At 37.6% G+C, this 285,521-nt stretch overlaps 19 protein-coding genes and 1 long non-coding RNA gene across 40 annotated transcripts; 10 read left to right on the top strand and 10 right to left on the bottom strand.

The window, feature by feature from the left end:
- Window positions 1-69,614: 69,614 nt before the first annotated feature.
- Window positions 69,615-76,535, top strand: LOC137941588 (putative pentatricopeptide repeat-containing protein At1g13630). 2 transcript variants are annotated; one of them, XM_068787067.1, is made up of 6 exons: window positions 69,615-70,049; window positions 70,462-72,531; window positions 73,360-73,479; window positions 75,620-75,695; window positions 75,846-75,874; window positions 75,961-76,535. In XM_068787067.1, the coding sequence occupies exons 1-2, from the start codon at window positions 69,665-69,667 to the stop codon at window positions 72,300-72,302; spliced, it is 2,226 nt and encodes a 741-aa protein (XP_068643168.1). In that variant the 5' UTR covers window positions 69,615-69,664; the 3' UTR covers window positions 72,303-72,531; window positions 73,360-73,479; window positions 75,620-75,695; window positions 75,846-75,874; window positions 75,961-76,535. The 2 variants fall into 2 exon arrangements, with proteins under 2 accessions (XP_068643168.1, XP_068643167.1); XM_068787066.1 differs by having other exon boundaries at window positions 75,620-75,874.
- Window positions 76,536-79,473: 2,938 nt separating this feature from the next.
- LOC137941238 (uncharacterized) lies at window positions 79,474-88,403 on the bottom strand. The gene is made up of 12 exons (XM_068786561.1): window positions 88,039-88,403; window positions 87,848-87,949; window positions 87,201-87,281; window positions 82,957-83,066; window positions 82,623-82,758; window positions 82,450-82,548; window positions 82,255-82,360; window positions 81,625-82,013; window positions 81,369-81,536; window positions 80,580-80,777; window positions 80,125-80,445; window positions 79,474-80,014 (listed from the first exon to the last, which is right to left on the bottom strand). The coding sequence occupies exons 1-12, from the start codon at window positions 88,300-88,302 to the stop codon at window positions 79,922-79,924; spliced, it is 2,067 nt and encodes a 688-aa protein (XP_068642662.1). The 5' UTR covers window positions 88,303-88,403; the 3' UTR covers window positions 79,474-79,921.
- A 10,884-nt stretch (window positions 88,404-99,287) lies between these two features.
- LOC137940205 (patatin-like protein 1) lies at window positions 99,288-101,167 on the bottom strand. Its single transcript, XM_068785140.1, has 7 exons — window positions 101,030-101,167; window positions 100,771-100,952; window positions 100,400-100,586; window positions 100,159-100,320; window positions 99,724-100,026; window positions 99,451-99,626; window positions 99,288-99,366 (listed from the first exon to the last, which is right to left on the bottom strand). The coding sequence occupies exons 1-7, from the start codon at window positions 101,165-101,167 to the stop codon at window positions 99,288-99,290; spliced, it is 1,227 nt and encodes a 408-aa protein (XP_068641241.1).
- Window positions 101,168-102,897: 1,730 nt separating this feature from the next.
- Window positions 102,898-109,353, bottom strand: LOC137941174 (pentatricopeptide repeat-containing protein DOT4, chloroplastic-like). Of its 8 annotated transcripts, XM_068786474.1 has the most exons (7): window positions 109,235-109,353; window positions 105,472-109,059; window positions 105,161-105,262; window positions 104,533-104,761; window positions 104,203-104,405; window positions 103,443-104,105; window positions 102,898-103,252 (listed from the first exon to the last, which is right to left on the bottom strand). In XM_068786474.1, exon 2 carries the CDS (start codon window positions 108,913-108,915, stop codon window positions 106,993-106,995), a length of 1,923 nt encoding a protein of 640 aa, XP_068642575.1. In that variant the 5' UTR covers window positions 108,916-109,059; window positions 109,235-109,353; the 3' UTR covers window positions 102,898-103,252; window positions 103,443-104,105; window positions 104,203-104,405; window positions 104,533-104,761; window positions 105,161-105,262; window positions 105,472-106,992. The 8 variants fall into 8 exon arrangements, with proteins under 8 accessions (XP_068642575.1, XP_068642577.1, XP_068642579.1 ...); XM_068786476.1 differs by having other exon boundaries at window positions 103,439-104,105; window positions 104,533-105,262; XM_068786478.1 differs by having other exon boundaries at window positions 102,898-103,241; window positions 103,439-104,105; window positions 104,533-105,262.
- Window positions 104,093-105,490, bottom strand: LOC137940204 (methionine aminopeptidase 1D, chloroplastic/mitochondrial-like). Its single transcript, XM_068785139.1, has 5 exons — window positions 105,472-105,490; window positions 105,136-105,262; window positions 104,563-104,761; window positions 104,198-104,358; window positions 104,093-104,105 (listed from the first exon to the last, which is right to left on the bottom strand). Exons 1-5 carry the CDS (start codon window positions 105,488-105,490, stop codon window positions 104,093-104,095), a joined length of 519 nt encoding a protein of 172 aa, XP_068641240.1.
- Window positions 109,354-113,088: 3,735 nt separating the features above from the next.
- On the top strand, window positions 113,089-114,446 carry LOC137941663 (cyclin-dependent kinase inhibitor 5-like). Its single transcript, XM_068787166.1, has 4 exons — window positions 113,089-113,532; window positions 113,703-113,749; window positions 113,913-114,092; window positions 114,182-114,446. Exons 1-4 carry the CDS (start codon window positions 113,218-113,220, stop codon window positions 114,246-114,248), a joined length of 609 nt encoding a protein of 202 aa, XP_068643267.1. The 5' UTR covers window positions 113,089-113,217; the 3' UTR covers window positions 114,249-114,446.
- Window positions 114,447-115,306: 860 nt separating this feature from the next.
- Window positions 115,307-120,290, top strand: LOC137942159 (uncharacterized). Its single transcript, XR_011110484.1, has 3 exons — window positions 115,307-115,361; window positions 115,462-115,635; window positions 119,643-120,290. It is a non-coding gene; the product is annotated as an uncharacterized lncRNA (long non-coding RNA).
- Window positions 120,291-127,726: 7,436 nt separating this feature from the next.
- Window positions 127,727-131,121, top strand: LOC137941666 (uncharacterized). Its single transcript, XM_068787169.1, has 7 exons — window positions 127,727-128,305; window positions 128,852-128,909; window positions 129,044-129,124; window positions 129,221-129,256; window positions 129,355-129,594; window positions 129,680-129,818; window positions 130,331-131,121. Exons 1-7 carry the CDS (start codon window positions 128,130-128,132, stop codon window positions 130,822-130,824), a joined length of 1,224 nt encoding a protein of 407 aa, XP_068643270.1. The 5' UTR covers window positions 127,727-128,129; the 3' UTR covers window positions 130,825-131,121.
- A 943-nt stretch (window positions 131,122-132,064) lies between these two features.
- On the top strand, window positions 132,065-135,448 carry LOC137941425 (uncharacterized). The gene is made up of 5 exons (XM_068786831.1): window positions 132,065-132,379; window positions 133,468-133,596; window positions 133,888-134,052; window positions 134,693-134,998; window positions 135,117-135,448. Exons 1-5 carry the CDS (start codon window positions 132,068-132,070, stop codon window positions 135,255-135,257), a joined length of 1,053 nt encoding a protein of 350 aa, XP_068642932.1. The 5' UTR covers window positions 132,065-132,067; the 3' UTR covers window positions 135,258-135,448.
- Window positions 135,449-135,634: 186 nt separating this feature from the next.
- On the bottom strand, window positions 135,635-141,871 carry LOC137941546 (uncharacterized membrane protein At3g27390). The gene is made up of 9 exons (XM_068787005.1): window positions 141,496-141,871; window positions 140,934-141,042; window positions 140,595-140,790; window positions 140,371-140,498; window positions 139,872-140,160; window positions 139,673-139,779; window positions 138,901-139,063; window positions 136,399-136,847; window positions 135,635-136,016 (listed from the first exon to the last, which is right to left on the bottom strand). Exons 1-9 carry the CDS (start codon window positions 141,578-141,580, stop codon window positions 135,863-135,865), a joined length of 1,680 nt encoding a protein of 559 aa, XP_068643106.1. The 5' UTR covers window positions 141,581-141,871; the 3' UTR covers window positions 135,635-135,862.
- Window positions 141,872-144,458: 2,587 nt separating this feature from the next.
- Window positions 144,459-145,730, bottom strand: LOC137941548 (thaumatin-like protein). The gene is made up of 2 exons (XM_068787006.1): window positions 145,662-145,730; window positions 144,459-145,415 (listed from the first exon to the last, which is right to left on the bottom strand). The coding sequence occupies exons 1-2, from the start codon at window positions 145,720-145,722 to the stop codon at window positions 144,703-144,705; spliced, it is 774 nt and encodes a 257-aa protein (XP_068643107.1). The 5' UTR covers window positions 145,723-145,730; the 3' UTR covers window positions 144,459-144,702.
- Window positions 145,731-148,411: 2,681 nt separating this feature from the next.
- Window positions 148,412-165,372, top strand: LOC137941008 (B3 domain-containing protein At3g19184). 6 transcript variants are annotated; one of them, XR_011110350.1, is made up of 10 exons: window positions 148,412-148,515; window positions 148,623-148,826; window positions 148,952-149,056; window positions 154,512-154,546; window positions 154,631-154,796; window positions 154,902-155,108; window positions 155,870-155,927; window positions 159,648-159,729; window positions 163,244-163,287; window positions 165,110-165,372. XR_011110350.1 is itself a non-coding variant. In XM_068786199.1 (8 exons), exons 2-7 carry the CDS (start codon window positions 148,692-148,694, stop codon window positions 155,903-155,905), a joined length of 681 nt encoding a protein of 226 aa, XP_068642300.1. In that variant the 5' UTR covers window positions 148,412-148,515; window positions 148,623-148,691; the 3' UTR covers window positions 155,906-155,927; window positions 165,110-165,372. The 6 variants fall into 6 exon arrangements, 4 of the variants coding, with proteins under 4 accessions (XP_068642300.1, XP_068642299.1, XP_068642301.1 ...); XR_011110349.1 differs by lacking the exon at window positions 159,648-159,729; XM_068786199.1 differs by lacking the exons at window positions 159,648-159,729; window positions 163,244-163,287 and having other exon boundaries at window positions 154,634-154,796.
- A 150-nt stretch (window positions 165,373-165,522) lies between these two features.
- On the bottom strand, window positions 165,523-192,386 carry LOC137941624 (uncharacterized). Of its 3 annotated transcripts, none has more exons than XM_068787112.1 (19): window positions 192,072-192,386; window positions 190,328-190,501; window positions 189,873-190,054; window positions 188,898-189,003; window positions 187,997-188,073; window positions 182,306-182,393; window positions 181,375-181,564; window positions 180,690-180,816; window positions 180,459-180,539; window positions 179,910-180,011; window positions 179,662-179,757; window positions 179,508-179,582; window positions 178,658-178,777; window positions 169,765-169,893; window positions 168,979-169,056; window positions 168,185-168,271; window positions 167,742-167,828; window positions 165,976-167,657; window positions 165,523-165,780 (listed from the first exon to the last, which is right to left on the bottom strand). In XM_068787112.1, the coding sequence occupies exons 1-18, from the start codon at window positions 192,124-192,126 to the stop codon at window positions 167,607-167,609; spliced, it is 1,905 nt and encodes a 634-aa protein (XP_068643213.1). In that variant the 5' UTR covers window positions 192,127-192,386; the 3' UTR covers window positions 165,523-165,780; window positions 165,976-167,606. The 3 variants fall into 3 exon arrangements, with proteins under 3 accessions (XP_068643213.1, XP_068643214.1, XP_068643215.1); XM_068787113.1 differs by having other exon boundaries at window positions 168,185-168,267; XM_068787114.1 differs by having other exon boundaries at window positions 188,982-189,003.
- A 2,431-nt stretch (window positions 192,387-194,817) lies between these two features.
- On the top strand, window positions 194,818-203,075 carry LOC137940348 (probable protein phosphatase 2C 12). 4 transcript variants are annotated; one of them, XM_068785372.1, is made up of 10 exons: window positions 194,818-194,947; window positions 195,669-195,922; window positions 199,213-199,384; window positions 199,740-199,893; window positions 199,981-200,044; window positions 200,503-200,610; window positions 201,081-201,206; window positions 201,289-201,521; window positions 202,098-202,300; window positions 202,406-203,075. In XM_068785372.1, exons 2-10 carry the CDS (start codon window positions 195,731-195,733, stop codon window positions 202,423-202,425), a joined length of 1,272 nt encoding a protein of 423 aa, XP_068641473.1. In that variant the 5' UTR covers window positions 194,818-194,947; window positions 195,669-195,730; the 3' UTR covers window positions 202,426-203,075. The 4 variants fall into 4 exon arrangements, with proteins under 4 accessions (XP_068641473.1, XP_068641472.1, XP_068641474.1 ...); XM_068785371.1 differs by having other exon boundaries at window positions 195,605-195,922; XM_068785373.1 differs by lacking the exon at window positions 201,081-201,206 and having other exon boundaries at window positions 195,605-195,922.
- Window positions 203,076-204,442: 1,367 nt separating this feature from the next.
- LOC137940290 (autophagy-related protein 2) lies at window positions 204,443-217,652 on the top strand. Its single transcript, XM_068785253.1, has 16 exons — window positions 204,443-204,803; window positions 206,397-207,415; window positions 207,634-207,782; window positions 208,318-208,397; window positions 208,501-208,551; window positions 208,703-211,774; window positions 211,859-211,971; window positions 212,514-212,718; window positions 213,006-213,119; window positions 214,409-214,516; window positions 214,623-214,755; window positions 216,088-216,278; window positions 216,414-216,610; window positions 217,001-217,075; window positions 217,163-217,224; window positions 217,328-217,652. Exons 1-14 carry the CDS (start codon window positions 204,594-204,596, stop codon window positions 217,068-217,070), a joined length of 5,712 nt encoding a protein of 1,903 aa, XP_068641354.1. The 5' UTR covers window positions 204,443-204,593; the 3' UTR covers window positions 217,071-217,075; window positions 217,163-217,224; window positions 217,328-217,652.
- Window positions 217,653-220,996: 3,344 nt separating this feature from the next.
- On the top strand, window positions 220,997-222,175 carry LOC137940291 (BRI1 kinase inhibitor 1). Its single transcript, XM_068785254.1, has one exon. It carries the CDS (start codon window positions 221,129-221,131, stop codon window positions 222,032-222,034), a length of 906 nt encoding a protein of 301 aa, XP_068641355.1. The 5' UTR covers window positions 220,997-221,128; the 3' UTR covers window positions 222,035-222,175.
- A 2,923-nt stretch (window positions 222,176-225,098) lies between these two features.
- On the bottom strand, window positions 225,099-229,007 carry LOC137941701 (pentatricopeptide repeat-containing protein At1g09900). The gene is made up of 2 exons (XM_068787226.1): window positions 228,949-229,007; window positions 225,099-227,908 (listed from the first exon to the last, which is right to left on the bottom strand). Exon 2 carries the CDS (start codon window positions 227,839-227,841, stop codon window positions 225,187-225,189), a length of 2,655 nt encoding a protein of 884 aa, XP_068643327.1. The 5' UTR covers window positions 227,842-227,908; window positions 228,949-229,007; the 3' UTR covers window positions 225,099-225,186.
- Window positions 229,008-234,864: 5,857 nt separating this feature from the next.
- LOC137941983 (uncharacterized) lies at window positions 234,865-235,810 on the bottom strand. Its single transcript, XM_068787633.1, has 2 exons — window positions 235,266-235,810; window positions 234,865-235,163 (listed from the first exon to the last, which is right to left on the bottom strand). The coding sequence occupies exons 1-2, from the start codon at window positions 235,734-235,736 to the stop codon at window positions 235,128-235,130; spliced, it is 507 nt and encodes a 168-aa protein (XP_068643734.1). The 5' UTR covers window positions 235,737-235,810; the 3' UTR covers window positions 234,865-235,127.
- A 3,177-nt stretch (window positions 235,811-238,987) lies between these two features.
- On the bottom strand, window positions 238,988-271,156 carry LOC137941160 (protein CHROMATIN REMODELING 25). Of its 2 annotated transcripts, none has more exons than XM_068786451.1 (21): window positions 270,878-271,156; window positions 269,437-269,817; window positions 267,699-267,785; window positions 267,350-267,590; window positions 267,158-267,283; window positions 266,960-267,016; window positions 266,782-266,868; window positions 266,489-266,584; window positions 266,275-266,325; window positions 265,186-265,260; window positions 265,001-265,087; window positions 259,213-259,304; window positions 259,008-259,140; window positions 258,494-258,637; window positions 258,293-258,406; window positions 258,126-258,209; window positions 257,942-258,019; window positions 257,815-257,873; window positions 252,696-252,894; window positions 252,500-252,598; window positions 238,988-239,949 (listed from the first exon to the last, which is right to left on the bottom strand). In XM_068786451.1, exons 1-21 carry the CDS (start codon window positions 271,060-271,062, stop codon window positions 239,584-239,586), a joined length of 2,841 nt encoding a protein of 946 aa, XP_068642552.1. In that variant the 5' UTR covers window positions 271,063-271,156; the 3' UTR covers window positions 238,988-239,583. The 2 variants fall into 2 exon arrangements, with proteins under 2 accessions (XP_068642552.1, XP_068642553.1); XM_068786452.1 differs by having other exon boundaries at window positions 258,494-258,613.
- A 2,311-nt stretch (window positions 271,157-273,467) lies between these two features.
- On the top strand, window positions 273,468-280,853 carry LOC137940386 (phosphatidate phosphatase PAH2-like). 2 transcript variants are annotated; one of them, XM_068785421.1, is made up of 10 exons: window positions 273,468-276,860; window positions 277,286-277,833; window positions 277,934-278,007; window positions 278,621-278,705; window positions 278,814-278,900; window positions 279,201-279,273; window positions 279,647-279,690; window positions 280,246-280,332; window positions 280,460-280,558; window positions 280,717-280,853. In XM_068785421.1, exons 1-10 carry the CDS (start codon window positions 274,559-274,561, stop codon window positions 280,771-280,773), a joined length of 3,456 nt encoding a protein of 1,151 aa, XP_068641522.1. In that variant the 5' UTR covers window positions 273,468-274,558; the 3' UTR covers window positions 280,774-280,853. The 2 variants fall into 2 exon arrangements, with proteins under 2 accessions (XP_068641522.1, XP_068641521.1); XM_068785420.1 differs by having other exon boundaries at window positions 280,246-280,374.
- Window positions 280,854-285,521: the final 4,668 nt, after the last annotated feature.

Raw genomic sequence — 285,521 nt, 5'->3', positions numbered from 1 at the left:
TGGAAACTTTAAATTAGAACATAACTCTTCCCTGATTAACCCCTGTTTAGAGTTCTCTTAAATATGACATTGGAGTTGTTAAAGTAATGGGTAAAATAAGGAGAAAATAATGGTTGACGTGAACATTGTGTGAGAAAGTTTTTCTTGTAGTCTGTCATGAAATGTTGTAGATGAAGGTACTCATAGGGCAATCAAATGAGAAAAAATTAGGTGCTTTATAATCGCCAAGATGCATTTGTGTTAATAAGAACCCACTAACAAATTAAATTTTAATTAATTACATAAATATATTTATGGAATAATATAATTAGAATACACCAAATTAACGCAATAAATCCAGAATGGGATTATGACCGAGTGAACAAGGACCACAACAAATCTAACAAAAAATCCATATGATATTGTATATGTTATTTGCATCTTAAGTTAAAATTAACTTGTTAACAAGTTCTAAATGAGTTTTTGTTAAAGAACCTAGTAAGCTTAATGGGATTCAATAACCCATTAAGTTTTGGTGGTGAGCTTCTCTCTTTCTTTCTTACCAAGACTATTAATATGAAAAACTGTCATTTGCATTAAGTTTCTTCTTTTTCTTTTAAAATTTTACATTACGGGTAGAATACACATTGGTGCAAAATGAAAAAGATGTATATCCACTCGAAAGAAATAAAGGATTCAAACTTTGATTTGTTCTATGACTGTGACCGATTCAACTAGACATGCATGAATCTTTTATTTTGTTTGATTAAAATTTTGATAATTTTTTTATAAAAATTTGATAAATCTCCATTGGAAGTGGGAATTGTCAGTTAAGCTATTCCGCAAATCAGTTTTCTTGATTCTTGTTTGAAAACCAAAATGAAGACAAATTGAGAGGTTAATGACCACAGTAGTAGCTAGGATCTGCCTAATCTTGTCAACAAAGGCCGACTTTGGGTTATGACATTCCTGCTTAGTTCTTGAACTTGTAACAAAACTTTCATAAGTTCATATTCATCAGTATTTATAATATTGTAACAGTGAGGATCATCACTGAAGTTGGTTTGGAGACGCCTTGGTAGTCCATGGCTTGACTGGTGTTCAGGCAACCTAGTTCAATCCTAAGCAGTTTTGGGGAGTTTTTTATTGACTTGATTGATGAAATAATCCTAAGAAAGATAAACGAAGTTGCTGATTCTTTCCACTTTCGACATTTTGGCGAGTTTTTTCTTGACTTTTGTTGCATACCCTTTGTGGCCATTAATTCTCCAAGTCACTGGAGGTGATTGATCGATCCAGTATTTGGAGCTTTTCGTTTTGGTCCATAAAGAGTTCATTTAATCAGCTGTTCAACCATGGTAATTAATTTGAAGAAAAAACTAGGAAATATTGTTTAATGAATTGACACTCCATTTGATTAAATCACACTGGTTGGGAATTGGGGTTGCCACTCTCATTGGCTCACTTCCCACAAGTCATCCAGTCCATATTGAAAATTCAATGGAGGGCCCCTCGACGTTAGACTTCTCAGTCAATCTCCGTAAACCAGTCGCAGCTCGCAGCTCACAACTCGCTTCTTCAGTCAAAACACAACGAATACGTCTTACAAGAGTTTTGACATTGACTCGGATAATGCGTCAGGGCAGTATTAATACGTGCGTTGGGCGGGGAGCATTTCAGGCCAAAGGACTTGGAAAGGAAGAAATGAACCACCTTTCCGTCTATCGTGTTGGAAGAGAAGCCCCCCTTCTCTCGTTGTCAATAACTGCCTTGCAAAATTCAAGAGGCAGCCTCCTCCTTTCTTCCAAAAAATTAATGGTAAGAGGCAATGCCCACAAGTCATCCAGTCCATATTGAAAATTCAATCTCCGACAACCAGTCGCAGCTCGCAGCTCATAACTCGTTTCCTCTGTCAAAACACGATTTATACATCTCTTGCAAGAGTTTCGACTTTGACTCGGATAAGGCGTCAGGGCAGTATTAATACGTGCGTTGGGCGGAGAGCATTTCAGGCCAAAAGACTTGGAAAGGAAGAAATGAAGTTGCTGATGTTGTTCCTGCGTTTTTGTTTTCTGTTCTTACTCCTCTCTTGCGGCGTTTCCCAAAGGTATGTATCCATCCATAGCATTAACCATGATCAAAACTCATCATTCGTTCACTTCCATTATTTCTTTTCAGAATTACTGTAGAGTTATTGGCCGTTTATAATCTAATTCGGACCACTTCTTGACAATGCTTTTGTTTTGTTTGGATAATCTGTTCAATGAAACATGAATATGGCGTACTCTGTGATGACGTTTATAAGCTTCTCCTTCTTTGTGCATCAACAGAGGACCAGTTCCACTAGTTTCCCGCGGACGAGTTCCACCAAGGGGAAGGCGCCCGCCACCGCCTGGGTCCCCACCAAGTCCCGTTCCATCGTCATGATGTTGTTCATGTAGTAACCAGTTTCGTGTTGCATCGATCAGTCACTGAATCGTCTTCCTATATGTACTTAAAAAAGCCAATAAACATGTCTTGTACTCACTCTTCAAAATTTTTATGAGAGGCGAGTTTTGCATACGTTGAGACTCAACAACACTTGCTTCCTTGGATTCAGAGTTCATATTTGCTGCACCGACCCTTAGTTTCAAAGAAAACTTTAACCTGATTACATCAGTTGCATAGCGATTTAACATTTGTGGAAATTGGATATTTACGCAAAATCATGAAACCCATTCGGCTGATTGCTCCAGCGAATGAGACTCATTAAGGTAGAAGCATAAACGAAGCCAAGTACTGAATTGACCGAGTTCTATAAACTCAGTTGACTCTAGTAAACACAAGAATTGTACCCAAGTCAAATTACTATTAACATAACCAATATTTTAGTTTATTTTGTTCTTCATTTTATGGCGTTATTAATATCTTTGTAAGTTTTTCAAATTTGAGTAAAATTAATTTTAAAGCCTAAAGTTAAAACCAATATTATAACAATTGATCGAGAGAAGTGATCGGATCAAGTTGAACCCAAATGAACTGGATTTGACCACCAGTTGATTGGAATGATATTCTTATGACTTTATAAACTTAAAAATGGAAAAAATTTAATACTTTGATTGGGGGAAACCTCTTCCTTCGGTTTGGTTCTATGGAGTGCCTCTCCTACTTATTTCGATTTACTTCTTCTAAGGACAACCTTAAGAAAATTAATTATCTTTGAAGAATAGTCTCACATAGATTAGTAGCAAAATTACAAATTTATTGCCAGAATTTAAAGCCTACAGCCGCAAAATTTTAAATTTTACCAATAGAAACAAGGAAGCAAATTCTTCCAACGATTTTGCTATCGTTGGAGCCTGGTGTGAGATACGGGGGGTGAATTGAGATATTCAAATTAAAAATTAGTTGTACATGTATTTAAAAGTATCATGCAAAAAATCAATTCAAAGTAAAGAATAACATGAACACACCACTGGGACAAATTGATTTTTTGTTATCGATGTTGATAGTCACGGCCTAAGAATCCTTGCTTGGAAAGACATGTATGTCTACTTTTGTCCATCCAAGTTAAGAGGATTGCTTCCATGTAAAAAAATTTCTGGCGTCGTACAATAAAAATTACAAGCAATGCCACCTATACAATCCCTCACTCATGGAACCCACGTCAAGAAGAGTCACCCACAACCCTTCATTGATAGTAAGAATTAATGGATTACGTATACATACGGCTAGTCGAATTTAGATTAAGCATAAACAGGGTTATTATTGTATTAACCTTTTAACTTAGTGTAGTCGTAGTCATTAATTGAAATAATTCCATTTCTCTTTATCCTTTATATAATTTAAGAATCGTGGCGCTCCCAACAGTTGGATATATATAAGCATCAAATTTCCGAAAAGCCGCTGGTCTGAACCGACACGAACCACCTCTCTCTACTGCGAAATTGTTCGGCCTCTCATGGGAAGTTTGTCGCCCTTCGATGCTCAACCTACGTCGAACCAGAACCCTACTTTGTCACACTAACGCCTCTACCGTTTCGTTCTTCTTCTTGAAGCTTTCCTCCTCCTCAGCAGCAGCAGCAGCAGAAGAAGAGATAACAGTCGACCTCTGTGGGTCAGATTCTACAGACCACATTGTGAAAACGCTAGGAAGACCCGGGATTCGCAGTAATCGGTTTCTCACGGCGCATTACTCAATTCCAACTAATGATGCCAGGGCGCAGACAAACTTCTCCGGTTTTATGGCTTCGACTACTGGAGGTTCTATTGTTTCTTTGTTTAACGTTTGTTATCGTTTGGCGCGAAAGGGGAGGTTGTAGGAACTGCGGAAGGTTCTTGAGCAGTGGTTGCAAAAACAAGGTCAGACCCTTTCCCCATTCTCGTCTGTAGATTCCCTTCTCCTTTTAACTTGTACTAGTAGCCGATTATTCATTTTGTGATTTTAGTTATTTCGATCAAGTTGGTTTTTAGGTGATGCCCGTTTAGTTTTTTGAATTTTAGGTGATCCATGCTTGAATCTATCCAGTCCGTAACTCGTCCTAATGACCAACAATTGATTCTATTTTTTAGACATATCATTTGAGTTTCCCTTCGTTATTAGCTTTACTAGTTTATTAATTTTCTGTTCCAACGCATTGCTATGCAAAAAGAATGAAATCAGTTTCAGTGATGTGGTAATGCTTTTGTTCGATAGTACCATTCTATATGGGTACAAGGGCATAAAAGAAATAGTAGTATGCCATGATTATGTGAAAACTCCGTAAATTGGTCGGAGAAGTATTCCCCTCTAGCTTCAAATTGAAAACATTTTTTTTTTGTTTGAAAATGGTTTTCAATGAGATATATAAAAGCAATAAAAATAGAAAAATGTCAAATTTAGATTTGAGAGGATAAAACCAAGTGTAACGACTAAAGTCATCGATAAATATGACATAATAGTAATAGCCAATATTAGAGGGGATTGAGGTAGGACCCCAAACGTCGAAGTAAATAAGCTCTAATATTCGTGATGTGCGAGTTTGAGAGGAAGGGGACCTTGTGATGCTTGTCTAACTTACAATTAACATGAGAACTAGGTAATGAATTTAACTCACTATCAACAAATTTATTTGCAATAGAAAAGGAAAGAGTTTGGGCAGATGTTTGCCAAGCTTATTATGCACAAAGCTGCATATTGGTTAACTTTAAAACATTGGGTGATGACTAAAGGTGAGAGCAAGGAAAGCCCTTATAGAGGAAGTGTGGTTGGGGTGGATGGAGTAGTGGGAGTTGAGATTTGATTGCATCAAACCTAGACATAGTTGGAGTGTGATTTTATTTTTGATAAATTTGGTAGTGGACAACATTGGGAGTTTGTTGGGGGCATTGCAGTTAAAGTAAAGACAAGGTCTCAGGTTACGAGAAGAATGTGAGGAACAATGTGGGGTGCACGATTTTTTAAAAAACTTTTGTTGCATGAACTTCAAATAATTCAAACAGGTTGAAGAGCAATGGGAACGGAAGACTTGTGGTGTAGTTTGTTGATTTTCAGAATTACATATATTACAATCTTGGGTAAAGAAGAAAAGGAAGAAGAGAGAAGAGAGAAGAAGAAAGGAGATGCCCAAGAGAGAGGAAAGAAGACTACAACATGTGAGGAAAAGAAAAGAGGGGCAAGAATATGGTTATGGATTTGTGTCCTAACCTTTCCCTTTCAGCTTTATTTATAGATGCCAAAAATATAAATGTTACAAATATAAGCTTCACACTAGAAGGAGGGAATAAGAAACACAAATAAAAAAATAATTACATCAATGACACCCCAACTTATGCATTCCTTCCAACATAGTTCATGACTAAAAATGAGAGGCACAAGTTCATCAAAAGTGAAAGGGGGATGTCGTGTCATTACAATAGTTAATAGATGATCATAGCAAGGGCTGAGACTTTGTAAGAGCCAAAGCGACTTATTAGTGTAGGCGACAAATTCAATCATGGCAGATAATTGATCATAAATGGAATTAAATTTAGAAAGATGATCAACGAGAGAAATATCATCCATTTTTCATAGAGATTGCAGTTAAGTACATAAAAATACTTATATGAATTTGAAGGAAGAGCCTAGAGTATTTCCCACATTTTCCATACCTCATGGCTAGTCTTTAAGTCGAGAACATGATCGCAACACGATTCAGACATGGTCTCTTGGAGCCAACTCATGTGGACACGATCCTTCTACTATTTGGTGAATGTTGGATCAAGAACCACTGAATCACTGTCATTGAGTTGGTACTCAAGAGGAGAAGGAGAGGGACTGTCAACGTGGCCAAGTAGATCTTGGCTGATGAGGATATTAGTCAATTGGTTTGGTTCTTCTAGAAGTTTATAATTTGTATCAATAAGCTTAACTACAACCAAGGAAGTTATGCTTGTAAGATAAATTAGATGAAAGAGAGGAGGAAGCATTTTGATTGGAAGAAAAGGAAGCTATTTAATTTGAAATAGTGAAGAGTGAAAGATATATATAAGAGAATGAGAAAATGAGAAGGAGAAGAAAGATTGAAGAAGAGAGAAGAGTAGTTAAAATCCGATAGTATGGACACAGGCTAATTTTAAATTGGAAACTTTAATTGAAACATAACTCTTCCTGGATTGAACCCCTATTTAGAGTTATTCCTATTAAATAGAGAATATTGACGACACTGGACTTGTTAAAGTAATGGATAAAATAAGGAGAAAATAATGGTTGTTGTGAACGCAATAACAAAATTATTTTTAATTAATTACACAAATATATTATGGTTAGAGTACACCAAATTAATCCAATAAATCTAGAATGGGATTATGACAGTGAACAAGGACTACAAAAAATCTAACAAAAAATTCATATGATATTGCATATGTTATTTGCATCTTAAGTTAAAATTAACTTGTTAACAAGTTCTAAATGAATTTTTGTATAAGAAGCTAGTAAGCTTAATGGGATTCAATAACCCATTAAGTTTTGGTGGTGAACTTCTCTCTTTCTTTCTTACCAAGACTATTAATATGAAAAATTGTCATTTGCCTAAAGTTTCTTCTTTTTCTTTTAATATTTTACATTACGGGTAGAGTACTCATTGGTCCAAAATGAAAAAATTTATATTCACTTGAAAGAAATAAAGGATTCAAACTTTGATTTGTTCTATGACTGTGACCGATCAACTAGACATGAATGAATCTTTTATTTTGCTTGATTAAAATTTTGATATTTTTTTTATAAAAATTTGATAAATCTCCATTGGAAGTGGGAATTGTCAGTTAAGCTATTCCCCAAATCAATTTTCTTCATTCTTGTTTGAAAATCAAAATGAAGACAAATTGAGAGGTTAATGACCACAACAGTAGCTAGGATTTGCCTAATCTTGTCAACAATGGCCGACTCTGGGCTATAACATTCCTGCTTAGTTCTGCGACTTGTAACAGAAATTTAACAAGTAGAAATCATAAGTTCATATTCATCAGTATTTATAAGATTGTAACAATGAGGATCATCACTGACGTTGGTTAGGAGACGCGTTGGTAGTTCATGGCTTACTGGTTGTTGAGATATTTATATCGGCCAGTCCTTGTATAAGATCTGTGCGGTTGTTTTCCTAAAAGGCTTTACCGCACTGGTTTCAACATGGTATCAGAGTAGGAGAATTCTTTCTCCTTCCGGTCGACGAAGATCTCCCCCCATAGTTCTGCCCGTCGTCGAAGGAATCATTGAAAAAAAAAAACAGAGCAGAACACTGTTTTTTTTTTTTCTGTTGTGGCTCGACGGTTTCCGTGGCTCTGCCCTGTAGCCAAAAAAAAAGTCGTCGTCTAAGACGCCGACCACCGCTGCAGAAGTACGCTGACTCACTATCACCGTCGCCGAAGACACTCTGTCATAAGCAAAGATGCCCTGTCGTCGCCGAAGAAGACGTTTGATACTTTTTTTTCATCGCCTTAAAACCCAGCCATCATCGTCGTAAAACCGAGCGACCGCCACCCGAAATCCGGCGGGACTCCCGAAAGCCGACAAACCATCGTCGTCCTTCTTCCTTCCAACCACAAAGCCACCGCCGAACCACCAACGTCCTCGATGAAGAAGACGAAGGTGACGTTTAATTTGTTTGAACACTGTTCCTTAAAACCCTGGATCCGAACCGGACTGGACCCGAACTAGATCAGAATCGAACTAGGCCAGAACCGGATTGAATCAGATGAGACCCGACCAAACCAGACCGGATCGGACCTAAATTGAACCAGATCAGAACCATAATCGGACCAGACTGAACTGAACCGGACTCGAACTGGACCACAATCATACCGGACCAGAACCGAACAGGATCAGAACCGGACCAAACAGAACCGAATCGGACCACAATTGGATCGGATCCAAACCGGACCAAATCAAATCGAATTTCCAGACCGGACCAAAAAAAATCCAAATCAACCTAGACAGACAATGGGGAGCTATCGCCACATATCTATAAAAGCTAACAACCGGGTATGCACTCACTACAGGGAAAAAGGTCATTCGTAACAGTATTGTTACGAGATTATTGGTTATCCAGAGTGGTGGGACTTCTCAAAAAAACCTCGAAAAAAGATTGTTGGGAAAAAGCTGAAGCATACGGCGTATGTTGCCCATCCAGGTATTATCGATAAAGCATCAGTATTCTCTGCATATTCTAAGAATAGAACTTTGATTATTGATACAGGTGCATCCGATCACATGACGAGGGATTCCGATCAGTTAACATCTGTCCTACCTTCTCCTCAATCCGTTATTTCCACCGACAATGTTAGTACCTCTCCTATTACTGGGGAAGGGTCAGTTATCTTGTCGAATAATCTTACATTAGATATTGTCCTTGTTGTTCCATCTCTTGAATACAATCTGTTGTCTGTTGCCAAATTACTTTAACTTTTGCTTGTACTGTAACTTTTTGGCCCTCCTTTTGTGTCTTTCAGGACATTCTAACCCGGAAGATTATTGGCTATAGTGTTAGACAGGGCAAACTCTACTATTTGGAGTTAACAGAGAATGGGGGATCAAAAATCAGTCAGGCAAATCAAGCTAGTAGTGAAGAAAGTGTTCATGCAACTATATGGTTATGGCACCAAAGACACGGCCATTTTTCCTTTGGTTATCTTAAGAAATTGCAACCACAATTTTTTTCAGGTTTGAATAATCTGGATTTTCATTGTGGCACTTGTGAACTGGCTAAGAGCCACCATATATCTTATTTAACGAGTTTGAATAAGAGTCCTGAACCTTTTGAGGTTATTCATTCTGGTGTTTGGGGTCCTGCAAAGGTTCCCTCTATTTCTCGAGCTCGGTATTTTGTGACATTTATTGATGAATGCACTAGAATGATTTGGGTATCTCTGCTGATAAAAAAGAGTATTGTGTGTCAAGCTTTTCAGAAATTTCACCAAATGGTATACACTCAGTACCAAAAGCAGATTCGTGTTTTGAAATTTGACAATGGTACTGAGTTTGTAGATACTTCTCTTGGAAATTTTTTGAACAATCATGAAATTTGTCATCAGACCTCATGCACCTATACTCCCCAACAAAATGGATTGGCAGAGACGAAGAATAGATAAATTTTGGAAGTAATGCGTGTCTCTCTTTTTGACATGAACATGCCTCAATTTTATTGGGGTGAAGCCGTCAAATCTACTGCCTACCTTATCATTCGAACACCTTCTCGAGTTCTAGACTTTCAAACTCACCAACAAAAATTGCACACCCTAATTTTCATTCCCCTTCTTCTGAATCTTGAACTATCAATCGAACACCATTTCGAGTTCTAGACTTTCAAACTCCTCAACAAAAATTGCACACCCTAATTTCCATTCCCCATCTTCCGAATCTTGAACCCCGGGTTTTTGGGTGTACTGTATACGTTCATATCCCAAAAGTCTTGCGAAATAAACTTGTTCCATGTGCCAAACGATGTGTTTTTGTTGGCTATTCTGATTTTTAAAAAGGATATTGGTGTTATAATCCACACACCCGAAAGTTTCGTGTAACTCTAGATGCCTCGTTCCATGAATTACAACCTTATTACTCAGGGGGAGTCTCTCGGAATTCTCTTTTGGGGGAGAACTCAAGTGAAGAAAATGTTCAACAAGAGAATAGCGGAGGGGCTGAGTTTGCTGAGTTAAAAGTGGTGAATGAATTTCTTAACCAACTAGGTTGTCAAGATGTGCAACAAGATTGTGCTCCCAACCATGGAGCCGAGAGTGAATCATTAATTTCTCCAGAAGAATCCTAAGAGTTGCCTCTGTCTGCACCATCAATTGAAGAATCAACCCATAATGTTCCACCTCAGGTAAATACGAATGCTATGTTTGATGTATCTATTGAAACATGTGTTCCTACAGAAAATATAACTCCTAGATATCCCCAAAGATTGAATAGGGGAATTCCAATGAAACAGTATGAACTTGATCTTGAAACCAAGACAAAATACTCAATCAACAACCATGTGTCCTCCCATAGGTTGACTAAATCGTATGCATTTACTGTTGATGAATTATCCAGGGTTTCTACTCCTAGTAATGTGCAGGATGCATTGGCTGATCCAAAATGGAAAAAGGCGATGAATGTGGAGATGGAGGCTCTACAAAAGAATGCCACTTGGGAACTTGTTTCACAGCCTAAAGGAGTGAAGACAATTGGATGTCGATGGGTGTTCACGGTGAAACTCAAACAGGATGGAAGTATTGAAAGATATAAAGTTCGACTAGTTGAAAAGGGATATACGCAAAGGTATGGGATAGACTATTAGGATACTTTTGCACCAATAGCTAAGATCAATACAATTCACATTCTTATATCTATATCAGCAAATCGAGACTGACCTCTGCAACAATTTGATGTTAAAAATATCTTTCTCAATAGACTTAGAAGAAGAAGTCTACATGGAGCTACCACCCGGAGTTAAAAGTGGTTTTTTATGTCAAGGAAAAGTCTGTAAATTGAAGAAGTCATTGTACGGACTGAAACAGTCACCTAGAGCATGGTTTGGAAGATTCTCGACTACAATGAAGGAGTTTGGCTATAAGCAAAGTAACTCAGATCATACTTTGTTAATAAAACGCAAAGAAGGAAAAGTAACGGCTTTAATTGTGTATGTTGATGATATGGTCTTGATAGGAGATGACCCACGTGAAATGCAAGCTTCAAAGGAGTATTTAGCCACTAAATTCGAAATGAAGGATCTCGAACAACTTTAATATTTTTTGGGAATTGAGGTGGCAAGATCGAAACATGGAGTCTTCCTTTCACAGCAAAAATATGTGTTGGATCTTCTAGTCGAAATCGGAATATTTGATTATAAACCAGTAGAGACGCCCCTAGAAATGAATCATAAGCTCGGAATTCTCCCAGATCAAATCCCAACAGATAAAGGATGTTATCAGCAATTAGTTGAAAGATTAATCTACCTATCACACACAAGACCAGACTTAGCATATGCAGTAAGCGTTGTGAGTCAGTTCATGCATGCACCAAGTGAAGAACATATGGAAGCAGTCTATCGGATCTTGAGATACTTAAAGAGTGCTCCAGGAAAAAAGTTTGTTATTAAAAAAAAAAGGTGTCTCTAACATTGAAGGATACACAGATTCTGATTGGGCAGGAGATCAGACAACCAAAAGATCCACGTCTGGTTACTTTACTTTTGTGGAAGGTAATCTTGTCACGTGGAGAAGCAAAAAACAGAAGGTAGTATCTAGATCAAGAGCCGAAGCTGAATTGCGAGGCATGGCTCATGGTGTATGCGAATTGTTATGGATAAGAAATATCCTGAGGGATTTAGGGATTGAATATACTGAATCTGTGAATCTCCACTGTGATAATAAGACAACCATCGAAATTGCAAAAAATCCGGTTCAACATGATCGCACTAAATATGTTGAAGTTGATCGCCATTTCATCAAGGAAAATCTAGGTGCAAAGATTATACAATTTCCTTTTATTCCATCCGAGAGTCAGTTGACTGATATGCTCACGAAAGAAGTATCAGGTAATGTATTTCATGGTATAATTGACAAGTTGGGCATGATCGACATCTATGCCCCAACTTGAGGGGGAGTGTTGAAATGAGTTGTAAATTATATAATTTGTTACCGTAATTATAGGAAACGATTTGTTCCTGATTTTAAGATCTAAATTGGATCTTAATTAGGCTGTAAATGTATTATAAAAAGCCTCCATGAGGCAAAGAAAAAAGATCATCGAAAAATTCTTTGTATGTGTTATTGCTTTGGTTACTCCGTTTGACATAGTATCAAAGCAAGTTGGTCCCGAGTTCGAATCCCACTCCCGTTGCATTTCCACAGTTGTCCCCATGTGCTTTCTACGGGTTTCCTCGTGCAGGGGAGTGTGTAGATATTTATATTGTGTCAGTCCTTGTATAAGATCCATGCGGTTGTTTTCCTAAAAGGATCGAGCCTTTTAGCGAACTGGTTTCAACACTGGTGTTCAGGCAACCCAGTTTAATCCTAAGCAGTATTGGTGAGTTTTTCTTGACTTGATTGATGAAGTAATCCTAAGAATGATTGATGAAGTAATCCTAAGAAAGATAAACGAAGTTGCTGATGTTAGACATAATGTCTAATAAAAATAAAATAAACATAATAGAAATAGATATTAAATCCTCCATAATTTTTCTTATCATGAGAGCCATACATATATCATAGAATTGAAATAATAAGAATAAAGAGAGCGTACCTTTCATCTTGCAGAATATAAATAGAACTTGAAGAGCACAAAATAACCTTCTATAATTTGTTTACAAGTGATAAGCTTGCTCCCGTTCAGCCAGACTGGGTGTGCAAATAGCCTTAGCCTCACTTGTAAGACCATGGAGGAATTTATAGATTTCCAAAGGGTGTGGCACTAATTACTATTCATAAGGAAACATCCTCTTAGAATAGATACATCCTCTCAGGAGAGATACATCCCCTCAAAAGAGACACATCTCCTTATTCCCAAGGGATGTGTCCACTAAGTCAATGCACCCATTTAATCTACCTCTACAGGGGGATGTACTGGCCATTATTCCCTGTACTAAACATCCAATGACAAATTATCTAGAAGTGGGCTTCACGCCATATGAATCATGGTAATTTTATTTTATAAATAATATATTTGAAACCATAATTCCATCAAACTCCCACTTGGTTTCAAATCCATTTCAAATTCCGATTTTCGAAAAAACATGAAAAATCAATCTTGACACATAAAATCATACCATGACCATATGCATTACCTAAACACTTTAATATACGTGTGTTGTTAACCCGGGCCTACACAATATATATCTTAGATATCCAAAGGTGGGGAATAAACCAAATCCATACTTGTCAAATTTGTCAGTTCAGCGGTCTCCATTCGTAGCATACTCGGACCTGAACTCAGGGTAAAACTCTATACCAGTTCGAGTATTAACCACTAAGGTAACTGTGCCTAATCAATACCATAAGCCTGAATAATTTAGACATCCAACCCTACATTCCTATTGAGACCCTTCCGTATATACATACAAGTATATACCTAAAAGAAAAGTTGGACATCAAGGCATCTCACCGTCCATAGCATACTCAGTACCTGAGGAGCTCAGGGTAAAACTCTATACCAACATGAGTATTAGCCGTAAAGGAACCTGTGCCTATGCAGTCCCATTGGCCTGGACAATTTAGAGACTCAACCGTCACTCCCTATTGAGACCCTCACATATACACATACAAGTGCATACCTAATAGGGAAGTTGAATATCAAGGCATACACTGAATACTCATATTTTCACACAAAAGCATATGCATTCTTTCGAAATCATTCCATGGAATATAAATTACAATGTCATGACATAGTATTACAAGTCATTGAGACCACAATGCATACAAAATAATGTTCTCCCACTTGGTCTCATCAATTAGAAACAAATCAAACCCATGTTCCCCACATGGCAAGTGAAACTGGTCACAGGAAGACACTTGGTTAGTGGATCAGCTAAGTTATCCGGAGAAGATATCTTATAAATAACAACTTCCTCCATCCTCAGCCTGTCTCGTATGTAATGGTATTTCCCTTCGATATGTTTAGCCTTGGAGTGATACTTTGGATCTTTCGTGATAGCAATAACAGATGCATTATCACAAAAGAGAGGAATAGGTCGCTCCACACAGTCTACCACTAGAAGACTTCGAAAGAATTTGCGAAGATAGACAACTTCGCTTGTAGCTAAGTTCATAGCCACATATTCTGCCTCCATGGTTGATTGCGCGACACAGTCTTGCTTCTTGCTTGTCAAAGAAATGGCACATCAGCCGAACATAAAGATAAAACCAGAAGTAGACTTGCGGGTATCAATATATCCTTGATAATCTGAGTTAGAATAACCAATCAATTCCAACTTGTCCGCTTGATAAGTCAAAGCATATGACTTTGTTCATTTTAAATAGTGCATTACCCATTTAACCCATTCCCAGTGTGTGAAACCTGGATTAGCCTGAAATCGGCTAAGAACCCCAACAACATAAGCAAGATCAGGTCTTGTACATATAAGAGCATACATAAAATTCTCCACTGCAGAAGCGTATGGATATTTAGATTCATCCAACTTATCTTTGAGGCAAGAAGGATAATCCACTTGACTCATCTTTTTAGTACTATCATAAGGTATTTTACCTTGTATACAGTTGGAAATGTGAAACCGATCCAGAAGAGTGTTGATATACTTCTCTTAAGACAAACTTAATTTTCGCAAAGCTCTATCCCATAGAATTTTAATGCCAAGAATGTAAGAAGCCTCCCCAAGGTCTTTCATATCAAATTTCTGAAACAACCATGTCTTTATACCTTGGAGTAACTGAATATCATTCCCGGCTAATAAAATATCATCAACGTATAAAGTAAGAAAAGCAATGCGATCTCCCACTGTATTGATATAAACACTGATCTTCTAGATTCTGAGAAAAACCATACGCTGTAATTGCTTTCTTGAACTTGATATTCCATAATCTTGAGGCTTGTTTCAAACCATAAATAGACTTGTCCAACTTATATACCTTGGATTCAGTCCCAGATCTAACAAATCCATGTGGTTGTTCCATATAAATCTCCTCATCCAAATTTCCATTTAGAAAAGCGGTTTTAACATCCATTTGGAACAACTCATAGTCATAATATGCAACTAATGCCAGGAGAGCTCGAATAGACTGTATTCGTGTAATAGGAGAGAATGTTTCACCATAATCAATCCCGTATTGTTGAGTAAAACCCTTGGCAACAAGACGAGCTTTGAATCTTTCAACTTTACCTTCAACATTTCTCTTCCTTGTAAAAATCCACTTGCACTTAATAGGCTTAACAGATGTAGGAGGATCAACAAGTTTCCAAACTTCATTTTTATACGTAGAGTCCATCTCTTCTTCCATTACCAACTTCCACTTGTCGGAATCCACATCAAGAAGTGCTTCCTCGTAAATGTCAGGATCAGTAACATCTTCATTCAACCTTGTTATTTCATAAGTTTCTCCAGCATAGGTATAAAAATTTGAAGATGATAGGAGTTGACTAGGTTTTCTTTCTCTAGTCCCTTTTCGAATATCCGTTTGGGTGGAATTCTCTATATTAGAAGGAGATTCAGAAGAAGACATTTCAACATATTCTTTCAAGTGAGACTTCATACCTAAATCTTCATCACAATCAAATTTATCCTCAACGAATTTTACATGTCTACTTTCAATAATCACCTTCTCCTTGGGATCATATAACCTATATCCTTCCGAATGTTCAGAGTACCCAACGAATAAACATCTTTGAGTCTTAACCTTCAATTTGTCCTTAGGATCAAGTTTTAAAACATGAGCAACAAATCCCCATACTTTAAGATTAGTAATTTTGCCTGACCATACCTCATAAGGTGTTTTCTCATCTGACTTTGAAGGCACTCTATTTGAGATATAGGTAGCTGTCAATAGTGCTTCACCCGAAAAGGATATTGGCAAATTTGCAAGTGCCATCATAGATCTTACCATCTCTAGTAAGGTTCAATTTCTCCTTTAAGTAGTATTGTTCTGTTCAGGTGTATAAGGCATGCTAAACATATGGATAATCTCGTTTGACTTGAAAAATTTAGAGAATAACTCTGAATTATACTGTCCACCTCTATCGGTGTGCAATGTTTTGATTTTCCTTCATGTGACATTTTTTATCTTCAATTTGAAGGTTTTGAAATAATCTTAAGGCCTCATTTTTTCTATGCAATAAATACTCTTCCATATCTTGAGAAATCATCTATAAATGTGATAAAATACGAATGACCATTACGAGTATTCACATTCATAGGTCCACATATATTAGAATGAATAATATCTAAAACACGAGAACTTCTTGAGCCTTTGGATGGAAAGGGTATCTTTGTCATTTTCCCATATATACAACACTCACAAATAGGAAAATCATTATGTGAAAGATTTTTCAATAATCCTTGTATCACAAGTCTTGTAATTTTATCCTTGTTTATATGCCCAAGTCGTGAATGCCACAAATACAATTCATTTTCTTTAATATCCGAAGAAGTAGAAACATTAAACACCATATTTCCACTAAGTTGCAATTGATATAGACCAGAATTTTGAAAACCTCTCAAAATAACTTTATCATCTTGTAACATAAGAAATTTTTCACTTCTAAAGTAAAATGTAAATCCAAGTTTCTCAAGACAAGATACAGATAATAGACTTTTTTTCATAGAAGGAGCATAAAGACAATCTTCTAAATCAAAAAACTTATTATCAACAAGCTTTAGCCGGTAAGTTCCCACGCCTTCCACAATGGCCTTCTCATCATTTCCCATGTAAATAAAGCTTGTTCTGTCCTCAATCTTTCTTAGCTCCTTGAAGCCCTACAACTCATTTGATACATGAACAGTTGCACCAGAATCAGCCCACCAACTAAAAGGCTTGATATAAATAGTACAAGTTTCAAGAGATAAGGACTCACTAGTGTTCTCTTGTTGCCCTTTTTGCATGGTTTTCAAAGCCCTACAATACTTCTTTATATGTTCTGGCTTATTATAGAAGAAGCAAACACTTTGATGTTCATGTACTTCAACCCTTTATTGATTGACCTTTTTGTCCTTGAAGTTTTGAAATTGAAAGTTCTTTCCCTTCTTCTTAAAATTCTTCTTCTTCGGCTTCAAAACTACGTTAGCGCTAAGTGAAGGTTTATCTAACTCAATACTTGGATTGAGTCTATCGGACTGGTGGTCGATCATATTAACCAAATTAAATATAGTCCATTTTGTCTTGGACAAAGAATAAAAATCTTGAATATATTCGAGAGATTTGGGTAAAGAGTTGATAATGGTGACCACTTTAGTTTCTTCATCCATTGCTATGATATTGTAACTCATCTGCCATGGCAAGCATGTCATTTACATGTTTTCTCACATCAGCATTTTTTGCGCATTTGGCACGAGTGAACTTTTGCCATAAGTTATTGATGTGAGTAGACAGCTTTTTACCTTATTTAGCCTCAATCTGGTCAAGAATCTCTTTTGTAGTGGGGACATGAAAATAAATCATCAAGAGAGTCTCACTTAGAACCCCAAGAATATGTGACAAAGAAATTTCACTAGTGTTCTCCTGTTGCCCTTCTTGCATGGTTTTCGAAGCCCTACAGTACTTCTTTATATGTCTTGACTTATTACAGAAAAAGCAAACATGTTGATTTGCATGTACTTCAACCCTTTGTTAATTGACCTTTTTGTCCTTGAAGTTTTGAAATTGAAAGTTCTTTCCCTTCTTCTTAAAATTCTTCTTCTTCGGCTTCAAAACTCCGTTAGCGCTAGGTGAAGGTTTATCTAACTCAATACTTGGATTGAGTCTATCGGATTGGTGGTCAATCATATTAACCAAATCAAATATAGTCCACTTTGTCTTGGACAAAGAATAAAAATCTTGAATATATTTGAGAGATTTGGGTAAAGAGTTGATAATGGTGACCACTTTAGTTTCTTCATCCATTGGTCTACCATGATATTGTAACTCATCTGCCATGGCAAGCATGTCATTTACATATTTTCTCACATCAGCATTTTCTGCACATTTGGCACGAGTGAATTTTTGCCATAAGTTATTGATGTGAGTAGACGACTTTTTACCATATTTAGCCTCAATCTACTCAAGAATCTCTTTTTTAGTGGGGACATGAAAATAAGTCATCAAGAGAGTCTCACTTAGAGCCCCAAGAATAAGTGACCTAGAAATTTCATTAGCATCATCCCATTCCTTGAATTTTCTAAGGTCCTTCTTATACTGTTCCAAATTATCGGGGTAGTTTACTCGGGAAGGTCTTTTAGGAGGAGTATCCACTTTGATAATCTTATCAAACCTATAGCCTCGTAGCATTAAGTCAACCCATTGTGACCAGTTCACATAATTAGCCCCATCAAGTACGTTTTTCTTTAGGGACTCAGCAAAATTATGTCCACTACTCGATGTTCCTGTCATCCAAAAATATTTAAATATTTGGGAGAACATACGTAATTATATAATCATCTCAGCCATCTAATACTCCCACTTACCCTTTGGGGATTCATGAGAGTTACTAGGCAAATCATTCCACACATAATAAGCAAACAACAATATCACAAACAAACAAACAAACAAAAATGAATTCATACTTACCCTTTGGGGATTCATATGAATTAATTTACAATATACTAATCTAATTATACAACTCGCATTACCCTTTGGGGAATTTGCTAATCGTATAATGAAATTAGTATAACACATAAAATAGATTATACTCAAAATAAACACATAAAATTAATTTAATCTATACAAAATGTATTACCCTTTGGGGATTTTTCAAATTATATAATTAAATTAATTATATTATTTTTCCACATCTATAACTTCATTGGATATGAACTAAACCAATTTGATATTAACTATTTATCAAATATCAACATATAAATCTTCAAATAGCCAAATAAATTCAAAATAACATGAAAATTCCATTCAAAATAAAATTATGGGTAAAAATAAACCCTTAAAACACATTCTGGTTAATTATATAAGTAAAACCCGGTTTGGTTCAAGGTCCTGGGTCATTATAGACCCGGACCGCACAAGCCAGTGCATTGGCAGACCCATGCACAGCAGCCTACACCAGCAGGCCCGCCTGCGGCCCCAAAACTCAATAAGCCTAAATTAGGCTTATTTCCATTCATAAATACATAACCAAAAAATAAAAAAAATATGGAAAAAATATCAAAAATTAGATTTTATCTCTATGATACCAGCAGAGGCATTAATCACTTGTATTTGTTAGACATAATGTCTAATAAGAATAAAATAAACATAATAGAAATAGATATTAAATCCTCTATATTTTTTCTTATCATGAGAGTCATACATATATCATATAATCGAAATAATAAGAATAAAGAGAGCGTACCTTTCATCTTACAGAATATAAATAGAACTTGAAGTGCACAAAATAACCTTTTATAATTTGTTTACAAGTGATAAGTTTGCTCCCGTTCAGCCAGACTGTGTGCAAATAACCTTAGCCTCACTTGTAAGACCATGGAGGAATTTATAGATTTCCAAAGGGTGTGGCACTAATGACTATTCATAAGGACACATTCTTTTAGAAGAGATACATCCTCTCAGGAGAGATACATCCCCTCAAGAGAGACACGTCTCCTTATTCCCAAGGGATGTGTCCACTAAGTCAATGCACCCATTTAATCTACCTCTACTGGGGGTTGTGCTGGCTATTATTCCCTGTACTGAACATCCAATGACAAAGCATCTAAAAGTGGGCCCCACGCCATATAAATCATAGTAATATTATTTTATAAATAATATATTTGAAACCATAATTCCAACAGCTGATTCTCTTCGCTTTTGACATTTTGGCGAGTTTTTCTTGACTTTTGTTGCATACCCTTTCTAGCGATTGATCGATCCAGTATTTGAGGCTTTTCGTTTTGGTCCATAAAGAGTTCATTTGATCAGCTATTCAACCATGGAAATTAATTTCAAGAAAAAACTAGGAAATATTGTTTATGAATGCAAATGACAGTTTCCAATATTACCACCTTTCCGTCTATCGTGTGTGAAGAGAAGCCCCCCCTTCTCTCGTTGTCAATAACTGCCTTGCAAAATTCAAGAGGCAGCCTCCCCCTTTCTTCCTGAAAATTAATGGTAAGAGGCGATGCCCACAAGTCATCCAGTCCATTTTGAAAATTCAATGGAGGGCCCCTCGACGTTAGACTTCTCTGTCAATCTCCGGAAACCAGTCGCAGCTCACAGCTCCCTTCCTCTGTCAAAACACAACTTACACATCTCTTGCAAGAGTTTTTGACTTTGACTCGAATAAGGCGTCAGGGCAGTATTAATCCGTGCGTTGGGCGGAGAGCATTTCAGGCCAAAGGACTTGGAAAGGAAGAAATGAAGTTGCTGATGTTGCTCCTGCGTTTGTGTTTTCTGTTCTTACTCCTCTCTTGCGGCGTCTCCCAAAGGTATGTATCCATCATAGCTTTAACCACTATCAAAACTCATCATTCGTTCACTTCCATTATTTCTTTTCAGAATTACTGTAGAGTTATTGGCCGTTTATAATCTAATTCGGACCACTTCTTGACAATGCTTTTGTTTTGTTTGGATAATCTGTTCAATGAAACATGAATATGGCGTACTCTGTGATGACATTTATAAGCTTCTCCTTCTTTGTGCATCAACAGAGGACCAGTTCCACGAGATTCACCGTCCGCCCGCGGACGAGTTCCACCAAGGGGAAGGCGCCCGCCACCGCCTGGGTCCCCATCAAATCCCGTTTCATCGCCATGATGTTGTTCATGTAGTAACCTGTTCCCTGTTGCATCGATCAGTCACTGAATCGTCTTCCTATATGTACTTAAAAAAGCCAATAAACATGTCTTGTACTCACTCTTCAAAAATTTTATGAGAGGCGAGTTTTGTATACGTTGAGACTCAACAACACTTGCTTCCTTGGATATAAAGAGTTCATATTTGCTGCACCCACCCTTAGTTTGAAAGAAAACTTTAACTTGATTACATCAGTTGCATAGCGATTCAGCATTTGTGGAAATTGGATATTTACGCAAAATCATGAAACCCATTCGGCTGATTGCTCCAGCGAATGGGACTCATTAAGGTAGAAGCATAAACGAAGCCAAGTAATGGGTGATAATCTCCGTGGTGAATTGACCGAGTTCTATAAACTCAGTTGACTCTAATAAACACAAGCATCGTACCCAAGTCAAATTACTATTAACATAACCAATATTTTAGTTTATTTTGTTCTTCATTTTATGGTGTTATTAATATCTTTGTAAGTTTTTCAAATTTGAGTAAAATTAATTTTAAAGCCTAAAGTTAAAACCAATATTATAACAATTGATCGAGAGAAGTGATCGGATCAAGTTGAACCCAAATGAACTGGATTTGACCACCAGTTGATTGGAATGATATCCTTATGACTTTATAAACTTAAAAATGGAAAAAATTTAATACTTTGATTGGGGGAAACGTCTTCCTTCGGTTTGGTTCTATGGAGTGCCTCTCCTACTTATTTCGATTTACTTCTTCTAAGGACAACCTTAAGAAAATTAATTATCTTTGAAGAATAGTCTCACATAGATTAGTAGCAAAATTACAAATTTATTGCCAGAATTTAAAGCCTACAGCCGCAAAATTTTAAATTTTACCAACAGAAACAAGGAAGCAAATTCTTCCAACGATTTTGCTATCATTGGAGCCTGGTGTGAGATACGGGGGGTGAATTGAGATATTCAAATTAAAAATTAGTTGTACATGTATTTAAAAGTATCATGAATAAAATCAATTCAAAGTAAAGAATAACATGAACACACCACTGGGACAAATTGATTTTTTGTTATCGATGTTGATAGTCACGGCCTAAGAATCCTTGCTTGGAAAGACATGTATGTCTACTTTTGTCCATCCAAGTTAAGAGGATTGCTTCCATGTAAAAAAATTTCTGGCGTCGTACAATAAAAATTACAAGCAAAGCCACCGAGACAATCCCTCAATCATGGAACCCACGTCAAGAAGAGTCACCCACAACCCCTCATTGATAGTAAGAATTATTGGATTACGTATACATACGGCTAGTCGAATTTAGATTAAGCATAAACAGGGTTATTATTGTATTAACCTTTTAACTTAGTGTAGTCTTAATCATTAATTGGAGGCTTTTTTTTTAGTTATTAACTAAAAAAACTAATAATTCCACTTCTCTTTATCCTTTATATAATTTAAGAATCGTGGCTCTCCCAACAATTGGATACATATAATCATCAAATTTCCAACAAGCGCTGGTCTGAACCGACACGAACCACCTCTCACTACTGCGAAATTGTTCGGCCTCTCATGGGAAGTTTGTCGCCCTTCGATGCTCAACCTACGTCGAACCAGAACCCTACTTTGTCGCACTAACGCCTCTACCATTTCGTTCTTCTTCTCGAAATTGTTCGGCCTCAGCAGCAGCAGCAGCAGAAGAAGAAGAAGAAGAGATAACAGTGGACCTCTGTGGATCAGTTTCTACAAAGGTATGTATCCATGCATAGCTTTAATCATGATCAAAACTCATCATTCGTTTGCTTCCATTATTTCTTTTCAGTATTACTGTAAAGATATTGGCCGTTTATAATCTAATTCGGACCACTTGTTTGGGTAATTTGTAAAATGAAACATGAATCTGGCATACTCTATTATGAGGTTTATATGATTCTCCTTCTTTTCTTTGTGCGTCAACAGGGAGAGGAAGCTTAACGAAGCGGAAGGACGAGTTCCACCATGGGGAAGGGTACAGCCAAGGAGGCTTTCTGCGCAAGGAGATGTTCCACCATGGGGAACGCGGCATCCGGCGCCTTGCCCCCTTATAGACCCATCAAATCCCGTTCAGTCGTGAAGTATAATTTTAACGTCTTTTCACCATGACGTTGTTCATGTAGTAACCAGTTTCCTGTTGCATCGATCAGTCACTGAATCGTCTTTCTCAACAACACTTGCTTCTTTGGATTCAGAGTTCATAGTTGCTGCACCGCATTTGTGGAAATTGGATATTGATGCAAAATCATTAAACCCATTTGGCTGATTGTTCCAACGAATGAGAATCATCCAGGTAGAAGCACAAACGAAGCCAAGTAATGGGTCATAATCTCCATGGTGAACTGACCGAGTTCTCTAAAACCAAGTCAAATTACTTTTAAGAAAACCATTATTTTAGTTTATTTTTTTCTTCATTTTATGGCGTTGTTAATATCTTTGTTCCCCAACTTGAACATAAAAAACATTTAACTTTAGACTAATCATCTCCCACTAAAATATATAGCATACCAACTGAAAATGTAAGAGAATGACTCCCACAAGGAAAAAGGTAAAAATATATAGTTAACATAATTAGGAAACCATGAAATCAATAACAAAAATATATTATATTATATTTAATGAAAGATAGACATAATGGACACTAAATAGCAAGAACTTGAATTAGAATAGGTGGGTAACAAAAATCACATATAATATTTCAAATGAAGACAACCCAAATTGGGTCAAATAGTGTTCACATAAAGCTACAACCACCAAAGAGTAGCAGAAACCTTGTCATTCAAGGACGACATTGAAAACTTAGTGTAGAACAATAGTAGGAAACCACCTACTTCAGGTCAATAGAGAACCACCCACTTAGCGATAGCAAAAAGTCATATACTTAAAGGTAACAAAAAACCACCAACTTAAGGGTAACAAAATGCGATCAAGATGCAGTCTCTGCAAACAAACATAGTCGCTAAGGAGTAGTTTTCACAATATGTGATCGAATAGGAAGCAAGTAGAAGTGAATATTCAAAGACTATATAAACTAACTAGAGGATCCATTCTATCATAAATATATGAAACATGATTAATCGAAAGTGTACAACTAACATGTGACTTCTAGGGTAGAACCAAAAAATTAACCATGAAAAACCATTAAGATAATTGACCACAAAATCAACCATTAGATTTGACCAAAAATAAAGTAAAGAATCAAAGACTAAGGTATATTAATAATAGAAAGAACCTGTATGGGTGTTCATGTTGGAGGTGAAATTTTTCAAAAAGGTGTCCAACTATTGATTTACTTATTTAATAATATTAAAGTTATTTCCAAATTTCAATCCTTTAGGTGTTGTATTTTTTAATATGGCCTAATTACAAATATGATAAACAAAATCCACAAAATTTGAGGCTAAATCAAATTAGTACTTATGATATTAAAATATATATATATGAACATTTTCACTTCCCAACAGAGAGATTTTCTGGGATATTTGTGGTCGTTGATAAATATCGAATGAGCACAAATACCGTTTCATATTTTTCATAAGAAATGACATTCTTATCCGATTACACCTCTCTCTCTCTCTCTATTTATATATAGAGAGTTAGAGAAAGAGAGTTAGAGGGCTAATCCAATATGAAAAGACATTTGGTGTGAAATATGTGAAACGACTATGACACATGTCCAATCAACGGCTATCTCATATCGAATAGCTGAGCTAACCATTTCACATGTTTTGCACCAAATGGTTTTTCACATCAGATCAGTCGTGTATATATGTGTATATATATATATATATATATATATATATATATTATAAAAAAACAAGGATTTCAAAGAATTTTTCGATGACATTTCTCTGTTTAGGAGGCTATTTGTAATATATTACATACTGATTTTAGGATAAATTTAGATCCTAAAATCAAGGAATAAAATCACAGGATAAAGAAACAATCTGTTTCCTACAATCACGCTAATAGACTTTTTCGTTTTGATTCTACAGAAGATTTTCTCTTCTGAAAGGAAGCTCAGACAAATCACGCCAACACTCCCCCTCAAGTTGGTGCGTACAGATATTTGATGCCAACTTGCCAAGTGAGTTGTATAAGTTCTTGCTGCATACTACTCTTGGTCTGAGAAAAATAATACCATATATCCGCTCTTCTTGAGCATTCCATCGGGTGCGATCATCTGAAGTCCATTTATGCGATCCGATTCTGACGTTTGGCTCAGTTCGGTAATTCGGTTCGATTAAGTCTGGTCTGAGTCAAATTTGGTCTCATCGTCTTCTTCGTCGAGAGCACTTCTGAACCGTGCTCTCACGGTGAACCAGAGATTAATTCGAGACAGTCTTTGATGACAGATGACGACAAAACATCTTTGGTGACGACAGAGCATCTTCTGTTTTGTGGTCACGACAGAGCGTGTTCGGTAATACGGTCATGACAAAGCGTCTTCAGTTGGTGACAGCAAAGTGTCTTCGGTAATGTGGTGACGACAGGGCGTCTTCGGTAAAGTGGTGATGACAAGGCGTCTTCGGTAATGTGGTGACGACAGAGCGTCTTCGGTAATGTGGTGATGACAGAGCGTCTTCGGTAACGTGGTGACGACAGCGCATCTTCAGTGATGACAGAGCGTCTTCGATAATATGGTGATGACAGAGCGTCTTCGGTAATATGGTGTTGACAGAGCGTCTTCGGTTGGTGACGATAGAACATCTTCGGTGACGATAGAACATCTTCGGTGCTGACAGAGCGTCTTCGGTTTGGTGATGATAAAACGTCTTCGGTGACAACAGAGAGTCTTTGGTAATGTGGTGATGAAAGAGCATCTTTGGTCATGTCGTGACGACAGAGCGTCTTCAGTAATGTGGTGACGACAGTCTTCGGTCACAGTGACGACTCAGGGAGAAAATAGGTGGCCCGAGTCATGTTGACCCGGACCCGAGTTGACCTGGACCGAGTTGGTCCGGACCGAGTTTATCTAGGTTGACTCAGTCTGACTGGTGCAGAAACTGTACCTCGGGTTGCTGGTACGCTTGCTCACTGGTCCAACTTGACTCGGGCGAGTCGAGTCCAGTGCGCTGAACCCGACACTGAAATAATAAAATTTCCTAACTTAGGACAATCTTTAATCGGGAAATAGTGCTTCTTCTCGACTTCTTCGGCAATCGGCTTCTTCGACAACGACAACTTCGGCAACTGCAACTTTCCAGACAAAGATTCCTTAAACCGAAATAGAATCATCGTCGAGAAAAGGTAACTCTCCTTCTGCCCCACGACGACTATCCCTGCTTCCGAACAAAGCAGAATAGCAACGGGAAATTTTTTGACAGTAGAAGGAACCACCAAGTTTAGCAGTGTCATCATCTCCGGCAACGACGTTATCTACGACAAAATAGACCTCGGCTTAACGGCAATATTCTTCTTCTTCTTCTTCTTTTTCAGCAACGGTGGGTCGTCTTCCCCAGCGACTGAACAGAGAACGACAAAACCTGGACCTCGCTAGAAGCTTCACAGCCACTTTGATTTCGCCATCTGGCCGATCGTGTCCACCACGCTCAAGTTGTTCGGCACTGCACCGCTGGCAGGCGTCCGTCAGCTTGCATCCACACATTCTCGAAGTATTTCGGCGTTTCATTCATGACTCGGAGCTTTTGCCACTTCAGAGCCCCAACCGACACAATCTCCTTCGCAGTCTTCTCTTCGTCTGCCCCTTTATAGCCATCAAAGACAATGTCTATCTCCGGAAGGACAAGATCATCGTTATTAGGAAAAAAAAGGTCATTTTCAGGTTCCTGGAAACATTCCTTCAACTAGTAGTCGTGGTTCGGTTCGGATCTGCTGAGTTGACCAATTGGTCTAGGTCGGTTCTGGTCCGGTTCGTGCGGGTCTGGTTCGGTGCTGGTTCGATTCGGTTCTAGTCCGGATCGACTGGGTTGACTCGTAGATAAATAAAGGAATAGTGTTCCTAAGTTAACAAAAAATTAAAGGAGCACCTTCGTCTTCTCTGTCGACATTGGTGGATCGGCGACAAATTCGGCGGATTTCGGGTGGTAGTGGCTCGGTCCTACGACGACAAACACAAAAAAAAAACTTCTTCGATAACGACAACATCGGCTTCCTTCTGCGCAATGGTCAGCAGCGACAACTGGGCTGGTGGTGCGGTCGTCGGTGGTTGCACCAGAGTGGGATGACGATGGAGATAATCGGCGACGACGTGAAGCTACAGGGCAGAGCTTCTGCTCTGTTCTTCGGACGACGGAAAGCTATAGAACAGAGTTTCTGCTCTGTTCTTCGGTAACGAGAAGGAGAAGACTCCCGCTCTGATACCATGTAAGAAAACGAAGGATTTCAAAGAAATCTCCAATGATATTTCTCCGTTTAGGAGGTTATTTATAATATATTACATACTGATTTTAGGATCAATTTAGATCCTAAAATCAAGGAATAAAATCACAGGATAAGAAAACAATCTGTTTTCTATAATCACGCTCATAGACTTTTTCGTTTTGATTCTACGGAAGATTTCTTCTTTTGAAAGGAAGCTCAGACAGCTCACGCCAATATATATATCTTTATTTTGTAAAAAGAAGAGTTTCAAAATGTTTTGTTGTCTTTCCTTTTGAGCTTTAGAGAGATATGGAAGCACTTTTTATTTGAATTATTCTTCCTCTCTTAGGTTTGATATCTTGTGAAATTGATAATCTTTGTTATGAGTCCCATGAATGAGTGTTTGTAGTAGACTTTCTTGAACTTTTTTTTTTTACTGAAGAGCTGGTAGATGTGTGGCATTGAATGTAGACATTCCTTTTTGTATGAAAATGAAAGGTGATACTAGAAGAAAACTGATTTCTACAAACAAATACTTTTGCCAATGAAACTATACCAGCGATTTTAAAAATTCATTGGTAAAAATAATAGCTTTACCAGTAAATTATAAATTCACTAATAAAAATAATACCTTTACCAAGCCACAAAATCAGCAGCACGAATTTTTTTTACTCATGATGAGTATGAGCTATTTAAAAAAATGAAGACAATGCTAGGTTCTTCTCCTAGTTCCTCCACAACTACTGCTACCACTACTGCTTCAAGTATGCTATCTGCCTCATCTTCATCCTGGATAATTGACTCAAGAGCCTCCGAACATCTTACAGGTAACAAAAAATTTATTACATTTTCTATCTCCGAGTCTTTCACACAAGTTTGTTACCATAGTTGACCGTTCTCAAACCATAGTCCAAGGGAAAGGTTCCACTTCTGTCGAAGAGTAGAACATGCGAGGAAAAGAAAAGTGGGAGAAGAATATGATTATTGACTTGTGTCCTAACCCTCCCCCCCCTTAAGTTTTATTTATAGGTGCCAAAAGTATAAATATTACAATTATACCCTTCACCCTAGAAGGAGGGAATAAGAGACAAAAATTATAAGATAATGACAACAATTACACCCCAACTTATTCATTGCTTTCAACATAGTTCATGACTTAAAATGAGAGGCACAAGTTCATCAAAAGTGCAAGGGGAATGTCTTGTCATTACAATAGTTATTAGATGATCATAACAAGGGATGACACTATGTAAGAGCCAAAACGACTTATTAGTGTCGGTGACAGATTTAATCATGGCAGATAATTGATCATAAATGGAATTAAATTTAGAAAGATAATCAACAAGAAAAATATCATCCATTTTTCATAGAGATTGCAGTTGAGTACATAAAAATACTCATACGAATTTGAAGGATGAGCGTAGAGTATGTCCCACCTCTTCCATCCAGTCTTTAAGTCGAGAACATGATTACAACACGATTCAGACATGGTCTCTTGGAGCCAACTCACGTGGAGACGATCCTTCTACTCCTATTTGGTGACTGTTGGATCAAGAACCAGTGAATCATTGTCATTGAGTTGGTACTCAGGAGGAGAAGGAGAGGGACGGTCAACGTGGCCAAGTAGATCTTGACTGATGAAGATATTCGTCAGTTGGTTCGGTTCTTCTGGAAGTTTTGTAATTTGTATCAATAAGCTTTGAAACAACCAAGGAAGTTATGATTGTAAGATAACGTAGATGAAAGAGAGGAGGAAGCATTCCAATTGAAAGAATAGGAAGCCATTTAATTTGAAATAGAGAAGAGTGAAAGATGTATAAGAGAATGAGAAAATGAGAGGGAGAAGAAAGATAGAAGAAGAGAGAATAGTAGTTAAAATCCGATACTATAGTCACAGGCTAAATTTGAAATTGGAAACTTCAACTGGAACATAACTCTTCCTTGATTGAACCCCTGTTTAGAGTTATTTCTCTTAAATAGAGAATATTGACGACATTGGACTTGATAAAGTAATGGGTAAAACAAAGAGAAAATAATGGATGCTATGAACCCACTAACAAAATTAATTTTAATTAATTACATAAATATATTTATGGAATAATATAATTAGAATACACGAAATTAATCCAATAAATCCACAATGGGATTATGACAGAGTGAACAAGGACCACAACAAATCTAACAAAAAATACATATGATATTGCATATGTTAGTTGTATCTTAAGTTAAAATTGACTTGTTAACAAGTTCTAAATGAATTTTTGTTTAAGAACCTAGTAATCTTAATGGGATTCAATAACCCATTAAGTTTTGGTGGTGAACTTCACTCTTTCTTTCTTACCAAGTTAATATGAAAAATTGTCATTTGCATTAAGTTTCTTCTTTTTCTTTTAAAATTTTACATTACGGGTAGAATACTCATTGATCCAAAATGAAAAAGATGTATATCCACTGGAAAAAAAATAAAGGATTCAAACTTTGATTTGTTCTATGACTATGACCGATTCAACTAGACATGAATGAATCTTTTATTTTGCTTGATTAAAAATTTGATAATTTTTTTATAAAATTTTGATAAATCTCCATTGGAAGTGGGAATTGTCAGTTAAGCTATTCCCCAAATCAGTTTTCTTGATTCTTGTTTGAAAACCAAAATGAAGACAAATTGAGAGGTTATTGACCACAGCAGTAGCTAGGATCTGCCTAATCTTGTCAACAATGGCCGGCTCTGGGTTATGACATTCCTGCTTAGTTCTTGAACTTGTAACAAAACTTTCATAAGTTCATATTCATCAGTATTTATAATATTGTAACAGTGAGGATCATCACTGAAGTTGGTTAGGAGACGCCTTGGTAGTTCATGGCTTGACTGGTGTTCAGGCAACCCAGTTTAATCCTAAGCAGTTTTGGGGAGTTTTTTATTGATTTGATTGATGAAGTAATCCTAAGAAAGATAAACGAAGTTGCTGATTCTTTCCACTTTCGACATTTTGGCGAGTTTTTTCTTGACTTTTGTTGCGTACCCTTTGTGGCCATTAATTCTCCAAGTCACTGGAGGTGATTGATCGATCCAGTATTTGGAGCCTTTCGTTTTGGTCCATAAAGAGTTCATTTTAATCAGCTGTTCAACCATGCAAATTAATTTGAAGAAAAAACTAGGAAATATTGTTTAATGAATTGCCACTCTCATTGGCTCACTGCCCACAAGTCATCCAGTCCATATTGAAAATTCAATGGAGGACCCCTCGACGTTAGACTTCTCTGTCAGTCTCCGAAAACCAGTCGGATCTCGCAGCTCACAACTCGCTTCTTCAGTCATAACACAACGAATACGTCTTACAAGAGTTTTGACTTTGACTCAGATAATGCGTCAGGGCAGTATTAATACGTGCGTTGGGCGGAGAGCATTTCAGGCCAAAGGACTTGGGAAGGAAGAAATGAAGTTGTTGAGGTTGTTCCTGCGTTTGTGTTTTCTGTTCATACTCCTCTCTAGCGGCGTTTCCCAAGCGTAAGTATTCATCCGTAACTTTAACCATGATCAAAACTCATCATTCGTTTGCTTCCATTATTTCTTTTCAGAATTACTGTAGAGATATTGGCCGTTTATAATCTAATTCGGACCACTTGTTTGGGTAATTTGTAAAATGAAACATGAATCTGGCATACTCTATTATGAGGTTTATATGATTCTGCTTCTTTTCTTTGTGCTTCAACAGGGAGAGGAAGCTTAACGAAGCGGAAGGACGAGTTCCACCATGGGGAAGGGTACAGCCAAGAAGGCTTTTTGCAGGAGATGTTCCACCATGGGGAACGCGGGATCCGGCGCTTTCCCCCCCTATAGACCCATCAAATCCCGTTCCGTCTTGAAGTATAATTTTAACGTCTTTTCACCATGACGTTGTTCATGTAGTAACCAGTTTCCTGTTGCATTGATCAGTCATCTTTCCTATATGTATTTTAAAAAGCCAATAAACATGTACTCACTCTTCAATAATAAAAATATAATATTTTATACTTAATGAAAGATAGACATAATAATATACATTAAATAGCAAGAACTTGAATTAAAATACGTGGGGAACAAAAATCACATATAATCTTTCAAATGAAGACAACCCAAATTGGGTCACATAAAAGCTACAACCACCAAAGGGTAGTTGAAACCTTGTCATGAAAACCTATTGAAGAACAATAGTTGGAAACCACATAGTTAAGGGCACCCACTTAAGGGTAGAAGAAACCTTGTCACTCAAGGACCACATTGAAAACCTATTTTAGAACAATTGTAGGAAACCACCTACTTAAGGGCAATAGAGAACCACCCACTTAGAGGTCGCAAAAGGCCAGATACTTAAAGGTCACAAAAAACGACCCACTTAAGGGTAGCAAAATGCGATCAAGATGCAGTCTCTACATATAAACATAGTCGCAAAGGAGTATTCTTCACAATTTGTGATGGAATAGGGGCCAAGTAGAAGTGAATATTTAAATACTATATAAACTTACTGGAGGATCCATTCTATCATAAGTACATGAAACGTGAATTTTAAAATACGCTACTAAAAAGGTTTCAAGGAGAATTAAAGTTTAACATTTTTAGCAACGAGTTATAAAATTTGTAGCTAACAAGTGAATTTTAGCAGGAAATTTAGAACTGTACAAATTGCTGCCAAAAGTGTACAAAATGTAAGCTATATAATAATTTTTTTAAAATTTCTAACACAGTTTTCTTTATTTCCAAACATAAAATATTATTAATATATAAATAAATAATTTATTTAAAATTAAATTAATTTACCTATATTTATGTAATAACAATTTTGATAAAAAAAAATTCTATCGTACATTAACTAAAAATGAAAAAACGAGAAAAACTAATTAATCACTAAGACACACATTAATTGATTTCATATCAACAAAATTACTAGAAAATTAGCAAAAATGAAAAAAATGAACTCTAATACACACATTAATTCTCCAAGTCAGTTCATTACAGGCAATTATTTACTGGAGGTGATTGATTGATCCAGTATTTACTCCTTCCCATCCTTGCTAGTGGCTTCACACCTAACAAGGTTGACGTTGTTCCTACGTTTGTGCTTTCTGTTCGCACTCCTCTCTTGCGGCATTTCCCAAACGTAAGTATCCATCCATAGCTTTGTGCGTCAACAGGGAGAAGCAGAAAGACGAGTTCCCCCATGGGGAAGGGGGCGGCTACCGCTAAGGAGGCGTGAAGCGCCAGAACGAGCTCCACCAGGGGGAACGGAGCGGCCAGTGCATGGGCTCGCCGTAGCTAAAGGACGAGCTCCAGCAAGGGGAACGAAGCCTGGGCGCCCCGTAGCTCCACCAAGTCCCATTCCGTCGTGAAGAATAATTTTAAATTCTTTTCAGCATGACGTTGTTCATGAAGTAACCAGGTTCGTGTAGCATCGATCAGTCACTGAGTCGTCGTCCAATATGTACTTAAAAAGGCAACAACACCTGCTTCCTTGGATTCAGAGTTCATAGTTGCTGCACCGACCCTTAGTTTGAAAAAAATATTTAACCTGAATACATCAGTTGCATAACGATTCAGTATTTGTGGAAATTGGATATTTACACAAAAATCATGAAACCCATTCGGCTGATTGCTCCAGCGAATGGGACTCATTCAGGTAGAAGCATAAACGAAGGTAATGGGTGATAATCTCCGTGGTAAACTGACCTAAGTTCTACGAACTCAGTTGATTCTAATAAACACAAGAATCTTACCCAAGTCAAATTACTATTAACAGAACCAATCTTGACTAGTCATTTTCAGTTGGGCTTTGCACTAACCTTCATATAGTATCAAAACTGGTGTTCATCGGTGGGCCTCCACCCAAACTTTCCATTTGTAGAGCCATAAAAAAATGGCTTATACATGAGAGGGAGTCTTGAAGAATAGTCTTGCATAGATTAGAGACTCTGTCTTGGGTTTAGCTACAAAAAGGGATTTCTTATTTACTAGTCATTTTGAGATGGGTTTTGGACCCAACTCCATAACTACCATTTAGAAATCTCTGAGGTTTTCTTGTTGTTTGGAACGTCTTTGGAAAGCAACTCTGCCTACTTTGTGGAGGTTCTCTAGGCTTCATCTCCTCTCTTTACTTGATGTCTACCCACCTTTCTCTCACTCCATGCTCAACTGCACCATTGTCAGCCAAAAAATCTCCCTTGGGCTTGTAGTCTTGCATGTCCATCAAGTCCTCTCATCAAATTCTTGCACTTCACTATCAATCAAGCCATTTTCTAGTTGTTGTACATTGTGGTTCATATGGGAGATAATATTCTTGGTGAAGCATCTAGTGGTGGGATGCATGTATTCTCTGAAGGGAGGGCAAGTCAGGATGATGTATTATATATATATATATATATATATATATATATATTGTAAAAAGAAGAGTTTAAAAATGTTTTGTTGTCTTTCCTCTTGAGCTTTAGAGAGATATGGAAGCATTTTTTATTTGAATTATTCTTCCTCTCTTAGGTTTGATATCTTGTGAAATTGATAATCTTTGTTATGAGTTCCATGAATGAGTGTTTCTAGGAGACTTTCTTGAATATTTTTTTTTACTGAAGAGCTGGCAGATGTGTAGCATTGAATGTTGACATTCCTTTTTGTATGAAAATGAAAGATGATACTAGAAGAAAATTGATTTCTACAAACAAATACTTTTGCCAATGAATTAAAATTCACTAGCGAAAATAACTATACCAGCGATATATCCATAATGGGATTATGACCGAGTGAACAACAAATCTAACAAAAAATACGTATGATATTGCATATGTTAGTTGCATCTTAAGTTAAAATTAACTTGTTAACAAGTTCCAAATGAATTTTTGTTTAAGAACCTAGTAATCTTAATGGGATTCAATAACCCATTAAGTTTTGGTGGTGAACTTCACTCTTTCTTTCTTACCAAGTTAATATGAAAAATTGTCATTTGCACTAAGTTTCTTCTTTTTCTTTTAAAATTTTATATTACGGGTAGAATACTCATTGATCCAAAATGAAAAAGATGTATATCCACTGGAAAGAAATAAAGGATTCAAACTTTGTTTTGTTCAATGATTGTGACCGATTCAACTAGACATGAATGAATCTTTTATTTTGCTTGATTAAAAATTTGATAATTTTTTTATAAATATTTGATAAATCTCCATTGGAAGTGGGAATTGTCAGTTAAGCTATTCCCCAAATCAGTTTTCTTGATTCTTGTTTGAAAACCAAAATGAAGACAAATTGAGAGGTTAATGACCACAGCAGTAGCTAGGATCTGCCTAATCTTGTCAACAATGGCCTGACTCTGGGTTATGACATTCCTGCTTAGTTCTTGAACTTGTAACAAAACTTTCATAAGTTCATATTCATCAGTGTTTATAATATTGTAACAGTGAGGATCATCACTGAAGTTGGTTAGGAGACGCCTTGGTAGTTCATGGCTTGTGTTCAGGCAACCCAGTTTAATCCTAACCGGTTTTGGGGAGTTTTTTATTGACTTGATTGATGAAGTAGTCCTAAGAAAGATAAACGAAGTTGCTGATTCTTTCCACTTTCGACATTTTGGCGAGTTTTTTCTTGACTTTTGTTGCATACCCTTTGTGGCCATTAATTCTCCAAGTCAGTAGAGGTGATTCATCGATCCAGTATTTGGAGCTTTTTGTTTTGGTCCATAAAGATTTCATTTGATCAGCTGTTCAACCATGGAAATTAATTTGAAGAAAAAACTAGGAAATATTGTTTTATGAATTGACACTCCATTTGATTAAATCACAGTGGTTGGGAATTGGGGTTGCCACTCTTATTGGCTCACTGCCCACAAGTCATCCAGTCCATACTGAAAATTCCATGGAGGGCCCCTCGACGTTTGATTGCTCTGTCAATCTCCGAAAACCAGTCGCAGCTCGCTTCTTACAAGAGTTTTGACTTTGACTCGGATAATGCGTCAGGGCAGTATTAATCCGTGCGTTGGGCGGAGAACATTTCAGGCCAAAGGACTTGGAAAGGAAGAAATGAAGTTGTTGAGGATGTTCCTGCGTTTGTGTTTTCTGTTCTTACTCCTCTCTTGCGGCGTTTCCCAAAGGTATGTATCCATCCATAGCTTTAACCATGATCAAAACTCATCATTCGTTCACTTCCATTATTTCTTTCAGAATTACTGTAGAGTGAATATGGCGTACTCTGCGTTTATGTTTTCTGTTCTTACTCCTCTCTTGATGCTTCTCCTTCTTTGTGCATCAACAGAGGACGAGTTCCACGAGCTCCACCGCCCGGACGAGTTCCCTCATGGGGAAGGGGCCCGCCACCTCCTAGGCGCCCACCAAATCCCGTTCCGTCGTGAAGTATAATTTTAACCTCTTTTCACCATGACGTTGTTCATGTAGTAACCAGTTTCGTGTTGCATCGATCAGTCACTGAGTCGTCTTCCTGTATGTACTTAAAAAGCCAATAAACATGTCTTGTACTCGCTCTTCAAATTTTTTATGCTCGACAACACTTGCTTCCTTGGATTCAGAGATCATAGTTGCTGCACCGACTCGTAGTTTGAAAGAAAACATTAATCTGATTATATCAGTTGCATAGCGATTCAGCATTCGTGGAAATCTGGATATTTACGTAAAATCATGAAACTCATTCAGTTACGAGCATCAACGAAGCCAAATAATGGGTGATAATCTCCGTGGTAGTTCTTAGACTTGGATCCTAGTTGTTTTAACTTCCCAAATCAACCTGAACTAGTGCAAAAGACAAGTTATTTTTGTCAAATTTGGCTCCCAAACGAGTATTTAGTAAACAGACTGAGTTCTATAATTTCAGTTGATTCTAATAAACACAAGAATCTTAGCCAAGTTAAATTACTATTAAAAAAACCAATCTTTTAGTTTATTGATTTGAGAAGTTTTTCTTCAGAAGTCTCTCATGAAATGTTGCAGCCGAATCTGCTCATATGGCAATCAAATGAGAAAAAAAAAAATAGGTACTTCATAATCTCCAAGAGGCATGTGTGTTAATAAGAACCCACTAACAAAATTAATTTTAACTAATTACATAAATATTAACCTACATGCATTCCTTCTTCCTAGAAATTAATGGTAAGAGGCGAAGCCCAGGTGAAGGGCAGGGAAGGTTGAGCAAGAGTTCCCACGGTGATCTCTTTGTTGCATAAAGATCGAGGAAGGGGAAGGGGATGAGATATGCCATTCCTTCCCCCTTCTCCCTGCCTCTCCATTATTTTTAAAAATAATGTCATTCCTGAATCGATTAGATCCAGGGACCCAGTTTGATCGAACTCGGTCACTTATCCAAATCGTTTTTTTTATAACAATGATACAAGTAGTCGAAATGTGGGGGAAGCAGATGATAAAGACTGGGAAAGACTAGCAGGTAGAAGTCAAGAGATCAGGTGGTAGACTAACAAAATAGGGAGGAACTTCTGCCTCTAAGAGTTGGTCTGCCTCTGCAATCTTATATTGGAAGAGGGTTGATCATTGACTTGTCCGTAAGAATAGGGTTAAGAAAGACAAGATCAGCTTTTCTAGAGGGTAAAGCCACTAAAATATATATTAACATAGAAGCCATCCATGAAAGAAGACATTTTCTAGAATGGTAGACTTTTTCAGGCGAGGAATCTACTGTGCAAGAGTAAGCAATGTTGTGAACAAATTTATGGTTAATAAATTATGAAATGGATAATGACATGTACAAAAGTAGGAGAGAAGGGTAACAGAAACTAACCAGATCAACGCAGGCTAGTGAAGAGATTTGCATTAGGGTAAAGACTCAGAATAATACTTGTCAAACAAGATGAAGATGGAGAACATATTCTCTAATCTATTAAAAAAGGATGGGACATTAGACCAAGTAATTGCGTGGAGTCAAGTTTTCCATAACCCCACCAAACCTGAGCTATTCTCGCAGTCCCTAAAAATCTGTCGTAGAAATGGTTGGATTTGATGGTATTGCATCTACAAGGGCCGTAGTTGAAAATTGTCCATTGGGTTCATAATGAAAGCTCATTAGGTTTTATTAATTCAGGTTAGGTTTATATTTGGTCAAACCTATTGGCTCTCTGCCGTCAAGTCATACAGTCCATATTGAAAAATCATTGGAGGGCCCCTCGACGTTAGAATTCTCTCTCAATCTCCAAAAACCAGTCGGGCAGTATTAGTCTGTGCGTTGGGCTGAGAGCATCGTGTTTGGATCAACTTTCAGGCGAAAGGACTTGGAAGGGAAGAAATGAAGTTGTTGAGGTTGTTCCTGCGTTTGTGTTTTCTGTTCTCACTCCTCTCTTGTGGCATTTCCCAAGCGTAAGTATCCATCCATAGCTTTAACCATGATCAAAACTCATCATGCTCGTTAATTGAGTTGTTCGTTCACTTCCATTACTTCTTTTCAGAATTACTGTAGACTTATTGGCCGTTTATAATCTGATTAGGACCACTTCTTGACAATGCTTTTGTCTTTTTTGGGTAATCGGTTCAATGAAACATGAATATGGCATACTCTTTGATGACCATTATATGCTTCTCCTTCTTTGTGCATCAATAGGCAGAGGAAGCTTAACGAAGCGTCTGGACGAGTTCCCCCATGGGGAACGGAGCAGCCACCGCCTGGGCGCCCTGTAGCTCCACCAAATCCTATTCCGTCATGAAGTATAATTTTAACCTCTTTTCACAGTGAAGTTGTTCATGTAGTAACCAGGTTCGTGTTGCATCGATTAGTCACTGAATCGTCTTCCTGTTTGTACTTAAAAAAAGCAATATACATGTCTGGTACTCACTCTTCGAAAATTTTAAGAGAGGCAAGTTTCGTATACATTGAGGCTCAATAACACTTGCTTCCTTGGATTCAGAGTTCATAATTGCTGCATGGATCCTTAGTTTGAAAGAAAACATTAACCTGATTACATCAGTTGATTGCGCCAACGAATGGGACTCATTCAGGTAGTAGCATAAACGAAGCCAAGTAATGGATGATAATCTCCGTGGTAGTACTTAGACTCTGATCCTAGTCGTTTTAACTTCCAAAATCAACCTGAACTAGTGCAAAAGACAAGTTCCTTTTGTCAAATTTAAATCAACCTGAACTAGTGCAAACGACAAGTTCCTTTTGTCAAATTTGTCATCCAAACGAGTATTTACTAAACAGACCGAGTTCTAATAAACTCAGTTGATTCTAATAAAAACAAGAATCTTACCCAAGTCAAATTACTATTAACTAAAATACTATTTTAGTTTATTTTGTTCTTCATTTTATGACATTGTTAGTATCTTTGTAGGTTTTTTCAAATTTGTGTGAAATTAATTTTAAAGCCTAAAGTTAAAGCCAATATTATAACAATTGACCAAGTGAAGTGATTGGGTTAGGTTGAACCCAAACGACTTGAATTTGACCACCAGTTGATTGGAATGATATCCTTATGACTTTGTAAATTTAAAAATAAAAGATGTTCAATACTTCGATTGGGGGAAACTTCTTCCCTCAATTTGGTTCTATGGAGCGCCCCTCCTACTTCTTTTGATCTACATCTAATCTATCTCCTCTTCTCATTGACAACCTTAAGGAAGTTAGCTATTGTTAAAGAATAGTCTCACATAGATTAGTGACAACTAAGATCTTAGGTTTATTTGTAGGGAAAAAGACTTCCTTACTTGAGTAGTCAATTTCGGATGGGCTTTGCACCCAACTTCATATGGTATCAAAGTCGGTACCCATACGTGGGCCTCCACCCAAACTTTCCATGTGTAGAGCCATAAAAAAATGCCTACACATGAGAGGGAGTGTTGAATAATAGTCTTGCATAGATTAGAGAGTACAAAAATCTTGGATTTAGTTGAAAAATGGGTTTCTTACTTACTAGTCATTTCGAGATAGGCTTTGGACCCAACTTCATAGCTACTTCCTTCTAGAAATCTTTGAGGTTTTCTTGTTGTTTGGAACCTCATTGGAGAGCATTACCACCTACTTTTTGGAGGCTCTCTAGGCTGCATCTCCTCTCTTTCCTTGATGTCTACCTACCTCTCTCTCACTACATGCTCAATTGCACCATTGTCAGCCAAAAGTTCTCCCTTGGTTTATAGTCAAGCAAGTCCGTCAATCCTCTCATCATATTCCTGTACTTCACTATCAATCAAGCCCTTTTCTAGTAGTTGTACATTGTGGTTCATATGGGAGATAATGTTCTTGGTGAAGCATCTAGTGGAGGGATGCATGTTTTCTCTTTATGGGAAGGCAAGTTAGGATAGCCTCATTAGGGAACCATTGGTGTTCTAAGCCATTTTCTATGGCTGCATAAGGGTTGGTTGTGGGTTTGATGACATGATCAAACGTGCCTCAATTCTTCGCTCCATGTCCATGTGCTTGATCTCTTAGGGGCTGCCGAAACCCCTTCCCTTGGTATTCTGCAGACTCCACACTTGTAGGTTACCATTTGTAGGATAAACAAGAAAAATTTGACCCTCACCATAGCGTCCTAGCAGCCCAACAAAGTCATCTAATTCACTAGTTAAACCAACAAACATGACTAAGTCAACTGAGTTTTTTTCCTCTCATCGCCCTCTTCTATACTAGGGATTGGGTCAGGCTGAACCCCGTTCAACAAGTTAGTCCAGACCTGGTCTTATAATATTGGTTAACACCCAAAATTAGATGCATGTCATACGCATAGTTAGGTTGTGAATATTATAATTTTACAGTATCTTTTAAAATTAGAGGCATGTCATACGCATAGTTAGGTTATGAATATTATAATTTTATAGTATCTTTTACAAATATTTTACTATTTTTTAGTCAAATGCAAGTATGAAATCATACATATTAAGTTGGGTTACCTTGCTTCCCTTTCTCCCTTATTTATAAGTAACTCAATAGATTACCTTGTTGCAATTGTCATGTGACAACTTTGTCTTTTATGTAACTTCAATTCTTGAGTTTGCAATTGTAGGACTTCAAGTCAATTTCATCAAAACTAGTACACTTATACTATTCCTCCCTCCGAAACTAGGTAGAACGTCATTGACCCCAACTTGAACATAAAAAACATTTAACTTTAGACAATTCATCTCTCACTAAAATATTTAGCACACCAACTACAGATGTAAAAGAGAATGACTCTCACAAGAAAAAAAAAGGTAGAAATATATAGTTGACATAATTAGGAAAATATAATATTTAATATTTAATGAAAGATAGATATAATAGACACTAAATAGTAAGAACTTGAATTAGACTACATGGGGGGAAAATCACATATAATCTTTCAAATGAAGGCAACCCAAATTGGGTCAAATAGTGCTCACATCAAGCTACAATCACCTAAGGGTAGTAGAAACCTTGTCACTCAAGGATGGCATTGAAATCCTACTGAATAAAAATAGTAGGAAACCACCTACTTAAGGGCAACAGAGAACCACCCACTTAGAAGTAGAAAAAAGCCAAAGACTTAAAGGTAATAGAAAACCATCTACTAAAGGGTCACAAAATGCGATCGAGATGCAGTCTCTCCATATAAACATAGTCAATAGGGAGTAGTCTTCACAATTTGTGATAGAATAGGAGGCAAGTAGAAATGAATATTCAAAGACTATATAAACTTACTAGATGATCCATTCTATCATAATTACATGAAAATGATTAGTCCAAAGTGCACAACAAATAAATGACCTCTAGGGTAGAACCACAAAATTAACCATGAAAAACCATTAAGCTAATGACCACAAAATCAACCATTAGATTCGGCTAGAAAATAAACTAAAGAATCAAAGACTAAGGTCTATAAATAATAGAAAAAAAACTTGTGTCAATGTTCTTGTTGGAGGAGAAATTTGATAGAAAAAGTGTCCAACTATTGATTTATAGGGTAATTTACAAATCCGATCACTTTAGGCGTTGTATTTATGAAAGTGGCCTATTTACAAATATGATCAACAAATGCACTATATTTTAGGCTAAATTAAATTAGTACTTATGGTATTCAAAAAATAATAAAAGATTAAAATATGTATTTGAGCTTTTTCATTTCCCAACAAAAGGAGGGGGAACATGTTTACCCTCCTTTCCCTCTCTCACCAATTGGATTATCAGAATGAGGGAGGGCGAAGTGCTCCATCACATTTGAGTAAGCTCCAAGATGAAGGGTGATGAGATTATTGGATTCAACTTTGTTCAAATTCATCGCCTTGATCGAGAGTCTTTATGAGCTTAGTAGAATATCATACAAAGGCTCCCATCACATTACTATTTTTTCTCTAGGAAACTTATTTTTGTTAAAATCATTCAGAATTGCAATTATTCTTTGAATAGAATTTTTAATTGATTGATTGACACATAAGAAATCGTGTTTCTGGTTGTTCGATCTTGATCAACGGCGGAGGCAAAACATCCTCGCTCGACTCTCGTGCATGTTTCTCGTTCCCCATTCTTTCCTTCTCTTCTCATTTCCCCCTACCAACCTAACCCATTCGGACGCCGTCGTCGTCACCTAGGCCCACAACCTTGCCTCGTCGTCGTCCTCTTCCTCTTCCTCGACATCAACACTCATACCCCGCTCTGCCTCATCCTTTATTACTTCTTTCATTCTGTTTTCCCTCTTCCACCAAAGCTTCTCTCAGAGTCTGCATCGTCATCTCTGGTGACGACGTCGTTGTCTAGTTGCCATTCCATTGCAAGGTACGAACAACGCTTAATAAAATTCGCCTTGCCTCATTCCAATTGCTTTGTTTGATTATTCATCTTTTTTTGTTTTTGCTTCATATGCTTAAATTTTTACTAATTTCATCAGATTGCATACTCATTATAAGTAGCTTTCAAATGCATTATATAGGTGTTTCTTTTAGGCTTACTCTCTTGAGCAAGTTTGTGATTTTCACCTTTTATTGCCTTCCCTTTTTAAGAGTTTCTGGAACTTATGGAATACATATTGCAATTTACTTGTTCAAAGTAATTTTTAGATGACTTTTATATTATTCAGGTCAAAATTGGGACGCATAGCATCATTGTCGAATGATAGAATTACTATGTTATTTTAAAGGTAAAAACTTTGATAACAATGTAATTCGTTGAAAATAAAAATCATTTGAGTTGTATTACATCATACTCCTCCTAAGCTTCCTTGTAGTTAGTAAAATGGACCTTTCACTAAATGGTTCACATGGGGAAGGCTTGTAGCGAGGTCCTAAACCCAAGTCTTTAAGGTGCTTGGTTTGTAACATAGAAGTGTAATAGATGTACAAAGAAAAAAATCGTTTAGTTTGTGGCAGTGGATAACGTAGATAATGAAAATCATTACGTGTAATAAGGATGCATGTAATAATCTACAACACGTTCAACCAAGAGTAAGAAAGCTTGAACCGAGTAATAAGCTACCAGTGAATCGATGTCATTGCGTTGATACTATGGACTAGAAGTAGAGGAACAATCAATGTGGCCAAGTAGATCCTGACAAATGAGGAAATTCGTTCATTGGTTCTTCTGAAAACTGTGTAATTTGTATCAATAAGCTTTACAACAACCAAGGAAGTTATGTTTGTAAGAAAACATAGATGAAAGAGAGGAGGAAGCATTCTCATTGGGTGAAAAGGAAGCCATTTAATTTGAAATAGTGAAGAGCGAAAGATGTATAAGAGAACGAAAAATGAGAAGGAGAAGAAAGATAAAAGAAGAGATTTTGTAGTAGAGAAGAGGATTCCCATGAGTAGTTAAAATCCTATACTATGATCAAAGGCTAAATTTGAAATTGGAAACTTTAAATTAGAACATAACTCTTCCCTGATTGAACCTCTGTTTAGAGTTCTCTTAAATATGACATTGGAGTTGTTAAAGTAATGGGTAAAATAAGGAGAAAATAATGGTTGACGTGAACATTGTGTGAGAAAGTTTTTCTTGTAGTCTCTCATGAAATGTTGTAGCTGAAGGTACTCATAGGGCAATCAAATGAGAAAAAATTAGGTGCTTTATAATCGCCAAGAAGCATTTGTGTTAATAAGAACCCACTACCAAAATTAATTTTAATTAATTACATAAATATATTTATGAAATAATATAATTAGAATACACGAAATTAATCCAATAAATCCAGAATGGGATTATGATAGAGTGAACAAGGACCACAACAAATCTAACAAAAAATTCATATGATATTGCATATGTCATTTGCATCTTAAGTTAAAATCAACTTGTTAACAAGTTCTAAATGAGTTTTTTGTTAAAGAACCTAGTAAGCTTAATGGGATTCAATAACCCATTAAGTTTTGGTGGTGAGCTTCTCTCTTTCTTTCTTACCAAGACTATTAATATGAAAAACTGTCATTTGCATTAAGTTTCTTCTTTTTCTTTTAAAATTTTACATTACGGGTAGAATACTCATTGATCCAAAATGAAAAAGATGTATATCCACTCGAAAGAAATAAAAGATTCAAGCTTTGATTTGTTCTATGACTGTGACCGATTCAACTAGACATGAATGAATCTTTTATTTTGCTTGATTGAAAATTTGATAATTTTTTTTATAAATATTGGATAAATCTCCATTGGAAGTGGGAATTGTCAGTTAAGCTATTCCCCAAATCAGTTTTCGTGATTCCTGTTTGAAAACCAAAATGAAGACAAATTGAGAGGTTAATGACCACAGCAGTAGCTAGGATCTGCCTAATCTTGTCAACAATGGCCGACTCTGGGTTATGACATTCCTGCTTAGTTCTTGAACTTGTAACAAAACTTTCATAAGTTCATATTCATCAGTATTTATAATATTGTAACAGTGAGGATCATCACTGAAGTTGGTTTGGACACGCCTTGGTAGTCCAAACATAAAATATTATTAATATTATAAAATAAATAATTTACTTAAAAATTAAATTAATTTACTTATATTTATGTACTAACAATTTTGAAAAAAAATTATCGTACATTAACTAAAAATGAAACAAACGTTGTTCCTACGTTTGTGTTTTCTGTTCTCACTCCTCTCTTGCTGTTAGAATTATGGTTTCAAATAGATAATTTATAAAATAAATTACCATGATATTAGAGGCGTGGGGCCCACTTCTAGATGTTGTCATTGGATGTTCAGTACAGGGAATAATGGCCAGCACATCCCCCTGTAGAGGTAGATTAAATGGGTACATTGACTTAGTGGACACATCCCTTGGGACTAAGGAGATATGTCTCTCTTGAGGGGATATATCCCTCCTGAGAGGATGTATCTCTTCTAAGAGGATGTGTCCTTATGAAAAGTCATTAGTGCACCCTTTGAAATTCTATATAAACCTCCATGGTCTTACAAGTGAGGCTAAGGCTATATGCACACCCAGTCTGGCTGAACGGGAGCAAGCTTATCACTTGTAAACGAAGTATAAAAGATTATCTTGTGCACTTCAAGTTCTGTTTATATTCTTCAAGATGAAAGGTACGCTCTCTTTATTCTTCTTATTTCAATTCTATGATATATGTATGGTTTTCATGATAATGGAATTATGGAGGATTTAATATCTATTTTCTATGATGTTTATATTATTATTAGACATCAAGTATAACAAATACAAGTGAATAATGCCTCTGCTGGTATCATAGAGATAGATTATAGGTTTCTATATTTTTCCATAATTTTTTGGAATTTTTGGCTATTTATTAGTGAATGAAAATAAGCCTAATTTAGGCTTATTAGGTTCCGGCGCCGCAGGCGGGCTTGCTGTGCGCGGGCTACTGTGCGCGGGCCTGCTGCACGGGCTACTGTGCGCGGGCCTGCTGCACGGGCTAATGTGTGCGGGCCTCTATGTGCGGGCTACTGTGCGCGGGCTGCTGGCCACGGGCCTGTTGGTGCAGGCTTGTGTGGTCTGGGTCGGTGATGACCCAGAATCATGAACCAAACCGGGTTTTTACTAATATAATGAACCAGAATGTGTTTTAAGGGTTTATTATTACCCAGAATTGTTTTTGAATAGGATTTCCATGTTATTTGGCTATTTGAAGTATTTATAATTAGTGTTATTGCATGTCTTGTTATATATTTATGTATTTGTATGCGAAAATTAACTTAATTATATAATTTGCAAAATCCCCAAAGGGTAATGCATTTTGTATAAATTAAATTAATTTTATGTGTGTTTATTTTGAGTATAATTTGTTTTATGAGTTATACTAATTTTATTATATGATTAGCAAAATCCCCAAAGGGTAATGCGAATTGTATAATTAGATTTGTATGTTGTAAATTAATTCATATGAATCCCCAAAGGGTAAGTATGAATTAATTTATTTGTTTGTTTGTTGGTTTGTGATTGTTGGTTGTTTATCATGTGTGGAATGATTTGCCTAGTAACTCTCATGAATCCCCAAAGGGTAAATGGGAGTACTAGATAGTTGAAATGATTCTATAATTATGTATGTTCTCCCAAATATTGAAATATTTTCTGGATGACAGGAATATCCAGTAGTGGACATAATTTTGCTGAGTCCCTAAAGAAAAATGTACTTGATGGGACTAATTATGTGAACTGGTCACAACGGGTTGACTTAATGCTACGAGGCTATAGGTTTGATAAAATTATCAAAGTGGATACTCCTCCTCAAAGACCTTCCCGAATAAACTACCCTGATAATTTGAAACAATATAAGAAGGACCTTAGAAAATTCAAGGAATGGGATAATGCTAATGAAATTTCTAGGTCACATATTCTTGGGGCTCTAAGTGAAACTCTCTTGATGACTTATTTTCATGTCCCCACTACAAAAGAGATTCTCGACTAGATTGAGGCTAAATATGGTAAAAAGTCATCTACTCACATCAATAACTTATGGCAAAAGTTCACTCGTGCCAAATGGGAAAAAAATGCTGATGTGAGAAAACATGTAAATGACATGCTTGCCATGGCAGATGAGTTACAATATCATGGTAGACCAATGGATGAAGAAACTAAAGTGGTCACCATTATCAACTCTTTACCCAAATCTCTCAAATATATTCAAGACTTTTATTCTTTGTCCAAGACAAAGTGGACTATATTTGATTTGGTTAATATGATCGACCACCAATCCGAAAGACTCAATCCAAGTATTGAGTTAAATAAACCTTCACCTAGTGCTAACGTAGTTTTGAAGCCGAAGAAAAAGAATTTTAAGAAGAAGGGAAAGAACTTTCGATTTCAAAACTTCAAGGACAAAAAGGTCAATCAACAAAGGGTTGAAGTACATGCAAATCAACGTGTTTGCTTCTTCTGCAATAAGCCAGGACATATAAAGAAGTATTGTAGGGCTTTGAAAACCATGCAAGAAGGGCAACAGGAGAACACCAGTGAGTCCTTATCTCTTGAAACTTGTACTATTTATATCAAACTTTTTAGTTGGTGGGTTGATTCTGGTGCAACTATTCATGTATCGAATGAGTTGCAGGGTTTCAAGGAGCTAAGAAAGATTGAGGACAAAACAAGCTTTATTTACATGGGAAATGATGAAAAGGCCATTGTGGAAGGCGTGGGCACTTACCGGCTAAAGTTTGTTGATAATAAGTTTTTTAATTTAGAAGATTGTCTTTATGCTCCTTCTATGAGAAGAAGTCTATTATCTGTATCTTGTCTTGAGAAACTTGGATTTACATTTTACTTTGGCAATGGAAAGTTTCTTATGTTACAAGATGATAAAATTATTTTGAGAGGTTTTCGAAATTCTGGTCTATATCAATTGCAACTTAGTGGAAATATGGTGTTCAATGTTTCTACTTCTTTGGATATTAAAGAAAATGAATTGTATTTGTGGCATTTACGACTAGGGCATATAAACAAGGATAGAATTACAAAACTTGTGGCACAAGGATTATTGAAAAATCTTTCACATAATGATTTTCCTATTTGTGAGTGTTGTATATATGGGAAAATGACAAAGATACCCTTTCCATCCAAAGGCTCAAGAAGTTCTCATGTTTTGGATATTATTCATTCTGATATATGTGGACCTATGAATGTGAATACTCGTAATGGTCGTATTTTATCACATTTATAGATGATTTCTCAAGATATGGAAGAGTATATTTACTGCATAGAAAAAATGAGGCCTTAGATTATTTCAAAACCTTCAAATTGGAGGTAGAAAATGCCACAGGAAACAAGATCAAAACATTGCACACCGACAGAGGTGGAGAGTATTGTTCGGAGTTATTCTCTGAATTTTGCAAGTCAAACGGGATTATCCATATGTTTAGCATGCCTTATACACCTGAACAGAATGGTATTGCTGAAAGGAGAAATCGAACCTTACTAGAGATGGTAAGATCTATGATGGCACTTGCAAATTTGCCAATATCCTTTTGGGGCGAAGCATTATTGACAGCTACCTATATCTCAAATAGAGTGCCTTCAAAGTCGGTTGAGAAAACACCTTATGAGGTATGGTCAGGCAAAACTCCTAGTCTTAACCATTTTAAAGTATGGGGATGTGTTGCTCATGTTTTAAAACTTGATCCTAAGGACAAATTGAAGGCTAAGACTCGAAGATGTTTATTCGTTGGGTACTCTGAACATTCGAAAGGATATAGGTTATATGATCCCAAGGAGAAGGTGATTATTGAAAGTAGACATGTAAAATTCATTGAGGATAGATTTGATTGTGATGAAGATTTAGGTATGAAGTCTCACTTGGAAGAACGTGTTGAAATGTCTTCTTCTGAATCTCCTTCTAATATAGAGAATTCTACCCAAATGGATATTCGAAGAGGGACTAGAGAAAGAAAACCTAGTCAACTCTTATCATCTTCAGATTTTTATACCTATGCTGGAGAAACTTATGAAAGAACAAAGTTGAATGAAGATGCTACTGATCCTGACACTTACGAGGAAGCACTCCTTGATGTGGATTCCGACAAGTGGAAGTCGGCAATGGAAGAAGAGATGGACTCTATGTATAAAAATGAAGTTTGGAAACTTGTTGATCCTCCTACATCGGTTAAGCCCATTAAGTGCAAGTGGATTTTTACAAGGAAGAGAAATGTTGAAGGGAAAGTTGAAAGATTCAAAGCTCGTCTTGTTGCCAAGGGTTTTACTCAACAATACGGGATTGATTATGATGAAACATTCTCTCCTGTTGCAAGAATACAGTCTATTCGAGCTCTCCTGGCATTGGTAGCATATTATGACTATGAGTTGTTCCAAATGGATGTTAAAACCGCTTTTCTAAATGGAAATTTGGATGAGAAGATTTATATGGAACAACCACGTGGATTTGTTAGATCTAGAACTGAAGCAAAAGTGTGTAAGTTGGACAAGTCTATTTACGGTTTGAAACAAGCCTCAAGATTATGGAATATCAAGTTCAATAAAGCAATTACAGCGTATGGTTTTACTCAGAATCCAGAAGATCACTGTGTTTATATAAAAACAGTGGGAGATCGCATTGCTTTTCTTACTTTATACGTAGATGATATTTTATTAGCCGGGAATGATATTCAGTTACTCCAAGGTATAAAGACTTGGTTGTTTCAGACATTTGATATGAAAGACCTTGGGGAAGCTTCTTATATTCTTGGCATTAAAATTCTACGGGATAGATCTTTGCGAAAATTGAGTTTGTCTCAAGAGAAGTATATCGACACTCTTCTGGATCGGTTTCACATGTCTAACTGTATACAAGGTAAAGTACCTTATGATAGCACTAAAAAGATGAGCCATGTGGATTGTCCTTCTCACCTCAAAGATAAGTTGGACGAATCTAAGTATCCATACGCTTCTGCTGTGGGGAGTTTTATGTATGCTCTTATATGTACAAGACATGATCTTGCTTATGCTGTTGGGATTCTTAGCCGGTTTCAGGCTAATCCAGGTTTTACTCACTGGGAAGGGGTAAAATGGGTAATGCGTTATCTAAAAAGAACAAAGTCATATGCTTTGACTTATCAAGCGGACAAGTTGGAATTGGTTGGTTATTCCGACTCAGATTATCAAGGATGTGTTGATACAAGAAAATCTACTTCTGGTTTTATCTTTATGTTTGGAGGAGGTGCTATTTCTTGGAAAAGCAAGAAGCAAGATTGTGTCGCGCAATCAACCATGGAGGCAGAATATGTGGCTATGAACTTAGCTACAAGGGAAGTTGTCTATCTTCGCAAATTCTTGCGAAGTCTTCTAGTGGTAGACTGTGTGGAGCGACCTATTCCTCTCTTTTGTGATAATGAATCTGCTATTGCTATCACGAAAGATCCGAAGTGTCACTCCAAGGCTAAACATATCGAAGGCAAATACCACTATATACGAGACATGCTGAGGAAGGAGGAAGTTGTTCTTTATAAGATATCTTCTTCGGATAACTTAGCTGATCCACTAACCAAGTGTCTTCCCGTGACCAGTTTCACTTTCCATGTGGGGAACATGGGTTTGATTTGTTTATAATTGATGAGACCAAGTGGGAGAACATTGTTTTGTATGCATTGTGGTCTCAATGATTTGTAATACTATGTATGTCATGACATTGTAATTTATATTCCATGGAATGATTTTGACAACATGCATATGCTTTTGTGTGAAAATATGAGTACTCAGTGTATGCCATGAGATTCAACTTCCCTATTAGGTATGCACTTGTACGTGTATATATGAGGGTCTCAATAGGGAATGACGGTTGAGTCTCTAAATTGTCCAGGCCAATGGGACTGCATAGGCACAGTTTCCTTAACGGCTAATACTCATGCTGGTATAGAACTTTACCCTGAGCTCCTCAGGTACTGAGTATGCTATGGACGATGAGATGCCTTGATGTCCAGCTTTTTTATTAGGTATATACTTGTATGTATATACGGAAGGGTCTCAATAGGAAGGTTGGGTTGGATGTCTAAATTATTCAGGCCTATGGTACTGATTAGGCACAGTTACCTTAGTGGCTAATACTCGAACTGGTACAGAGCTTTACCCTGAGTTCAGGTCCGAGTATGCTATGAATGGAGACCGCTGAATTGGCAAATTTGACAAGTATGGATTTGGTTTATTCCCCAGCCTTGGATATCTAAGATATATATTGTGTAGGCCCGGGTTAACTACACATGTATATTAAAGTGTTTAAGGTAATGCCTATGGTCATGGTATGGTTTTATGTGTCAAAATTGATTTTCCATGTTTTTTTTAAAATCGGAATTTGAACTGGATTTGAAACCAAGTGGGAGTTTGTTAGAATTATGGTTTCAAATAGATAATTTATAAAATAAATTACCATGATATTAGAGGCGTGGGGCCCACTTCTAGATGTTGTCATTGGATGTTCAGTACAGGGAATAATGGCCAGCACATCCCCCTGTAGAGGTAGATTAAATGGGTACATTGACTTAGTGGACACATCCCTTGGGACTAAGGAGATATGTCTCGCTTGAGGGGATGTATCCCTCCTGAGAGGATGTATCTCTTCTAAGAGGATGTGTCCTTATGAAAAGTCATTAGTGCACCCTTTGAAATTCTATATAAACCTCCATGGTCTTACAAGTGAGGCTAAGGCTATATGCACACCCAGTCTGGCTGAACGGGAGCAAGCTTATCACTTGTAAATGAAGTATAAAAGATTATCTTGTGCACTTCAAGTTCTGTTTATATTCTTCAAGATGAAAGGTACGCTCTCTTTATTCTTCTTATTTCAATTCTATGATATATGTATGGTTTTCATGATAATGGAATTATGGAGGATTTAATATCTATTTTCTATGATGTTTATATTATTATTAGACATCAAGTATAACACTTGCGGCATTTCCCAAGCGTAAGTATCCATCCATAGCTTTGTGCGTCAACAGGGAGAACCAGAAGGACGAGTTCCCCCATGGGGAAGGGGGCGGCTACTGCTAAGGAGGCGTGAAGCGCACGAACGAGCTCCACCAGGGGGAACGGAGCGGCCAGTGCATGGGCTAGCCGTAGTTAGAGGACGAGCTCCACCAAGGAGAACGAAGCCTGGGCGCCCCGTAGCTCCACCAAGTCCCATTCCGTCGTGAAGAATAATTTTAAATTCTTTTCAGCATGACGTTGTTCATGAAGTAACCAGGTTCGTGTAGCATCGATCAGTCACTGAGTCGTCGTCCAATATGTACTTAAAAAGGCAACCTACATGTCTTGTACTCACTCTTCAAAATATTTAAAAGAGGCGAGTTTCGTATACGTTGAGGCTCAACAACACCTGTTTCCTTGGATTCAGAGTTCATAGTTGCTGCACCGACCCTTAGCTTGAAAGAAATATTTAACCTGAATACATCAGTTGCATAGCGATTCAGCATTTGTGGCAATTGGATATTTACACGAAATCATGAAACCCATTCGGCTGATTGCTCCAACGAATGGGACTCATTCAGGTAGAAGCATAAACGAAGGTACTTTGCGGAGGCTCTCTAGGCTTCATCTCCTCTCTTTACTTGATGTCTACCCACTTTTCTCTCACTCCATGCTCAACTGCACCATTGTCAGCCAAAAAATCTCCCTCGGGCTTGTAGTCCTGCATGTCCATCAAGTCCTCTCATCAAATTCTTGCACTTCACTATCAATCAAGCCATTTTCTAGTTGTTGTACATTGTGGTTCGTTCATATGGGAGATAATATTCTTGGTGAAGCATCTAGTGGTGGGATGCATGTATTCTCTGATGGGAGGGCAAGTCAGGATGTATGTATATATATATATATATATATATTGTAAAAAGAGGAGTTTAAAATGTTTTGTTGTCTTTCCTCTTGAGCTTTAGAGAGATATGGAAGCACTTTTTATTTGAATTATTCTTCCTCTCTTAGGTTTGATATCTTGTGAAATTGATAATCTTTGTTATGAGTTCCATGAATGAGTGTTTCTAGGAGACTTTCTTGAATATTTTTTTTTACTGAAGAGCTGGTAGATGTGTAGCATTGAATGTTGACATTCCTTTTTGTATGAAAATGAAAGATGATACTAGAAGTAAATTGATTTCTACAAACAAATACTTTTGCCAATGAATTAAAATTCACTAGCAAAAATAACTATACAAACGACTTTAAAAATTCATTGGTAAAAATAATACCTTTACCAATACATTAAAAATTCACTAATAAAAATAATACCTTTACCATCGAATTAGAAATTCACTACTATAGATCATCCTCTACCAGTGAATTTAAAATTTGCATGTAAAAGAGTTTCCCAAGAAACTTTTCTGCTCAGTGGAAAACAAATGTACCATTGAATTTCAAAATGACTACAAAAAATTCTTTGGTATATTCATTAAGGTATTTTTAGCAATAAATATTAGAATTTGCCAAAACAAGTAATTCATGCAAATTTAACACTAAAGAATTTTTAGTAGCAAATTTTAAAATACGTTACTAAAAGTGTTTCAAGCAAAATTAAAGCTTAATACTTTTAGCAACAAGTTTAAAACATAAAAATGTTTAAAATGCGAGTTACATAATAACTTTTCAAATTTTATAACACAATTTCCCTTATTTCCAAGCTTAAAAATATTATTAATATAATAAGTTAAATAATTTATTTGAAATATTAAATTAATTTACTTATATTTATGTAATAATATTTCGAAAAAAAATTATGTTGTATATTAACTTAAAAATTAAAATTTAGAAAATCAAATTAAGCACTAAGGTACACATAAAATTGATTTAATATCAACAAAATAACTAGCAAGATAGAATTTAAACTCTAAAGTAAACATTAGTGGAATAAATTATAAAACTTATTATTAAGTTAAAAATCATGTAATTATCATAGTCAGAAAATGCACACATTTATTGAAATATAAATGAAATAACATGTATGGATTAAATTTATGAAATTAAAAAATAATTACAAACATACAATATTGTTTAAATTATTGAATTGAATAATTTATTTATACTTAAATGAATTTATTAAAATATATTTTATAAAAAAAATCAGAATAAACTAAGTCTATATGACATTAAATATAAATTAATGATGGGAAAAATTAATAGTCACTACAATGGTAACCTTTATGAGTGACACTATACCACAAGAATATACTAAGAAATGATTGAAAAGGATATTTAAAGGATATCAAAAGTAACCAAACACTTTAAATAGACTATGATCAAAGTCCTTTTCAAAGTATATGAATTTTGATTGTGGTGAGCTTGGGAGGGTAACCAATTGATAATAAGGACGACATTGGTGAAGGTCTCAACACAAAGATTAAGGGAACATTGCTGTGCAAAAAGAATGAAATCAGTTTCACTTATGTGCTCATGCTTTTGCTCGATAGTACCATTTTATTTGGCTAAAAGGACAAGAAAGAAATGGTATTATGCCATGATTTTTTTAAAAGGCCGTAAATTGGTTGGAGAAGTATTCCCACTAGCTTCAGATTGAAGACATTTATTTATTTATTTTCAAAATGGTTTTCAATGAAATTTATAAAAGCAATAAAATTAGAAAAAAATGTCAAATTTAGATTTGAGAGAATAAAACCAAGTGTAAGGATTAAAGTTATCGATAAATATGACATAATAGTTATACCCATTATAAGATGGGATCGGAAGAGGACCCCAAACTTTGGAGTAAATAAGCTCTCTAATATTTGTTATCCGTGAGATAGAGAGGAAGTAAAAGGGAGCTGATGATGTTTGCCTAACTTACAACTAACATAAGAACTAGCTAATGAATTTAACTCGCAATCAACAAATTTATTTGCAATAAAAAATGAAAGGGTTTGGACAGACGATTGCCAAGCTTATTATGCATAAAGTTGCAGATTTGCCAAGCTTATTATGCATAAAGTTACAGATTTGTTAACTCTAAAACGTCAAGTGCTAACTAAAGGAGAGAGCAAGGAAATCCCTTATAGGGGAAGCAGGTGTGGTTGGGGTGGATGGAGTAGTGGGAATTGGGATTTGATTGCAATAAACTCAGACATAGTTGGAGTGTGATTTATTTTTTGATAAAACATGGTCTCTTGGAGCCAACTCACGAGGAGACGATCCTTCTACTCATATTTGGTGACTGTTGGATCAAGAACATGTGAATCATTGTCATTGAGTTGGTACTCATGAGGCGAAGGAGAGGGACGGTCAACGTGGCCAAGTAGATCCTAACTAATGAGGATATTCGTCAATTGGTTCGGTTCTTCTGGAACTTTTCTAATTTGTATCAATAAGTTTTGCAACAACCAAGGAAGTTATGCTTGTAAGATAACGTGGATGAAAGAGAGGAGGAAACATTCTGATTGGAAGAAAAGGAAACTACTTAATTTGAAATAGAGAAGAGTGAAAGATGTATAAGAGAATGAGAAAATGAGGAGGAGAAGAAAAATGGCGGTCCACCGGAGCCCGTGTCATCATCCTCTCAGACGAAAAAAATAAACCTACCAAACTTCATGCTTTGAATCTACGGATTCATGTATTTGGACCCTCCATTTGATTAAATCACAGTGGTTGGGAATTGGGGTTGCCACTCTTATTGGTTCACTGCCCACAAGTCATCCAGTCCATATTGAAAATTGAATGGAGGACCCCTCGACGTTGGACTTCTCTGTCAATCTCCGGAAACCAGTCGCAGTTCGCAGCTCACACTCCCTTCCTCTGTCAAAACACAACTTATACATCTCTTGCAAGAGTTTTGACTCTTGAGTCAAATAAGGCGTCAGGGCAGTATCAATACGTGCGTTGGGCGGAGAGCATTTCAGGCCAAAGGACTTGGAAAGGAAGAAATGAAGTTGTTGAGGTTGTTCCTGCGTTTGTGTTTTCTGTTCTTACTCCTCTCTTGCGGCGTTTCCCAAAGGTATGTATCCATCCATAGCATTAACCATGATCAAAACTCATCATTCGTTCACTTCCATTATTTCTTTTCAGAATTACTGTAGAGTTATTGGCCGTTTATAATCTAATTCGGACCACTTCTTGACAATGCTTTTGTTTTGTTTGGATAATCTGTTCAATGAAACATGAATATGGCGTACTCTGTGATGACGTTTATAAGCTTCTCCTTCTTTGTGCATCAACAGAGGACCAGTTCCACTAGTTTCCCGCGGACGAGTTCCACCAAGGGGAAGGCGCCCGCCACCGCCTGGGTCCCCACCAAGTCCCGTTCCATCGTCATGATGTTGTTCATGTAGTAACCAGTTTCGTGTTGCATCGATCAGTCACTGAATCGTCTTCCTATATGTACTTAAAAAAGCCAATAAACATGTCTTGTACTCACTCTTCAAAATTTTTATGAGAGGCGAGTTTTGCATACGTTGAGACTCAACAACACTTGCTTCCTTGGATTCAGAGTTCATATTTGCTGCACCGACCCTTAGTTTCAAAGAAAACTTTAACCTGATTACATCAGTTGCATAGCGATTTAACATTTGTGGAAATTGGATATTTACGCAAAATCATGAAACCCATTCGGCTGATTGCTCCAGCGAATGAGACTCATTAAGGTAGAAGCATAAACGAAGCCAAGTACTGAATTGACCGAGTTCTATAAACTCAGTTGACTCTAGTAAACACAAGAATTGTACCCAAGTCAAATTACTATTAACATAACCAATATTTTAGTTTATTTTGTTCTTCATTCTATGGCTTTTTTGTAATATCTTTGTAGGTTTTTCAAATTTGTGTAAAATTAATTTTAAAGCCTAAAGTTAAAACCAATATTATAACAATTGATCGAGAGAAGTGATTGGATCAAGTTGAACCCAAATGAACTGGATTTGACCACCGGTTGATTGGAATGATATCCTTATGACTTTATAAACTTAAAAATAGAAAAAAATTAATACTTTGATTGGGGGAAACCTCTTCCTTCGATTTGGTTCTATGGAGTGTCTCTCCTACTTATTTCGATTTACTTCTCCTCGATTTTCTCCTTCTAAGGACAACCTTAAGAAAATTAGAGCAGGAGAATTCTTTCTCCTTCCGGTCGCCGAAGATCTCCCCCCATAGTTCTGCCCGTCACCGATGTAATCGTTGAAAAAAAAAAAAAAAAACAGTGCAGAACTCTGTTTTTTTTTTTTTTTGTTTTTCTGCTGTGGCCCGACGGTTTCCGCGGCTCTGCCCTGTATAGCCAAAAAAAAAGCCGCCGACCGCCGCCGCAGAAGTACGCTGACTCACTGTCACCGTCGCCGAAGACGCTCTGTCGTCGCCAAAGACGCCCTGTCGTCGCTGAAGAAGACGTTTGCGACTTTTTTTTTCGTCGCCTTAAAACCCAGCCATCGTCGCCGTAAAACCGAGCGACCGCCACCCGAAATCCGGCGAGACTCCCGAAAGCCGACGAACCGCTATCGTCCTTCTTCCCTCCAACCACAAAGCCGCCGCCGAACCACCAGCGTCGTCAACGGAGAAGACGAAGGAGACGTTTAATTTTTTTGAACACTGTTCCTTAAAACCCCGGACCCGAACCGGACCAGACCCGGATTGAATCAGATCAGATCGGGCCAAGCCGGACCGGACCCAAATTGAACCGGATCAGACCCATAATCGGACCAGACTGAACTGAACCGGACCTGAACTGGACCACAATCGTACCGGACCAGAACCGAACTGGATCAGAATCGGACCAGATAGAACCGAATCGGAGCACAATCGGATCGGACCAGATCAAACCGAATATCCAGACCGGACAAAAAAAAAATCCAAATCAACCTAGAGACAGACAATGGGGAGCTATCGCCACATATCTGTAAAAGCTAACAACCGGGTATGCACTCATTGCGGGGAGAAAGGTCATTCGTAACAGCATTGTTACGAGATTATTGGTTATCCAGAGAGGTGGGACTTCTAAAAAAACCTCAGAAAAAGATTGTTGGGAAAAAGCTGATGCCTACGATGTATGTTGCCCATCCAGGTATTATCGATAAAGCATCAGTATTCTTTGCATATTCTAAGAATAGAACTTTGATTATTGATACAGGTGCATCCGATCACATGACGAGGGATTCCAGTCAGTTAACATCTGTCCTACCTTCTCCTCAATCCGTTATTTCCACCGACAATGGTAGTACCTCTCCTATTACTAGGGAAGGGTCAGTTATCTTGTCGAATAATCTTCCATTAGTTATTGTCCTTGTTGTTCCATCTCTTGAATACAATCTGTTGTCTGTTAGCCAAATTACTTTAACTTTTGCTTGTACTGTAACTTTTTGGCCCTCCTTTTGTGTCTTTCAGGACATTCTAACCCAGAAGATTATTGGTTATAGTGTTAGACGGGCAAACTCTACTATTTGGAATTAACAAATAATGGGGGATCGAAATTCAATCAGGCAAATCAAGCTAGTAGTGAAGAAAGTGCTCAAGCAACTATATGGTTATGGCACCAAAGACACGGCCATCTTTCCTTTGGTTATCTTAAGAAATTACGACCACAACTTTTTTCAGGTTTGAATAATCTGGATTTTCATTGTGACACTTGTGAACTGGCTAAGAGCCACCGTATCTCTTATTTAACGAGTTTGAATAAGAGTTATGAACCTTTTGAGGTTATTCATTCTGGTGTTTGGGGTCCTGCAAAGGTTCCCTCTATTTCTCGAGTTCGGTATTTTGTGACATTTATTGATCAATGCACTAGAATAACTTTCGTATCTCTGCTGATAAAAAAGAGTATTGTGTGTCAAGCTTTTTAGAAATTTCACCAAATGGTATACACTCAGTACCAGAAGCAGGTTCGTGTTTTGAAATCTGACAATGGTACTGAGTTTGTAGATACTTCTCTTAGTAATTTTTTGAACAGTCATAAAATTTGTCATCAGACCTCATGCACCTATACTCCCCAACAAAATGGATTGGCAGAGAGGAAGAATAGATAAATTTTGGAAGTAGTGCATGTCTCTCTCTTTGGCATGAACATGCCTCGATTTTATTGGGGTGAAGCTGTCAAATCTACTGCCTACCTTATCAATCGAACACCTTCTCGAGTTATAGACTTTCAAACTCCTCAACAAAAACTACACACCCTAATTTCCATTCCCCATCTTCCGAATCTTGAACCCCGGGTTTTTGGGTGTACTGTATATGTTCATATGCCAAAAGTCTTGCGAAATAAACTTGATCCATGTGCCAAACGATGTGTTTTTGTTGGCTATTCTGATTTTCAAAAAGGATATCGGAGTTATGATCCACACACCCAAAAGCTCCATGTAACTCTAGATGCCTCGTTCCATGAATTAGAACCTTATTACTCAAGGGGAGTCTCTCGGAATTCTCTTCAGGGGGAGAACTCAAGTGAAGAAAATGTTCAACAAGAGAATAGCGGAGGGGCTGAGTTACTGAGTTAGAAGTGGTGAATGAATTTCTTAACCAATTAGTTCGTCAAGATGTGCAACAAGATTGTGCTCCCAACCATGGAGCCGAGAGTGAATCATTAATTTCTCCTAAAGAATCCTCAGAGTTGCCTCTGTCTGCACCATCAATTGAAGAATCAACCCAGAATGTTCCACCTCAGGTAAATACGAATGTTATGTTTGATGTATCTATTGAAACATGTGTTCCTGTAGAAAATATAACTCCTAGATATCCACAAAGATTGAATAGGGGAATTCCAAAGAAACAGTATGAACTTGTTCTTGAAGCCAAGACAAAATACTCAATCAACAACTATGTGTCCTCCCATAGGTTGACTAAATCGTATGCATTTACTGTTGATGAATTATTCAGGGTTTCTATTCCTAGTAATGTGCAGGATCCATTGGCTGATCCAAAATGGAAAAAGGCGATGAACGTAGAGATGGAGGCTCTACAAAAGAATGCCATTTGGGAACTTGTTTCATAGCCTAAAGGAGTGAAGACAATTGGATGTCGATGGGTGTTCACAGTGAAACTCAAACAGGATGGAAATATTGAAAGATATAAAGCTCGGCTAGTTGCAAAGGGATATACGCAAAGGTATGGGATAGACTATCAGGATACTTTTGCACCAATAGCTAAGATCAATACAATTCACATTCTTATATCTATATCAGCAAATCGAAACTGACCTCTACAACAATTTGATGTTAAAAATATCTTTTTCAAAGGAGACTTAGAAGAAGTAGTCTACATGGAGCTACCACCTGAAGTTAAAAGTGGTTTTTTATGTCAAGGAAAAGTCTGTAAATTGAAGAAGTCATTGTACGGGATGAAACAGTCACCTAGAGCATGGTTTGGAAGATTTTCGACTACAATGAAGGAGTTTGGCTATAAAAGTAACTCAGATCATACTTTGTTTATAAAATGCAAAGAAGGAAAAGTAACGGCTTTAATTGTGTATGTTGATGATATGGTCTTGACAGGAGATGACCCATGTGAAATGCAAGCTATACAGGAGTATTTAGCCACTAAATTCGAAATGAAGGATCTTGGACAACTTAAATATATTTTGGGAATTGAGATGGCAAGATCGATTCATGGAATCTTCCTTTCACAACGAAAATATGTATTGGATCTTCTAGTCGAAACCAGAATGTTTGATTATAAACCAGTAGAGACACCCATAGAAATGAATCATAACATCGCTCCCAGAGCAAATCCCAACAAACAAATGGCGTTATCATTAATTAGTTGGAAGATTAATCTACCTATCACACACAAGACCAGACATAGCATATGCAGTAAGCGTTGTGAGTCAGTTCATGCATGCACCAAGTGAAGAACATATGGAAGCAGTCTATTGGATCTTGAGATACTTAAAGAGTGCTCCAGGAAAAAGGTTTGTTATTCGAAAAAAAAAAATTATCTCTAACATTGAAGGATACACATATTCTGATTGGGCAGGAGATCAGACAACCAGAAGATCCACGTCTGGTTACTTTACTTTTGTGGAAGGTAATCTTGTCACATGGAGAAGCAAAAAACAGAAGGTAGTATCAAGATCAAGCGCTAAAGCTGAATTGCGCGGGATGGCTCATGGTGTATGCGAATTGTTATGGATTAGAAATATCCTGAGGGACTTATGGATTGAATATGCTGAATCTATGAATCTCCACTGTGATAATAAGACAACCATCGAAATTTCAAAAAATCCGGTTCAACATGATCGCACTAAATATGTTGAAGTTGATCGCCATTTCATCAAGAAAAACCTAGATGCAAAGATTATACAATTTCCTTTTATTCCATCCGAGAGTCAGTTGACTGATATGCTCATGAAAGGAGTATCAGGGAAAGTATATCATGGTATAATTGACAAGTTGGGCATGATCGACATCTATGCCCCAACTTGAGGGGGAGTGTTGAAATGAGCTGTAAATTATGTAATTTGTTACCGTAATTATAGGAAACAATTTGTTCCTGATTTTAAGATCTAAATTGGATCTTAATTAGGTTGTAAATGTATTATAAAAAACCTCCAGGAGGAGAAGAAAAAAGATCATCAGAAAATTCTTTGTATGTGTTATTGCTTTGGTTACTCCATTTGACATGGTATCAGAGTAGGTTTGTCCCAAGTTCGAATCCCGCTCCTGCCGCGTTTCCACTGTTGTCCCCGTGCGCTTTCTACGGGCCCCGAATTTCCACGGGTTTCCCCGTGCGGGGGAGTGTTGAGATATTTATATTGTGTCAGTCCTTGTATAAGATCCATGCGGTTGCTTTCCTAAAAGGATCGAGCCTTTTAGCGAACTGGTTTCAACACTGGTGTTCAGGCAACGCAGTTTAATCCTAAGCAGTATTGGCGAGTTTTTCTTGACTTGATTGATGAAGTAATCCTAAGAAAGATAAACGAAGTTGCTGATGTTAGACATAATGTCTAATAAAAATAAACTAAACATAATAGAAATAGATATTAAATCCTCCATAATTTTTCTTATCATGAGATCCATACATATATCATAGAATTGAAATAATAAGAATAAAGAGAGCGTACCTTTCATCTTGCAGAATATAAATAGAACTTGAAGTGCACAAAATAACCTTTTATAATTTGTTTACAAGTGATAAGCTTGCTCCCGTTCAGCCAGATTGGGTGTGCAAATAGCCTTAATCTCACTTGTAAGACCATGGAGGAATTTATAGATTTCCAAAGGGTGTGGCACTAATTACTATTTATAAGGACACATCCTCTTAGAAGAGATACATCCTCTCAGGAGAGATACATCCCCTCAAAAGAGACACATCTCCTTATTCTCAAGGGATGTGTCCACTAAGTCAATGCATCCATGTAATCTACCTCTACAGGGGGATGTACTGGCCATTATTCCCTATATTGAACATCCAATGACAAAGCATCTAGAAGTGGGCCCCACGCCATATGAATCATGGTAATTTTTTTTTATAAATAATATATTTGAAACCATAATTCCAAAAAATTCCCACTTGTTTTCAAATCCATTTCAAATTCCGATTTTCGAAAAAACATGAAAAATCAATCTTGACACATAAAATCATACCATGACCATATGCATTACTTTAAACACTTTAATATACGTGTGTAGTTAACCCGGGCCTACACAATATATATCTTAGATATCCAAGGGTGGGGAATAAACCAAATCCATACTTGTCAAATTTGTCAGTTCAGCGGTCTTCATTCATAGCATACTCGGACCTGAACTCAGGGTAAAACTCTATACTAGTTTGAGTATTAGCCACTAAGGTAACTGTGCCTAATCAATACCATAGGCCTGAATAATTTAGACATCCAACCCTACATTCCTATTGAGACCCTTCCGTATATACATACAAGTATATACCTAATAGAAAAGTTGGACAACAAGGCATCTCACCGTCCATAGCATACTCAGTACCTGAGGAGTTCAGTGCATAAGTATTAGCCATAAAGGAAACTGTGCATATGCAATCCCATTGGCCTGGACAATTTAGAGACTCAACCGTCACTCCCTATTGAGACTCTCACATATACACGTACAAGTACATACCTAATAGGGAAGTTGAATATCAAGGCATACACTGAATACTCATATTATCTCACAAAAGCATATGCATTTTTTCAAAATCATTCTATGGAATATAAATTAAAATGTCATGACATAGTATTACAAGTCATTGAGACCACAATGCATACAAAACAATGTTCTCCCACTTGGTCTCATCAATTAGAAATAAATCAAACCCATGTTCCCCACATGGAAAGTGAAATTGGTCATGGGAAGACACTTGGTTAGTGGATCAGCTAAGTTATCCGAAGAAGATATCTTATAAATAACAACTTCCTCCTTCCTCACCATGTCTCTTATGTAGTGGTATTTTCCTTCGATATGTTTAGCCTTGGAGTGACACTTCGGATCTTTCGTGATAGCAATAGCAGATGCATTATCACAAAAGAGAGGAATAGGTCGCTCCACATAGTCTACCACTAGAAGACTTCGCAAGAATTTGCGAAGATAGACAACTTCCCTTGTAGCTAAGTTCATAGCCACATATTCTGCCTCCATGGTTGATTGCGCGACATAGTCTTGCTTCTTGCTTTTCCAAGAAATGGCACCTCCGCCAAACTTAAAGATAAAACCAGAAGTAAACTTGCGGTTATCAATACATCTTTGATAATCTGAGTCGGAATAACCAATCAATTCCAACTTGTCTGCTTGATAAGTCAAAGCATATGACTTTGTTCGTTTTAAATAGTGCATTACCCATTTAACCCTTCCCAGTGAGTGAAACCTGGATTAGCCTGAAACCGGCTAAGAACCCGACAACATAAGCAAGATCAGGTCTTGTACATATAAGAGCATACATAAAACTCCCCACAGCAGAAGTGTATGGATACTTAGATTCGTCCAACTTATCTTTGAGGCAAGAAGGACAATTCACCTGACTCATCTTTTTAGTACTATCATAAGGTACTTTACCTTGTATAAGTTAGACATGTGAAATCGATCCAGAAGAGTGTCGATATACTTCTCTTGAGACAAACTTAATTTTTGCAAAGCTCTATCCCGTAAAATTTTAATGCCAAAAATATAAGAAGCTTCCCCAAGGTCCTACATATCAAATTTTTGAAATAACCATGTCTTTATACCTTGAAATAACTGAATATCCTTCCCAGCTAATAAAATATCATCAACATATAAAGTAAGAAAAGCAATGCGATCTCCCACTGTTTTGATATAAACACAATGATCTTATAGATTCTGAGAAAAACCATACGCTGTAATTGCTTCATTGAACTTGATATTCCATAATCTAGTGGCTTGTTACAAACCATAAATAGACTTGTCCAACTTACATACTTGGATTCAGTCCCAGGTCTAACAAATCCATGTGGTTGTTCCATATAAATCTCCTCATCCAAATTTCCATTTAGAAAAACGGTTTTAACATCCATTTGGAACAACTCATAGTCATAATATGCAACCAATGCCAGGAGAGCTCGAATAGACTGTATTCGTGCAATAGGAGAGAATGTTTCATCATAATCAATCCCGTATTGTTGAGTAAAACCCTTGGCAACAAGACGAGCTTTGAATCTTTCAACTTTACCTTCAACATTTATCTTCCTTGTAAAAATCCACTTGCACTTAATAGGCTTAACAGATGTAGGAGGATCAGCAAGTTTTCAAACTTCATTTTTATACGTAGAGTTCATCTCTTCTTCCATTTCCGACTTCCACTTGTCGGAATCCACATCAAGAAGTGCTTCCTCGTAAGTGTCAGGATCAGTAACATCTTCATTCAACCTTGTTATTTCATAAGTTTCTCCAGCATAGGTATAAAAATCTGAAGATGATAGGAGTTGACTAGGTTTTCTTTCTCTAGTCCCTCTTCGAATATCCGTTTGGGTGGAATTCTCTATATTAGAAGGAGATTCAGAAGAAGACATTTCAACATATTCTTCCAAGTGAGACTTCGTACCTAAATCTTCATCACAATCAAATTTATCCTCAATGAATTTTACATATTTACTTTCAATAATCACCTTCTCCTTGGGATCATATAACCTATATCCTTCCGAATTTTTAGAGTACCCAACGAATAAACATCTTCGAGTCTTAACCTTCAATTTGTCCTTAGGATCAAGTTTTAAAACATGAGCAACACATCCCCATACTTTAAAATGGTTAAGACTAGGAGTTTTGTTTGACCATACCTCATAAGGTATTTTCTCAACTGACTTTGAAGGCACTCTATTGGAGATATATGTAGCTGTCAATAGTGTTTCGCCCCAAAAGGATATTGGCAAATTTGCAAGTGCCATCATAGATCTTACCATTTTTAGTAAGGTTCAATTTCTTCTTTCAGTAGTACCGTTTTGTTCAAGTGTATAAGGCAGGCTAAACATATGGATAATCTCGTTTGACTTGAAAAACTCAGAGAATAACACTGAATAATACTCTCCACCTCTGTCGGTGTGCAATGTTTTGATCTTCCTTCCTGTGGCATTTTCTACCTCCAATTTGAAGGTTTTGAAATAATCTAAGGCCTCATTTTTTCTATGCAATAAATACTCTTCCATATCTTGAGAAATCATCTATAAATGTGATAAAATACGAATGAGCATTACGAGTATTCACCTTCATAGGTCCACATATATCAGAATGAATAATATCCAAAACACGAGAACTTCTTGAGCCTTTGGATGGAAAGGGTATCTTTGTCATTTTCCCATATATACAACACTCACAAGTAGGAAAATCATTATGTGAAAGATTTTTCAATAATCCTTGTATCACAAGTCTTGTAATTCTATCCTTGTTTATATGCCCTAGTCGTGAATGCCACAAATACAATTCATTTTCTTTAATATCCGAAGAAGTAGAAACATTGAACACCATATTTCCACTAAGTTGCAATTGATATAGACCAGAATTTCGAAAACCTCTCAAAATAACTTTATCATCTTGTAACATAAGAAACTTTCCACTTCCAAAGTAAAATATAAATCCAAGTTTCTCAAGACAAGATACAGATAATAGACTTCTTCTCATAGAAGGAGCATAAAGACAATCTTCTAAATCAAAAAACTTATTATCAACAAGCTTTAGCCGGTAAGTCCCCACGCCTTCCACAATGGCCTTTTCATCATTCCCATGTAAATAAAACTTGTTCTGTCCTCAATCTTTCTTAGCTCCTTGAAGCCCTACAACTCATTCGATACATGAACAGTTGCACCAAAATCAGCCCACCAACTAAAAGGTTGATATAAATAGTACAAGTTTCAAGAGATAAGGACTCACTAGTGTTCTCTTGTTGCCCTTCTTGCATGGTTTTCAAAGCCCTACAATACTTCTTTATATGTCCTGGCTTATTACAGAAGAAGCAAACACTTTGATTTTCATGTACTTCAACCCTTTATTGATTGACCTTTTTGTCCTTGAAGTTTTGAAATCGAAAGTTTTTTCCCTTCTTCTTAAAATTCTTCTTCTTCGGCTTCAAAACTACGTTAGCGCTACGTGAAGGTTCATCTAACTCAATACTTGGATTGAGTCTATCGGACTGGTGGTCGATCATATTAACCAAATTAAATATAGTCCATTTTGTCTTGGACAAAGAATAAAAATCTTGAATATATTTGAGAGATTTGGGTAAAGAGTTGATAATGGTGACCACTTTAGTTTCTTCATCCATTGCCATGATATTGTAACTCATCTGCCATGGCAAGCATGTCATTTACATGTTTTCTCACATCAGTATTTTTTGCGCATTTGGCATGATTGAACTTTTGTCATAAGTTATTGATGTGAGTAGACGACTTTTTACCATATTTAGCCTCAATCTGGTCGAGAATCTCTTTTGTAGTAGGGACATGAAAATAAGTCATCAAGAGAGTCTCACTTAGAACCCCAAGAATATGTGACCAAGAAATTTCACTAGTGTTCTCCTGTTGCCCTTCTTGCATGATTTTCAAAGCCCTATAGTACTTCTTTATATGTCTTGACTTATTACAGAAGAAGCAAACATGTTGATTTGCATGTACTTCAACCCTTTGTTGATTGACCTTTTTGTCCTTGAAGTTTTGAAATTGAAAGTTTTTTCCCTTCTTCTTAAAATTCTTCTTCTTCGGCTTCAAAACTACGTTAGCACTAGGTGAAGGTTTATCTAACTCAATACTTGGATTGAGTCTATCGGATTGGTGGTCGATCATATTAACCAAATCAAACATAGTCCACTTTGTCTTGGACAAAGAATAAAAATCTTGAATATATTTGAGAGATTTGGGTAAAGAGTTGATAATGGTGACCACTTTGGTCTCTTCATCCATTGGTCTACCATGATATTGTAACTCATCTGCCATGGCAAGCATGTCATTTACATATTTTCTCACATCATCATTTTCTGCACATTTGGCACGAGTGAACTTTTGCATAAGTTATTGATGTGAGTAGACGACTTTTTACCATATTTAGCCTCAATCTGGTCAAGAATCTCCTTTCTAGTGGGGACATGAAAATAAGTCATAAAGAGAGTCTCACTTAGAGCCCCAAGAATAAGTAACCTAGAAATTTCATTAGCATCATCCCATTCCTTGAATTTTCTAAGGTCCTTATACTGTTCCAAATTATCGAGGTAGTTTACTCGGGAAGGTCTTTTAGGAGGAGTATCCACTTTGATAATCTTATCAAACCTATAGCCTTGTAGCATTAAGTCAAGCCGTTGTGACCAGTTCACATAATTAGTCCCATCAAGTACATTTTTCTTTAGGGACTCAGCAAAATTATGCCCACTACTGGATGTTCCTGTCATCCAGAAAATATTTTAATATTTAGGAGAACATACGTAATTATACAATCATCTCAACCATCTAGTACTCCCACTTACCCTTTGGGGATTCATGAGAGTTACTAGGCAAATCATTCCACACATAATAAACAAACAACAATATCACAAACAAACAAAAAAAAAATTAATTGATACTTACCCTTTGGGGATTCATATGAATTAATTTACAATATACTAATCTAATTATACAACTCGCATTACCTTTGGGGAATTTGCTAATCGTATAATGAAATTAGTATAACACATAAAACAGATTATACTCAAAATAAACACATAAAATTAATTTAATCTATACAAAATGCATTACCCTTTGGGGATTTTTCAAATTATAGAATTAAATTAATTATATTGTTTTTCCACATCTATAACTTAATTGGATATGAACTAAACCAATTTGATATGAACTATTTATCAAATATCAACATATAAATCTTCAAATAGCCAAATAAATTCAAAATAACATGGAAATTCCATTCCAAGTAAAATTATGGGTAAAAATAAACCCTTAAAACACATTCTGGCTCATTATATAAGTAAAACCCGGTTTGGTTCAAGGTCCTGGGTCATTACAGACCCGGACCGCACAAGCCAGTGCATTGGCAGACCCGCGCACAGCAGCCCGCACCAGCAAGCCCGCGCACAGCAGCCTGCACTAGCAGGCCCGCTTGCGGCGCCATAACTCAATAAGCCTAAATTAGGCTTATTTCCATTCACAAATACATAGTCAAAAAATCAAAAAAAATATGGAAAAAATATCAAAAATTAGATTTTATCTCTATGATACCAGTAGAGACATTAATCACTTGTATTTATTAGACATAATGTCTAATAAGAATAAAATAAACATCATAGAAATAGATATTAAATCCTCCATAATTTTTTTATCATGAGAGTCATACATACATCACATAATTGATATAATAAGAATAAAGAGAACGTACCTTTCATCTTGCAGAATATAAATAGAACTTGAAGTGCACAAAATAAACTTTTATAATTTGTTTACAAGTGATAAGCTTGCTCCCGTTCAGCCAGACTGGGTATGCAAATAACCTTAGCCTCACTTGTAAAACCATGGAGGAATTTATAGATTTTCAAAGGGTGTGACACTAATGACTATTCATAAGGATACATCCTCTCAGGAGAGATACATCCCCTCAAGAGAGACACATCTCCTTATTCCCAAGGGATGTGTCCACTAAGTCAATGCACCCATTTAATCTACCTCTACAGGGGGATGTGCTGGTCATTTTTCCTTGTACTGAACATCCAATGACAAAACATCTAGAAGTGGGCCCTACGCCATATGAATCATGGTAATTTTATTTTATAAATAACATATTTGAAACCATAATTCCAACAGTTGATTCTCTTCACTTTCGACATTTTGGTGAGTTTTTCTTGACTTTTGTTGCATACCCTTTCTGGCGATTGATCGATCCAGTATATGAGGCTTTTCGTTTTGGTCCATAAAGAGTTCATTTGATCAGCTGTTCAACCATGGAAACTAATTTCAAGAAAAAACTAGGAAATATTGTTTATGAATGCAAATGACAGTTTCCAATATTACCACCTTTCCGTCTATCGTGTTTGAAGAGAAGCCCCCTTCTCTCGTTGTCAATAACTGCCTTGCAAAATTCAAGAGGCAGCTTCCCCCTTTCTTCCTGGAAATTAATGGTAAGAGGCGATGCCCACAAGTCATCCAGTCCATATTGAAAATTGAACGGAGGACCCCTCGACGTTAGACTTCTCTGTCAATATCCGGAAACCAGTCGCAGCTCGCAGCTCACAACTCCCTTCCTCTGTCAAAACACAACTTATACATCTCTTGCAAGAGTTTTGACTCTGAGTCAAATAAGGCGTCAGGGCAGTATTAATACGTGCGTTGGGCGGAGAGCATTTCAGGCCAAAGGACTTGGAAAGGAAGAAATGAAGTTGTTGAGGATGTTCCTGCGTTTGTGTTTTCTGTTCTTACTCCTCTCTTGCGGCGTTTCCCAAAGGTATGTATCCATCCATGGCTTTAACCATGATCAAAACTTATCATTCGTTCACTTCCATTATTTCTTGTCAGAATTACAGTAGAGTGAATATGGAGTACTCTGTGATGACGTTTATATGCTTCTCCTTTGTGCATCAACAGAGGACGCGCTCCACCGGAACGAGGTATACCAGGGGGAATTCGGCCGCCACCGCCTAAGGGCCCATCAAATCCCGTTCCGTCACGAAGTATAATTTTAACATTTTTTCACCATGAAGAATAATTTTAACCTTTTGTAATTTTTTCTTGAACAAAATGATAATCAATCCTTATGTATTTTTTGTTGGCCTACGTGGCTTCTCAAGAGGGGAGTGAATTGAAATATTCAAATTAAAAATGAGTTGTGCGTGTATATAAAAAATTCATGCATAAAAGCAATTCAAAGTAAATAATAACATGTGTACACCACTGGAATAAATTAAATTTTTATTATCGATGTTCCCCTAATGATAGTCACGGCTTAAGAATCCTTACTTAGAAAGACATGTACGTCTACTTTTGCTACTTTTGTCCGTAGACATGTACGTCAAGAAGAGTCACCCACAACCTCTCGTTGATAGTAAGAATTAATGGATTACGTTTACCCTAGACGAATTTAGATTAAGCATAAACAGGGTTATTATTGTATTAACCTTTTAACTTAGTGTAGTCTTAATCATTAATTGGAATAATTTCATTTCTCTTTATCCTTTATATAATTTAAAAATCGTGGCGCTCCCAACAATTGGATATATATAATCATCAAATTTCCGAAAAGCCGCTGGTCTGAACCGACACGAACCACCTCTCTCTACTGCGAAATTGTTCGGCCTCTCATGGGAAGTTTGTCGCCCTTCGATGCTCAACCTACGTCGAGCCAGAACCCTACTTTGTCGCACTAACGCCTCTACCATTTCGTTCTTCTTCTCGAAGCTTTCCTCCTCCTTAGCAGCAGCAGCAGCAGCAGAAGAAGAAGAGATAACAGTCGACCTCTGTGGGTCAGGTTCTACAGACCACATTGTGAAAACGCTAGGAAGACCCGGGATTCGCAGTAATCGGTTTCTCACGGCGCATTACCCAATTCCAACTAATGATGCCAGGGTGCAGACAAACTTCTCCGGTTTTATGGATTCGACTACTGGAGGTTCTATTGTTTCTTTGTTTAACGTTTGTTATCGTTTGGCGCGAAAGGGGAGGTTGAAGGAACTGCGGAAGGTTCTGGAGCAGTTGTTGCAAAAACAAGGTCAGACCCTTTCCCCAGTCTCGTCTGCAGATTTCCTTCTCCTTTTAACTTATACTAGTAGCCGATTATTCATTTTTTGATTTTAGTTATTTCGATCAAGTTAGTTTTTAGGTGATGCCCGTTTAGTTTTTTGAATTTTAGGTGATCCATGCTTGAATCTATCCACTCCGTAACTCGTCCAAATGACCAACAATTGATTCTATTTTTTAGACATATTCATTTGAGTTTCCCTTCGTTATTAGCTTTACTAGTTTATTAGTTTTCTGTTCCAACGCATGCCATTTTGAGATTATCATAGCAATGGTAAAAAGGATGTCAAATTATAAGTAGGAGCTGTTATTTAGTATTCTATTTTTTTTAATAGATTACTATTCTATTTCAATTATTAATACCCCCCTCTTTTTTCTCATAGGATTTTATTCGGCGAATGAGCTTTGTGAGATTTTATATAGTAATTTCACTCAATGGGATTGTAGCAATGTGGTGTGGGACATGCTTGCCAATGTCTATTCCAGATACGGAATGCTGTCTGATGCCTTTTTGGTTATTATTAAGATGAAAGAACTTAACTATCAAGCGTCCATATCAACATATAACAATTTGCTCTACAATCTGAGGCAAACGGAAGATGTACTTGATTTGTACAAGTTGTGGTTTGAGCAGTTTTCTCCTAGTGAATACACATATAACATTGTTATCAATGGTCTTTGCAAAAACTGGAGGTTAAGTGATGCAGTGACCTTTCTCCGAGATATGAAAATAAGAGGGTTTAGTCCCTGCATTATCACTTTCAACACTCTTATATCAAGCTTCTGCAATGCAGGTTGTATAAATGTGGCCCAGTCATTTATCTCTGTCATGCTCAAATATGGAATTTTCCCTGACAGATATGTTTATAATACTCTTATTCATGGATTCTGTGTGATTGGTTCTCATGAAGAAGCTCTGAAGATCTTTGAGGACATGGTATCAGACGGAATAGTGGCTGATGTGGTCACTTACAACACACTTATCAACGGCTTCTGTCTACTTGGCCTGATGGGTGAGGCTGAAAAGTTATTGTATATGATGCTTCAAAAAGGTTTGAGTCCAGATGGCATTACATATACAATACTGATGAGTGGGCATTGTCAGAGCGGTAACACAGAAAAAGGACTAAAGCTACAGAAGGAGATGCTTTCATGGGGTTTCCGTCTGAATGTTGTCACATACAGTACGTTGCTTAGCAGTCTCTCTAAAAGGGGGCAAGTTGATGAGATGAAGCGGCTGTTTGATGAGATGAGAAGTTTTTCCTTGAAGTTGGACCGGACAGTGTATTGCATTCTCATTCATGGCTACTGCAAGCAGGGAAAAATAAAAGAAGCACTTGAGCTATATGAGGAAATGCTTTCTGAGAAAATTGTTCCTAATTCATTTGCATATGGGGCAATCCTTTCCGGGTTGTGCAAGAAAAGGATGATGTTGGAAGCAAGAAGGCATTTTGATGATCTATTGGAGAATGGTTTAGGGGTGGATATTATTTTATACAATGTCATGATCGATGGATATGGAAAGACATATAGGTTTCATGAGGCTGAAGAGTTGTATGAAAATATTTTTAAGAAACAACTAGCACCAACAATTGTCACGTTTAATTCATTGCTTTATGGGTTTTGCCAAACTAAGAAGATAACCATGGATGATGTAGAAAACTGGTTGCAAAAATGCGAGCATGATGGGCTTGTTCCTAACACTGTTACCTTTACTATTTTGATGGATGCATGCTGCAGAGAGAACAACATCGATGCTATGGAAGGTTTGTGTAAGAAGATGAAAGCAAAATCAGTGTCACCTAATGTGGTTACTTATAGCATATTTATAAAGAGCTATTGCAAGCAAGGGAGGTTACAAGATGCACTTGAAGTTATACAGGAAATGGACAAGAAGGGCGTCAATGCAGATACTATTACATTTAATATAATTATCCAGGCGTGCTGTAAAAGGAGGGACTTGGTTAAGGCTTTTTATTTTCATAACCAAATGATACTGCAAAATCTTGAACCAAATTCTTCTACTAATAAATTACTCATTATGGGCCTTTGTCCAAGAGGTAGCCTGAAGGGCACGGAGATTTTGCTGGATACACTTATGAAAGGAGGTGTTAGATTGAGGCAAAATGTCTACACGACTGTAGTCAAGCATGATGTACTTAAAGTGATCGTGCTCTTCAATAAAATGGTGAAGATGGGATTTGGTATCTTGATTGGAGAATAATGTGCAGTAATCAATGGTGTCTGTAAATAAAGGAAATTCTTCTAAAAAACAATCTTATTCACAGGAATCACTTCTGCACCTGCAAGATGATTATAGCACAGTTTCTTAACTGAATCAGAAGAGCAGCTTGCTGACCAGCCTAGTATTATCGTAATGTATCATCACATATCTTATTGGGCTGCAAAGTCCAAGGAAACTTGTCCCACACGTTTGTAGTACATATGGAAAGGTAAGATAAAATGAGATTTCAAGTTCTCCTTATGTGTGAGTATTGGGTAATTACCTCTATATCTCAGTAATCTTGCATACATAAACCTACATACCTCTGGAATTTAAATAAAGACCTACATTCCCCTGGAATACCTTTATGCCTGTAACCTTGCTGTCCACTTTCAGTTGCTAACTCTGACTCGATATGAAAGAAAAAACACAATTACCCCTGCAGAAGTGGTGTTATAGCTCTTCCATAACGTGGGTTTATGAGCCCAATAATTCAATGTGAACTTGCTTAAGTTATATAGGTATTTTTGTATTATTCCAAGTGATATTCCAGATCAGAGGAAGCATTCTTTCACTAATAAGTAATTCATCAAGAATCCCTGTTATAACTTGATACAAGTCCTGCTGGTACAGTTGTTTCTGTTTCCCCAAAAAGTGCTTGGGCTCATTATTATCTATTACTAGACGTATGGTTCACTGAGATTAACCATTTGCTAAAGTCTTCAACCATCAGGTGCTTTTGGACATTTGGTATCTTCCCATTTTGGGTCTCTATTGCTTGGAACACATGAGGTTCATTAGGCTTTGATAAATCTGAATGGCTGATAATATGGAAGTGTACATTCATGTCAACCAATAATGAAGATTTTTAGGCATTATAGTAAACACCACCCGATTTGCTTACAAGTGATTCCAAGTTGTATATGTGTGTCTCTGATGCCATGGAAATCAACCAAGCAGTAAAAAACCAAAATACTCGTTCTTTGGTATTCATGACTAGAACACTGTTGTCAATGCTTTGTCAGGCAGCTGAACTCTCAGTTTTCTTAATTAGCAGCTAGTCTCATCAGCTTCTATCATCCAGTCAGAGGTAACAAAAGGAGCATCTCAACATACAACATGTGAAAAGAGCTGGACTGTAGTTTAAGTTGGCATGCAGCTGATTCATTTACAGCATGTAAGTGAATCTGGAGTGTAATTATTTTTTATGAGCTAAAGTTGAATGTAAATATGTTTTACATTTAAACTGAAATTACTTGGAACTTGTTTTGTTGGTTTTCACTTAAAATTGAAGCAGATATAATGACTTCATGAAGATACTATCCTGACTAGCAGCATTTGGTCCTACTATTTTTAGTACATTTGCTGTAGTTCCTCAGTCATGGTCTTGACATAGTTATTGCTCTGGAAACTATAACCTTGATTATATAGCTAATTACTCTACTAAAACTGGAACCAGAGAAAATCTGGCATCAACATTCGACCTGTAGCTGAAATTTATTATAATTTTAACTCATTAGGTTTTTTTTATAGGTAACTGGAAATGAGGTTGGCTGGAAGTCACTTTTTATTGGCTTCTACTAGTTCAGAGATACAGAGCTGTCCCCCCCTGGACCTGAATTATTTAGCTGATTGTAGTAGCAGGTCCGGTACAGAACTCTCTCTCTCTCTCTCTCTCTCTCTCACACACACACACACACACACATACACATACATGCTACTGAACTAAATAGGACTTCCATGCTGCTGAACTTGTCTAGGGAAGTGGGAATATTAGCGATCTTGGTTGTTTTACCCGATGCAGCTGCTCAACCAGTAGTCACTTCTTTCTGTCATCATTACTTGCATCTTGTTTGGGAAAGCTTCTACTTAAAATGAGTCCATTGCAGTGCTTCCCTTGGATAGGTGGTTCATTTTGCCAACATCTATTAGCATACAGATACTGACAAGTTTTGGCATGTGTTCTTTTAACATGCTTTTCTTACAATTGAAGTATTTTTGGGTTAAATTGAGTGCTAATTGCATTGGAAATATTGATCCCTTTGTAGTGACAAGTATTTTTATCTGACGAGTACCCTGGCTGGAATAGAGCTGCCAGCTTAGTCATAGCATCTGTTTCTGTGGCAGACTTTCAGTTCAAGAAAAGCTGTCCATGATAGATTAAGAAATCAGTTCTGCCATTTTTTTTTTCTGTTTTATATTAGTTGTGTCAGATATTAAAAGTATGCTGCTTGCCAGATCTCTCCGGTGTCTGGGAAATGAACATATGGTCCGATATCCAGTCTTGTAAGGAAACTTTGTGCAAACAGCAAATCTACTGTCGTCCACTCTCAAAGTTGAAAGATTATTCTATTTGAGAAAAAAGAAGAAAAACTATCAGACACCATAAATGCAGGAAGGACCTCATGGACAAGTTTTGTTGGAAAAATCTGAACTCTTCTTCCTCGAAAGGGGTGTATTGTGCATGCATAGTCAACATTAAAAATAAAAACTTACCACTTCGATTTTATGGCTTCAACTGTAATGTACACGTCTAGTGACATCTTTGTCATTTTCTAACTTTACTATTGTACACAGAGACTCTCAATGAACACGCTGTGTTGTTTTTGGTGTTCAAAATACATACAATAATTGAAGAGATGTCTGGACTGGCCACAAAAGAGGCAACCCAAAACTGTAAGGGTCTTGGGACTCCAAGGTGTTTGCATTGAGATTTTAAATTGACTAACATTCTTCTGGATGAATGGAATGTTGGGGGTAAGAGTCTTCAATATTAAGTAATTTATTGGTTTCAAACAGTTGAGCCAAGAGAGTTATCGAGGGGTAATCTTGTAATTATTATATCACTTTAGTTGCTCTTTCCTATGCATGGAATCAGGGGTTGTTTAGGAAGATAACTTGAAGCTAGTTTATTCGCTTTATGTGTAAAAAGCAATTTATAAAAAGGTATTTATGTCTTTTAGACATGTTTCTGTACTTAAGAAGGAGAAGGTCGATTAATACCCTAATCCAGGAATTAATGAACTGACGCAGGTCTTCTCTCCTGCTTCCTGCATCCCTTTTTCTCTTCTCCTTGCTTCTTCTCCAATCTTCGCTAGTAATGTAAGCCAGTACAGACATCTTGAGACATGACCAGTATCTTCAAAACAAACTGACTGTATCCATTCTTATGAACCTGCTTTAGTCGGCTCACACGTTTTTTCTTATAATTCATCGTCCTTTTCCCTTTTGGCTGAAGATAGTAGCAGATGAGGTTCAGCAATGAGTTGCACTTCTTGTTTTTGTTTAACCTTACCCCTCTTTCTTTTTCCTTTCAGGTTTGACAGCCAGAGTTTGACAGGGGAAACAGGATGAAGATCAGCTATTCTCTTGTTTGTAACTTTTCTTTTGTGGGTAAAATAAAATATTTCTCTTGCATACATCTCCTTCGAGGACATTTTTATGCTAGCCTGAAAAATGGCTTTCTTCTTATTTGCGGATGTTTAGCATATTTTTTAGTCCAAACAGAAAATGCTGATCTTGATTTCTAACCGTTTAAAACAGGACCCCATCAGAGAAAGACTGCTCTTAAGGTGAGTACTGAATTTTATTGCCAGCATGCATAACAAACAATTAGATTTTGTTCTAGTTTGAGTTATGTTTCTTTGGATGTGATCAGGTTAACAGTTCGCCGTACTTTACTAGATGAATTCACTCTGATGACTTAAGCATCTGAAGGTGATTCCTAGCTCGGAGGTTTATCAGTATCTGAAATGGGGGATTTGATACAAGTGTGGTTGAAAAGCTGAATAAAATACCGGAGGTCATTAATGGCTGTTGGTCTAAACAGGGACCTGAAAGGCGCACAGAGATTTACTCACTTCCCTAAGGGAATAACTTAATTGAGGAGAAATATTTACTTATCTTCGTGGTGTTCAGATATTCTATCAGCACTTCACATGTCCATTAGTGGTGAAAGGGAATGCAGCAGTCTTCATCAGATAGTTTGGTTCAGATTGCAGACCTCCGTGGTGTTTATTATCTTATATGATGAGATAGTGATCTATGACACTCGTTGGATGATTGTTTTGCTCGATCTGGAGTTTTTCTTCATCTTCTGGTTGAGAGTAATTCATTCTTCATTAGGTTGAGTGTGATTGATTGGGGGCGTTTTTTGTTTAGGCCCTTTTTTCTTGCATTTTTCTTCTTATTCTTTAATTCTTATTTCTCTAAAAAAAATAAAATTTTGCATTGCTCCAGGAACATGTACTTAAAAGTGATTGTACTTTTTAATACAATGTAAAGTTTTTAAAACTACTCAATTAGAAGCTGTGTGTGTGTATCTCTTAGTTGTTTAATACTCATGCTGTTAAGAACTCAAACCAATGTTTTAATATTTGCTAGAAAACATGGTACAGCATAAGTGGAAGGTTGAGTATTATAACAATCACTTATTGAGCACCAGTGATTCTTAAAAGTTTGATCCAGATATATATATACCATTGTTTCCTTCTTGTGGAATATCAAAGGTGTCTTGAATGTGATATTGTCCAAGTTTTCTCTGAAACAAGGAACAACTGTAAGCTTTCTATTTGTCAGTTTGACAAGGTCTCATAGTGTAGATTACACTAATTTGGCTACTAAGGTTTCTGTTTGTCCCCTCGACAGGGTCTGGACTCATTATTGTGATTCTGTTGTTAAGCTTTTGTAGATGAATTACAGAGAGGAAATTGTTTTATAGAAATTGGTGACTAATTTTGCAGCTATTGTGAAAAGTAATCATGGGTATTCAATCTCAGCTGAATCCATCTACTTCAAGTCAATGATTCTGTACTCATTTGAATTGTTAGGAAATGAATTTTTGGAATTTGCTTTGTGACTTCTATGTGATCTTTGATTTTTGTATATATAGGATGATTTTATGACCTGACTTCATTAGTATTTATGCTCCTCTTTCCCCGCCTTTAAACTAGGGAATAGATGTCAATGATTTCTAACTGGAATATAATAGAAATTATAGATTTGGAATTTCATCTTCTTCCATCTCCCTTGAAGAACAAACTAGCCTGAGATGGTCAATTAGAAAAGAGAAAATTAGGAGAGATTAAAGTTTTGGGACCCTTTTTTTCCTATTTATAATGTACATAACATTAAAAATTACAGAGAATCTATGACTTCAGGAAAAGAGATTGCTGCATAAAAAATTTCAGGCTATACGAATGCTTTGGGCATAAAAAAGTGAATGGAAAAGCCAAACACAAGAAATCCTCATGCCAAAAGATAACCAGTTGATAATTTCTATTTTATACCTTAGTCAAAACCTCTAACAACTAATAGTCTCTTGGTCTGGTTCAGAAATAAGGGTGGAGATAGGTCGGGTTGAGTAGGGTTTCCCAAAACCCGATCCTGACCCGATCACCCTCCCTGCAACCTTGTCTCTGCCCCATTCTTGTAAATCCAACTTAAACCCGACGAGAGTTTGCCATTGTTTGTCATTGTTGAATTTTCAGCCATTAAGTCACACTGTAGTTCTGCTCCATTGAAGAAACTCATTCGTCAAAGGGGAAGCTATTGATTCTCACTTTAAAAAGCAGTCCTTCACAAAAGAAGAAATAAGTTCAATCATCTCTGAAAACCAGAGTTAAGCTTAGGAAAAGGTTAGTGGTAACATGATTATAAAACTCTTCTTGGCAATTCTACCTTATATCGTCAACTCGTTGGAAATCTAGTATATCTAACTATGACTAGACTTGATATCAATCTTTTCATTCATGATGAGGATATGGTCAATCCTCAGAAAATTTATTTTACAACAATGCGTCGAATTCTTTATTTATCAAAGGCACATTATATCAAGGTCTATACTATGTGGAAGATGAAGAAAAACAGTATTGTTGCCCAATCTAGTTCTAAAGATTAATACCATGCCCTTTCTAATGTCTCTGCTAAATTGGTTTGGCTTTGTTGGTTTGCAAACCATTCCGGGTGTTAAACTGGCCTTTGTAACCCTGTTGTGCCGTGATAGGAAAACTGCACTCCAAATTGCTCATAATGTTGTCTTTCATGAACAAACCAAACATATTGAAGTGTAATGCCACTTTTTTTCTCCACCACTACAATCGGCACTTGATCGCTCTTTATCATATTTTGTAAGTCGAATTACTAACAAATTTGTTCTCTAATCCAAACTCATGTTGAACCTTATAGAACCTCATGAGTTTGCAGGCATATATCAAAATAGAACTTGGAATTTGCAATTCAGCTATAAGTAGGTTAGGATTTCTGTACAATTAGGGTGTGTGGACATGTATCTGATCCGTGGAACGACACGCCGAAAATACAGTTACAAAAAATGTTATAAGATTTCAAGTGATGTGAAGTCTTATCTTTGTAATCCTCGGATTTGATCTCCATGCATAAACTTAATTGAAGCCCTCAATGACCTATCGTATGAACAACAACCTCTGTTGGTCGACTAGATTCAGTTCTATAGCTAGTCTATGCTTTGACGATTGTTTGTTACTACTTTTACTGAAACAATTCAACGGGGCTTCAAACTAACTTGTAGTGTGTTGGGGGTGTTTCAACTACCCTCCCTTTTTTTCTCTCTCATTTGTTTTCTCCCTCTCCACTTCATTAGCTACACATGCAAGGGGAGAAAGAACACTTGGCGAGACCTTTTCTTCTGCTTGGGTGGAACTCTATTGCAACGTTACATATCAATTATGTAGCATCTCCTTTACTTAGGTGGTACTTTAATAATGCTTAGGCGACATTCTCTAATTTAATTTTGGCAAAGGCGCATACAGTCAACTTTACTTGACCATTGATTGTGCCAACGATCCAGATTTTAACCAAAGCTTTGATTTTGACATTTGACTAGTTGTTTGACGAAACCCCTATGTTCAAGTTTCTTCAATCTTGATAATTGATCTGTATGGAATATCTAAATCATTTATTGACATTCTAATTTTGATGATTAAATCTGTATGCCTACATAGTGTAATTATCAATATCGTCACACTGGATTGGACCGGCCAATTCAGCCCAACTGAACTAGAATTGAATCCTTTTCCAGTTCTCAAATAAGAAAAAAAAAATGGGATAAAAATATGAACACCTGCCTAATTGGTCTGATTTGATCTTGAATTGAACTGGTTAGTGTGATTCGGTTCAATCATTTTCTTAAGAAGAAATGGTGATTGATATTCTATAACTTACATTTAATATGAGCCATCGTTGGATTCGTCTTCATACTGCATTGCTAAGAAACCTATCCAACCTTTATGACAAATACAAAACATGTAGACTGTTCTGATTTCCAACCTTGTTCTTCTGCTAGCTTCTCTTCTTCCAGGCCAAGCGGTAATCAACAGACGGCCGAATAACGATAATCCCAAGTAGCGCTGTAACCTCAAGATGGGTTGATGAATCCTTTCAATGTAAATGCTATTCGTAGATTTATTACAGAATCAATCTGACAGGGATTTGGTGACTGTCACGAAGGAATGGTACATGATTTGGTAATTATGGATTAAAAACAAAATATACAACAAAAGATATGGCACAATTTGAATAAAAAATATTTCAAATAATGAACAAATGCTGTGTGTTTGGTTCTCAGGATACACAAGGCTTGCTTACGCAAATATTTGCTGTATAACGGTCTCTGCATTTCCATTGTACTGTGCAAGAAGATGAATGGCATCAGCCCTTGGCAATGCAAGGAATTCCTGCAGCAATTGAAGCAAAAACAATGACTTCTCTTTTTTACAGCAATACAGTTATGTTGTTGTAGTAGGTTTTTTTTTTTTTCATGGACAGAGATGAAGTGGTGACTCACCATAACCTTTAAAATTGCAGTTTCGTCGCACATAGCTTCCCTAGATAAAAGTTGGTTAGGGCTGCTGCCGTCTTCTGGCATCCGGTTGGTTGAGGATACAGTGATCTGGGAGCCGTGGGTGGACGCATCTGTGTTTGTCTTGGATGCAGCATCTAAGCATAAAGAGGCATCAATTTCTTTCAAGCAATCAATCTTGAGAAGTCCTTCAAATTTGTCATCGCACATTTGCAGCCTGAACCATTCATTATGCGTGTGCAATGTTGCTCTCATTATCTTCATCAGCTGTGGTTCCTCTATCCCTAACTTTCTACCCATTGCTACCTGCATTGACAGTGTTCAGAAAGAACTTATATTCACCAGCAAGAAGAGATCTCAGTGATTAAACATTTTCCTTGAAAATATGCAGGCCTTTTCTTTGTTGTGTACCCACCAAAAACTCAGAATGAGAATATTACCTGGAGGGAAGTAGCGAGAACTGATAACGGCACACCCTTGGATGGAGCATCACCACTGGGCGTCAGCAAAGTCAGCAAAGTCTCTTTCAATGGTTTCAGCAAATCTGGATTGCTGGCTGCAAGAGGGCCCATGTAGGAGGAAGCAACCTTCAAAGCCTCCGCATGATCACCACCACTAACCAATTTAAGAAATTCAACCTAACACAAATGTTGATCAGACTACGACTTGAATACTGTTCCAACCCAGATTAATAAAAACAATAGAAGTCATGCCTCAATACTGTCATTACAAAGCCTCTTGCTACCAAGAAACTATAAAAAAGAATTATTTCAGTACATCTACGTTAAGTCACCACATCAAGAAAATTTATCTAATAGTCCCTAGATCTGCACCGCCTCATGGAACAGTGCCATTTAAAGGAACAAGTAGCACAATCTTCACGTGTCTGACCTCTTTCTCTTTTAGCTTACTAAAAACTGGTAGCTGATGTGGATCAGGCCTTTGGCTCAATGGTCGTATCGGTGGTTTCTATTATGAGGTCTTGGGTTCAATTCACCAACAAATATGAATTGTATTATATGTGTGTAATCAACATTCAAAAAAAAAGAAAAGAAAAATTGGTATCTGACTGTTTAGCTGAGGGTGTTTCCTGCCAGAATGTTGTTGTGGTTAATGCCCTTCCCTTTGTAAAATATAGGCTTGACATATGTCTCTCCCTTCCCCTTTAAGATATACGTTTTAATGCAAAGCAAACCAAAATTTGAAGAAAATCAATCAGTTACTCTAACCTGTTTAAGTTGGAAGAGTAGAACTGGATGTTGCACGAAAAAGTTAGGGTCCATAGCATTTACTTCATCCACAACCTCTGCAGCCATTCCTTTACGAGCCAAATCCCTGATCTCTAGTATAATCTCATACATCTGATTGCTCTTGGTACTTGACAAATTGGATGAGACCTGCAAGGCCAGAAACTTGATTAATAATAACCATAGTCCACTAGACATGTTTCATCATACCTAAAAAGATTAATGCAGATTGACAGACCTGCTTTCCTTCTGTGGCATTTCCGCTACCTTCCTTGACAGGGAGCTCATTCCTACTGTTGTCCACAAGGGAAACATCAGAAGGGTCATCTGACTTCTCGACTCTTCCTCTCCATCTCTTGCGTCGGGACCCGTCTGTAGTAGCATAACTCCTGATCTTCTGTGACCTTCTACAAGGACCTTCCCCCTGTGGTTCACTTGTGCTACAATCTTCCTGATTACTCGTGATCTCACTAGCAAATCTCAACTCAAAGTCATTACCATGTGACCTCACTGCTTCAGTGCTAACAGAAATCTCGCCATCTGAAGATTTACAGGTTCCACATTCCAAATTGAGAGATGAGCAATCTCTAGATGAACTAGATTCAAGTGGCTCAATGATTTTTAAATCTGATGCAAAGTGATGAAACCAAGTGTCAATCTTAAACGGCTTAGAAAAGTGGGTTAGAAGGGGCAAATGTAGACGGCCATAAAATTGATACAATGAGTGGTGACATAATAAAAAAAGGGTACATTGCATTCACAATTGAAGTGGACGCCAATTTTCTGAATGCCATGTGATCATCATGTTAAACGCATAAATTTCACATGGAAAAGCAACTATATCAATAAAGAAATAAAGGTGATGCACCTGAAGTTGATGCAAGGCCACTGTCCACAATTCCCCTATAGATACAATATTCATGAACCAACTCATCAAGCATAGGTATATCCAGTCTCATCCGACATAATTCATTCTGTGAAAATACGACCAATATAAATATTTCCAACATAATGCCAGCAGAAATCGCAAACATACAAACGTATCAGAAAAAAATTTTAAAACCTGAAAAGCCTGGAATAAATCGCCTTTAGCAAACTTTAAGCTATCAACTGCACCCTGTCTCGTTAGCTCCACAGCATGTGCAAGAGCTTGGATATCGACCTGATAGAGAGTCATAATAAAAAATTGGAACATGAAAGCTCAAGAACTAACAAAGCGATAAGTGTATAACCTACTTCATCAAATGGAGGTGCCTCATATAAAATTTCTTGTGGAATCGCAGGAGAATCACGTTCCTCGAGGAGCAACCTCTCTGTAAGATCTGATATAGGAGATGAGACCCCCTGATGAAAGCAAAATCCTTTGTGTATGCTGCAGATTTTATAAGTGTAAGTAAGAATAAGCGAAATGTTTATGTAAGAAAGGAGAGTGTGTGTGTGTGTGTGTGTGTGTGTGTGTGTGTGTGAGAGAGAGAGAGAGAGAGAGAGAGAGAGAGATAAAGAGAGAGAGGTACCTTATCAAATACCTCAGAGTCAGAGAGAGAGAGAGAGATAAAGAGAGAAGAGGTACCTTATCAAATACCTCAGAGTCATTGAGAAGAGAGGATCATAGGCACGTAAATGGGCTCTGAGAACCGAGGCCAGTAATCCAGCGATCTCCAGTCTCCTCTTTTCTGACCACTGAAAGAAAATATTATAACAATATATTCAAGAACTACATGGCTAACTTCTCAATGAAATCCCTTAGAGAAAACTGTTCATCCACAAAAATCATTAGCAGCAGAAAAAGTACAATTTGAATTTACAACATTTACAAAGACTGATATAACTTTGCCATGATAATGGCTCCAGAGATTAGCTAGCTGTGTCAATATAATGGGTAGGGAAAGGCGTTCACTGGTCTATTGGTGTCCTAATTTCTTCTTCATTTCCTATGAGAACAATCTCAAGCTTCATGGGTAGCCTTCCTTTTCTTGTAGATCCTTCTATCCCTCAATAAATTACCAAACCTTGATTATTTGCATCATGTATCATTCGCTCACAAGCTTACTCTACACGAGACGACATTATGAAACTAAAGAAGTTCACACCTCATAGTTCAATACATATGCAATGCAGCATATGTCCAGAATACAAGGTAAAGATGAAGGGATATCTAAAACCACTTTCACTTAAAAATAGATAAAAATTAATATACTAATAGAGAAAAAATAATATATTACCTAGTCTAACTAGCAATCATAGGGACCAGATTGCTGGAACAGAAACCAGTTGGTGACTTTAGAAATGGTGATTTTGTAATCCTTTTATTGTCCAATAAAATGAAAAAGCAGCAATACGTAGTGGAAATTTCATAATAGTTCCACTTAGTGGAGGACAAATGGCAGACAACAACTGTTCAGTTGGCGAAAGAAAAACTCTAGAAAGGTCTCTACCATTTTTTTTTGGGTACTGCAAAATTCAAGGCAGGGGCCTAAGATTTGGCCCTCTGTCAAATCCTTTTTCGTTCTTGAATTAAGGTTATTATTCTTATTTTGACTATTTTTATCATTGAAAAGGATTCTCTACCATTTTTTTATGGGTTGTACATGATTCATTTAGCAGTGGCCTAAGGTCTGGCCATCCCAAAAACCCTTTTCATTTTGAATTAATGTTATTATTCTTATTGTTACTATTTTTATCATTGAAAAGTTGATTCTTCAAATCAATCCAGGGACTCATAAAACACCTTTTTGGCAAAAAAAAAGCTATCAGGTACCTTAAATTATTATTTTTTCACTTCAAATAGAAAAACTCACTCCCTTACTTGTCACATCTCTTGCTCTATTTCATTCCTTTCAGCAGTTTCAACATTTTAGTTTTGCAATTACCTCATCCTTTCCAAAGAAAGTTCATAAAAATATCTAAAACATTGCCCATATTATATATATTGTACATTCTAAAGCAAATTACCTTACAGCTTTTGGGACAATCCGAGTCTGACCAGTGGGGGAGCTCACAAATGTACATAGGAAGATTATCTGTCCTCTTAGTTGAGGAAAGGGACTTGACAGTTGTTATGAGCTGGGCTAGTGGTCCAAGCATCCCCTTGGCTGTTTCTTGATGTACTTTGATGAGATTGAGAACCTCTATCAAAATTTTAAATGTATCCTGATGACACACCTTAGGTACAAATAGCATTGTCGATGCTTTGGTTTGGGAAGGGGTTCCCAAGCAGCAGTTCACTATTGGAAACTCCCTTCCCTTTCAAGGCCACTCTTTTTTCCCCTTTCTCACTTCTTGTTTTCTGTATTTTTTCTTAGTTTCTCTTTTTAAATTATCCCTTTTCTACACAAACATGTAACTTTTGTTAAGAAGATATGATCTATAGTGGTGAATGAAGGAGATCCATACAAATTATCATACTGTGAAGATCAAAGAAGGTTTTCTTTTCTTTTTTTCTTTTTCTTTTTTTTTTGTCTGAAAAGTAGTAGGCTGATTTTATTGGTAATTTTTTTTCTTGAAGTTTCTATTGGAAAATTTTAATGACAGTGCTTGTTGAAATTTATTTATTAACCTAATTTTGGCCAATGCTTTTAGGTGTAGTATTATCAGAAACCAGCGGAGGATAGATATTTGGTTACGTCAACTGCACAAGCCACCACCTTTCTTCAGTAGCATGAGTACTGCAAGGACATTGTCTTCGTTCTGCTTCCTGAATTCCCTCAATTCAGCTCGGAAGCATACAGTGCAAAAGCATTCATCTGCTGCATCAGCTTGGTAGGAACAGGTGTTTTGAGACAGAAAGATGCTCCTACTTATGTGTAAAAAGTTCTCACTAAAGGCATATAAGGACTTCACAAGATTACTTTCTCATCACTCTTACAAAAATCTGAGTTTAGGTGACCTGAAGCCATTACTTCTTGCCCATAGATAAAGGACCACAAAATAGTGCTAAGAATTCCTCAAAGACTCTTAACTGTGGCAAAGATCCCACAGAACTTAGAAGCTCGTATCTTACACAAGAAAATGTGCACAAATTGAAGAAATGTTCCGAACTGTAACCAAGTTGCAGCATTACTTAAAAGCCTAGACAACTTATTCTTCAGTTGTTTTGGAATGGAGAATAGGCAGTAACCCAGATAACCAGATCTCAAGAAATGTTACATTGATTTACTGAAATGCGAGGAAATTTGGTAGATCAGAAAAGAAAGGTAAGATAGCTCTAATTGGTTATTCCTTTAGAAGGCACTAGTCAATTTTTAATCATTGCAAGCAAGAACAAAGGAATTTACCAAGGCACAGAAAACCATATTCTGTATGCGCCTTGGACTTCAATGCATGATCTGCACTTTGTAACCATCTTGCTGTCCCACTTGCTAAACATGCATCAACAACTTAAAGTCTTTTGGTTTCTGACTAAGAAGTCTTTTTCCTCACTACTCTCTTGGCTTCTGACTAAGAATTCTTTTTCCTCCTTCGAGGGTACCTCTATCAGTGAAAACTAGAGCAATTTGGCAAAGATGCACATTGGGACCAAGATCCAAGTCATGCAGGAGTGGACTCCCCCGGAAGCTGGTTACCTAAAATTGAATTTTGATGGCTCTTCTCTTGGCAATCCTGGGATCGCTGTTTTTGGGGGAGTTATTTCGGATTCATCCAGCATTCAGTGTTTTTCTTATGCCGACTTTAGCCATTTCCGATTTAACGTCGGCTAAGCTCCATGGCTCCTCAATGGGCTTCGCGTTTTCAAACACAATTGCAGTAGTCCCCTTCACATTGAAGGGGACTCGAAGGTGGTCATTGGCATGTGCGAGTGTGCTTCCCCTCCGCCGTGGCGCCATTGGGACATCTTTCGAGTCAGATTTTAGAAATTACCTCACTACTCTCTTGTATTTAGTCTCACATTCTAAGATCTGCAAATTCGACAGCAGATGTGCTAGCCAAGCAGAGAGCGACCCTGCAATCTCTTGTTGTTAGGGATTTGCTCCCTTTTCCTTTGTAATTTTTCTCTTGTTAATATAAATACATCCTTATCAAAAAAAAAAAAAAAACTTAAAGTAGAATGCTTCACCCTAGTTTTTTTTTTTTTATGAAAGAATGCTTCACCCTAGTTGCTAACTAAAAAGTACATACTCTCTAACTTTTTCCTTTGCATTTGGTTTCAACAAGAAAAACTGAAGCCACCAAAATGATTTCTTTGAATAGTCAAAAATTTAATTAAACATAAAAGCTAAAAAATTACAAACAGTTAAACAAAATCCCCACACATATGATTTTCAAGCTTTGATGGGTGCATGGCAAACAAATTGTGTGCCTGGAGGAAGGTGACATATCCCAAACATCCGCTTAATCTCAAGCAGCTTTTGCATATGCATGTATTAAGCTTCTAAAGTTTTGGTATTCTTTCTGGATTGCTTTTAACACTATATAACTCTTTTTGTTCATTTACATCCAATCAGCAACTATTAAAAAAAAGGAGAGGCTCATGCTTTAGTAAAAAAGGGAGTTACATATAGGAAATTGCAGTGGTTAACTCTCCTCCTCTTATACCGGGCTTGAGGCTTATCCTCTCTGCTCCTCTTCATATTTCTTTTGTAAGAAAGTCAGTTGCTTTCTCAAAACAAAATAGGAGAAACAAATTGGCCTCCAACATATTAGGTTTATGCAACTACTAGGAATCTCCTCTAGTGTAGCATGAACAAAAGAAAAGGTCAAATTTCATCACAAAAGATATTGGGATCCTCCAAATTAAACAGGTAATAATAATAACCTATAAAATAATAAATTGAAATAAAGTGGTCGCTGGAAGAAGTTGACTATATTAATACTCACCTCATTTGCTACTGGAGAGGTTTGATCTTCTTTGTCAAAAATGAAAGCAAGTAGAACATGCTTGAACTCCTCGTATGCTTCCTTCAAGTAAATAAAAACAGAATCAGGGCTCTCAAGAGCCAAGAAAGATCAAGCGCATCAGGATGATACTGGATGAAAAAGAGGAGCCGAGCTTCTGAAATGTTATTTACTGTCTAGAACACTTAAGAAGAATAAGCAAGACTGTCTATTTTAGACACCATCGCTTTTCCCACTATCCCAGTTTGCGAAAGTCAAAAGTCCTACTGTGTCACAGTAGAAGAAACTAATCCACAAAATAATGTGCTGGAAAATTCTCCTGTAGAAAGTCTGTTATGTAGGAGAAAATTCTGTAGCAAGATGCTCGCGAATCCTACTGATGATTCAAAACTCTCGTTCAAATCCCACAATTGTCACGTCAATGTCACTCGACATGCCCCTTCGTAACATTCCATCGCTGTACGGCTTTATCGGCAAAATCTAAAACCCAACAAAGTCTAATCTATCCTTACTACTATGATTACGAAATTGATTCTCCCCGCGTGATTACAAACCTAACACGCCTCCATCTTCAAAGGGAAGAAGAATCATTTAAATAACACAAAAAAGTGTAACAAAATTTCACAAACCGGATAGGCATTGAGAGCACAGGGAGCGAGAGAAGTCCTCAAACATTCAATCGCAGCATCACGATCAGCAGCCGTTCCTCTCCTCAAAAGCTCAATAAATTTCTACTCAAACCAAAAAAACAAAAAATGAAAACCCAATCACAAGACCAAAACCAGAAGTTAAAGAGCAATGCGGAATAATTCCCAACAACCTGTTTCTGCAACCGAAACAGAAGGCGGTAGTCTTCGAGTACGTTAGGGGCGTGGGAGCGGAGAAGCTCGATTGCAGCGTCTACATCGCCCACCTCGAGAGCCCGACGGATCTGACGGATTAGAACGCGCGATCGGTACGAAGAGGATGAGGGGGAGGAGGGCTGGGAAGCGGAGGAGGAAGCATCTTCCAAGAGGTTCTCAGATTTGGCGAAATCGACGACAAGGGAGTCCAAGGCTTCCCAATTGACGGGCAGAGAATCCATACCGCAGAGAAAAGAGTAAGATTGGGATTTTCTTCGATCCCAGATTAGAGAAAGCTTTGTGTTGTGGGGGCTGACAATAAGAGGAATCCCGAAGAACAAAGGCGGCGATAGGAGGGAAGAGAATTAGATATGCGTTCATGACTGAAAGGAATTTATTGTCCTTGAGCAATCATAGGTTATGCGAGAACTGATGTGGGCCATCGGTTCATTACCTGAAGCACGTAGATCCAGCGAGATCTATTTGCTCCCGGTGATTAACGGTTTTGATCCGTGGTTCTTTGACCCCACTGAACATGTTGGAAAAGGATTTGTGGGGTGGCCAAACAAGATGGCCAGGGCTTTTAATTTTTTAGGAGGCTCCGTAATCTATTTTGTCAAAATACCTAACTTTCAACTTAGTCAAGGGTATTTGCCGAATAGTTAACTCACCAACTCGGCAAAAATCTTTTCCAACTCATAAATTTTTGTACTTACTCGTTAGAAATATGTGGCTAAGTTGGCAAATTTGACTGCTCCAACATGGTAGATGACTAAGGGTGGCATAAGTGATTCGAGCTCAAACTTGTTTGTGTTCAAGTTGGGTTTGATATAAATATTTCGAATTTGAACTGAAGCCAAGCTTAAAATTGTAAACAAGCTCGAATTCAATAATTTTAACCGAGTTCGAGCTCCAACTTATATTTAAAATTTTACATAAAATACATGTCAAATAAATTGTATATAAAATCATGCATAAATTCCTACATAAAATCATTAAACAAAAATTTAATAAATAAAACTAAAAATTTAATTAAAAATATCAAAATGAATAATTATTCAAAAGTCATTCACCTTTTGATTTTTCTTGACACTGTGAATCAATTCTACTATTAGTTGTATTTGCACCAAGTTAATGTACAAGTAGAACTTTTAAAACCACCATGAAAACTAAAAACATACAATCACGTCGAGAGAGAAACAATGGAAAAAGGAGGCAAATTAACTTACATCAAGCCTGACTGCCTACAAGAGTGGACGGAACTACTCTGACACCCACCTTGCCGATTCTCTATCGCCACCTCTCACAGGATTCGAACGCGGGACGTGGTGTGCCCAGCTCTAATACCATGATAGCGGCCAGCCAATACACCCAACCGATTTGTTAAGTGCAAAAAACTACTACCTACAAGAGTGGACGGAACTACTTTTTATATCGTGTTCATACTTTTTCTCCGTGTCGGGATAACAAACAAACTTTTGTATAAATAATTGGGAAATAATAACTACATATCATAATATTAAATTCATTAAAGTCACAGTGGATGATCCATCTTCAGAGGGTTGGATTACAAGACCAATTTTAACCCACCATCACAATTAAAGGAACTAAATCCAAAACTCAAAATAAATGAGACCAAAATCATCAGAGAGGCTGACCCGTTGACACTGTTAATAAATTCTTAAACAATCTCAATTTCAATTTTCACAGTTAGATCACAGATTCCGGACAAACGAACGGGAGGTCATAATAAATTGAAGTAGTTCCAAATACAGACCTCCTGAACAAGGAGGCGGAGGCGCCAAAATTCCGGCGACCCCTCTATTTTCTATTACGAGAACGGCGACTGTGAATCGACCACTCCTATTCATGCTTGGGGGGCTTAGGATGCTCTTTTGTTCACAGCTAATCCGGACTTCAGAAAAATCTCCCTGAAAATCACCTTTTCCGACTCGGAGCTGATCCCAATTCCTTGTTTTTACCAATCATTTATCATCACACCTCCTCACTTTCAGCAAATTTGCCGGTTTAAATGGTTACCCTCTGCTACGCTAGAAAGATCAACCATATTTTATTCACAAATAACACTTTCCCAGTTCTATTTTCACAGTCAGTCATACTCATTTTCAGCCTATTCTTCTTGCAACATCCAGAAAGTAATTCCTCTACCTGACATTCAAAACTCATAAAGAAAAAGGAAAAAAAAGAGAATAGAACATTAGTATTGGAGAGGCTTAAGCATTCCACGCCGTCTACACCATGTCCATGATTCCGAGGGAGAACTGGGTAATGGCGGAAGCATCAAACTCTTTCGATATAAGCCAAACGGCCACCCTTCACAATGAGAGAATTTTTCAAGCACTGATCGCCTCCGTAATTGTCCATCACCATCATCCACTCTGCTTGCACTCGAAGAACGAGAGAAACGGCTTCGTACAGAGAAAAACGATTCAGTTTCTTCTTCTTCATCATCAGCATCATCAGCATCATCTTCGACTTGTGTCTCCTTTTCTTCTCTTACTTTCTCTTTCTTCGTTAATTTCTCTTCAAACGCCTTGGGAGCAACATAGAGTTCTCCTGTGGAAGGAGAAAAAGCCCAGCTGAGGCTTTTCGTCCTCAGTCTATTCTTTCGCCCGAGTCTGCCTTTCGTCATACGATTTCGAACTGCCAAGATGATCACCTGGTAAAAGTTCATCAAAACAGACGAAAATTGCCCAGTTTTCAATAAGATGATCACTGTAAAGAAAAAGTCCACAAGGAAACATAAAACCAAGAACGAAGAAGAAAGGAAAAAAATTACTCGTTCATCTTCGATTTCACAAGCTGGGTTCTCATCTTCGGAGCTCGAGCAAGACCCTCTTTCATTTGGGAAAATATGACACTGGGCCAAGGCTTCTTTCACAGCCGATGAAAGTAAGCTGCAGGAGTTTGAGGGCTTGCTCTCCTCAACAAAGAAAGTCATGGAGTGAGGTGAGGATTCTCCAAGAAGAAGAGAGTTAGATGTAAGCAGATGATTCGGGGTGCAGGCAGAGGATCAAATAGGCACAAACACTTTCCATATAATTCTAAAAAAAAATCGAATTCTTCCACTAAGAGACAACTGAAGTGACCAGAGACTTGAATGATAGTGGCCTTGCAGCTTATTCCAACGTTGAATCACAGGGTCTCAGACTCTTTCGGGTGAATATTACGCTATGCAGTTACCAAAATACCCTCAAAATTTCACGTAAATTGCAACTTGGGGGAGGAAGGTTTGGAGTATGCACCATAAGTCTGACGTAAATAGAAGAGAGAGGAGCAGAAGGGTCAAATTGGGTTTTCTTCAAGTTGTGGCTCCTCCTTGGGCTGGTTGCAGTTTTATATACTTTTCACTTTTCACTTTAAGCTAAAGACAAGCCTTTATTAAGGACAGTTTACCTACTGATGAACACAACTAAAGCTACCCTACGTCTTCCCTGATAAGACTGAATTTGAGGGAAGCAATGGGTGGGGGTCATGTCGGCCTAGGTCAGGCTACCCTACACATGCTGTTAAATAAATTGACTTGAATCTAACTCATTTATTAAATATGTTAGCCTAGGTTCGGATCGAGTTTCTGCCAATCCATAAAGCCCCATTGCTTTCTTGATTCAACCTCACTTACAGACACAATCCCGCTTCCGTTAAGCTGCTTGTGACCCAATGCCGGCAAGACTCCGCCCTGGCCGTTGAATTTCACACCCATAATAGTTCTGCATGTCTGGGTTGGAGACCAATCCATCGGCAACGACAACCCAGATGGAGTTAATCTTATTATAGTCTGGAAAACCAGTCACATATGCGAACACTGAGAGTGGAAATCCGCTTTCCGCCGCTGCTTAATGCCACTCCATTAGGGAAGGGAGATCTCTGAACAGCACTGTGACTTGCCTGGTCCATGTTTTGCATGCAATGACCCTCCCTGTTCTATCTCCAATCAAGGTTACCGATTCGTGATCTCTGTTAAAAATTTGTTAATCTTTTTGTTAAAAAGAAGTTAGTCATTAATGCAACAGAAAAGAAGAGGCAAAGAATTGAAGCGTAGAAGTCATACTTTCTTTGTAATAGACGCCTCTTGCATCAGTTCAGAATAACCGTGTCGGTGGCCTGTTGATGTCTACACCATGGATGAAGACGAGTGGTCGGCCCTCTACGGTAGAAACAGCGGGAGAACTCGCTCAGTCTCTTAAACAGCAAACCCAACGCGCGCCAACACTGAGCTTCCAGATTAGGGTCACGAACGCCATTGCAAAGAACTCGCTGAGTCTCTTAAACTGCAAACCCAACGCGCGTCAACACTGAGCTTCCAGATTAGGGTCACGAACGCCATTGCAAACTGTTTTCTTCCCGAAAAGCAACAGCAAGAACCAAATATCAGAGCTTCACTCCAGTTCCGTTGATACTGTGTTGGTCTGTGATATATTACGGAGAGAACAAGTTCATCTTGACATGGGTTGGGGCCAGAATATGAGTGTTTATGCTCAATGAACTGAAATTCCGAGCAACAGCCATGGCGTGAATCCTAAAGTTAATATTGATGACTTAGATTAACCAATATGTTCGTGTAGGGCTCGAAATTGTTGTCTTTACACAGCAAGTACTTTGGCTGCCCCATAAAGAACGTAATTCAGTCTGTGTTTCACTCTTCTAATTTAAATTTTTTGCTTTGTCATTTGAAGTTCTGTTTGAGTCTTGATTTGGACATACTCACACCGTTCTCTCACACTGGTCCAACAAAGTCACATTTTCCTTTTGATTGTTCAAGGCAAAAAAATTTATCCGACTTAGTTGCTTCCTATTTTTGGAAAAGAAAATTATGTCATCGACTTGATCATAACTGAGTACAATGAGTCTCTATCTATGATAGAAGAAACAAGTAGAATTTGTAAGATGTATTAGTAGCATATCTTGTAATTAAGTATATGAGTGTCACTACTTGCAATTTTGTAGGACTTTAAGTCCTTTTCTTTCACTTGTACTAGGGTTTCTTACTATCAACATGGTTTATCTGTCCCTCCCTTTTAGTGATTACAAATGGCATTTTAGGAGCTTATACACAATTTTTTTGAAGAAACATTAAATGGTATATCTTGTAATTAAGGAATTGAGTAGCATACTTTGTAATTACTAAGTATTTTAATTTTTTTTCAGAGTTATCATGTATTAGGGTTTCTACCCTGGATTGTAAATAAGACATTATTGGAAGGAGGAGCTCATACTTGAGCTTTCCTTGTGTGGTTCAAAACCCTAACTCAAGCTTTCACCTTGCTCTCTTTCTAAGCTCTTCTTTCTCTTTTTTTTTTTTTTTTTTTGCCTTGTTCTTTTCCTTACCTCTTCTTCACCTCAACTCCAGCTCTTTCTAGTATGAAACCCTAAAATATAACTTGGTATCAAAGTATGGATTCTAATATTTTATTAAACTTTTCTAAAATTATGCAAAAGAGCATGAAGAGGGAGTTGTCCTCCATCAAGTTTTGAAGAAACTATGACCTGGAAAAAGTTTAGAAAGTCTTTGTTATTAAAACAAATTGTTAAGGTATTTCTTTTGTGTGTTTTTAATTCTTAAAATCATCAATCTCAGTCCTTTTGTTGATCTCTCAAGTCAAGTATTGAAATCTCTCAAAATTTCGTTTTTGGTAGCTATAAGACAGCTTAAAGTGAGTTTTTTTTTTCTGTTTGGTGATTATTTGGCTTAAAAAAATCAGTGTTATTGATACCATAAAATCAATCTATAAAATTTACAAACTCTTCTATAAATTATGATCACAAGTTGGTAAAATTTGAAGTTTTAGTCTCAAAGTCATGAAACCCTAAATTAGGGTTTCAAGCTAATAGTTGAATGAGAAGTTGTTTGATTGCAAGTGTTTAAAAAAAATCCCATGTCCTAAAAGTTTCGGGGGCATCAAAGGAGTAATTAAGAACAGTTTTTTTGCTTTAGCCATTGTGTTTTTTTATCTTATAACTCATTGTATTCTATAGGCACATGAGCTTTCATACAAGTGTTGGAATTCCAATCATCTACTGAGTTCGGTATCTATAATTTTATTAATTGGTTTCTCTAATTACTTAATTATGTTACTTTTCTTCCTCTTGAGTAATTGAAGAATTTTGTGGCTGGTCTAATGGCTGAAGGATCACAAAAAATTTAGTTATTCCTATGTTGAATTCAACAAAACATGATTTTTTTAAGAATCACTATCATTCCACTAAAGGGAAAAAGTAATTATTCATCATGGACCCAATTTGTCAAAAGCTTTCTTATAACAAGTGATTTTGTCGGACACTTGACACAACCTCCTCTTAAAGAAGATGACTTCCTATCATAAGTGATTGATGGAGGACATTTTGGTCATCGGTTGGTTGATAAATAGCATGGATTAATCTGTTGCTAACAATTTTGTTCACTTAGATATAACCAAAGATATTTGGCAGACTTGTTTTATATTCCACTCCTGACAGTCTTTAGAAGATTTATAATATTTTCCAAGAGATTTATATGACTAAGTAAAGTGATAATCTCCATGAGTGCTTTGCTAGATTTTGTGGTTTCTTACAAAAGTGGAAAGTTTCACAACTATACTCTATAAACATTATAACTTGAGAAAGAGAATCACTAGTTTCTGCCATATACTTGACCAACTTAAAGCCCTATCTTGAAGTTACAAAAACTTTGGTACTTAACCCTTTTGCTAGACCATCTTTTGATGATGTTTGGGTTGCAATGCTCTGGATTCCACACAAAGAATCTACATCTCAGCCAGAGCAACTAGAACATTCAGCTATGTTCTTTCAAGGTAGGGGGAGTGGCAACTATAATCAAGGAAGAGGAGGTCGATTTGATGGTAGACGTTGAGGAAGAGGTGTTGATTCTACTACTAACTAAAATTTTGGTCAAAATAGAAAGTGTACCTTTTTAGACCTCAGTAATCATATAGTTGAGAAGTGTTGGAATTAATATGGGAAACCAGATTTTTACAAAGCTAATCATGCATCAACACTAGCAATAGAAATTTGTAAAGAGGTCACTTTAGATCCCTCCAAAGGGTAGTTGACTTTCACAAAAGAGGGCTATGATTTCTTATAGAAACTCAAGATATTGCTCCCTCAAGCGCGCATACAACCACTATTGCTATTACAGGTATGTATGCTCTTGGTTCATGTTCCTTTTGATTAAATTGGATTATTAATTTTGAAGCCTCTAAACATCTTACTAGTAAAGTTGGTAACTTAACCTCCCTATCCCCTTGTGTTACAGATCGACTTGTATCTATTGCAGATGAGTCCCAAACTAAAGTGCCAGGTACTGGAACCTCTCATATATCCTCCTCTCTATTAGTCAATAATATTTCTTTTGTTTCATAATTTTCATTGAGCCTCCTATCAATTAGTCAATTGACCAAAATGTTTATTGTTTTGTTACATTTTTTTCCTCTCGTTGTGTTTTTCAGGACATTATGATGAAATAGATGATTGGTGGTGACTATGAAAGAGGAGGTTTCTACTTTTTGGACTCTTCCATCCTAATAGTTGTATCAACAACCAATCCAGATGCAAAATAGTGGCATAATAGGCTTGGTCATCTCTCATTGACTAATAAACAAAAATTGGTTTCATCACTTAAATCTCTTACTCAATTAAATTCTGAGTTTTATGAGCTTGGGAAGTATCACAGATTCATGTTTCTTCCTAAACATGATAAAGTAGCTTCTAGTTTATTTTCTTTAGTTCATTCAGATGTTTGGGGGCCAACTCATGTTTCAAATATTTTACAATCTAAGTATTTTGTGATTTTCGTGGATGATTATTCTAGAGTAACTTGGGTTTATTTAATGAAGGATAGATCGAAATTTTTATCTATCTTTGAATAGTTTTGTGCTATGGTTGATTTGTGTTTCAAGAAAAAGTAGTCTCCAATTAGTTTTCTTTAGTTCATTCAGATGTTTGGGGGCCAACTCATGTTTCAAATATTTCACAATCTAAGTATTTTGTGATTTTTGTTGATGATTATTCTACAGTAACTTGGCTTTATTTAATGAAGGATAGATCAAAAAATTTATCTATCTTTGAATAGTTTTGTGCTATGGTTGAAGATCAATTTAAAAAGAAGATTTAAAATTTCAAGTCAGATAATGTTAAAGAGTAGTTCTCTTCTCAGTCTCGATCTTTATGTCAAAAGAAAGGCATCATTCATCGATACTTTTGTGTTTACACACCTCAACCGAATTGTGTATCAGAATGAAAGAATAGGCATCTTGTTGAGGTTGCACGAACGATTATGTTATCCATGAATGTACCTCATTATTATTGGTCTCATGCTATTCTCACTACCTATTTCTTTATTAATCGGATGTCTTCTGGTGTTTTACAAGGTCAAACACCATTCTCTAGATTGTTTACAAATTTATTTGCCCTTTTGTTCCTTCCTTGAGTGTTTGGATGTGTTTCTTTTGTGCGTAACACTTTCCACATCCAAAATAAGTTTAGTCCTAAAGTAGTTAAATGTGTCTTCCTTGGTTACTCTAAAACTCAAAAAAAGTATTTTTGTTATTCTCCATTTAACGAAAAAATATTTATCTCAATAGATGTTACTTTTTTTATGAACAACCTTTCTACTCTAGTGTTTTTGTGCATGGCTTTGAGCCTATCATAGGGATGTTGATACCTTTAATTCCATCACATCAACTTATTATATATGATGAGCAACCCAGTGAGATCTCGTCTCCCATTGTTAATCACTCTCCTCTAGAGTTCTTTGATGGTTCTGAGGTAAGTTCTAAAATCCATCTTCTCTTGTTGTGTTGGCCCACCATATGGCACAAGACCTATTGCTCTTCGTAAGGAGTCCCGCTCCTCTTCCTCTCACCCTCTTGAACACTTTTTTTTCACTCATAGTTTTGTGTCTTCTTCTAGTACCCCTGCCACTTATGAGTAGGCCCATCTTGATCCAAGGTAGAAAGTTGCCATGGGCGAATGCAATATATCAGAATAACATTTGGAATTCAGTCGTACTTCCACCCAAAAAAAAAGTGCGCTACAAATGAGTATTTACCTTAAAATATAATCCGAATGGAACAATTACTCAGTATAAATTAAGGTTAGTGCTGAAGGAGTATACTCAATCATATGGCGTTGACTATGATGAAAGTTTTTTACCAATGGCGAAGTTAAATGCAGTACATGTTCTCGTATCCCTTGTTGTTAATTTTTAAAGCTAGATGTTAAAAACGTTTTCCTTCAAGGTGACTTATTTGAGGATGTGTATAAGATTCAACCACCTGGTTATGTGGTTGAGGGGGAGAAAATATATTGTCTCAGAAAAACAATTTATGGGTTGAAACAATCCCCTCGTGCTTGATTTGATAAATTTACCAAAGTTGTGGTAAAACTTGGGTTTTAAACGATGTGTAAGTGATCGCTAAAAATGGAACACATAGCATGATACTTGTGGCTATTTATGTAAATGATAATATCATCACAAGAAGTAAGTATGTGGGAATTCAACAAGTTAAGGAGAATTTGACCAAAGTGTTTCAAATCAAAGATCTTGGAGATCCTAGTTTCTATTTAGATGGAGATAGGTTGTGATAACTAGGTAGTGATTTTTATTATGAGGAATCCAGTGTTTCATTTTACTGGAATTGTTGAGTGAGAATATTTATACTCCATATGTATAGTCGTTTAAGTAACATGGTGATATTCTTACAAAAGCTCTGAATAAAAACTTTATATTCATTTAAATAACAAGTTAGGATAGTTATGTTTAAGTGCTTTGGAGATGTACTTGTAATTGTATGTAATTACATAATCAGGGAAATTTTATTCGGAACGAGAGGTTGCACGTTTAGCCTTCTCTATCTGCCAAGCTCTTTTAAGTCTTCTCTATTACTTTATGTTTTCTAATTAATTTCCACATAATGCAAACGAAGTTGAAATTTGAAACAACCTTTGTAGTTGGATTGCAAAATACCTCCATGTTTCAGTGCAACCATTCCACTTCATCACCTGACCTCGGAATCTCCGGCGTAAGGGCCATCTCCATACTCATCCCAATAGCTTCGCTGAGTAGGAGAAGGAGATATGGTTGTTGTCGGAGAGAAAGGTCAAAGTTGGCGATAAGGACGGCCATAAGAAGCAGAAATACAGCATGGGAGACACCATTGTTCACCTCAATACAACCGAATGCTTGCAGTGTAGAATGAGATAAATAAATAATATGATACTTTACATTCATTGATACCATTATTTATAGGTTACAGAATGATAAGGTTTTACATGGTAATGATTATCTCTAAGAGAGTTTACATGATTGTAGAATTACAAGTATACATAACTATAGAGTTACAAATTGAGACAATCTCAACTTCTCTTATCCTCATCTTCTTTATCTCTATCATGCCCCTACGAGATGAAGCTCCGAGAGGGGATTCCAATCTGGTCTCCAAGAAGAGGAAGCGTGTTCAAGAAAGCGGTTTGGTGAAAACATCTGCTAATTGATCAGCAGATGAGACATGAGTCACCCGAAGAACACCACTCTGAACGTGTTCTCGAATGAAGTGGTAATCCAAAGCTATATGTTTCTTGCGTGAGTGAAAGAGTGATATTCACATGGATCGGTGAATATCGTGCCAAACTGAAGTGTGAGTGTAGATGATGTGACAGTAGCCGAGAGGAAAGACACAGAGGATCACCAATGGGAGAGTGTGTCAGATGAGGGGCGGTCAAGATGAGACTGAAGTGAAGTGAAGTGAAAGGGAAGATAAACTCAACAAATTGAACATAGGATAACAAAGACTTTACATTCATTGATACCGTTATTTATTGGTTATAGAATGATAAGGTTTTACATGATAATGATTATCTCTAAGAGAGTTTACATGATTGTAGAGTTACAAGTGTACATGATTGTAGAGGTACAAGTTGAGATAATCTCAACTTCTCTTATCCTTATCTTCTTTATCTCTATCATACAAAACATGGCAGAAATGTGCAAACAGTTGCAGAAAACAATTTTGATTAAACACCCAAGTGAAAATTAACTTTCATATCTCCACGAATGAAATGACACTCACAAGTAAAAATTGTAAACCATTGAGGACCCAAATACAGGTTGAATGGCTTTCAAAACTAAATTATTTATGATATAATGATTAAATAGCATATCGTGTTCCTATATGAGAATCGAATTGTCTACGACGCTTGATGAATATGATCACTTCTTAGAGTCAAGAGAGTGCTGCGAATAAGTTTGTTTCCTTAATCTTCTTTCTTCGGACAGTAATTTGGCAAACCTGCAAGCATATTCATGTTATCAAAACCAATGGTGAAAATCAATAAGATTTGTACACAAAGAAGTCAGCTTGATTTATTATCACCTTATAAGAGCTTCTTCATTGGTGCCTTCGTTTTCAATTGGGTTCAAGATACCAGTGTCCAAATTCATCCTGGATACAGGTTTCTGCAACAGCCTTTCTCCTATCCTTACTAGATTCTCTAAGTTTTCCTTTGTAGCAATATCAGCAGAGGATGAATCACCAGTTAACATATCATCCTGCTTGAATTTGTTCGTCATAGCAAGCCATTAGATAACTTCCAAAGGGAAACAAAAATATATCGATGAGATCATCAGAAACTTAATCAAAATATACCTGGATTCGAAGATAATTATGTTCACAATGAAGGGAATTGAAGAGGATTAACATGTGGTAATCAACCATTTCTACACTGGCTTGAGTAAACATATCAATTAAAGGAGAACCACCATGTGTGTATAACCAATCCAACACTCCCCACTTTGAAGCCATTTTTGCATTATATTTCATCTCTTTCTTTGAGGTTCCTGTTCCTAGTGATATCACCAGAAATCTCCCATAATCTACAGTGTTACTGGGTAGGTAATCCACTTTGGCCTTTAATGACTCACTCATGAGCAACCTCACTGCCACTGATGTCTGCAAGATATATTCCACAAGAACATAATCATGTATTGACTGAGAAAACCTTGATTCTTGATGGTAAGATCACAATCTTTGAACTAATTATCTCTTATTAGATTAAGTCAAGGCCCAAATCGGCTTTCTTACGGGATTATTTGCTGCAATTGCGCCATCGATGAGATTGAACTCCTTGACATTGCTCTTAGAATCCTTCGTTTCAAAATAGTGTGCCGGTAGATATGTTGGTGCTGATGAGCTACCAATGCAGATATCTGATAGTAAAGCATCCTTAGAAGAATCATTAACAGCCTGTATTTCCACAAGAACATTAAACATGGTTTACAGTGTATTAGTAGTTCTATAGATAGAGTGATGAGCATTTCCTTACCTCATAGGAGGAGAAGACGATGGGTTGAAGCTTTTTTATGTCAAACGTTGGAATGACAACATTAGTAATAGTCTCATGCAGCCGCAAGCCACCAAGAGTGTCTCGGGTAACTTTGCGAAGATTTTTACCGTCGTATTTGGGTCCAAGTAAAACCTTTAATTTCGTAATTATCGAACTAAACTGTCCTCTAGAAAAGCATTTAGAATCAAGAAGTGTCACCAATGATAGTTGAAAGGAGCTGGTTTTACCTAGTAAGAATTGTTTATACTTCACACTAGTTTTTTTACAGCATTTTTATCTATTTTCAAGATAGTTTGATTCAGGTTACTTTAACAAAGAAAAAAGGAAAAAAGGAAAATGATCGAGCTTACATGCATTGAGGGAATATTACTGGGCTAAATTTGAGATAGAAAGGGATGATATCCTTTGCTACAACAAGAGGACGTCCGTTATGCCCTGGAGCAGCCAACATTGCTGTCACTAGGCTTCCTGTGCTTGTTCCTGCTATCACATCAAAATAATCTGCGATTCTTGCTTCTTCTCCATCTAACTCCTGATTCACAAAAACAAAGTAATTATAAACAATCCCAACATTGAGAGAGAGAGAGAGAGAGGAGAGAGAGAGAGAACTTGAAGCTTGGATTCAAGGAAGCTGAGGATAGTTGCAGGTATAATGCCTCTGATGCCACCTCCATCAATGCTGAGGACAGTGATTTTATGACCATATAATGGAGGTATATTTGGTTGATTAGGGAAGCTTTCCTTCATGTTTGAGAATGTTGTGAAGTGAGAAGAAGATGAAGAGGAAGAAGAGGTCATTTCTTTAGGAAGATGTGAGTCCTCTTCTACACTAGATTTTTTCTGATCTTTATAGAGGGAATTGGAAAAGGAAACTCACATCAACTACTCATAAGCAATATCAGCTGGAATGGAGAAACTAAATTATCTTCTTGGCTAACTTTTTGAAGACCAACAAGTAACCCTCTCTAGCAAAATCTCCAAAGCCTTCACCTAGTGAATTCAATTTACGGTATCCTATGTAACAAGTATAATATCTTTCTTATTGTAAATCTATTCTTAACAATATTGGCAGATACGTTGTGGCATTTGTTTGTATAAACTTAAAATCAAATAAGGTGATTATGGTTTACGGAATTTCATGGCGGTGAACCTCCTGGTGTTCTTCATGGAACCCTTCAGTTGACCTTTCAATCTTCTCATGCAAATTAGGGTTTTCTTCCTGCACGCAAAATAAACCAACCATGTTCCTGCTCACTGAAGAAGGAAATCTTTCCTTGCTCACGCAAAGTAAGGATTGTTTGACTCTTGCACGTAAAGGTAATATCCCAATATGAGAACACGCAGTAATAAGAGACTTCAATGGCTCTTCCAAGAGTATTAACAGAAAAGGTCTACTCTTTGCATCTGTCAATCTCATTCTTAACACGTAAACCTGGGAAGAACCACTCTCTCTCTCTCTCTTTCTCTCTCTTTCTCTCAAATTTTCTTTACACTGTAATTAACCTTTTCAATCAAGAGTCAGGCGTGCAAGAAATTCTCCTCCGAGTTCATTCTGGCCAAAAGCTGGAGTCCTTTTTTAATGGAAAACACCCAGAAGTAGTCAGAAGCGTTATCATGTCTCTGTTTTTTCAATTTCAGTTCCTTACGTTTATTGAGTAAACTCTCATGGTCTCTGCCATCGAAAAAGCTTGGAATAGATAACAGAGATCTCGCTCAAATTTTCTGAAAGTAGATGTGGACTTATCAACTGTCATCACGGATAAAGAAATTCCCTCAATTAGACGCATTCCAGATCAAGAAATTTTCTTTTGTTCAACTGTTTTACCAGTTTGCTCTGATTACTCAAGTCTTTAATACTTAAAATAGCTTGAATTTGTGTAACTAATATTCGTGCTGATCTTTGTGTATTAACTTAGATTAACCTTAGTCAAGGTAAGCTTAATTAGGTGTACCCAATTTTATTTTTTACTATCAAAATTGAATTGAATGAGTTAGAAATTGTTTTCAATCATCCAAACACTAATCAATATGATGTGCAGATAAAAAAATTTATTTACACTATAATCAAGTTACCAACTGGATTAACCTTTCCTATGCACTTGCCATCCATACTTTTTAAATGGAAATTTGTCGATTAGGTAGTAAACATGATCACTTTCTATTCTCTCCCACAAAATCTTTATAGTACAATAAAAGACGAGATAAACTTTTTTAAGTTGTTCAGATTTTGGTCTACATGTCCGCATGAGTGTCCAAAAAGAACTTTTAGATTTCTTCCATTTGCTACTCACAGTCCAAGTGTGTAGAAAATGAACTCAAACCCATTGACCAATGAGAATGACACTTAATGGTAAATAAAGAGTCATATCATAAATATGACACTTATGTAATTAATTTATGATTTATGTTTCTTATTCACTCTTACTAGGGTGAAAGGTATTATTGTAATATTAATACTTTTGATATTTATAAATACAACTTAAGGGAAAGGGTGAAAAAAATTATTACCCTAATCTTCCTCTTCTCTTCTAAAACCTTCTCTCCACATCTCTTCTTTTATTCACCCCCTTAATCTTATTTTATTATAATTATACATCATGGAAACTTAAAATTCAAAAAGAGGCAGTAGTAAATACACAAAATAATGCTCAATCGAAGGATTAAGAACTTGAGGAGCTTTGGGTGAGTCTAGCTTTGAGTCAAGATTTTAGACCCATTTTCTGTAACTAGGATAGAGTGCTCAAACTGGGCAGACAGGCTTCCATCTTCAGTCATCACTGTCCAAATATCATCCCACATGACAGGGTGAATCCAAACTTATCTGCATGATCACTGAATAATATCTCTTATATGAATAAAATCCTGAAAGTTAAAAGTTATTATTCTCAAGAAAAGATATTAACTTGTGTTAGTCAATAATGAATCTAATATGATATTATGGAAATAAGTTATAATTGTCTTTTCCTCATAAGAATCAAATGCACTTGTGTGAATTCCAATTCTAAAACATGTCCTTACATACTGTATTATTCGGCCAATTCTTTTGAGCTCCACACCTGATGCACAAATTGATATTGCATTATCAAGGCAGTCCTTGGTTACCTGAGATGATCAAAGTTGAATTCTTCTTTCAGTTAAACTGGAAAGTGAGGAATTAGAAAGTAAATAGCCTACAAGTAAAGATTTTAAAGTCATTGTAATCAAGAGGACCATTAGCACTATTTACGAATAAATTTGGAAGGGAAAAAGGGAGTATTGACCTAAATCCATCTAAGCTTAGGTGCACTCAATTTTTAATTTAACCATCATATTTAAATGAAGTGGCCAAAAAAGTAATTTTTATTATACATTAATTTATTATCTATGCATTCATGATTTATGTTAAACTATTTTTTTATATTTTTATAAACTTTTAACAATAAAATGAAAAGAGTGGCATGGTTGTAAGTATAATAAGGTTAATGACATTCTTGTGAATAGTGTGGCTTTTCTAAAGAGGAAAATCTTGGGTACAGCCTCCTTTCCCTAAATTATGAATCAGGAGGGAGGAGGAAGAAGAAAACATAATCAACTCATATGAAATTGCAAAAGAGAAGGAGAAAAGACCCCCTAAACCCAAATCAAATAAGGAGCCAAAAAGGACAAGGAAATAAACAGTAACTTCAATGTTGATTATGTCTCCATCCTGTGAACAAGTAGATTTAAGCACAGTTAGGGTACAAAAGTATTTCAATTACAGACAAACAAATCATTAAATAACTGAAAGAATTAGTGTACAAGACCTCAAGCTCATGTGAATCTGGAATCCCATGGCAGATGCATTCATTTACTGATGTGCAGACACTCTTGGGGAACCCACAATAACCAAGAGGTGAAGGATAAGCTTTAATCATTTGGTGAACTGCTTTGTCAATTTCATCAGTCTTTACACTTGGTTGCTAATAACATGAACAGTCTGCTGAAAGCCAAGGGGCAAAATGAACTCCTATTCAAAGTAGCAAGGAGCAGTATCAAATAAACTTCTAGAAGTATCAATCAGTAGATAAAAAACAACCCCAGAATTTAAGTTCCTGTGAGACATCAAAACCGAATTGTGTTTTTAAAAGTATCACCTTAACCAAAATGCCAGCCTACTCCAAAACCTGAGTTGCAAATGGCCCTGGTGCTCTCATGCACTCTTTTCCGTTCTTGTCATGCACTTCAAGCCCTTCAGATATTCCAGGTGACTGCCTCAAACCAAAATATGGCAACCTGATTATATGATCAGGAACTGGCAACCGAGGAGAGACTTTTCCAGGTCTTAGACGTTTACGCTTATTATTAACCAAATAGTCATTTTGTCTGCAAGTGAACCAGCATATCAACACCCTATCTATTATAACATGTAAAAATATGTTAAAGATTTAACATTATATCAAAAAAATTATTCATTGTCTCCAGTTGGTAATACTGAACCTAACAACCACTCTCAGAAACATCCTCCATCTCAATACTTGATGTATAACTAATCAAGAACACAACTGATAAGGACTAGGCTTGACGTAAAGGGCCATAGCCAGAGCAAGCTATGGCAAAAAAAAAGCCAACAAGGATACAAGTTGGGAGCTAGAAAGTTTTTTTTTATGACCAAATTAATCAAGTTTCATTATCAATGTAAATTAAAGAGGAAACTCTCCAAACTTGGCTGAATTCAGAAAAGATAAATATCCTGCAACCTGACAGAGGTAGGTAATGCATAACCTGACACAACAAGAAAGACAAGGAGAACAAAACTTTTATTGGAAAAGAGATTCGTTAAGCCAGAGAACGCTCTTGGTAGCTGCATTGATACATGCTTGGTCCCTGTATACAGAACAATTTAACATTAAATAACTCATGCCAGTTGTTTGCTTCGGAAATATCAAAAATTTCACACTTGCATGTAGCAGTGGACAGCCTATGTTTGCTAACAAGTACCAGTTGTACAAACTGCAAAATAATCATAAGCTATTTCCCAACATCATGCGAGACAAGCTGATAAATGCAAACCCAAATTCAAAATGACCACCTACCCTGAACTTCTGAAGCCATGGACCAGGACTGACACGACAATCCCAACTCTGTCAGACAAGACCAGGGATCAGACTGGCATTCGCTCAGGGGAGTGGGCACTACAACAGACATGTGATTATGAACAAAAAACAACTTTTGTTATTGTTCAAAGACTAAGAGAAGATAAGTAGTAGAAGCAACGATGGCGGAGTTGAAAGTGTTCCTCAAATGGCCTTGAACCCTTCATGAGCAGATTTGCAGCCTCCTTCATTCTGAGGGTGACTTGGCTGTTGGTATTAGTTGGGCTAGTGAGAAAAAGAGTCCATCAGGCCGTTTCTTGATGTACTTGGATGAGATTGAAAATATTTGTGAAAACTTGAAGTCTCTTGTTTGCATACTCCTAGGAACACCAATAGCATTGCTGATGCATAGCCTAGGGAAAGGGGGGATTTAACACCTTGCTATCAATACCTCCTTCCCCATTCAAATCTCCCTGATCTCTTGTAATCTCTCATTTGTAACCTTCTTCTCTCACGAATTTCTTTAATTGAATCCTCACTCCTCATTGTCAATTAAAAGGAAGGAAAAAAGGCTTAAAGCCAGGCATATTATTGGATTATTTGCATACTCAAGTTCATGTTATAAGTGGACAAAAGAGGAGTTTAGCTCAAACATGTTGACATTCTCTCCTTTGCTTCCCTCTTCTGCACATAACTTTCTTCTCTCTTCTCTAGTTCCCATTGTTCCGCTAATATCCAAAACAATAAATACTAAATTGGTCAATGACTCTACCAAGCTTTCTTCCTTGCTTCAGCTGCATTTCTGGCATTGACCTTCTTACCAGCAGGTTTGCTGTTTCCTCAATGTGATGTGTGTTTGGGACAAATGAAAAGAGCCTAAAGGATCCAATTAACCGAAAAAGATTTCCAGAACGTATGCATGACCATAAACAGAATTTGAGTACAGTAATTGGAGTGAAAGCACCAAAATAGACCGAGTATGACAACTCCAATGTATATATTAGGGAAAGAACAAACATTTTCCATTAATAAAGTCTCCACAGATCTTTTTAGTTAGGAAAAGCCATCAATTACCATCTCATTGGATGGACTCAAATGACACCATGCATGACATCTCTTTGGGAAGTGGTTATAAACCATAAACATTTCTCAGTTTTTCACTTGCTACATTTTGCACTTCCCCCACAGCTTGTGTACTAACAAGCACAGCCAGGTGTAATACAATAAGCAGTCTAATCAGCATATGGCCTTCTATTGGGATGTTGTTGCAATAAACCATGACAGGGACAATAGCTTTGCTTTCTAACTGTTTTTCTTATCTGAAATTATGGTGAAAGAACAACATGAAATTGAAGAAAGGTCAGCCACATTCATCAAAAATGTGGTAGACCTATGACTCTAATTCTTTGTCAGTGTTCCAACATCATCATTCAATCAACCAAAGCCATGATGCATATTTTCCACTTCAATCAACCTTGACTTCACCATAGCTCTCATAAACAGATCATGTTGCCAAAGAAGTCAAATTTTAACAACTTGATTAGTCCCCGTCACAGATTCAACCAAGCTATACCCAGAACGCTTTTTCAATGCTCTCATCTCCATCAGCTTCCTCACTCTCAAAGCATCATCCTGCTTGCCAACAATCAAATATATATTTGACAATGTTACATAATTTCCAGTGTTTTCAGGTTCTAACCTAAACAAATTCTCTGCAGCTACCTCTGCAATATCCAAATTTTGGAAAAATTGACAGGAAGCAAGTAAAGATCCCCAAATGCTTCCATTGGGCTCCATTGGCATTTCATTTATGAAATGAAATGCATCTTCAATTCGGCCATTACGAGCTAGGAGATCCACAACACAAGCAAAATGCTCCATAGAGGGGGTAATCCCAAAGTCAACATTTAAACTATTGAAGAGTTTGAGCCCTTCATCCACGAGACCTGCATGGCTACAAGAAGAAAGCAGACAGGTGAATGTCACAGTATTTGGTTCAGCACCTGATTGTCTCATTTCTTGAAGAAGCCTTAATGCAGCTCCACCATGGCCGTTCACACCGAATCCTCCTATCATGGTATTCCAAGTGATAGTGTCCCTTTCTTTCATGTTTGAAAACACAGAATAAGCAAGTCCAACAGATCCACATTTAGAGTACATTTTGATTAGAGCATTTTGTACAGAAATAGTTACATCATTAAAGCTTTTCAGTACATGGGCATGGATTTGTTTTCCAGATTTGAGATCACAGACAGGCAAAATGGTAGAAACTGTGATTTGGTCACATTTAACTCCTTTAGAGTGCATATCAAATAAGTATTTGCATGCAGCATCACCCCTTCCCAATTGAGATAACCCAAAGATGATTGCATTCCATGTAACGGTGTCACATTTATTCATCACCTCAAAAATTACTTCAGCATCCTTAATTCTCTTACACACCAAATACATTGCCACCAAGGCGGCTCCAGCTGAGAGATGAAAACCAAACTTTTGAGTTTTAATCCCATATCCATGGATTTCTTGTCCATTCTTAAGATTCCCTAAATGCCGGGACGACGAAAGAGCACAAGAAAGAATGTCGGTATCGGGAAAAACAAGTCCCTCTTGTACCAGTTTTTTGAATATGCCCAATGCCCTTTCATGCTTCCCACTTCTTGAATAGCCCAACATCAAAGACGTCCAAGAGATAATATTTGGCTCTTTTATCTGACTAAACACTTGGCAGAGCTCTTCAATGAGCCCCATTTGACTACATGCATCCAAAATTGTGTTCCAAGTGATTAAATCAGCTTCAAAACCTTCTAATCTCATCACTCTTAGAAGCTCTTGTGCTGAATCAATCAGCCCATTGTGCACATAACCAGATATAATGGAATTCCATGATAGAAGATCCCTTGCAAACATTCCATCAAAAACCTGTTTAGCACTTTCAATATCATGACATTTTGAATACATATCGATCAAAGCATTTGAAACCTGCAAGATGGGTGCTGTCCCAAACTTGATCACATCTCCATAAACTCGATTTCCATCCTTCAAGGATGACAGGTTTGCACAGGCCTTAAGCACCGGGGGAAAGACATATCCATCGGGTGCCATACCTTGTGCTCGGATGTCCTGATACATTTGGAGGCAATTATCGAACTCCCCATTTCTACAATAGCAGGCTAGCACTGCTGTCCAAGCAAAGACATTTGGTCGTGGTAATTCATCAAACAAGTGGAGTGCAGGAACCAAATCGTCACAATCAGCATAAAATTGAATCAATTTGGTTGTTAAATATGGAATACGGCTTAAAACTTGAATGATTATCTGGAGATGGATTTGCTTCCCTTGTTTTATTGCTTTTGAATTGGTGCAAATTTGAATAAGATTGCTGAGATGTGTGAGGACGCTCTTAAATGGATACTGGAAGGGGAGAAAGCTGCGGACAGAGAACATCTTCCCATCAGAATCAGTCCCCTCGGAGCATCTCAAACTTGCAGAACAAGTGACGACGTGAATGTTTTGAAACAATCTCAAAGCAGGACGTAGTCTGCAGTTTTTGACAAAGAGGACAAAAGGAAAGTCACGACCAACTCGTACCTAGAAAGAATGAAATGGTTAATATGAAAACACATAAAAGCAAGAAAAACATCCTCAGAATAATATTATGAATATCCCTTGGATACATAGCATGTCAATGACTGGTTGAGGTACCTCCCCTCATGTCCCAAAGAAGAATAACAAAATAACGTAACGAGAAAGATGAAAAATGTACCAAAGTCTAGACTACTTTATCCATGCGCAGAAGAATAAACACAACAGCAGCTCGAAGTTTTAAAAAAAACTGAGTGGAGTCAAGTTCGAACCCGTGCAAGATTCAGCTTAGATTGACATTAAAAGTTCTATCCTCGAGCTCGAGCTACAGGTTAGAGTGAGCCTTAAATTGAAGCTCAAAAATTCTAAATGAGTTCTAGCTTGAGCTCTAATTCGAGTTTATCATACATTTAAAATTAGAAAAATAAATAAAGGATTAGGTGATGAACTCGTATTATTGTAGAGGATTCTAAGACTTTCCAACGGATTAGACTAATGTACAATAACTAGTTTGATAAACTTAATAGAAATAGTAAAATTCTCTAGCAATAGTGTTTATTCTATTGACAATCAATAACACCGATGTTGAGGAACCAGAAAGGATTGAACGATTGATCGACTTTGAGGTTTGAGGTAAATAAGAATAATCATCAATCAACTAAAGAGGAAATTAATGAGATCAATTAGGATAAAAGGTATTTTTATTAAAAAATCAATATTAAGAAAAAAATTTAAACTTAGCTTATTAAACTTAATGAGACTTATTCCAAGTAGAGCCGAGCTCAAGTCAAAATTAAATTGAGCTGAGTTTTTTTTTTTAACCGAGCTCGAGCAGCTTGTAGAGGCTCAGTGCCACTCCTAATTGTAGGAGTGCATCGAGTCAGGTTTTACGAGGAATTTGATCTGACCCAACCTAAAAAACTTGGGTTTAGGATTCTAATTTCACCTCGGGGATGGAGCGAAGAAAAAAACCCGCCAAGTTTAAACCTGGCTTGAACCCGACCCATATATAAGATTGAGATATAAAACATGGTTGACACACGTCGGGGATGGATCGGGTTTACAGGAACGAGGGGGGACGGGGTTACAAGGACAGTGATCGAGTCTAGGCCAAGTTTACCATTAATATATGTATCAATTTTATCAGATTATTATTATTATTTAAATAATAATAAAATAAGACAAAATTTAATCCAATTAGGTGTTCAGATAACTTTATAGAATAAATCATGTAATGATTCATTAAATAAAATAAAAACAAGTATCATCTTGCATAATGGAAAAGAGAAGGCTAGATAATAGGAGTAGGTTGGTGGTTTGATGGTCAATAAAAGTGAAATATTCGTTACCATTAGCTTCACTTTAGGGGACATAATGCTTATCAATGCCCTCTATTTTCTCCAATGGAATCAAAGCCAATTAGTGACATGAGACTTACTACCAACAATATAAAATCAACATCCAAAACGTGACATTATATCATCCTAAAAGAGAACAAATTTCAAAAACCCACTTGGCCACATTTCGATTGCTTGCCCGTTTCTCACGTGCCACAGTTCTCATGGGCATTCAGATGGGCTGGCAAAAGGCCCACCATCCCACGTGACACCACTTTCTTGTTACAAACTCGTCGGGTTCCGTGTCCAGCTTTTTATCTCGGGCCAGGGGCCGTGAGCCGCAAAGCTCCCTTTTCAGAAAGACGGAACGAGAGAGAGAGAGAGAAAAATAGTTAAAAAAACAGAGGTGATTGGAATCTCTTTCGTTGAAAAAAACGCTCCCCCATTCGTTCCCTCCATTTAATTCATGAAACCATTTTGAAAAATGATTCCTCTGATTCCTTCTTCTTTCCTCTTCGTTCTACTGGTTGGTTCTTTAGAACCTCTGCGAAGTTTTGAAAGAGAGAAGTAAACTTCATGAAAACTAAGCTACGTTGAATCTGTGGGGTGGGTGGGTGGGTGGGCGGATTGAAAGAGTTTGAAAGATTGGAAAGTGCATCCAAGAGAGAGTCGTCTCCTAGAGAAAACAAGGGCGATACCAACTTCTGGAGGCTCTCTTAGTTTAGAAGCAATACAGGTTAGTTTATTTATTAGTCGTAGGAGTCTTTATGAAGAGTGTAACTGATAGAGGGTAAAATCATTTTTCTTCCAACATCTTGATGATGCCTTTTGTGTTTCACGAAGAACAGTAATTTGCATCATGAGAAGAGAAGCAAGCTTGGAGCCTTTGAAAAAGAGAGAGTGGGAAGGAAACACAAGCATAGGCTGAAATCTTAAGAATTTTCAATGGGAGTTTTAAGTAGTTTGTTGGCTACCATTGGGCACCACAGAGTTTATTAAAATATTTGAAGCCAAAAGCACTTGCAAAAGGAATCACCTTTGCCTGTTGCACAGTCACACAGGGCCAGGGGCAAGAAATCATCACTTTTGAATAAAGTTCTACGCTGTTGGGATAGAAAGACCCATTCTAAATATTTTCTTCTCCATTAAAGTGATTATATGATCTTGTTTTCTGTGCCCTCCACTAAATATGCATCATCAATGTCTACTCTCTCTTTTTCCCATCACCCTCTTCGCCGTCGCCTGTGGTGGCCGCGGGAGGGGACGGGTGTTGCGGCTTTTTTCCCTCAGAAGTCTCTCTTCTCTTTACAGCAACCTTGTCTACCTCTTCTTCCACTCATTGGAGCATGGAGTGTCTCTCCCTTTTCTGTTTTCACTTCTCAGAGGGAGGATTTTAAACAAACGTGAGGACCCACTTCGGAATTGCTGGCGCTGGGCCCCTTGGAGAATCTCTACCTCATCTGATTGGTTTCTGAGTAGTTGTCGATAAAATAAAGGTAAAAGAGGTTCAAGATGAGGTAGACGAAGCGCTTGGAGGGGATGGCCACTGTGAGAGAGCGTAGTGTCTCCGTCAAGTCGGACCCATCCCACAAAAGAGTTTGGCTTTTTTCATCCGGGGACCTACTGACCCACTCGATCTCTTGTCGCTCCGAGTACTTACGTGACTCAATCTGGGTCTCACCCGAGCTGACTCAGTTCCCAAATCCAAGATGGTCGAACCATGGTTCCAACTCACGAGTGGGCCTACCATTGTGGATCAGGTGGGGACCGTTCGAACTCCTCAGGTCATCTGCTCGATCAACGCGGGCCCACACGGGGAAACCTTGTCACGTGCCCCCCATGTCTTCGGTGTAAATGATCACGATAGAACTTGATCAATCATTTGTGGGGACCACCACCCAAGCACATGCAAGCTCCCAAAAACACAATAGAACGCTTGGCCTAATGCCATGCACGTATCCTTTTTCGTTATTCTTTGTCCATACCCTTTTTTTTTTTTTTTTGGTAGACATCAACCATCAACACGCGGGCCCCACATTTTTTAAAAATCATCTAGAACATATTTTGGTAATCCCAAGATGATTCCAGCCGTCCAACTTTAATTAAAAAACATCTCTGATTCTTTTTTGAATTATTTATCCCTAAATATTTCGAAAAATAAAAAAAAAAAGAAAAAGAAAAATTCTTTGGACGATGCAGAGAGGGGATTTTATCCCCCAAGTACAAATTATGGCATCGTGGAAGTTTGAACAGAATTTCAAGAGATTTGATTCCTCCGTCCAAATTCGTCATTTTGAGGGCCTTCGAAGGGGTACTACGGTCAATTCATACCCTGACACGATCAGTACGCTTCGGACCGATCTCTCACCGAACGAACTCTCCCGTGTCCGGACATAACTACCCCGCACGATGCGGGAAATCGAACGACCGGCTACACCCGGTCGCACGCCGGTTTCTTCCCGGTACATCTGACGGTGCAGGGGCCCAATTTCTTATCATTGGCCAACGCGTCGACTTCATCTTTCAAACGGCGCCGTAACTAGTCCCGTTTTTCGTTGACGGGATCGAGATCCAGGAGTTGAAACGGGGAAGAATGAGGTTAAACTTGGACCGTTGGATCTTCATGATTTCCTTCGTGTCGCTTTTTCTCCCCTCTAAAAAGCCCCCCTCCTTTTTCGTCTTAACTCTTTCACCTTCAGCCAGCGTGGGGAGAAAACCAGCGGAGCGAGAAAGAGAAGCCCAAGAGAGACAGAGAGAGGGAGAGAGAGGAAGAGAGGGAGAGAAAGAAGTAGAGAAGGAGAGAGAGAAAAGGAAGAGGGAGAGGAAGATGGGGAAATACATGCGAAAATGCAAAGAGATGGGAGAAATTGCGGTGATGGAGGTCGGGCCGTTGACGCGGGCTCGGACGTTGGCTCTCGCGGCGGCGAGCGGGAAGCGGAGGAAGGTCGCTGGTGCTGTTGAATTGCCGCTGCGCGGTCGAAGGGTGGCCTCGGAGAAGCCAGTGTCCTGTCGAAAGTCGCCGAGCTCCGTTAGACTGGCTGCGGATCGATACCCTAACGCCGACCGAATCGTGACCTCTAGATGCTCCAGCAACGGATCGTGCGACCAGACGCTGGAGAGGTTGAGATCCGCGGATCTTGAGGTGAAACCTTATTAATTTTTAAATTGAAACTGTAACCAAATCTTGAAATTCTTAAATTGAATTTTAAGCTCTCATTTATTGGACGATCTCCGCCTTATATAGCACCAACGCACTCTCTCCCTTTCTCTGGAATTTCCATTTAACGAGTTCGTTTATTTCGGTTTTTGCAGCCCGGGGAGGGCTTCGACGTCACGGTTGATTTGGACTCTGGAGAAAGGTTTTCTTACTTGTCTTCTCTCTTTGAACATTTAATTTTGATCAGTTTTTTTATGAAATTTCTTTCAGTAATTGAAATTAAAGCAAGATCAAATATCAAATACGTTTCGAGTCCACTTCATGCTATTTATATTCGTCTTACTTGTTTTATCTTGGCCTTGCAGAAGAGAGACAACACCGTCGAGCGACCTCCGAGCCGACTACGACGATCTGGATTCCACTACAGTTCCGTCCGAGTCGAACTCCGGCCGGAAACCAACGGCTGCAAAGATGCCGTCGGAGGCGGAGATCGAGGATTTCTTCGCGACAGCCGAAATGCACGAACACAAGCGATTTGTAGAAAAGTAAGAAGCAACGGAACAAAAAGTGTTAACTTCTCCGCCATTTTCACACCGACTGTCGTCCTAACATGCGCTGCTTGTCTCTTTTGTAGATATAATTTTGATGTGAAGAAGGATGTTCCGTTGGAAGGGCGATACGAGTGGGTGAGACTAAAATGAAAAATTGGGAAGAAGGAAAGGAAGTTTCTGGAAATTATTGTTATTATTATTATTTTTTCTGCCATTTTCTGTACAGTCTCAGTCTCTTTGTATGGAGCTACCTCTGTCTGTTGTACGATATACGGAGAAGCTTCCTTTTCTGCGAATCCCTTGTTTGGGGGGATCGGTTGAATAAAATTCTAGCCCTTAATTTGTTCATTTTCAGTGTCTGCTTCAGTCTCTCTGCAGCATTCGAGGCAGTTCTTCTTTTGGATTTTACTCGTTTCTCTTCCATTTTCATACTCCAATTTGTAGCTAAGAGGAAATGGCTATCATATCATAACAGATAAAAGCATTAAAAAGAGAGCGAGAATGGACGCTGGACGGTTTTCCTCTCCATTCTCTCTCTTAATTTAGTAGCAACAGGTAACGAGATGTCTCTACTCCAGCTGTATAAATTTCATTTCTCCCATCAAGCAGAACTTTAGACAGTTTCTTTCTTCCTCAACAAGAAAGCTCAAAAGAAGAGAAGCTCGTGAATGTCTTCTACACCCAGAATTTCGGTGTATGAAGCAACCAAAAAGCAGTCAAAATCAACTAGACCTCATCCCTAGCTCATTCGATGTAACCCGATCGTTTTGTGGCCCATGGGACTACCTTATGCCTGCACAATCAAGATCGATTCGGTACAAGATCAATCACTATCGAGGGTAGTTGGATTTCCTGGTCCCACATCCTCGTACTTACATCGTTGGGCCCCATGAATTTTTTGCAGTTTTTTTTCAGAATTCAGCTGCATATACACCATTAGAATCCTTGATACCCACCTTTCTTCTCTTGAGGAAGAAAACGGATTTTATATTAGTGCAGAAAAAACACGAAGACGATGCTGGTCCAGCTTCTACAAGCGACTCCATTACAGTCGGGCCCATGTGGAGAATCATATGAACCAAATTCATGCACAAGGGAGGAGGAAAAGCAGAAAGGATATAAAAAAAAAAAAAAGGGAAGAAGTGCACGTGGTGTGGGGAAGTGGATGCTCTTTTTATCTGCTCTCTCTCTCTCTTTCTCTCTCTGTTTCTTAATTGGCTTTGGATCTGGTGCCAGCCCCATGTTATGAAATCAAAGCCGGGTGTAAGCCTCCTTTTCCTGATTTGTTTATGAAGGAATGTTGCTTGTATTGGAAGTCTGCCTTTGACATTGCTCTCACAGTTTTTTACTCCGCTCGTTGCAGTGGCTGTTCCCTACCTCCGATCCGAGTTCAACAGTAAATGAGCGGTTTTGGCCTTCTGATCTCCGATTACCAGACGGACTACGACGATTTTCATGGATTTCCGTGCGCTTCCGGTGGATTTGCCGATCCCGATTCAGATTTTTGGGAAAACTAGGAGAGAATTGAGAAGTGAAAGTGAGTTTTCTTTTTCTTCTCTGTTATTTAACTTTTCTCGTGTTGGCTCCATTTCTGGTTTTACACTTGAGCAAAGAAAAAAACGGAAAAGAAAAACCTGCATTGGTAGGGGATGACGTACATGGGCACGGATTGCCAAAGAGTTTCTTGAGGTGGACTTTTGATGGATAGAAGTTAGAACGGTATTGGAGTCAGGGACGATGGGGTGGGACCACTCGTGAATTGGTTCAGTTAGGTTTGGTACTTTGGGGTAGAGGAGGAATTAACTTTCTTGGAAGTTAGGAAATGTTGGTGTTTGGTGGAATTCATCAGCATCCTATGCTGATCTGGCCAGCAACCATCTAATGGTCAATTCCTCATTAATTAACCTCCTAAGAACATTTCTTTTTCTATTTTTTGACAAATTTGTGATAGTTTACGATTAAGTACACCCAAATCTAGACTTTCCCATTGACAAATTTCAAATCAACAATAATTTCTGAGTTAGCCTGTCTAAAATTGCTTTGAATTTTTTTCTCAAAAGCCCCCAACTTTTCCGATAGTTATGGAATTCAAACTCCGAGAAACAGAAATAGAATTCTAAGCAGCAATTCATTTGATCCTGTACATAGTCAATCCTCTTAATCAGCTTTGACTACTACCAAAAGCATCCTTGGCTTGATATATGCTCAGGCAAGTAAGATTAAGCCTTAGAGACTAAATGAGTTGATGACTTAAAGGTTCAATGACAGAACCAAATTTGACCTTCATTAGACCGATAAAATTAAGAAGAATGGATGTGTTTTATGCAAATTAAAAGGTTATTAGATGAACATATCTCAAATCACTCAACCTTGTTTAATCCTTGTTGTTCCTAAAGTTGCCACCCTCCACCCCTATGTGACTCCTTTTGTCTTAGAGATCATAGAAGAATCTTCAAAGGGTCTGTTTGTGTCCATCATAAACAATTAATGAGAAAATAATGGTCGATTTTCTCACTAAGAACTTTTTTTTAACCATTTATCAAAGAGGCAAAAAATGATCATCATTAGTATTACTAAAACTTGTCATCTTTACTACGTGGAGCTATGTCATTTGCTAGATCTAATAATATTAGGTTAATCACCTTCAAATCTTTATTCACAGCATTACTGATGCCAAATTTTAGACTTCTATCACTTGTTTAAAAATATTTATACTAAAAACTAATGTTTTCCTACTATCTTACTAAGTGTTTGTTGGTGCAAATAGAAAATCATATAAATACAAGCGAAATTAGTTTTGCAAAAAAAAAAAATTAGTGTTTATTTATCCTAGTTTTAGGGGATAAAAAAATGAGTTTCCTATTGGTAGATAGGAAATAATGTAAAAAGAAAATGAGGCAGGGCTCAAGTCCAACCGACCTTGGTTACAACCATCTTTCTCTTCCTTAGAAAAGTTATTTTATTCAAAAGAATGTCACCTACTTCATTATACTTATAATCATACTATTTTCTCTATTCATTACTAAAAATTAAATAAAATTAAAATTCTCAAATGGGTATAAATAATAATGCATGAGATTATAAATAAAACTAGAATAAGAACAAATCTATTTTCTAGGTAATTCAATTCAAATTTGATGGTTAAATTGAAATTTGGGTGTAGCTAAGCTTATATGGACTTAGGTTCATACTCTTTTCTTTTTAAAAAAAATAAACCAAGAAGGCACGAGCATCACAAAACTGCTCAAAAACAATCTTTTTTCAATAAATTTTTTTTTTCAATGAAATCACTCTGTTATGTTTTTTCTTATGATGGTACAAATTTTAGTCTTATCACTTGAAATTGCGATGGTAGTGGCATATTACTATTTGGTCCTCAACTACCTATGACTTTACATGGAACAATAGGGTGATCTCAATTGGCAAAGTAATGGTTGCAAGAAATGGTACATGTTCATGCTTCTAGTTATTGGAAGAAGAGCAGACCAGGAGTCCTTGTTGTGAAAAAAAAAAAAAAACTGGGTTAGACGCTGCCAAGTGAAGTAAGGTCAGGAGCTAGAAGACCCTTTTCTCCAATTATGGGAAAAAACAGAAAATGAAGTCTGACAAAACTCGGCTTCTTTGGATCTTATGAGACAGACTGCATTGATGCAGAAAGGGGGTCCTTGGAACAGATGTCTGGCTCACTCTGCTGATTCCAAAGTAAGTTACAAAGCATAGAACTATCCAGTGTACGCTAGGAAGGATATATTAAGAAAGTTCTCTTTGCCACATTCATGGCTTGAGGCTTAGGCTTTCTTGGAAACTGCCAGAAGAGAAACACTGCTAGGAGGGCCGTGGCAGCTTTCTATGTTCTTATAATTGCAGAAGAGTTACTGCGACTCGGTTATTTCTGTTGTTTGGGGTTGTTTTGGTTGAGTTCTTTTTTCTTCTTCTTCAAAAACCTCATTTCTGTTTTTTTTTTTTCAATAACCATAAAGTTAAAAACTTCAATTAAATGGAAAAAGAACTTCTGAAATCAATTAAAACACCAGTACAGTTATTATTGTTCTGTGATTCTCTCTGCTATGGAATGGAGCTTTTATTAGTTGGGCAGTGTATCTAATCACAAGGGTTTACAAAAATCAGAGTTGAGTAACAAGGGTGGGGAACCCTAAAGCAAGTTACACTCAGGGAAGGAATTAACCAGGGTGTACTACATTGTGTCCCGTACCTGTCATTCAAAGAGGAAGAAGCAGTTGAGAAGGTTACAGCCCCACATGCCCACCATTTAATACCCATTTGGAATCCATTTATTGTGCTTGTCCATTGATTCTTCCTGCTACATGTTTGTTAAAATTCCTCAGTTAAAAACTCTTTCTTTGATTGATTCCCCAGCTTCCCTGGAAAGCTTTTTGTGTGAGAGGCTCACTAGGGTAACTCTTCAAGTCACTCATCAGTTCAAGTACTCAAGGTTTGGGACCACTCATCTTTGTACCGACTGATCCTACTTCAGTTATGCAGATATTGCACTTACTTCTAACCTAAAGTGAAACGACCGACCGGGGGATTTTCCATCCGCTCGTTTTCAGCTGAGACGGCGATGGCTCGGCCGGACAGATCCCGATCATGCCAACTTGGGCGAAGAGGCTAAAACGAAAGGGGACCACTGCTTCAGGACTCCTTGATGGTGAGTTCTTAACTGTATTGTGAATTGGGTTAACCATGATAAAACTTGGTAGCTGATGAATGGACTGAATTCATGTAAAACAAAACAATGTCGCCATGTGAATTACTCTGATTCCCTGTCATTTTCTAGAGCGTACAGGGTGTTAGTCGGTGGAAGGAAACCAGGGTTGTGCATTCAATTAATGGATCTCTTGGTTAACTGAGACAGTTTCAGGTCTCTGATCTGTAGGATGAATATCTGAGTCAAGTTTATGGTCCTTTTTTCGTTTTAGAGTTTGTACCAACCTGAATAACCAGGCAGCACTACTTGTATCTCACCCACCCGGCCATTGCCCTGGAAAATGGGACCATTCACTTGGATGCATCAGTAGCCAGACAAATGGGTTGGTGATGCCTGTTAAAATTCAATCTAGAGCATGCATTAGAGGAAAGGCGTAGGGGAACTTTCCGCAGCTCCATCTTTTTCCACTCTTCCACATTGATTAGATGGCGCTGAACCCATGATGCTGCTATACAAGAGTAGGGCACATTTTAGGAGTTTTGAGCATCGGAAATTATTTCTTGCTTCAGTTTCTTTGTTATGAGCACCAGTGAAAATCAAGGAAAAAGGTTGAAAGTAGCTTCGAAAAGTTAAACGCCGAGAAGCCAAAGGTTGAGAGCAGTAGGTTAGATGATGGAGAGGTTGAAGAGAGGATGTTGATTACCTGTACCTGGAGAGATGCAGCTTCATTTAGTTTTATCTTGAAAAGGCAAGCTTGTTTTTCTTATTTTTATTTTCATTGTAATTCCATACGTGAATTTCTTATGCTAAATGGCAATTAATTTTCCATTTTCCATTTTTCATTTTTCATTTTTGGAAGAATCTGATTTGTACAGGTAAAATGACGATTGGGAAAAAGATGGTAAACATTCCGTGGGTCCCTAAACCTCGGCATCCAGCAAGAAGACAAAGTACACATGCAGCAGTCCAATCCCGTTTGGAAGAAAGCAACACCTCTGATTTGAGATTTGCAGGACAAAGAAAAGAGAAGAAGAAGAACAACAGGCGAAACGATTCCGGTGGCGAAGAGCGAGGTCGATCAAAGGCCGTCCGCCGGGGAATATTAACAGCAAAGAATAGAATAACCATCACCACGGAAATGAACCCAATTATGTTTGTTTGGGTTGCTCGAACTTTTGCGACTGGTATTTCGAGGTGTTTGCGGGCATTTGAAGGGCCGACAAAGACTTTGGAGTCAGTGACACAAACCAATTGCCAATCCATGGGCCGAAAAAGAAGCCTTCAATGCATAGATTACGGAATTTGGATTTCTGTTCCCTATCTACCGCTGTATGTTATCTCCCTATGGACCACATGACAAGTATTAGTGAGACATTTTCACTTGGGTCATTGATAGTCCACTTAGAATTTGCTTTAAGAGTACAATTTACTAGTACATTTAAACCTGCAAATTCAAAGTGTGGGGTTATCAATGGCATGAACAAGCTCCATATGATAGTTGGTTTATTTTTATTTTTTTAAACAAGAAGAGGGTGTTAGTATGTTTGAAATTGTACTACTAAAATGATTTCCTAGGAGGTTTATGGTCAATATATAAAGTTCTAGAATAAACATTTCTAAATTATGAATTTCGTTCTATACAAATTCTTATTTATATTATTAAATAATTAATATTAGTATAGTTATTTACATTCATTAAAGAATTGACATCGATATTATTTAACAAAAAATACTAAACCAACATGGGAATGACTATTTGAAAGGCCATTATGACGTAGTTTTTTTATAAGATTTCAAATAAGAATTCTATGGTATTTGGGTTTTCCTAGACAATCTCAATCAAATAAAAAATATAAATTTCAAGGCTCAAGAGTAGTGCATGGATGATTGCAAGTGATGTTATAGTCTAGGAACATCAATTCCTACACAAACTAAAAGCTAAAACAAACAATGATCTTAAAAAAAGAGCTCTATATTGCTTAACACACAAAAATTAGTTCGATTATCATATGATTTTAAAATAAAAACTCAAAAGACTTGTTTGATAATATAAAATGATTTAAAAATCATTAAGATCAGTTCTAGCATGAAACTAAGATGTGAAAGATTTTATTAGTTTCAATGAAGAACAAACTTAGGGGGGGATGAGAGGTGAATAATTTTGTTAATTTTGTTGCTAATTTTTTATTTTCAATTAGTTTTACTCTTTATTTTGAGTGTGTTCACAATCTCAATTGTAATTCAATGTGCCAAGTCAACATAATAATCAAATGTGCATGTACAAACATTCAAGTCCACTAAGAACACAGATTTTTTAGTGTTTCACAATCTTATCTTAGATTGTTAGTCCACTTCCAAGGTATTTTGCACCTTGGAGTTCTACTATGTTAGAATTGGTAAGTAACACGTACATCAAATTGTCTCTAATATCAATTATAATGTTGCCCCACACAAGGACTTACGCCACTCAATTAATTACAACAATCAATTTATAATGAACACTCTCACATAGATTTGTAGTAGCACACTAAACACATAGCCTAGACATAGAAGAGGATTTTCAACAACATTTGCCTTCATAAGGACTTCTAGCTCATAATAGCAACAAACAAGGCTTACTAGCCTCATCGCATAATCTTTCCTTAATTTTTGAGGTGGAGAACAGTCTCGCCTTGCCAAGTCGTGACCACATAAACAAGGATTACTTGCTTGTGTTCAACCCAAATATTATGCCTCTTAATAAGCAAATTTCAATGCAAATAGTAGATCAAAAGTACTTAATTGATCGGATTTCAAAATATAAGCTCGATAAAATAGATTGGTTTTTAAATGGAGGAATACTACACAAAGCATCTTGACTCAAATATGGTTTTATAATATAAGCACTCAAGTTAGGTATCTGAATCTTTAAATTTAGATGACCAAGATTGTTAAAGATTTAAAAGTATAGACTTTATGATGCTTGAATTTTGAAAATGTCCTCCATGTATTCGATATCATTAATAGCTCCTTTTTCACAATGCATACCTAGTAAACATGCTAGAAAGATATGATTTCAAAGTATATGAACACAAATTCTAGCTCAAAAGATGCTAAACAAACACTGATTTAAAAATCTAAGCCTAGAAATAGTTAGCTTTTTGTGGGATTCCCTATCTTGAAAGTCAAATTGATCTCCAAATTTGATTTTGAAGTAAAAGAGCACTTTGGAATCGTCGTGGAGGCCTTAGGAGTCAAGAAATAATATTGGGGGTGAAATCAACTTAAATAAATAAGTTCTCAACATGCATATTTTGAATTGTTGGGTTAGAAAGGGACCTTTTGTCTTTTTCAAAAAAAATAAAAATAAATGAAATGTCAACGAAAATCCTTGGGAAAATACTTAAATTTTTTATTATGAGGTGTTAATCACATCGATAGGTCACTTATAGATGTTGGAGTCCTATCTCGTTTGAATTGAATAACTAAAGATTGTATACAAGTCATGCCCTTGATAATGTCTAGTCGAGTAGGCACCATCTAGTCCATATATGCTTTTATCCTTTTCTTTTCTTCAGGTTATCCGGTTGGATCAGCAAACAACTTTAGACGGAGACCTTTCTATCTCGTCTGATTGACTCAACACTGATCGATCAATTGCTCAATGCAATCTTCATGCGGCTTCTTCGTTTAGATGTTTTGATATATGACTTCAAATAGGGACTTTTTTCTTTGATTGTTCAGTTGAGCTCCAATTGTTTGGTCCAATTTCATCATCTTTTCTTTTGACTTTTACATGCAACATCTAATTAATTTAACTCAGACATTTGACTTTCTCTACACACCTTTTTTTCCCTTCTTTTCTTCTTCTCCATTAGGGTTTTACTTTCTTTGCATTTGGTCAAATAAACCTAGTCTAATGGAATGGCCATCTTGGCTTGACCATATTTTTTGTCTATTTTTCTTCTTTTCTTCTCTTTTCTTTATCTCTTTTTGCCATTTCTCTTCTTCTTCATTACTGGACTTTTCTTGCTTATTATGCTAGACTCTCTACTTGGTCAAATGGTACTAGTTGTTCGGATAGTTCGCTTTCTAACATGAGCTGATTGCTTCCCTCTTGTATGAGTTGTTTGGTCTGTCATATGTCATTTGAATGAGTATGTTGCTAGAAATTTCCTTTAGGGGCTTTATGAGCAACAAGGTATTCTCAATGTACATCATTAATGACTTCAGTATTTACTATCATAAAATTTATCAAAGTCGAAATCTTGAGCCCAACATTCTCCCTCTTTTGGATGAAGACAAACACTCATAAGCAAATAAAAATAAAAGGGTAAATGAGAGCATAACCATAGATATAAAGTTAGAAACTTCCCTTGAGTTTTATATCGAACTTTTTATCTTGACTCCCCCTAAGTCATTTCAATGTTTTGCACTCTAAGAATTCCACTTAGACCTCTTTTTCTTTTTGAGCATTTTATATGCTTACCTTCATTTCTCCTCTTTTTGACATCATCAAAATTCTTATGGGGACTATAGGTATACACTCCTATCATCATGCAATGCTCTCTCTCTCTCTCTGCCAATTGTATTTTACTCCCCCTTTCTATGACATACATGTGACCATTCATAGGTAGTCCCGTATAATTTCACATCCAAAATACAAAAACATACATAAATAACTTGTAATATGCTAACATTTTGTGTATATCCCTTGTTTTTGGGACCCTAAACCCTAAACCCTAAACACATTTTCATTCATTCAATTAGTTTGATTAATCTAGGTCCATTTTGAAAGTTGAGCCAACCTTTTGGTTTCACGGTCACTTGGGTTCTTATTAAACCATAGCTGTTGTATGACTTTCTAAAGGATTGAGTAAGGCCATATTAAAAAATTAACCTAATTTTAAATATTTGTTATACCAATGCAAAAAAGGTTGTGTTGTATTTTATTTATATACTTAATTGTTTTTTTAATCTATTAATAGACATTTAGTGTTCTGAAAATTATAACCATTGGATTACTATAAGAAAAATCTTGTGTAGACAAGTCCTAAGTCTCAAGTCACATTATTCAAAAAGCCTTTGTGGCTATAGTTATCTATTGATAAGTGAGTTGTGTATTCACTAGCTAATAGCCACTTTTTTGCCTATTGACTTTGAAAATCTTTGTGGGTCTAGCTTGTGTAGCCTAATTGTAAACTCTTTTTCGGGTTTGGTTTTTGTAGGATAGGTTTAAATTCCTTGCCACCATAAGTTCCTAATGCAGACAATTAATATACTTCGACTTTTATATGCATATAATTGTAAGAGTCAGTAGGCTTTTCATTTAGTACATTTTATTCTAAATTGGGGAGACACTTTAAGAGTCGATTAACAACCTAAGTTTAGGTTATGAACCATAATAAAAAATCATAATATACATTGTGTAGTTTATTTCATTTACTTTGTACCTTAATTTTATATATTTTATAAATGGATTTTCCCACAAAATAAAAGATTACACAAAGTTTGGTAAAATGAGCTAAAATTTTGACATTAGTACCCCCTCCCCGACGATTGTGCCTTTTGAAACCTAACAAAAGAATGCAACAAACCATTGGAAGGTGGAGTTCCACCTTGAGAGGCGAATTCATTGGAATGTGTTGGAAGATGGGCCCAAACCCATACGACAGAAGAAAACCCACAAGTCCAAGTGTGTGGAAAATGGGCTCAAGCCTACAAGATCAAGGAAGACTCACACACTTAATAGAGGTAGAAGATGAGTTCAAACCTACATATGAAGGAGAAGGCCCATAGGCCCACATAGTGATAGCAAGAGGGTAACTAAAGAGTTTCTTATAGAGATAGCATTGATATAATTAGTTTAAGTTTTAGGAGCATAATTATAATATTATACTTTTATCATAACGGGGAGGGTTAGAACATAAATCCAAACCTCTTTATTACTCTAGGTTTCTTGTGTCTCCCTCTTGTCCTCCGTGAGCTAAATCAAGTCAACATGGTATGGTATCCGAGTTGACTTGGCATAACAACATCATACCAGCCGAAGACTCCTCCAGATGACTCCCGCTTAGCTTCATCAAACGATGGTAGTCATCTTCGATGTGACTCTACCCAGTAAGAATTTGCATGGTATTTTTTGAAGTTTCTAAATCGGCATGCTCTCGCCATTAACGGAAAGTATGACAATTCGGAGGAGAAATACAGAAGAAGGCTCCAGTATAATTCTAGAGCCATGTCTGGGCCATGTGTGGAAGAGGTTTCTAGAGATATTTCGACAACAAATTTTCGAGCATGATGCTGTTATACCACTCTATTTCGTCCAAGAAGCAGTACTTTGTTGATTACTCAAACAAACCAATGGGAGCTTTCTTCGCTTTGTTCAAGCCATGGAAGTCCGAAACAACGTCCTACTGTCTCCTTGGTCTTTGATACGGGGCATTATTTTCGGGTGATTACTTGTTACCCTCCTTAATTGGCATCTTTACTCATACCAATTGAGAGTCGATGTCATGTGGAGGGACATTGTGATAGAGGAATTTATTACTACACTTTTGAGCAATGCCTATAGACCCATACTCGTATCACACTACCTACAAAGGATAAAAGTGTGTCCAACATCCAGCATAAGTGATTTAACTAGAGTATGGAGTGATATCTTATGACTAGGAATGATTTTACTCTCACTTATATTATGCTAACTAGGCCTCTTGGCAGAGACAACCAGCTTGAGGGGGAGTATTAGAAGATATGGTAAACGACCATTTTAAATAGGAAGATCTTATACACTATTTGTAGCAAGTTGGGCGTTCATGATGTTTTCTTACCCTCAGCTTGAGGAGAAATGTTGGAAGTTGAGTTCAAACCAACACGATCAAAGAAGACCCATAAGTCCAAGTGTGTGGAAGATGGGCTCAAACCCACATGATCAAGGAAGACCCACAAGTCTAAGAGAGGTGGAAGATAGGTTCAAACCCACAGATCAAGGAGAAGGCCCACAAGCCCACATAGTGATGACAGGATGGTAAATAAAGAGTAATCTCATAGAGATGATATTTATGTAATTAGTTTAAGTTCTAGGAGCATAATTGTAATATTGTAGTTTTATCAATCTATAAATTGTACTTCAAGGGGAGGTTAAGACATAAATTCATAATCTCTTTCTTCCTCGTGGTTTCTTCCAATGGGTGTTTCTCTCTTTTTCTCTGTGAGCTAAATCCATGAAGTCCTGAAAATCAACAGAATATAACAAATTCCATATTTACAAATCATTGGAATTCACATCTATGCCATTAAGAAAAATAGGTGAATTATTTAAAGGGATTATCAATTATAGTAAAAAAAACACATTTATTTAATACTTTCGTTTGACGTTGCATTTGTCCTCGTTATAACGACAAGAAGCAAGAGTCGTGTGGCTGGCATAATGTGATAACCGAACACCATAAAAATAGAAAAAGCTCATCTTCTCCCACGTAACCCAAAGTCACAAGGGACACTTTTAAATGGGACCCATTTCAAATTTCCCTTGTTGATGTGGAGTCCATTAACAAAGCCCTAAAGCTCCCAAGAGACTAAAATTCAAGGATTTTTGGACGTTTTCCATTGTGGTCCACACAAAACTCCATACCATGACAATTATTTATTTCTATAAAGGAGAAAAAACATTTTTTAAATAAAATAAGAATAAAATAATTTACTTATATAAAGAAAATTTTAGACGACGAAACATTCCACCTATTCGGTTTCAAATTTAGAAAAAAATTATTTCTTACGGTGTGTTTGTGCAAATAGAAAAATATAGGAAGTCACAGGAAATTTTTTCACTTTTTAACTTATTTATAAAAATACCCAACTTTGGCCGATCAACTATACATGTGTACAGTCAAAAGTGACATGTTGGCTTTGACTGATTACCTTGTGCCACATTATCATAACACATCAGCACTTGATGAATCGAACTACACGTCAACGAACACATCATCTTTAAGCCATGTCATCACCCACGTAGGATGCCACATTATTAAATTGAAACTTTTATTTGAAAAATTCTTTTAGAAATTTAAAAATCAAATTGATTGGTACAATTTTTATTACCTTATATTTAAAATAATAAAAAATAAATAAGTATACTAATTAATTAAAAAAATCTCACTCTTACCTATTTAACATCTTTTATTATCAATTAAAAATATTTATTAATTAAAAATATTTTAAAATTATATTTAATTGATTTTTAAACTCTAAAATAAATTTTTAAATGTTTTTTAATTTATAAATATTTTTAATCGATAATAAAAGGTGTTAAATAGGTAAGAGTAAGATTTTTTAATTAATTTGTATACTTATTTTATTTTTATTATTTTAAATATAAGGTAATAAAAAGAGTACCGATAAATTTGATTTTTAAACTCTAAAATAAAAAAATTTAAATAATAAATATTTTTTAATCGATAATAAAAGGTATTAAATAGGTAAGAGTAAGATTTTTTAATTAATTAGTATACTTATTTTATTTTTTATTATTTTAGATATATGGTAATAAAAAGTGTACCAATAAATTTAATTTTTAAATTCTAATTATTTTTTAAATTTCAAATATTTTTTCAATTTAATAATGTGGCATCTTATATGGGTGATGACGTGTCCGACATGTGGTTCGACTCATCGTGTACTGATGTGTCATGATGACATCAAAATTCGCGTGTCACTTTTGATTGTACAAATGTGCAGTTGACCCGTTAAATTTGGATATTTTTTTAAATATGTTAAAAAGTTGATTATTTGTCTAATTATATTAAAAAAGTTGGGTCATATTCTAAATATCCCTATTTAAAAACAAAAACGGAAATATCCCTGGTCGTTGTATCGCTCACGGGAGAGAGGGTTGGTCATTAGGCTTCCTCATACCCTCAACGGCGTACGTTAGTTTCAGTCGTCTTTGTATTAAATACAGCTGCGAGCAGATTTTGCTCGTTTGCCTCAATTTCTCCAATCTCCATTTTGACGTCCATTTTACGCGTTTCTTCCCGATTTTGAGTTGACAACAATTGGGTCAAATTGCCTGTTCGTAACCCAAGGAAACCCGCAAAGTCTGCATTTATCACCTGGGGCTCAATTCTGGAGCGTGGAGAACTCAATTTTGTTATCTGTTGGCTGCAACTTAGGCTGTTGGAGTTGAAATTAGTTTCTTATAGCGGGAAAATGCTGCAAAGCTTGTCTTGGTTCGATCGTCGAAGCCGATGAAGCGTTGTTTGATTTCAATGGAGACTATTGTTGGGATGAAGTGTTCTGAAGCTGAGAGGTTCTCTGTGTAAGGTTTTGAGTTTGAAAGTTGGTTAGATTACTATAGTCGAGAAAATATAAGGACTTGAACGGAGATGTGGGGAAGTGGAGCTAGGTTTTATTGGGGGAGAAAGGAGACTGGAGGGGTGAAGGGAGTCGTTGTTGTTTTCGCATGGTTGTCGAGTGACGAGAAACACTTGAAACGCTTCGTGGATCTGTACGCATCTTCTGGATGGAATTCACTCATCTGTCATTCCGAATTTCTCAATATGTAAGTTCCGCTTTTTGATTATTTTTGTAACTTCGCTGGTTAAATAATTATACTTTCTTAAATTTCCAATGAAAAGGAAAGGAATAATGATTGCTTAATTTTCTATATTTCTATTGGTAATGAGCTCTTTCCAACCGATGTTAGAGAGTTATGATCCAGTGTGTTTGCACGGTCTCCACCTGATCGCTGTACTTGTTAAATCCTGAGGTAGGATTGGGATGGCCGATATCTTTGTGTCTTAAGACATGGGAAGTTGGGCGGGGCCTTCAAATCCAAGGGACGAGGAGTTGTTTTTGCAGTTAGTGCAAGCCGTTTGGGAATATTTATTGGAGTAGAATTATTTTATTGTTGGAAGTTCTCCAAGAACCTGCCATTCTGAAATGAGCTTTTTTCATTTTCTTCTGAAAGCTATTCCTAGTCGGGTGCTTTATACTGCAAATCATTGTAATTTAGATAAAAAGTTTGATAATAGCAGAGCTGAGCCCGAAGAATTTTCAGCACATTTTTTTTTCTGTTCCTGAGTTCTGGGCTGCAATTTTTTGACAGGTTTTTCCCTGACAAGGCCACAACAATAGCATTTGGTTTAATCGGCGAGCTTGTTAAGGTATGCGAGTGATGTGCCAGCAATTACATTTGGTTATTTGTTGTCAGGCAACCATTTTTCCTATGAAGAGGGAAATATATTAAATTGGGTTTTACTATGTGAGAGTGATCGTTTTATCTTTTTATGGATTTTAGGAACTGAAGGGCAAACCATTGCCGGTAGTGTTTGCAGCATTTTCAGGAGGACCTAAAGCTTGCATGTACAAAGTGCTTCAGGTCTGTTGTCGAAACCAGTGTATCTGTTATGTCCTGTGTGTTTGAGTGACTGTCAATTATCTTATATAGGCTTAACAATTTTTCTGTGACTCGCAGATAATTGAGGAGAAATGTGAAGAACAACTTGATGCAGTGAGTTTTCTTGTTTTTTGATCTTATATTAATTTAACTATTAATGTTGTTATATTGGAATTTTGAATTTTTGATATCCTTGTTCTTCTCTTATCAAGGATAAATATCGAGCCATCAGAGACTGCATTTGTGGTTATATATATGATTCTAGCCCTGTAGATTTCACAAGCGATCTGGGTACTCGTTTTGTGTTGCATCCATCAGTACTCAAGATGAATCAACCACCAAGAATAGTTTCGTGGATGGCAAGTGCCATTGCTTCTGGTCTAGACAGTCTCTTTTTAAACAGGTTTGAAGCCCAGAGGGCAGAGTATTGGCAGACCTTGTACTCTTCAGTTGTAAGATCTCCCTATTCTTTACATGTTCACACTACGAAGATATCAAATTTCTTCCCTAATTTATTCTTCTTGTTTTTGCTCTCAGAACATGGGCCCATTCTTGATTCTTTGCTCAGAAGATGATGAGCTTGCTCCCTACCAAATTATTTGCAACTTTGCTCAACGCCTGCAGGAGCTTGGTGGTGATGTGAAACTGGTGAAATGGGCCAGCTCTTCTCATGTAGGTCTGTGCTATGTCACTCATATATGTGGATCTTAAAACCAATAGAGACTAATTTAAAACACTAATAGAGTTACAGAAGACTGTGAACTATCACTATTCTGTTTGGCGTTTGTTCATGGTGCAATGATGCCAACAAATGTCATTGTAAGTTCAGTAATTAGTTCTTACAACATGATCAAAGTGAGAATGATGCAAAGAAATTCTCTTTAAGAACATAGTACATCATATAGCCTAGAGATCTCTAAATCAAATATAATGAAGCAATTTAACTTATCATTGTCTCTGGTATGAAACTCAAAAGAATAACTGAATTCTGCAATGACGATCTAATTTGTTTTGTTATTTCATCAATACACTGGTTTGCGAGCGATGTTGACATCCTGGGGTGTCTTATGGGGAAAAGGGCAAAGGAAAGAAACTGCTCGTCATTTTCAAAACAAGACAAAAAAAAAGAAGATCTCCTTGTTTCTGTGTTAGTGACTAATTTTGAATTCATTGTTCCTACTACTGCAGGTCACTTCAAGCATCATCTGACTGAGTACAGGGCCCACGTCACCGAGTTGCTAGAAAAAGCTGGTTTAATTTATTTCCAGAGAACTCAGCAGCTCAACCATGAAAGAATGGGTTTGGGAGGCACATCTGACCAAATAAATGAGGTTTGCAGTCTTAGTAAAGCTGCTGCCAACTCAAACGAGAGCCTCCGAAGAGTTGCAGTGGACCCAAGTGACCACTTCTTTTTGCCAAGCTCGATGGAGATCCAGGAAGGCAGGGACATAGGTTCTGTGCAGGATGAGCACAAGCAGAGACTAATCCATCAGCAAAGGAGCCAACCGGCCATCAGTGCACACAGTGTTCTGGGTGGGATGCTGTTCGATGTTTGCATTCCCAGGAACGTCGAAGATTGGGACATAAAGAATGGGTCATTCAGTAGGAGGCAGAGATTTGGTTCTTCAAGCAGGAATGGTCCATTTAATCCTATAAAATGCATAAGAAGGTCAAGACTCTAGTACTGTTACATGAAAATAAACTGGGCAGAAAGTCTGTATCGTTCTTGTATCTGCCTTGAACTTATACAGGAGATGCTAGAGTAGAACCCTATGCAGTTTGCTGGTGAAGAGGATTCTAGATGAAAAAACAAGAGAAGAGTGTAAATATATCCATCTAAATTTTCCACTGAAATCATCGATATGCTCATGATTTCACAAAAAAATTCTGCTGCTCTGCTTAGTGGGTCGTTTACAAATTTTTAATTGCACAAAATTAGCTTTCATGAGAACACTCAGTCAAGAGTGGTTATCCAAAAATCTGAGACACGCTTCACGCAGCTTCCTTGTGCAGAAATTCTCCAGTATTAAATAACTCTTCCTTGACCTTTCAATCTTTCTCACTCAAAACGATATATATTTAAAGATGCAGATCAGTTCCGTGATTGTTCAATTGTTCCAATTTTTTTTTTTCTAATTCAAAACAGTGTCTCATTCAATAATTATCCTTACAATTATTCAAGTCATTGGATACTGAATATAACAACAGGTAAAACTCATTTTGCTTTTCATTATGTTGGAGAAAAAAAGGTTGTTTGACTTCTATTTATTTCTGTTAATTTTTCAGGACTCTATGAATTTAGTTCATGGATAAAAATGAAAAAAAACTTATTCGGAGAAAACGGAAGGAACTAGGGTTATGGACTTCATTCCTAACCCTCCCCCTGAACTTAGGGTTTAGGGTTTAGTGTTTTAATCTTGGAATGAAATGACCCATTATTTATCATCCTACCATGTTATATGTCGGATTATGGGTCTTCTCCTTGATTTGTGGATCTTGTGTCCGTCTTCTATATCTCTTGGTAGCATAAATCTTCCTTGGTCTTATGGGTTTGGATTCATCTTCTAATACACTTGGATATGTGAACCTTCCTTGGTTGTATGGGCATGGGTCATATCTTTGAACAATTTCTATTTAATTAAAATAATTTCTATTCAATTAAAAATTATTTTAGTTATGGCCTTAACACATTTTGTTATTTTGGTAAAACTTTATTTATATTTTCCACTCTTAAAATTATATTATTTTCCATTTTTTGTGAGCCAAAAGAAATTTAAGGGAAAACGTTTTGCTCTCCTAAAAATGAAACAAAGAGCACAGACTAGTTCATTGTTTTTTGTTTTTTTAGGAAGGAACGGAAAGGGTCACGTTATCTGTTTAAACTTTTATAAATTTGTTAATGGGAGTACTAGTGGTAGTGGATTTATGGGGGTCGTTGACATTGACGCCGAGGAAGAAGAAATGAAGGTGCTGGTGACTGGAGCTTCAGGCTACCTGGGAGGCTATCTCTGCCGGGCTTTGTTGGAGCAAGGTTACTCTGTCCGGGCGTTTGTCCGGCGAAGCAGCGATCTCAGTAGTCTTCAGCCGGTCGAGGGTGCTTCCAATGAGCTCGAACTTGCCTACGGCGACATCACTGACTACCACTCTCTGCTCTCCGCTTGCTTCGGCTGCCAAGTCATCTTTCATACCGCTGCTCTCGTGATGCCATGGCTTCCAGACCCTTCTAAATTCTTATCTGTGAGTCAACTAATTTAATCCCAATTTGTTCACCAATATACATATCGTAGTATAATTGCATCTATTGATCAAATGGCTGCAGGAGTCGGATCTTCTTCGATTCTCTTCCCTGGCGCAGGGCCATCCTGGACTTGAACCAGATACCTCGCGATCGCGTTTTTTACTTGTATTAAATTACGATTGGCAGAAGAAGAATGAGAGAGTGTTATTTCGGTAATTGATGCCACGCTTTCCAAGTGGCTAACAATGGTCCTAAAAGTTTTCCATCAAAGAGCTTTTTAGTTTTAGCATTTCAGAAAACCTATGTGACCTAAACTTGCTTTTTGGGGGCAATTTTACTGACTTTCTTATATAGAAAATCAGTTAAGGGATTTGTGAAGAGCAGCATATCCGGGATATTCCAACTTCCCGGATTATGAGATTTTCTCTGTAATCTTATTTTCTGTTTTGCCTATAAATAGATGTAGCAATGGATATGTCATTCATTCAACTCAATATGCAAAACTAGAACTCGAACATTTCTCTTTCGCCTCGTCATTTGTCAGGATTCGTAAGCCATCTGCTGATTTTTAAATGACAATATACTGGTCTAGGTCCATGTTGCCTATATTTAAAATAAGAATGAAACGCAAAACAAATCTACATCCTGTTGCAGTTGAGCCTTTGTCAATTTGTTGATGCCTTTGCTTTTCCAGTTTCTTTTGTTAATGACAATATTGGACAGCATCTCTGCACAGCTCTTTTCTTGTGCTAAGAATAATACACACACATTTCTGAAATTATTGATGAAATATAAAAGAGATTTATAGATTGTTTGAGCATATTTCTACTCAGGACTTTTACTGCACCAATTGGAAGAGACTCTGTGGAAGAGACGTTTTCCAAGACTTGCTTCCCATTATTTCTACCTGGTGGATTCATTTTATCTTCATTCTGTACTTCTGTTGTAGCTCTTGCCAAAAATGATACAGCAGAGAGGTGGACTAATTTCAAGATAGTTAGGATGAGGCTTTGATGATGATGTTGAGAATGATAACAGTGGTTATGAGCTTATCAGTCCATTGAAATATGTTAACTGGATTCTGCAGGTTAATGTGGGAGGCCTGAAGAATGTATTGCAAGCCTTCAAAGAGGCAAAGACGGTGCAAAAGATAATATACACATCATCGTTTTTTGCTCTTGGACCTACTGATGGATATGTTGCTGACGAGAAACAGGTGTACAATAAATGCCACACTCATCCCTCTTTCTTCTGTTAAGTTCTGGCTGTTGCAACCTAATAGGAGCAACACAGATTTCAATGAGAATAACTACATGCTTTATGTAAAGGTTTACTTATAAGGCATTTAGGTTTACCTTTGAGAATATTAGTTTTATGGTTTAAGTGCTTCATGCTTTATGGCTAAAAGTGCATTCATTAGATAAGTTTGCTCACTGGTATCAACTTTTGCTTTTCTCTCTTCATTTAATAACAATGAGTTAACTATTGCAGCACTTGAAAATGGTAGGTTCATCGTGAGAAGTTCTTTTGCACGGAATATGAGAAGTCAAAGGTTCTCAGTGATAAGATTGCATTGGAGGAAGCCTCTGATGGACTTCCAATTATTCTTTTGTATCCTGGAGTCATTTATGGACCCGGAAAACTTACAGATGGAAATGTTGTGGCCCAAATGGTAAGAGTTTTATAATTTTTAATATTTGCTTGACTAAATCAAAAGAGTTAATATTTCAGCTGAGGCATTGGAAGTTATGCATGGAACTAAGGTTTTGGGACACACAACAAATACTTACTATGTGCCTTTTTTGGTCCTCATTCCTCTTACTCAGCTGTTATGCCCCCTATTTTACACCTAAGATTCTGATTTTGATAAACATAAGTAAAATACATGGTATGTTCTTACTTTGTCCTACTTCGGTATTTTACCTTTGGTTCATGGGGGTATTTTCAGTGTGAGTTCTTGAGTTCAAGTCTCACTATGAGGTAAGGATTCATCCTGTAACCTACTTGCACTAACGCAGTATATTCTTTTTGAGTCCCTTATTTGAGAAATCAAATTTGATCAGCAAGGATTTCTGGCAGCTACTTCTAATTCTTTTCCCTTGTCATATGTCTAGCTTTTTACTTTCTGTGCGACTTGAAACACCGTCAAATTATAAAATATAAAAAGTAGCATATCAATCTCTCCATGATCCAATGTTGAGATGAATAATCTACCTCATGGTGCCAGATTGTCTCTTTGCAATAACATGACGAACATATATTGAAGAATTTCAAATTTGTAGTGTTAACGTTTACTTCTTATTTCATCTCAGATGATTGAGCGTTTTAATGGAAGATTACCAGGTTATCTAGGCTATGGAACTGATAAGGTATCATTCAGCCATGTTGATGATGTAGTAAATGGCCACATAGCAGCCTTGGAGAGAGGCAGAGTTGGTGAAAGGTACCTACTTACCGGGGAGAATGCATCTTTCGTGCGTGCATTTGACATGGCATCCATTATTACCAATACAAGCAAGCCGTGGTTCCACATTCCTTTGTGGGTTATTGAGATTTATGGATGGATATCCGTTTTTTGGGCTCGAATTACGGGCCGTCTACCACTAATCAGTTATCCGGTATCTACCCAAATTCTGTTATTGAAGAATTTCTTATCAAATGCAAAAGCATCTTATGTTGGATAAGATATTTTTAATCCAATAGTCTCTCACCTGTTGCTTTAATTATTCAATGCAGACTGTGCGTGTTCTAAGGCATCAGTGGTCATATTCATGTGAGAAGGCTAAAGCAGAGCTTGAGTATAGCCCTAGGAGCTTGAAGGAAGGCTTAGAGGAGATGCTTCCCTGGCTGAAAGGCCTGGGCTTGATAAAATACTAGAGGGATAATGAGTTGCATAATCTTTCTAATCTTTTCGCATTTTTGTCAAGAATGGGGGTTTCTAAACGAAAATGAGGGTTCATGCTGTATAAAAGATAAGTTTCCATAGATATGGAAATGGATCGTAGACTTTTCAGACAGACAATGCAATGAATGGAACATGGATAAAACTTATTTCTATCGGCATGAAAGTGGGGCTTTAAATTGTAATTTCATCAATAATCTGTCTTTGATTTTCGAAAAGAAGTTTTCGTTATGAAAGTATACAATATCCGGAATGTTTAAGAGCGTTAGTTAGACAGCTGCCAACTAAGTAGATAGGTGCAGGTTCCTCTTCAATCTGATTCCACCGTCAGGCTTCAATCTGTTAATTCGTCTTTATTCCAATTAAATGGAAATTTCTTCATTCAATGAAACATGTAATTTACAATACCCAAAATGTTTGTGTGTTAAGCTTCAAGTCAAGAAAGAAAGCTGTCCTAACTCACGGAGAAAAGGACTCCCTCTTCTCTTACTGCCACAATCTATAGTTTTTTTTTTACTCTCGCTACAGCACAACATATTTGTACAACCATGAATGGAAAAAATTTCTTTACTTTATCCCACTAAACAATTTCAACAGAAGCAACTGATCTGGTAGAGTGGGATGCTGCTGAGCCTTCCCTTTCTGGGCAATATGCTATGAGATTCTTCACAACACACCGGAACCGCCTCCTGTGTGTAGGAAATTTTACGATGCTCCTTGACATTCCTATCAATCTGACAAACAGTTCTAGTCAGTGACATACCCACAAATAATCAGCATAATGTATCATGCTATCATAAGGCAAGATTTGTACACAGAAATAACAGTTCAACCTCATTTGGCACAACCACAAGCTTCTCTTGAGATCTGCAGCTTCCCAAGAAGCTTGAGTTCGTCCAGGCATGGCAGGTTCAGTGCACAAGGTGAACACAACTTCAAGGATATGCACTGCACTTGCCCATATAAGACGAACAGTGCTTGCACTGAATTTCTAGTGGGAACTAGGGATAACATAGGATCTGAATTCCCTCGTGCAGTCTGGTAGTTGAAATTAATTTATCGGTCTTTGGACTTGAGTTCCCTATCACTAGTCATATCAATGTGCAAAATTCTTACCTTCTACTAATGGCTTGAATCTGAGCCAGCCTCACAGCATCCTGAGGGACAACAGAACCATTGTCCCAAATCTCCATTCTTTGTGGGTAATCACCCAAGACTAAAAGCTTCTCCATGAATCTCAGCTCACCCTCGGACATTTTAATAACTTTGATCTGTTCCTTTAAAACAAGCACAGGATGGAAAAACCAATCTATTAAACGATCTTGTGGCCGATTTTGGTGTGTCACATCCACCCCATCACTAAGCAACAATCCAGTTGACCCGGCTTTTATGGAATTTATCAAACAGACGAAGAGTGAGTAACAGGGGATGCCAAGGCCAACTAGCATTCCCTGATTCCCACTCTTAGCTTTAATCCACTCATATAGGTCAGCAACTGTGATCACTTTTGCATCAATGAGCTCCTTCCCTCTCATTTCACAGGACTTCATTATATCTTCCCATATCTGCAGCATTGAATTTTAAGTTGTCACATTTTAAACTCTTTCTGTCTCCAAAAGAAATAAAAAGATACAATGATAATAACTTCATCCAAAAATAAGTAAAAATTGCATGAAAATTTGGAATGATAGAAAGTGGTTCATTGCCAAGATTGACATCAGAAAAGGTCCAAGAGGCTTATGATCTGCAGATGAGGGATATATATCAGGTTCATACAGCACAATTATCAATAAGCCTCTTGACTGTAAACATTTTGGAGGATTCTCATGTTTCACATGTATCATATTTAAGCATTGTGCTTAAATAGATATTTCAAAGATGCACCTATCAAATTGAAATATAAAATGCAACAAGCTTTGAGTTCTCAATTTCCAAATAGAAGCAAGTATCTCTAGATGATTTTCAGTTATTCTTTTCATGCACATGATTACATGATCTGTGGAGAATTCTCTCCTATAGTTTCAAAGGCCCTCTATTTTGCATCACTCCACCATCTTACCTTTTGTAGACTAGATTTGTTAAGTTGGGTCCAAGGCCCATCCCAAAATGACTAGCCAACTTAGAAAAACTTTTTTCCAACTAATAAACTCAAAATCTTTGTACTCTCTAATCCATGTGGGACTATTCCTTCACACTCCTCATCACGTGTAAGCCCACTTTTGTGGCTCTGCAAGTAGATAATTTAGGTGTAGGCCCTCTTTTGTGGCTCTACAAGTGGATAATTTAGGTGTATGCCCTCTTTTTGTGGCTCTACAAGTGGATAATTTAGGTGTAGGCCCTTTTTGTGGCTCTACAAGTGGATAATTTAGGTGTAAGCCCTCTTTTGGTGGCTCTACAAGTGTAGAATTTAGGTGTAAGTCCTCTTTTGTGGCTCTACAAATGGATAATTTAGGTTTAGGCCCTCTTTTGTGGCTCTACAAGTGGATAATTTAGGAATATGCCCTTTTTGTGGCTCTACAAGTAGATAATTTAGGTGTAGGCCCACATATGAGTACCTACTCAGATACCATGTTAAGTTTGGGTCCAAGATTCACTTGCAAGAACTTTTCAGATTGACAAACCCAGAGGCCCCTTTAAGTCAGACAAGAAAGGAACATAAAAAATAACAGGGGAACTTAGTTATCAACAAAAATAGGAAGAAAAGGAACTACATCATCAAATTTGCTGAATATTCTCAAAAGTGAATCTAATCTTGATTAAAAAGATATATATAATAAAAAAGATGGTGAAGAGTCGATGATGGTGGTTGTATAGAGAAGCCCTAATGCAAGTGGCATCAATTACTCATTTCAAAAAAAAAAAAAAAAAAGTGGCATCAATTACAATGCTTTCTAACGTTAAGTCATTTTGTTTGTTCATCAATAAGTAGATATATATGGATAAGTGGAATAACACACTTAGTACCCAAAAGTTCCAAAAATTGGAAAAATAGAAGAAAAACCTAACTAAGAAGACCATGCAGTATCTTTCTCTTCGTGTATCTCTAATATGAGTATCTGAAACACAAAGTATAGCAAATCTCCCCACAGTTATCAATCCAGACAGGTACAACAATCAGGTAAATGGTGTACCTAGGACAAAACAAAAAAAAAATTTAAAGGCCAGAGACTAAGTTAATTATCAGCTAGGTCTCATTTAAGCATATGAGAGTCACTGCTACAAAAGACACAGCAAATAAGTTCTTGAGAAATTAGAATTTTAGATGTATTCATTCGCATGTCTATAAAAAACCCCTCTTTCATCATTTATCACACGATGTTTGTTATAACTCTTGTAAATTGTTTTCGCTTGTCCATTAAGAGAAGCAAACCAGAAAAATGTGTTCTTTCATCATTTATCACACGATGTTTGTTATGACTCTTGTAAATTGTTTTCGCTTGTCCATTAAGAGAAGCAAACCAGAAAATGCTAAACACATCTAAGAAGCAACCATGTAGTAATATGTAAAGAATGCACTAAAAAACAGAAATATTTAAAGAAACAAGATAATACATTTTGAATCTTAACATGGTGGCAAAATAACACGAAAATCACAAGGTTGAAATGTAAAACACCCACCTGCACCATTTTCACCTCTTGTATTGCCTCTCTTACAGATCTTGAAGGAGCTAATGTCGGCACCAGCATTGCAGGTGCTGCTGAAGAAATAGCTGTGAACCTGGTACTGCCCCCAATAGAAAGCTCGGATGAGTGAGAGGCCTTCTTTCTTCGGTAACGGGGCCTGGCTGCGAGCAATGAGGCACTTAATACGAGAGAGAGAGAGAGAGAGAGAGAGAGAGAGAGAGAGAGAGAGAGAGAGAGAGAGAGAGAGAGAGAGAGAGAGAGAGAGAGAGAGAGAGAGAGAGAGAGAGAGAGAGAGAGAGAGAGAGAGAGAGAGATGACAAAAACAAACAAAAAAACAAAAAAACAAACAAACAAGCAAACAAAGAAGAAGAAACGAAGAAAGAAAGAAAAAAGAAAAAAGAAAGAAATTAGAAAGAATGAAAGACAAAATAATGTAAAGAAAGATAGAAACAAGAATAAAAGAAACAATAAAAAAGAGAAAAAAAAATAAAAAAAAGAAAGAAAGAAGGAAAGAAGAAGAAATAATTAAGAATAGATAGATAGATAGAGATAGAGAGAGAGAGAGAGAGATGGATAGAAAGATAGAGAAAGAGAGAAAGAGAGAGAGAGAGAGATAGATGAATAGAAAGATAGAGAGAGATAGAGAGAGAGAGAGAGAGAGATAGAGAGAGAGAAAGATAGATAGATAGATAGATAGATAGATGGACAGAAAGATAGAGAGAGATAGAGAGAGAGAGAGAGAGGTTAAATTATGGGAAAAGATTACTTTGGAAGAACAGATCCCTCTCTCAGATAAAGCCAATCATTTGTGTATTCGTCAAATTCAGAAACCATGGCAATGATATAAGCAACACCTCTCCGAAAAGATCTCTCCTGCATTAATTATTACATTATATGGTTTGGGGAGAAAGATAACAGTAACTAGTTACATTTGAACATAAACCCAACAAGGAGATAGAACTCACCTCATACACAATAACTGAGCCATATAGGCCAATGAAGAAACTTGAGAAGATTGCCATCAAAATGCTCCCAATGACCACAAGTGGCCAAAGAATGATTGCTAGACCAGCTACAGGCACACAAGCAGTTTCAAGAAATGGTCCTTCTCGGGTTATGAGATCATGTAACAATCTCTGCCAGCCCTTAAAAAGCATGTATGGACTTTTCAAAATGGCTATTGTTGTGTAAACTGGGATCTCCACAACCAGACCCATCAATCCCACAAGAATGATTCCAGGAACCTCAATTAACCTACAAGATTACCAAATTCTGACAGCTTAGTTTTGTAATTTATATAGCACAACTTCTCTCATTGCATCATCTAAGAATAATACCCATCGTTGTCCAGTTTCAGAGTTAAATCTTCAGTTCACCATAAGCAACATAATTGTTTTCTTGCCTTTACCTTTTCCTTTTTAATATTTTCAGTAGTCAAGAAAGAGAAATGTGACAAGGTCATACTTGATTGTGTGAATTTCACCAGAGCCTTCTCTCAACTCCTGGAAGAACTGAGGATATGAATAGTAGCAAAAATCGGTGAAATCTCGGACTATGGTGCAACTTCCTTTAATAGTGTCCCATGTCCCATCCTGGCCATTAATTAGAATAATTAAGACAGTCAACACTGCTGTTTCTTGATAAAATAAAACTGATAAAAGCGCAGGTGAAGCGCATCAAAACATTACCACAATACAGTGCATGAACCTTTTTGATTCTCTGTCCTGCCTGAAGGCTTCAAAAGCTGATACCCATGGTGTAAAAAACCCATAGCCAACACCAACAAGGACACTGCCAGCAATGCCGAGTCCCACCCAAAGACCAAATAGCGGAGGTAAAGCCAACAGCAGGGGAACCTTAAGTGCAGCATCAAATCGATGAGTCCTACATAGATAGGCCAATCCATTTAATCCCACCAGCCAGAAGGGATACGAATTCTCAAAAGTGAAATGAAATTTGAGCACGTAACTTTTCATAACAAACAATTCATGAAAACTAAGAGAAATGCAGATGGTTGGGCTACTTACTTCACTAGAGCATAAGCAGTGCAAGCAACATGATAAGGTAGGAGCCCCAAGATAACACTGGCGTTTCCAATAATGATTATTAAACCTGCAATAGGTCCTACTAATAGACCTGGTACATTATAAATCAATTAGATAAGATCAAAGTTATTTAATATGGATTGCAGTATTACTACTATCATGAAACTAACTAGAAACTACAATTTAAGAAAAAAAAACTACAACTGGAAATTAGAACAAAAATTAGAAAGGAGGCAAAGTCTCAAGAGGATTCACGAAATTCAAATGAAACACATAACAAAAGTCGCCACAAAAAGAATCGTATAATTAAGAAGAAACACAAATCTCAGAGAAAATTTCCAGTTCTGTTCACCAAACTGAAATAAAACTACCATGAGAACCCAATGAAAGGATTAAGGTTAAAAAAAAAAAAACCGATAACACCAAAAAAAGAAGTAAGATTAGCATAATGAAATCTCAAAGCACCGCGGAATCGGCCAAACCCAACTTTTCCCTCTCAAATGCAAAGAAAACTAAAACCCCAAATAAAAAAGAACGGCCGTACCTTTAATAGCACCAAGAACAAAAGCTGAACAAAACGCAAACACGACATAGACGACCTTCAAAGCTTCCTCCACCGAACTCCACATCACTACGAACCGGGAAAGACCCCAAAACCACAAGACAACCAGGGTAATTCAAGAAATCGGAGAGAGAGAGAGAGAGAGAAACAAGGAAGGGGAAGAAGAGGCAGAAAAAAATTAAAGAGCTGGTGGCTGTTGGTCGTCTCTCCAAATACAGTGGAAAACGCTTATTCAACTCCTGGCGGGTTTATTTGACCTTGCAATGAAAATAAAAAATGTTTGCACTCTCTCTCAACTAGCGGCGGCGGCACATGGGCGTCCAGCCAAACATCCCGGGGAAGATTTTTCAAAAATCAGTTGACGCACAATTGCCATTTGGAACTTTCTACGCGGGCACGGATATTAACATTTATCATGGGATAGGACACAGCAATACACTAAAAGGGGCTTACTTTTATCCACCGGTCGCCATTCGCCGCAATAGTCTTCTCACCTCCACATTACGCCAAAAATCATTCAAGGAGAAGTTTTGTCACCATTAGGTGGCAAAAGGTCGATTTAGACAGGGTTTAAGTCAGATCAATTTCGACTTACTCTTAAACAGGTAGAACCAAACCCTACCTGTTTGTTAAACAGGTGTAAAATGCAAACCAGTACCCGACCTGTTCATCTGGTCTAGTTTAAATATATTGAGCCATAAAATTTAGAGCATTTTGGTAAAGTTTTTACTCTTTTGATTGAGTAAATCCACCTCTCCTCCGCTTCTTTGGTGTTAGTGGGGAGTAGCCATCGCTCTCTTGGCCATCACTGTCGGGAAGGCAGCGGCTCCTCTCCGCTAATGTTAGAGCAGAGGGGTCGCTGAAACAGAGAGGCATTCCAGTGTGAACTAAGCACCAATCTATACGATATAAATGCAGAATTGCAATCAGTTATGTAGAGACTTGGCGGAATCGTTATTCAACTCCACAAAAGTCAAGCTAAAGAGATTAAAAATTTAGGAAGGGTAATGCGTCTAGAAGCTCCTTTTTTCCATCAAATCAGGTTGTAAAATTAACTCTAAGATTCGACAAGTCTTATGTTCTTATCCATATAAACCAAACACAAACGCTAATGTTGATTAGTAATACTCATGATAGGTATAAATGGCCAAGAAAATTAATTTTACAAAATTGTTTTAAAATTTTCAAACTCATGCCGGAAGCCCCCTTACTGTCTCATGCCCGAGCCATCATAGAAATCGCCTGTATGGTCGCTTAAAGATCGATATTCAATATTAACGATAAATCTTGGAGAACCTTCCTATCCGAAAGATGCTCCTCAAATTTGTTCCACTTCAAAAAGTATATTTTCTACTCTTAACAGTAAGTCAACAAGTTTTCAATTGACAAAGAGACACCTTGTCTCTCGACTTTCTCAAGTCAATAATTGAAAATATTGTTCAAAATCCTCAACTAATGGATGGTGTACATTAAATGTCTGAAGCTTATGTTAAGCATCACAATAGGAGAACTCAAGCTCTATGAATCCCACTAGGGTACAAAACCACCAAAATTTCAATAGTTTAATGAAAATTGATAATCTAAAACGATGTATCACCCACTTCATTGAAACTTGCAACAACACTAGAACAAATGACAACTTGATGTAAAATAGTTTATTGGTTTGTTGAGAGGGAATGCCTTGACTGGTTTATTGAATTCCCTTCGAAGATAATTGACCACAACTCAAAAATAAGTTTTTAAGACAACTTTACAATCCTTGTCGTATTATCATCTAGGTGAAGCTCGCTAAAACCAAACAACAACAAAAATGAAATAGTTATTGACTACATAAACTGTTGACGAAACTTGAGCTTGAACTGTAAAGATAACTCAAGCCACTAAATAGAGATAGAAATTCATATGTACATGTAAGGAATGAAGTAGGCTTTGTACTACTTTCTTCAAAATAAAAAACCAAAAACTTATAAGAATTACCCGTTGAAGCTCATCAGATGCATATATTGACTGTTTTAAAAGGAAACAACAACACACTAATCTTTGAACATCAAAAGCCTAAAAAAAAGCAAAAAGTTCATGTTGATAGTGTATTGATGAAGCTTATGTTGTTAGCATCATAACTACACCAAAAGGTAGTTCTTCCCAAGTAAAGCAAATCTTTGGCGAATAAAATTTCCCTTGGGAGGAAAGGTGGGAAAAGAAATATCTCATTTGAAATGAGGATGTTTAGGAAATATTTAGGAAATATTAAAAGAACTTCTTGAACAATAGTTGATAAATCTTCCACTTCCAAAGTGATTAGAAGAAGTTGGCAAGGTAAGTGATCTATGGTATTGTAATTACTATCAAATTGTTGGACATCTAACATAAAAATATTTTGCCTTGAAGGATAAATTTTTTGAACTTATTAAACAAAGAGAAATAGTTCTTGATACAAAGCATGAACAACAACGAATATGAATTTTGTTGCAATCAAGCCCTTAAAGCAATAATAGCAAAGACATATAACTTGAAACATAAAAAGTTCAACATTATTCCAAAGCAAAAACTCACTATTTAGAGGAAGTCTCTACAAAAAATCCTAGTACTTTAAATACAACTTCATTCCAAATTGCCTTCAGGAAATTTGAGCCAATTGCGATGGAACTTCCAACTTCGTTCAGTGCAAAGCAAATTCAATTGAAACAAAAGGCAAAATGCACAACAATCTAGTTTCTTGCAAGGAGCCAAAAGGTTTTCCTCAGAGTAAAAAATTCAAGCAAATTTGAAAGAAAAAAGACCATCTTCGAAAGCCAAAATTTCAAGCAAATTTAAGCATAAAAGATTATCCTCAAATTTCATGGAAACTTTGAAGCCAAATTCCTTCAAAACTTTCATGCCAATGTAAAATCATGTTTAGAATCTTAGCTTCAAGTGAATATAGGGATTGAATAAACTCGAACACATCTTAAGGTTTCCAAGTAAATCTTTCAAGTGGTAGAATCTTGTAGCAAAAAAAAGCTTATTGCAGGAAGGCTAGCCCATACAACCGAATTATTCCATTTTCGAGCGTTCGGATGCTTCTGCTTTGCGTCGGCCTTAATGGATGCCTGGCAAGTCTTAACAAAAGCATTATATTTTTTTACAAGAAAACTAAAGAACAGGTGATTCCAATGCACGGAATGCAGCAATACGCTCTTCGTCTACAATCTACATGATCGCGTGATCACCCCACTTGGAAGGACAGAAGGTGATCACGTACTCATTGGACGAGCAGCTCACTAATGGCGGCGGACTGTCATAAGCGTAACTGTAATAGTCGGGACAGGCTTTCTTGAACATCTTCGAGTACATGTTAGGCTTGCATTTCTCCGGGCTACCGTAAGCATTCCTGCAGCAGAACACGTCGAGATTGAAAGCCAAGCACGCACTCTTGCAGGCCACCACCTCCCCACCTTTGCCCGTCACCTGAAGCTCCGACGGACACATTCTTTTGATATTATTGGTGCAGCCGTCGATGGAACAGCTGGGCGAGGTGGCCTTGGTGGAAACCGAGACGGGCAAGTTGTAACCGTCCACCAGGCTGACGTCGTAGAAGCTCGGTTTGCTTTTGTCTTGTTGCAGTGCTACTTGTACAAGAGTGACCGGAGGGAGGCCGATGACTCCGTTGCACTTGAGGCGGCCATCGCAGTCGCCTGTCTGGCAGGCGGGTTTGGAAGAAGAAGAGAAATTACAGTCGGTCCTGGCCCATATACGGCCGCTCCAGGTGAACGGCGCGTGGATTTTCTGGATTCCACCTGAAGGAAGGTAAAAACCACCATCGGCCACGATAGGAAGACCTGCGTTGGAGGCAGTTGCAGGCCATATGGGAAAGGAGCACTTGTTGGTTACGTAAAATGAGACCATCTCAGCGTTAACAGGACCTGCAACATCGGACAAACTTGTCAGAACATGACTACCTAAGATCTGTTTTTTGTAAACCTTAAGCAATCACCCATCATTTTCTTTTAGAAAGGTGAAAGCCTGAAACAATTTCCCACGATACTAGCTCAAGTTAGAGATCCACGCACTACAACGTCAAATAATCGAAGAGATCAAGCATTTTTGCTGGATAAAAGTTGCCATGAATTAAAAACTTGAGATCATGGTCAGGGGAGGATATAGATTACCAGAAAAAAGGAGACGGCAGCAGAGGAGAAAGAGAAGAAGGACGAGAGAAGGCAGCTCCATTTGAGCACTGGATCGAGTGAGACATAACTTGGAGCTCCAAAGTTTTTTATAGGTGAAATCAGAGGTGCTATTCCTTGCATTTTACTCCAAGTTTTAATATCGAGTCTTTGAGGGCACTTTATCGCCTGGCTTAAGCAGTTAAGTGGGTTGTTGCAATCTAGAAAAGAGAGAGCTTAAATGATGTTTCTTCTCAGTACATTTGGCAACTCTTTCGAGTAGGTGATTGACTTATCTTGTACGCCAAGACTTGATTCGCAGTAGGGATGGAGCGAGGGAGAAGTTCTTCTTCCCAAATAGAAGCGAACTGAACGGGATGGATCTCCGCCCCTCCCCTTTTCCTTAGTTGGCTAAGACCTCCCTCACTAGAAATAACGGGGAGGGGGTGGGGTAGCCCGCTTCACCTAGGCCTCTTTGTTTGGGAACATAGAGGTTGGCGAAGAGCGGAAGGGTAGAGGCACCTGTCCTCTCTGCTGACATGACTACTTCCACATACTACCAAGGAGGGCATGGGATTTTGCACAGCAATGGGAAAAAGTTTGACAGGTTTTACCCTGACTATGCAATAAAAGAGGGGGAGGTATAAGACCTGATTGGTGGAAACCCGTTATTATGTAGTTGATCGGTAAAAAGGCGAAACTCACCTAATTCAACTACGTACTTTCCTTTGCCCTATGTTTTTTCATAATGGCTCATATTGAATTTCGGAATGTAGAATAAGTTTTGTCGTACCTTTCATTGATTAGGTATACAATATTTATGGAATTATAACACAATTCATACTTTAACAACACTATAATTTGAGTCTGTCTATATTTCAATCACTTATAATTTGAACTTATCTTTGTTTCAATCACTTATAATTTGAATATGTTTCTGTTTCAATCACTTATAATTTGAGTTTATTTTTGTTTCAATCACCTTTTTATCTTTATCTCTATCATGCTCCCGCAAGATGGAGCTCCAAGAAGAGAGTCCAATCTTGGTCCTCAAGAAGATGAAGTGAGTTCATGAAAATGGTAATCCATAGCAACTGAAACTGGTTGCGGCTAAGGTGGACGAAATCAGAGATAACACATCATCCTATTGGGGTGAAGAGGATTTGTGGCTTGGTTATGCTCTGGCAATGCGACAAAGGCGGACAAAATCAGAGATAACACATTGCATGTGTGAACTACACGTGCGTTATTCGTACATGTGCGCGCGATGGGGGGGGGGGGGGGGGGAGGGGGGGTGCTGGTGTGATGCCAACGAGGGTGATTGTTAGCAGGGTGGCATCGGTGCAGGTCGTCAATGACGATGGAGGTAAAACTCGATGGCGATGGTGATGGTGTAGACGACAGAGATGTAGAAATTTCGGCGATTGGTCTACAGGGACAATGAAAGAAGGAATGGTCATCAGAAGTGATGGTCTTCGACAATGGCAACGACGACGAGAGAGGAGTTGGACGGATGAGGGGCGACGGTAGGGAGAAATTTTGGGTCAGGCAAGGGAAGAGAAGGTTCAACTGCTTTGGTTGGGGAAAAGTCTTGCACGACGTGGCACCAACAAGACCCGATAGGTATTGAGAGTGGTGGTTGCAAGTAGGACTCGACATTTGGCTGTTGATGCACTGACGTGACCCGATGGGGAGAGAAAGAGCTTGTTGGTGAGAGGTGTCATTCTGGAGGTGCGATAGGTGGAGAAGAATAGTGACACAGGTTGCTGCTAGGAAGAGTAGCAACACTGGTAACCACTGAAAAGAGCAATGGCATTGGTAGCGACTGGGGCAGACGGAGTCGAAGAGCGCATTGTCTAGTGAAGAGATTTGGAAGAGCAACGACACTGATAGTGGCTGGGGCGGACAAAATTGGAGAAACCACATTGTCTTATTGGGGAGAAGAGGATTTGCAGTGAAGGTTTTTTTTTTTTTTTACTTGAATGCATGAAATTCGAAAAATGTCCCAAGGATAAGTACGAAATTGGACACACTCTTTCAAATAATAAAAAATGGGTGATAAAACATAAGTCAAAACCATCCTCAAAATATTTCGAACAAAAATAATGATAATAATTAACAAAGTGGATAATGACTATCACTCTCAAGACGACGATAAAGTCCCAAGAGTACCAATAAATTTTTTTCAGTGGACTTAAAAACACCTACATATTATAAAAAGGATTAGCCAAAGCAAAACATAAAAGGGCTAAAGGGGTAAACGAGAGTTAAATAAATGATGGTAGGAGAAAAAATATTAAGTAAAAGGTTAATTAGGAATTAAAGAAAGATAAGGTGAAGAAGCGGGGGCATCATGTGTTATTTCTTCTAAAAAAAATCATCAATCGGATGACATGGTGGCTATTGATTAATGACGTGGTCCGTGACTTTAATAAAGTTTTGTGAATGTTTTTGGTGGATCTTCACTCAAACAGCTTTTGAAAAAATCTCATCAATTATAAAGAAAACCCTAAACTTAATAAAGTTTTAAAAATCCAATGTTTTTACAAAATCTGCCCCATAACCTGCTCGGGGTTGATCCTGTGTTGTCCGGCCCATTTCGGTTCTGAAGCTTGGGCCCATGGCAAATTTGAATTCAAACGCGCCTTTTCCATTTTTCCCGGACACTGACACGACAGAATCGACCTTGCACTTTTAAGTTTTCACTTGCTCCGAAAAGTGCCGTTGAAAGGCATTTCTTTTGTGGAGAATCTCGCCTCTGCAATATTTTCCGTTTGCGACTCTCTGCTTCACTCTTCTCGATTTCTCTGAAGCTAATAAGAGAAAAGCATTGTAAAGTTCCTACACTTGTGAAAAGGTCTCTTTGAATTTCGCTCAGCAGAGACTCGCTTCCTCCAGCTTGTTTTTTCGCTTCTAGTTTGTTGAAAAAGTCACTTTTTTTTCACTCGTTAATCTTCTCTACAGATCATCTGCTGGAAGTTTGTATACAGCATCCTTGACGCAAAACCTGGTTCATTTTGTATTTATTTGATTATGAGGAAGGTACAAAAGTCATCTTATGAAGAGCTTCGGCGACAAAGATTGGAAGAAAATTTGAAAAGATTGGAGGAACTCAATCTTCCCAAACTCGCACAAAAGCTGAAAGATGCATCTCCAAAACCTTCCCCTGTTAGTCCTTCTCTTCCTTTCTTCGGACATTTGCTTAATTCACATTCCACCTTTTGACCGTTTGAGCGTTTTTTGGTTCGTTATTCTTTTATTTCTGAATATAAGCTGCTTCGTTTTGCCAATAGGCCAAGCCGAAGAAGCCTCGGATTTTTCGCAAAGAAGAGCTGGAATATGTAGATGTTAGAAGGTCCCCCCGTGTGGCAGGGAAACCAACTCCGGACTACAAAGATGTGAGTGCATCTTTTTTGGTTCGTTGCTCTTCTGTCTCTCTGCTTTAAAGCTTGCTAATTTATTTACGATACTTGTGTATGTATGCCGAATTAAAGTATATGCTTCGGTACTTCAAAGTATTGGGATAATGGCTATGGACTAAACTGGACGCAATTTTCAACTTTTTTTAACACATCCTCCAAGTCTAATATATAGCGGCTGATTGTTTTTCTCTACCCCTACAAAGTTCATGTCTCTTTTCCGTGTTATATCTATAAGCATATACTATGAACTAGAGTTATGAATACAGTACATTTTCCTAGTCTGTAATCCTCTTCAAGATACAATTAGGACCCGTCATCGTCTGTTTTTATTTACAGTTTTCTCTTTATATCTATTTGTGAATGTTTATGAATATCAATTCAGAAGTTGTCAGGTGGTGCTTTGATTTTTGTTAAAAGGATAGTCCCATATACATTAGTGAGTATAAAGATCTTGTATTTATTAGCTGAGAAAAAAATTTCCTTAGTAGCTAGTCATTTTGGGATTAGGTTTTCGACCCAAATTTAATATAGTATCATAGCAAGGTTCTCATATGTAGGCATCTACCCAAATTATCCATGTGCCACCACGTGATGGCCTCTACCCAAATTATCCTCGTGTCTACACGTGAGGGGGAGTGTTAAAAGGATAATCCCACATACATTAGTGAGTATAAAGATCTTGTATTTATTAGTTGGTAAAAGAGACTTCTCATATGTGGGCATACACCTAAATTATCCACTTGCCTACACGTGAGGGCCTCTACCCAAATTATCTACGTGTCACGTGAGGGGGAGTATTAAAAGGATAATCTCACATACATTAGTGAGTATAAAAATTTTGCATTTATTAGTTGGTAAAAAAGGCTTACTAAGAGGCTAGTCATTTTGGTATAGGGCCTTCGACCCAAGTTTAACAATTTTAGTTAATTTTTGCATAAGAAAATTTGTTTAAAATCATTATTGTTTATATCGACTAAATATTCCTAAACAATGTGCTCTACATTGCAAATGTTTCGATTAGGCTGTACAATTGGGATGCATTTTGTTGGCACGAGTTGTCTCCCTACAATATACAAGTGAAAGAGGTTTTTTGATGTGATATCAGAGCGGGAATAATAACCAACGTTCGGCGACGATGCAGGGAGAAATTCCTGGTCCCTTTTTCGAGAGTTTATGCCGCGTCGGGTCGCGTATCGGCCCCATGGCCACCTCTGCACATCGACAAACCTCTTTAGGCGCTGTTGGCGCGCTTCCTCCGTCGGCTGCCGGGTGCGACACTGGCCGAGCCTCTGACGAAAACGACGAACCCTGGTCTCCCGGCAGAAGCCTTCCCGTCTCGGTAGAAGCCATCCAGTCCTGCGTTGTCATGGGGACGATGATGGTTCTAGTGTCGTAGGTTTAATTTCAAAACCCAAACTTAGGAAGTGGATTTAATTTCGAATCCAACGACTCGGATTTGGATCGGACTCGGACTAGATTCAATTTGGAACAGACTCAACCGAGTTAACCCAGCAAATGAGCGGGAATATCTCATGTGTTCATCGCGGGTTCTTGAACCCTCGTACTAGTGTCTTCATCTATGACCGATATAGATTTCCAGTCTAGTGAATCTCTACCCTCCTCTGTCCTAGTCGAGTTGAGTACGAGAATGTCTAAAGCTGTAAAACTTCAACCCCGACCACCGATTGGAATCAATTTGGATGACACCAACTATGTACTCTGGTCCCCAAGTTGTCCAAATGTATGTCTCAGGCAAAGACAAGTTGGAGTATTTGAATGGTGATTTCCCTTAACCTCCTTAGACGGATCCTACCTTTCGACGATGACACATAGATAAAGGATGGTTGATTAATTCTATGGACTCTTCCCTCATCAACAATTTCATTTGACTCTCGACAGCCAAGATGGTCTGGGATGCCATTGCTAGTACGTATTTTGATGGTAGTGACATCTCCCAGGTGTATGATCTCCGACGACGTGTGACACATTGTTATGCACCTAGCCAATAGTACCCAAAAGATCGGCCTGTTAGGAGCTGAAGGCATAGGTACTTAACCCAGGACCACAACATCACATCCATCGCCACGAGCTGACGCCCACGGTGGCTCAAGACTAAGCAACGATCGTCTGGGCGGTGTCTACGGCCTGCGTCCAAAGGGAATTGAACTCGCGACGTAGCGCTTGCTCTGATACCAAATGTTATGTACCTAGCCAATACTACCGAAAAGACCGGTTTGTTAGGAGCGGAAGACATATGTACTTAACCTAGGACCACAACACACATCTCAAACAGTTTGGTAGTTCTCATGAAATTTTTTATAATAATCTCTAGGGCCTTTGGCGTGAAATAAACTTCCGTCGACCAAATCCGATGGAGAGCTCAGCTGATATACAACGGTATAATACCTTGATTCAAGAAGAATTGGTATATGTGTTCTTGGATGGTCTCGATGATTGCCTAGACCATTTTTGAAGTGATGTTCTCTAGATACAACCTTTCCCAACCGCGGTCCGCAAACCTATGCTCACGTTCGCAGAGAGGTTGTTCATCAAGCAGTAATGATGACTGGTAGCTCCGATGATACACTAGAAGCAGTTCTAACATCTAAAAGCATTAAACATGGTTCACACCCTCCAACACACTTTTTCCATGGTGGCAAATCATGTTCCAACTCCAAATCACGAGCCACTTATAATGGAACTAGATGCTCTCACTGTGGGAATGTGAAGCATACCTGTGAGACCTATTTCAAGCTACACGAGTATCTCGATTGGTGGCACAAACTCCAAGCTAGAAAGCTTCGGGATGCAAGTGGGAATAATGAAGGCACGTGCAAGGCTACAATGGTTGTAGTAGAGCCACATCTTTCCCTTATTCCAACTAATAGTTCAAATTCAACTCCAGGTAATGTTCTCCTCGTATTAATAGAGAGGTTGATTGTAGCACTTGGATACTTGATTCTAGAGCAACTGACTATATGACGTTTGATGCGAATGATTTTTCTCAAACCTCTCCTCCCAGGCGAACTAGCAGTGCCAATGCTAATGGAGTTATTTCTTCGGTAATAGGGGTGGGAACGGTGATGTTGTCACCAACCGTACCATTATCTAATACATTACTTGTACCTATTTTTTCTCACAAGTTATTGTCCGTAAGTCAAGTTACCAAAGACTTGGAATTGTTTTGTGCTTAATTATCTTGCATTTTGTCTTATTCAGGATATTTTCACTAAGGAGATCATTGGGTGTAGTACAAAGCGGAGGGGTCGAGTATATATCACTTGTGCCACCTGAGTGACCTCAAAGTGGAACAAATTTGGCTGTGGCACTATCGGTTAGGCCATCCTTTGTTTGGTTATTTGAAATATGTGTTTCTTGATTTATTTTTGGATTTTTCAGTTCTAGACTTTAAGTGTGAAACTTGCATTCTAGCCAAAAGCCATCGAGTCAATTATCCTTTGAGTATGAATAAGACTGATGTCCTTTATGCTTTGATTCATTTTGATGTGTAGGGTCCTTCCCCTAAATATACTTTGTCTAGTTTTCGTTGGTTTGTGATATTTGTTGATGATTGCACTCAAATGACTTGGATTGACTCAGGGTCCTTTCATAAAATGATTCAAACTCAATTCTCTGCTAGGATTTGAATTCTTTGATCTGATAATGGTGGAGAATATGTGAATTGACAGTTCCTTGAGTATTTCCAACGTCAAAGACTGATTCATGAAACCTCATGCCCCTAGACTCCTTGGTAAAATGATATTGCGGAGCGAAAAAATCGGCATATACTTGAAACGGCTCAAAATCTTTTACTTGGAACTCACGTGCCTAGCCACCATTGGACTAATGTTGTTGCTACAACAATCCATCTTATTAACTGCATGCCCTCCAAAGTGCTTGAGTTCAAGACTCTAGTACAGGTCCTATCAACCTAACTTATTACCCACGGTGTTGATGCTTCCACTTCGAATTTTCGGCGTTAATCTTTAAAGAAATCAGCACATGAAACTTGTTCCTTGTGCTATTTGATATCTTTTTTGGGTATATGCTATACATAAACAAGGGTACCGATGCTACGATCCAACTACTCGGTGCACATATGTGACTATGGATGTCACATTCTTGGAATCCGATACTTTCTACTCTCCTGTTGCATCCAATTATTCTCTTTCGGGGGAGACATGAGAAGAAGAGTTGAATTGGTTGACATTTGACTGGTTCATGGACACTAATATAGTGACATCTCTGGAAGTTGAAGTAGCAGTACCCCCCCTCTCTTCAGTACTAACAACCCATTTCTTGAGAATATCAGTGAGGTAAGTACTCCTGCCACAACTCAAAATTTTAATGATGCGGATACACCTGTCAGTGGCTGTGAATTACCTATCAGTCATTATCAGGGAAACCACCAAACAAATATTCTCTTGAAGTGAAGGAACAAATATCGAGATATCTGATTGCCAATTATGTATCTACAAAAGAATTGCCTAAACCCTTCAAGAACTTTGTAAGTGAACTCTTCTCACACCATATTCCCACAAGTGTTGATGAAGCTCTAAAAGGCCCTAGGTGGGTTCAAGCTATACAGGAAGAAATGAGACATGAAGTCTTATTTTGTCAATGGGGTGTAAATGGGTATTCTCCATTAAGTACAAATCTGATGGAGGTCCGAATTTTGCCAATTTATTAGCTAAAGAATTGGTTGATCTAGGAACGAGGTTCTAATTACAATGAATGGATGACACAATGTCAGCAATACAATCAGTGGTTGGCTAGTGGCGCCAAGGGGGGGGAGTTATCTTTTGAATACCAACTGATGACAATTTTTGAGTCTCCTTTGATAAGTAGTTTGCCATGGAGGTGCTCTTTGAAGATTTGGAGGTCCAATAGAGAGTACTCACTTCAGTAGTATTTGAATCAGCAATACCCACCGGCCCGGTATAGGATAAAATAGGGTCTCCACTACTGTCTCTGAAAACACCACCAACACCAGTTGGCCCAAGACAACCTAAAGCACTGCCATCAAAATTGAGTTTGATACAGTCACAAGGGGGTGGATCCCAGGTGACCATAAACAGATTCTTGTAGGGGCCCACCATATGTGCGATCAAACCCCAATTTTCCCGAAGGGAAACATCCGATAGAGAGGCAAAACTCCTTCCTAGTATGTAACCAACTCGAAATAGAGGCCCTTTCTTATATTATAAGCATGGAATCTTTATAATCCTAGTATTTTTTAATTCCTCATTGTTTGAGGCTTCTTTGTGGATCCTATATATGGATAATTTTTTGGTGGAGGGCCATGTACATGTATTTGTTTTTATACCATATTAAAGTTTGATCCAACTTCCTTCCCAACTGGCTAACATGAGATCTTTCTTTTCCTACATTTATGTTAGAATACACTAACACTTTTTTGCTATCTTTTAAGGTATCTGCTGATGAAAAGGGGAGGACGCCTATACGGTTAGTGGACTATTTCATGTAGCAATAATAGCAACCAATTTTTCTTAAATGGACTATTTTAAGATTGCCTTGTCAAAAATTCAGCAGAAGCTACAAACGGAGGGATTTAGCCGGTCGCGTCTATGCTTCAGATGAGGCAAGGTCATTTGCAACGAATAGTGCAAATGAAATTCATTCAAAATTGAGAAATAAATTCCCTAGCTTTGTCAAGTCAATGCTCCAGTCCCATGTAACTGGTGGGTTTTGGCTGGTAAGAAACCTTTTTTAGATTGACAATAGAGCTGTGAACAATCGATTAAGAACCTGTAATAGTTTATATCATATACAAATTATTTGTAATATCTATTATATGCAGGGGCTCCCTAATCAATTTTGCAAGTCACACCTGCCTCGTAGTGATGAGATGGTCACATTGATAGATGAAAAAGGTGATGAGTATCCTACTGTATATCTTGCCCAAAAAACTGGGTTAAGTGGTGGATGGAGAGGCTTTTCACTTGATCATAGCTTAGTTGATGGAGACGCTTTGGTTTTTGAACTAGTTAAGCCTACAACATTCAAGGTGATGCTTCCAACCTCTTCCTACTCTTAAAACATTAGATGCTAACATGCTTAAGTATATTTCAAGTAGTTTCCTATTGTCAAGAGTTCTTTACTTGAACTATTCCTTGTTGAATTCTTTTGTTATGCTGATAAATACGTTGCGGAATGTGTTCTTGAGCCTCTTCATACACAGTTATCTAAACTTTTTTTATGATTCTGGGTACCTCGTGCAGATGTTATAAATCAGTTATTAAGTCTTTGTTGTATATGAAGAGAGTTGTTTTCTACTCAGATCCTTAGTTGGGAAGAATTAGAATTTGTTAGAGATCTAGATGTACTATAGTCTCTAAGAATTATAGTTCAACTGAAAGTCTTTCTGCTTATTAGAAATAGTTCTAAATTCAGTTTATTAGTTCTATATACTTCTGTATGTTTCCTTTCTATGTTATCTACTTAGTTAAATTTTATATTTGTAAAGTTAAATATGCTACTTTTAAAGGTCCTAGTTAGTTTATGCATATGAGTATTTTACCATTAACAGTTAATTGTGAATTGCAAGAGCTTATACATGAGCTTGACGTTAGTCTAGACTAAAAGCATAATCTATGAATGGCAAATTTATGGATATGTCATTATGAATGGTTCAACTCTTGTTTCTATAAATGTATTTGATAGAGCCATTACTTCAATATATGAATACTTGCCAGCCATAAAAATGCAATGTCAAGTTATTATTTGATGAATGCTGATATTCTTTTAGTTCAATCTTCCCTAATGCAGATTTACATAGTAAGGGCAAGTGATTACAGGCCTTAGCGTTGATACAAGTACATGAAAGGTGGTAATTTGCTTCAAACATATCTTCAAATTTTGTATTTGTTCTGCCTAATGTTGTTTAACTTCTTTTATCTATGACTATGACTTCATCCATATCAACTGTCAATTTTGTTAGGTTTGGCTACACAAAAATCTTTGCATATTTCGTTAGTCTATAAAGAAAGAGTTTTAAGTAAAATGCTCATGCTTCTAGTGGAGAGGGCCAAACCAAGTTCATATGCTTAGATTTTAGATTATTCTAACTCTCATGTAGGACTAAACTCAAAAATCTTTAGCACATTTCAACCCTCTTTGTGTCTCCAAACCTGGATTGGTTTGGATGGAAGCTTAAGAATGCATACAGGATTTTGAGGTGGGGATTTGATGTATGTCGTATAATATAATTGTTAAGAATGAAAGGGAGCTATCGCTAAGCCTCGCTATAGGTCGTTAGTACTGTAGAGAATAACTGAAAATTGAGAATGTAATGAAGGCAAGAAAGACACAAGAAACATAAGGTAAATTGGAATCTTTGAATGGTTGAAATTAATTAAGTCTGCATTAATAGTGCTATTTGTACACAACAAAGAAGCAAGAGAGGGAGAGAAATGTGGGAGGAAACTTCCCAGTACTCCATAATTTTATTTTATTTTATTTTATTTTTTTTGAATCTGGTGAACTTTATTCATAAAAGCAAGACTACAAATTTAGAGAGATATTCCCATCACAATAAGAGATTTTGTGGAAGTACCACTCTTAGCAAGAGTGTCAATCGAAGAGTTGGATGACCTGGGTATACGAGACCAAAAGCAAGAAAATAGGGAGGATGTCTTTAATGTCATGGAAGGTGGTCCGATGTTTCCAAGGAGAGAGGTGGTCCGGAAGATGATAAGACCTTGGTGCAGAGTCGTGCTCGACTAAAGTAGAATTAGAGACTCCCATAGGCCCAGAGTAAGAGATCAAGCTGACACCATCACAATTTTTGAAAACTCCGCCCAAACCAGCTGGGTTGGGATTTCCAAAGGCGTTGTCAAAGTTCAGCTTAAAAAAATCAGGGGTAGGGACTCCCATTCCTGCATAGCAGGTTCACGGTATGGTTTGGACATTTGGGCAAAGACCTACCAGTTATTTGCGAGAGAGAGGAGGGGGGGGACTGCAGAGGTGCTAGAAATCTTTGTGAGAGTGGAGCCACATAGAGATCTAACTAATGATGTTGTTGGAGACATCGTTAGCATTGGAAAATTTGAAGTTTAAGTGCCTATTGTTCTTCTCCTTCCAAAGGCCATAAGGGATACAAGCAAAGCAAGATGATAAGAGAGTCTTGCCCGTTCTAGGGATTGGGGAGCCAAGCAAGAGATAATAGGTGTTGTGGAGGTCATGTGGAAGGCAAACCTGTAGACTAATGAGGTAGAGAAGGCATGTCCGGACTTTCCATGCAAAAGGACAATAAAGAAGGATGTGGGAGAAGCTTCGATCAGCAACACTATTGTGGAGGGCACTCTAGACTATCTCTTCTTCTGAGGTTATCAACGGTCAGGATGTTATTATGGAGGGCCCTCTAAAGAAAAAATATGACCTTGGGGGCGTAGAGAGGCGCCAAGCGGTGGCGGTAGACTGACATTCTTGTAATCCCTACCAGCCAGATATGTGGTGAAAAGCCGAGGACACAAAAAAATATTCTGCTATCAACGGGTTGCCAAACTAATTTGTCCTCAGAGTTGTGGCTAATTTTGATGTAGTTGAGATCATCCAAGAGGGCACAAATGTCTAACGTCTCCGAGTCACACAGACCACAACGAGGATGAAGATTCCTACACTTGGAATGTTCCCAAGAATAGGTCATGGAGGGATGATGGTTGAGGCTAAAAAAGTGCAAGGTAGGTAATCTCTGAGAGGCATCGGGCCAATCGGTGATCATTCCAAAACTCAATACGGTGGCCACTGACAACGAAGAAGCTGATCGTGGACGTGAAAATGGAGAGGAGATATAGATATTGCCGAATGGGTGATAGCCAATGTTGAGGTCGTCCAAAGGCCCACAATTCTGAAGAGTATCTCTGATTGGCAACAACCAAATTTCTCCAAAGTGTTGAATTTTCATAACCACTTGAAGAGAAGGGTGGTGCTCACTATCAGCCTGATCATCAACCCACCCATGATTTTCCATTTGCAAATATCATTTCAATTCACTAAGTGGTATTTGAAGCCATAAGAATCGTCTCTTGATGCACTTGAGGTGATTGCAAACCGTGGCTGGACAAGGGAGGAACAAAAGGTAGTGGTTTGAAAGGCCAATTATGCAAGAGTATAAGAGAACAAGACAATTTCTTTTTTAAAGAAGACGACCCCGCCAAGTAGCAAGATGACGGTCTACTCCCACAATCATCGGGGACTAGAGGTCTGTATGAGGCCAACAATCAAATGGAGAGGCCCAAATATGTAGAGGGGAATTGGAGCAAAGTTGGGTTCGTGTGGAATCTAGTAAGAGTAGTTTTTCCCAATTGACTTTTTGACTTGAGATCAGATCGAAGAGGCCAAAAAGGGCTTTGAAGCGTTTGACGTAATCTTGTGATTCCTCCCCAAACCAAAATGTGTCATCAACAAACTGGAGCACGGGGATGTCGAATTTCCTCGGATCAGGAACCTGACATAGCCATCAACATCCTTGGCCGAGTAGACCATATTGAAGAGGAGGGGGGAGACATGATCTCCTTGATGGATCCCTGTGCCATTAAGAGGAATGGAGTAAGAGGCTGAAGTGATACAACTTTTGATCCAAAAGCGCCAATGAGAGCCGAATCGCATATGCTCAAGAACATCCTCCAGTAAGAGTAGTTTTTCCCAATTGACTTTTTGACTTGAGGTCAGATCGAAGAGGCCAAAAAGGGCTTTGAAGCGTTTGACGTAATCTTGCGATTCCTCCCCAAACCAAAATGTGTCATCAACAAACTGGAGCACGGGGATGTCGAATTTCCTCGGATCAGGAACCTGACATAGCCATCAACATCCTTGGCCGAGTAGACCATATTGAAGAGGAGGAGGGAGACATGATCTCCTTGATGGATCCCTGTGCCATTAAGAGGAATGGAGTAAGAGGCTGAAGTGATACAACTTTTGATCCAAAAGCGCCAATGAGAGCCGAATCGCATATTCTCAAGAACATCCTCCAGATGTTGCTAGTTCATCCAATCAAAGGCTTTCTCATGGTTAAGCTTGATGATAATCTTGGCCATCAAAGATCTCTTGAAGCGCTCAATGATTTCATGCGCTACCATTGTTGAATCAAGGATGTTGTGCCCTTTGATGAATGTGCTTTGACCATGGTAGATGAGTGTCAGAAGAGTGGCCATGAGGCGATGAGAGAGGAGCCTGACAATGATTGTAAGGACTAGATATAAGGCTGATCGGTTTCGAGTCCCTTGGAAGATCAACAACAACTTTCTTGGCAATGAGGGTCATAAATGATCCCTTTATGGTAGAAGTCATGGACAATATTGGCTTTGAGGTCTTGTTTCAATTTCTTGAGTTTTTAATTTCTTTTCCTGAACTTTGTCTGAGGCTACTAACACTTTGCTGAAAAGGATGTGTTTAATCACGTTGAATGGGCCAATCATAGCATACATTCAAACTATCACTTTTTTTTATCATTAGAACCACCTTTAAGGGTGGAATTTGACTTTCCATGTGGTGCCATTTTTAAAAAAATGTAATTTCCCCTCTCTATTTTTTATCTCCCTCAAAGTGTGGAAAGCCAGATGAGGGGCAAAGGTAGAACATCCTCCTCCCCTGCTCCCATTTTCCTTCAGCTGTAGGGACAAATCCAGGTAAGGGTCTTCTCCTCTTTCTTTAAATTTTTATGAAAATTTTATTTATTTATAACATTTTTATATAATATTAAAAATAAATAAGTATATATTAGATAGTATAATACTTTGATATTTCATTGTAATATAAAGTTAATTAAATTAAAATTAAGTTATGAATTTGATTCTTGATTATCTTAAAATCCAATTCATGTTATCTAATTTAAAGCTTATTTTGTTAATTTCTAATTATTTAATCCATTGATTATATTTGAAGCTATATTCAATATGTTATAGATTTCCCTATTGGTAATGTTGTTGCTTAGGTACATGGATCAACTTTTTCTTGCTATTCGAATGGGTCAAAGCATGTTCATAAAACTTAGGCAAGGCTAAAAAAATACGATTTGGGATGGAAAATATTAGCTTTGTTTTGTGAAGATCTTTCAGATTTATGAAATACAATAAGTCTATCATCAGAGAATATTGGATCAAAGGAGTAATTTACCTCAATCTCATTATGTTGTGCAAATGTCGGTAGGTTTGTTGTGTTCACATTGTGCAAATGTCTCTATCATTGACAATGTTGTTGGCTAAGATTATTTTTGCTTTGCCTTCTTTTGTACACCTTTAAAGTAGGAGATTGACCACCATCTTGTGAGAAGAGAGAACATTGATAGTATTTTGGGACAAGAGTCATAAAAAATGTGAATATCCCAAGAAAATACATTTGGGGCTTTAGGTCTGATTTGTTTCCCCTTTGACAAACAACGTACTAACAACACATACCAAAGTGACATAGAATTAATGAAAAAGAGTTATCATAGGGAATAATCAAGACATGGGTTCTCATTATTTAACACCTTAGAAGGCATTATATTAGATAATAGAGTTAAATGGCATAGGGCAAAACATTTGGGGAATGTTCATAGTAAAGACCTAGCCACTTCAAGTAAATGCCTTTGTTTTTTCTTTCCACTACTTTATTTTGTTGTTCATTGTTTGCACAAGATATTTGGTGTAAAATTCCTCTTTTCTTCTACACAAAAGAAGAGAAGGCAAATGACATGTACTCTTTGGCATTATCTTAATGAAAAACTTTAATTCTTGAAACCTATTGGATGAAAAGTTTAGAATAAAATCTAATTTGTCTTTCAGAAAGTAAAATTTGGTTGCACTAGAATAATCATAAATAATGATAACAAAATATTAAAAATTAGATAGATTAGATACCTGCATAGACTCCAAATATTTGATTGTACCAAAGAAAATGAGTCAAACACTGTTGCTCTACTTAAAGAGGAAAAGACATTTGATGAATGTTCACCTAAATGAAATGACTCACATTCTTAATTAGAGATGGCCTTCAAGGTCGAAACTTAATGTTGTAACTACAAGATAATGGATGCAAGTTTGTAGTAGCATAGTAATAGTGTGATTGTTGTTACTGCACCTACAAACAATGGGCAGTTAGCTAATATAGACTACCATGTTTGTAGTTGCCACCAACCACCTATTGATTTTCGGTTTTTTTTTAAAGGATGTATATATTAACAAAGAGAATTATAAAGAACTCAGGAGCATATCCCTGAAAACAAGAGATTGAAAGGTTGCTCCCGATTTGGCAAGCACATCCCCAGAGTATTGATTGCCGGAGGAATCCGAGATGACACCCTCAAAGCCAGCAATTCCAAGATTGCTGAGAAAAAACCCATCAAAATTTAACTTAAGGAAACCATGCTCTGGGGAGGTTCATTCCTGAATGACTGGGATCTTGGTTCCACACCGCATCTTTGCAATATTACTCAATTATCGTGGATAGATGAACCAGCAAAGGAGGAGAAATGCTTACCGCGGAATCACTTCTAGCATCAAAACGCTTGCGGTTATGCTCATTCCAAAACCCCCATGAAATGAAATCAGTGCAAGCGGATATCATAAGCTTTCCAAGCCCAGGAAGGGGAGAACCAATGAGCATCTTGCTGAAAGAAATCAAATCGTCTGACACACAAAATTGCAACCTAGTCTTACAGAGGATGGAAGTCTACACAGTCCACGAGAAAAAAGCATTGGAGCCGGATTTGATGGGCCGTTTTGACCTCGGAGTTGCAAAGAGGGCAAAGAGGATCAATAGTTGGGTGTCCTCTTCTTTTGAGCACATCTATTGTGAGTAACTTTTCTAAGCAGGCACTCCATATGAAGAATTTTATCTTTGGTGGGGCATAAAGACGCCATGAAAAGAAAATTTCATAATCCTTTTGATTTGAATGCCAACCATTGATAAAACTGGAAGCAGAGGACACGGAAAAACTTCCTCTTTTATCAAACCACCAAATCATCTCGTCAACAACTAAAGGCCTCAGTCTAAAGGATGGCATACATTCCAACAACCTACTTGCCTCCAAAGCCTCAATATCAGAGAGACCCCTTCTAGGGTGCAAGTTCAAACCATCTCCCTCAAAAGCATCTGCAACCGATATCTCCCTTCGCAAAAATAGGAGGAAAAGGTTCTTGAATGCTGACTGTAAAGGAAAGATACTCACTGCAACTGGTGGTCTTAAAAAACAATGGTGGAAGTAAAGGTACTGGTGCAATTTGAAGGATATTTAGCATATCAAACAATGATAGATTATATGTAATTTGAAGGATCTGGTGCCATGAATTTGAGTGAGGACCCCAAGCTTGTGATAATTTGGAATTATATATGACTGATTATTTATGTTCAGGAGCACCGGAATAATTTCTATAGAGAATAAGAGAAAGAACCCATTAAGGTATTGGAAGAAGTGAGAAATCGACTTTTTATTTTTTGGAACATCTCAAAATATTTAGCAGACAACACACAATTCCATTATGTATGTCTGGAGGTGAAAGTAGAAGTCTTTGATAAATTATCTGAATGTCTTAAAGCTAGATTTTTTCCATTGTCCAAATAAACTTTCCATGGAGTGGTCAATAAGTGTCAATTGTGTGAGCTATATATTTGCAATGTTACAACATTTTTTGTCTCCATCACCTCGTTCTTGTCCATGTCCCTTCCATGGGAATCATCTATATCCATATTGTTTCCTCTACCATGTCTTGTGGTAGTCTACTTTGTTTACATCATTGACGTGGTTTGTTTATTATCATTGGTCTAGGTCAATGAAACTGTTGATTACTTGAGTTCCCAACATGTTGAAAACTACATTTAATTTGGTCTTATAGATTGATTTTATATTTGTGTAGAAATTGCCTCCAAGATCTGTTCAATATTGTCAAATATAGGACAATAATGTTTTTGTTCATGTTATTGTTGTTGATGATTTGCTTTGTCAGTATTGTATGTTTGGGCCAACTTCCTTTCTTGGAATGAACAATCCTCCACTCTATTTACAAGTGTATAACTAAAGATATCATATAGCTTTCCCGGTTATCCAAACTAGCATATTACTGAAAACGAGAGTTCTAAAATTTCTGCAACGCTTTGTTAGTATAACAGCATCATGAGCTCTGTTTTCCTCCATTTTGTTGACCCCTTTCACCCATTTTTTAGATTTTACATCTGAGGAATATGCGACAGCTTGAGACCAAACAAAGGTAACTTGTGACATCTCATGTAATGAGACATCTCAAGTAATGAGATGTCCATACAAATCTTAAGGAATGAAGAATCTTTTAACAGCTTAGGAACGCTGAAGGAAATTTGTGATATCTTTGAGTTTATAATGATAACTTTCAAGATATGTGACTTGAGTTCTGTGAAAGACTATGATGGTTTAACCAGCTATAGGATAAGGATGTTTGAGTAATTTCTACTACTTTTTACACTGGAGTTTTTTCTGTTTTCATGGTTTTTATAATTTGATGGAAGTTTGTGGACATTTTTATGTTGTCCAACATATTTATGGAATGGGATTTCTGAGAAACAGTTTCCTGGAAACCACATTACTGAAACAAAAAAACTATATCCTGGGTTAAAGTAACGAGATGGAAATACAATTTTGTAGAAATCTGTAAATAGGAGTTTGAGAGAAGATATGAAGGAGAGAAGATTTGGCAATAAAGATGAAGAGAGCTGCATAGGAAGCAATCACATAGTGTCAAAACACAACACCTAATTCTGATATTAACTCATTAAGTAAAGAGTAGGGGTGGCTCTGAGCCAAAATGGACTTGTGAGCGGCTTGAGCTCGGTTCAGTTTTTGCCCAAATTCGAACTTGGAATAAGGCTCATTAAAACAATTTGAGCTTGGGATTTTTCACGCTTGGCTTGTTGGCTCGTGAGTTGACTTGTTACCATATTTTTCCTTATGAAAATACCCTTTACCATAATTGTTCTCGTCAAATTCCTCTTTAGCTGGTTGATGATTACTATTATTTCCCTCAAACCTTAGAGATGACTGCCGTTGAATTGTTTTATATCCTTCAACACCCAATGCTGTTTTTTGCCAATGGAATAGAAGTTATTGATGGAGAAGTTTGCTCTTTCTATTAGGTATATTAAGCTGAATATGTACATTGGTGTGCTTCATTCTAGATGTGTACATCCAAATTCTCCCCATATGTTTTTTATAATTTTTTATTTTTGTAGTTTTAAATCTTTGTTAAACTCGAACATGCATCAAGCTCGAGCTAGAGTTTAATTTAAGGCTCTAGGCTGAGCTCAAGTTTGAGGTCTTCAAGGCCAAACCAAACTCAAAGTTACACAGATTCAAGCTCGAGCTTAATTTAAGTCTCAAGGCTGAGCTCAAGGTTTGAAGTTTTCAAGGTCAAGCTAAGCTCAAGGTTGAAGTCTTCAAGCTCAAACCTGCACAGATTCAAGCTTGGCTCAACTCAATGCCACCTGTAATAAAGAGTTACATCAATGACCAGAATACACCTTTACAAACTTTAGTAAAACAATAAGATAACTGAATAAAAAAGACTTTATTGTACATCATACCATGTCACTTATATAACATAGAGGAGACATTTATGTGTATGAAATACCCATAACTTGACACAACTTGAACACTTGAAATACCCATGTATGAACACAAGTCAAAACCTTTGCACAAGATGCATAGAGCATGCATGTTAAATGATTTTCGATCTAAGATTGATATAGGCTGCATAGTCTCACAGTTCATTAGTTTATAGATGTGCTTACATTGAATACACAGTTATTCACTTCTTCTAGGATTTTGTTTTAGTGATTCAAACTACATCAAAACTATCACAAGACTTCTTACTTATTCTGTAGAACACCTTTCATGGGTGTTGAATATGCTTTTTATTTGATTGCATGAGCAGATACCTTCATCCTTGATTAGACCTGAATCCAAAATCTCACACTAAAAACTCTTTCAAATAAATGTTTCATTGATGTCTAGTTAAATGCTTTCATTGCTTTTAATCATTTAAATTTTTTATTTTGCAGGAACTTTAAGAAGCTCTTACTTATTTCCAGACATTAACAAACTAGTGCTGGGAATTTACAAGGTTTTGGCTGTGTAAGTTGGGCCAAAGGTTTTATAGCTCTTTTTCATCTTAATCTTCCTTTGTCACAAAAATGTTTATGTATCAAATGAGATGCTAATCCAGCTTTAAATTCGGAGTGATCTAACTCAACTTGGATTTTGAAAAAGGCTGGAATAATGTTAATAGCTACTTGCGAAGTATCAAATGCTAGCATGTCACCAAAATTAGGCTTTATATCTGCGAACTGCTTCTGCATAATTAACCACCCTAGTAGCTGGCAACTCTCCAATGCTAGAACATCCATAAATATTTTTGCATACAGTTCGGAAATTGAACTAGTTAACTAACCATTCCAAGATAACTTCTGTCAGTTCTGCCTGGTGCAAATGAAAGAAGCCATTGTTAAGGTTATGATATCCACTGTCCGGCATTGATGATCTTGTCTATGAATTCATCCAGGAGCTGCCTATTGGTTTCCGGTGCCTGCTTCTTGCCTCCAAAAGGAAATGGTTCTCTTGTCATACATCTTTCTTTCAACAGCCTCTCTCCTGCTGCTTTCATTTTTTTTTTTATGTTTTTGGCTAATGATCTGTTCAGCTTTGGCTCCAATTCCTCTGGTAGCCCATTTGCCTGCACCGATAAAGACGAATTTGACGATATAAAAATAAATACTCTACACCTTTGATTGTAAGTCAGAGGCTTGAGATTGAGGACAGGTCAAAGGCTTAAAAAGACAGAAAAGACAACTCCCTCATGTTACATGTTATAGTGATTGAATATATGAAACAGTTAATTAACAATATTTAATCTGTATTAATTACGTGCCTGAATCCGAACGTAGTTTCGAGGGGTGGCGCAGAAGGCGTTGCTCATCATCTGGTCGACGGTGTCCGACACTCTGTCCACCACCACCTGCACCTGTCCGACGGGCAGTCTCTGCCGCTGCATCCCTGGCGGAACGTCGCCGTCCCAAGCGACAACACAAACAAGTCCTGCACTCCTCGAACGTGCGGAAACTCTATCCCATTGTTCATCACATGCGTCACTGCTGCGGCAGCCGGGTTGTTCCGTTCACCGCTTTACAGTTTGTTCTCCCGTCAATGGACGAGAGCCTTGCGGGCTGGAAAATATCCTGCGTGGCTGCAGTGCCCCTGCAGATCCGCCACAGCTCGAAGTCGAAACTGTCGGATCCGAGTGCCCCAGATCGTAACAGGGGATAAACAATGGCTTTAACGTATCTTTAAGCGTCAGAGCTCGTCCGTCTTTTGAGAATATCTTCCTGAGCGCCGCCTCGAAGCTCTTGCCTGAAAAACCTTGTCGGAAGAGCCTCTTCTTGAACATTTTGGGAGCGTTATCAAGGAGAATGTCGACGGTCTGTTGAGCGGAGTAGAGGGTGGGTCGCCCGTGGTCATCGTCGAGGACGGGCATGGCAGCGAGGATGCCACCGAAGCCAGTGCCGGCAACGACATCGAAGAAGTCGGATATGCGGGCTTGCGGGTCGGAAGTACGAGACTCGATGCTCGAGATAAAGCAAAACTTGGCCTTAGATGAGGGATTTGATCCCGCCGCCATCTATAGTCAGGATTCGCGTTCGCCGTTTGGAGGTAGAATGCTTTAACCATTCTTTCTCTAGAGCTGAGAAGATCTGGTATGTTATTCTGCTCCAGTCTTCTTCCTCCATTGCTCCTGCACTCGTTTGGAGGTAGAATGCTTTAACCATTCTTTCTCTAGGGCTGAGAAGATCTGGTATGTTATTCTGCTCCAGTCTTCTTCCTCCATTGCTCCTGCACTCCGTTTTCACCCTCAGTTCATTTAAGCACTTTCCCTCCACCACCCTCTTATAGAATTATGCGTGTGAGGGCATGATATGAAAAACCTCGACTCATGCATGGTAGCAGCAATTCAACAATCACATCCATCCATGATTACTAAAGGGAGAGAGAGAGAGTCCAAGAAGGACGTTGGCTGCTGGATTCGTGGGCATCGTTTATCGTTCTTTCTTTTATCGTTTTGGTTGCCCCCAAGTCCTTCGGCCGGTTCACCGATCTGAAAGTTTAAAAAACCGTCCAATTTGACATTTTTGGCATTATCACGTGACAACTGTTTCACCACCTTCATGAACGTGAGTTTCTTGCCTTTCTTATTCTCTTTTGCATTGAGAGAGGAGAGTCAGAGAGGAATAGAGAGAGAAAGGATGATATCTATAGAAAAAACTGGACCAGCGGACTGAACCAAGTTGACCATGGTGGTAGAGATAACTGGAAGCTTTAAAGATCATCTTGCCACCATGTAGAAATCTGCATGGCTGCACTTGTGACTGGTATTAGGTTTACATATCTTTGGATAGATCAGGGGAATACAAAATTCTGACACAAATGTGTTATTATAGTCTTGCTATTAAACTTTAGGCTCTGTAGAGGTGTGTTTACCATTGAAACTTTGAACAGAAGAGAGACTCATAGTTTAGCTACTGATTGATGAGTAGTTGGATCAATGGACACGACAACCTGCAAAAATTTCCCATAGAAAAATAATTAAAATTATGAAATGAAGGTAGAATACACAAGTTTTAATGTCATATATTCGTGTACCTTTCCAATGCTTTCACCAGAATGCAGATATTCGACAGCATCTGCCACAGAACTGATGCCCACAAATTTCTTTGGATCCACAAAAACCTATTATATGGGCAATAACAACAATAAGAACTTCATGCAGTGTTGATTTAAAACGAAGTTTGTTTCTAAAAGTAGTACCAGCATTTACTGTGGCCAAAATCCTTTGTTAGGATTCCAGAAGATGGAACCACTAAAAAGTCAGAGCCACCCATCCCCTACCATTAATTTTTGTTAATAATTTTTGAATGTTTCACCAAAATTTCATCACAAAAAGAACAACTGCATTTGTGAATAGCTTTCCTGAACTTCTTTGTTAAGCATTAGACCACCTATGAAACACATCTCTGGGGGCATAGGTTCCCCATCTATCATGTTTTTTATCCCTCTTTCTGCTTTAATATAAGGGGTAGTGTTACCTGGAGCTTTCCTGAAGAATACAGGTCAAAAAGCCGATCCAAATGCTCCTGCCATAAGTCAACATATTGGACGAGAAAGAACCCTGCCTGCAAAATAGGAAGCTCATCTAGAAACTGCTGCACCACAGAGTTAATCTCATGTTTGCAAATAATTAAAGTCAAATTTTGTGCCTGCCAAGTCCTAGAAAGAAGACTGTGCCAAGTGTATCTTATAACGGGCATAAAAAAGAAATCCATATCCTTGGTCACAATGGTGCTATGTCAGTGACAACTTAGGGAAAAAAAATTAGTTTTTAACTTCAGGAAAATAATGGACTCACTCAAATAAATAAACCTACATCACCGACGAGGAAAAGATAAAAAAGAACCATCTGAACATAATTTCAGAGAGCTTCAAGTAGATTGAGATTCATGTGGTGTCTGTCAATGCAACTTATGGTAGATTCTGAGGCGCAGCTGATTTTCTCTGAATAAAAAAGCTCCTTAAATTAAACTGTTGGTTCTTTTGAACCACCAGAATTCTCATTCTCATGTCTCTTGATTTTAAAAAAAAAAAAACTATAGTTAGAGACAAAATTTGAGTTTCCCATTGAGCTCATAAGAGTAAAATAAATTTCCCTTCACTCAATGTTGTTACTGGCATGGCCATTCTTTTTTATCAGGAACAGATCAACCATATTGATTCTACCCTCTGTTAGGAAGTTCACAAAATTGACTTACTCAAACCAACTAGACCTTATGAAGGTCCAAATTAATTGAAATTCATCATATCAATCAAGGTTCAGACTACATACCACAGTTTGGCTTTTGGCTAGTATCTTTTCACAGAGACCAGTATAAGTCAAAGGCTTCCATCCATCTTCCTCCTGATACTGAAATTCAAGGAAATGTATCACTTTTAAACAATGTTTCAATAACAGACCAGTTGCAGCTCTGAAATGGAAATGTAGGAGAATTAGCGATGACAAAGTATGACAATAAAAGATAGTGTGAATTGCTTAGTGGTGTTGATAGGTAAAAAACCCAACTATCATTGGCTGTACATGTGTCACTTCTCAAACAAGGTGTCTAAGAGTGAGAGTCGTTGTGGGAGAATAATAAACATGGTAACAAAGTGAATGCAACTCTTTTAAGTGGCCCATGTATGTTCTTCAGTCTTTGGGCTTTGTCTACTTAGGTCTTGACGGGAGGGGGGGGGGATGTAGCTGTACGGGTGCACGTCTTATGCTAGTTGACTTAGAAGAGAAATTACCATAGAAGAACAGTTCAGTGCCTTGGGCTCGGAAACTAATATGTTTATTAGTTGGAAAGAAGCCCCTAAATTTTTCTAGTCTTGAGTTCACCCTAACCTTCAGTTTAAGAACAGGAGTCCTATGCGAATATAACTCTCAAGTAAGAAATGAGAATAGACATGCAAAATTATAACAAGAACCAAGAATTTTTACTCCAATAAAACAGGAACAGAGAAAGATGGCAACAGGAGAAGTTATTACATGACTAACTGAAATACAACTTATTACAACAGAAGAAGAAGATTATGCTATAAGAACAGGAGTCCTATAAGAATCAAATGTCTCAACCTGGGAAATCATTCCAATAACAACAAGATGCCCATACGTAGCCAATGCATTTAAGCATATGTTAAACATTTCTCCTCCAACAGACTCGTAAACAATGTCCAATCCTTTCGGAAATTCCTTCTTTAATACCTGGACCACATCAAAGTTGTTAGTATAAATTTGATCTAGAAAAAAAGTGTAGTTTTATAAGTAACTTTACATCGGGTTTGATAGAAAAGATGGTATCAACTAAAAATTCACAAGGCAGTTCAACTGATGTCTGTTCACTGCTGTAAATGATAAAGCGAGCTTCTGTGAAAAAAGAATTTCACCATAACAGAAAAAAGGCTCTTTCAGATTACTATCGCTCAACATTAGAAAGTGGCAAGCAAAAATATAACTTACACAGTGAACTTCATTTAAAAAATATATGTTATCCACTGTTAAGAGTTCTAGAAAAGGTATAGTTGTAATTATGATGAGTTTAAGAGAGGCTTCACCACTTTTAATCGTACTTGTCCTCTCTGTGGTGAGTGTGATGAGACAGTCCAGCATGTTCTTCAACACTGGATTTTCTTGGCAAGTTTGGATGAAGATCCTTTAGAAGATTGGCCTCCAAATGGGGCTGCACCAGGACCTCTTCGGCACTTGTCAGATGGTTATGGAGATTTGCCTTCCTAGATTGGGCAAGTTAATTCTCTTGGCATGCCTTGTGCATGTCCCATAGTGTTTATGGCTTAAGTGTAACCGTAGATTCAATTCAAAAGTCAGTACCCCAGATAATACAGCTTCTAATGCAGTGGGCTTAATCTCCAGTTGGTTGCATACCAGAAAGGAATTTGCCTCTCTATCGGGTGTCTCCCTTCGTGATAATTGGAGTTTGCTCGCTTATATGGCAGGCCCTCGCAGGATTCCGGCCATGGCTACTTGAGATCCTTCCCCAAGCGACTACATCAAACTCAATTTTGATAGCAATGCTCTAGGCTGTCCAGGGCCGGTAGGAGCCGGTGGTGTTTTCAGAGAAAGTTGTGGAGTTTCTATTCTCTCCTATGCTAAGCCGGTGGGCATCGCTGACTCTAGCACTGATAAAGTGAGTGCTCTCCTTTTTGGCCTTCAAATCTTCAAGGACCATCTTCACGGTAAGCTGCTTATTGAAGCAAACTCCCAGGTTGTCATTAGCTGGTCCTCAAAAGAAAGCTCCCCCCCCCCCTCATTGGCCTATCACTAATTGTATTGCTGACATTGTGTCCTCAATTCATTGTAATAGGAATATCATTCCTAGATCAGCCAATTCCTTGACTAATAAATCGGTTAAATTCGGAACCTCCCAACAATCTCTTATTGTTTGGGAAGGCTTCCCCCTTGTAATCTTGCTCGTTTGAGCTTTTGTTTTGATAAAATTCAGCATTATTTTTAAAAAAAAAAAGAGAGAGAGAGAGAGAGAGATAACTTGAGGGGAATTGTGTTGAAGCGAGATTAGAACCCTAACTACTCTCTTAAGGAAATCTAAAAAAGAGTTGTTGTCTCTTTGCTCTCTCATGTCACTCTTCTCTTCACTTTAATCAATTTTACATTGTACTAGCAATAATTTCATATATTTTGTAACAAGTTAAAACATTTTTATTTTTAAACTCCACCTTGAAGGGGAGTGTCAAGAGTTATTAGAAAGGGTACATTTGTAATTATAGTGCTCAGGAGAGAACTTAAGTGAGGGTAATTTAGTCTTTTAACTTAACTTAAGAGACTAATAAGTTTTTTAGTGAGGATATTTATGGAACTCTAGGAGAGAAGAGACTTGCTATAGTCTGAAAGGGATAGAGGGTTGATTAGAACCCTAACCACTCTCTTACGGAAATCCGAAAAAGCGGAGTTTCTGTCTCTTTATTCTTTCATCACGCTTTTCTCTTCACAATGATCAATTTTGCATCCATGATCCTTTCTTAAACTGCTTGCTAACAGAAACAACTATGTTGTAAAATTGTATAATGTGGAAGCAAAGAGAAGAGAAAGAAGGAAGAAAAGGGAGAAGAAGGTTGCATACAGAGCATAGCTATTAGGGATCAATTATATCCCTAATCCCTTTATAATATCACTTAAGTGAAAAAAAAAAACATAATAAGAACGATGTATCATTATCCTATTACCTTCATAGCTAATAGAAATCTTGAATATATGTGTAATGACCAAAATACCCCTGATTCAATATTTTTTTACTCTCACCCTCAAGTTAAGAGCATAGATATCAAATAGTCCCGACTTCTAACGAAACGCCAAATACTCACATCTTCTAAGAGGTTTGGTAAAGATGTCATTGAGTTGTTCAAATGATTTCACATATGATATAACAACCTTCCCTTGCATTACCACATCTCTGATAAAATGACAATCTACCTTGATATGCTTAGTCCTCTCATGAAATACCAGGTTGCTAGCTCTAAAAATTGTTGTCAAAAAGTTACACTTCATAACCATAGGCTCTATAATGTTAACTTCTAACTCAAAAAGAACTGATTTCACAAAAATAAATTTACTCACTATATATGAACCATTGCTCAATACTCTACATTGGCGTAGGATCTAGCCACTATATTTTGTTTCTTACTCTTCCAACTAATCAAGTTACCCCCAAGAAAGTAGCAGTACCCTATTGTAAACCCCTATTTATCTTGGATCCTACATAATTAGCATATGAGTATCCTAACACATCAATATTTTCACGAGTTTATAATAAACCCTTTTCGGGAACTCCTTTTAGATATTTCCAAATTCTATGAGCAACCTCTCAATGGATTTTGCATGGGCTCTCCATGAATTGACTAACAATGCCCACTGCAAACCAAGGTTTTCCAACTCGAACTCAAGACCCAACTCGGACTCGAGACCCAACTCGGAGACATCAAAATCCGAATCTGATCGACCGAGTCAAATCGGGACTCGCCAAGCTCATGACCGGACTCGGGGTGAGTTGGAAAGGACTCGACCAAGTTAGAAGAGTAGAGTGCCTCCTAGCGACTCAAAATCCAACCCACCCAAGTGGCAAGTCAACCCGATGAGTCGAAAAACCATGTTGCAGACAATATATTTGGCCTTGTAATAGTGGCATAAATTAATTTACCCACTAGGTGCCCATATTGTGCTCTATCCATGGCTCTAGTCATCATGAAGACTAGTATTAACTTCTAACAAAATATGTAGAACTGGGTAATCGTATTAAAAATTGAATAAGAAATGAATTACAATGATTTATATACATAGGAGAGTATCACTATATTAGGTAACTACCTAATCCTGGAGATACAAATCATAATCAAATCAAAACTAATCCCTACAAATCAGGAATTACAATCACTAGAGAAAGTCAAATATTCATAGTTGTACACACGGTCTCCTTATACAGGAAAAACTGTATTTTCCACACTCCCCTCAAGCTGATTAATGGATATCATCCATTCCAAAGTTGCTTGGTATTCTCTAAAAAACAGTACCAGACAATCCTTTGGTAAGCACATCGGCAAGTTGATCACCAATAGGAACAAAAGGGGTACAGATTAGGCCATTATCCAACTTCTCCTTAATAAAATGTCTATCAACTTTGTTAAGTTGGTTCCAAGGCCTATCCCAAAATGATTAGCCAACTTAGGAAACCTTTTTCCCAACTAATAAATTCACAATCTTTGTACTCACTAATCCATGTGGAACTATTCCTTAACACTCCCCCTCACGTGTAGACCCTCTATTGTGGCTCTACAAGTGGGTAATTTAGGAGTAGGCAGTTTAGGCGTAGGCCCTCTTTTGTGGGTCTACAAGTAGATATTTTAGGTGTAGGCCCTCTTTTTATGGCTCTACAAGTAGATAGTTTTTAGGTGTAGACCCACATATGAGTACCTGCTCTGATACCGTGTTAAGTTGGTTCCAAGGCCTATCCCAAAATGACTAGCCAACTTAGGAAACTTCTTTCCCAACTAATAAACTCATGATCTTTGTACTCACTAATCCATGTGGGACTATTCCTTAACAAACTTCAATGTGTTTGGTACGGTCATGTTGTACTGGGTTGTGTGCAATATTGATGGCTAATTTGTTATCACAATATAGCCTCATTGAACCTTCCCACCTAACTTTCAAATCCTCCAAAATTATCTTTCGCCATAGTAGTTCACAAATCCCAAGAGCCATCGCTCTAAACTCAGCTTCTGCACTGGACCTTGCAACTACATTTTGTTTTTGCTTCTCCAAGTTACCAGATCACCTCCAAAGAGAGTGCAATAACCCGATGTCAATCTTCTATCAACCATGGATCCTACATAATCCGCATTTGTATAGGCTTCAAGAGTCATCCCTTCTCCTTTCTTAAACAAGATTCCTCTGCCTGGTGCCCTTCAAGTACTGCAGGATTCTATTACTTTGAGATGTGACTCTCTGGGATTGTGCATGAATTGGCTCACTACACTTATAGCGTAAACTATATCAAGCCTGGTATGTGACAAATAGATTAACTTCCTCACAAGTCTCTGATAAGAACCTTTATCCACCACCATGTCCTCTAGAGCATCACAAAGTCTGTGGTTTGACTCTACGGGTGTTTGTACTGGCTTACATCCCACTTGCCTGTATCAACCAATAAGTCTACCACATATTTTTGTTGGGATATAAAAATCCCTTGCTGAACTTCAATACCAAGAATGTACTTCAATTTGCCTAGCTCTTTAATCTCGAACTTCATCACCAACTATTTCTTCAAGTTCTCCTTTCTGTCCAAGTTATCTCCTATGACTATAATATCATCTACACAGACTAGCAATACCATCACGCACCTTGTTGTCGAGTGCTTCACAAACAAGGTATGATCACCTTGGCTTTGTTTATAACCCATACCCACCATCACTTTGGCAAATCTCCCAAACCAAGCTCGTAGGGACTGTTTTAGTCCGTAAAAAACCTTTTTTTAGCTCACATACCACTCCTTTTTCTTCATTTAATGCAAACCCAGGTGAAATTTCCATATAGATCTCCTCTTCAAGATCACCATGTAAGAACGTGTTCTTGACATCAAACTATTGTAATTTCCACCCAAAATTTACAGCCACTAATAGTAAGATACGAAGGTCATGGAGGAGACCCGAGAGCTCTGTCATAGTCGAGTCAGCAATGCTAAGTGGTCCGAAGTAAGATCACAATGGAAAAAAGATCCGAAGTCCTGTGGTGTGAGGATGATGATGTGAACATCAATTGACTTAACTACTGAAGTAGTGGCTGAATTTCTCTTTGAGTCTCATTAATGGACACTTTCTCATCTTCAATTACACTAGAGTTGGCCGAAGTGGGAGATTGTTAAGTTGTGGAGCCTAATTAACACCTAACACTGAGTCGGTATGTGGGTCGACCTTCGTGGTAAGATCGTCGTGGGGATTGGAAGGGGGGCGGATCCCTTGCTAGATCCACGATATATTGAATGTTGTTTCATTAAGGGTAGTTTTGGACTCTCTGGAAACAAAATTGCTGACACTGTCCTCTCCCTCATCAGTTCAAAGCTCTCAAAATTAGGCAAAATGATCTTATCTTGCTGTATTGGTCATATAATCTGGACTCTTTGGAAAGAGCGCAATAGGAGGAAATTCAAATTCAAAACTTGTCCTATTGAGGTTTTGACGGAGCAAATCTCTAGTCAAGTCTTTGTTTGGCTCCTAAACAGAAAGGAATTCAAAAAATTCAGTGATTCGAACTTCAGAGGAAATTGGCAGTCTATTACTAGAATGTCTCTACCCTCTCGCCCCCCTACTACGGCTACATGCCCCCCCTCCACCTGGGTCCACAAAACTCAACATTGATGGAAGTGCTCTTGGCTACCCTGGTCCAGCAGGGTTCGGTGGTGTTATCCACAATGGAAATGAAGATCTCCTCTTCTCATATGCAGGTCCCTCGGCAACTAAGATTCTACTACTGCAAAACTCTCTGGTCTTTTGCACAGGCTCAAATCTTCTCTAGCCACCTTTCTGGTCCCCTTTTTATTGAAGGCAACTCCAAAGTGGCCATCAATTGGTGTGCTAACCATGGTCAACCCCCGTGGCGCTATTGGGATATGTTCAATGAAATTTGTAATTTATTTTCTCGTTTAAACTATAAATGGAATCACGTTCCGTGCTCTGGTAATCACCAGGCAGACTCTCAGGCTAAGGTCAGTGTGTCTCTCCAACACTTTGATGTGGAGTCAGGCCCCCAAAGCTAGGTTTGTATTTTTCTCCCTTTGTTTATCAATATACGCACTTTTATAAAAAAAAAAAAAGGTAGTTTGGGATTTCACACTTGTAATTTGGTTGCCCTAATTTTCTCTTTATATTTGGGAGTGCCATTGTTAGGGTTTATCATAACAGAGAAGGACTTTGAGTTGCAGCCCGAGAGAGGTTAGAAAAAACACTTGTAAGTGTGCGATTTCTTTTGTAAACTATTTCTTCTTCATAGTGGATTACTACAGCGGCGGACAGGACATAGTCTCATCTTGAGGCGAACTTGTATAAATCTTGTTGTTATTTCGTTGTTAGTTTTTCCTTCTTCCGTGTTTATTATTATTGCTCTCATTAGTTTGGAATTAGGGCGTCTAATTCCTAAAAGTTGTTTTCCATATTTGTCCCAGCACTTGTCCGAAAAATGGTAATTTCTTTCAAAATAAACAAATCTCCTATCACCTCTATCACCTTGTCCACGACCACAATTTGAATTGTTTCAACTACGACCTCTTCCACCCCCTCCACACTCAAGGGGTGTTAGATCTAGTGGGGGCAAAATTGAGTTTGAGACTTTTATTCACTATTGCATTTTTAGCTCAAATAACATGATCAAATGCCTTCTCAAGAGTAGTCACTTCATCATCTGCCAACATTTGAGCTTGGATAGTATCATACTCGGTCCATGCACTATGCTACTTGAATTTGATTCGTTTCTTTTTGGGGTTGATCTGCATTTGTAGCAAAAAGATGGAACACACTAATCTCTAATAAGACACCTTGCATCTCAATAAAGTATTCAGTAATAGAAAAGTTACCCTATCGCATGCTGAAATACTTGGCGTACAAACCATACACTTTGGATAAATTGCTCTTTTGAGATAAAATAGATTCCAGAGTAATGCAAATTTCCTTGAAGTCCTGCGATTCATCAACTAGTCACTAAATCTAGGTTTCATACTATTAACTAGCCAAGTCACTATCTAATTGTGTTCTACCTCCAAATCCTCTATCATAGGACTAGGAGGATCATCCTTAAGGCACTCAACCTTTCTCTTGGCTTTAAAAACAATGCAGACAGATCTTAACCAATTCAAGTAGTTCTTCTTATTTAATTTCATTGAAGTAATTTAAATAGAATGGGAGTCTTTACTCTAAGAACTTCCAAAAAGGTTGATTGGAGTAATAATCTCCCCAGCATCGGTCATTCCTACCACAATCAGATAAGACAACAGCCAACAAACAAACACTTCAATAAGAGTCCGAAATTACACCAGATTTTCTGAACACAACCTCTGCAGGTTTAGGTGGGTCCCACATGCAAAATTGAACTTAGGGTATGTCACAAACCCTAGAAACTACAATATTGAAAGGAATAGATAAAATGTAGAAGAACAGAAGAAAGAGGAAAGAAGAAGAGAATTCAAAAGTGCTGCAATGTGCCACCACACTCTTCTCAAAGGTCAAAATTTGACCTCCCTCTTTATTAAATAGGTCACTTAATTGAAAACTTAGTACAATAACATAAATGCCCCTCTACACTCAATTACTTATATTTCCTAGTATATTCATCATATAAAATTTAAAATTGAACCCAATATGCATCATAAATTGAAAAATACTCTCCTAACCCTAGAGGGAAAAACCAAGTATATAAAATACCCAAAATACCCTTGACACTTACAACTTTACAAAAACCAAATCCAAAAGACTTCAACTACAATCAGAATCAAGTTGAGACCCTAAAGAGTTCAATCCGTCCAAATACTTTTGTTGCAAAAATGCCACAAACTTGGACAAATCTATATAGATCTAGATCTGCTCCAGATTTAGGATGAGGTAGAAAAAATCCTTTACCGGCACAATAACACATAATAACTACTCAATAGATAATACAAACCATTAACCAAATGGTTATGACACAAGAAAAAGAAGAAAGATCTAACCCTCACACACTCAGAAGAGCGGATATGTAGGAATCCTCCCAGTAGAAGTCGTTGGCTTTAAAAACAAAGAGAATAGAGATTGTACAAAATTTACCAATCTCAAACTTTATTGCTTTCATAGCATAAAAAAATGTATATATGGAAGTAAAAAGAAAAGAAAGAAGGAAGAAAAGGGAGGAAAGAGGGAGAAGAAGGCTGCATAGAGAGCAGCAGCCATTAGGGGTCAATTCGATCCCTAACTTCTTTATTATATTAAAAAAGACAACAAAAAGGGTGCGTCAACTGTATACAACCCTATAAAACCAAAACAAAAAATGAAATAGAAATCTTAATAAGGTTGATGTATCCCTATGCAATGACTTTCCTAGCTAATAGAAATCATGAATTTAGGGGGTGCAATGAGCAAAATACCTCTGATTCCATATTTTCTTTCATATGTCAATGCTCATTGGTTACAGGGAAAACTTAGTGGGTTCTTATTGGTTGCACATTGGTAACCAACATCAATTCCTTTTGATTTTATGTAAATCAAGGTTGTAAGAATTAAATGCCAGAACTCTTGTGTTGAAATTTTACTCAAAACTACAACAGCTATCATTTAAAAATATTTTATAGAACTAGATTAGGTAGTTAGCGATGACAGACTAGAGAAGATCCTTCAATCATAACAATAAAGATGGACAAACTATGCCGGAATTATTAATACAAAAGCAAAATAAAATGAAGAAATGAAAAATCTAACCATACAGTTTTAACATCTTCAGTTTTATAATCTATGACACGATCAACTCCCAGCTCTTTGAGCATTGCAGCCTTTTTCTGACCACCACAGGTTGCAACAACCTTATTTCCAGCTAATTTTGCAAGCTGCATTTATTGTTTCTTGATATTAGTAACAAAATCATGCCACAAAGCATATCTAAAATTTGTTGGCAATCAGCAGACATGGAAAAATCAGAGGCATATTAAATGTTTTGCAGCAAGAACATGTCAGGAAGGGTGAAAAAAAATGCTGCAAGGCAGCTGATAGACCAGCCATGTTTTATGGAGCATAGTGTTGGAAAGTGAAGAAAAAACTTCAACATTTAATGAGAGTACCAAGGATGACAATGTTGGGATGGATACACAGGAAAGCCAGGAAAAGCAAAAGAGAAACAAAGTATTGGAGAACACTTAGGACTAAACATAGCAGATGGTAAAATAAGAAAGCCATTTCTGATGGTTAATGCATGTTCTATGGAAGCTTAATTATGAACTGGTGAGAAAAATTAAAGTGAGGCAAGTGACAGCTGGGAGATAGAAGATTTAACAAGGATGGAAGCTGAAGGAAAAGACTTGGAGAAGGAGATTTAACAACTGAGCTATAAATAACAGAGCAGGAATGGTGGAAACGATTTATGAAGCTGATTCTCACATAGTTAGAATGAGGCGCTCTCTCTCTCAATATGGTAAAACTTAATTTTTGAATTTGTCATGGGAGAAAAAGTAAGGTAGACATCTTATCAACCCGTGAATTGGGAAAGATTTATTTGGAATTTTGACCTATAAAAGAGACAAAACATTCTTGTGACTGCATATTTAAATGTGCATAACATACCTGGACTGCAAACTGTCCCGTTCCACCAGCCGCAGCAGTAACAAGGACCACTTTCCCAGATTCCATATGTGCAGCCTACAGGTTCCACTTGTGACTGAAATGTTTTTTAAAGTATAAAGATAGTATGCATAAAATGCAATTTGAAATATCAAACCTTCTCTAGAGCAATAGATGCTGTGAGCCCAGATGTCAGCATAGCTAACACCTCTGGATCAGGTCTTGGTACCCAAAGAATGTGCTTTGAAGGAACCTAAATTTGAAGATATGCAATAACATTGTTCATATGATCCAAGTGCAAACTAATGAGAGCTTCAGTTGAAAAGAAAAAAAGTAAACTGTCAGGCTTGGTTGGATATACAAAAACAAAACCAACTAAATAATATAGAGATTTAAAAAACCTACCAACATGAACTCTGCGTAGCCACCAAAACTCATGGCTGCAACAGGCATGCCTATTTTCAAGCCATCCACTGAATCACCAATAGCAGCAATCAAGCCCACAGCCTGAAACAAAGAACATTTACTATGACTGAATAATTATTACAATTTCGGGAGGACTACAAGTGTCCTGGTTGCCGGAGCATTTATATTTTGTGCCAAGAGCTGAATTTCTATGCCCCTCTGAAGTATTAGGACCCATTTATAGAAGCTGTAACCCACTGTTCCCTTTAGTCTTTCATTTCTTAATGGCTCTACTAAAGTCATCAACCATAGGATTTGGTATGCCTCAATTTTTCACACAAATCACTCCAAAAAGGATCTGTTTTCAGCACATCCAGTTGGCCAAGATCCTATATACATGTTTAAATTCTATAAAAAGCAAAACCATCTACTTCATAAATTATAGAAAAAGGGACCTGTGTGAATTGTAAGACATCACATATCACAGATAAAGAAGTTTTGATGAAAGCAGATTCTTCTTATCTAGTCATGGGCTTAAAATTTTCTTACCTCAAATCCAGCATCAAAAGGAAGACGTGAAAGGTCCCCTTTTTCCGAGCTCTTGAAATAACGCCCAGATGTAAAATTCACCTGTCAGTTACATCTTCCCAGTTACTTCAGGTAAAATTTTGCTCCAAGCATCATTACTCATTAGCATAATTTTTCCAGACAAGAACAGATTCAAACACAATGTTTTCTTGTTGAACTAGATAATCAAATCTCTCAGAATCAAGAACTTACATCACTAGCATTTACACCTGCATGCAGGATCTTTACAAGCACATGCTGAGATTGAATGGGGAGACTTAGATGCGTCCGTAAAATTTTTGTAGCACTCCGAAAATTGTGAGTGAGGGTGTGAACAACTCTATAAGACAGATGGCATATTATGGTCACAAGACTAGCCAAAAATACCCACAAATTGAAAGTAACATGAAAAGGTTTATAAAACTCAATCAATGTGGCTTTGTTTTCTGTTGAATTTAGGTCCAAGTGCATCCCGCAACAGGTAGCGAAGTTAGGAGGCCTTTTTCAAACTAATAACAATATAATTTTTCCTAACACTAACCTATGTGGAATTGTTCCCACTGACATTCTCCTTGACGTCCAGGCCTAAACAAATAGACAACAGGCCTGAGGTGTGGACAATATAAATGGCTCACAAACTAGGCCCAATAGAACTAACAACCTTTGGGCCCAGGTCCATCTTGAGATGGCTATCCATAGTTAGGATGCCTCTTTTCCAACTAAGAACCATATGTGGGATTGCTCCCACTAACATTTTCAAAATATCGTTCTTCCCTTCAGAAATACTTCAAGAACAGTATCCAATTTTTCTAGGTTTAGAAGATGATATACTCAAATATACATCCAAGATTTGGATTATAAAACTCAGAGAAATAACTGATAAGAAGGAGGTCCTTACATCTTTTCAAAATTCTGAGGTATTACCAAACTAGTGCTGATATGGGAGGAGGATCTGCTTTTGGATCGCCTTGGATTAACAAGGTACTTCTTTTCTTCCTCAGGTGTTGGCCAGTACTCCAAACCCCTATGTTTGGTAATCCACAAACATTTTCCTGCCTTGCTTTCATCATTTATTAGCTCAAAAGCTCCTGAAAATAAACACAACCATCAGGAATAAATTGGGATGAAGAACAACAGAGATTATCCACAATTCCATAAATTTCATTAGTCATAGTACACTCACTAGTTTGTATGGTTTATGGTGGGTAGAGTACTTCAGCATGGAAGTCGTCATACAGTAAAAGCTCAATATAAAAAGCTTACAGACATCAAAGACAGCTATGTACGAGCCAAAATTTAAGATGGGAATCATGCCCAGAACACCTCAATAATTTAGTCAACCCAATGTTACCACAGAGTCAAAAGAGGATTTGTGAACTAATCAGACGATGTAATTAGACATTTTGGTTTTACCCAAAACCATCAAAATGAATAACTTCTAATAAATGGTTCTCAACAGTAGAACAAACTGATGCTCTAGGAATTTAGGAAGACTAACATTGTGCGGGCACAGTAATTATCTGTGGTAACATAGCATTTCTAAATTAAAGCAGCTTCCTTTTTGCTTCTTAGGGGATCAAAACTTCATGTTTTTATATTCAAAAGTAATTTTTTGACGAAGTGTTCTTCTTTATCAACATTCTACTTTGATAATCATTAATCCCCAACAAATCATCCAAGCTAGATTATGAAAACAGTTCAATGCAAGATATGCACATGAGAATAATAAATCAAATTCACATGAAATTAGCCTACCTAGAGTCAACAGCACAACCTAAGGTATTCAATTTTTAAGAAGTCAGAAAGCTGGACTTTGAAAGTGAGCATACCTTTTACAACCATCTCAATAGGTACGAACCCACCAGATTTTTTAATGAACTCCTGATCCACCTTTACTGCCAAATCAGTTTCAACAAACTGCAAGCAGTCGTCATTTAAATGGGTTAATACAGAAATATGGAAACATGTAATTCACGTCAGCTTCATCTTGCAAGATAGGGAGACAATCGAAACACAGTCATGACCATGGATAGGGAGATAGGGAGATAGGGAGCCTTATCCCAACTATATTGTGGTTGACTACATGAATCGTACTCTCTTCTTATCTATCATCTGCAAGGTCCATCATTAGAGCAATCTAGACTTTCATCAACACTTTCTTACAAGTCATTTCTAGCCTTCCTATATTTCTTGTTTGTCAATCTCTCCTTCCCTCTGAAAGATCAAGTCTAAGCAACAAAAGTCTCTTTGGGGTATGGATTGGCCCTCAATCTACAAAATATTTATTCTGCTGGTTTTGCGAGAATGAGGAGAATTTCGTTGAAATAAAAGGAGCTAAATTACAAGTTAGAGATGAGCTTAACAAGAGAAGCTAGCTAAAAAAAATAACAAAGACCAAAAATTACAGTTTCCTGCTTAGGTCATATTTAGATTCTTCAATAATGTATATCATCAGCAAAGAAAATGTAAAAAAAATGGCTCTCTTGTAGAAGGGTGGTTAGTACGGACATGATAAGTATGAAAATACATTAAATAATAGGGCTTAGAGCAACCTATGGTGCAATCCACAATGATGAGAGATCGACTTGCATCTGGCCATTCATCTCACACTTATGCCAACCTTATGCGTGCTATTAATAATTCAAAATATTACAAAACATTTTTTTTCTCCATGGTCATAGATGAGGCTAAACCTGAAACCTTTGGATTCTAGTCTTTAAGGTCCAACACCAATTCCTAGTTTCCTTCTCATAATATTCCTAAACTCATGAAGCTATTAAAAAGGTGAAGATTGAGGAGAAAATAGAGAGAGATTGAGAAAAGGAGAAGAGAGGAGTTGAGAGAACTCAAAACTAGAGTTCGTTGGGGGTTGTACTCAACCCCCTTCTCTATTTAATGATAGGATTAGCTCAATTACAAAAATGCCCCTCTTACTCTTAAATAACTTAACTCCTTATATTTCCCATTTTGCATATCTTATTTACATGAAATTTGAACTATAGACATAATGAAGCATGCAGAACAAGATGACATGGAAATATGTAACACGTACGGAGGTAAAATGACCAAGGTTTTCCTTCTCGCAACTTCAATGCCCAAAAAATATTTTGGTAAACCAAGGTCCTTAATCTGAAAATGTTTGGCTAGATGGGATTTAACCTCTTCAATGCTAGTCACATCACCACCAGAAAAAATAATGTCATCCACAAACACCAATAACACAATAAGACCATATGACCGCCTCAAGACAAACAATGAATGGTCAAAGTGACTTCTAGAGAACCCCATTTGACATCACCCCTTGGCTGAATTTCTTGAACCACGCTCGTGGACTCTGTTTGAGTCCATAAATTGCTTTTTTGAGTCTATACACTTTACGTACCTCCCCCTGAGCAACATACCAGGAGGTTGCTCCATATAAGTTTCTTCTAGATCATCATACAAGAAAACATTTTTAATATCTAGTTGACATATGGACCACCCTCGATTCATAGCAAGAGATACTAAAATTCTAACAGATGATAACCTGGCAAACGGAGAGAATGTCTCAAACATATCGATGCCATATGTCTTCGTGTATCCCTTGGCTAGCAACCGAGTCTTCAACCTTTCAATAGAGCCATCAGCCTTATACTTGATTGTATACTCCTATCTACACCCAATAACAGTTGCTCCTGGGGTAAGTCATATACCTGCCATGTTCCCCGATCTAATAGCACTTCCATTTCAGCATCCATGGTCTGCTTCCATTGTGGAGAAGACAGAGCATCCTGCACTATAGAAGGAATAGTTCAAGTAGATAGAGACAATGCAAAACTTTAAGATTTGTCGGACAAAGAATCAAAAGAAACAAAATGTGACAATGAATAATGAGTACCTTTCCAGACACCTTTCTAAAGGGCAATGGGAAGGTGCAAATCACTTACCTCAGAATCTGTAGACCAATCAGGGTAATGGCCCGACATGAGAGAGATGACTAAAGGCTCAGAAGAGGGCACTTGCCATCGATGATATATCTGTAATGGTTTCTCAACAGTAGCACTTGATGAAGGTCGAGAACAATCATCTATCAGAAGAGGAATAACAATCTAGTACCAACACAGGATGATGGAACAACACCTGAAAACAACAACACAAAGAAGGGGGTATCCTCGAAAAACATAACATCAACAGATACAAATGTTTTTCTCGTATAAGGGCAAAAACATTTCTACCCCTTCTACGTATGAGAATACCCTAAGAAAATACACTTGACTGTATGAGGAGACAATTCATCTCTAGATTGTCCAAACACATGAGCAAAACATACACAACCAAAAACAAGAGGCGACACAGGAAACGATGGAGCAAATGGAAGTTAAATCTAGATAGGGAGTTTACCCTCAAGGACAAAAGAGAACATCTTCTTGATAAGGAAGCAAGCAATGAGAACAGTATCACCCCAGTATGACTTGGGTATATTCATAAGAAACATTATTTTGCTTGCCACTTTCAACAAATAACAATTTTTGCTTCCAATTACTCCATTTTGTTGAGGAATAAATACACAGGACGTCTGATGAGTAATTATTTGCCTTTGACAAAAAATATCAAACTTTTGATTCATAAACTCAAAACCATTATCAGTACGCAAGATATGAACAAAAGCGGCAAATTGAATTTTTATTTCATTATAAAATATTTGAAACACATCAAAAACTTCAGACTTCTCTTGAAGGAAATATATCCAAGTACACCTACTAAAATCATCAATAAAGGAAATGAAATACCTATAATCAAACACACTAGTTACAGGACAAGGACCCCAAACATCTGAGTGAACAACCTCGAACAACTGACTTGTTTTATGATGCAAGACTGGAAATGGATTTCAGTGGTGCTTGTCAAGCTAATACAACTCCTAATCAAAAGAAAAGTTGGAAGGAAATTCAAGAACAAGCTGGATCAGTTTTGTTAGAGACGAATGACCTAATCGCAAATGCCACTATACAGGTGAGACTGCAGAGTGTAATGCATGTAATATATTATTAAGTTAGCAGTTCTCCAAATAATACAATCTGTCTCTCTCACGAATGTAACTGATCATCTTCTTTGTCGTGAGATTCTAAAACACACAATGAGTATGATAGAAGGTCAAAGAACTATTCATTGACTTAGTTAGTTGGCTAATAGACAACAAGTTTAAAGGAAATTTAGGAACTAGTAAAGCCGACTGAGGAGATAAAAAAGACACAGGTGTAACAGTACTAATTCCTTGAACAGATGAAACAGACCCATCAGCTAGATTAACATGTTTAACAATGAAAGACTCTTTCATATCAGAAAATAGAGACGACATACCTGACATATGAGTGGTAGCCCCTGAATTAAAAACCCAAGTAAATGACGGACGCACATGAAGAGCTGACATACCTAAGCTTGCCAGAGTGGCAATAGGTGCAGAAGCTTGAGAAGCATAGGCTGAAGGGGAGGCAACTGAAAATTGAGCCATACGCTGCACAATCTATTGTTGTTGTTGAAATAATTGTTGCATCTCATCTAAAGCCCCTGGTATAACAATGTTCACCACTTCAATCAAAAAGTCACTACAATCATGAATGGTCGAATTTACCCATGTTGATTAGCCATATTTAATCCAGCACCTATCAGAGAAGTGATTTGTTCTTCGACAATGGTTACATTTCCTCTCAAACTTACCATAACCTCGGCCTCGACATGATCCATCTCTACCTGCCTCTACCACCATAGTTACGACACCTAGATGATTCTATGAAACCAGAAGTGTTAAGTGCAATGGCTTCCACCACTTTAACTCCCTTACCCCCTTTGGGTACAATTGTATTCTCAGCTGACATAATTCTGTTAAAAGTGGTGGAGAGTGTAGGTAAATCATCTAAAGCCAGTACTCGGGCTTTAATCCCATCAAATTCAAAACCTAAGCCATCAAGGAATTTGGCAATCAACAACTGATTCTGTTGCTTCCTTAATTCACGTTCATCTATAGTAAATGGATGATATTAATTTCCTACCAAACTCCTAGAAACTTGTTGTAGTAGTAATAGTCCTGTTACTCCTATTGAGGCCAAAGAAGTCTATATACAATTCATATGCTCGAGATAAATTACTTTCTTATGCATACAAAGATTCTAGTGACACCCACATGACTTTTGCAGTTTCATAGTTCATGACTTGGTTCCTCAACTTGGAATCTATGCTATTGACTGTCCAAGCCATAACCTAACTATCTTCAGCCCCCCAATCATCATTCTAGGAACTGGAGGATCATCTTGAATATACTTGGACTTCCTCTTGGTTTTTCAGTACATTCGGACAGATTTTGCCTAATTGAGATAATTTGGACCATATAGCCTTTCAAAAGTAATCATAACTATGTCCTTTCCATCAGAACTACTAACTTCTTCTCTAGATGGAGTGTAAACTTCACCTGACTCAGCCATACTAACAGCATAATATAAAAAACAACCACAAGTTCAATTTCCTAACCACTATGAGTGGACCAAGTATGTGGCCCCTCCTCAAAAAATTAGGTTTATGGCAATAATGTGTGCACTTAAAAAAAAACAACCACAACAACTGCAGTTTCAAAAGAATTGGTCCCACATACACTTCAATCAGGGCTGATGCAGGCATTGGGATTAGGAAGGCTGGTGGACATTCCAAGAAATAGGCAATTTGAGCCTAATAAAGCCTCATAGGGCAATTAAATGCTTTAGAACTGCTCAATAGGCAGCAAGACCATTAACCTTAGGGTTATCGCAGAGAAAGAAAGAGAAAATATTGAATTTTTACCAACCAGTCAAACACAAAACTTGAGAGGTCCCTCTTCTAGGAGTTTGCCCTTTCAAAAGAGTATGTTGATGACAACTAAGACCTCCCAAATGCAATCTACTGCTCTAATACTAAGAAAAAATGTGAAGATTGCAGAGAAAATAGAGAGAAATTGAAAAAAGAGAAGAGGGGAGTTGAGAGAACTCAAAATTATGAAATTTTTTGGGGGTCGGCTTCTCTATTTAATGATAGGATTAGCTCAATTACAAAAAGGCCCCCCTCACACTTAAATAACTTAACTCCTTATGTCTCCCATTCTACATATCATATTTACGTGAAATTTGAACTACATACATAACAAAATATGCAGAACAATATGACATGAAAATATGTAACATATACATAGGTAAAATGACCAAATTGCCCCTGAGTAGATTTTCTAACAAAACTAAGAGAACTATAAAACTATTTCTGACAGTAGATAATAAGTCAAAACTGAAAGTTGTTATAAAAAGAAGAGAGTTCAAACCAAAATAATCAATTAACTAAAAAATGTAACTTTATTTTTTTAAATGAGAATTTTACTAAAGTAGGAAAAAGAAATATAAATGGGCCACAAAGGCCTAGGACCGCCAAATGTCTTTTTTTCCTTTTCTGTATGGCTCCAATATGTTTTATTGCTGTGCTTCTGCTAGAGGTAAAATATAGGCTGCACAAAAATCGAACTGTACCTCAGGGCAAAGAACATTAACTCGAATCCCTTCCCGTTTAAATGGCACTAGTGATCGAGTAAATGAAACCACGCCACCTGGAAAGTATTAGATAGAGATCGACCACAAGTTATTATTTGTTCGTGGAAAAATTGTTACACTAGAAACATGAAGAGCAAATTTGTTGTTGCCTTGCAAATTGAATGGCCCATATACTGTACAAGCAGATTCAGTTGCCCATATTCTTGACTTAGGATGATCTCATACCACAAAGTGCTAACTTATAATCAATTTTTCCATGAGTTGACCAAAATATGCTGAGGTTCAATTATCTTTCCTTCTCATGTAATGCCAAGTTTTTGGATCTGACATACCAACAAACACTTGCCCAAGGAGCAAAATTAATTTCAGGTTTCAGTACATGCTCAAAACTTCTCAACGTCGGATACATACACAAACTTCCAAAAACTTTTCAGGATTATAAACCTCATTTTCATTTCAAAAAATTATGAACCTCATCAGAAATAAGATCTTTTAGACATAATATTTGTTTACATTTTCACTTGAGAATATCATACTTCAAACCATGTAGAGTCAAGTGATTACATCCTGTAACATTGTTAGAGATAATGAATCTTATTACACCATGTAAAGTAAAAAGTATTCAGGAATTTGCCTAAGAACATACTAAACGGCCATTTAATGATCAGGATGTCTTTTTCCAATCATACTTTGTCATTCTGCCTTTTTTCAAGGACAAGAGATGTCAGAATACAATCTTAAATCACTATCTAAAGTTCTTTTTTAAAAGGAGAATTTTGAGCTGAATTTTCATGGTGCATGGTTGCTTCTTATTAAAGCTCCAATATTCAACTTCTGCAACAGAAACCAAATAAAAGGTACCTAGAATTAATCTGTATACCTTTTGTAGCTGCATATATAGGATCAGTATACAATGGATAAAGACCAGAAGCAGAGCCAAGGTTTAAAACAACACCAGGCCTACCTCTTGCTTTGAAGGTATCAATCTGCATGAGGAAATTTTTAACTGTATAAGGAACAGGAACAGACTCAAATACCAGGTAAGATTTGCAAGAACAAAGAATCACTAGGCTATGACAATGACCAAAATTTTCGTGAGACATCATTTTTACCCAACAATAACATCTAGTATTAGTTCTGTTTTCGTACTTTGCCTATATGGTCCAGATTTGTACAATGTGATTTGTAGATATATGACCAACAGGAACCGTTTGTGAGTTTGTTTATAGTGATTTCAAGAGATAAATGAGGTATCATCCTATATATTGATCTACTTACAATTAGTTAATATTAAAAGAAATAAAAATGGGACTTGGGCCTTTGGATCAGTGGTTATACTATGGGGTTCCAAGTGTTAGGTATTGGGTTCAAGTCTCACCAGGGCAGGGGGTAATCAACATTCAAAAATAAATAAAGAATAAGAATATTAAAATTAAAAAATAAAGAGATGACATGCGTACAGCTCCTTTTCTGCCACTAGTTTGACCCACAAGCACAGGATGTAATGGATTTTAATTCTACTTAGTATAGACAATACTATAATTCACAACTCAGTCTGAATCATATCACCACTTAGTAAGTTCTTAAAGCAGACATAATAAAACCTCAGCACACCCCTCACACCACACATTGTGCTGCAAATTCTTTAGCTGGAGGAGCATATCTCCAACTTCTTGTTGTTAGTGGCTTTTTTGGCCCACATGTATCTTCTTAAATTCTGCATACTTCACTTTGCTGTTGAGCTGCCTTTACCCTCTTGCAGGTGACTTCATTTGCATCATCCTTTCTTTAATAAAATATTCAAATATTAAAAAAAAATTTAAAAAACTAAAAAAATCAAATGTGGTTCATGTACCGCAATTCGAGTGCAGTCAATAACAGCAATCAAATTAACTTGAACAGTTCTTCTCCACGAATCTTCTCCATCAGTTTCATCTTTATAAAATGATATAGGGCAGACGATACCAGCTGAATTGATACATATATCTAGTCCTCCAAATGTCTGTACATGCTTCTGAAAAGCAGCAGCTAAATCTCCTATTCACAGAAAGAGATGATAAATGGTTTAATGAGCTTCAACCATATTACAATCGCATCAAACTGTCCATATCTTAAAGGCTAAAATAAATGGCCCATAAGTCATTTAGTTTCTTTGGGCAAAAAAGTAGCAACAGGTACCAACCACTTTGGTGAAGTTTGTACAGTTTTCACATTGAGAATGATAAGGCCAGAATGAACCCCTGAGACCTAAAACATTTTTGGCCAAAATTGCAGATCCTATAATTATTTAGCAAAAGAATAGGCACTTACTAGTGTTGGTCACATCACACCATATAAACATTGCTAGAGGAAGTTGTGAATCAGCATGAAACTTTCTATTTTCTTCTTCAACCAGCAAAGCAGTTTCCTTGCCCTTCTCTTCAAAAAAGTCAATAATTGTAACAAAAAGTCCTTTTCTTGCAAGGGCCAAACTAAGAGCTTTACCTACAATACATAAAACATCCTATTACAGTGACATCATAGCAGTCGTATTAAAATTTTATATGCAAAGAATGGCAGAATTTACACTTGACCAAATTGCATGGAAGTTATAGTGCTTTGAGATATACGATCTTATTAACCATGTCAAATCGTAAGAAATGAAGAGCAAGATAAAAAATCAGCTGTGCAGCAACGTTTGAACAAAATTAGTGTAGCCACTACCAAGAGAAAAAACAGCAGATATAATTAGTTATCCAAATAATGATCGCCACAATAGTCAGGTCTATGCTAAGAAAAGATCAGTGACGAAATCAACCAGCTTAGAGATTCCTGTAAGTCCTTTTTATGGTTTTTGGGTACTAAGTTAGGTTACAGTAAATTTAAGTCTGGACTTGTGCTGAACTTTAAATGAAAATGTCCATCTGCAAACACCAGCAGAGCAAGATATAATCACCGATTTGGTCACTTAGCTTAGAATTATGAAAGACAGCACAATTCTCTTTCTAGTGGATGCAATCTCATCTGTGAAAGAGAGATGGCATAATAGAAAGCGAGAATCAGTACAAAAACCACAACTAACTATAGAACTTCAGATGTGAACATGATCATTAGTTCAGTGACCAATCTTCAGAATTGCACTCAGCAAACATCAAGGGCCTATTAGGGTACGTGGAAAGTTGGACTAGAATGTGAATTTCACTCACTTAGGTCACAAAGTGCGTTAGTGGGAGCAGAAATTTGTGGTAGATTTCACTTTATCACCTTATTTCTCCACAAAACGATGAAATCTGAAATTCCACCTCTCACAGCTGAATCCATTTTCCATCAAATGATTCCATATTCCCCTTCCGACAATGAGGGGGTGATGGCTGGGGAAATTCTTCCCACCCCCATCTCGTCTTCCTAGGTCTTTTGAAGGAGAAAGCCTCCTAGGTCTTTTCGATTAATAATTAATTAATATAAAAATAATAATTTTATTTTATTTACATATAATCTTTATTAACTTAAAAAATATGTTTGAGAATAATTAATTTATAATTATAATAATTAATTATTCCATTTAATTAAATAATATAAATATTATTATAAATTAATAAATGTATGTAACTTAATAATCTATGCAACTAATTAGTATATATTTATTTTATGTAAACAAAATTATTATTATACATACAAAAGATGATTGTTTCTAAAATAAAAATATATTTTATTTTCTGAATTAATTCATTTGGAAATTTTGTGATTATTTATCATTTATAAATATATTAATTAGATAGATAAATTTAATTCAAAATTATATCATATTTTATGTTATATAGTCATTTTTTTTTGTAAATAATTTGATTCTTAATTATTTATAAAATTTAAATTTAAATTCAAATTATTACATTAAAATTTATTTTATAACTTAAAAACTTGGAGTAGCCAATAGTTGCTTTCATTTATCTACTTTCCCAGTGCACTAATCCCCCAAACTAGTTTTGTCCCCGTAATTTTGATTACAAACGTGCAAAACCCCCCAAACTTCTCATTGAAATGATGGAAAAAGGAAATTGATCAATGAAGCTCTTACCAATTCCATTTGCTCCGCCAGTGACGATAGCTGAGAGACCCGGCTTGAGTTCCATCCTCTTCTTCAATTCTTCTTCTCCTAGGGCTTTCACTAGGGCTTCAACTAGGGTAAAGAAGAAGAATCGGGAGGTGTTCTTAAAAAATGAACAGAAAAGCAAGAGAAGGATGCAATCCTCTTTGGGCCTCTTTTTGAACGTCCTACTTGTCTTCTTGTGTGGAAGGCCCCGACATCAGCTTTGGTCTGTCCGAAGTGAGAGGTTGGCCGTTATGTACAGTAAGACTGTTCATATCTTCGCTATCACACTCGGGACCGAACAATCCGTTCTCTGAGTTTAACCGCCTCTTATGGGCGTCTGACGTCTGTAACCAAAAACGATGAAGACCACTGAAACTTGGTTGTTCTTTTAAGATTCCAAATAAAAAAATAAATAAATAAGTATTAACTTTATTTATTTATATTATAATGTGATATTGTCACGAGATTCTTATCTTGTGCTAAAAGGATTACAACATTAATTATTAAATACATATTCAAATTTTTTTTATAGTTTTTTCGACCCATCGTGGTTGGAAAATCTTACTTAAAAAATTATATAATTTTTTAATAAAAATTTTCAATTAAAAAAGTGTTTCTAAAAACATATGAGGCATTAAGAGCCTATTTGGAACCTACATAAAAGATAAAAAAAGAAATAGGGAGAAAAATGTATATTTTATTATTTAATAGCATAAAATAATTGAGAGAAAAGAAAATAAAAGAGAACTTAATTATTAAATTTTCTCTCACAAAATGATAGAATTTGGGTAAAAAATAAAAGAATTGAAAGCAACGTAAAATGAAGTTTTTTTTTTTGGTAATAACCATTGGCTTATCATAAAGAAAAAAAATAATGGAGAGCAAGCTAAAATGAAGTTTTTTTCTCTTTAGGAAATTTGTCATTTGTATCTCACTTTTTGAGTTTTTTTTTTATAAATAATTCATAAAAAATATTCTTCTTCAATATTGTGACTAAGATAAATCCAAAACGTCACATTAAATATAACAAGGCACGTGAAGTATAATAACCCAAACTTGGCTTGTTAGCTCATGAGACGATTTGTTAACATAAATTTTTTTTCGAAAAATATAATTTACTCTAGTTGTTCTCGTCAATTCCTTGTTTAGTTGGTTGATGGTTGCTCTTATTTACCTCAAACCTCAAAGACAATCAGTAATTCAACCTTTTTTGGGTCCGTTAACATCTAATTTTATTATTTGTTAATGGAATAAACTCTATTTTTTGAGGTATTTGATATTTCTTCCAGGTCTATTAAATTTGTTATTATATATTAGTATGTTCCATTTAAAAGTCTTAAACTTCTTTGCGAATAACTTGTAATCCAATGGTATTAAGTTCATCATAATATTTTATTGATTTATTTTTATAATTTTAAATATATGTTAAAACTCCAACTCCAGTTCGAGCTCAAAATTATTTTTGGGTTAAAACTCAATCCCAATTTTAGGCTCAAGGTTAAGATCGAGCTCGAGCTCAAGCTCGAGTTTTAGTTCAAAGTATTCAGATTAAATCAAACTCGAACATATGCAAGTTCGAGTTTGGCTCGACTTGATGTCACCCTATGATTCTTTCTATCGGCCTTAATATAAGTTAAATAAGTTTATCTTTAACCATTAACCTTTAATATCATAACCATCTTTATTTGAATAAAAAACTTAGTAAATCAACTTAAACCTATTGTTTAATAAAGCTGGTTAAAATTTCTTTCATCAACACCTTTCATTTGAATTTGATATATTTGAAACCACAAATTCCAACATTAGGGCATGATTCAATACCCACTCAGGTTTGCCGCCCCGACCACGCCTTTCATTAAAAAATACGATTTTTTAAATCTTTCCTTACGCTACTCATAATTATCTGGATGGACGAGGACAGCGAGAAATTGACTGGCGCCGAATGCCGCTAATTTCGCGTCTCTTCTCCAATTGGAAGTCAAACCGCCTGAAAAGTGGCCCCACGCGCTTTTGCAGAAACTTCCGACGGTAGCAACCGCTTTTTCTTGCATGATTTTGGTCTCTCATTATTAGATTGTTATTATTAATTAAATATTATTTTTTAATCATTTTCTCGGCCTGTAATTGGTTACAACGTGGTCTAATTAAAAAAATTCAAAAAAAGGCTGACGGGGTCAGCTTTTCAGTTTCCCTCGTCGGGCCTTGTCACCAAGATGGATATTACAGCTTATCATTAGCTGTTGATAATCATCATTATCAGCTCAATCAAATCTACGTAAAACGTGCAAGGAAAGGCGGGAATAATGGGAAGATTACCTCGAAAAATGAAAAACTGAGAGCGACGTGAGACGCTCTCACGTTTAACTGTAGGCCTCGATATTGTAGGTCCCACTTAGTGAATGATCGGAGATGAGGGTTGGAGCCGGGTGGGGCCCGTTCATGTGCATAGAGCCGCTACGTTCCTCTTGTCGTACTGACTCGAGTGGAACGATCGCGACAGAGAGATCTTGCCGTCCAATAAGTGGTAGTGGGGCCATTCGTAGACAGGGAAGCTGGTGGGGTCCACCTAAAAAGCGGCTTGGGCGCGGATTAGCGGGAGACTGGCTGGCGCAGTCTAAAGTCCGGCCCCTAAAATTCGGTGCGTTATTGACATGTCAGCACATGTAAAAAGGCGACAGCCCTTCCTTTTAATTTCTTTCTCTCTCTCTCTCTCTCTCTCGATCGAGAACAAATGGAATTTTTGCGGGTTGCCGGGATCCGCGTTTCTCGATCACTGTAGGAACCTCAACCTCTCCGTTCATTGTTTTGCGATTAGGGAAGGAGGGAACGACGAGCTGTGACGAAATCTCTCCATTTTGTCTGTAAGCAATTATCTTTTTCTATTTTGATAAATTTAGTCAGCTTTTTCGTGAAAGGAGAATTGATGAGTATCATTTTTGTTTGTCATGTTCATTATTTGCATTGGTAATTATTTCTTTTTCCATGGTTTGTTCGGCAGAAAGCTCCTGCAATTACATGACTCTATGGTTTTTCTTTTCTGAAAAAGTCTTTTTTCAGTTACTACTTTCAGTTAATTGTATTTGAAGATAATTATGGCTATTTCACTTTTTTTTTTTTTTTTTTCTGTGAAGTTTTTGTTGAGATCTTTGAATTTGATTTTTTCTTTTTATTTTTCATGAGAAAAAAATCGACCTTTTGTCGCTCAACCGTGAGAATTACGAAGAATTGACCTTTTTTTTGGCGCAAATTTCACGTTATGTTAAATATGCCTTTCGATGGAGGAATGATACTTGTGTTCATTTTGTTTTGATTTGCATTGTCCTAGATTATTCTTTTTCATGAAAGAATGATATGCTCGTTCGGTAGATTGTAATTTTAATGAATTTGGTTTACATTTTCCAGGAAATGGTGATTTACGCAACGGTGCCTGTGTGAATTTTTCATTTGATTTTTTTTGTAAATCACTAGTGAAGAATCTAATTGTAACCGCATACGTTCTGTTTTTTAATTTCTACCAGGTAGAGAGTTGATCTTTGTGGTTTATCGGAATCGACAACATGTTTTCATTTTTGAACGCTTCAGGGCTAAAATTTTAGGTGCTGCTCTTTTTCCGTATCAGTATTCTTATTGGCTTCGGGAAAAAAATGTCCTCCAAGAATGGCATGGTCCCATTGGCTGTTCTGCTTAAGCGTGAATTGACGAATGAGAAGATTGAGAACCCAGACATCTTACATGGCCAGGCCAACCAGAGCAAGAAAGGAGAGGATTTTACACTATCGAAGACAGAATGCCAGAGGGTTCCTGGTGATGGCTCGACTACGTTTTCAGTTTTTGGGGTAGGATGATATCTATACTGTCCATTGTTGTTTTTGTTTTTTTTTCTTAATAAAAATCACTTAGTTATTTTTTGTGCCTTTTGTAAATTTTATTCAAAATAACATAATAATTTTTTGTTAGGAAACAGAATTATCTGACCATTGAGGTAATTACTTTTTTATTTATTGAGCTGCTTAAAGTTACATGTTGCAGTACTCTGCTTTGAAGTTTTTAGGTCGGCTTGTGAGCTCAAATTAACAAATCTGCATATAGAATTAGTTCACGTGCCTAGCTTCTATAATTTTCCGTGGAAGTCAGAAGTGGTATAATGTCTTTGTTCAACTTGTGTTGTTGCCTGCTGACTAAAAGAGAGAATGATCCATAGCACTTCATATCGAGTCTTAAGTAAAAATGTGCCAACTGATATGTGATTCATGGGAACAAATGATAATCTGCTGTGGGGATCTTTTGTTTCATTTTTTTTTTCTGAATACGTTATTGGGACATTGGAGCGTGAGAGTGTACCTTTCTCCATGCTGAGGTAAACTGGCAAGGTGAAGAGTGTACTACTGTCGTTTTGCATTATTCTTGGAGCTAGTGGAAACTAAAGGTGTTGGAGACTGCCAAAGACAAAAATTTGATATTATTAAAAAATGCCAATTCCATTTGTCATTTTAACAGTGTTAACCAGCTCATCTAACCGCAAATAGCACTGGGAATTGCTTTCACATGCAATTCAACATCTCTACTGCAGCCACTTAAATCTAGATTATTTTGTGGATAAATGTATGTATGTTGTCAGTCAAAAGGGTCAAGAAAGTCAATACGCATTCCTCGAACCTTTGGAAGGAAATGGTTATCGCCAAGCTTGGAGGTATTACTCATTGGTAGATGTCAGGGGGAAATCGAAGAGGTTTATCTTCAATTTGGAGAGCATTATACCTACTTCTCCCAAAATTTTCAGCTGCTTGCAGATTCTATGTTGGAAATGGTAGATCACTCAAATTTTGGGACGATATATGGATGGGGCAGGAGCCGCTACAGAATGCCTACAGAAGTTTGTTTCTCCTATCCACCCATAGGAATATATCAGTAGCCGATGCCTTTGAGGGGGGTGGTATGAATCTTCATCCTAGAAGAGGACTTTTAGACACCGAGGCGTTAGAGGCCAGTCGCTTGATGGATTCAATAAGTGCGGTAAAAATTCGTCCTTTGGTGGCCAGAGAAAAAAAACATCTTCTTAGTATCATTTGCATTAAGTTTCATTAATGGATGGAATGCCTCTCATCAGAACCATGAGATCTTTTTTGTTTGGCGTCTATGTGCTCCCCTATGATTAAATTCTTTATGTGGAGTGCTTGTCACGGCAAGATTTTCTCGGCAGACCTGCTTAGAAGAAGAGGTCATCCCTCGGTAGACCCCTTATGTCCTCTCTGTAGTATTGAAGTTGAGTCCACTAGTCACATTTTGCTTCAATGCATCTTCTCATGGAAGGTGTGGACATCCATTCTCAACATGATGGGGATTCAATTCTGTATGGCGGCTGATTTGCTCTCGTTTAGTAAATTGCTACTTGGTATGTCCCTTCTTGGTCTCGGAAAGATGATGCTCTCGGTCTGTGCTAGTTTCATACCGTGGGGTCTATGGAATGAGCGCAACCGTAGAAGGTTTAAAGGTAAAAAAGAATCAGCAGATCGAGTGGCGGATCAAGTGGTAGGGAATATTTCCTCTTGGCTCCTGACGAAGAAGTCCTTCTCCTCATTTGCGGGGGCTCCTATCCGTGAGACCTGGTTTAATTTGGCTAGGATGCACTTGAGAACAAATGCCCAGACTATGCAGGAATGGACCCCTCCTCAACGGGTTCCGTGTTTTCAGAGATAGGTGCACAGGATCCCTCCATATTGAAGGGGACTCGAAGGTGGTCATCGGATGGTGCGAGCGTACATCCCCTCCCCCGTGGCGTTATTGGGACATCTTTTGGGAGATTATTGAAAATTTCTCATTATTATCTTGTATTTGGTCTCACATTCCGAGATCCGCAAGTTCGGCAGCCGATGCGCTTGCTAAAAACAGAGCTACCCTACAATCGCTGATTGTCAGGGAGATGCTCCCCTCTTTGTAATTTTTGTATTTTCCTGTTTATATATATACATCCTTTTCAAAAAAAAAAAAAGGTCAAGAAAGTGAAGAATTTGTTATTTTGTTTAGAGAGTTATCCCCCGTTTTTGCAGGATATCTTTGAGAAGTTACAATAATTAGTATGAATTGAATGTTTGTTTCATTGGAGAGTTAAAATTAAAGGTTGTTTTGTTTTTGTTGGCATATAGGTGTACATAACCAAGCTAATGTGAGAATTTTTTAGTTTTCAAAAGAATCAATTGTTATACTATTTTCCCATTTTGAAATGTATATATTGTTTTGGAATACCCAACAATCATGTTTTGATATGTCAAAGTTTGAAACTGGCATGGACACTTAAGTTGTAGTATCTTCTATTGTTTTTTTTTTTGCTACTTGTGTCTGCTTTCTTTTTAATTTTCTTTTACTAAATACATTTTTTACAGAAAAACTATGATAAGGAATCTCATTAAATAATAGGAAGGCTTCTGATTAAGAACTATCAGAAATATATTTCTCATCAAATAATAAAGCAACCTTGGAATATAATTGTTAAGGAATAGTCCCACATGGATTGTTGAGTACAAAGATCTTGAGTTTATTAGTTGGGAAAGAGGCTTCCTAAGTTGGCTAGTCATTTTCAGATGGACCTTGAACCCAACTTCACATGGTATCAGAGCGGGTACTCATATGAGGGCCTACACCTAAAATTATCCACTTGTAGAGCCATAAAAGAGGGCCTACACCTAAATTATCCACTTGCAGAGCCACAAAAGAGGGCCTACACCTAAATTATCCATTTGTGAGTTACAAAAGAGAGCATACACCTAAATTATTGACTTGTAGAGCTACAAAAGAGAGCCTACACGTGAGGAGTGTTAGGGAATGGTCCAACATGGATTAGTGAGTACAAAGATCTTGAGTTTATTAATTGGGAAAGAGGCTTCCTAAGTTGGTTAGTCATTTTGGGATGGACCTTGGACCCAACTTCACAATAATCTTGTGTTCTTGTTTTCTTATGTTGTTATCTTCAATGAACTCGGTTCTGTTCGGTTGTCATGAGAATAACCCATTTTAGATATCTATCATTTGTTTTTTAATATGGCTTTTAGTGGATTTACTTATTTTATTTTACTTTCATTAAAAAGGGGTTTAGCACGTTGATTTAGTTGCTGCAATTTGATTTCTGCAGCTGTTTGATGGGCATAATGGGTCTGCTGCTGCTATATACACCAAAGAGAATCTCTTAAACAATGTTTTGAGTGCTATTCCTTCAGATCTTAGTAGGGATGAGTGGTTGGCTGCACTGCCGAGGGCTTTGGTTGCTGGGTTCATAAAAACAGACAAAGATTTTCAAGATCACGGTAAGGCACTTCTTTAATGTAACTGTCATGCACAGTCATGCGCACACGCAACCCTGCCAATGGTTTGTCTGACCCCACTAGCTGAGCAAGGTGTAACTCGTCACAATGTATTATTTTTGTAGTTCCTTTCCCCTTAGTGGGGTCATCCTCTCCATTTAATGGAAATGTACCATTAATTTTTATAAAAATCGAAACACTAATACAAAGACTCTCTTTGTCTCTGTCTTTGTCTCTGTTTCTCTCTTTCCCTCTTTCTCTATCCTCCTTCATGGATCTTGTTTTATTTATTTTTACTTGTTTTAAGCTCAATTGTGAGGGTGGATTGAGTAAGTTTATGACTTGCTTTCTTTTTCAGCACAAACTTCTGGAACAACAGTTACGTTTATGATTATAGATGGGTGGGTTGTAACTGTTGCATCTGTAGGCGACTCACAATGCATACTTGAATCTGCTGAAGGTGCAATTTACTACCTATCAGCAGATCATAGACTCGATGAAAATGAACAGGAGTGAGTGTTTGGATTTAATTTAATAAGGTTGCTTTATTCCTTACATTCTTTCACCTTACAGGTATTTGTTCTTCTATAATCTAACAGGGTGCAGCGTGTAACCGCCAGTGGGGGTGAGGTTGGTAAACTCAATACAGGTGGTGGCACAGAGGTATATTCTTTTGTACAATACCAATTAAGTTTCCTCCCTATCTTTTCCTTGTAAATTATGGAAATTACGGAGATGTGGAATATCTTTGGCTCATGTTGTTTATCTATCTAAATGTGTTAATCTGTTTTTTTCCAATAGCATTCCCCTCTGTTGCCTACTTTATCTTGTTCAAATCTAGACTCTTAACTGTATTTACAAAGAAAAACCTCAGATTGTCATTAAGAAAAGCTATCTAAGTAGTCACCACATTTCATAACAAATGTTGATCTTCAACTCGCTAAAGGCATGCTTGGGTTCATGAGATGATAATGGCTGTGACAAGTAGTATAGGATGACTGGCATTCAATATTGATTGTGTGTTCTGCCACTATTTTCTATATGTCTGTTAATATTATTGTATTATCATGATGAAGATAAAGGATTACTTTCTTATCGAGTCTCTTACATTTATCTTGCAGATTGGCCCTCTAAGATGTTGGCCAGGGGGCTTGTGTCTGTCGAGATCTATTGGAGATATGGATGTCGGAGAGTTCATTGTCCCTATCCCCTATGTAAAGCAAGTGAAGGTTTGCTACCACTTATCCTTACATGTTTTTCTTTATTTTTTTCTTTTTTAATATTTTTTTGTAAGACACATATAAACTGGTGAAGAACATTTCCAAATTCCTTTCATCTAAATGGTGCAGCATCCGATTGATTCAATCAATTTCAAGAAGAATCGGTTGTCCTTGAAGAGTTACTATTCCTATGTAACATTTTCATTGGTGATAGAACTCGAATTAAAAATTCTTTGGTTCTTGCATGTCTTGCATTCTAAGGACAGTCTTTTAGAAAGGATTATCCCATCACTGCATATGATCAATCATATGAAATTTATTATTTTACTTGTTGATTATAATTTTCTGTTTTATTTTTTGATGGGATGGAGAACTTTCTTTCATTGGATGTGTTATATCTATGGAAATTTAGGTGCAGTTGCTTGTGTGATGTAACGTTTTATGTGATTCAGCCTTTTCTCTTCTCTTTTATACTTCAGCTCTCTACTGCTGGGGGCAGACTTATTATCTCAAGTGATGGTGTTTGGGATGCTTTGTCTTTCGAAGCGGCATTAAATTGTTGTCGGGGATTGCCAGCAGAGGCTGCAGCTGCTCAAATCGTTAAAGTAGTTTTTTTCTAGTCAGATGTGAATATGTACTTCTTTTTTACACATTTACTAAATTTCATCTCCTGCAATTTATATGCAGGAAGCAGTACAGGTAAAGGGGCTTCGAGATGATACTACCTGTATTGTGATTGATATGTTACCCCCAGAAAAGTTGGCTCCACCCTTGCAGGCACAAAAGAAGCCAGGCAAAGGGGTGTTCAAAGCCATGTTCAAGAAGAGATGTTCTGAATCTTCAAGTAGTGATAGAGATTTTTGTGAGCCAGATGTGGTGGAAGAAATGTTTGAGGATGGATCAGCCGTGCTTGCTGAAAGGTTTGTGCAACAGAGAACAATGAGGCAGATTTAGATATGCACTAAATATTGAGAGAAGTTAAGCATAACTATTTGGTTATAAATGAGCAAAAAGTGTTTGATGTGGGTCCCAATACTTATTCCGTTTATCAATATGCTGCTTTACCAAACACGGGCTCTTGACAAGATTGCTTACAATTTGTAACCTGATGCAATGTTTTTTTCTTTGAAATGAGCCTGATGCAATGTTGATGACTGAAAGGGTGGGGGAAATGTTGAGAAGTACATTCATAAAGTGATCAAAATTTTCAAAAAGAATGCATTTAGGAATGAAAGATTCTAAATATAATTGGAAGGCAATCAAAATTTGCTCCAACGATTAGAAATTGATGAAAATATGATTCATGCTAACGGACATTATCATGTTTTGGGCCAAAGCATAAATGATTCATTTACTGGACCTTCAATTGTACATGTAATTCTTTAATTAATTGCAAATTTTATTTCCATGCTGACTGCAGCATAGTTGGGGCAATGCTCTGACCAATTTTTAGTTTCTCAGAATATGACGGATTCAACACTGTGTGGTTTTTGCAGGTTAGATATGGAATATCCCTTGTGTAATATATTCAAGTTGTTCAAATGTGCAGTTTGTCAGCTAGAGATGAAACCTGGAGAAGGTATTTCAGTTCATGAAGGTTCATCTTCTCAAGGTAGGTTACGCCCGTGGGATGGTCCTTTCCTTTGCAAAAGTTGCCAATTAAAGAAAGAAGCCATGGAGGGGAGAAGGCGGCATTGGGGTATGTTATCTTTCTATGACTTGTATGATTTAGTGGCGTGGTACTTGCATTCTGATCCTTCGAAGTAACTCAGGAATTTGACCACTATTTTGTTTGAATGTTCAGATGGTAATGGAAGTGACTAGCCACTCAAATCAAAGGTTTCAATGTGATCTTACATGCACCTTGGCTTTTTAACAGTGGTTCAGAGTTGACCGAGTTGGGAGCTTTGAAGGCCTCGTATATTTAATTTATCTGTTCATTTGCTAGTGACTGGAATTAGCGCTGCAACCTCTCAGACATTTGTGCACATCTGCATCTGGTGGAGACAGAGTGCCCAGTTGCAGATTTCTCTAATTTGAGAGGAAAAATCAGAAAAAAAAAATGGTGCATCATTCAATTGAAAGTGCTGCATTCTTTCAGGAGACCAGTGTGAGAAGAGTCCGTGATAGCTCAAGCTCTTCTTTCTGGGTTTGCTGCCGTTTATAAGAATTCATTTCTGTAGAGGTATAGTTGGAGACAACCTTCTTTTCACTTACTATACAGAATTTGGTGGAATATCCTCTCTGGTTTGGGCTATATTCGTTAAAATCCTGGTTCCAGCAAACGCATCCTGCTGACTCAATTAGGTCCTGTGCATGAAGATACATGATCAATTGTTGCGAACTGAATAGGAGAGCAAAGTTATCCAACTTTAGTGTCTATATCCTATACTATTACACTAAAGAGAAGAGATTGTATTTTATTTTTTTCTCATTTGATTTAGAAGATACATTGCAGTTCCACATTTCTTTCATCTCTTGGTCCCTCTCACACATAAAATGCAGCTATGGGTAATGTCTTGTCGTTTTCTAGGGAAAGTGAGGGAACCAGGGTATCTGTAAAGTGTATGTTTAGGCCTGAATGAGCTAGCTGCTTATGCTTTTTCCGTTGAACATAAAGAATACGGGTCTATTCTAGTGCTTTTTTCAATGTATCAGCTCTGTAATAATTGATGCAATTGTAAAAGACAACACAGTTCCTCGAATCATTAAAATGCCTAACGTCTAATCTGTTTTTCTTTTTTCAGTAAATATTAGACACTCAAAGTTAGGTCTAGTCATTAGTGACTCATTAGCTAAACTGAACCATCTGGTCTGCTCTTTTGGGGTCCTTCAGAATCATGGATTTTGAAGATTGAAGACCCTTTACTGGTCTATTTGCTCTCTATTATATGGCGAAGTCCTTAAAAGAAAAAAAAGTCCCCCGCATACGTAACGTCAATTTATTGCTTTAGCAGAAGGCTCCATTTTTCAGGTCTTCCCCAGCTGTCCCAAATATTAAAACATCCAAACATCCCACAATAGGTTAAACAAGATTTGGGTTGTGGAAGGGATGGCTTTTGGCTAAATGACCAAACTCCAAACAAGTGTTTTAATTGACTTAGGGTTTGTTTGGAACTTGTGGAAAATAAAAGAAAAAAAAATAAGAATTTGATCATTATTTTATTTTATTAATTATTTTTTGAATAATAATAATTAATTTCTTATTTTCTTTTCTAGGGTTCTAAACAAACCCTTAACGGCAGAGGGAGGTCCCACAGATATTAGGGGACCATTCAAAGTAAAAAAGAGATTAGGGGAGGTCCCACAGAGATAGTGCAGCAAAAGAGTACAAATTTGATGTTGGCTTCATGGCCCTAGGAGAAATATTTAATCATGACGATTAACGATAATGACAATGACGTGGCAGAAGTTGATTGGAGGATTTTCTGAATTAATCTAAGGAAGTTCGTCTCGATTTGGAATCTTTTCTTTATTTCGTGGAGGGAAGAGATGGCTGAAATGGAAGAGAAAGCCCGAAGAAGCCTTCGATTGACCTTTGCCGGTCCCTGCCGCCCTTTTTCTATTCCGAAATACCCCTTTTTGGTTCAAACTAAGCAAAAGACCGTAGCCCGCGAGTCTCATTTGGAGGATGGCCATACGAGGGATTTCCTAAAGGCTCACTCCCGCGAAAAGTAACTACCGCCGGATTACTGATTTGGATAGCTCGAAGACAGCTTAACTGTGAAAAGTCTGTTAAGTCAGGTAAGTGGACATTTTGGTAAATTTACGTCATTCCAATTAAAAAAAAATGATAAAAACAATTTCAGACCGAAAACTCTTTTCTTGTTGCCAATCTCTTTTGCCGCAGCCATTCCTTCCCCTTTCCCTCTTCATGGGGCGGTGGGACAGCAAAAGCAGCTTCCTTTACGACCGGATCCGTCCCCCAAACCCTAGAATCCTGAAACCCTTGTGTAGATTCTGGAGTACGGAGAGCTGAGTCGCGGAAGAAGATGTTCTCTCGCTTCGCCAAGGCGAAGGAGATGTTCCTTCGCTGGGCGGAGGAGATGTTCACTCGGGCGCCTGTAAAAGGCATCTGCAAACACTTTCTTAAGAATCTTATTGTTGGGGACATTGATGCCAATCAGCTCGATGTACAGCCAGGCGCTGGCACCATTCGGCTCCGTAATCTCGCGCTCAATGTCGAATTTATTAACCAGCAGGTATGCGCGTCTTCAAATTCGAAAATTGGGTGATATGGTGTTATTTTCTGGCTTTAGTTCTCTCGAAAATGAAGTTTCCTAATCGTTTACTTTTTGCGTGTCTGGTTAATCTTGGGTATTCGAGCTTGATTGTTTTTTAGGCTCGTTTTGTTACTTTCAACAAAATTTGACTAGGTTTGATTGATTTAAGGTTTGGAGTACTTCATATGAAATTTTTTAAAAAGGGAAAGAACTCTACAAGTGAGAGAATATATGAGCCTATTTGTGCAAGACCTTAGAATTTCATATTAAACTCAATCAAGTAGAACTCGAGGTGTCTGAGCGGCATTTATGTGTTTCATGGTTGGGGCTGTTTGTAGTGACTGTTGATCTGCCTCCCTATTAATACGGTTTTCTGAGTATTCAAACCTTCTAATCACAATGTAACTCTTGAGGTTAAAGCCGACAGAGTTAAGCAGTAAGTGTTGAAGCAATGTCTTCACTTTTGCTGCTTATCTCTCTCTCTCTCTCTCTTTTTTTTTTTTTTTTGAATTCTGATTACACATGCTCACTACACTCATTGCCCTTGGTAAGACTCGGACCTAAGACTTCACGCTAGAAATCCTGCATATGACTGTTGAGCCAAAAGCTGAATCCACCTTTTTCTGCTTCTCTTGTACAACTTTTTCAAATGATGGGACTTGATTCAACAGGGTTGTGCTTGTCCTAGCTGGTTGTTTAGGAGCAACATCTGCAAATATCACGAGCAAGAATCGTCACATCAAAATCCAAATGGAAAACAACATAATTGCTTTGGAAGATATCTGCATTATATTTTTTGAAGTTTAGTGCGTTGAAAGAGAGAACTCCTTAACCAGCATACTCATAAATTTTCTTCCTACTTCAATAGGGACAAATTTTCCTGATTAGAGAGATTAGAGTGCGCCACCAGGTTGAAATCATCCAAACTGATCATGGGTTTATACGAGCTTTTTTGACTTCGCTTCACCCCATCTGAGTTTCTAATGTTCCAGGTTGTGTGTAACAAGCTTACATTATGAATAACATAAATTTTCTTAGCATACTTTCATGAACTGGTGCTATAGGAGCTTGTGTCTCATGTGATGCTATCACTCAAAACATATTCTTGGCCTGATTTGTTAGGCCTAAGTTGAATCATGATCATACATGCATAATGTGTAGACCTGGCTGCTTTACATGTGCTTTATAGAGGTTGAGAAATGGAAGAATAAAAAGTGACAAGATGAAGTCATGCAAGTTAAGAACAGAATCTATCTTATCTAAGTGGCAAAATGCCTACTTGCTGGTTAGTTGACTCTAAGCTGAAAATGAAGCTAAAACATAACATAATTGAAAGAAACTATAAAAAGTGTAACATCCGTAAGTTGTCTTGAAATGGCTACAAAAGCTACTTGCAGCTTTTTTTTTTTTTGCGGGGGGGGTGGTCGGGTATTTGGGGAGGGGGATCATCTTTATAGTCTAATTAAATATTGTATATATTAGTTGTTGTACTCCTTTGGACGGATGTTTATCCAAATTTTGATAATAATGACTTGGAAACTGACACCTTTGTCTTTCACTCCTTTTTACCAGATTGGTGAAACTCTGCCATTCAATATAACAGAAGGATCTATTGGCTCTTTAGTGGTTCAAGTTCCATGGAAGGAAAAAAATTGTCAGATTGAATTGGAGGACCTTGAACTAGTGCTTACTCCTTCCCTGGGTGGTAGTTCACCACTTGATGCTGATTCTAAGTGCATGCCAAGTGAAGATAGTAAACAATGTTTCAGCACTGGTGTAGAAAATCCTAAACCTGAAACAGTCTATGATAGTATTGGATCTGTTTCTTTGGTTGGCGATGGGGTTAACAAAATTTTCAAGAAACTGGAATGGTTGCTCACGATCTTCCATATAAAAGTCAGAAACCTTTTTATTGTTATTGACCCTTTTCCAAAGAATGATGAAATAAGATTGTCACTGGTGAGGGGCCAGAAAATATCAGAACCCAAAAAAGTCCTTGTCTTCCGGGTAACAGAACTAGAGCTTGGCACATGTTTTTCTGAAGAAGATGGTTGCCGAGAATCAGCGGCAAGAGCTGAGAGTATGACTAGATTAACAAACTTTCTGAACTTCCGGGGTGCAATAGTTGAGCTTCTTCGTATTGAAAGCTGCCCTTCGGGTTTCACAACTCCAATTCTAACTGGGGAAAGTGGTGGGTTCTCTGGAACTGTGAAGTTAAATATGCCCTGGACAAATGGGTCTTTGGATATTTCATTTGATCCTCTGTTATTAAGGCTTCAGCCAAGCACCATAATATGGATGTTGCACTTATGGAAATGCCTAAAAGATGTGGGAGTAGTAGGTAGCAATGTCCTTAAGAAGGCTGCAGATCCTACTACATCTCATTTCCATTCTTTTACCCTGGGATCTTCTAACATTGCTGATAAAATGGGAGCTAGTGGCGACAAAGATACCTTGTCTTTATGCTCTCTCGCCAATCAAGAAGCTGCGACAGATGCTATGTTACCAGGGACATATCTAATTGCCAACTGGGTGCCTCAGTTTGACAAGCAGAAAGATGGAGTTGAAGATGTGCAAGATGTTGGGGCAAGGTTTGTATTTCTATGTAACAGTTTATATGTTACATGGTATGGACTTTTTATGATAGGATTTTTACACTTTATATTTACAAATTTACTTTAAAATTGCTTATTTTCAAATGACTGGCAAGGAAGAACTATGTTTTCCCACTTCATGTGAATATTTGTTTTATGTTTCTGTCAGAAAAGCTAAGTAAGCTAAGCTAAGTATATATAATCGTCTCATGCAGCATAGATCAATTTTTCGAATGTTTCGAGGAGCTGAGGAATTCACAAGCTGCTCTTGATAATGATGGAATATGGAACTGGACTTGTTCTGTTTTCAGTGCCATAACTGCTGCATCTAGCATGGCATCTGGATCGACTCGTGTTACCTCTGGTGAGCCATTTTCACTGTTTTCTTGAAGGAAGTAGTATTAATGTATAACCTCTTATAGATTCAAAGTTTTTGTTATAATTAGGTAAAAAGTTCATTATGACTGTTTGAGTAGCTTTTTTAAATACCGATGGAGATTTATGCAATGTTCTAATCTACTCACTGTTTCCTTGTTTGTAATTCATAATATAAAAACACTAAACCCTAAAGTGATAAGGATATAAATTATTTTTGTTCCATTGTGCACTTGAATTTTTACAATAGAGCCTCACAACAATAATTTGAATGCTATCGAGGCAGTTACTTGTTGTGATTAACCTCTGTGAGAGTTTCACATTCCCAGTGCTTTGATGCTAGCTTGCACTACATTCAGTGATAATTATATGAATAATGTTTCTTTCTCCCCAAAAAATGAATAGTGGATTCTGCTTTTAACATATCCAACATATTTGGTATTCTAATGCAATTGGCTGTTATCTTGTTGAGGTTTTTATTTTTATTTTTATTTTTTACTTTTTTTACTCATTGGCTTTTTCAGATCAACAACATGTTCAAATGAAATTTCAAATAACTGTTGCTGCTATCTCTCTGGTTCTTTCTTTCCATGATGAGGCTCAGGTATGTCATATGTATTGAAAGGTTGTCTGGAACGTGTTCCAAGCCAGATTACAGTAAATAATGAATATTAGGACCTTATATTTATCTGCATTATGATGGATAGGTTGTACATTATGTAGAAGCCAAGTGCACAGACTTAAATCTTGTTTTGGAGGTAATTATTTTGTTTCTCTGGTTTCTGTTTTCCTTTCATTATAAAGCCAGTAAAAAATAAACTAAGATTAAACAGTAAGCGTCTCTTTAGTGAACTTTTTGTGTCCAATTGGCCGATTTACTAATTTCAGACTTCTGACGAAGTCAAACAGATTTGCCATCAAAAGACAAGATTCGAAGCAATGCTGAGTCATTTCAACGTTGATAATTACTTTAGTGCTGGAAATAGCTCCATTGAATGCAAGTTGTCAGACCATGAAAGCTCTCATCATCATATTCTTCCAGTCCAGCAGTGGCAAGCTGAAGTTCTGGGTGCTCTACCTCGATTCAAGTTTCCTATCGCACAACCTGAGTCAGAAGAAACAGTCAGCAGGTCCGGCATTGATCAATTGGTTAAGGTTCCGCTTTTAAGGTCTCTGAGTGGTTCCTGTTTGCATATTTGGTTTTCTTCCACTTATTCAGATGGCAAATCAAATCAAACAACATCTTTTTTTGTTGAGCTGCCCCCTTTCATTTTCTGGATGAATTTTCATCTAGTAAATGTACTATCAGATTTTATAAAGAAAGTAAGTGACTCTATTGAGACAAGCAATGAAAATGGAGATTTGAAGTCTGAGATTCTTGGGGAGAAAGATGAGAGGAGACTTCATGAGGACATGAAGAGAAGCTGTCCAAAATATTCTGTGACCACTTCTTCAAAAGGAAGCATGCAAGGGTGTGTTTCCCTTGCGGATACAAGGATCATATTGTGTTTTCCTTTTGAAAATGAAGGAGATTTGAGGCTGTCCTCTTCCTTCATAGGGTTAGATTTCTCTCGCTCAATATCCAAAATAGATAAGTCAAGACCAAATTCAAGTTCTCAGCAGGTTTTTTCTCATAACACTTCCAGCTCAGTCCAGTTAAATTTTGGAGAGCTTAAGAGCTACTTGATCATGTCTTCTCATGAAAGTTCTGGCAAATTGAGTTTTACTGCCAAGAAATTTTTTTCTGTTGCACATATGAGTGATGGTCATAATTCTAGCATCAGTATGTTTTGGCAAGAGGGGCCTGTGACAGGTCAATGGATAGCCAGGAAAGCCTGGGGCCTGGCAACCTCTCAGAAGTCAAGAAAAGGGAACAAGGTAGTTGAACAAGGTTATGAATTTAACTCTGTAACTACAGTGGAAGACTTGGAAGAGAGAGATTTTTTTATAAGGCAAGAGATGATTTTGAGCTCTGGTTTTTTGTTGCATATTCGGCTTCCTCTTGTTTGGATTTGTCTTGACTCTTCTGATTATAGACAGTTAGATTATCTTTTAGATCAAGTTGTTCATGGCCTGACAGCTGAATCACACGGTTCGAGCATGACAGCTGATGACAACTCCATGCAAGAAGAGACTTCACCAAGTCCGGGCAGTTTGTCTCAGACATCAGTTCTTGTGGACTGTAACATGGTAGATCTATCCATTAGTTTGGACCAGAAAGAAGATGTTAAAAGTTCATTACAGAAGGACCTCCCAGGCCAATGGACACAGCTTCGATTGGATGTCAAAAAGTTTGAGTTGCTCTCAGTGTCAAATCTTGGGGGAATTGATGGTGCTAGTTTTGTTTGGGTCTGCCATGATGAAGGGGAGTTATGCGGTTCTCTTAGTTCATCTTCCTCATCTCAAGATCTTCTACTAATCTCTTGCAGCAATTCTGCAAAGCAAAGGGGTGATGGGGAAGGCACCAATACCTTGTCTTTTGGCACTGCTGGCACAGCTATTATACACCTGAGAGACCCGCAATTATTACGAAATGTCACTTCAATCAGTGTTAAATGTGCTACAATAGTTGCTCCGGGTGGTCGTTTGGATTGGGTGAGTGGTATATGCTCCTTTTTTAGTTTGCCTTCGAATGAACGTAGAGATGTGGATTGTAATGACACAAACAGTAAATCTTTTGAGGATTCATTCTTTCTTGAGTTGGTTGATGTTGCTTTGAGTTATGAGCCATCTGTAAAGAATTCAACGTGCAGTGGTGATATGTCAGAACCTGACTATGGTTGTGAACACAATATGGCTTGTATTTTAGCTTCATCCTCGCTGAGTCTTTATAATGGATATGTGGATTCAGATTACAAGATAAAGCTACAGGATCTTGGCCTTCTTCTTTCTTCTTCAGCTGGATCAAATGTTTGTAGAACTTATGGAATAGATACCCTTCATAGGAGAGGCTATGTGAAAGTAGCTAGAGAGCCACTCATAGAAGCCACTCTAAAAACTAATTGTACTAGTGATCTGCTATGGGAGCTTGAGTGCTCGAGCTGTCACATCAATCTGAGTACGTGCCATGATACCACTGCTGGACTAGTTCTCCTTGTTGCTCAGCTTCAGGAGCTTTTTGCACCAAATATAGAGGATTCTATTGTGCATTTGCAAAGTAGGTGGAACACCATTTATCAAAGAAAGGATGGGCATGATGATTCTTCTAATGCAATTAAGATCCGTACCAACAGTCATTCTATACCCCATACTTCTCATGGAAATTCGTCTACTAGAGATGCTCATGAAGTAGGTCTCATGGATGAGATTTTTGAGGATGCTTTTTATTGGGATGGAGATGTAAAATTGCATGGCTCTTCCAAAGTTCAGTCTCAAATTTCTGATGATTGGGTTGTGCCTCTTAATGCAAGCAACTCTAATATTAGAAGCACCATGTCAGGTGATGTTTACTCTCTGATACCTGAGCTTATAGAAGGATATTATATATCTGAGTTGCTGCCTGTGGCTCCAGTGGCTGGAAACGACCGTTCATTAAATAGGGTTTCCAACAGATCCAAAAAGGCTGTTTGTCAGGCGATGGAGAGTGGAAGGAGTGGCGAATGGTATGAGGACTGCTCTCTGAGGATAGTTGAAAATCATTTGAAAAGTTTGAGTGATCACTCTCAAAGGCCTCAAGGGAACAATCTTCACATGTCCAATTGTGATTTACCTACCGAATCTTGCAAGCCAAGGGGACGACTTGTTCTGAAAAATATTGATGTTCGATGGACAATGTATGCTGGATCTGATTGGGTGCATTTGAGAAAGAAATCCACAAATACTGGTGGAAGAGATCCATCAGTATGTCTTGAGCTTGTTTTATCTGGTATGAACATTCATTATAACATGTTTCCTGAAGGAGAAATATATGTCTCAAAGCTGTCTCTCTCAGTTCGAGAGATCCATCTTTATGATTGGAGCATGGATGCACCTTGGAAGATGGTATGACATCATTTTCAAGTATTTTTCCCTGAGATATTATATCCCTCTGTAAACTAATAGGTGGCTGTTTGGTTTTCCTTGAAGGTGCTTGGAGAATATGATTCAAAAGATCATCCTAGAGGTTCTTGTACAAAAGCGTTCAGACTAGAGTTGGAAGCTGTGAGGCCAGACCCAGTGACTCCCCTGGAGGAGTACAGGTAGTCAGGATCTATTTTGTTTTTTAAGTGATTTCTTTTGATTTATGTAGTGCATGATTCAACCAACAGCTATTTTGAGTACAGCTACAAGAACTATTTATAAATGATTATCTCTTGGAAGCAGTGCAATTATAGACATTATACACACTATTATGTTATATAATGACTATTCAACCTAGCAACACTGGTTTTTGGATGCATCTGCCTGATACTTTCTTAAAGATTTGGGATGAGCTGAAATGCATATTTTCCATGCTCTCTTGAAATAGTCATATTTAATGTTATTAAACCCAATCCAATGACCAACCGGGTGAGGTGATTATATCTGGTTGAACCCAGTTTCAACAGACTCTGGGCACCAAATGAGCCAAATGCTTAAAAACAAAAAAATCTATTGGAGGAGAGAGAAACACTGGTCATATATAAAGTTATGTAATTCATTTTATTTCATAAATTCTTTTCTTTTCTTTTTCAAAAAATAAATTCTTTTCTTTTCACTTCTGGTACAGACATTTAAATGGGTGATTTTTTGTCTTCCACAGGCTCTGCCTTGCATTTCGTCCTATATGCTTGCATCTCGATCAAAGCCAACTTGATTTCCTTGTAAGCTTCTTTGCTTCAAAGGATATGCCCTCAGATCAATCTCCAAATCTTTCAAGTGATCTGGGTGAGCCAAGAATGCCTCCAACTATGAATTGCACTGGGGGGCAAGCAATTGTGGAGGAGGCTTTGCTTCCTTTCTTCCAGGCAAGTAACTTAAATGTTCTATTGATCTATTCATATCTCTGCTCTTTTTCCATTTACAATTCTAGATTCTTCAATGGTATAGTCTAAACTTTGCTGCTGATCATTTCTTCATGGTTTGCTGTATTTTCTTCTATTTTTCTTTGATTAAGTGAGTTTTGAGGACTGCATACTGGTTGCCAGCCAAGCTTAAAAATTTCATGTAACATGGAGCCACAGGAAATCTTTACTGATCTAGAGTTTCTTACATGTGACTTTTATTTATTTATTTATTTGGTTCTTTCTTTCAGAAGTTTGACATATGGCCTGGAGTAGTGCGAATTGATTATAATCCACGTCATATCAACCTTGTGGCACTTCGAGGAGGAAACTATGCAGAACTTCTTAACCTTGTTCCTTGGAAGGTAAACCTCTAGTACATGGATGTGGAAACTTTTTTTAGGAGTTTTGCTAGCGTTTATTCTAAAGTTTTTAAGGATCAGAGATCATTTCAAGCATCACTTTTCAGACATGGGTCCTGTTGCTTATGATCTGACCTTGAGGTGCCAAGGAGTTCAATCCATACTTACAAAAAATGGTTCTAACTGATGGATATATAGCTTGTTGTTAGGAGTTAGCTCCTCCTCTTTGCTTTCTTAATAAAATCACATTTCATAAAAAAAAAAACTGATTGGATATATAGTATAGGTCTTTCAAAAGTTGAAAAAATGAAAAAAAAAAAGGGAGGGTGACAAGGGAAGTTATATTACTCACTACTCAATAGTTCAAATGGCTGGAGACTCAAGAGTTCAAATGGTTGGAGACGTGCAAAGTTGATGCAAGCTATTCTTTTGGATATCATTGTTGAATGGTCAAGAACATTTCAAAAAAAAATTGTTGAATGGTCAAGATACTGTCCTCTTAAAAGAGCAATCTTGAGACTATTACTCCACCTGGTTGCATTCATTTTTATGCCTTCTTATAAAAAAAAATAAGCTTCTAGTTGTGGGCATGGTTGTCTTTTAATCTTGGGTAATACCAAGTTGACTTTATGATGTGGTTACTAGATCCTGTAAACTTTGTTCTCTCTCTCTCTCTCTCTTTTTCTGGATTTATTGGACGAGTCATCTCATTATTCTGCCTGATACCTTTCAGTTGTTTCATGAAAACACAATGATGAAATACATTCCACACTTAATGCAACTAAAGGAATAACCTGAAAGCAAAAAGAAACTCTAGGACTTCCTCTTGAATCTTGCGATGTTGCATGGTCGCAAATTTCTTCAATACTCTGTCATGACCTAGTATTGAAATGCTGTCTAGGTGCGCATAAGCATTTTGCCAGTCTTCTTTCAATATCTTTTATCACCCTTCTTATGACCTTTGACATTTGACATGCTTGTTCCTTGGCATTCCTTCTTTTCAAAGAGATGAATGTTTAGAAGGACATAAAATTTACTCACTAGGCATATACTTGCCTGGAAACTGAGCCCTTGTCTCAGCTCCAGTGCATGCCTAGCCGCTGAGGTGATGCCTAGAGTATAGGTTTACAACACTGTTGGTATCTTAAAATGTGATAAGTCTTCTATGGGTTAATGGAATCATACACTATGAACAGTGTTATTCATTCTGTTTGCAGCTTAACATTTTGGTATTGTGGGCTTAAAAAGTAGAAGAATGGGAATTGAGGAAATAATGGCAATTTTTTATGCAGGGAATTGAGCTACAGCTCAAGCATGTCCGTGCTGTTGGTGTTTATGGATGGAGCAGCGTAGGTGAGATGATATTAGGGGAGTGGCTGGAAGATATATCTCATAACCAGGTTGTGAGCCTTCTCTTTTAGTCTTCTTAGGAATTTTGATACTCTATTTTGTATTATGATACTCATCCTGATTGTGAATTCGATGACCATACTTTTTTGGTGTTAGGTGCATAAACTATTGAAAGGACTTGCTCCTATTAGGTCATTATATGCCGTCGGTTCTGGAACTGCCAAACTGGTTTCTTTGCCGGTCAACAGTTACAAGAAAGATCAGAGGTTGCTCAAGGGAATGCAAAGAGGTACCCAAGAACTGGCTCTGTTGTGATTTTTTTTTTTTTTTAATTATCTCACAGCTTCAAGAAGATTTGTCGAAAAGCATTATTTTTTATTATACAAAACATTAGTTTTCTACTTTTAAGTATTTCCTTATGTTCAAGAACATTAATAGGGTGAGAAACACCCCTTTTCTCTTTTTCTAATATTCATTGACATTAACAACCCCAAAAAAGAAAACTTCATTGACAGTAACGAAATGCATGGACATTGTGGAGTCTGGCCTTCAATTGTTATATATTGCCAAAATGAAGCTTTTGCCTAATTTATAAGTCTAGGTTCTCCCAACCTCACAATTGTTGTGGGACTTTTTACCAATTGACGGCTGCTCTCTTGCCTAGGAAATTAGACAGGTTGCATGGGTTAGACATACAACTTTAGAACTACTGAGTCTGTTATCTTCCAACTACTGATAGATTTATTTCTTTATTATTATTTTTTGAATGTTGAAACCTATACGCTGGTGAGACTCGAATACAGAACTCACACAGGAACCCCGAACCACCACCACTACTCAATGTGGCCATCGAACCAAAGGCCCATTCCACCTGATTTATTTATTTATTTGGATGTCGAAACCCTTACCCTGGTGAGACTTGAACCGAAGATCTCACACTAGAAAACCTCTCATTTGACTGTTTAGACAGGAGGTCATTCCACCTTCGATAGAACTTTGATTGTTTGGTTGCAGTTCTTTTAGTTTTTTTGTTTAATTATGAAGGAAAAAGATTGGCGTGAGATGTAGATGTGACATCTGGAATTTGAGTGGAATGGGGGGTTTCTCCTCTAGTAGGCACCTGCCTCCTTTTGGTTTGGGTAAAAATCAATCTAAGACCTTCTTACATGTAGGCAGAGACAACATTCTGACCTGAGACATGGAACTTGATGGGAGGACTACAGAACAGAAAAGATTGGGTTTGGGTTTGCTGTGATACCATGTAGAATTAGGCAGGTTACAAATGCCTTAGATTCTTTTGGGAGTTGTATACCCAGAATCTTCTGAACCCACTGCCTTATGGGGCTTTTCAATCACTACAGACCATTCTTATGTCTAGACAACCTACACAACATGTCGAGCATTCAATCAGGCCATCACTTTGCTTAAAGAGATGTTGAGAAGTTTATTGAAGAAGAAAGAATTTACAAAGTTACAGAGGCAACCAATAAGATAATTTATACTTTTCTCTGATATGAAGATCAGTGGCTTTCTGATCGTAATTTCGAGGCATTTTCTTTAATTATCAGTTTACTCTTTTGACACATTCTAAGTGCACATTTTTGTCTTTTTTGAATTCCAGGGGCAATTGCATTTGTCAGAAGTATATCACTTGAAGCTATTGGGCTTGGGGTGCATTTAGCAGCTGGAGCACATGACATCCTACTCCATGCTGAATGTATTTTAATGAGTGGACCACCTTCCCAGAGAGGCAGAGCCAAGAGAGGTGTGAGATCCGATCAGCCTAAAGATGCACAGCAGGGAATTCAACAGGTATATCTGCATCTTCATTATTTTTCATCTTTGTTATGGTTTATTTTTGTGGGTGATATGAAATATCCATGTCCTTAAACTATCAACTTTTGACAATTCTTTTCTTCATTGGTTGATAATTGTGGTCATTCACAGGCTTATGAGAGTTTGAGCGATGGACTTGGTAAGACAGCATCAGCTCTAGTTGGTAACCCACTAAAGACATATCAGCGCGGAGGTAGTGCAGGACAAGCGCTGGCAAGTGCTATGCGGGCAGCTCCTGCTGCTGCTATAGCTCCTGCCTCGGCAGCCGCTCGTGCTGCACATTGTGCCCTTCTTGGAGTCAGAAACAGGTTAGACATCTTAAGAGCACCTATTTCCCATTTTTTAGACTTTCAGTTTAATTGCGTTATATGACAAGTTGGTAAAGACATGATGTTTCTCTAGAGTATAATTATAAGAGGGATGGGAAAGGTTGAATTGAACGATCTATATTTACTTTCCATGGGATTTAATACCGACAACTATTGAAAGTCCCAAGTATTCCAAAAATTGTATTACTAACAAATTTGAAACGAGCTTCCTAGGCCTTCTAAATCCTGATTTTGGAGCACACTTACACCTCTTGTCAAATTGGCCATTGATCTCTGATAAATGAAATGTCAAAGAAACATGAGTTTTGACTTGCTGCTTTTGCTCCTCCCAGAAACATCATCTGCTAACCGTAACTTGCATCTTTGCAGCTTAAATCCTGAACTTATGAAAGAATCAATTGCAAAATACTCTGGCCCAACTCTACCTCCAGAAAGCTGAAAATGGTAAAGTTTTTCAGCCCTATTACTTGGTGCTAATCCCTTGTTGCCTGTTTTCTTTCCGTAATTCTAATATGCAGTGTTATTTTGCAGATGGATTTGTGCAGATAAAATTCGTTCAGTTGTTCTTAAATGTACTTGTGGGTGATTTACATGTAAGTGAAATTTAACCCTTGTGTATGACTTTTCATGTTGTGTTTCAGCTTTTGCTGTTTAAAATGAAAGCAACTCTAACTGGTTGTCATCTAATGGATGCAGGTGTACAGATCAACAAATTCTTTACATTACATAGATCAAAATAATAGGGTAGGTCTGTAAAGGAAAATTGTATATAGTGGTGTTAGCAATATTTATTCTTGCTTTCCACAAGCCTCTAGTCTTGTTGCTTCAATGTGCTCCGGCGGTTCATGTAAATATGCCATTCACGATCCTTCTATGTGGTATCCAAGATTTGCATTTCTTACAAACATCTGTATTGATTTCCATCAACCTTAATATCTAATTATATCTAGTTGTAAAGAAGAATTGGGAACATGAGAAATGGCATAAAGGGTGCACTTGAAAGATTTAAATTTCACCCACCTCGAGGGCTTATTTCAGCAGTCTGATCATAACTGTCCAATCAAGTTACTTGGTGTGAAATATGCAAAATAGTTATCTTAGCTATCGAGAGAGGGAGCAGAGAGTTCGGGGTTTAGGGAGATGATAGATGGGTTACGGGCATAAGAGAGGGGTGCGGGAACGAAATGAGCAGAAATGAGCGAGACGGTGTGTGCCTGAGAGAGTCTCGTGCATGAATCATGTACATGATTCTCAAAATCGGGAGGAAATCATTTTTCGCCTTTTACTCTTGGGACATGAATTCTTGAGTAATGGATGATCAATACACGATTCTCAAAATCGGGCGGAAATCATTTTTTGCCTTTTACTCTTGGGACATGAACTCTTGAGTTATGGATGATAATGTACATGACATGAAGTTTGGTGTTCCTTAACGACATCGACATCAAGACATGTATGAAGATCATGTAGTGAATCATTATGACTAACCCCCTTTAACATAATACATGTAAACAATAACGATGAGGCAATTAAAAAAATTGAAAAGTAGTGGGAAATATTTCAATATAAGAAATAATCAACTAGACGTGATTGGACTTTGATGGGATGGTTGGTTTCCAATTCCATCTCCATCTTTATTTATTTAAAAAGGATAAGCTTTATACATTTGCGTCTCTTCATGTATTGGTGGTCCTACCCCTGTGCCTTCCAAAGGCCGCAGGCCCATGTGTCTAGGTAATATACGCCAAAATGTGGCATTAACACTTCGAACAGTTTTGACAGTAAACGCAAGCTTGAAAGCCACAGCAGCGTTCTCCCTTTTTTTCTTTTCGTTTTTTTTTTTTTTTCTGTGAAAAGACAAAGAGCATATTGGAGTGCACAGGATAAAACTCCAAAAGCTTCTTCTGAGTCAAAAGTTTTGCTTGTTCATTTTCTGGGTGCTGGCTGAAAAGGCGAAGGGGTTGGAGGGTGAAAGACTGCCTAAAGTAAGAGTTTTGCTATTGGCTTGGGATTGTTTTGTTTTCAGCCCACTAGTCCTCTTTTTTTGGTTGGGTTTTCCTGTTTGGAGTCCACACTGATCATAGTGGTTGTCTAGCTTCAGCTTCACTATTTAACCCCACTTACAATAAACAAGCATTACATAGAAAGAAGCTCTTTCGTGGATTTTAATGGAGAACGCGAGTAGCTCTTCATTTTGGGTGGTCGGTCATAATTGTTTGTTTTATAAAAAAAACTGATAAAATGCCTCAAACCACAGATTTCCACTTTGAGAAGAATGAAGATGACCGCATGATTTTTATTTTTTTTAACTATTTGGTTGCTACTTTATCAGCTTTGCAACCTTAAAATTGAAATCATTGACTAGATACACTGGGTGAATCAGTATACGGATGTTGAACTGTGATTGATTTATGAAACAATTGGTGATGATTGATGATTGATGTCCTATATCTTCACTATCTTCCCCCCTTCTTTTCTGCAGCGAAGAAGAAAACCAATCGAGCAAGGCAACTGAAAGTGAGAGTTTTGTTTGTTCACTTGTTCTCTTCTTCCTGGTGTGTTTCAGATGCCCTTTATTTAATCTTTGGATCGGAAAGAGATAGAGAGAGGGGGGGAGACAGTTGGGGAGATGAATTTTTTTTCCCTTACCACCACCAAATAATGGATCCATGATTGAGATGTTGACCAACCATAACCAGGACCATAGAGTTAGAGAGTAAGAGATGAGAGTGGACCCCCAACCCACATGAAGAGGAGGACTGAGGTAGGGTGTGGCCAGTTGCTTCCTCACCCCCTCAGTCTGGTTTCCAAGAGAAAGAGTCCAAATGATGGTATGAGAATCTTGGGTGTAAAGGTATTTGTTCTTAGGCCTCATCAATGTAGAGGTGTGGAGAGATGAGAGGCTGTTTGTTCGAGATAGTGTCCTCTTCTTCTTTGGGTCCAGAAACTTTAATTAGCACCTCTCTCCTTCTGTGTCTTCTTCGTACTCCGTCTTCTCGCAGCTTTTCACTCAATCCAAAAGCTCACGTGCTGGTTGTTCCACTGGGACTGTTTCCTTCCCCTTCTATCATCTTCTGCACTCCATCATACTCTCTGCTCTGCAGCCGCCCATATTTTATTAATGCAATTCAAAGCAGTCCCTCCCCAATGGATCCCAAGTCCGGTGAAGATCTCCTTTAGCTCCGGGTGGAGCCCTCTCTGGCCCTTTTGTAGATACCCAGAAGAGAGATATACCCTTGTGGCTGAAACTGAGAAGGATGATGGGGAACTAGGAGACTTTACTACTCTATGGATTGGAGTTTGGACCATAATTTTCAGGTCTGGCTGACATGTGAGTGTAGAGGCCGAGAAGGGTATTGTTTTTTCTTCATGGCTGACACAAAGATACGGTTGGAGTGATTGCAATCCTTCTTTGGAATGAATTGAGCAGCCAACCATGAAGTCGACCACAAGAAGAAGATCTTGGTTTTCTTGTACAAGGACAGGTCATCTCAGTTACAGACTTAACAAACAAGAGAACCTCGATCCACTACTGTCAAGCAAGTGTCCTGCAGATGAGAACCAATGAAGAATAAAACCCATTTTACAGAATTTGGTAACACCTGTTCAAGTAATATGTTTTTAGTTCTCAAGTAAAACAAAGAAACTGTTTGTTAGTTTTCCTCACAGAGATATCAAGATATGGCTAATGGTAGAGTCTGCTTTTTGGGAGAATGGTATCTCACGTATAAAACATAAGGATGGGACAAGGAAGCTCTTGACAGTTTTCCATGGAGACAAAATGTCGACTTGTCAATGGAATACCAGACTGCACCTAAATTTACAGGTGGGTTCATTTCTTGCAAAAAGCTGATAAGGAAATGATTTGCAAGGTTAATCCAATTCAGAATTGAAGAGAACTACAATCTGAGAACTTCCATTGCCATTGATCTATTTAAGAAGCAATGACAACAACTCTGATGGAGACAGATGATAGAGTTTTATTTTATTTTTTTAAAAGAAAAATTCTCCTTTCCTGAATAACAGTGTTGGTGTGTCTCTGAGTTCATTCTCAAAGACTGAAAAACCATTTCTACTCTTTTCTTTTATCTCCTTATCATAGATCGTTCAATATGAGTCCAGACTGAACACAGCTAAGATTGACCATGTCTGACCATACACATGTTCTGATCAAAGTGGGCCGATGCCCCACGTGTGGAAGTAGTCATATGAGTCAAACGTGTCAACTACTTTGCTCAATTACCGATAGCAGCACTTCAGCACGGGATTTCACACAGTATGGGAAAACACAGTATACATAAGACAACTATGATGGACTACTCATCTCTCTCTCTTTCTACCTTTCTCTCTCTACTCTCTCTACTCTCTCCACTTCTTCACAACCTCCCGATATCCTTATCTCTGTCCCAAGCCTTGCTAATACTCATAAAGAGTTAAGAAAGAGGCAGACCCAACTCGATCTTCCCTACCTCTGAAACAATTTAATCATCTCCACCCATGGAAATCCAGTATTCTTCTCCAAGCAAGAGAGAGAAGCTTAAGCACAAGCAAGAAGAAGGAGGAAGAGGGAAAGAAGAAAAAGAAGTTTCTTCAACAAACAGTCATCCGAGGTCACCAGCACCTTCGTCTTCTTCCTCTCCTTCCCATGAGTTCTCCTTCACCATCTCTCTCCACCCTTCTACAGCCACCAGTCTTGACAAGTGCAGGGCTCCACCTTCCTTTGCCATTGATTTGTCTCCGGCAGATGACATCTTCTTCCACGGCCACCTCCTGCCTCTCCATCTCCTCTCCCACCCTTCCATCTCTCCCAGAGCCTCCACCACCTCCCTGGATAACCTCAGCCTTCCCATACGCGAGCTATTCGACGAGAAGAAACCCCACAGCACTGCTAGCAACAGGAGTAGTAGTACCATAACCATTCAAGGAGCTAACAAAAGCGCTGGCAGTCCCAGCAGGGTAGCAAGAGGAAGAACCAAAGCGAAGTCTTTCTCCCTGTTCCGGCTCTCCAAGTGGAGAAAACCGCTAGAGATGGGCGACAAGGAGGAGGAGAAGAAGAAGCTGAGGTTCGATGTGAGCAGGGTGTTGAAGAGGTACGCCAGGGTGGTTCGGCCGCTGTTCTTCTTCAGAGGGGAAAAGGATAAGCAACGAGAGTTCAGGAGACAGCCGCACTCCTTCTCGGGGAACTTGAATTCCAGGTGGAAGGACTGGGGAGGAAGGAGGAAAGAATTTTCAGCTCCGGCTTCGTTGAGAACATCCCCGACGAATAGCGGGCTTCTGGTGGCGACGGCCACTATCTCTTCTTCTAATGATAGTACCATGGAAGAGTTACAGAGTGCAATCCAAGCGGCCATTGCACATTGTAAAAATTCCATTGCAGCTAAAGAGGAGAAGTGCAAATGCTGAAACTGTTTCTGTTCTCTATCTCTGTTTTTTCTCTTACGATCTCTTCCTTTTTTCCTTTTCCTTTTTGTATTTAGTTGTATTTTTCCTTTTTTTATTTATATATAGAGTGCTCTGTATAGCATATGATATATAATTATAGATTATTGGGGGTACAAATTTATGAGAAAAACGACTCCATGACTCCATGTTTGTTTTTTCATTTGTTCTAATGGAAATACAATAACAGGATCTAAAACTCCCACAAGGCTCAAATTTGAATGAGGAAAGAGGATTCCAATAAAGTTACTTTTCACTAATTTAAATGAGGGTTCCATTCAGCAATGGCTGCCACCCAGCTCCCTCTCTGTCTTCTTGCCTTAGGCCAAACTAACTACAAAGAATATATTAACAGTCAAGCCAAGAGAGAGAGAGAGAGAGAGAGAGAGAGAGAGGGTGTCTTCGTTTTCTTTGGGAATGAGGTAACTTTCAATATCTAAAACCAAAGAGATAGACTTGAACAAGAATATTTTAGTCACAACAATGACTGTATTTCCCATTTTCTCACTTAATTCACCATTTTTCTGCCAATCTGCAGGATTATCTTGGCCAACATTTCCTGTTGCCAGCACGTTGCTGCTTCATAATGTCTGTGAATTTAGTCTCTCATCAAATTATCTGCGTTTTTGCTTTCTGAAGCTAAACTTTCCGTTTTATCTCCAAATCAACTAAAAATTATCAGTAATTGGAAGCTGCGACAAAATGGACATGAAACTTGTTACAATTGCCCTCCAAATTGAGATTTCTTGATCAGTATAGGTGGGACTATTTCTCCCTCTCTTAATGAGAATCTTTTTGTTCTTTTTCCTTTTGTTTTGATTTCTCAAGAGACTAGAGAGATGGAACTTAGCGATTTCACTTTTCAACTTTTGTAAAGGTGGGACTGTTTACTTTGAAAACAAAAGATTTTTTGTTCTTCTATTGAGTTATTTGGTGCTAAATAATAGAAAGAAAACAAACATGGCATATGACTTCTAGAGGGTTATCCAATATAAAAAATCATTTGGTGCGAAACATGTCAAACATTATTTTAGCCGTCCGATCAACAACTATCTCAGCCGTCTGATCATAATCGAACAATTGAGATAGCCGTTTCGCATGTTTCGTATCAAATTGTTTTTCGAACTGGATCAATCCTCATGACTTCCAAAGTGCAAAAACAGGCAAGTAACTTTCAAATAGGACCTGAACCAATTCTCATTTCGATGCTGTAGAACTTTGCTTGATATTTCAAGTGGGTCCTATGATTTGATTTTTTGAAGAATTTTATAGCTCAAGTACACCTCTGTGCATCAATAATGGAGATGCATGCAACCGAACTAAATTTGCTTTTGGATCCTCAACAACAAGAGTCTTGGTGTGATGTACAAGTAGATGATGAGGAAGATATGAGCATTGAATGAGAAGATCATGGAGTGTAGGAGTGTTAGGAAGCATCCCTTTCAGATTGGGTCCATCTTGCATCACTACAGTAATTCTTCACAGGCAACATAGCTGTGAATATGAACGCATTTCTTCTTTTTTCACCTAGAGCATGAAGAAACAAATACTGAATGATTTTTTTGAAAGGTTCTGATATGAATTCTGATACAAAGTCTATCAATTTTTAAACCCCAAAAAGACCAATACAAGACCCTGTGTAAAATGAATCAGGTGTCTCATATCGAATTTTAATACCGACAAAATGAACCCTAGGTTGAACTAGTGGTTCCCATTCTAGAATTGATGAGTTTCTGGTTGTCTATACTCTGAACCTAAATCAAAAAATGATCTCCTTGGAAAGTTTTTCTCAAGAGAAGGCACAGAGTAAAGCTCCCCTGGAACAAATTCCAAGATTGACAAGGTGGGCTCAACAACCAGATTTTCAAGTGTTTGAACAAGTTGAGAAGCTTTTCATTCTCCCATGGAGGTAACATGGGTGCCCATCATTCCCACTTCCAAAACATAAATCAAAAAATTCCACACTGTGAAGTCAACCGAAAAGGTTTGGATGATATTCCTGTTTGAGACAAGCACTAATTGACAAACAATCATGGTGATTGTGAAATATTCTTAAGCTTCAAAAAGTAGTGATAAGATATGAACGGCAGGCAAAGGAGGTTTCAGCCTTTGTGTCATCAAAAGCTTTCCATTTTTAATAAAGTTTCCACTTGATCTTCATTTAATTTTGTGAAAAGTTACTGCAAATAGTGTTGAAACAAATGCTCCTAACACTATGATTATGTTTTGTCCAAACCAAAGATTTAATGCACATATCATCAAAGTACTTCCAAAAAGAAGCAGTTGTTAAGTACTTTTTTCTGTTTGTACCTCTTGGATCTTGCATTTGGTTGCATTTGGTTACTCCATGACATATTTATCATTTATTGACTTCTTCCAGATGAGGTTGAATCAACTCTAACCTTAGATTTATGATTTAAGAAAAAAAAAACTGAAACTTAGATGAAAGTGCACAAACAACTTGTAATTTCAAAACTATCCTTGATTTTGCTATTGATGCTACTCTGGAAACCTTTCTAGCCTGTGTCAATCAATTTACTCTGAGCTCCATTTTTTGGAGATTATCTATACAATTTACTCTTTACAATTTCTCACTTAAAGTTATAATGTATTATAAATACATAAATACCCCTTTATACCCAACTCATCATAACTCCTATTACAACTCGGAATTACTAAGACGCCAAGACAAATATATTCCTAACATAGATTCATAATATGAAGTTGGGTCCAAGACCCATCCCAAAAATGACTAACCAACTTAAGAAATATTTTTCCTAACTAATAAACTCAAGATCTTTGTACTCATTAACCCATGTGGGACTATTCCTTAACACATAATGTAGAGGGGCAATCTAACAAATATGAAATGACAAAACTGTTTTTTTTGTATAATTGGACAAAATTTCTTTGCTATAAAGTGACGAATCCTTCAAAAGCCAAAATAAGGAAAAGGTAAAAACTCAAAAATGTTAAAACAGTGATATTACAAAGTGAATACATATATCTGATTGTGTACTCTATGGGACTAATGAAGGCCACTTTTGTGTATACTTTTTATAACATAGTACAAGATCTTTATTCACTTCTCTTTAATTACCTTGTCAGATTAAATTTCACATTGAACTTGGTGAAAGGAGTCCTCTTTCCAAAAACCTTGTCATAAGCTTCTTGGCCACAACTACATTTCCTTCACAAGTCAATCTTTCACTAACTCTAGTACACAATTTGACATCTGGAATCAGATTTCTCTTGAACATTCGACAAGCTACTTTATATGAAGATAAAGGCTGACCATTTCCTAAAAAGCTCTCCATCAAAACATGACATGTGTCAGCATCAATTTTTGATGTTGTTCTGAGAACCTTGTGCAACAGTTTGTAAGCTTCCTCAAGGTGATCAAATCTGCATAGTTTCTCAACAACTTGGTTATATGCTGTTCGCAATGGCTGCCTCTGTAGCATCTTCTCTAACAAGTTCAATAGTTCCTCCACTTTACCACACTCACAGAAACGGTGGATAACTGTCCTGTAAGTTACAGGAGTAGGAGCCAAACCCTTATTAAGCATTTTGTTTATTAGTCCAGTAGCTTCTTCAAATCTACCAATCTTACCTAACGCATCAATCATAGTTGTATAGGTGACAACATCAGGACGTCTATTGGTAAGATACATGTCATCCAGCAAAGAGAGAGCAGCTTCAAGGTCACCATGCTGACAGAATCCGTGAATTAAAGTAGTGAAATTGAAGACATTTACTCTGCACCTCTTTCTCATACACTCCTCCATGAAGTCTTTGGCATCTCCCAGCTTGCCCTCTCTGCAAAGGGCATGAATAAGTAAATTGATTTCAGTGGGAGTTGGGTAAAAACCGTGTTTTAACATTGACGAGACCACATTACAGGCCTCAACCAATTTTCCTTCCTTGCGGAGCCCATGCATAACAACACTGTATGTGATGGCATTTGGTGTCCACCAGTTCTCTTCACTTGCACTCAGCATCTCCATCGCTTCTTGTGAATTTCCAATTCTGCATAAACCATTTAACAAAGCTGTATAAGTTACTGTATTTGGCTTGCAACCATGCTTATACATTTGTTGAAGCAACTTCTTAGCCTGATCAATTTTCCCTGTTCGAGAAAATCCATCAATAACTGCACTATAAGTTACCACATCAGGAATACAGCCCTTCTTAAACATCTCATTCACAACCTCTTGGGCCTCTTTCATCCTTCCCTCTTGGCAAAATGAATGTATAACTGCACTATACCCCACCTTATCAACTCGAAACCCACACTCTTCTGATTCCCGTAAAAATACTAGTGCTTCATCAGCATGACCATGCTTTGAAAGCACATGAATCAATGTATTATATGTAACTTGGTCCCTCAACAAATTGTGATCCTTTTCCATCTTCTCCAACAACTCCTTCACCTCTCTAATCCTTTTCTCTTTACAAAGAAAACCCAGGACTGTATAGAAACTAATCTTATCAGGGGAACAACCTTTGTTTGGCATGCATTCAATCATCTCCATGGCTTCTTCAACACGATGAACGTCGCAAAATCCCTTAATCAAGCAGTTAAAGGTAATAACATCAGGACAAATTCCTACTCGTTCCATCCTATCTAAGAATTTTAAAGCCTTCTCCAACCGATTTGCCATCACAAGAACATGAATTGTCGTGTTACAAACTGACAAGTCAGGACAGCAACCAGCCTTCTGCATTATGTTCAAGACTCTCAATGCACCTCTCAACTTACCAGCTCTACTATATGAGATCATCAAGTACCGATATACCTCAGGTCCTCGATCAATCCCTCGCCGAGCCATCAGTCTTAATACCCTTTTTGCATCCTGGCAGAACTTAGTTTTGCTCAGGACCTCAAGCATGGCATAGTAAACCTCAACTCCATGCCGGTACCGCCACTGCCTGTCAGCCCAATAGAAAAAATTTAAGGCAATGCGCTTGTCAGATAGAGAGCGAATGACAGCAGAAACTTGGTGGGATTTAAGGCCTCTCAGTAGGTGTCTCATATCTCCTTCAAGCTTTGGATTCCACATATGGTGAAGATTGATTAACCTACAAATTTCCCTAACTAAAGGGTGTTTATATGGATCCTCATCTTCTTCAGTCTTCCTAGTCTGTTCTGTAGGAGTCCTGGCATACTCAAATAAATCCAAAATGCCAAAATTATCATCATCATCTGCTTCATCAATTTCTTCATCAGATTCTTCACCATCACTTGTTTCCTCTCTTTCCCCAAATTGATTACCGATAATAGGGCTTGGGTTTCTAGACGGGCCTGAAATTGTAGATCCTTCATCAACGGAGTCTTCCCGAGCACCACCCTCATGCCATTTACCAATATCATCAAAATAACATCTTTCATCCAACTGCTGATCCAAAACAGGTTTAAGACTAGTCTTATGGTCATAGTTTTGATAAGAAACAGCATGGGAAGTAATAGTATCTTCACTGCTATTTACTTGAGAAAAGGAATGAGATTTTGGGATTCCTGATGACAGTTCTCCATAACTATCCAATGCTGCACCAAAATTAGACTTCTCGCCAGACTGGTAACCCACATGATTATTCAAATACGAGTTTATAGACGACTTTGATGAGAAACAGGCATTGCTGACATGATATTTTGAGGGGAGGATATTTCTTTTGAGATGCTCCGTTCCATCTATCCTTTTGCCATAAATGTAAATATTGGGGTGGTAAAAGAGCTCAGATGACCTGGCTGTCACTACTGTTTTCTGCATTATAGTACATCTGACATGATAGTACAAAATAACAAAGGAATATTTTCCTCGGCACCAGTAACAGAACCTAGATTGCAAGAAGAGCATACTATTCAGTAAAAATTCAAACCTACTAGCTGCTACTTGTTAATGTAACAAAAAGAGGAAGATAACATGAAAAAGAAAAAAAAGAGTGAGATTAGAAAATTAAAGAACGAGATTATTTTTTCCTTATTTTGGAAAACAAGTGAATAAGGTCCCTCTTCTCTAGCCATCTTCTCTCCTTTTGCAATCTCAGCAAGTAACATGAGTAGGTTCTTCATTCAAGCATAGTTTGAAACTTCGTACTAAAGGATACTCTTTAATTTCTAGGTCGACTGAACAAGTTCTTCAAGGACGCTAGGCAGGGAACTTTCGTTCCATAAATTGGACAAAACTGTACAAAATGTTCACATCAATTGGAAAGAAACTTGAATCAATGAGAAACTGCACAAAAACAGAAACTTTGACATATTAGGTGAATTCAAGTTCTTATTGCATTAAAACTGCTCAAACACAGGGAAATTGGAGAACCCATACACGTAAATGAAAAAGTAGAAAAGGAAAAATGGTCAATCGGAGCTACAACAAAAAGTTACAATAATATACAAGATGAAAACACATAAGTTTCCAATGCACAGGCGACACACTTCTTCAACTCAATCTTAACTCAATTCAATCTCAGCACTTTCACGACCCCAAACAAAGAATATAAACCTCACAACTCTTAAACGAATAGCATGATAAGGAGTATACAAGATGCCAGTTCTAAAATAGAAGAATTGGAACTAGACCGAGCCGCTAGAACAAGAAAGTTATGAAATTCAGATGATTTGATATTAACTGAGATTGATTAAGAACATAAATAAAGGAAGTCCAAAAAGAAGCAGAAAGCACCATCTTATTCTCTTCGTGGTAAACTGATATCTTAAAATATAGCCATAATGACAGGAACTAAATTAAAGGGAATTTTCTGAAACCTCAAGAGGAGGTTGATTTACAGTGAAACAAAAGAAGCAGAAGGACAGTAGGAAGACGAATAAAGGACAGAATGGGGAGAGAAGAGAAGAAATTGAGAACAAGATGTACCTTTCCGAAGTTATGCTTCAGTCAAGTGGTGAGTCTCAGTCCAGAAAGATGGAGTTGCGAGTAGACGGGCAGCGGGAAGAGAGAGGCTCCAGTATTGGTATCGGGAGAATCTAAATTCCATGATTTAGTGCACGAAGACATTGATGTCCTTGCAAATATCACTGTTTGCGATCGTGCTCTTTATTTTAGGGTATGTTTGGAACCGTGGAAAATAAAATATTGATAATTATTAATTTAAAAATAGTTAGCAAAAAAAATTATTAATTATTTTTAAAAATAATTATGATCAAATTCTTATTTTCTTTTCTTTTATAGGGTTCTAAATAAGAAATATAGGACCAACCTAACTCCATCTAATTCAACCCACCTTAAATAAAAGTTCGAGTTAGGGCTTCTCCCTTACCCTCCAATATATTACTGCTCTTGCCTAATTATCCTCCGTTGTTTCCTAGATTTTCATGCCAACCAAATCCCTACATCGGTATCTCAAACTCCTTTTGTCATTTCTTGCTTAGCCTTTTCAATTTCTCTTTTTAAACTTTTGTGGACGTTAAAATGTTGTAGTGAAGTTGGGATTCTGGAATTTCTAAAGGGGGGTTAGTGCACTTTGAAAATGTTGTGGAAAGTGAAAGTGAAAGTGAAGTATTTTGTGTTAATGTGCTCAATGGAAAGTTTGGTGGACAGTGGAGAATAAATTTATTAATAAAATATTATGATAAATTTAACATTATTAAGATAGTTTTACTTAAAATTTTAATTAAAAAAATAAGATAAATAATATAAATATTGTAAATAAAAATATTAAATTAATTAAACATAAAAAATAATATACCTAAACAAACATGATTACTTTTATAATGTCTAGATACTTAATCAAATTCTTACTTTTACAATATCTAAATTATCACTCTTAAATTAGTAATTTAACATAATATTAAAAGGCATGAACATAATAAATAAATAAATAAGGTATGTTATTAATAAAATAAGATAGATTTTTGTTTAGTCTAAATTAATACAATTTTTACAAACTAAAATAAAATATTAATTTAATTAATTATAAATATTAAATACTTAAACAAAAATATTTACTCTATATACTTGATCAAATTCTTACTTTTATGATATCTTAATTATAACTCTCAAATTAATAATTTAATATAATATTAAAATTTATGAATATAATAAATAAATAAATAAGATATTTATTATTAAAATAATATGAGTATTTCCATTAAAATCCAACTAAATTAGTTTAATCTCAAAGTCAAGCGTCAAGTGAAACAACGAGTGAAAGTGAGTTCACTGGTCTCATGGAGTGAATTCACTTTCACTTAAACGAGTGAAAGTGACTTATCTATGTAATTCACTATCACTTATTAGATTTTGAACTAAATCACACCTTTACAATTGAGTAAGGGTGGTATTTATATAATTTAGAATTGAGAAGACAAGCTTTACATGATAAGATAAACACAACATGGGATAAATCCAATGGGATCAACTGAAGGGATTATGTTTATCCCTTATCATGCCCCCTCAAGATAGGCCACTTGTTAGAGAGGCCAATCTTGTCCCGTAGCAACTGAAACTGTGACTTTGGCATTGGCGATGTAAGGAGATTTATTTCGAGGGTTCTTGGAAACAAAATGATGGAAAAAGCAACAACACTGGTAGTAGGGAAGAGTAGCGGCATTGGTAGTGACAGGGGTGGACGAAATTGAAGAGAACGAATCGTCTAGAGAAGAGTAGCAGCACTGGTAACGACTAGGGTGGACAAAATTGCATCGTCTAGTGAAGAGAAGTAGAAGAGCAACGATATTGGTAGCAGCTGGGCAGACATAATCGCATCGTTCGGTGAAGAGATGTGGAAGAGCAACGACACTAGTATCGGCTGAGGCAGATGGAAACGCATCATTAGGTGAAGAAATGTGAAAGAGAAGAGGCACTGATAATGGCTAGGGTGGACTAAATCGTATCATCTGGTGAAGAGATGTAGAAGAGCAACGACACTGGTAACGGGTGGGGAGAGTTGTGGCATTGGTAGTAGCTGGGAAGAGCAATGGCACTAGTAGTGGACTGGTAGCGGCTAGGAAGAGCAATAACACTAGTAGCAGCTGGGGCGGACGGAATCAGAGAGAACGCAACTTCCAAGTGGTTCAGCTCGGAGGGTGTGGCAGAGAGTGAGTTACAGGTAGAGAGATAATGGAAGCGGAAAAAAATTGGGAGGACGATAGATGCAGAAGGATCGATGTGCTTTGATACCATGTTCGATATTGAACTGAACCACACCTTTACAATTGAGTAAGGGTGGTATTTATACAATTTAGAATATAGAAGATAAGTTTTACATGATAAGATAAATACAATATGAGATAAATCCAATGAGATCTTATCCAATAACTGAAGGGATTATGCTTATCCCTTATCATTACTCTCCACTTACATAGTGCACTAACGTTTTTGGAGCCACTTTCCCTAGTAAAAGGGAATCTACTTGCATAGTGCACTAACACTTTTGGAGTCACTTTCCTTAGTAAAAGTGAATTTTCACTTACACAGTACACTAACAGGCTCTAAATGGGATTGGCCGAGGTGACGAGGAGCACATGGAGAAGCTTGAGGAGGTTGGAGATCTCTAAAACCTTTTGGTCACCAGAACTATTAAGCTTATGAAACTGGAGGTTACCTACTAGCATGTAAGAACCTCTCTTCCTTGTCGCCACTTTGTTGTTGTACTTGATTTGTTTGAACTGAAGAATTACACCTTTTGAAAGTTCACGATCAATGTGGGATGAAAGGCTTGAGCATCTTGTTAGTTCCGTCGTGGCTGAGGCATGTGTGGGTTTTATAGCCATTGTCTAAGATAGTTGTCAACCATCTTGTTGGTTATGTTGGAAAGTTGATAGATCTTAGTCTAGTATAACTGAGTGGTTGCAACTTGCAAGGTTCAAACTACTACTTATGAGCTAAACTTTGAAATCAAACAAATATTTAACAACATTAAGTTTGTCCCCTAGATTTAAAAACCAATCTATACTTCTTTTCAAACTCCATATTTTTAAATCAAGTTGATTAAAGACTAATTGAACTATACTTGCATAGATTAAGCACATAGGATTGGTGTAATTTTATTTTGCGCTTGTACTTTAAAATCATCCTATTGAGAGACAATATAAGTGAGCATAAATGAAATCAAATTAACCTTGAATGTGCTTGGCTAAGCCTTACAATTGTGAAAGCCTTTATGGCAATTGTTGTGCCAAAAGTCCCCAATGTGAGTCTAGGCAATGGAGTCATGTTGGTTATTCAGAATCCCTTTGTGGTATAGGCTGTATGTTGGAAATGCCAAATGTGGGTCTATGCTTCCATGTATAATTTATAGTTAAAATTCCAATGTGGATCTAAGATTTTAAGCCTATTTTATTGCTATAAAATTCCTCCAACTGTGGTAAGCTAATGAGCCAAGTAAGTTGTAATTCTTTATGAAAGTGAGTGATGTAACATGACTAATGTGACTATTTGAGTGGGGTAAGTTCCTGTGGAAAGCTATGTAATTTAACCTTCATTTTTTACTATGATATAGTGGGTTCAATTTTAAAGAGCAAACACCTAGGGGATGGATGTAATAACCTAAGTAAGAGGATGGAAGGGTATTCCTTCCTTTATCAGTAAGAGACGAAGATAGATTTCTTTTTCTCCTCACTTCACGATCATTAATTCCCACTACAAAACATCCTTTTATTGCCTTCAACTGGCTGCTTCTAAACAATCTTATATTTTTTCTTAGAAACTCCGACAAAATCACCAGAGCACAAAAGTAGATGTGTAAATGGGGATCGATGGAGAGAAGGTCAAATTTCATCACCCCAACAAAGGGCCCTCTAGAGCCACCACATGACAAGGTAGCTGTAGAAGCCTTTGAAGGAGGATGAATGCTAGAAGCCTAGATAACAAAGAGGATGTCTCATAGAAGAAAAATTCTCCTCTTCTTCATTTGATGATATGTGTTTTCCTGCTACTGACAGAGCTCAATCAGCCCACTTAATAGCCTCAAGCCAAGTGGAGCACAGGGGTGAGTTTCATTCACCCCAACAAAGGCCTCTAGAGCCACCACATGAGAAGGTAGCTGTAGAAGCCTTTGAAGGAGGATGAATGCCAGAAGCCTTGATAATAAAGAGGATAGCTCACAGAAGAAAATTTCTCCTCTTCTTCATTTGACGATATGTGTTTTCCTGCTACTCACAGAGCTCAGTCAGCCCACTTATATAGCCTCAAGCCATGTGGAGCATAGGGAAAATTTCATTCACCCCAACAAAGGCCTCTAGAGCCACCAAATGAGAAGGTAGCTGTAAAAGCCTTTGAAGGAGGATGAATGCTAGAAGCCTTGAAAACAAATAGAAGAAAAATTACCCTCTTCTTCATTTGATGATGATATGCTTTCCTGCTACTGACAGAGCTCAGTCAGCTCACTTATATAGCCTCAAGCCAAGTGGAGCATAGATTTCATAACCAGATGTTGTACAGAATAAATTCCTCGTATTTCCATTATCTCAATAAATATTCTTTGAAAGATATGCAAAATTTCAATGAGCAGGAGATTAAGGGTGGTCTTGCACAGTGGTTGACTCGAAACAGCCATGAGAGGTGACCTTCAGGTAAGGAACCCAATAGAGAGGGAATCAAGTCATGAGGAATGAGAAGCATAATCAAGTGCAAGACAGCATGCAGTTTGACATTCTTCCAAGTGTTTGACATGTTTTGTGTCTATAGACGGATAGGATCGCACATTTTTGTGGGAAACCCATAAGAGCTTCCAGCATATTCTAAGGCATCCATGTTAGAGGATTCTCATCAGTTATCTGTATCTCGTTTGAAGTGCAGTGTGGGTTGATTGAAGGTGACCAGAGCACCGGACAAGACCCCAAGAGAATCAAGTAATAGCCACAAGCAACAAAAACCGTAGCTCTTTCTTGAACTTACTGAGAAACAGAGAGCAGTCTCTAAATGAGAGAAAGGGGAGAGAGAGACGCTTCGCTGGGGGGCCCTTCCAATTCTGAATAAAATTCAAGAAGCGAGTTGTACTTTGAGCAATAAATGGCAACCAAGAGCGTAGGGACACTGCAATAGGACAATCTTGTCGTCTTGTATTCAACTCTCCTCCTGCCACATTCATAAATTTGACCATGCATGGTGCAAGGTGACCACCTTCTGTGGAGGATCATTAAAACCAGTAACTTGCACATATTATCATCCTTCTGCCATTTTATCAATTTAACATATTGCTTAGTTAATCCATTAATACTAGGATAAATGGATTTAAGAATATCTTGCAAATTAGTAAAGAGTGATGGTTTCATAAAAACCCAAAATCAGAGAGGTGATGAGAAGCTCATCTGTTAAAGCTTTTCTATCTTTTTCTTCTTTAAACAATCATAGAGTATGAGATCCCAGAATCCCTTTAAATGATCTGAATCTGTTTTTTGTCAGTAAGTGCTTCTTGCTGAGGGATTTGCGCCCTAGAAATTTGAATTAAAAATGTTTTAAAATGATTTAAGCTAATGGCAAGCTCTTAACCAAGTTGTCAAGCATGTGGAAATCTTAATTATGAGTGTGGATCTTCAGAAGAAGCAACATAATGAAATAAACCAAGTCTACACTTGGTCCATCTAACTCACTTGGAGAGATTAGGGCGGGTTACCCAACTGCCGGACTAAGGAACCTTTGTCATTTTGTCATTTTGTCATTTTTTGGTGAGCTTCGTCTTCTTCTTTCTCCACTCTCTCTCACTTTTCTGATCCTGGCTGTCATTCTTCCAGCTTATCCCACTCTCCCTCAACGATTCACAGTTTACATTTTACAAACATCACCACATTCATTGTCCGTGCACACTCTTCACAGATCTATACTTCAAAATTATCAAGAAGAATTCCTTAATATCCCAACCATTTTGTACAAAAATCAGTGACACATGATACGTCTAGCTTAAAAAATAGACGAAGAAAGGGAAAAAAAATCAGAACAGAGATAGAATGAAGGTTAAAAGTTAAAACCCATCAAACAAACAGATCCCATTCCAGCTGAAGCATCCAATCCAACACAGGCTTCCCCAGAAAAGTAAACCCAGATTTCTTTTTACACTCTATAGTCGTCCCTCTCTTCTCCTGCTCTACAGATCATTAATCTTCGTTTCCATCCATGAGCACCTCCTGCAACTGTACATAAGAAGATCAGAAACAATTCTAGCTAGTAGGAACTTTGTATCAGTACTAATGAGATAAAAAAAACGAGAAGATAGATGAGAAGCAGTTTGGTACCTGTGAGATCTTGTTAAGATGTGTTTCAGTGGGGCACAATGTGGACTTCCTTCCCTCTATTCTCTCCACGGACCCATCAATCTTCTCAAGCTTCTTTCCCACAGCGTGGGTCTTCCTCAGCCCCAGTAGCTCCTTCCACCTCGTGGGTCCCTTGGGCGGCCTCGGGGAGATGTCATTGTCTCCGTCATCGTCATTCAGGAGCTCGTCACGTAGAGTCATCTTCTGCAACTTATTGGTGCAATTCTCCCTGAGAGGCAGTATCCTCCCCTTGGAGAAGATCTCATCGGCAGCAATCATGGAGTAGCTACTGACCGAGAATTCAAAGTCGGAAGCGTCCGGCGGCGGTGCGGCCAGGCGTTCGTGCTTGATCTTCTGATCCGGGTCGACAAAATCACTGGAGAAGGAGATCCTCGGGCTCATAGTAGGGCAGAAGCTCTGGTGATCCATTTTGAAAGTGTCCAGGCATGCCATGAACGCAGCACACCCACACAACACTGCCAAGAATGGAGAAAGAGAGAGCGGAGAGCTTATTCTCTTGTCTCCGCCACTGGCAGTCCCTTAAGGGATGATGGCCGGTGGGGGTGTATTTATATGTGAAGAAGTGAAGAGGGACTTTAAGGGTTAGTGTTGTTTATCTTGTCATCATTCAATGCATCATTTTGTTTTTTCATCTGATCTGCCCTATGGCATTTATATTCTTTAGAATAGCGAAAGATAAGTTTTACATAATAAGATAAATATAACATGGATAAATTTTATCCGATAACCGAAGAGATTATGCTTATCGCTTATGGCCAATGTCCAAAGAATACACAAATTATTTAGAGATTTGGGAGAGAAATGGAATTTTAGAAGCAACACAAACCAAACCATATCCGTAAGTTTGAAGCTTCTTGATTTATTTTCCCCCTTGTTTCTTAATTGTTTTTTTGTGAAATAATAAGAATTGGGGTGAAGAGTTCTCCATCATCTAAAACCTTCATAATCACTAGAAAATGTTGGTCTACCTGAAATTTTTTTTACTTATTACACCCTTAATTTTACAGAAACTGCATCGAGGCAGGCTTCCTGAATCCCCATCCTCCAATAGAACCCTGGAGAATAAGATGGCAATGTCAAAAGCTTCATGGTACAGATGAAAATGGTGATGAATGTATGTATGAGCATGAGATGGATGGGTGATGGCAGAGTTGAGTGATGGAAATGACATTTTCTTATTGTGTTCATGGAGAGCAACAGGAGTAATAAATAGGAATTGTGCTGGTTTGTGAGGGGCCAGCCTTCATAAGATAATAAATGGTGGCAGAGCGGGTTGCATGGGGAGATCCTTGACCACCCCTTGACTAGCATATAATTAGCAGTCTCCTGAGCTGGCGATGCCGACCCATCCGTGGTCCCACGTGACAGACCCTCTTTCCCTCCCACTAAGCACGTATTCTATACTCATCATCATCTTCTTCTAAAAATTTTACAAGAACTGCCAATGCCCCTGAACCAGAGCTTCACTGCTCTTCTTCCTCTTCGGAGAATTCAATGCCGAGCCAGGAGGGGTTATTTTAGCTTCTTTTGGAAAGGTAAGGCGCAGAGGGGAAGGTGGTGAGTAATTAGTGCTTTGATGGTGGGTTGGTGAGACTCCTTTCTTTTCCTTTTTTTTCTTTTTTCTCGTTTTTCTGAATGCTCTTTGGGTACAAGTCTCGAAACCTTCCGTTTGGACCTCGAAGGAGATGAAATAATGAATTAAGACAGACAAAATTTATCTGTCACTTCCCTTAGTTCCCCCTAGGAGTACTTTTTATCTATTGAACTACATCAGTGGCTTCTTCGAGGCATCTAGACCTCTAAAGTCCTTTCTTGTACTCAGGTGTTGACTGCTCTTTCACCTTCTGTGCAGACTGGGAAGAATAAATTATGGGTAACTTTAGGTTCATCTGCTTGGTGTTATTTATGTTTTGTTTAGGCCATTAAGTTTAATTTTGTATTGGTCTTTGTTCTAAGAGGACATACCGATGATTAAGCTGAAAATTTCACACATTACTAGTCTCCTTGATGCTTTACCCAGTTCCTAACTTGAGTAAACATTTTAATATAAAAATAAATGTGAGAGAAAGCGAAGAGAAATATAGTTTTTCTTGTTTGAATATACTTGAAAATTAGTAAATTTTAAATAATTTATTATTAAAATTTTCTCTCATGTTTCTATTTCTTTTATTTTCTTTTCTCTTAATAATTTTCTATTACCAAACAACAAAAACATACTTTTCTCTCCCTTTTCTTTTCTTTTCTTTTCTTTTCTGTTGATTCCCGACCGGCCCTTAGAGAAATTTTTGAGAAGAAATTACACAATGGGTAATTTTTTTTTTTTAATTTACACGAAATGTAAACTTGTTTATGAAAGTTTTACATATATAAACTAAAGTGAAAATAGGACAAATCATACACATCCATCAGTATTTGGCTCCAAGCATTACTTATTCCTGGATGTAAGATATTTTTCCTTGCCCAACACTACATACAAAATTAAAAACAAGCTTAAGACATTTAACAGCGTCATTATCTCGTGACAGTTTAAACAAAAGCTTCAATAAAGTTGTGACCAGGATTGACTAATTGGAAGCAAATGAGTCAAGAAAGGATCGGAGGCAGGCTTTAACTTCCACCAAAAGGTTTAGCAGAGTTGTCATTCACGTGGCCTACTCTTTTGAACTGGAGGGATCCTGGGTTCTTTACATGTGTCAGCTAGTGTGTGGTATCTGACGACTGGTCAAAGGTTGAAGCCTCTCTTTTGGATAAGAGTTGAGTGTGGGAGAGGCAGCTATCACTCTTCTCGTCTGCCGTCTTGCTAGCCAACAGCCTCATGAGAGTGAATTCTTTTTAGAAGATTAGATTATATTAAAGGGTGGGTTAATCCAATGTGTGCTCATGTGACCCTCTTCCCAATGTTGGATCCTTGGGAGGTGAAGTCTTCTTTGTTAGAGGGATTTAAGCAATCTGTTTATCTTAATGAATTACTTTTGTTGTTTGTGATTTTGGAAGTTTGGTGTCTCCTCTGCTTGAGACTCCACATGACACTCTTTTGGCCTTGTATACTTTTCTGTTCTTTAAAAATTGGGCTAGCAAATTGGCGATTCCTTCCTATCCTGAGACAAAGAAGTGGCATGTGATGGGGGAAAGTTGGATGCCTTCCACTCTGATTCCATCTTCATATTTCATCATTCTTTTGAGTTGGAATTACTTGAGTTTGTTTCATGTATGGAGCTATAAGTAGTTAAGTGATTACTTTATTTCTGAAAGCTAATAAATAATAAATTGTACTCCTTACTTATGCCTGTCATAAGCTAGCAACTCCAATATGCTCTAGACAGCATTTTATGTAGACAAAGACAACAACTTGAAACTTCTTTGAATGGATCCACCTGATTGTATAGATACGATTAGATCATAAGGGGATTGAGCCCTTGAATCGAAAGCTAGTATAATCTGAGAGGAAAGCTAATACCCATTTTTATAACGCCTTAAGATATAGGCAGTTCATATATCCTCATAAAAAGAAGAGGTTACCTGAAAAACTCTCCATAACATAAGCTCTCACAGTAATAGCTATGCCCATTCCACCTCTGCCCTTTCTTCTCTACTGTCATTCACTACTGCAACCATGTAAGCATTATGGTTTCAAGCCCAAATTGGGCCATCACTAATGAAATTACTGCTATTAGAAGCCACAAAGAGCAAACCAGGAGGCCACAAAATTACTGCAAATTTGACTTACAAATTGCAGCAAACATCATTGTCAACAAAGCAATACGTAGCAGTTACTAGCAGCAGGTCACCGGCCCCCATGACTGAAATTTCTAATGCCAAAGGATGCTAGAAGTCAATGGGGAGAAAGGTAAAATATAAGCATATAAACCATCAATTTTGGATAAAAGAATAGGAGCTCTAAAGAAATTCAATTTTTTTAGGAAAAGATACTAATAACATTTCCAAATATGAATTGTGAGTCTCCAGAAAACACAACCTTGAAACTCATATTCACTCCTAGTTGGCACCAGCTCAAACTGTCAGCCATCCTCAAAATGACTACCAAAAGCAAGAACCCCTACTTCAGCCATATCATGCCCCAAACCAATCCCACTTATCCACTTCCAATATCTCACTGGCCTTCACCGCTGTGACCTAAGTTACTCATCTGGAGCCATATGTCAGTGTTCTTGAGACTGCATTAAGGAACATCCATATTGAAAATTCTAGGCCCCTTCAACTAATTGATGTCTCTAGAAAATATATGACACACAAGAAAAAAATTATGAAGTAAAAGATATTACATAAAATCATCATCACTTCGATCAAAATCATCTGGAAACCTTTTATGGGACAATTTAGCATCGATAACTGTTTTAGATTTTCTTGGTGTACGTATGCCTTTCAGTGCTGGTTTTGTTATTTTAGCTGGATCTTCTTGTGTGGATTTAGACAAAGGAAGTGCTGATTTCTCAGCAAGATCTTCCTTGGATATGGAAAAGGGAGCTCTTATCTGGGTAACTGGAGACAATACACGTGATTGTTGAGGTAACACGTTTGATTTTTGCTCAATACTTCTGCCTCTGAATCCTTGAGTCTTCTGATTTTCAGTTGATTCTACAGGAACAAGTTTCCCATCTACTTGGTTCGTAAAAACAAATGTCACCTGCATTGGAATGCAATGTAACACTTGGTAAAGCTTCAAAAATTTCTTTATAAGGTAGAAAATAACAATGGCAACAGAAGTACATGAAATGTTAAGAGATAATACAATAGATCAGTGTTTTGTTATATCAGCATTATTGGTCGGAAATTTAGACAGGCAATTCGTGAGTCTTAGATTTTAAAATACAGTTCAAGCCCGAAGGAATCTAGAAACAATCAGCCGCCCATATATCTTCAGAGGTTCATATTAGCTCTTAATTGATCTATGTAACCAATAAGATCTAGGCCAGAGTTGCTTACATGTTTTATTTTTAAGAAAATGAAATCTATGTCAATTTACTTTGATGACAAATTTTAGTAAAAGGAGATGCAACCCACTGGAGAAATAGGCCTTGAATAGTGCCTATGATCTAGGTATCATCTTACTTTTAGTACAAATTAAAATTGGCATGTTACCAACAAAATATATTGTAATACCAACAAATAAAAGAAGAAAATATTTTTTTAGAGAAAAAAGAAGAAGAAAATATATTGGTACATGTACTCCCAATTCTTACTAATACAGATAAATTTTCTTCATTAAAAATGTCAAAAGTACTTTTTTAATGGTGAAAAATTCTTTTAAGCATGGCAAAATCGAGTAAAGGACTCAAACACGCATCAAAAGTAAAAACAACAAAAAAAGGAAAAAAGGAAACTGGTTATATATTAGGCCCACATTCACAACATGGAGCCCCATCCTTTGCAAGCAAATCTGCAATTGAGATGTCCAAAGTCCTTAGTATAAAGTCAGCAGCACAATCCTAGTCAACTTTTCTCTCATTCTCTCCTTTCTCACTGTTCTTATACTTCTACATTCTTTGACCCTGTTAAAGTTGCAAGTGTCAAGGGTATTTTGGGTATTTTTGTACTTGTTTTCCCCTCTAGGGTTAGGACAGTATTCACTTATTTATGATGTACATTGGGTTCATTTTTCAGGTCTATATGATGATTATACTAGGAGATATAAGTAATTGAGTCTACAAGGCTTTTATGTCATTGTATTAAAGTTTTCACTTAAGTGACCTATTTAATAAAGAGAGAGGTCAAATTTTGACCTCTGAGAAGAGTGTTGCACACTGCACTACTCCTGAATTCTCTTCTTCCTCTTCTCTCTTTCCTCTTTCTCCATTCTCTCTCTTCCACTCAATAAATGGTTTTAGAGCAAAGATCCATCTGAAGTGAAGTTCTAGTCGAGTTCTATTCCCCTTCTCAACCAATGTTCACTCCAGGTAGGGGATTTCTCCAATTCTCTGCTACTGGTATTAAAGGTAAAGATTTTTTTTTTACTCACTTTGTGTCATAACCCTAAGGTTGAGATCTTGTGCTGCCTGTTGACCATTATCTCTGCTTTTAGTGCCCGTAGAGGGTTGTTTGAGGTTGCTTCCCTATTTTTGTGCCTGCACAAACTGCCAGAGTAGTACCTGAAACTACGTTATCTCCTGTTTTGCATGGAATTTTGTGATTTGAAGTAATTTCATGCAATTACAACCTATGTTCTGCCTTGTTGTGGTTGACAAGCTGATGCCCTAAATTTATCGATCTTGTGTGGGGCCCACATCGTCTATGCAGGGAATTTGGTGAGTTTGTGTAATTCTAGTTAGAATCGTGTGACTAAATTGCAGTTTTTCAGATTGTTTGAAGTATTTTAAGTAGTTATATCTGATTGGGAAAGTTATTCTTCAATAAAAGATAGTGTGCATTCGAAAGGGAAGAATACCATTGTTATTTTGAATAGCTCAAAATAATTGAGTTGGACCTAATAGTATGTATCTTCTATTCATTGTAATTGGAATCTCATTCCTAGATCAGCCAACTCTTTGGTTAATAAATTGACAAAATTCGGAACTTCCCAGCAATCTCTCATTGTTTGGGAAGGCTTCCCTCCTTTGTAATTTGCTCTTTTAAGCTTTTGTCTTAATAAAAATCAGCATCATTTAAAAAAAAAATTAAAATTTACTTGAAGACCAAAAGAAAAGCAAAATATTTGAAAGAACACACTCCCTGATTAGGAGGCTAAAGGCAGGTTATGACCTCCTTGCTCAATAGTATGAAAATAAGGTTTAAGAGAGGTCATAAAATGTGAGACTTCTAAACAAATTTGGACTATTCTTGACTCATTATATGCTCAAGAAAGCAACCTATCCAGAGTATATCAGCTTTGCACTCAATTGTTTGCCTTAAAAAAGGGAGATAGACCTATGATAGATTACTTAGGTGAGCTACAAGAGATTTATTACCCATTCATTACCAATGAAACAGATCGTGGGAAGCAGCGTGAGAGTTTTATGTGGCTAAGTTCCTTGAGGGAATATACGCAATTTGGGCCCATATTCTTGTAACCTGATGTGTCATCTCTTAAGAACGTGTTTAATCCGGTTATTCACACCGAAATAGCAGTAATTCCACCTAGCAGCAAGACAGAATAAAGATACAGGTTTTTGCCCTTATTATTCAGCCAACATAGCAATGCTTAGAGGCTAGAGGTGTGGCAAGGAAGATGTGGTTGAGATCATGGAAAGAGTACGATGGTACGAGGAGTGCTTATTATGGGCATACCAACCATTACTCAATTCAGTAGTGGGTAAATTTGGTAAGTCTACCTGACCAAACTCAAGTGCTATAGAAAATGGGCAATCCTTGTCTACTAGAACAATTGGAATTCTTCCTTGGTGGCCCTAATGAGCTTTAGCAGCTGACTCAGAGAATAGTTCAACAAACTGCTTCCTCCCCATTTGTAAACCAAATTGTTCCCATTGCTACAGTCGCTATGGCCAGTTCAGTTATGTTTTCTTTTTATGCAACTCCAATCACTTTGTGGATCATTGATTCTAGTGCATCTATGAACATGTCAGGCATGTCAAATGTGTTTTCTTCTCTTAGACAGGCATCTTCTTTTTAAAATGTTATACTAGCAGATGACTCTCTTTCTTCTACTTGTAGTGTTGGAACAATTAAGGCTACTTCATCGTTGTCTCTAAATTTTGTTTATTTGTTCCTAAGTTTTCAGTCAATTTGTTGTATGTGAGTCAACTTACAAAAGTTCTGCAATGTTTTGTAACTTTCTTTCCTATTCATTGTGTTTTTAGGACTTTTAGACGAGAAGGTTTATTGGTTCCACGGGTGAAAGTGGAGGCCTCTATTTTTCTTCTATGAATATTATTAAAGGAGGGAAGAAAAATTACATATTAGGGAGACTCCCAATTTAACTTGAGAATCAACAAAAGAATTTGTTGAACGGAGAATATGGTTCCAAGTATAACTTAAGCTGGAAGTAATGATACAGATGTCGTGGTAACTAGTCCAATGCATCCAAAGTGGTTCCTTGGCCTTTGCACGCCAATTAATCATGACCTTGGAGTCGCCTTCGACAATTAGTAGCCAAGAGATGCGGTCCCGGGATGCAATGAGACCATGAAGGAGGGCGAAGAGCTCAGCGGTGGTAGAGTCAAAGATCCCCAATGAACAAGCATATGTAATAAGTGGTGTGCCCTCAGAATTATAGATGACACCACCAAATCTGGCTAGACCCGGGTTGTCAATAGCACCACCATCAAAATTTAGCTTGAGAATGCCAACAGGAGGTGGCTCCCATTCCTCCATGGTCGGTTGACTGGAAAGAGGAGGACATCTGAGCCCAAGATACCAGTTATGGCGGAGGGTTGTGTTCTGAAGGTGCTAAGAATCCTTTCTAGTGAGTAGCCAGGAGGACATGTGGCTAACGTTCATCTCAAAGGTCTCCTCAACACTTCTGAATTTGCATTGGAAGCATTGGAAGTTGTTTCCTTCTTTCCAAAGACACCAAGGAGTGAACCCAAGGCAGCTAGAAAGGAGAACTTTGCCCATCTTAGGGAGCCTAATACCCAAATTGATTGTAGAGTAGATGGTATGTTACACGGGGGTGCACAATTGCAGGCCTATTCGGTTGAGCAAGAGGGACAAGGCATTCCAAGCGTGGGGGGGTCACAGCCCAAGTTTCCCCGGAGGTGGAGGTTGTCCTCAGTAAGAATTTCATTGAGGCTTGTCATTTAGAGGAAGAACCTGATCTTTGGCAGGGCAGCGATTTTTGGTTCAGCCCCATGGAGATGACCATATGCTAAGGAAATAGTGAACCTGCCACTAGTGTCTGTCATCCAGATCAGCTTGTCTGAGACAGGCATACGAATCTGAACCGACCCCAGATCCGCAAAGAGATTGCACACAGGAAGGGCCTTGTCATCATTTAGTCCTCGTTGGAAATTGAAGTCCCAGCCCCCATCAGATCGCCAAGCTGCAGCAACAACGGAATAGGCGTGCGTGGTAATATTCATAAGAGTTTGATATTAAATGTTTAGGGGCGTATCTCCTAGCCGCCAATCGGACAAAAATTTAGTTCGTATCCCATTCCCAACAAAGCATTTTGTTGCAGAAGCAAATTTGTGTAGGAGGAGGAATAGCAACCTCCAAATGGGGAAGAGGAGGCCACAGCAACCACCCTTAGTCCACCAACCTTCATCCCAATTGGATTTTGCTGCAACCATAGGTCTCCAGATTGTGTTGGGCAACATGCTGAACTTCCAAATCCATTGTAATACGAGTGCAGAATTCATGTCTCTTGTAAGTCGAGTGCCAAGTTCACCTAGTGTAGTTGGGATGCAGATGTCCGCCCAACGAACAAGGTGTTATTTGAGTTCACCACCCGGTCTCCTCGACAAGAATCTTTTTCTTCACGATTTCTATTTGGTGCCGGCCAAACAGGATTTGATGAGCACAAGTCTATCAGCCTTCTATAAGAGCTTTCACTTCCAAGTTGCAAGGCGCCATTTGAGTCTCTCAAGCACTAGACTCCGGGAATTCTTCTGAGCCTGCTGTCCAACAGGGGCAGTCCCAGGTATGAGCAAGGCGGAGTGGCAATGGACCAGCCCAACTAGTTGGTCATGGAGCTGAGGTCATCCACATTGATGTTGTATCCCAAAATTGTTGTTTTTTGCACTTAATTTTTGTCTTGAGGTTAAGACTAAGAGACCAAGCAGAGCTTTTTATTTTCCTGATTTGGTCGAAGGTGCCATCTCCAAAGTAGATTGTGACATCAACAAATTGAAGAAGTGGGACGTCGAGGCTGACTTGGTTGGAGATGGGATGGAACCAAACAGTTCTCTTTGTTGAGTATATCATGGCAGACAAATATTCAGCAACCAAGTAGAAGAGGAATAGGGAGAGGGGATCTCCCTGCTAGATACCCCTGCAGCCATGAAAACAACCGCAAGATGTCCCATTGAATAGTATGGAGTATGACACAAAGGATACGCAACTTTGGATCCAAAATCGTCATCAGTTACCAAAGCCCATGTGTAGAAGAAGATAATCAATCAGCTTCCATTTTATCAAATACCTTCTCAAAGTCAAGCTTAAGGGCAAATCTGGGGAGCCCAGATCGCTTGAAGTGATGAAGCATCTCATGCACTACCATGGCTGAGTTCAAAATATTCCTTCCTTTCACGAAAGCACTTTGTCCATGATGTATCATCGTGGGCAGAACCGATTTGAATCTATGAGCGAGCAATCTGGCAATGATTTTGTATAGGTTGGAGACAAGGCTAATCACCAAAAGTTGCTCCACATTGATCTTTTTGGGGACAGAAGCAATGAACGATGCTCCCATGACCCGATAAATGATATCGTTCAGGTGGAAGTTGTGTATTGGCCAACAATTTCTATAAAATTCTCCATTGCATTCATCAGGTCCAGGAGAGTGGTCCAATGGCATACTAAGAGAAGCTGCTTCAATTTCTAGAGAGGAGAACGATAGCTCCAGTAGGGTAACAGTGTGAATGTTTATCTTGCTAGCTGGACATGCTGAAGCGTGGGACGGTTAACACATTTCTCAAGGTACAAATCGGTGAAAAAGCTTACAATGGCATCAATAATGGAGGCTCTATCCAAGGTCACTTCATTGTTGATGCACAACGAGGTGACTCAATTAGTCCTCCATTTGGCCAAGGCCATTGAGTGGAAGAACCTGGTATTTCCATCTCCCACAGCCAGCCACCTGAAGCAAGCACGATGTTTCCAAAGAATCCGCTTTCTAAGGGAAATTGATTTAAACTTTTTATAAAAAGAAATGTGATGAGATCATTCGGGTTGAGTAAGGGACCTTTGTTCCTCGGTGCTGCCGAGATCTGTGATTTGAGAGAGGAAGAGCTTCTCAGCATTGTTTGCAAATCGACATTCTAAGGACAAAGATTTGAGGTCGGCCTTGAGAAACTTGAGCTTGAGTGGAAAGGCCCAGCATGCATTACTTGTGGTGACAATGTCACTTCACCAATTGGCAAGTAAGGAGCTGAAGTTTGTCTCCCTCAGCCAACAATTTTCAAATCAGAATGGTTTATTACCTTAGGAATCAAACTTGGTATCCAATTGAATAGGCCAGTGATCCGAGCCAGCTTGTTGAGTACCTGAACAATGATGTTTTCATTTAATCTAATCCAATTGCCATTTCCAAAAAAACAATCAAATTTGGACAAGATTGCTTGTTGCTACCGATTTGACAACTGAATTCTTTTGCAGAGAGGTAAATTTCTTCAAGTTCGCAGGCTCTCATTGAGGAAGAAATTTTGGCAGCAGGTGGGGATTTCTCATTGCAGAACTAGATGGTTTTGAAGTCACCAGCAAGTAGCCATGAGAAAGACCAGCAATACATCAAGTCAAGAAGTTCATCCCAAAAGGCCAATCGCTCCCTATAGCACTTAAGCATGTATCTCCAACAAGACACTAGACATTCCTAAAGCATTTGTCACGAACTTGCAAGCCAATGGAATAAATGCCATGTTTTGAATCTAAAACATCAATAAAGATAGAATTTCAAAGGATAATAATGCCTCCAAAGTGCCCAGTTGCATTAATAGCCGTCCATTCAAGGCTACTACAGCTCCAGAGGTCAAGGGCAGAGTGAGGTGGCTGGTTCAGGTTTTCACAATTTAAATTTGGAATTAGGTGGGGTGTGGAGGAAGGTAATGATGTGGATTTCACACTCAATCATGTTCGGTCTAACATGGGGATTTGCAGTGGCTCGGTGTTGAGTGGTTGAGTCGCACTCGATGACTTGGTTCTGTCATCTCAGGGTGGAGTGTCCACACAGCAGGCAATGGCTGGTGCTCAAGTCTTCATAGATGATTTTGATCCAAAAGAAAAGATCCCCAACTAAAAGAAGGAGACCCTTGATGGTGATCCATTGTCCATAAGAGCAGTTTGTCAATGCAAGGGTCTAGTCCTTAGTATTGAGGATAGGTGAGTCGGAGTTGGTCAATATGCCTTTAGCTACAAGTTTGTCCTCCGAAGTTTGGAAGAGGATGAGCCATTTTTTGTTTTTGATATAGGATTGGATGAGTGTGTAGGGCAGCTGGAGGTGGTTAGTAAACCAGTTGGATATGAAATGGTTGGTGGTATGGTTGGTTGTTGTTGTAACTACCGGGGCATGGGCTAGTCTTTCTCTTCCATCGGTCAAGGTGTGAGCAGGTAGATTGATTATGAGTGGTCTTCCTCGTTCTCAATAAGTGGGGAAGTTGGAAAGGGTGGTGGTTGTTTCAGGTTAGAGGGAATGAGTGGAGGTGGTGATGGTGGTGATGTTTGTCGTGTTGGTGGTGATTGGCTTGTGTATGTTGGGGCAAGCTGGTGCGATTTCGGTGCAGCTGTCTTAGTGGCTGGAACTGGAGGAAAGAGTGGTGTAGGCTGTTTTCCTTGCTCAATGTTTGGTGAGTGATTAGGGAGGCTGTTCCGGAAAGCTTGCCAACTGAACCTAGAGCAAGTGTTCTCAGGGATGTAAATTCTCGCCATTATGGTGCCATCACGACATTGAGTGATCTTGCATTCTCTTGTATTTTTGTAGCTAAAGGCAGAGAAGTAAAAAACCAGATTAGCCATCTAGAATTCTCTTGTTCGGTGGCCAGGGTGATGGTCGTCTTTCACAATATCAAACTGCTTAATGAAGGTTGCACAAGCAATAGCCGGGATTGAGATGAAAGGATCTCTTGTCGTGGGTTTTGGCTGTTACTCGGATTATCTTACAAATGTGATCAGCAGCTTGGGCAATATGCTTGTGTGTCCATATTTGAAGTGTGTATCAGGTGGGAGATTTGGGCTCTCGAGTTGTTTCCCTTTTCAAGCAGTTTTGCTTAGAACTGTCTGTCAAGCAATGTCTTCCTCTAAACAAACATTGGTCTTCGTCCTTGGTCTCTCCGCTACAGTCTAAGAAGCGATCCCTCGATGTATCTAAATGCGTCATCATGATCAGTGTCCCTAGAACGAAGTCTTTCTCACATTGTTTAGACACTAGGGAGATCGGTTTTCCAATTATTCCATCACTGTTTTTCGCTTCTCATTCCAGTGTCAGAGAATCACATCCCTTTCTCTTCCACCATCTTCTCCAATTCGCTCTTCTCCATCATTGTTTCTCCATTCATCTCATGCCCTTGCTTCAACTTCCGCTCGCCATAGAGTGGATGCCTCTATTGGTTGGAAGGTTCTGTCAATCAATCACCATTAGCACTTCAAATTACAAAATCCTCCTTCTAGTGGCACCTAATGCTTGGACATCCATCTCCAAAGAAGCTCTGTTAGTTGTTTCCAAAGTTGCCTTGATACTTTGTCTTTTCAATGTGAATCGTGTCAGCTTGGGAAGTACCATAGATTGTCTTTTCCTTCTCATCAACAACATGGTCATAATTTGTGTGAAAATGTTCACTCAAATGCATGGTTATCAATATGTTGTCTCTTCTATTAATGATTATAGTAGGACAACTTGAGTGTGTGTATACATCTCAGCAAAATGATATGGCTAAGAGTATGAATCGCCACCTACTTGAAGTTGCTCATACAATGATGTTTCAAATGAAAGTTCCTAAAATCATTGGGATGATGCTGTTCTCACAACTTGTTTCTTGATTAATAAGGGTGGACAAATACCACTATGTATTTTCGAGCTCGACAATGAGTTATTTTGTCTTTGCCCAGATGCATTGGGTTTGTTAGCTATGTTCATGTTTTCGGTTCCTCCATTGATAAATTACCCCTAGAGTTGGTTAATATTAGTTTCTCAGGTATTCATGTTTTCAAAAGGGGTATAAATGCTATTGTCCATCCACTAGGAAAACATATATCTCAACAAATGTTACCTTTTCTTAAAACATTCTTTTCTTTTCTCAGTCATCCGAGTCTGTTGATCAACTTATGGATGTTGATGTTGTTGCCCCGCTTCCTATGGACAATGTTCCAAGGACTTTTAGGTTCCTTCAATTGTTCCAAAATCATCAAAGGCAAATGCCTTTCATGAGTATTTTTGTAGTGCCTCCTCCACCCGTGCCAATGCCTTCCTCGTTAGTTGTTCCTAAGGTTAGTGATCTGAATCTTCCAGTTTCTCTTCACAGGAGTATTTGTGCTTGTACACAAAAAGGTACCAAGCACCCTATTTCCAAATTTGTGTCATTCGATAACTTGCCAGATGTCTCTAAAACCTTTGCACTATCCTTGTCCACTTCCTTCTTCAATGCAGAAAGCATTGGTGTCACCATGTTGGAAATAGGTCTTGGATGTTGAGATGGAAGTTTGTGCGAGGCATCACTTAATATTTAGGCGAGCCACCACCTGACCCGACCATAGTAGGATATCGGTTGGTGTATATGGTCAAATATAAGGTTGATGATTCCATTAAGAGGCATAAAGTTAGACTTGTAGCCAAAGTTTATACGCAAACTTATGATGTGGATATCTTCAAGACTTCTCCCAGGTTATCTTTTCTTCAGATTTTGGTATCTATTGTGGTTAATCAAGGCTAGAGGTTATACCAACTTGATCTCAAAAATGTCTTTTTGTATGGAGACTTGGCTGACGAGGTGTATATAGAGCAACCTCCTAAATATGTTGCTCAAGAGGAGACTGGAAAAGTATGTCGATTCCATAAAGCTATCTATGGCCTCAAGCAAAGTCCTAGAGTTTGGTTTTGAGAAATTCGGCAGTTTGGTGATGTCCTTGGGATTTCAAAGTCATTGTGATCACTCATTATCCGTATTGAAGAGTTCCTTTGGCATTGTTGCATTGATTGTGTACATTGATGACATAATACTATCTGATAGTGACAAAAAGGTGAATTAACAACGTAAAAGAACATCTAGCAAATCACTTTCAAACCAAGATTTATGGACGCTAAAATACTTCCTCGAGATCAGAGTAGCAAGAAGCAAGACAAGTATTTTCTGACTCAAAGAAACTATGTGACTGATATGTACATGAATATGGGTTGCTAGGAGCTAAACTTATCAAAACTTCTATAAAAGTTGGTTGTAATCTTCATGAGGAAAATAGAGATGAGCTCAAAGATAGGACAATGTATTGGAGGTTGGTAGGCAAGCTTATTAATGCCACAATGACCAGACCTTTGCAATGTGTATGAGCACAAGTATCACAATATTCTCAAACTGACTGTTATAAACTGGATAAAAAATCCACTTTGGGATATTGTGTGTTTGTTAGAGGCAATTTAGTAAGTTGGAAAAGCAAAAAGCAGGTTGTAGTTACCTATTCCAGTTCTGAAGTTGTGTAAAGTCAGGTCCAAGGCCTATCCCAAAATGACTAGCCAACTTAAGAAGCCTCTTTCCCAACTAATAAACTCAAGATCTTTGTACTCACTAATACATGTGAGACTATTCCTCAACACTCCCCCTCACGTGTAAGCCCTCTTTTGTGGCTCTACAAGTGGATAAGTTAGGTGTAGGCCCTCTTTTGTGGCTCTACAAGTGGACAAGTTAAGTGTAAGCCCTCTTTTGTGGCTCTATAAGTGGATAATTTAGGTGTAAGACCTCTTTTGTGGCTCTACAAGTGGATAATTTTAGGTGTAAACCATCTTTTGTGGCTCTACAAGTGGATAATTTAAGTGTAGGCCCTCTTGTGTGGCTTTATAAGTCGATAACTTAGGTGTAGACCCCCTTTTGTGGCTCTACAATTGGATATATTAGGTGGAGACCCACATATGAGTACCCGCTCTGATACCATGTAAAGTTGGGTCCAAGGCCCATCCCAACACGACTAACCAACTTAGGAAACCTATTTCCCAACTAATAAACTCAAGATCTTTGTACTCACTAATCCATGTGGAACTATTCCTTAACACTCCCCCTCACGTGTAGGCCCTCTTTTGTGGCTCTAAAAGTGGATAAGTTAGGTGCAGGCCATCTGTTGTGGCTCTATAAGTGGATAAGTTAGGTGTAGGCCCTCTTCTGTGGCTCTACAAGTGGATAAGTTAGGTGTAGGCCCTCTTTTGTGGCTCTACAAGTGGATAAGTTAGGTGCATGCCCTCTTTTGTGGCTCTACAAGTGGATAATTTTAGGCGTAGGCCTCTTTTGTGGCTCTACAAGTGGATAATTTTAGGCGTAGGCCTCTTTTGTGGCTCAACAAGTGGATAATTTAGGTATAGGCCCTCTTTTGTGGCTTTATAAGTGGATAATTTAGGTGTATGCCCTCTTTTGCGGTTCTACAAGTCTATAATTTAGGTGGAGACCCACATATGAGTGCCCGCTCTGATACCATGTAAAGTTGGGTCCAAGGACCATCCCAAAATGACTAACCAACTTAGGAATCATCTTTCCCAACTAATAAACTCAAGATCTTTGTACTCACTAATCCATGTGAGACTATTCCTTAACAAACTGTATAGAGCAATGACTCATATAGTTAATGAGCTTTTTGCAGATGAAATTTGTGTCGCAAGAATTGGGCTTCCTGGTTAAAGAGGCCATGATTATGTACTGTGACAATCAAGCTACCATAATCATTGCAAGTAATCCTGCATTTTATGAAATGACAAAACATGAGAAGGTTGATTGTCACTTTATTAGAGATGCAGTCATGAGTGGAGCAATGGTTACTCTCTATGTCAAATCTAGTGATCAACTTGGTAATGTGTTTATCAAAGCTCCAAAAAAACTAGATCACAGAAAAACAAGATCATAAGATTTTTTATAACAAATTGGGGCTTCTAGATATATATACTCCAGCTTTATGGGGAGAGTTATAATTGCAAATGTCAAAGGTATTTTGGGTATTTTACATATTTGTTTTCCCCTCTATGGCTAGGATAGCATTCCTCTATTTATGATGTACATTGGGTTTCATTTTTAGGTTTATAAAATGTGTATACTAGGAGATAAAAGTAATTGAGTCTAGAGGGGCATTTATGCTATTGTATTAAATTTTCACAAAGTGACTATTTAATAAAGAGAGGCCGAATTTTGACCTCTGAGAAGAGTGTTGCACTCTGCAGTACTTCTGATTTCTCTTCTTCCTCTTCTCTCTTTCCTCTTTCTTCTCTATTTTATCTATTCCACTCAATTTTACAAATCCTCCACTAGTTGATCTTCTGCTCTAATAACTTACTAAAGAACAAAAAGAAAACAGAAGAAAAGTGCTGCAACAATGTCTGAGGCCCTTCTGCAAGAAAGGATGAATTACCAAACATTAAAAGAAAAAACATTTTTTTGGCACACCTCATCACCAGCCGATGCTTGAAAAATTACATCAGGGACTGTTGTGGGATAAAAATGGTGCCCCCAACTTCCCAAATCCTCTTCAAGAGGTGTCCCCACCTGATGATACATTTTAAAACATGATATTAGAAACCAAGCCATTGGGAAATAGTACAACAGATCAAGCATGATGTACAGGAAAGAATTTTTGGCCCACCTGTTTCTCTGAGCTTTTTAACTTATATAAGCATCCAGCTACCTCAGCAAATCCACCTATATCAGGCATTTCCATATTAGCTACAGTTCCTCTGGTTGAATCATTAGTATGTTTCTCTTCTGCATCACATCGGTCAGCCTCCACATTCAAGTCAATCAATTTACAGCGCATACAATTCAGATTTTCATGTATCTCAGACCTACAAAAAAAAAAAAAGGCTAAAAGGTCAAGCTGATTTTAAATTTACTCAACAAGATTTTCTTTTTTTTTTAAATAAAGCGATATTTTATTATAAAAAGCAAAGCAAAACAAAAACAGAAGATTAGAGGAGCTCTTCTCCTACAACCACGGATTAGAGGAAGGCTCCATTTTTAGCAAGAGAATCAGCAAACAAGTTTGCTGATCTCGGGGTATGAGTCCAATAACATTGAATAGGGGAGATAAGATAAAAAAAATGTTGTGGAGAACACTCCAATGACGACAAGGAGGAGTAGAGGATGTGTCGTTTCTCTTCTAGAACCCACCTGCCCAGCCTGGGCAAGCTTCTGTTGGCTGTCTGCATTGCTTTCGTTCCTTGGTGCCTCTAGAAAGAAAGGTACTCCAGACGGTTTGACTATACTATCCACTCTGCTATTGAGGTTTCCTTCACTGCCACTGGGCTCATATCTACCTGGATTAGCACCCAGAAAGAGTTTGTCTGCCTCTTTGTGCCCCGGTCTGCACCAATTGAAAGATTATCACTCAGATGTCTGTCCCCACAACCCCCCGCCGAGTTGTAGTGTGGGAGCCTCCTTCCTCTAGATATTATAAGGTAAACTTTGATGGTAGCACCTTTGGGAACCCATGTTTGGTTGGGTTTGGTAGGGTGATTTTTTATCCAAGGGACACTGTCATCCTTTCTTACCCTGGCCCTCTCGGAATTGCTGACTCAATCACTGCTGAGCTCTCCAGTCTCCTTCACGCCTTGCAAAATTTACAAAACCGCTTCAGTGGTCCCCTTATCATGGAGGGAGACTCCAAGATTGTCATTGGATGGTGTTCCACCTCAACCTTCCCTCCATGACATCATTGGCAGATTTTTCTTGATATTTTGAACATTGTATCCACCATTTCTTGTACTTGGTCTAATGTAGTTAGCTCAGCCAATTCGGCTGTTGATTTGTGAGCTAAATTAACCCCCCCCCCCCCCCCCCTTTTCAATCTCTTGTGGTTAGGGGAGGTCTCCCTTGATGTATCTGATGTATCTTCTCTTTCTTTGAAATAAAATTATCAACATTTAAAAAAAAAAAAGGAGTAGATGTGGTAGAGCACCAGTTGATGACGACCAGCGAGTCACCTTCAATGATGAGGGGACCATTGAGGTGACGTCGGAAAAGGAGGAGACTATGGTAGAGAGAGGAGAGCACTGCTGTCAAAATTTAGCTTTAGATAGCCAACAGGAGGGGGGTACATGCAGTGTTGATGGGCGGATGATGGCTGCACGTCATACCAGCAATGGTCAACCAATTGAGTCGCAGGGATGAGCTGAGTAATCTGAATTCCCTTTTGGTATGAAGCTAGGACTAGACTGGGCCAATGATTTTGTTGATGATCATCCTAGGAAAGCAGGCTTTGAAGTTGAAGCGCCTATTATTACGTTCTTTCCAGATGGCCTAGGGAGTGTGGCCAACGGCAGAAGAGATCAAGACTCTACCCAAAGTGGGAAGAAAGGGCCGAGAAGCAATCTTTAGGGTAGTGAGGAGATCACTGGGAAGGCATAATTGAAGGTCGAAGTGATTGAAGATGCCAAACCAAACAGTCTAGGAGAATTGGCAATGAAGGAGAAGGTGATTGGTCGTCCCTTCAACAGCATAGCAAATTGTACATAGAAGGGAGGGGGAGGTGTTGGCCAGTCTGCGGAGATTTGATGTTGTGAAAATTCTACCTTTGAGTGGGGCGGCCAACTTCCAGATGCAATAGATGTTGCTACGATCCACCAAGGGATGCCAACCATTGATGAGATGGTAGGCGGAGGAAATCGAAAATAAGCCGTCCCGCTCCAGGTGCCAAATGATCTTATCTTTGGTATTAGGACGAACAGTGGTGCCTTGAAGAACCTTGAGGAGGGACGTGGCTAGGGTAGCTTCCTCATCATTGAGGCCTCGACGAAGAAATAAATTCCAATCATCTGGAGATACCAGGAAGACGTGACAAATGCTTTGGGTTGGCAATTGATCTAAAGGAGGGGGGGCGAAAGAGTTGTTGAGAGGGCTAGAGTCGCACCACTAGTCAGTCCAGAAGTTGAGACTTTCACCATTTCCGACAAAGAATCTGATTCCCTTCTCAAGGAGGCCAAGGAGAGGGAAGAAAGTCCGCCAAAGGGAGGAGAGATTATGACATCTTCCCTAGCAATCCACCAAGGCTAGGTCCAACCAAAACAGGAAGCAATCATCGGCCTCCAGATAGCAGTAGGGGTGGCGTTGAATCTCCATAATCATTTAAGAATGAATGCTCTGTTGATGTTGTGGGTTTGCCGAATGCCAAGCCCGCCTCTGATTTTGGGCATGCAGATGTCATTCCATCCGACCAGGTGATATTTGAAGCTAACTTCAGCGCCTTTCCAGAGGAAATTCCTTTTGAGCCCTTCAATTTCCCGACAAATTGCCATTGGGCAATGGAGGAAAGATAGGAAATAATTGGGAATTCCTGCGAGACATGAGTTAATGAGAGTAAGTCTACCTGCCTTAGACAAGAGACGCCCACACCAAGATGCAAGGCGATGCCCGAGAGTTCCAGCACCGGATCCCAAAGATGCTTGCGAGGTATACCCTCGAAGAGCGAGAGGCCCAAGTAAGAAGTGGGCATGGAGCTGATTCCGTAATTCAGATAAGAGGCCATATCTTTGAGAAGTGTAGGATGAATGTGGTAACCGATGAGAGAGCTCTTCGTCCAATTAATTTTCTGACCGAAGGTTATCTCAAAGATGTTCAGTAGAGCCTTGAGATTTTGATTTGATCCATTGAACCGATGCCGAATATCATTATGTCATCGGCAAATTGTAGCAAAGGAATGTTGAAAGCTGGTTGGGAAGCAACGGGTTCAAACCATTGGAGACGGTGGGCAGTGTAGATCAGATCAGCGTTGATAAGTACTAAGCCATAATATTAAAAAGAAGAGGGAAGCGAGGGTCCCCTTAGCGAAGCCCTCTAGAGCTCTTGATGTATCCACAATTGGTGCTGTTGAGGAGAAGTGAAAAAGATGAGGAGGAGATACAGCTTCTAATCCAAAAGCGCCATTTGACACCAAAACCCATCGAGTTGAGGAGGTCGCCAAGCAAATTCCAGTTCACACGGTCAAAGGCCTTTTCCAAATCGATTTTGAGCGCAAATTTAGGCTCTCCAGCCATCTTGAAATGATTGAGGATTTCATAAGAGATCATGACCGTATCAAAGATAGAATGAACTTTGATGAAAGCGCATTGGGCAGGATGAGTTAGCAAGGAAGGGCTGGTTTGAGATGGTGTGAGAGAATTCGGGCTACGATTTTGTAACTGCTGGAAATGAGACGATGGGTCTAAAATCAAAGGGATGCTCAGCTGAATTCTTCTTCAGGATTTAGGCTATGAAGGTGGCTCCCAAGCTGTGGAAAGAGAGACCATGATGGTAAAAGGTTTGGACCGTGGCAATGATATCCTCTTTAAAGACAAACCAGCAATGACGGAAGAATTCGCCGTTGAAGCCATCCGGTCCAAGGGCAGTACAGGGGCAGACCGAGAGTGGCACTTCCAATCTCCAAGGCCGAGAAGGGAAGGTCCAATAGGTTGGCAACAGTGCTAGAGATGGATGGAAATTGAAGGTTGGGGATTTTTGGCTGACGAGACCAGTCGTCTCTGTAAAGATCTGCAAACAATTCAAGAAAAGTGTTAGTAGGGTTCGGTCCAAGTCACTACTTCATTGAGGCAAAGAGAGTTGATGTGGTTTGTTCTCCGCCTAGAGGAGGCCACAGCATGAAGAAATTTATTGTCATAGCTTTTGGAGAGCCATCTGAAACGGGCTCTTTGCTTCCAATGAATGCTAGATAAGTGGTTGAGAGAGAGGACGTGTGATTGGAGAGTGAGGTGGCAAGAGAATTTAAAAGCTGAGAGAGGATGTGTGATTGGAGAGTGAGGCGGCAAGAGAATTCAAAAGCTGAGAGAGGTCTTGATTCATCTTCGATGTGGTCCAGCTCAGTAATACAGTTGATAGCTTGGTCTTTTGAAGCAACAGAAACAGCACTACGGGAAGCAGCCCAAGTCTAGAGGTGCCTCTTCATGGCCTTGAGTTTAAAGGGAAGGCACCATTTTTTGAAGGTGTTAGAGAGATGAAACCAGTGACAAGAAAAGCTCAGAAGGAATTCAGAATCAACGAGACAGGAATTTTTTAAACGAAATGGCTTGGGGCCCCAATGACCCATTTAGTGTCAAGCAAAATAGGCCAATGATCAGAGCATATACAGTTGACAACTTTCCCAGAGGCTTGATGATAGAGACTGAGCCAATTGTTGTTGGCAAAGAACCGAACCAGTTTGGATAGAATGGGACGGGATTGCTGACAATTGGACCAAGTGTATTTATTGCCGGATAGGGAAATTTCATCGAGTTCACATCCATCAATAAGATCAGTGAAATGGCACATGGAAGAGGTGATTCTGAGGCAGGGGGAGACCTGTCAGAGCAGAAGCAGATCGTGTTGAAATCTCCAGTGAAGAGCCAAAGTCGTCTGGCAGATTTGAGTGAGGGCAGCGAGTTCTTCCCAGAAGAATCGGCGCTCCCAATAGTGATTAGGACAGTAAACGCCAACAATACATTGACTTGATTAATTATTTAAATGAAAATTGCCAAGTTCCTCCAGAACAGTATTGATGAGTTTAGACCACAACATAAAAACAACCACACTTCACTTTCTCTGATGATTACACTTGACAAATGAGCACCTACTGTGTGAGTTTTTGCCAGCTGACCTTGTACATATTTATGGCTGCTCCAGTGACATCTCTTGGAGCCTGTAATCTCATACAGGGCACTAAACTCCTGGACAAATAAAAGTGGTGCTTGCTTCCGTATGAGGACAAGGAGTTATAGCAATTTGGACTTAAGGGTTACCTGACATTTGCATGAAAAGTGAAGAGATCGCGTAGGTCTTCTCTTGACAGGAAATTTTCCTGCAGTTGGAGATATAAAGTGACTAGAGAGATGAGCAAGCAAAGAGAAAAAAAAGAAGAAGACAAACCTGTTGTGTCACAGTATCCATTTGCTCCTGTTGAATAACTTTCTGGAGCCCTTCTTTTGACATTTGACGTTGGTAGACCTATTGAAGACAAAACAAGAAAACATTATGAGAGTCTAAGCATGTAAAAGATATTCAATCACAGGAAATATACATTTCTCTTCTCACTCCTTAAAAATATCCAAACCTTCTCTTCAATTGTTCCAGTACTTAAAAATCTATATATATATACTCTCTTCTTCTGCCCATCCCGCCATATCCTTGCAGCAGCCTATTGGATCAAAAAATGAGACAAGTAAGCAAATATGATAGTAAGCTCCATGTTACCAAAATCAGCATGAAGAATACAATTACCTGCTTGTCATTAGCTGGATTCCAATCAGGATCAAACAGGACTAGACGGTTGCCACCAATCAGGTTAAGCCCACAACCACCAGCCTTACTACTTAAGAGAAATGCAAATTCATCCTATCCAAACTAATAAGCCAGTTTCATTAAATATTAAAGGTAAAGTAATTACATAGATATCTTGCATGGGTCTTATGTGTATCCTACCTTAGAAGGGTCATTGAAACGATTGACCAGCTTTTGTCTTTTGCCAATAGAAGTGGTTCCATCAAGCCTTAAGTATGGGTATCTTCTTTCACGACAGAGTTGAGAAAACAGATCCAGGGTCTGATAGATATAAATGAAGGTCATCTAAATCATAGAAATAAACTTGAAATAAATACCATTTGTTACTAACAACTTTTTTGGTGAATGTTATCCAGACAAACATGAAATGGTGTATTGGAGTGTAAGACACAAATGAAGAAACTCGTACATTAACATTTACGGACTTCATTGTGATCTTTGAACAACAAGAGAAAAATTAAAAAATTAAACATTTTCACTAAAATAACTTTGAAAATTCAGGTTTTCCAAATCATCGTGAACTGCAAACAGAAAAACAAACACTTGTGTTGGTAACTTAATTCCCTCATTCCAGACCACTTTCCAAAAAACACAGAAACACTGCTATCTGTAACTTCATTCCTTCATTCAAAATCGTTGTTTTATTTCCACAAACCTGAGTATAGTTTGAAACTAGTACAATCCGATCATTTGTTTTCTGTCGCAGATGGGCCAGTAATCGAGCTAAGACATGCATCTTTCCAGAAAGTTCTACCCAAATCCCATGACCACCAGTCCATGACCCTGATCTATCACAAAAGCAAAGATAAATCCAGATAACTCCAATTCATGTTGAGACAAAATATGAATCAATTACTCACCTTCCAGAAAATAGTTCTGGAGGGAAAAAACGTAAACAACCCTCCAAACCCACAGTACCAGCACCCCCATTTCGAATAGTATCATAAATGAGCTGCAAGACGAGCAAGAATCACCATTGATTAGCACATGAAAGCAATTCAAACTTTGAGATAGCATAAAATGAGGACAACTAGAATGCACTATATGGTTTGAAAACTTAGACATGATAACTCCTCAAAAACAAGAGGCTCACTAGTGAGTAACTAGGTTTTCTGTTCAGAGAAAACGAATTCAAGATCCTAAAATCCTACAGCTCATCCACATTGAATAAACTTGGAATTCCTAATAAAAGACAGTTCAAATTTGAAATCCTTGAATCCTGGATCTCAGTCACTCTGAACGTTATTGGAATTGGTAACACCTATCAAAAGGTATAAATCAGGCAACTCATAAAAAAAAAAAAGGTATCTGTATAGTACTGATAACAAAAAAAGTAAAGCGAATAACATAACTAACCCTCCGCCAGTCATTACAAGACTCTACATTATGTCAGAATTACAAAGATGTCACCATATGGCTTAACCACTGGCAAGCAGATAAGAATAAGTCTATTGAGCAAAATTACGATAACACCATTACTAATGATGCGCAGTGGCAGGATCCAGTTATAAGTGGGTCCAAGTGGGCCCTGCCTGTATCAACCATTGACGTTTTTAATAGATTCACCGTGCTATTGAAGTCTAAGAGGTGCCCCCATATGTCCTAGATGAACATATCTCAGCTTCTGAACAGGTAACCCGGAAAGACTCAATCGTGCATCGGCCAAAGGATGCACAATCTGTTTGGCCACCTATAACGTTCACGTATTCTAGGAAAAAGTCGAAGGTACGCCTGCCAATAGCTCATTGTCTTACAGTGTCTCCTACTTCTCATCAACCTGAGAAGATGATCTTATAAAGATAAAAAGCAGATATCTCTCTTCAAAATTGTTTTGCTGCTTTTGCAACATCAATGGGTCTCACAGAGGACCGCATTGAGGATACTACTGGTTCATTTCCTCTCACATTTGTCCCCAAAAATCACAAGTGATACATTTCAATGTCAAGTATCCTTCCATGGAACATGCATGGGCTTGGCTCTCTTTGTTAGTGAGCCATTGTTTGAGACTTATCAAAGAGTAATAAGATATCAGTGGCATGTTTACAGAAGACAAAAATTGCTAACATGAATGACTCAATTGTTTGAGATATATGTTATAATTCACATTTTCAGTGGGTGTCGGTTGATGGCAGTGGAACAGCTGGAGGTATTCTTTTAGTCTGAGATTCAAACTTGTTGGACATCTTAGCCACTTCAATGGTAGATTTTAAGTTGCAGCAGTTCTTAAGTACCTTACTGATAATTTTTCTTAGTTGGCTGTGTCCCTTTACAGACCCGTCTTCTCTTGACAGACATGTTTTCTGGACAGAATTGCATTCTTATATGACTTGATGGTCCTTGCCATGTATGCTTGGAGGAGATTTTAAAGTTACATGATTCCTTCTGAAAGACTTAGTGACTGCAATAGCTTGAATTCATGTATGGTTCTGTTCTTTGACTTTATAATGGACAATGCTCTAGTTGATATTCCTGTGTCTGGAGGATGTACACATGGACTGATGGCAGGAAAATGCCTATTTTCTCAAAGCTAGATCATTTCCCAGCATCTAATGATTTGTTAAGTCATTATCCAATTGGTGTAGCTCAAATTTTCCCTAGGCTAGCATCTGATCACAGCCCTATCATTTTTTGGGGCAAATGTTCAATCTTGGGGACTACCTCCTTTTGAGTTTGAAGTTATGTGGTTCTTGGATAAATCTTTTACATCTCTTTGTGAACAATGGTGGCAAAGTAATACTGTCCATGGTTCAGCATGTGTTATATTCTCTAAAAAGCTAAAGTGCTTGAAGAGACAAATCAGACATTGATGTAAAGCAGATGTAGCAAAATTTTGAGACAAAAAAATGCCCTTTTAGCAGAAAATTCATGACATTGATCATTTAGAATCAAGTGGGCCTTTCTCTAATGTTGAAGCCTTGTCAAGAGATTTTTCAAAGAGAGATCTCGAAAACCTTATTACTCAAGAAAGTTTGTATTGGAAGAAGAGAGCCAGATTTAGGTGGCTCAAGGGTAAATATGCAAATACAAAGTTTTTCATGCAGTCGCCTCAGCTAATAGAAGACATAATATTATTACTTTGTCATCTGTTATGGACATCTGGTTACTGAGGGCGAGTATTGCTGCTTCTTATATGATTACTTCCGAGGTCTTTATCATGATGATTGCTTAGATGGACCTTTTTCCTGAAAACTTGATCTTCTCATGGTTATCCACCTAATTGACAGATGACCTCATTCAGCCATTCTCTATATAAGAAATACATGCAGGATTGAAACTGATGCTTGATGATAAAGCCCCAGGAACTGATGGTTTTAATCCAGAATTTTATAAGGATTGCTGGTCATTTCTTCAAGGGGATGTCTTACCAATGTTCACCGATTTTATGAGCATAGAATCACTTCTTCCAGCATGGGGGCTTCCTTTATAGCACTAATGCCTAAAAATGATGATGGTGAAGACACGCCTTCAGATTTCCAACTTATTGAACTTGTTTCCAGTAACTATAAATTGATCTCAAAAGCACTTTCAGTCAGGCAAGCAACGGCTCTCCCTCATGCTATCAGTGAATTTCACAGTACTTAAAGGATCGCCAAATTCTTGACTCAGCCCTTATTGCACATGAAATTGTTGATGATTGTAGAAAAGCAAAGGGAATAATGTTTGGTAATAAAGTTGGACTTAGAGAAAGCTATCTACTGTGTAATCTGGAAGTTCTTGGATAGGATTATGACTAAAAGGGTTTTCTCAAAAGTTGAGAGTTTGGATGTCCAGTTGTCTTTCTTCCCCTACATTTTTTCGCTATTGTTGAATGGCACAGTAAAAGGCTACTTTAAGGGATTGGGGTGTCCATCAAGGAGATTCCTTATCTCCTCTTTTATTTAATCTGGTTGGTGAAGGATTACATGCTCTTCATCAATTTGCAGTGGATGCTGGCTGAATTAAAGGCTTTTCTTTTGACTAGGGAAATTTTTCAATTCCTTTACTTCATTTTGCTGATGATGTCATCTTTTTTGTGATGGTTCCCAGGATCTGGTCCTGAATATTAAGGCTTTTTATGCACAACTACTCAGTGTTCTTCAGACAAAACATTAATTGGCAAAAAACTGGAATTTTTGGTGTAAACATGGAGGATAATGAATTGACTGCTTGTGCTTCTATTTTGGGTTGTCAAATTCTTGCTTTACCCACCACTTATCATGGTCTTCCTTTGTTTATGGGGCAACCCTCAAAAAATATTTGGGACAGATGTCTTGAAAAAAATGGAACGGTGTTTATCTTCATGGAAGGGAAGGTTTCTATCCTTTGAGAGGTGTGTTGTTCTTATTACATCGGTCTTATCAGGTATTCCAAATTTCTTTCTCTCTCTTATTCCTTGTCCATCCAGTGTTATTCATTTTCCTTTGACGGGAGGCTGAGAATAACTTTAAATAATCTCTAGTTCGTAGGGACAGAGTTTGAGAAAGGTTCAGGGTGGTCTTGGTATTCTACGAATTAAACTTGTTAGTCCTGGTTGGCTGGTGATCAACCCTTATGTGCTGTTTTTCCATCTTTGTTTAACTTGGTTCGAGAGGTGAACATTTCTGAGGCTATTTCTTGCACATCACTTGTTCCTGGACAGACCTGGTGTTTAAGTTTTCTTTGTGGTCTAAAAGATTCGGAGATCTCAAACCCGGTTGTGAAATTTGTCTTTATAAAGAGACCGGTGCTTGGATCATACAGGCTGTTTTTCATCGGCTTCTTTTTATAAGTTTCTTGTGTCCAGATCCTACTTCTTCTGGATTTAAAGGCTCCAGTATTTCACAGTGAAAAACTCTCCCTGATACTTGGACAGTTTGTCATGGGAGGATTTTGACTGTGATGAGTTACTTAGAAGCGGTAACATGATAGTGTATTACTTATGCAAGTTTTCTAGAGCGGTTGAGGAGACATCACTCATATTCCGCTTCATTGTCCTTTTAGTATGCAGGTTTCAAGCTGTATATTTCGTATAAGTTTGGCATGCTGTCATGCTTCCCTTCCTCCATTCCTGATTTTATTGTTCAATATCATTCAGGCCCACTTTCTAAGAAAGGGAAGGAAATTTGGCACATTTCTCTATCAGCAGTCTTTAGGCATCTTTGAAAGGAGGTAATAATTAGACTATTCGGGGTATTTTCTGTTCAGTCAGAGGAGTTATTGAGAAGATCTTCACTCCATTATGTTATGGGTTTATACGTTTCAGCTCTTCCCCTCTTACCCAAGTGCTATGATAGACATAATTGGTCTGTTTTTTATTTCATTTTCATGTTCCTTCTCTGGTTTCAATGGCACTCTGGTGTCCTCCTCCTGAAGGGTTCCTTAAACTCAATTTTGATTGGAGTTCTTTTGGTAGTCCTAGTCCAGCAGGTATTGGGGAAGTTATCCGTGATCATACCGATGCGCTAGAGGCTGAAATCCATGCTCGTTTGAAGGGAATTCAGATTTATATTCAGCATTTTACTATCCCTTTGATTATTGAAGATTTATATTCAGCATTTTACTATCCCTTTTATTTTCATTTGAAATAAAAGTGGTGAATTGGGCATATTCCTCTGAACTTTTCACTTCAAACAAATAAAGTGACGGAAATTTTTGGAAGTGTGTGAGTGGGTGGGTGGGAGCATCTGGGTTTTGATGATTGAGAATAGCTAGATAGGAATAAACAACTATTTTTGCAAGGAAAAGAATAAAGTTTGATTGGCTTCACAAACTTCGAGGAAAATCCTCAAGTTAGGAAACTTAAAATTTTAATGAAGAAGATGAAAATGCCAAGTATAAACCAATTGGAAATTCAATTGTTGTAGAAACATTTACCCCAATTGAGAAAAGTTGAACCCAAAAAGCTTCCAACAGAGAAAAGAAAAGTTTCTCCCTGTCAATTAGAAAAACAGGGAAAAAGTCCAAACAAGAATTTCAAATTCTGGAGAAAAAATGAGCCTTCTAATATAACTCAGCACTATTTCAAAAAAATATCTGGAGAAAACACAACGGTGAGTTGTCATTTGTTTGATCCAATACCATGATAAGTTTTTTTTTTTTTTTTTGAGCTTGTGACCATGGTAGATCCATCCCAAAATGACTAATCAAGATTAGAAGGCATATCCCAATTTATAAATCTGGAATCTTTCATACCAACAACAGATGTGGAATGTTAACCCAATAAAGCCACATCAGATACAGGACTCTTACCAACCAAAATCATAGCAGAAATAGGACTTTTACCCACTAACATAGAAGATGAATCTACTTGAGTATCAAAGACTACTTTTAATATTGTCTTTTTTAACAGAAATCTGGTTTAGTTCCCCCTAAAAGCACCAAAAAAGATGTGAAGCAAATGAGAAACATAACCATGAGCATAAGCAAAGGAACCTATCCAGAAAGAACATTTCAGAAAAACGCCAATACTAATTTTTATTTTTATTTTTGATAAAGATGTAATTCATTAAAAAGGCGAAAAACACCAATACCAATAATAAGTTAGAAACTAAAAACAAAAAAAAAAAATTTTAATACTTTTAAGAATTGTGTACTTCTCTGAGTCCCAATGCCAGTATCGGGGACATCATCTCAGTCAGTAAATAAAGAAAACTGTTCTCATTTAGGAGAGTCAGAAAGACAGAATCTTGCCTTTGGATGGTTGCATAGCTTTTTCAAAGCAGTAATATATGCAAGAATTTTGGACTGCTTCATTTCCTCAACCACTGCTTGGGTAAACTACAGAGTAGAAAACAACAAAAGAAAAAACATTTAAAAATAGACATTCAGGAGCAGGTAATTAGAAAAGCAGAAGAATATATGAAAAAAATGCTTACATTTTTTGACTGTACAAAATAGCTATATAATTCTGACTGAAGGGGAGTCAGTTTGCAACAAACAACTTCCACTATCTGCACAGAGAAACTCATCACCATCTAACAAAAAGTAAATGGAAATCTTTTATAAGATAATATAGAATAATGTGACAAATTAGAGGAAGAAAACTATATATACAAAATAAAAAAATTCCATTTGTAGAGAGAGAACGAAAAAGGTAAACTACTTAAAAAATGTCCAAAAATTCAAAAAGTTGTCAAATATGACCAGGCCAGAAGACCATTAAAAGATTCAAGTTGTGTCACCCTTAAAAGTACTTGTTAAAATACCAGATCAGGGTATTTTGATCATTTCCCAAATTCTGATTTATCTTAGCATATGTCTGCTAGTTAGATAATTACATTCAACTCTTATGTTACAAGTTTCATTCAAAACAGAGTTGTATTATAGGAGTTATATGAGTCTTTGTAACTAAGGGTATTTTTGTCTTTCGTATAATTATCAGTTAAACCCTTAATAAAAGAGAGAGAGTTCGTGCCCTTGTTTCTCTCAACTTTTCTCAACTTCCCCTCTTCTTCTCTCAACTTTTCTCCCCTTGTTTCTCCCTCAAACTTCTTTACAGCACTGAATTGTAGAGGTGAGGAAGACAATTACTCAGGAAAAGAACTTATCAACTAACCTTTCACAACTAATGGTAAAGCAAACAGAGCCTAAACACCATTGACACATCATAGTCAAGGTTGCCTGGTTGAAACTTGAAATTTGTGAGAGCACATTGCAAATACCAGATCCACAGTTCATTAAGATGTTTAGACTCCCGTCATAAACAGAAGGGTAACCACCAAAATACTTGAAGGATGAGGAAGACAGTCAAACAAGATATCAGGAACATCAAATTTTCTTTGTGAAGAAAATTAAGAGTTTATCTGATAAATATAACCTCCAAAATCCCCAAGGGGCAGAGTAGCACTTATTTAAAAATCATGCACAAAGATAAAAAGAATCAAACAGTTGATAGCGAGTTGCAGTACATCAAAACTAAACAAATGTGTTTGTTCTATAGCATAAATCAGGAGTGGTAGTCTTACTTTTGGAGGTAAGTGATTTGATAGTAAAGTGTTTGTCCTCCTCAATATAAACTGGAAAACAGAAACAAGGTCAAAACTACACATCACCTCAAGTTAGCCAGATAATTGTGACAGACAAAAGCTGGAAAAGCAAAAGGAATACGAGATTCCTCACAACATCAAGTAGATATAAGCAAAATTTGATATTAAGTTGAGTCAACATGGAAAAGCCTACCTGATTAACTTTGGCACTTAATTCTGTCGAACGCTCAATGCCCAACTTTCTCGCATCTGCTGTAGCGCAGGGTTCTCTTCCAGAAATAATTGGGGACTTATTTTAGACACAAATCCCAAAACAAAATAAAAGTCAATCAACTTTTTGAAGAATATACTAACTGATTCAAATACGGTAAATTACAAATTAAATTGAGGAACAGTTATTTATGCACGAGATCACATCCAAAGTTGGGATAACATTTACTAACACAACAAAGATACAGTATATGAAATAAATAATAATCAACATACATCATAGTAACGCCGGAAATAAGCTGCATCTCCCAGTATTCCGGGATTAGTGAAATTAACCATAGCAAAGAACTCCTCCAGGTCATTCTAAAGAAAACAAGAAAGAAAAAATCAATAAGAATTAAAAGCTTCATGAATGTGACACATTAAATAAAATACTAAAGGTCCCTCGTCTTACTTGCATAGGTGTTCCTGATAAAAGAACACGGCGTCTGCATGAAAGAGAAGCCAATGCCTGGTTGATAGCCACATTAGCTTAACAAAGCAATAATAACATTAACAGCCATGGAAGTCCTAACAATTTCGTAAAGTGATGATTCATCTCACAACAAATTATTATACCCATTAGGAAAGAAAATTATTCTTGTTCCCTTACTCGGTTAGTTAATGTCTGGTCATTTTTCAACCTATGAGCTTCATCACAAATTAGAAGGTCACAACTTCCACTTTTCTCAAATTTTGAGGAATGCATCCGGAATGTCTCGTAAGAAATAATAAGTACCTGCAGCATCCTGTGTAAGAAGATTATGGAGGTAAAACCATTAATGATATTAGATGAAAGATCAACCTTGAATGGGCTTGAAGGGCTCAGGAAACTGTCAATTCCAGAGACAACATCAGCTCTGGAACTTTCACAGAGAGAAATAAGCTGGATTCTTGTTCCCACCCATTTGTAAATTTCAGACTCCCAATTACTGACAAGGCTAGTGGGAGTCACTATCATGGCCCTTCCGACCATTGGCTTTCCATCAAAACCCTGGCAAAGAAGAGTGTACAGCAAAGTGATGGACTGTAGAGTCTTCCCTAACCTGCAAATATCAGACCATAGAGACACATGAAGCCAAGGAACAGCAACTCTAAAGACAATCAAAAGACAAGGAGAAGAACCATAACTACTGTAGTAGAAGGAATTTTACCCCATATCATCTGCTAGAATACAACCAGATATTCCAGCAGAACTGAGTATACCAGAAACACATGTGAACATGAACAGCACACCTTCTCTGCAATAAAAGATAAAAAAAAATTAAAAAAAACTCTGAGAAATGAAAGGAAATTAAAATTCAAGCACTGCCCCGTGAACACGAACTGTGTGCATTCTCTGTATCACAAGAAAAATGCAAAAAACAGAAACCAGGTTTATACTCCAGTCAAAAGAAGATGGGCTCACGAAATGGTGTCAGCCACTTTTCATTTTTAGCTCTTCAAATGACCAAGTTTCAAAGATGAGACTAAACCACACCACCTGGGTGGTCTACTGACCACTCAGGTAATCTAAAAAGTTGCTCCTTAATCTTATGATAGAAGTGAGGTGGAAAATGTCAAGGAGAAAAAGATCAGTTATTAGTACACATGGCCTTATGAAGAGATTGGAGTGAGAGCAAGAGAAATAGGAGTATTCGGTTAGTTTTCCTCTGATTTGCTCATAATATAATTTTCAAGACCTTTCAGGCTTCACAAATCTATAAGCTTACAAAGTTAAAACTCTTATAAGATCACAGAAAACTTTTTTAATTCATTTCTGGGTCACTAGGATCAGGAAACTAATATGTTCATACAACACAAAGGAAATGTGCTCATGGATTCTTGACCAATGTGGAGGATTTTGTAACTTGACCTTTGGCTCCATGGTTCTAGTGTGAAATGAGTAATAAAGAATAGAGATGTGTGCCTGTGTATTCAATATTACAGCAAGTCTTCCTTCCATAGATTGATGTGGACATCTTCATTGATATATGGACTTCTCTTTAGTTTTCTTAAGGATTTTCTCAAAATTACTGGAAGCCTTTTGGTTTTGGATGTAGATTTTTATTTTAATAATGAGGGAAATTTCAGTAAGAGAAGAGAGAGCTTGTGACACATCAAACAAGAGGGATGCAACACAGTGCAAATACAGCATCAAAAAAGGAAAAGTAAGTACCATTACAATTCAAAAATGAAAATGACTTTCTAAATGATTTTGAAATATAGCAAGGTCCATAAGAGAAACTCCATTTTTTTCCGAAGGAGTTGGCAGCAAAGTTAGCATATGAAATAAGTGTTTAAGTGACGAAGATACTACCATATCCAGCCGGTCCAAAGGTGCCAAAGAGGGTGGGTGCACTAAGGTTGGATAATGCAATGCTTGGGATAAGTAAGGGAGGTGACAGCGGCACAATTCTGTCCAATGTAAAGCACTTTCGAAACCACCAAGAAGTTAATTCAACAAAACTTGTGGAAGGTTTGCTCATAAATTTGGCTCGCTTAAGAAAAGCTACCTTTCCTTCTACACAGATCTAATACTTTTTATTTCCCTCGAGACTTTCATTTTCTAATAAACTAGCATTATACTGGGCTATGGAGACGTTGACTGCTAGTAAAAAGCTTGAGAAACTATGGAACCACAAGATAAGAGTGTACAAAAGAATAGAGATAGACAGAAGCAAGTGAAGTCCAAAATTACCTTTTAAGATCAGGCAGTGACCCAGAGTACATACTTATCTTCATTGGAGTAGTTTGATCAAGTTGATGTTTTAGTTTGGTTTTTTTTCTTTTGAAGGACTACATAGCAGATGTTCTAAGTGGTTAACCCATAGGAAAGTGCACAATAAGAAGTATGGAATCTTTCTTTGTACCTCTGGAAAGCAATTAAGCCTGAGCACATAATAGAAATACCTTTGGTGAGGCCGGAGAAAGCGCACCAGCAATGGATCGACAACTATCGGTGTCAATGGGGGGCCTTCTTCATCAGAATCCTCTGGATGCCATAAAACTAAAGGCTCGACACCAGGTGGAAGAGACTTAACTTCCTCCAAGTTATCTTCCTCAATAATTTGAGGAATATTCACCCGGTTGCTTATCGTTACCAGCGCCGGTCTCAAGGAACCCCATGGAACAAATCTTTTACGGGCCCAAAGTCGACGAATAAGTTCTTCATTCTGGTCTCTGTATCCATTTAAACAAGGGGGTTTGAAAGGCTTTCTGGCCACAGCAGCTCCTTCAGAGACAGAAAGAACTCGGGGAAGTAGCGACTGCCTTTTAACAACTAGATTGCCTCTGAGAAGACCCAAAACAGATCCATTCATAAATGAACTCATAAAATACCAAAATATAATCAGTGGGATGCAAGCAAGATACAAACACGATATATAACATGTTATGTTCCAATGGAATTGGAAAAGTTCACCATGAGGAAGCAAATGGAATTGAACAAAGTGCAGGATGTGAAAGAATTCTAAAAGATCATGCTACAAACTTAATTAGTGAAAAGAACTCCCAACTAAACCAGATAGAATGGAATACACTTGAGTGTCCATAAAAACCAACTAATGATGGCCAGGCCGGCAGATTCCCTGTGTCAATCATGTTCAGATGAAGAAAACAGACGTCCTGTACTATTTCATGGTCATGGATGGATTAATGTCTGAATCTTCCAACAAATTGACATTTCCTAGTCGAATAAAGAAGCAACTTTTTTTCATAAAAGCCACATTTGAGTAGTGCTACAGTTACCAAAACCAACCATGACATGATGCTCTGTGGTCCATAAAGGCCCGCAAATGAGCAGTTAGCATGCCAATGAACATTTCATTTAGCGAAGAACACAGCGAACCCATATTCATATAAAATACATGCCTCCCCAACCCACAGCCCACCCATATCCCGCCCACAGACACGGATCTTACATATTTGAAGAAGAAAAAGCTTATTAATCTTAGCTAGGTCAGCACCCAAAACTAATTGGATAAACAGAATATCGAAAAGTATGAATGAGCTGTAAAATCAACCAATTTCACAACTCCTTGGACAGAAAAGACGACGATCACGGGAAGGAATAGATTTCGAAATGAGAAACCAGCAACACACTTCATTGGATTTAATTTAGCATCTAAAACTCCAATCCAGAAATGAGAATGAATTTATTTTCAGAATGAGAGCCAACAAATGTTTAAAGCTTCAGCATTTCGCACCCTTTTTGGTTTATAAAAATCCATTGAACTACTTCTTTTCTTCCTCTCCTTCGATACATGAAAAGAAAGGGGGAAATCCAATTCTAATTCTATACCAAACAGGAGAACAGTATGTAATTCGGTGCAACATATATTCAACGACGAACCTCACAAGAGCAGCAACATTCTTCGATTTTACATCGTCATCGGACGTTGGAGAGTCCACGACGAATTCCGTATCTGTCTCATCCTCCTGGTCTTCCTTACTGCAATCTCCCTTCAACTCTTCTTCCCCATCCTCGTCTTCGGAGGTAGAGGAACTAGAAGAAGTTAGGTGGTCATCCTCTTCCATGTCGACAGAATTTCAATTGCCGTTTATGATTTCCAGATTTTGGAATTGGAAATGAAACCCTACAAGCTAGTCCGATTTTCCGGTCCCAACTCCTAAACTCTCGAAATTATTTCGTTTTGGCGGGAAGACGGGACTCGTTAGCTGCTCCTGAACACCATCTCAAAGCCCCCCAGCTTCTCCTTCCCCAGCAAGCCACATTCAGCGGGCCGTCGTTTTGGCCCATTAGAATCCGATTCGAACTCTCCGCAGGCATGGATTGTACAAGGAACGGCCCAACTACCCTCACAATGTCTAGGAAAGCTAGTAAAATAAGAAATAAAAAACTAGAAAATAAAATAGATACGACCTCCTAAAATATTACCCAACTACCCTTGTTTGGATGCTCATAGAAATAAAAGAGAACCAGGGTTTTTCTTGTTTGGATGCACTAATAATTTATATTAGAGTTAATGTAACTTTAATTTGGTTCATATGCAACGAATCTTTTTGGTACTTGAGTTAAGCTTCCTTCCCGACTCTCTTCGAAATTTGATCTTCATATTTGAAATGGGCGGTAATGTGGACAAGTTCATGTCCACTAGAAAATAATTTTTAGTATTAGTGCCCCCAAATGAGGAAAACACTGAAACTAAGAGAATTAGTAACTTGTAAAGTATACTTAATTAAAATATAATATTTAAATATTAAATTAGGTAAAATAAATATTATTACTACATGAATAACTAATTTAATGTATAACTAAAATATATTAATGTACTAATTAATTTAATTATATATTATATTAATTAAATATTATTATTTATTATACATTAATACTGTAATTATGTGAGTCAATTAACTATGCACGTGATTAATCATAAAAAATAACGTTAAAAATAACATAAACAAATATAATACATTTAAGTTATTAATTTATTGATAATATATGGTGTTCTTTAACATAAAAAAATCATGATTAAACAGGAAAAATCTATCAAATACTAACTTTAACACACTATATATTTTTACATCTTATTAATTAAAAATATTTTTTATTAAATATAAAATTATTGATTTTATTAATTATAAAAATGAGTTAATTAAACCAACAGCTTGAGTTAACAATAATTTAATTATCACCAGTGAATTCACTTTTAGTTGTACGCTGACTCACTCTCTCACTCTTTTTTTTGCTCTGTTTGCCCACTCACTATTGCATTTGAATATTATAAATTTAAATATTTGTTTAAATCTTCTATTTATATATTAATTAAATAAAAATATATTAATTAAAATTTTTGATTATTTATTAATTTCAAAGAGTTAAAATCTTATCTTGGTTTATTAACAAAATAGATACATAAAATAATATTATAAATTTAAATCGATTAGAGTAATTAAAAATAAAAAGTGAAAAATAGTCGAATAAACAAACAATTAACAAAGCGGTTCGTAATTATTTCGGGTCGGGCCAATCCACACTCTGTTGTTGGGCCGGACCCTATGGTCTGAGACACTTGGATCAAAACAGTTGGGTCCAGTGCATAATCGAAACCAATATCCAACATAATCAAATAGCCGCGCTTCCATCCCAATAACTCTGTTTGTAGGATTCTGAGTCAAAGGCGGTTCAATAGAAAAAGACTTGACCCGGTTCCAGCCGATCTCCATCGCAGGCCGTCTTATCTCTGGGCCCAACTGTCAATTCTATTAGTGTGAGTGGGACCCACAGTTTCTAGCTAGAAAGTCGCTGTCGAGAGAGATGGGCTGACTCGTGGTCGTAGATTTACTCAGCTAGACGATGACGTAACGCAAACGTGTCATTTTCTTTATTATTTGTCCTCCTCCGTTCGTTGGATCTTAGCCACTTGCCCCTTAAACGACAAATTTCGTGTCCTCCTGCTCTTGGAATCGATCATGCGGCCCACGCTGGCGCTGAGCCGCGGCCGGATGCGATGAGCGGCTGATGGAAGTTTATCACAGAACTTTACTGTGAGAAGCATATGAAAGGTTCCGAGTTAGGGAGTTAGGGTGGCCCCGTTTTAAAATTTCATTTTAATGAAGCTTGTTAAAAAATAATCTATTTATTTACATGCAACAGTTTTTTCTCACATATAATTATGATAATTAACCTAAAAATTTAAATTATTATAATAAAATAATTTAATTTTTTAGCTTTTTTTTACAAGGGAAAGATGAGATACTAGAAATTCGGAAATGCAACAATTTAAAGTTTTTAGACTTCTCATGGACTCTCACGTTAAGCGCTTCTCACAGGATCAAAGGCGGGAAAAGGACATATTTCAAGCCTTCAAGTCTTGCACCCACCAACACAACAGTTCCTGAGGTGGGCCCAGTCTGTGGAGAGTTTCCCTTCCCGAGAAAGAAACCGGAAAGAAGCCTCCGATTCGAGCGAGGGAACGGAATTTACGTCGAACTCTTTATCAGACTCGACATTTCCCTCTCCCTCTTTCTCTAAAGAGGTCAGCTCCACGTTGTTTCCTTTATAGGTTATTTTATTTTCCCCTTTTTCTCTTCCTTCCTTTCAATTTTTTTTCGGTTTAAAAATTCTTATCTGGTTTGAGAATTTCAGTTGTTGGCGTTTTGCCGTTAGCTATTCGAACATTCTTCGAATTTGTGCGAATATGCTTTCGGGTATGATTGTTTTTTTTTTCTATATCGGCGGTTGATGTGGTTTGTGGGGCAACTTGGTGGCGGTTTTCCATTTATTTGATGAATTTTCTGGGCATTTTTGGTGGGGATATTATGTTTTAATTTTTTACGAAATATTCTGTTCTGTTGATTCTTGTTGCGTTCTAAGATCAGGGGCTCGTAAGTTCGTGGTTTGGCGGTTGAGGTGGCAATTGACATCCATTTCGTAGTGAAATTAAGAATTCGGGATTGGTTTGGGTCGTCTCCGATGAAAAGCTTTTGAATTTTCGTTTGTTTAACAGAGTACTTTTAATTCAGATTACGTTTTTGTTTTTGTTATCTGGCTATTTTTTTTTCTCTCTTTTTTTGGTTGTCATGGGAGTTCTATTTTGACGATCAGGGAACTAGACGTCTTCCACTATATTCAAAAGCACAAAAATTCAAACCTCGGGTGGGAATTTATCCTGGATCACTCTTCGTTCGAGTACAAATCTGCATTGTGTGGCGTGTTTTTCCACGGTTGGTGATTTTAATTGCTGCATTCAATCCAAGAGCACGCTTCTGCTCGATTTATGTTTTTCACTTGTATTTTTATTTTGTTATTTTCGTCGGGGTTGCCTCTTTCTCCTTCTCATTTTCACTGCTGAAGACTTTCATTTCATCTATTTTCGGAAGAGTGTCCTCTAGAGATGATGAACTAGATGCGTCTCTCTCACCTACATAACTTTCTAGGAAGAATGCGAATTTCCTGTCTTGAGTTCCTATGTGAAGCTCTCCATATGTTTCAGACATTTCAGTGAGGCCATGGTTCATGGGGAGTTAGTAAATATCAATTTCAGATCTCTGAGTAAGTCAAACTAAAAGAATGTATGCTGTGGAGAGGTTAAGCAGCTACATTTCCCGTGGTGTTTATACTGTTTCGGGCCCATTTCACCCTTTTGGTGGGGCTGTGGACATAATAGTTGTTCAACAGCAAGATGGGAGCTTCAAATCAAGTCCATGGTATGTAAGGTTTGGAAAATTTCAAGGAGTGTTGAAAGCAAAAGAAAACATTGTTAAGATAAGTGTCAATGGTACTGAAGCTGATTTTCACATGTACTTGGATCATAAAGGAGAAGCATACTTCCTCGCCGAGGTGGAAGGAGAAGAAGGGGATTCTGTTTTCTCTTCTGCTTCTTCTGGAGATGAGAATGATGAGAATAAAAAATTACTGAAGATCCAAAGCCTGAACATTGATGACGAGCATGCAAGTGCAGTCTCTCATATTGATATTGGTACTGGGAATGTAATAACCAGGACTAGATCCAAGAGGTCACGAATTTTTGGGCTTGTGTTTGGAAGGAACTCCAGGAAGGAGGATGGCGGTTACAGATATGGAGAGAGTGATGTAGAAAGAGCAAGTTCCCTAGAGCGTGCAGAGATTGCAGCTGATCTCCTGGAGATGAAATGGTCAACCAATCTGAGAACTGATCGACAGAAAGGGAATAAGAGAGAATCCAAGCCATCTGAGGAGCCTGACAACAGGCAACCAAAGCTGGTTGGAGGGGTGAATGAGGAGGATAAGAATCTCATTGGGCAGGTTCAAGACCATAAGGATAGGGAAGTTGCTGATATGACTGAAGTCTTGGGTAGTCCAGTAGTCCCAAGCCCAGTGGTAGATGATGATTTGGATCACAATATTCCTGGGCCAGTTCTTTCAGAAACTGTTAGTCCTAGTTGTGACGTAACAGACGTGGTTAGCATGAACTTAGAAAATAATGATGTGACAACAGATGTGAATCCTTTGCCTTCAGGAATTGATGAACCGCTTTTAGGTGTGTCCGTTTTAGAAAAATGTGATTTCTCAGTTACAGGCAAAACTGCTGTGGAGAAACTGGAACCAAAAAACAATGCAGTGAAAGTAGACAATGAAAAAGCATATGAAGAGGGGAATGAAGGAGCTTCTTCCTATATATATTTTGAAGCAACTGAAAGCTCTGACCAAGGAATTGTAGGTACTGATGAACTGTTCAATAGGACTCATTCGCCTAGTCCTAACATGGTAGAAATCTGCACCCAAATTCTAATTTCAGAGATAAATAAACTGCCTCAATCTGGAATACATTTATGTGAAAAAAGTACTGATGTTTTGGACAACCTTGAAACATCTATTTCTGACCCTCTGGAAGCTGAGGTAGTGGAAATTATCCAACATACCACAGTAATTGAGGGACATATGACAAATAAGGCGTTGGAAACAGACCAGGTAGAGAATGTGGAGAATCAACCTGACCTCCAGTTGACAGGCTTTTCCTCTACTCAATTCTTCACTGAGGATAATAGATTGGTTCATGTAAAATCTTCAACTGTCACCGATCATAGTGAGGTTGATCAGGTACTGGATTCAATCAATGAACCTGAGTTGAATGCCATTTCTGTTCTGTCCCCTCCTAGGAGTACCAGGGATCAAGTCCAGAAAATGGATAACCTCAGGGAAGGCACTGGTATTCATGAACTTCAGATTTCAACTGAGGGTGTTGGTTCTCATAAATCTTGTGTCAGTAATCTCTCTGAGGAAACTGTAGACCCTCATTTATTATTTTTAAAGAATTTAGATGAGGAGCACCTCCTTTCCAGCAATATGGATAATGTTGTGAATGGTAGTGTGCATAAGAATGAGGTTGATATTCATTTAGTAGAGGACATTGATGGGGTGGAACATGACTCAAGTGATAAAAACCAAGATTCCCCTTTTTCTTCGAGTCATCAGTCCTTTGAATCCCCATTATCTCATGCTTCAGCTTCGTATCCAGGGGAACCTATTCAGGAGTCATTTTCACATGAAAGCATAGCAGAGGATGTGAGGACACCAGGCAGTCCAATAAATATTCCAAGAAAACGGTCCTGCACAGGGGAAGCTGGAGATTCTGTTGGGTCTTTGCCTCACATGTGGGATCTGATCCATGATGTTGAAAGGGCTGATACACGTCATGCTTTTAGTCGATCATTTGATTCTTCTGAAAAGTGTAAATGGAACATGCTTGGGAAGGATTTCTCAGGAAATTTGAAGTTGTCTGCATCAGAGGGCAACTTAGCTGGGGTCCTGTGTAGAACTAAAGATGTTGTTGGGGATGGTGATGACCGCGACATGAAAGAAGAAAAACTGGTACCTAGCGACTGTCTTGTTGGTAAGAGAATTACTTATTTACTTCTTATAGGTTAACATTGTTGAAGCACGTAATGCCCATCTCTCTCTAGCTGCATTTACTTAATTCTGGATAAAAAGACGAATATCTGGTTTTTGATTATCGGGGCTGTTCTTGATCGGGGCATCTTGTAGATGCATCATTGTATAATATCCCATTGTCTCCCTTGATCCATATAATTTATCCAACTTCAAGTGGAGTCTGATGAGGGATCTTCCTTTCATTGAAAATTTTACAAACGTTGCATTCTTCTTAGTGACTGTTACAAGCATGAACCATCAATGGGAAGTTACTGGAGGAATAGTTTGGCTTGTCTAGTACTCAGCTCCATCTGTTGGGGCACCATATATAGTTGTTCTTTGTGTATATGTTTCTGTCTTACTCATTCTTGTTCTGTAAATTTTCAGAAATATCCCTTTGTAGACACTTACTATTTGAAGGGATGGGAGCTGAAGCTGCTTCTCAAGCATTTGATTCTGAGAAATTGGACTTGGAGAAGTTTACTTCTTTGGGCCCATCTATAGTGAAGAATGATCGACTGGTGGTTAGAATTAATGGCTGTTATTTCCCGTGGGAATCAGCTGCTCCCATTATTTTAGGGATGGTTTCCTTTGGTCATGGTCATATATTTGAACCGAAGGGTGCCATTACTGTAGAACAACTAGAAAGGCCTCATGAAGGAGAAACTGTGCCTTCTGGAGGGAGCTGGAGGATCTGGCCTTTTAACTTTGGAAAGTCCAAGTCTTCAGCTTCACCTCCCCCAAACATCAGCAATGAGAATGTTGGGGAAAACCAGTCAACTAGTAATGATAGTATCACATCTAAGACAAAATCAACAAAAAAGAAGGTTCGATCTCTTGTTCCCATGTCAGAGCAACTAGCTTCTTTGAATTTGAAGGAAGGACGTAATGTTGTAACCTTCACGTTTTCTACTGCAATGCTTGGGAGGCAACAGGTTATCAGTTATTTTGCTTATTAATTTTTTGATTGATTAGATCACTTGAAAGGTTTGTTTTCTGTAACATGAATTTTTGGTATACTGTATTCTTGACCAGGTAGATGCGAGAATTTATCTGTGGAAGTGGAACACTCAAATAGTTGTGTCAGATGTTGATGGAACAATAACCAAGTAAGATATTGTTTCTCTGAGCTGTGGATGATTTGCTGACATGGTGCTTATTCTTTTTCTATAAACTGGTATAATGAAATTCCCGGTTCTATGCTTGATGAGGAGGTAGTTGTCATTGTGATATTCTATTAAGTCTCAGGTAGTTGAAGGCTTAATGTGTCGGAACTCCAAGTTTTTGAAGAATTAGTGATTAGTGATTAGTGATTTCATTGTCTCTGAGTTTCAACATAATCAAAGAAAGAAAAAAGAAGATCACGTGCGGTAGTTTTTTAGTGTCTAACAATCATAAGCATCTACCATCCTTTTGTGTAACTTATTCTTTCAATTAATAGTATTTAGATTCTAAACGGATGATAGGTGTGGTCTGCAAAATTATTTCTTCAACAACCACCCTCCCCCTCCCCCGCCCCCCCTCTAAGAAGTGTCTAATAAACCAAAACTAATTTTGTGGAAACTGACAGCTTGAGGTTAATTTTGCAGAGATAGGACAGAAATAGTGTCAAAATTTTAGGATTGGACATGTGAAAAGAAAATTTTCATGTGCATTTACCAGTTATTATGGTTGGTAAAATACACCCATAACTTTTTCTTTTTACTCTTGTATATGTCACAGGTCAGATGTTCTTGGGCAGTTTATGCCATTGGTTGGGAAAGATTGGTCACATATAGGTGTTGCACATTTGTTTTCGGCAATTAAGGTTCATGTCTCATCTTTTATTTTCTTGTTTTGGTAAATGTAAACTTTTATTATTTATAATTTAGAACTTGTTGTTGCATGACTTGCTTGTCACATTTCATCATTGCAGGAAAATGGGTATCAGCTGCTATTTCTTAGTGCCCGCGCAATTTCTCAGGCGTATCTCACAAGGCAGTTTCTTTTTAATCTTAAACAGGTCTTTTGCAAAGTCATTGTAGTTTTGTATCAAGCAAAACTCGTGGTACATTTCTTTGATAACATTTGGTCAAGCCACATCTATAGTTTTGGATACTCCGTCTTAATTTCTTGATGCTAATTGCATTTGAGAGAGTCATCAGTTGGTGCTTAATTCTGTAGTTCCTGAAGCAACTAATTCTCTACTTGGTATTGGATAGTTTCTCTTAATTTCTTGATGATAATTGCATTTGAGTGAGTCACCAGTTGATGCTTAATTCTGTAGTTCCTGAAGAAACTAATTCTCTACTTGGTTTTGTAGGACGGTAAGGCTTTGCCAGATGGACCAGTTGTCATATCTCCTGATGGACTTTTTCCTTCACTGTATAGAGAAGGTGATAATTCGCTTATTCAAATACTTCAATCTTATAACAGCCACAGTTGTTGATAAAATTTTGCATTCAAATTAAACCAAATCTCACAATGGATGTCCAAAAAAGAGAAAAATATATGCCCCCAAAAAACAGAAATATGTTACAAGTGTTACAGTTCATTTCTTTTGCTTGATTTTTTAACTGCATAACATTGACCATAAAAATATGATAAATTTCTGTATAAATCTTGATTATTTTTCATTCCAAATCTGTTTGTCTGCTCTTATATGTGTACAAGTGGCATATTGCCAATTAAAGTAACCTGTCTGTGTCTGCCATTATGTGTACCAAGTGTTCAAGCTTGGAATAAGAAAATACTTGTGTCCTTTTGCAGTAATTAGGAGAGCTCCTCACGAATTCAAGATTGCATGCCTTGAGGTGAGTGTCTGGATTTACTGTATTTAAAAATGTCTGCCATGACCTTCTGAGAATGGGGTCCTGTTCTTTTCAGTCTCACTAACTGTACATTTGACAATGCTCACATTTGATGAATGAGATTAGAAGGTGAGATTTCGGTTACATGGCATATGATGTAGTTGCCCACCTAGCTTTGCCAATTGAAGGAATTTCTCTCTGACAAAACATTTGTTAATCCTTTTAATCAGATGGATCTTCCTTTGCATCCTATATATGCAGAATCTTTTATTTTGACCACCATTTAAAATTCATAAAATTAGAAACTGAATTGACTTGGGCCTTTGGCTCAATGGTTGCTAGGGGTCATCTAGGATGAGGTCTTGGGTTCAAGTCTATCCAGGGTAAAAGGTTTTCAATATTCAAAAAAAGGGTAGAACCTGAATTGAAATTGTTCGTGTAGAGATATTTGGTGGGATATGTCATACTCATAACGTATCAGATGAAGCAGCTTGAATGTACCCTATGTTGGATACAGTTTATATGTCTCCTCTAATACAGTCTATTTTCTTATTCCAGGATATCAGGGCACTCTTCCCATCTGACTGCAACCCTTTTTATGCTGGTTTTGGTAACCGAGACACTGATGAGGTTAGCTATCTTAAGGTGGGAATACCTAAAGGCAAAATTTTTATCATTAATCCTAAGGTATTGTTTGCACATTCAACTGGCAATTATTTCTTTACCAGAACGCCTGGTAGATCAGGCACTCACTTTTCCACCTCAATTTTAGGGTGAAGTTGCTGTAAACAGATGGGTTGATACCAAGTCATACACTTCTCTTCATTCCCTTGTACATAGCATGTTTCCGGCAATACATTGCAGTGAACAGGTTGATTTTTTTTTTCTTTGAGATAAATGAGTTCTTTACTTTCCTTTTTTTTTGTTTTTGCATGTTCTTTTTCGGAAAAAAATTTAATTTTGCACTTTCTCTAGTTAGTTAGATTCTGTTTGTTCTGCATTATTTACAAGTTTAATGGGGTTAATTAGGAGGAATACAATACATGGAATTACTGGAAAATGCGACTTCCTGATATCAGTTTTTGAAGCAAAAGCGATTGTCTTGCAAAGATGTGGTGATTAAGAAACTTGGAGCTGGACTTGGAAGAATGTAGCTTGCTGTCTTGTTAGATCATTTCAGGTATCATTTGCACATATATAACCCTCTGTTAAAATATCATTGGATGTGAAAGGAGCTGATAAAATCTAGGTTCGAATTAAATTTTGTTGTGAAAAGCTCTTGTCACCAATAACGCAGTTAAACTGGTGCTCAATTTGTGACACATGGCAAGACAGGTTTAAAACAGATGCCTACAAACCATGAGCGTTGTACTGGTGCTCAATTTATAACATGCAGCTAGACGGGTTTAAAACAGATGACAAACAATGTTCTGAGCTGCTTCAAGAGAAATAGCGTAATGATTATTACAACTAAATTAGCAGCATTGGCATTTCATTTGCTCTCACTCTTTGCGATGGCTTATATAACTTAGGTGATGGCATCCTGTTGATGAAGGAAGATTGGTAATTCTTTCTGGAGACCAGATGTTAGTTCTATAAAAAAAATTGGTATCTTTAAATAGCCTGCTGAATTGGAACTACAGCTATATTTGATTTCATTTGAATGCGTCCACTGTCTTGACTATCCTTTGAACAGGGTGCCGTTCTTATCTTCTGATGTTTGAATTTTTTAAAATTTGGTTTCATTTGATGCATTCACTGTCTTGACCATCCCTTGAATAGTTTGCCTTTGTATATCATGTATAGTTTTATGTAATGATTATTTGCCTTATATACGAAGGAGCTAAAAAGTGCATTTTCTTGTTGCTCAAGTCGTTGCCAGTGCATGTACATACCATAGTTTAAAACATGGATTGTATTTTAAATATTGAAGCACTACTCTAAATAACCCTTATTAGCATTTCAATGAAGCATAATTTTGTTAACATTGCAGTGACGTACAAATTATCCTCTTGGTTCTATTATCAAGCACTAAGATTCAGTTGGATAGTTTTAAATTTGACAGAAACAATAAGAAAGGGGAAAGTGAGAAATCATGGAAAAGAAACTTGGCCAACTAAGGAAGTTTTTTTTTTCCAAAAAAAAAAAAGAAAAAAAATCTGCAAAAGCTTTGCAGTCCCAAATACAGTTTATCTAATGGTTCTCGCTCTGGGGTTCTCAAATTCTATTTTCTATGGAATTGCAGGCAGGGAAGGAGGGGTGGTGACTGGTAGTAATTTACTTCATCTCCGGCTATGGTTTACTGACCAGATATCAAGGGCCAGAGATTATCTGTACAAAATGAAGAAGTCAGGCAGTTGATCATTGGTATACTTCAAAATCATTTCCCTCAAATCTGTATAGTGTATGCCATAAGAGCCCTTAAATGCTTAGTTCATGACAGTGTATTCTGCATTGGTGGGTATGCTGAAAGAAGCCGCTTCTTTTGAAAATTTGTTTGAATTTTTTTATAAATCTACATGTTTTCATGCGAATGCAGTTCTGTAGGCCTCCAGCCTTCATCTGTAACTATATCATCATATTGGTGAAGTGAAAGTGAATTCTGCGTTCCCCTGTGAAGAGTCATTTAATATTTATAGAATCCACAATTTTGGGTTACCTTCGCTTGTGCATCTGTAAAATGTTGTTCCACTGGTTCTCTTGTGCTCTTGCATGTTTGGAAAAACTGGTTACGTTTTTTAGAAAATTTATAACATGATAAAATAATTAAATTTTCTTGCTGAAAATGTTTTGATTTTACTAATTTATCTGAGAGAGGACTGAGGAGAGGGAGGGGCTTGGTTGCCTTTCCTCCTCCGAAGACTAGCTTTTCTTAGCTAGAGAAGTTGCAAGTATTTCTAGGACATGAAGATAATCATGCAAAAGTGACTCAGACGATTGTAAGATTGCCCTTTTACATCGGTGAAAGAGGAAATAAGAAGGTTTTTGTAGAGTAAGATTTAAAAAAGGAGTTGGGAAAATATCTAATACCACCCTAAGTAGCCCCTAAAGTCCAGGCCTGTTGCCATGTCTCAAACAACACTGTTTTGCAACATACGAAGTTCTTTTTTCTTTATTTTTATTTTTTACTGATCTTGTGCGATGTATTCCATTGGCAAGCAAAGACTGTTGAATGAGAATTGATAATTGAAGTATTTTTGTTGATCTTAAGCTTTATAGCATACAAGAATTAACTCAGTGGCTTTCTCATGTAACCAGCAGGTTGAGTGGCCTTGGTCATCATATGACAGGCTAGGTATGATTGGGCTCTCTGTTAGGGGTGTGAATGACAGGTTCAAGGAAACAGGATGGTTTCGGCTCTGACATTGGTTGCTTATATCCTGAGATCATAGTAATCCATGTGATGTTGTAACTTTCTATCAAGCATTACTGTCTATGTATTGCCCTGCATAAGAATAGGGTTACAAATGGAGGATATTTTAGGATTCTCAAGGAAAATTTAGATGGAGCAAGGTGATGCTCGTTAGTGGGGTGTGAAAGAATAACCTTTTTTGTTTTTTAGGGGTTCGTCTGAAAGTCTAATTTACTCTAACAGGTTTAGTTGAAAATTTTTGGCAAGATGTTTTTACATAACGAATTTTTTTTTTTTTTTTACATTGATATTTTTATAAAAAGACCTCAATCATGAGAGAAAGAAAATGCCCTAGAAGGTACAGGGGTGGGCATTGGGTTTTACAGAGAACTTGATCAGACCCGACCCAAAAAATATGGGTTTGGGTTTATAATTTCACCTCGAGGGTCAGGGGATGGGCCGGGAAAAAAACCTGTTAGGTTTGGGATGGGTTTTACCAAACTTGACCCAAACCGATTCACATATGAGACAAAGATATAAAACAGGGTTGAGAGGGTCGGGTTTTACGGGGATGCAGCAGGGATGGGTTGGATTTAATTTGTGTTTACGAGGACAGGGATGGTGTTATGAAGATGGTGATTGGGTTAGGTTTGGGTTTGATGAATCGGGTTTTTTCTTTGAGGTCAAGATTGGCTTTGGGTTTTGGTAAACCCGACCCGTGCCCACTCCTAAGAGGATGGGTCGAACATGAAAATTTTAAAAAAATTTCTATTGCAAAAAATTTCCTTATCATATGCATTCATAATGGGTAACCGTTTCTTTTGTTTTGAATAAATGATAATAACATGAAAATAGTAATGTATGTTTTTAAATAAACAGTAAGGATTTACAACATATTGTAACTTTCAAAAATGAAAAAAAAAATGGGTTGAATAAACTCATCTTCTCTTCCTTCATGTAATAATTCTAGTGTATCTCAGCATTATGACATGTTTACGAGCCAGGGACACTATGCTGAAACTTATCTTTTTATTATGTGAAAAGAGTACATAAATAACAATTTAGGTTAATACTTTGTATCATGGGTCACACAGTCATCGATATTACCATATTCAAATATATCTTTAACATCCCCTCTTAAATTGAGCATAGGTGGAGTTATGGGAAGTTTGCCAAAAAAAATTGATGACAATGGGATGACAATGACTTAGTTTTGAATATATGTCAATCGCTCTTTAGTAGGAATATAGTTTGTAATAAACACTTTTGATGCTATCAAATCCGGAATAAAATGACCATTTAACTTGATATGTTTAGAATTGTCATGAAGATAGGGCTATAAACTGTATCTAAATGGTACACAATAAGATATTTCATATATCGTTCTATTTATATTATATGTTGGTATACGACATTACTGATCTATTGAGTAAGTTGTTCTATATCCATTTTCAATTTTTCTTGTGTTTGTTTTAGTTACTAAGGTAGTTGAGGGAAGAGTCCTAGGACCAAAAGTTTGATTGAGGTTAATTATAACAATACTATGAACTTTATTAGCACTTAAAACAAGTATAATGTCAATATAAGATGAGCATAATAAGTGGGGACAAAAGATAAACATAATACATAACATATATGAGCATAATAAGAATTTAAAATTTTGAAATATGAAACTAATCATAAGTGTATAAGTGTATTAACATGTAATTTTTTAGCTAATATAGAATGATTTAACAACATAATACTAGACTAATTTGAAGTAAATATGTGATAATTCGTAACATTATGCATAACATATAAAATGGTCAGTCGAACTTAGCTTAGGTAGTTAGGGAGTTGCGCTAAAAAGTCATGCACCCTAAATCTCACCATCTTGTGCTTCAACAATGTGAGTCTTTTGTTGTTCCCTAGTATCTAATGTTATGTATTTAAACTATTTGATTAAAATGTTGAATCTCACCATCTTGTGCTTCAACAATGTGAGTCTTTTGTTGTTCCCTAGTATCTAATGTTATGGATTTAAACTATTTGATTAAAATGTGATTGCTCGTTCAAGAGATTGTAACATATGTTAGTTTTGTGCAAAGTTTGAGACATCTATTCTTACAAACAAATTGCACAAGTCTTGAATTGTTTAGTAGGATAGCTCGGGACTTGATTTTTTTTTTTTTGGTATTATAGTTTGAAAGAGTTGTCGATGCATTCAAATGCATTTCCTTGATTTCCTTGAGTATTATATTAGATACTTTGTTGACTAGTATATACTTTACTCTAGTGATGGAGTGTGATGCACGTAATGTCAACTAATTATGCTGGTATAACATGAAGGTATAGGGAGATATTACCAAAAATTATAACCATATAATAGTAAAAAATACAAGTCTAAATGGGTGAGGTGGAGTCACGAACTCAAGTGAACAATGAAGTTGGATGTGATATGAGATCCGTAGTCTGAAACCTTTTTCCATCTAGAATTAAGGAA

The sequence above is a fragment of the Aristolochia californica genome, unplaced genomic scaffold (assembly GCF_029961685.1).
Source record: "Aristolochia californica isolate CCGP_79_NKW_82.1479 unplaced genomic scaffold, dmAriCali1.0.hap1 SCAF_9, whole genome shotgun sequence".
NCBI classification, from domain to species: Eukaryota; Viridiplantae; Streptophyta; class Magnoliopsida; order Piperales; family Aristolochiaceae; genus Aristolochia; species Aristolochia californica.
This window is presented reverse-complemented; position numbering and strand designations above follow the sequence as displayed.

What these genes read in the sequence shown, in the direction of transcription:
- LOC137941701 (XM_068787226.1), bottom strand. Translation starts at nt 227,841, where the DNA reads ATGCAGAAAACAGTAGTGACAGCCAGGTCATCTGAGCTCTTTTACCAC.
- LOC137941008 (XM_068786198.1), top strand. Translation starts at nt 148,692, where the DNA reads ATGAGGAAGGTACAAAAGTCATCTTATGAAGAGCTTCGGCGACAAAGA. An exon ending in TAACTGGTGGGTTTTGGCTG is followed by an intron (nt 154,797 to 154,901) that starts GTAAGAAACCTT and finishes TATTATATGCAG; the next exon opens with GGGCTCCCTAATCAATTTTG. An exon ending in TTAAGCCTACAACATTCAAG is followed by an intron (nt 155,109 to 155,869) that starts GTGATGCTTCCA and finishes TCCCTAATGCAG; the next exon opens with ATTTACATAGTAAGGGCAAG.
- LOC137941548 (XM_068787006.1), bottom strand. Translation starts at nt 145,722, where the DNA reads ATGGAGCTGCCTTCTCTCGTCCTTCTTCTCTTTCTCCTCTGCTGCCGT. An exon ending in CTGCCGTCTCCTTTTTTCTG is followed by an intron (nt 145,416 to 145,661) that starts GTAATCTATATC and finishes CCGATGTTGCAG; the next exon opens with GTCCTGTTAACGCTGAGATG.
- LOC137941425 (XM_068786831.1), top strand. Translation starts at nt 132,068, where the DNA reads ATGGGGGTCGTTGACATTGACGCCGAGGAAGAAGAAATGAAGGTGCTG. An exon ending in ATGTTGCTGACGAGAAACAG is followed by an intron (nt 133,597 to 133,887) that starts GTGTACAATAAA and finishes TGAAAATGGTAG; the next exon opens with GTTCATCGTGAGAAGTTCTT. An exon ending in TACCACTAATCAGTTATCCG is followed by an intron (nt 134,999 to 135,116) that starts GTATCTACCCAA and finishes TATTCAATGCAG; the next exon opens with ACTGTGCGTGTTCTAAGGCA.
- LOC137940386 (XM_068785420.1), top strand. Translation starts at nt 274,559, where the DNA reads ATGTATGCTGTGGAGAGGTTAAGCAGCTACATTTCCCGTGGTGTTTAT. An exon ending in ATTTGTTTTCGGCAATTAAG is followed by an intron (nt 278,706 to 278,813) that starts GTTCATGTCTCA and finishes TCATCATTGCAG; the next exon opens with GAAAATGGGTATCAGCTGCT. An exon ending in TTCTTTTTAATCTTAAACAG is followed by an intron (nt 278,901 to 279,200) that starts GTCTTTTGCAAA and finishes TTGGTTTTGTAG; the next exon opens with GACGGTAAGGCTTTGCCAGA.
- LOC137941546 (XM_068787005.1), bottom strand. Translation starts at nt 141,580, where the DNA reads ATGTGGAGTTCGGTGGAGGAAGCTTTGAAGGTCGTCTATGTCGTGTTT. An exon ending in ACTGCTTATGCTCTAGTGAA is followed by an intron (nt 140,791 to 140,933) that starts GTAAGTAGCCCA and finishes CTATCTATGTAG; the next exon opens with GACTCATCGATTTGATGCTG. An exon ending in GCTCAGTTATTGTGTATGAG is followed by an intron (nt 139,780 to 139,871) that starts GTGAGTTCTATC and finishes TAATTAATGCAG; the next exon opens with GAGAGATCTTTTCGGAGAGG.
- LOC137940348 (XM_068785372.1), top strand. Translation starts at nt 195,731, where the DNA reads ATGTCCTCCAAGAATGGCATGGTCCCATTGGCTGTTCTGCTTAAGCGT. An exon ending in CTACGTTTTCAGTTTTTGGG is followed by an intron (nt 195,923 to 199,212) that starts GTAGGATGATAT and finishes TGATTTCTGCAG; the next exon opens with CTGTTTGATGGGCATAATGG. An exon ending in CTCGATGAAAATGAACAGGA is followed by an intron (nt 199,894 to 199,980) that starts GTGAGTGTTTGG and finishes ATAATCTAACAG; the next exon opens with GGTGCAGCGTGTAACCGCCA.
- LOC137940204 (XM_068785139.1), bottom strand. An exon ending in GCATTACCTACCTCTGTCAG is followed by an intron (nt 104,762 to 105,135) that starts GTTGCAGGATAT and finishes GTTCACTTGCAG; the next exon opens with ACAAAATGACTATTTGGTTA. An exon ending in CAGGGCCATTTGCAACTCAG is followed by an intron (nt 104,359 to 104,562) that starts GTTTTGGAGTAG and finishes TCATGTTATTAG; the next exon opens with CAACCAAGTGTAAAGACTGA.
- LOC137941624 (XM_068787112.1), bottom strand. Translation starts at nt 192,126, where the DNA reads ATGGAACTCAAGCCGGGTCTCTCAGCTATCGTCACTGGCGGAGCAAAT. An exon ending in TATATATGCAGCTACAAAAG is followed by an intron (nt 188,074 to 188,897) that starts GTATACAGATTA and finishes AATACTTTCCAG; the next exon opens with GTGGCGTGGTTTCATTTACT. An exon ending in TAGCCAAAAGCCAAACTGTG is followed by an intron (nt 168,272 to 168,978) that starts GTATGTAGTCTG and finishes CCTATTTTGCAG; the next exon opens with GCAGGGTTCTTTCTCGTCCA.
- LOC137941588 (XM_068787067.1), top strand. Translation starts at nt 69,665, where the DNA reads ATGCTCAACCTACGTCGAGCCAGAACCCTACTTTGTCGCACTAACGCC. An exon ending in GCAGTTGTTGCAAAAACAAG is followed by an intron (nt 70,050 to 70,461) that starts GTCAGACCCTTT and finishes TTTTTCTCATAG; the next exon opens with GATTTTATTCGGCGAATGAG.
- LOC137940205 (XM_068785140.1), bottom strand. Translation starts at nt 101,167, where the DNA reads ATGAAGGAAAGCTTCCCTAATCAACCAAATATACCTCCATTATATGGT. An exon ending in TCGTCTTCTCCTCCTATGAG is followed by an intron (nt 100,321 to 100,399) that starts GTAAGGAAATGC and finishes GTGGAAATACAG; the next exon opens with GCTGTTAATGATTCTTCTAA. An exon ending in CAATTGCAGCAAATAATCCC is followed by an intron (nt 100,027 to 100,158) that starts GTAAGAAAGCCG and finishes TATATCTTGCAG; the next exon opens with ACATCAGTGGCAGTGAGGTT.
- LOC137940290 (XM_068785253.1), top strand. Translation starts at nt 204,594, where the DNA reads ATGTTCTCTCGCTTCGCCAAGGCGAAGGAGATGTTCCTTCGCTGGGCG. An exon ending in ATCGACTCGTGTTACCTCTG is followed by an intron (nt 207,783 to 208,317) that starts GTGAGCCATTTT and finishes TGGCTTTTTCAG; the next exon opens with ATCAACAACATGTTCAAATG. An exon ending in ACTTAAATCTTGTTTTGGAG is followed by an intron (nt 208,552 to 208,702) that starts GTAATTATTTTG and finishes GAAGTCAAACAG; the next exon opens with ATTTGCCATCAAAAGACAAG.
- LOC137940291 (XM_068785254.1), top strand. Translation starts at nt 221,129, where the DNA reads ATGGAAATCCAGTATTCTTCTCCAAGCAAGAGAGAGAAGCTTAAGCAC.
- LOC137941663 (XM_068787166.1), top strand. Translation starts at nt 113,218, where the DNA reads ATGGGGAAATACATGCGAAAATGCAAAGAGATGGGAGAAATTGCGGTG. An exon ending in TGAGATCCGCGGATCTTGAG is followed by an intron (nt 113,533 to 113,702) that starts GTGAAACCTTAT and finishes CGGTTTTTGCAG; the next exon opens with CCCGGGGAGGGCTTCGACGT. An exon ending in CACAAGCGATTTGTAGAAAA is followed by an intron (nt 114,093 to 114,181) that starts GTAAGAAGCAAC and finishes TCTCTTTTGTAG; the next exon opens with ATATAATTTTGATGTGAAGA.
- LOC137941666 (XM_068787169.1), top strand. Translation starts at nt 128,130, where the DNA reads ATGTGGGGAAGTGGAGCTAGGTTTTATTGGGGGAGAAAGGAGACTGGA. An exon ending in GTGAAGAACAACTTGATGCA is followed by an intron (nt 129,257 to 129,354) that starts GTGAGTTTTCTT and finishes TCTCTTATCAAG; the next exon opens with GATAAATATCGAGCCATCAG. An exon ending in AGACCTTGTACTCTTCAGTT is followed by an intron (nt 129,595 to 129,679) that starts GTAAGATCTCCC and finishes TTTTGCTCTCAG; the next exon opens with AACATGGGCCCATTCTTGAT.
- LOC137941238 (XM_068786561.1), bottom strand. Translation starts at nt 88,302, where the DNA reads ATGGATTCTCTGCCCGTCAATTGGGAAGCCTTGGACTCCCTTGTCGTC. An exon ending in GTGCTCTCAATGCCTATCCG is followed by an intron (nt 87,282 to 87,847) that starts GTTTGTGAAATT and finishes ATTTACTTGAAG; the next exon opens with GAAGCATACGAGGAGTTCAA. An exon ending in AGGCACCTCCATTTGATGAA is followed by an intron (nt 82,549 to 82,622) that starts GTAGGTTATACA and finishes ACTCTCTATCAG; the next exon opens with GTCGATATCCAAGCTCTTGC.
- LOC137941983 (XM_068787633.1), bottom strand. Translation starts at nt 235,736, where the DNA reads ATGGCATGCCTGGACACTTTCAAAATGGATCACCAGAGCTTCTGCCCT. An exon ending in ATCTTAACAAGATCTCACAG is followed by an intron (nt 235,164 to 235,265) that starts GTACCAAACTGC and finishes TCTTATGTACAG; the next exon opens with TTGCAGGAGGTGCTCATGGA.
- LOC137941174 (XM_068786476.1), bottom strand. Translation starts at nt 108,915, where the DNA reads ATGTTCTCTGTCCGCAGCTTTCTCCCCTTCCAGTATCCATTTAAGAGC.
- LOC137941160 (XM_068786451.1), bottom strand. Translation starts at nt 271,062, where the DNA reads ATGGAAGAGGATGACCACCTAACTTCTTCTAGTTCCTCTACCTCCGAA. An exon ending in ATTCTAGCAGATGATATGGG is followed by an intron (nt 267,591 to 267,698) that starts GTAAAATTCCTT and finishes TGATATTTGCAG; the next exon opens with GTTAGGGAAGACTCTACAGT. An exon ending in TAAAAAGCTCAGAGAAACAG is followed by an intron (nt 252,599 to 252,695) that starts GTGGGCCAAAAA and finishes ATGTATCATCAG; the next exon opens with GTGGGGACACCTCTTGAAGA.